General features: G+C 39.6%; 9 protein-coding genes and 2 non-coding genes across 21 annotated transcripts in view; 8 read left to right on the top strand and 3 right to left on the bottom strand.

Moving 5' to 3' along the window:
- Window positions 1–8,708: 8,708 nt before the first annotated feature.
- clcn5b (chloride channel, voltage-sensitive 5b) lies at window positions 8,709–40,299 on the bottom strand. 3 transcript variants are annotated; one of them, XM_067579188.1, is made up of 17 exons: window positions 39,488–40,299; window positions 38,646–38,795; window positions 24,909–25,090; window positions 24,209–24,308; window positions 23,009–23,196; window positions 22,554–22,676; window positions 21,399–21,605; window positions 20,697–20,777; window positions 19,653–19,887; window positions 19,381–19,556; window positions 18,898–19,038; window positions 18,116–18,302; window positions 15,203–15,345; window positions 14,896–15,045; window positions 14,539–14,644; window positions 14,205–14,421; window positions 8,709–9,936 (listed from the first exon to the last, which is right to left on the bottom strand). In XM_067579188.1, exons 2-17 carry the CDS (start codon window positions 38,782–38,784, stop codon window positions 9,846–9,848), a joined length of 2,466 nt encoding a protein of 821 aa, XP_067435289.1. In that variant the 5' UTR covers window positions 38,785–38,795; window positions 39,488–40,299; the 3' UTR covers window positions 8,709–9,845. The 3 variants fall into 3 exon arrangements, with proteins under 3 accessions (XP_067435289.1, XP_067435287.1, XP_067435288.1); XM_067579186.1 differs by lacking the exon at window positions 39,488–40,299 and adding an exon at window positions 38,904–39,427; XM_067579187.1 differs by lacking the exons at window positions 38,646–38,795; window positions 39,488–40,299 and adding an exon at window positions 29,408–29,546.
- A 5,531-nt stretch (window positions 40,300–45,830) lies between these two features.
- shroom4 (shroom family member 4) lies at window positions 45,831–162,959 on the bottom strand. Of its 4 annotated transcripts, XM_067580675.1 has the most exons (14): window positions 162,647–162,959; window positions 162,527–162,558; window positions 128,611–128,838; window positions 96,495–96,646; window positions 71,722–71,961; window positions 60,850–63,751; window positions 56,330–56,391; window positions 53,896–54,765; window positions 52,139–52,789; window positions 50,472–50,598; window positions 50,214–50,315; window positions 49,860–50,030; window positions 49,355–49,497; window positions 45,831–48,926 (listed from the first exon to the last, which is right to left on the bottom strand). In XM_067580675.1, exons 3-14 carry the CDS (start codon window positions 128,731–128,733, stop codon window positions 48,770–48,772), a joined length of 5,700 nt encoding a protein of 1,899 aa, XP_067436776.1. In that variant the 5' UTR covers window positions 128,734–128,838; window positions 162,527–162,558; window positions 162,647–162,959; the 3' UTR covers window positions 45,831–48,769. The 4 variants fall into 4 exon arrangements, with proteins under 4 accessions (XP_067436776.1, XP_067436777.1, XP_067436779.1 ...); XM_067580676.1 differs by lacking the exons at window positions 162,527–162,558; window positions 162,647–162,959 and adding an exon at window positions 129,162–129,216; XM_067580678.1 differs by lacking the exons at window positions 128,611–128,838; window positions 162,647–162,959 and having other exon boundaries at window positions 162,527–162,557.
- Window positions 134,192–138,119, top strand: bmp15 (bone morphogenetic protein 15). Its single transcript, XM_067580685.1, has 2 exons — window positions 134,192–134,694; window positions 136,041–138,119. Exons 1-2 carry the CDS (start codon window positions 134,355–134,357, stop codon window positions 137,048–137,050), a joined length of 1,350 nt encoding a protein of 449 aa, XP_067436786.1. The 5' UTR covers window positions 134,192–134,354; the 3' UTR covers window positions 137,051–138,119.
- On the top strand, window positions 149,235–153,354 carry leap2 (liver-expressed antimicrobial peptide 2). Its single transcript, XM_067580686.1, has 3 exons — window positions 149,235–149,572; window positions 150,116–150,306; window positions 151,274–153,354. The coding sequence occupies exons 1-3, from the start codon at window positions 149,495–149,497 to the stop codon at window positions 151,326–151,328; spliced, it is 324 nt and encodes a 107-aa protein (XP_067436787.1). The 5' UTR covers window positions 149,235–149,494; the 3' UTR covers window positions 151,329–153,354.
- Window positions 162,960–164,902: 1,943 nt separating the features above from the next.
- On the bottom strand, window positions 164,903–199,311 carry phka1a (phosphorylase kinase, alpha 1a (muscle)). Of its 5 annotated transcripts, none has more exons than XM_067580679.1 (33): window positions 199,058–199,311; window positions 192,605–192,763; window positions 192,416–192,463; window positions 191,565–191,733; window positions 189,393–189,475; window positions 189,203–189,283; window positions 186,846–186,944; window positions 186,614–186,760; window positions 185,739–185,792; window positions 184,290–184,412; window positions 183,969–184,064; window positions 183,699–183,806; window positions 182,303–182,381; window positions 182,004–182,138; window positions 180,045–180,154; window positions 179,574–179,718; window positions 179,358–179,436; window positions 178,156–178,340; window positions 175,355–175,516; window positions 175,168–175,250; window positions 174,922–175,064; window positions 174,117–174,270; window positions 173,040–173,198; window positions 172,810–172,939; window positions 172,056–172,157; window positions 171,749–171,861; window positions 170,468–170,503; window positions 170,236–170,271; window positions 169,873–169,908; window positions 168,533–168,694; window positions 168,305–168,358; window positions 167,315–167,515; window positions 164,903–167,218 (listed from the first exon to the last, which is right to left on the bottom strand). In XM_067580679.1, the coding sequence occupies exons 1-33, from the start codon at window positions 199,133–199,135 to the stop codon at window positions 167,045–167,047; spliced, it is 3,723 nt and encodes a 1,240-aa protein (XP_067436780.1). In that variant the 5' UTR covers window positions 199,136–199,311; the 3' UTR covers window positions 164,903–167,044. The 5 variants fall into 5 exon arrangements, with proteins under 5 accessions (XP_067436780.1, XP_067436784.1, XP_067436781.1 ...); XM_067580683.1 differs by having other exon boundaries at window positions 178,273–178,340; window positions 199,058–199,310; XM_067580680.1 differs by lacking the exons at window positions 169,873–169,908; window positions 170,236–170,271 and adding an exon at window positions 168,925–168,963.
- Window positions 199,312–202,837: 3,526 nt separating this feature from the next.
- hdac8 (histone deacetylase 8) lies at window positions 202,838–236,750 on the top strand. The gene is made up of 11 exons (XM_067579455.1): window positions 202,838–203,308; window positions 203,421–203,473; window positions 206,802–206,932; window positions 208,309–208,450; window positions 208,844–208,956; window positions 209,136–209,213; window positions 209,315–209,423; window positions 210,780–210,952; window positions 212,299–212,393; window positions 225,027–225,132; window positions 235,159–236,750. Exons 1-11 carry the CDS (start codon window positions 203,195–203,197, stop codon window positions 235,179–235,181), a joined length of 1,137 nt encoding a protein of 378 aa, XP_067435556.1. The 5' UTR covers window positions 202,838–203,194; the 3' UTR covers window positions 235,182–236,750.
- A 9,569-nt stretch (window positions 236,751–246,319) lies between these two features.
- cited1 (Cbp/p300-interacting transactivator, with Glu/Asp-rich carboxy-terminal domain, 1) lies at window positions 246,320–263,244 on the top strand. The gene is made up of 2 exons (XM_067579670.1): window positions 246,320–247,151; window positions 256,861–263,244. Exon 2 carries the CDS (start codon window positions 256,880–256,882, stop codon window positions 257,453–257,455), a length of 576 nt encoding a protein of 191 aa, XP_067435771.1. The 5' UTR covers window positions 246,320–247,151; window positions 256,861–256,879; the 3' UTR covers window positions 257,456–263,244.
- Window positions 263,245–268,170: 4,926 nt separating this feature from the next.
- rps4x (ribosomal protein S4 X-linked) lies at window positions 268,171–275,763 on the top strand. Of its 2 annotated transcripts, none has more exons than XM_067579459.1 (7): window positions 268,171–268,235; window positions 268,773–268,850; window positions 270,925–271,105; window positions 273,120–273,217; window positions 273,811–273,982; window positions 274,088–274,245; window positions 275,600–275,763. In XM_067579459.1, exons 1-7 carry the CDS (start codon window positions 268,233–268,235, stop codon window positions 275,699–275,701), a joined length of 792 nt encoding a protein of 263 aa, XP_067435560.1. In that variant the 5' UTR covers window positions 268,171–268,232; the 3' UTR covers window positions 275,702–275,763. The 2 variants fall into 2 exon arrangements, with proteins under 2 accessions (XP_067435560.1, XP_067435562.1); XM_067579461.1 differs by lacking the exon at window positions 268,171–268,235 and adding an exon at window positions 268,360–268,384.
- On the top strand, window positions 271,356–271,431 carry LOC137175282 (small nucleolar RNA SNORD61). Its single transcript, XR_010925610.1, has one exon. It is a non-coding gene; the product is annotated as a small nucleolar RNA SNORD61 (small nucleolar RNA).
- LOC137175283 (small nucleolar RNA SNORD61) lies at window positions 274,377–274,447 on the top strand. Its single transcript, XR_010925611.1, has one exon. It is a non-coding gene; the product is annotated as a small nucleolar RNA SNORD61 (small nucleolar RNA).
- Window positions 275,764–287,752: 11,989 nt separating the features above from the next.
- nhsl2 (NHS-like 2) overlaps window positions 287,753–288,358 on the top strand; it is a 161,506-nt gene continuing 160,900 nt past the window's right edge. Inside the window, exon 1 of the mRNA XM_067579881.1 lies at window positions 287,753–288,358. This exon is cut by the window's right edge and continues 2,225 nt beyond it. The gene's annotated coding sequence lies outside the window, so the exon portion shown is untranslated.

Here is a 288,358-nt window from a genome sequence, read left to right on the forward strand (position 1 = left end):
AAACATATGACAGTAGGAAAAGCATAGTTGTAGTTAAATTAATTTAATGATTGCTCTGTTTCGGGGTCACAGTATTGCTCATGTTGGCTTAATGTCACGCTGTCATGGCTTACTGGGACACTTGAACACAACACAGCCATCGTTCATGTTATTAGTAACACCTGTGCTTTCCCTAAGTGAAAATATCTGCTGTGAAAAAGGATCATTGGTTTCCAGACTTGTCCAATCTAGGGTCGTGGTACGCAAGATATTTGTCATGCTCCTCCACATCTATCCAAGATCGGCCAAATAGCATGCAAACACTGGAATTTAGGGATATCTCTGCGAAATAGAGACCTCTCATGCAATAAGTTCATGATGTGCTCATTTTTTTTATTTGTACAGCCAAGTTTTGAGTCATGTTTTGTAGTTTGTAAATTCTCAGTGTCTTGACAGGACTGTATTTCACATGCTGATTACTGATTCTTTGACAATAATTGTAACTAATTTCTTCTTCTGGTTGCTTATTAGAGAAGGGCATTTGTTTATAGGTTAACCAATATTCAATGTGGTGTAATTAGCCTCAAATGTAGGATTTTACTGACACTTTATATCTTGGTTGACCTAGTTATAACCCTCAGACATATGGACGGCTGACAAATTCTACAGTGAGGTTATCTGGTGGCTCTGTTATACTGTGGGGGGCGTTCTGCTGGCAAGGTTTGGGTCCTTGTGTCCTGTTAGAGGGAAGGGTCACCGCAAATCAATACAAAGTTGTTCTGAGTCATCACCTTTATGTTATGATGACACATTTCTATCCTGATGGGAGTAGTCTCTTCCAGGATGACATGAGGGGTCACTGAATGGTTTGATGAATATGAAAATGATGTGACTCATTTGCTATGACCTCCACAGTCACCGGATCTCGACCCAGTTAAACACTTATGGGAGATTTTGGGCTGACATGTTAGACAGCGCTCTCCACCGACATCATAAAAAAACACCAAATGAGGGAAAATCTTTTGGAAGAATGGTGTTCATCCCTCCAGAAGAGTTCAGTTACTTTTAGAATCAATGCACTGAAGCTGTTCTGGCAGAACATGGTGGACCAACACCTTACTAAGACACTTTATGTTGGTTTTTCCTTTAATTTGTCACCGGTCTGTATGCAACCTTTTGTTGGATTCATTCAAACTTTTGGGTTCAGATTACCTCAGATCAAAGTGAGGTTTGACTCATGGCCTTATGAGCACTGAAACACATATTTAGTACCTTTGAATTTGACTATTTTCATGCCACAAAAACTATTAGGGTTACCCAGTTCCCATCAAACAAGCTGCCCACTGAAGTCCAATCTGATGATGAGGTTGTTTTGCAGATCTTTACAGTGTGGTGACCAACCAACTGTACCAAATAAAACACTAAATAAAATTTACAAATAACCCATCATCATACTGGACATGGACAACATGATTAGCAACTATTCCGTGTTTTTAGAAAGGCCAATATTAGCTCTTTAAATGGGTTTGGCAAGTGTTAGAAAAACTCTTTAACAATATGAACCCCTGTGGGGGTAAGACAAAGGCTTTTTGTGAAAGAATGGATGCATTCAAGTGTGTTAAATATCTGGCATGTGTTCCACGAAGTTACAAAAAGTGCCGGTTCTGTTCAGAAACGGGGTTATATTGCAGCTCGGGGACATAAATGTAAACCGGCTCCGTCACACTTCATGACCTCAAACAAGTGTCCATAGAGGAAAATTACAACATGCTGTTCAGCAGTGGAACAACATGTTCGATGAAAACCAATCAGACTGCAACCATAGATTGGATTTTTTTTACTTTGTAGTTGAGGTCAGTGACTGTTGTCATCGCTAAGAGATGGTCCGATCCCAGCATCCAACACTCAAAAACCCAATACCCCTTTAGGGCTAAACCAAAACCATCACAGAAAGTGTAAATTCATATGGCATTGGTATATTTTAGATTGCTTCCAGAGTGTGTTTTGGCCCTATATTAGTTTTCTTTCCATCTCCCACCTCTCTGGATTTAATCACACTTTTTCCACCTCTTTAAGCTGCGATTTTGATCAAGAGTTTGCAGTTTTTGTCCCCTATGAACTCCTAAAAATGAAGCAATGCCTGCTGGTGTCACCCCATCAGAGGCTGAATTTGCAGTCCAACCAAGTAATGACTCTTCATCTTCAGGTCATTTCATTTGATTAATTACCAGCAGAGAGACCCGCAGGCTGAAAGACCTTCGATATATCACTAGAAGAAACTATAATGCAACTTTATGGTAGCAATTCCATGAGTTGCCAGCACCACATGGGGTTAAAGGTACAAGTTGTGTTGTTGCTACATACCATGTGACCTGTTTAAAATATTAGCAGTTCGGCTCATAATTTTGGTGTTCCCCCGTGTTTAGCAATCACAAATGCTTCTGAAGAAGTTTCAGTTCCAGGAGGGCATAAATAGTCTGTCAGCCCTTCTTGACTCTCACCTAAAAAACTGACACACTGAGTTCAGGAAGGGTTCACACTATTTGATTACCATTTAGGTGTGGGCCTACTGGGAGAGATCAATTCCAGGAAAGTTCTCTGAAATTCCTTGTATGAAACGTAGACAGTCCAGTGTTTTGAATCCTCAAGTGCTATTATTTTGTCAACAGATGTTAACGCTGCACTGATCAACATTTCTGTATCAACAAAGGATCAAATGACTGCGTGTAATGTGAAAGGGGTCACTCAAAGTGACAATCCCACACAGGATTATCACTCGACTCTGAGGTTCCCCCCTCAGCTTTGCGGAACATTTTCACATCTATGAGCTCAATGTTTTTGGTTATACAACCCACAACCTTCCTGTTTTGGTTCATTCTCATGAGCGTTGTTTCTAGCCGCAGCAAAGATGCCCTGATGAACCCACTGCACCGTGCTATAGCTGCCCAGCGCTAGAAAAAAAGACAAACATATAGCATGTAGCTGATGAATATAGTGGAGCATCTAACAACTATAGAGCCAGATATTTCAGCCAGGGGACCAAATACTGGTAAACACAGCTAAAAGGAGGGTGAATATTGGACTTCATCAGGTGCAAAGAAACACTTCTTCAAATGAATGCTAATGTTGCTTGCTGACTGCTGGATGTGGAATACTAAAAGACCCTCTAAGGAGTTGGCTGATCAGTTTTTTCTGGTACGTACATTTTGTTATAATGGTTTTAAGCCTGTTTTTCACTGGCTAAAATTAGCATTAGCATTATCACAGTTAACCATAGACTGTAAATACATTGCGCTAACCAAGCTAGCAGCTAGCAGCTAGCAGCTAGCGTTAGGATCAACTCCACCTTACCGTCCAAATATGGTTACTTCTGGCTCCAAAAATCCAAGATGGCGACGGTCAAAATGCAAACTCAAGGCTTCAAAACGGCAGTCCACAATCCAGTGGGTGACGTCATGGAGGTTACATCCATTTTTTTAACAGTCTATGGTGATAATATGTCAGTGTTGGGTGTACAGTGTGTTGTGCTGCCCCCAAGTGGCCAAAATATGAATTATTGAATTATTGCAAATATAATCTATATTTAGTAATGCTTTGTTTCACGTTAATCTCATCTCAATCTGGTTTTGGCTTTTTTGTATAGGCTAATATTGCACCTACAATCAAACATGCCTCTTAAGCTTCCTCATTAAAACAAAGCTAATTTTTTCACATTGTATGATAATCTAAATGGTTACGATGGCTAAATATCAAAGCTGTTGCTTTGTCGACACAAATGTTTTGGCAGTAAATCAGACTTTTTGCTGCAGCACAGATCAGCTAACAAAGTCAAAAGTTGGCTGTTTATTCAGGGTCTCCGAGGTATGAAAACACAGTGTTTTGGAGTAGAGAAAGAGCTGAAAATACAGTAGTTTAAAGTGTCACAATATGCTAAATTAATTCAATCTAATCTCTTATTGGATATTACATGTGTTGGAAGCTCATTTTAAATCAAAAATCCTAATTTGTCTTGATTTCCCAGTTGAGAAAAATCATCTTCAGCCTGTAACTGGCTTCACTTTGGTTCACATGTGTGGCAGTGAAAGGTCAGTGTGATCATTCTGTGTTACATGAGCAGCGGCAGCGACAGTGAGCTGCGACTGAAGCTGTGGGAACCTCCACCTTATAACCTCAGGTGACACCAAGAGGACAGAGATGCAACACTGTAGAGCAGATTGGATTACATACCTCGAAACACACACACACACACACACACACACTTGTGCTTGCTCCCAAATATTTGCTCGCTCTGTCCAGCCCTCGGGGAAACTCACATGAACGCACACGTCATCTTTTTTTTTGCATGTTTTCTCGGTTGCTGTCCCCCACACATAAAGGTACGGCGAGAGAAGAGATTTGACACTCAGGGGTGTAGGATGACACCTTGAATTGGCTTATTACCACATCGAAATGTTTTCGCTGCTTTGTAATGTGCACCCAGACAATGGCAGGCCTGGGAACGGGATGACTGATATGAGAGAGAAAGCAAATGAGGTAAGGCAAGGAGGAAAATTGACAAGTAAGAGGTGCAACATCAGAAAGAAACAAACAAGTAAAAAACCAACAAGTTACAGAAAGGAAAAAAAGAAAACAAACCAAATACAATATGTGGAAATGCAACCAGTGTGTGTGTGTACGTTTGAGGTGTGAGAATGCAGAAGCCACGAGCAGGAAAGTAACTCGAGCCCCATGTGAAGTCTCAGCTACAGGAACTGAGCTCAAGAATACACTGAGTCATTACAAGCCGGCTACAATGCATTCCCCAACACACACACACACACACACACACACACACACACTTTACCCAAACTCGCACATCAACTCTGAAAAATCCATATGCAAACACTACACGCACACACACACACACACACACACACACACACACACACACATACACATACACATACACACTTCCTTCTCCATGTTCACTGCTCTGAATTCCTTCTCACAGAGATTATGTAGCCAGAAACAAGTTCTGACTAGACGACGGAGACGGTGAGTCAAGAATGGCCGCATGACACCTTTAACCCCGAGGGTCTACGATATGAACACACACACACACACACACACAGAGTCACTTATGGTTTATATAGGACCCCCCCCCAACATGGACAGATTATGAGACAATGGGCCCCTTGACACAGACATGTAAAAGGCTACTTCTTGTACCTAGTAGCAGCATATCTACGCTCTCCCATAAATATTCCCAAAGATACTACAGGGAGCCGTATAAAATCCTGTATAAAGAAATTGGTTTTGCAGGTTGTATTCTCTCAAAAAAGATATTCTTCATGTAATAAATATAACATAGTGATGTGTTTTAACTTACTGTGAGCTACATGTGCAGCAAAAGTGTAGTAAAAATAAATATTAGACCAGACTTTAATACTTCTGAGTCGTATTCGAAGAAAATATGTGTTCAAGACATCTTAACTTTTGACCGAACCCTTTGACTTTGAAACAAGAAATGTTAAAACTGTAACACTCACTTCAAACATTTTCTTTATTCCCCGCATAGTTCCTAAATCTTTTTGACTTGCGAGTTGAAATCACTTCAGTCGGAGAGGGATTTTCGCTAAAGAACGATTTAATAGGAGTCAGTTTTAGTTGCTTGAAGAGATAAAACTAGCCAGTTAAGACGAGAAAAGAGCAAAAATGATAGAAAATCCTTCCTTCTTGTCCAGTTTTAGTCTTCTTGCATCCTCTCAGATTCATCTGGAGACCCTGTAGGGATCACTGATCAACACTCACCTTTAACTCCGTCCTCAAAACTGAGTGCAGCCCAACAGCTGATGATGCAAGAGAATCAACTGTGTTTGTAATAAATAAATAAATCAGTGTAAAGGCTGTAAAATACAAAGATTTTCCTATAAATGTTTCCTTCTATCCATTTCCAGTTGAAGCCACACAAAGTTAAAAGTCTTGAAGTAATCACATCTTTGAGTTATTAAATCAAATAATGTCCCTTTAATGATTTTTGTATTAAATCAATTAGTTGTTTCTACTGAGTTTTACCTTGATGTGGTGATTATTATTCACTCTGGTTTGAAACAAACTGAATCTAACCATCAGTGACCGTCGAGGCGAACGATCTTTAATAAATCAATAAAACTTTAAAAGGATTATTCCTCTTGCAGTGACTTTATATTATAACTCACGATGAAAGCTGAAACTAATTCGGGGGTTTTGTCTCGCAGCACATGTCAACTGGAAACAGATGCGTCCATAAAGACATAAAGACAAAATGCTGGCGAGCGTTGTACAACAAAACAAAGTCCACGACTCGGATAGGCGTCTGAGAGTGTTACATGCAATAAAATCGTATTAATCAGGGTTTTCTGAGTTTTAAATCCTCTCGGAGGAGCTGGATCACCCCGACGATGATGATCTGCTACATTTGGACTTGACTGTAATCATAAATTATGAATCAGAATGATTTGCTGCAATAGACAAGCAAGAGAAAAATAAACTTCTCATCCCCTCATATGAGTTTACCTCTAGTATGGAAGTAAAACAGCGCCAAAATATGATATACAGTTTGTTCTTTACTTACTGTTTTGTTTCTGTGTAAAGATTTAATTTAATTTGGATTTATAGGGAGTTTTCCCTTGCTCCGTCCTTTTCTTTTTGTTTATTATGTGCTGCTGTAACACTTTTAATTTCCCTCCAGGGATCAATAAATCATCTTATCTTTACACGTGCAGTAAAATGGGAGGTGATACAAGTACATGATGATGACAAACTGAGGAAATAGTGTGAGTTATTTCATATTTTCATGCTACTGACTCAAAACGCTGCACGTTAAAATCCGCTAAAACACCTCAGCGCCGTCACTCTGACCATCAGCGTCAGTTTTTAAGAGCTGACCAATCGCAGAAGAGCCGCCACATAAAAACAAAGACTACTTTAGGGGACTATGTTTGCTGGACATTTCATCTTTCTCTTAAGTTTTAGTGGTATTCATGTAGCAGCACAGTGCTGGCTAATGCTAATGCTAACGTTTGGGTCATTTAATCCTGCAATAACAGATTTCTGGTCACTAGAGGGCAGCAGAGACAAGCTGGCATATTATCACCTGATAAGCAGTGTTGAGAGCGTTGAGAATGAATGAATGAAAACCGTAAAGATGTCAGCTGAAACACCAAAACAAAGAGCCAAAAGACACTACAAACAAGCGTTCAATTACTATAAAAATACTGATTATAGAAGCAGTAAGTCATCAACATACAGTATTTTCGTCAAGCGCTTCTTCCCAGGACACATGACCTTTCTGTGTCCGAACTGAGGGTCACTGAAAAGCGTCTTTAAAATCAAATAAATTCTCCAATTTCAACATGTTTTTACTGGCTACACAGAGCAGCATCCAGATGTGATGAAGAGAGAGGAGAAAAAAAAATCAATTCAGCGGATAAATAAAGAGAACGAGGTGAAACTTTATGGGTCCCAGGTTGAAAAAAATTTAAGAGCCTCCCTGGTGGCGCACAAAGCCGAAGCGAGTCCACCCGCTGAACCTTCAAAGTGTTAAAAATAGTCCAGAATAATATTATTCAGTTCATGATAGAGGATCAGCGAAGGACCGGGAGGCGATATAATATCTGAAATACCATAAACTGGCTTTCTGTGTTCAGACGTTGAAGACACTGAATCTCTGACAGCATTTTAGGGTTTTTTTTTTATCTCCATCTTCTTAAACAAGCATATTTTTGAAGACATAATATGTAAAGAATGAGCCAAGGGAAACAAGACTGACAGAATAAATTTTAGACATCATACGGTTGATAGCAGCTCTAAATCTTGACTTAAATCTGCTCTATTTAGATTTAGCTTTTTAGCCTAATGTATAAATAACTTTGAGTGTTTAAGTTTTATTGATAAGGTTACTTATTTTCTATGTATCTAATGCTAATTAATGAAAAAAAGAAGAGATAAAAGATTTGATAAGAGATTTGTTGGATTTGGAGCTTCATGAAAACAGGTATTTCACAAACTTGGAGTCAAATCCATTATTTTGATAATCAATCACTCATTATGAGGAATTTTTTAAAGAAAAAATGCCAAAAATCTTTGATTCCAGCTTCTTAAATGTGAATATTGTAACCAATATCTGGTTTCTTTAGTCTTTTATGACAGTAAACTAAATATCTTTGGGTTGTGGACTGTTTATCAGGACAAGATTTAGCTTTTTAGCTAAATGTATCAATAACTTTAAGAGTGTTTAACAAGAAAAAGCTCAACGCTTTAATGATAGTTACTTATTTTCTATGTATCTAATGCTAATTAATAAAAAAAAGAGAGGAGATAAAAGATTTGATAAGATTTAGAGCTTCATGAAAAGCCAAATCCATTATTTTGATAACCGATCACTCATTTTGAGTAATTTTTTAAAGAAAAAATGCCAAAATTCTCTGATTCCGGCTTCTTAAATGTGAATATTTTCTGTTTCTTTAGTCTTTTATGACAGTAAACTGAATATCTTCGGGTTGTGGGCTGTTCATCAGGACAAAACAAGACATTTTAAGTTGCATCTCAAGCTTCAGGAAACAGTGATCGACATTTTTCGGACATCTTATAAACCAAACAACTTAATCAAGATAATAATCGACAGATCAATCGATAATGAAAAGAACTGTTAGTTGCAGCCTTAATGGAAACAAAACATTCATTCAGAGAAAAACAGACACAAACTCCAGTTTATCAGTGAAATAATTTAGTGGGACAAACAATTATACATTTACATAAATTATGTGTCATGATTCTCTCGTTGTTTTGTATTGTAGCCCTTCCACAGCAGCCCAGAAACACCTGAACTCTTTCATAAGGCATGACATGGTTTTTTGCAGCATCGTCTATGTGTGTATGATTTTTTTTATACAAGTATATATCAGTCATACAGCCAATCGGAGGAGTCCGTACGGACCAGACGAGACAACATCTCTTAGTTTCCCAGGCTGGCTGGAGTCTCACACATCTCATGAGTCCATATGACAAAAAAAAAAAAAAGACATTTATGGAGAGTTCACAGGCTGTCATGAAGTCTTAATGGAGTGTTAAGTGTGTGTGTGTGTTTAGTAGATCCTCTTCTCACACTTGCTTATCCTTTGCCCCCCCCCTCAGGCTACAGGAAACCTCACAGAGGGAGGGGAAGAAGAGGGGGGAGAGTGGGTGACTGAGCATCCATCAGCCCGGCTCAGAGAGCTGTGTCTGGGCTTGTGCTCGCCCCGACAGCCGGAGGGGACAGGCACGGAGCTCCCCGGACTTTCTATTTATCTTTCCTGATGTCTTTAAATTCTCTTCCTCCTTGTATTAACAGCGGATTATCTGTTCCCGTCTTCTTTCTCTCTGCAGCGTAGTAGAAGAGCAGGACGGCGAAGCTTGCTCCTCTGAGTTACAGATTTCTCCTTTCTTCCAAACTCGTTAAAAAAAGAAAGAAAGGAGAGTGAAAAACGAGCAGATTTGACGTTTTTTTTTCCCCGTCGACTGTCCTACATCCTTCTGGGTTGAACATGAAATGAGGGGGGCAGCAGTGTCAGTAAAGATGAGTCACTGTTTCTGAGAGAAAAACCTTCATTCTACCAAAATAAACCCCACAAAAACAAAAAAAAAACATCCACTGTCCTCGAGTCCTCTGTGCAAACGGAGCACGACTTAGTTGGCTTTGTTTTAATCTTAGAAGAAGAGGTAAAGGTGCGTTTCATTTCAAAAAAGTGTACAAGCTGGTGTCTTCTTAAAGAGTCTGCTCTCCCCCTGGTCTACAGAGGCGAGGGACGGAGGGATGATGATGATGATGATGATGATGATAAGGAGGAGGAGGAGAGGACGGAGGGGTTTCAGTTGAAGAGGATCGAGTCAGGGTCTCTGTTGGCAATCTGCGCCATGTGTTTCAGTATGTCCTTTTTAGTGATGATTCCCAGCAGCCTCCTAATGACACAGCGAGAGAAGAGAAGAAGAGAAGCAAAGTCAGGGGGAAAAGCAGATTACTTCACATCATACTTTGTTTGCTTCGTCATGGGAAGTCAAGAGGTGTGACAGAAAGCAGAATCGCACAAGTTAAGCGGCGGTTCTGGTCTTGTATCTCGACACTGAAGGCTCAGCTAGGGGGGGGGGGGGGGTTTGTTTTACGGTCCCAGAGGGGGGGAAACTGGCTCGCAACGGGAGATCAGAGTGTGCAAACACTGAGGCCAAACACGCTAACGGCTAATTACAGCTGACACTTGAATGCTAAATATGTGAACTAAAGCAAAAGAAAGCATACAGATCTGGACGCTGGTGTGTTCATGAATGTCCGGAGAAACTGGCGTGAGCACGAGCATCCATTAATTGTGCAACACTCCCTGAATGTTTCATCCCACTTGAGATTTAAGGGGCTCATTGTTCAACACGGGTCGAACACCCCCCCCTGAGAGAGAGCTATTGAGAAAAAAGGTTTGTACGGATGATGGTTAATTCCGAGAAATTCAGAAACGATTGTATTTATATTTCGAAATGCGAAGATTTCGGGGTTTTTTGAGGGGAAAGCGAACGGAGCGGCGGGACTTGTTTCGAACATGTGAGATTTGAACAGTAGATTTAAAAATAACTCCTGTTAAGACATTTCCAGGAAGTGATGTTGTGGTTTTTTTTTTGTGGTCTCTTGCATCATTTTGTGTCATATTCCTCAACAGAGCTCTTGCGAACGCGCTCGGTTTGCCAAAAGAATGTATGAAGAGTAAAAAAAGAAGCTCACAGAAGAAGAGAAGAAACCTCAAAGGGGGGTTTTTTTTTAAAACGATGACTGTCAGCTAGATATTTATGACTCCAGCCTTCCTGTGATTAAAAGACCTTGAAGTAAAGATACCAACTAAACTAAAGATAGTCTGCGGTTATTCTGTGAGGTGTTCATTTAGGCGCGCTGACTAGCAACAATAGTATTTTCCCAGAGATCACACACAACACTTCAAGGTCTTGGTTTCTGTGTGTCACTCCCAGACAGCGACTGATCTGTCGGCTCTCGTGAAAAAGACAAATCCTCCTCAGACAGCAGATTTCTTTTTACTGCCGTATTCAATCCCTTCTTTCCTTCTCGCCCCGGAGCCCCTTCTTTCCCTTTCATGTGCCGTAAAGAATGTGTAAATACATTTTTCATGTCACACGTGGATCCACTCTGGTTCAGATCGGTTCCCGTGTGTGTGCAGCAGCCGTCGTCGAGGCCGAAACAGTGAGCGAGGCCTTTTAAACGACTCCTTCATGAAGACGTTTAGGTGGAGAGTAAACACAGTACGGTAGAGCCGGACTCGCTTCTGAGGGGGTTTTTCGTCGAGAGCAGCTGATGCTTCTCTAGGATTTGGTTTGAATTAACAGGCTTCACCTTCAGGATAGACTCTTTAAAAGCCGGGAGACGTTACGCTTCGGTTTCAACTGTGCAGCGATTGAAGGGATCTTAAAAGGGCCACTCCACTGATTTTAAACATCAAAACTATGTTTATAGGGTGTGTAAATTGTTGTATATTATATCTTCAAGGGCTCTGGAGGGAGAGGAGTTTGGATAAATAACCCTGATGATGAGGTAGAGATGCTATCAGGGTACCTCAGTTTGGATACTTAAGAGTTTAACAGGAAGCCTGCGTGTTACAAAAGAAATAAAAGATACTAACAAGTGTAGCCTCCAGAGTTTTTTGGGAACTTTTTTGGAACCATATTACAGACTAAAAGTCGGGGCCTTTATGAAAAGGCTTTCATAAATTAACTGAAGACTCTTAATTGCACGCAGCATGTTCACCAACGTGACTGTTGTGTGATTATTGAACGCCGAAGGGACAAAAAGGGAAAAAAAAAAAAATCGGAGCCTTTATTATCTGTCAAGAGGCGATAAATCTTTGAAATGGCTTAAAGGAACACATACAGTAGAAAAAAAAACACAGATTGAGGAAGGATAAAAGACTCTGACGCTGCTGTTTAGGAACTCAAACCCAATAAATTAACTTGAGTATAGAATTTGAATCGATAACATCTGAATTAGCGAGTAGGAGTCAGGAGTTTTTACATCCTTCCTCTAATATTTCTTTTCTTTCTCTCACTGAAAACTCATTTAAAATCATAAGGTTTTCTTATAATAACTTATTTGTGTTGGTTTTTCATGATACATACATGTGGGAATGAGTGTGTGTACGGGTATTTTATTCTCGTCTTTCCTTTTGCATTGTTCTTTTATGTTTGCCTTGGAAAGCGATCACTATATAAATCAACTTTATCATTATCATTATTATTACATCCTCTCTTATCTCTTGTCTTTCTACAACGCCGTCTACGTATCCACCCATGATGACCTCATCCTCGACGGCTGCTGAGACTAAAGACAAAAGCGATTTAGACAAAGACTAAAAGCTGACAGTGTGAGGAATGTGACGAGCTACATGGTTGCATGTGTGTGTGTGTGTGTGTGTGAGCTACAAGCTACTACAGTGTTTGTTGACAGTGTTGGTAACATACATTAATATATAAGCTGTGTTTGAACGTGTCACATCACCTTAAACAACTTGTATCTGCGTGTGTGTGTGTGTGTGTGTGTGTGTGTGTGTGTGTGTATGAGACGCTGCAGGGGAACGAATCAAACAGTGATTTATTCGTGTTTATTCTCACTGGGGAGCATCTTCTGTTCTGATCTGTCTGAATGTGATTCATCACCCGGAGCAGAAATGTCCTTTTGTCATTACAAACACAGTTATTAACTCTGACAACTGCTTTATGTGTGATGGGGGCTTAATGGAGCTGGAGGGGTTTTTTTTTTGTTTTTTTTCGTGGATGGAAACGATTTCAAAGTCAAAAATACTTTTATTAAAGGGGAAACTTTGGTATTTTTTTTTTTTCAAATCTGGAGCCGATTTTCTCATCAGTTTGTGTCAAAGTGTCTGATGAGGACAACGATTTTGAGTGAGAGCGCCACAGCGCCGAGAAAAGAGGCTGAGAAGTAACCCGACGGGATGTACGTCCAGTAAACAGGCTCAGACTGTTATGGAGGCGAAGTCTCGTTCTGAAATCTCGTGAGAGTTGAGCTGTCATGGAATCGGCTAAATGTTCAGGCCATGACGGAGTCGGAGAGAAGAGTGCAGGGAGGAGGAAGATGTGTTGGAGTACAGAAAAAGTAGTTTAGTGTTTTATAAAAGATTTTCCAAGTCATGGCTGAATATTTAGCTGATTCGACGCCAACTCAACTCTCACGAGATTTCAGAACGAGACTTCTCCTTGAGTGTTTAGACACAACAAACAGACCGGATCCAGTAAAAGGTAAAGAAGAATGTTGAATTTCTCTGTATGGATCCTTTTTATAATGTTGTCAGACACTTATATTAACAATCTGAGCCTGTTAGTAGCAAAAACAAGCACTTTTAGTCGTCCAATCGGATTACACTGCAGCCTGTTTAGAGGCTGCCAGCTGAAGCGCTCTCACTCAATACTGGACCGGTTTCAAAACCTGTTGTCTCTATTAGTCACTTAGAAACAAAAAGATGGGAAAACAAGGTCCAGGTTGGAAAACACCGAAGTTTCCCTTTAAATGTTGAACCCTGTTTTCCATCCACGTGCTGATCTCTGTTCCGTCTGTAGGTATTTGTTTGTCTACTCATCCATCTGACACATTTATGGCCTACACAAAATAATAGAAAACATAGTTGGATACTGGTCTGACGCCAGAGTCTTCTTCCTCTTGCGACTGAATCTTAACATCTCCATCAGTTTTCCATTATGGAGACCTCAGTCAGATGAACCCAGCAATTTTATAGATATCTTGTATGAAAGGGGCTTTAAAATAATCCTCGTGGTTCACGGTAATGGGGTCAGTGCTAGTACGGATTTATGAGCAAATGCACCTTGAGAACTTCCTGTACCATGTCTCACAGTTCCTCCATACATTATTCCATACCGTCTAAGTCTCCCTCCCTTACTTCTCTGCCTCTTTGGAATGACATGAGACTCTCCCACACATCCATCTGTCACTCCTGTCGTCCCCTCTGCGAGCGAAATCTACTAAAGATATATCACTTAAATGTGTGTAGGAGTGGAGAGAGTAGTCACTTTATGTATGCGTTCATTTCCTTCCTATTTATCAGTTCCTTCCTCCGTTTTTTTCTTGTCCAGGATTCTCTTCTTTGCTAGTTTAGGGATATATTAAGTTACAACGGATCAAATTTGTATGTTTATGTGTTTGTTCTCACCCATTATGTGTAACCAGACACTGGCGTAGCCCCAGTTTCCTGAAAATATCCACGGTGATGTCCATGGGTGTGTGGTCCGTGACCGTGAAGGGACTCAGATCCATGATGCCTCTGAGGCGGAGGGGAGGCGGGGCGTCTGCAGCCTGGGCCGGAGCGTGCTCGGTAAAAACCACCTGAGATGCGCTGACGACGCCTTCCTGACGCTTCCGGGCGTTGTCTGAAATGACGAGAAGGAAGGGGGAGTGAGGGGACGAGTGCTCACGTACTGTAAGCTTTTATATCTGATGTTATTGCCTGTTATGATAAGACAGGTGAGTGCGTGTAGAGTTCTGACCTATTGATATGAGCAGATCTCTTCTGAGTACAAATCCCACGAGCCTCTGGGACTCCTGGGAGACGACCACGGGGAAGCCGCTGTAGTGAGTGCTCTCCACCAAGGCCTGGGGACACAAACAGATAAGACTCAATAATAACAAACAAAAGCTGTTTTTAGAGTCCATGTTTTATTTTGAAATCCATCCTGAGATATGTTGTGGACACCCAGAGAGACAGTTATTGTAAATTTGTGACAGTTAATACATTTATCAGCCTATTTATACACGTTTACCTCTTTCTTATCACATGTACTTTCCATATTACTGTGTGTTTTCATGCTTTCTCTGCTCAGCGTTTTCAGTTTGTGTGTGCGTACCTCCACCTCCCCTACGGTCATGCCCTCCTGTGTGAGCACAGCCAGCGCAGGGTCCGACCTCCTGGGCCTCATCACGTCCACCGCCAGGCTGCTGTGCCCGAACTCCTCTTTAGGCTCCAGGAACGGGTAGCCGTTCAACCTGATGTGAGCCTGCAGATGTAAAATAACGTGCGTCGTATGAGTGTGTGTATGTTTTCAAAAGTGAGAGTGTATTTACTCAACATCAGGCTTAAATCAAACCTTCCCTCTTCATACGGCGAAACACGAAAAATACCCAATTTTACAGTTTTGACAAGCACGCACACACCTCGTAGATTCCTTCTCTTCCGAAAGCATCTGCTACCCATTTGCTGGTCATGGTCGCGGCCATGAGGGGGACGATGTACTCCAGACCGCCAGTCAGTTCAAACATGATGACGACCAGCGAAACCGTCATACGAGTCACTCCACCTTGAGAGAGAGAGAGAGAGAAGAGGAGATAAAAGGTTAGAATACTCGCAGGTGACTCGGCGTGTGATGCGTCTAAATTGAGAATAAAGCAGCGATTACGATGTGAAATCTAAGCGAAACTGAAACTGAACCCCGAACTCTTGACATTTCTTTACCTCAACGTTTAAGCTCTTTATTTTTCCTTCATATTTATGTGGAGAACTCGTAGTTTATTTCAGCAGTTTCGCTCTGAACCCAATTACAATCATCTTCCTCAGTTGCGGCCAGAAACCGAGGCTACGCTTTCAACCCCACGCCGCAGCTCTTTACTGTGGCCTGCTTCCTCTAAACAACTGGCTTATGTCAGCTCAACGTGAAAGAGTTTCATTGTAAACACTATATATCCATTACAGAGGGAGGGGGGAGGGGGGGGGGACAAAAAAAAAAAACCCAAAGTCTCTTTTGTTAGTCGTCCAGTATTTCAAAAATGCAAAAATGGAGATGATTATATGCTCTCAAGACTGTTCCCTGAAGCTCATTGTTGTAGAGTTTAGAAATATTTCTCATCATTACATCCACATGGTTTTTTCAGTAAGAGATTTAAGATTACTGGTAGATATTGTCTAAATACAGTAAGTCAAACAAGAGTTGTGTCTTCTTTTAGATTAGATGTTTGTCATGTAACAGCAACTAAAAGGAAAATGTACAGAAGAAGCAGTGAATTCAATTACAGCCTGTTTTCAGTTTATCTTTATTATGGCTAGAAACTGTTTTCCCCCCACATTTAAATGAAAAATCATCAGCAACTTTCACCACAATCTAATCTGTACTCCCATTAAAGGTTTAGAGGCTGATGCAGCATTCACACAGCCACAACTACAGTTTATATGTTTCTGGTTGGTGTTTGGTGGGATTTACTCCAACAGTCCAGAGACAAGAGAGCTCACACCAGTGATAGTGTTTAAAAAATAAAAAAAAAGGCACTTAAGGAGGAATTTAAAAATAGAGGGACAAATTATAGCAGCAGGAATAAAAATCTTTGGCTTTAATCAGATGAGTTCTGCTCACTGCTGGAAGTGATTCTTGGCCACTCTCGTTATTCGCAAGAGCCAATCGAAAACTACAGAGTGTAATTAAATTGGTACGTATTTCAGAAACAAAGAAACCTCTCTCTAAACTTTGCCCCTCATCTACTGGCCAGACTAATCTGGCTTCTTACCCTCTGAATAGTAGGAACCGTCTCCTCATGGTTAGAATTAATACCCATCTGTTTTGATACAAAAACACTTCCTGAGTGTGAGCGAAGGCACCGGCTATCTGTTTACTTAAGGCTTTGACAAAGGAATGAGGAGTTTAAAGGGAAACGCTTCATTCTGGTCATTCATTAACACTTTTGGGATTTACGGCCCGTGATAGGAAACAGTGACAGTTAATATGGGAAACGTGTATGTAAACATGTGGTACTTGGTTTGGCATGTGGTAACAGTCAGTTAAAGCAATGCGTTCCTAATGATGTGCACACTTTTTCAAATGTAATGTCTAACCTGACTGGTTTTATTAGAGCCCGACCGATACTGGGATTTTTGTTGCCAATGCCGATACTGATATCAGGAAGTTAATAAATTCCAATATCAATACATCAGCTGATATTCTTTATATATACTTTTACAGTTTAACAATAAACTTTATTGTCCAAAATGACATCAGTGCACTGAAACAGTTCACTTCACTGGGAATTTAATACTTATAAATAAATAGAAATAAAAAACACAAATAGAAAACTTGAATTAATAAAAAAGGATAAAATATACTAAAGTATGATATAAAATGCTGCCTATATAACTTAAAAAAATAAAAAAAATCAGCACATATCAGACAACGTGTATATCAATATCGATATATCTGTGAGAGGCCGATATTGGCTGATAATCGATCGGGCTCAAGATTTAATAAGTATTTATCTTTAATAACTGATGGATTCAATTGTGACCTAAATTTGAAGGAATGAGGTATTTCACTTTGCTAAACCAGAAAAGACGTGTTAATCCACAAATATCATTTTTACACTGCAGGTCACCATCTATCAGGTAATGTTTGACTATAATTAAGTGCTAATATCCTTATTTTCTTAAAATAATGAGAATATTTCAATAGAAATGAACTTGTTTCAATAATTTTCTAGAGTTGAGTCTCTGTATCTGGGAACAAGATGGAATAAAGAAGGTTTCTGACATAAATTACTTGAAAATTGTTAATTTGCAGGATCAAATATTCTGACAGCAACACATTTTTTCACTTGTATCCAGAAAATAAGACTTTAGGGACTCGAAACCACTTGAAGGTCTCCCTCCGTCCTTCAGTTAACTGGGTCTGGAGAGCAAATGTCCGTCTCCCCGCCCACATCCACCTGCTCCCCAAGCATCCCAAGAAATTCCTAAGTCAGACTGAACATGAAATCTTTATCCCTCTGTTGTGTTCCCAGTTGTACGTGCTCGGAATACCATCGTAGGGAGGCATGCGGAAAACATCCTGATCAAATACCCCAACGACCGTCTGGTTCCTTTCATCTATTCCAAGCTGGCTCTGGATATCTGAGCTCCTCGTCCTGCCCCCCCCCCGCCCTGTCGGTGAGGCCACACACCCTGTTTTGACTGTTTGTGTCTGAGATGTTTTCCGTCGCTACACAAACTTCCAGGAACTGAAAAACTTCAGCTTCAGGCTACGTACCGCATTGATCCGTCTGTCTATCTCCGTTTTACCTGAAAACGATCGACCATAACACACATCTCACCTAAACACGCGGCGGCTCCCACCATAGCGTAGAGCCCCGGGGTGATGCAGTCCGCTCCTGGCGAGCACCACCCTTTAAAGATCAACCAGTCGTGGTTATAATAGGCCAGCTGCTCCATGCAGACACCCAGCAGTCTGCCGGCGATGGCTCCGACCGCCATGCTGGGGATGAAGAGCCCGGAAGGAACCTGGATGGATGGATGGATGGATGGATGGATGGATGAAGAAGAGGAGAAAACAACAATCAAAATAAAACATGATTTAATAATAAAAACTTAAGATATCTTTGAGAGGGTTTGACTCATTACAAAGACGATGACACCCTCATCAAGTTGATTGATGATTGGTAATAAAGCGATCATGACCTCATCTGGACAACAATCAACATTTACACCCTTAGACTTCTTTCCAAACAACTTGATCCTCCAAGGAAACCACATGATAATGAATCATGTTGCTCTGACTCAGTGTATAAAACATGCAAAAACCATCCAAAAGGCTCAATTAGTCTTCATTTGAACTGTAACATGGGCAACATGAGTAATGTCGGTGGAAGAAAACTAGGACACCGATTCAAAAATTGGGTTCCAAACGTATTAAAGACAGCTGCTTGTGTGGGATTTTTCACACGCTATGTTACAAAGAGTTCACAGAGGATGACATTAGAAGAAAATCACCCCAAAAAATCCCCGTCAGCCTGCTCGGAAACACCTCAGAAGATGACGATAGGAAAAAAAAACTATCTGTATGTTTAAGTGTGTGTGTGTGTGTGTGTTCGCTAACCTTCATGCCGAAGGTAATCACAGTGATCATCATCTTGAAGACTAAAGCCAGAGACAGCTGCCACAGAGCCGTGTAGAGGCCTTCTCCTGCCGGCCGGTCCGCCAGGCTGTTACCCACACCTGTTTCTGATATGTTGGTTGGCTGGAAGGTGTGTGTGGGAGAAATCAACGGAGACGTCAAGAGACGACGGGAGGATAAAAGAGGAGAAGACAGACACAGAGGTGGACAGAGACAGTCAGTAAATTCAGTAAAATAGATAATCTTCCATAATGTGATCAGTCTCTAACTCTAAGTTCAACATTTGGTTACATTGTGGGACTGACGATGACAAACCACATAAACTTGTTGACTTATTCTCTCACACTACATAAATCTATCAACGCCTTTCCACCACACATTTCAAGCTCTATAAACAAACACGCTCTGACTAAACCTCCTTCTTAAAAACACACACACACACATACACGAAGCGGCGCAGCTGACCTGCTTGTAGCCGCACAGCTGAGACGAGTCGAGCAGGGAGCAGTCGTTGAAAAGCTCGGAGATGAGCTCGGCTCCGCTCATCCTGGTGTAGCTGTTGGGGTAGGCGAGCAGGGCGGTCAACGCGGCGACCACCAGCACCTCGATGACGGGGTAGTGACCGAGACGAGTGGATTTACCTGGGAGGGGGAGAGAGAGAGAGAGAGAAAAAAGCCATTTAAGAGTGATTGCATCCGTTCAACCGACACACATTCACTATTAAAACCAGTACTCACGTCTCCTGCACCAGGCGATGTTGGCCTTGATGAACAGCGCCCCCCAGAGGCCTCCGAATATCCCCAGCAGTATAAAGGGACCCAGCTCCACTAGGTGCCACGGAGCGTGAAACTCCACGTAGAACAGCACCAGGCGGCTGTTTCCGAACGGGTTGATGGAGCGAAGAGTGAAGGCTGCGACCAGGGCGGCGAAGAAGGAACGCCACAGCGTCTTCAGAGGGAAGTAGTAACTCACCTGGGAGGAGAGAGGAAGACGGCGTTAGACTGATGGAGAAGATGCATCACATGAGATGATTGTTGTTGTTGTTAGTGAAGACAAACCTGGTTTTATAGACATTTATATGAAAGATAAACATGACATAACACCAAAAATCTGAATATTTACCTCTTAAATAATAATAATTATTATATCATCATTATCTCAGAGCAATAAAAACAATAAAATTGGATTAACTGTACAATATTATCACTTCGCACACAAATAAATCAACAAATTAGCACTCAGTTTTCCCATTTTTTGAGCAGCACTCTGAACGTTTCATCTCAAACTAAGTGAAAAGCTCCTCGGGGGTTTTATTGCGTTTAACGCTGCCAAGACACATTTACTTCCCCAAACTATCTACGCAAACACTTCTTCATGGTTTGTTATGTCCCGGATAGGTGCCAGGCGCTGTGTGGTGAGCGGCGCAGAAGATCTAAACAAGAACTGAAAAGAATTCAGAGGGAGTTTTTTTTATTTTTTCTATTTTTATCTGGTACTGATAGGATCACTGGCGCTTACAGTGTTGTTCTGATGCAGAAAACTCTAGATGATTGGGGTTTTATTTGATCCTGCTTTGCGTGTTTCACAGTCATAAAGTCGAGTGCGTGTCATTTAATTTCATTCCAGTTTCATGTTACTTCAAATATCCTCAGATGTCGATGATCTGAGATTTCAACAACGGCCAAAATAAATGCAGATGTTGAATTACCTGACAAATTACTAAAAATTGGTTCAAAAAAGGGTTTTTTTTTTCATTTAAATCAGTAAAGAAGTGTACTCACCTCCTCCAGGCTGAACAGGACTCCTCCTATGGGAGCGCCGAACGCCACCGACACACCGACCGCTGCTGCTGCCGACAGCACCTACACGCAAGACACAAAAAATAAAGTGTATTTGCATTACAGTACAATTGAGACCTTACACGAGGTCATACGGGAATGATTATATAGAACAGGAGTTCTTTATTATATTTCACTGTCAGTCAAAAGCAAAAACTTTCATCTTTGTTCAAAGGAGTATTTACAGTCTCATACTATCCATTTAGAAAAGGGGAAATACTAATAAATGCATGTTGTCTTTATGGTTTTATCAGTCACATTTCATCTGTGTGGTTTGCTGTTTGATCTTGTTTTGTAAAGAGCTTTAGGCTGCATCTTTACATGAAAAGTGCTATAAAAATTAAGTTTTTATTTCTGTTATTATTATAATTGATTTATGAATATTTGGAGATTGGTTTTTTTGCAGCTAAAGCCTTGAGGGTTAGACTGAAAGCACACGTTTTTTTGGTTCAATATATAATTAATATCTAACATTAAACCTTCCACAAAGGCTACAGAGTCTTTTGGATGTCTTTTAGCTGCAGGACTCCATTTCTCCAGTATCTGTCTTGCACAATTGTCCAAAAATAGAGCACTGAATCCACAATTAGCAAATACAATCCCTCATTATCTATCACTTCAGCTCCAGTTAGCCTCGGAGCTCACCTCTCGCCTCTTGGCCTCGTTTTTACGGTATTTGGTGAAGAGATGACACAGTATGTTAGCGCAGCAGCAGGCTACATGGACGAGAGGGCCTTCCTTCCCTAAACTGAGTCCAGAGGAGACGGCTAACACCAGGGTGATGGTCTTGATAATGAGGGTCCATTTCCCCAAGTAGCCGCGGATGATGAAGCCGCTCAGGATGGTTTTAATCTAGACAAAGAGAGAAAGAGAGAGACGATGAGTATGTTTGTTCTTATATACGTCTGTTTACGTTGGGGAGGGGGGATCCGTTTAGATATGCGTGTGTGAGCGGAGAGGAGGAGAGTGTTAACACCGATGGAGAGAAAGCGGAGTTTATGTTCTGGTTATTTGTCTTTTAAATAAGCGGTTAATCTCGTCTGTCGACCGGCGTCTCACCTTTTAGCGATGAGACAACAATTTCGGTTCCAGAAAATTAAAGATGGACTTCATTAGAGGAGCGGGGGTGAGAAAGAAAGTGTTTGTATATGCAGGAAATGCTTGTGTTTGTGTGTTTTGGTCTGTATATATGAACAATGTAAATCAGCGTGGATGTGTTTGTACTGATTCAGGCTTTCCACTTGTATGTCCAGAGTGTAAGCAGCTTTTCACTTCCTCATAAAAAAAAAAGAGAAAGTAAACAGTGACAGACGGATATTAGAGAAGAGGGAAAGCAGTCCGAGTTTCACATCAAGTTTTGCTCGGTTACAAATGTGAAGTATTGATCAAAATACACCATTAAATATTATTAATGTTTTAATGTGGATGTAAATATACTGTAAGGAAGAGTAAACAAGAATAAACAAGTAGCAGAATATAAATAAAACATATATATGTAGACTATATGAGAGAGGAGCAGCATTATTGTCCAAACAATGTAAAAGCAAACACGTCCAAATGCTTTATATTTGTTTGTAGCTTCAATTTAAAGACGTAAACAGAACAAAATAAAGGCTGCATAAATAATTACATGTAATTCTGTACGTCCACAAATCCTGTCTATGAATAAATATGAAATAGCAAAGCAAACAATGTCATCAGTGACTGAAAACATAAGAATGAATAAAATAAACAAAGAGATAGTCTATGGAAAGGCATCAGTTCTGACAGTATGTGATCATTTTGTCAGTGCAGTCTCACCTCTGGGATACCGGAGCCGCAAGCGTACGGAGCGAAGGCTCTGACCAGCGTGACGGCCAGGAAAGCGAAGAGCAGAGCCCAGACGATATACATCAGGTAGTTCACTATGTAGGCAAACACACCCTGCAGCAGAAACACAAACATGTAAATGAGAAGCAGATACGTGTAATATCTTTGTTTTTAATTGATGAATGAGAGGAAAAAATGAAAATTTATATAGAAAATGTGCCTTATTTCTTTTATTTAGCATTCAGGCTCAGCAGAGCTGATTCTGTGTAATGACAGTTTACAGCCAGTAGATGGAACCAGAATACAACTACAACTGATTGATTAATGGCATGAGGAGGGTGTTGTGTGGAGTGTGAGCATGAGTCAAACTCTCAAAAAAGACGCATCAGTTCATAGAGATGATGGGTGGTTTTTTTTTTACAGTGTATGAAAGACTCTTCTTCTACCTCTGAGGTGCCCGTTATGAGCTCGGCCCAGCTCTGCCACTGCGGACACTGGTCCCTGTCCTGAAAAGTTGTCTCGTTGGACGTCCAGCAGCAGTGCTCGTGGTTGAACCAGAAGCCGGCGAGACACACCCCGCCCTTCATGTCTGTCAGCCAATGGGCTGCAATGTCGATGCCGCCGGCAAGAGCACCTGGAGGACAGAGAGAGAGAGAGAGAGAAGAGGTCAAGACAAAAAAGAAAGAGAAACATTTGTGATGAGCAGGTTTAACGTCTAAATTCCACACAAGCTGATCTCATGAGTCGTGTCTGGTTGTGGTTAAAGGTGTGTTAACGTGTACCGAGCAAACACGCCTCATCAAATATCAGGTGCATCCTTCTGTTCTGTGCCATTTTTTACCTGCAAGGACACTACCCAAAATAATGGCTATTCATTTTCTATAGAACAATGTCACCCGGCCTATTTTCTGCACTATGTTGGTTCTATTTTGTGGCTTTACAGCTGCCGTCTGTCACCACATGGGAATTAACTTCCAGCTGACGCAGGCGGCACAGAAACAAGAGGAAAGGTATGAACAAGTACAGGCACTGACACTTTGTGTTTTTAGTGTGTGCATGTACATAAACTTGATTTATAAAGATTATTTGTTTTAAATTCTGTAACTACATACTATACTCTGAACTGCATGCAGAATACTCTATAACACCTACATTTGGAGTAAGAAAGGTGCTGATGTGAAGTCACGTGAGTCTGAAAGTTACATCACAGTTCATCTAGAGGGAAGTTGTTCCGTTTCATGACATTATACAATGAATTTTTGTCACATGAAGTGCACAGCGAGTATCAGTATACTTCATGGCGTCGTTAAGACTCAAATTACTGACAAAAAAACAAAAAAACAAATATTTTACCACTGAACACAAGTAGTATTCAGCAATGCAAATACAGCAGTTTGCATTTTATTTGCGTAGGTTTTGAGATATCGGTTGCTGAAACATGCCACCGCACTAGAAATGTAGTGAAAATATTCAAATATTTCCCTTAAAAAAAACAGCAGTGGTATGTTGCAGAAATAAACTGTCAGCTTTACACTCAAACATGATCAAACTACATGTGTGTGTGTGTCTCACACTTTCCAGTCAGCAAGGAAACAAATATTCACCCAGACTAGACGGTGTATATGTTTACAGGTGTGTGTGCGTACCTGACATGAGTCCCACCAGCAGCATGAGCAGCCATCCAGAGAACGCATCGCTGATGCTGAGCAGCAGAGCCACGGTCGACTGTTTGCTCTTATTGGTGATCTGGAAGGACGGAGAGACGTCGGGAAGTTATTATTACACTTACATGCTTTTTTTTCTATGTGCATCAGTTCACTTAAGTCACTGTTATTTTGCTCAAACACGTTATGGAATCACTTTTACATATATGTCCGTTAATCTCAGGTTTTCTGTCCACAACTTTTTTAAAATCTTAGTTTTAATAGGTCGCTATTTTCTCTACTTTGATCTGCTTCTTCTTCTTATAATTTCCAGCCGTAGGATCCATGAAGCGTTATCTAGTCTAACCTCATAACCTCAATTCTCCAGTTTCCATGTGAGAATCTCAGGAGCCACAAATATAAAAGCTGAGCAGCGTGTTAAGAGCAAGATGTCCCTCTCTGCATGAATAGACTTTATACTGCACACGGTGCTTATTTTTGTTATGATGACAACAAACTTGCCATATTTCTAACCACATCTGTGTATAAAAGACTTTTATTGTGTTGATTATCCCTTTAATTGCCCAGAAGAGATTCTTTATCTTGATTCCAGGTACGTCAGCGAGGACTACAGGTCTTTGCACTGAATATCTATGATCTAGATAAGGTCCCTCATAAAACCACAGGACGTCTCTCTCCGTACCTCTCTGTGTCTGTCCCGGTCCTTGCTTTTCTCCCTGACCCAGTCGATAGTGTTGAAGTCTTCGTAGGTGCCCACTCCAGGAAGTGGGTCCTCCAGGGGGTCCACCAGCTTACTGGGTCCGTCACCGTTCATACCGGCTGCTCTGGCGGCGCCACCGCTGCTGCTGTACTTCTCGTAACCTCCTGGGGAGGGAGGGACAGGGAGAGAGAGGGAAAGAGAGAGAGAGAGAAGTGTTTGTGTTGTTCTTCTTGTCATTTCATGTTTTTTGTTCTCTACCATTTTTGCTGTTTCTTAAATTCCATTATTCAAATCACTTACGGTGGACTTGTTTTGTTTTGTTTTTTTATTTTCTTATGGTCAGAACAAAAGGTTAAAAGTGCAGATTGTTTTAGAGAAGCATAGCTGTGCATCTGAAGAACAATTGAGTAAGACGTGGATGTGATTTCTTCACTCACAGTGTGGTTTCACACTCCGACAGTGTTTCCCACACATACGTTGTACTGGTCTTTACCCACAACAGTACCAGACAGGCCCAGTATAAACTAATGTCAGCATGTTTCAACACACACTCCAAATAGGTGAATATCTAGTCTAATATCTAGTATTGTTAGTTGAGCGATCAACAGGAAATTAATCAGCAACTGTTTTGATAATTTAATCATCATTTCAGTTGTTTTTTAAATTAAAAATCCTAAATATTTGCTGGTTTCAGCTGCTCAAATGTGATAATTTAATGCTTTTCTTTATCATACATGACAGTAAACTAAATATCTTTGGGTTTGTGATTGTTGGTCAGACAAGATTAGACATTTAAAGACGTCATATTTGACAATTTGTCAATTTTAACAGGCGTTTCTCACTATTTTCTGACATTTTATGGACAAAACAATTAATCAGGAAAATAATCAGCAGATTAATCAACAATGAACGTAATCATTAGTTGCAGCTGTAATTGTCACAATTGTAGGAAAGGTCATTATGAGCAAAAAAAATCACCATTTCTTCAAGACTAGAAGACTAAATCACATCTTAAAATCAGCTTCAGAGCTCACCAGCCTTTAGAAAGCAGCAACTTCACTATTATTTCTAACTATTGTTGCAGCAATAATAGTCAGAAAAGAGAACAAAAGACACAACAGAAAACGTGCATTGTAACATACTGTTGTAATACTGATAAAACTATTCTAAACAATACGGTATTGATGAGCGTTCCTGGCAAAAAAGCACATAAAAGCTATGGGATCAAGTCCAGCCACATTCTCTCAAGTGGCCCAAAACAAAAGAGCTTGTGTACGTGGCAGAGTCTGAGCCGCAGTCTGCAACAATTACCGAAACAACAGCGACCAATCAAAAAACAGCTCCCGGCGGAAAGAGGAAACGACACAGGAAGTCATGCCTGTTTAGATTTAAGCTCGGCGCGAGGAACAAACAACTGAGCACGGATAGAGAGGAGACCGGTTCATTACAGGGAGTCAGACGATCATCTGAGCCCAAATGAAATGTGTTTTCATTTGAGTATTAATGGAACGACATGATATGAATGGAAATAATGGTGAAGGCAGGGGGGCAGGGGGGGCGTTTCCTGTCTGTGAGGAGAGACACGGGTTTAATGACATTGCTCCCAGCAGTAACTGAGAAGAGAAATCAATCATTTTACCAATATTTCATCTCATACTTCAGAGAGAAATATGATTATAGAGAGAAAGTTTGCAGCAGGACAATAACATTTACAAAACAGCCAGTATCCATATCTTTACAAAATGCATTTTTATCATCTTCACATCTCGAACACCAGCCGCATTTCTAACATGAGAGTGAGGGTGGAGAAAGTTGCTATGCATGAAAAACGAAAGGAGGATTAAGACACTTGAGCGGACAAGTTAGACAGGTTGAAATTACCTCCAAGAATTTCCTGGATGAACAAACAAGACGAGCTCTGCCTTTGTCACCGTGACGCCGACGCACAAGAAAAAAAACACTCTTACAATAGCAGCATATGTGATACAAATGGATTAAAATGATAAAAAGTGAACGTTTAATACTTTATCTTGGTGCTGTATTTTTGTTTTTAATCTTTCAGATGACTGGAAAAACAAACATGTGACGCAAATAAGATAGAAATCTGGCATAAATCATTAATGTTTTTTGTGCAAGTTAGGTTGATTTAAGGATATTTGTGTGTGAATTCAGAGTAAGCAGAACATCAGCTCTCCGCACCGTCAGAGAAAGTTGGTACACTGACTCACTGAGAGCGTCTGGTGGGAGTCGAGGTGACAAAACATGTTTATTTCCTCTGCTAAGTCATTCAGGCTTTATGTTACAAAACTTCACTTACGCAACACGTCGTCCTGTGGAGGGTTACAACTTAAGAGTCAGCTGATAGTAATAAAGTCTATAATGTAATGAGAGCCAGGTCTTTGTGAAAACACACAGTGAAAAGTGATGTGACACGAGGGTTTAAGGTTAAAAGGGGGAGCTGAACTATTTCCTGCCCCGCTGGCACATTAACACTGTTATCTACCCGCACCTTCTTAATCGATTTAGACTTGTTATAAATGTAATGTGTGCTGGTGTTAAACTGCAGCGCACTACTTCCTCATGACTCTGTATAGGAATGACTATGAAGAATAGATGGAAGGAAAACATATAATATGACTGATTTTTACAACATTTACCAGCCATACTTTAGATTTCTTAGATTATCTCTGTTTTCAAGCTTTGGATAAGAGTAGTACAAGTAAGAATTAATAGAGTAAAACCACCAGATGATGTCTCCTGCTCCCAAACTGGTTTCTGGTTCTCATGTAAAGCTGGTTCAAATACGCTTGCACAACCCCCTAGTGTTTTTTTTTCCTGAATTAGGAATGATAATGTGATATTTCATGCAGACCGTACTGAAAAAGGCTGAAGTCGTCGCTCTCATGCGAGTCCTTGTGTGTCCTTTTTCTATATATGGAGGATTTTCCACATTTAAAAACACAACAAAGTGTGACTGACCGTCGCACCTCATTCACCGTAGCCAAAACACAAGACTCGGTCGGGCCTTGAGGAAATGCAATCACATAAAACCCAAACACACTTAAAGGCATCTTAAAAAGACAAAAATATACCCTTGCTCTATTTAAACTGAAATATAAAGCAAAGACAACACAAGAAAAACAAGTAGTGAGGATCTGAATTTGACCTCAGTTGACCAAAAACGGCGTCTGTAACCTCAAACGTGCACGATGTAGGAAACACATGGACACACACTCAGAGATAAGATTGTTTGAGATTAGTCCTGAATCTGTTGCTGGAGACCAAACACACTTTAAGACATCTTATAAAGGCATAAATATAGCCTGCTCTGTATAAACCAAAATATTAAGCAAAGACAACACAAGAAAAACAAGTGGTACAGGTCTGAGTGTGACCTCAGTTTTAGTGACAAGACCAACTACGGCGTTTGTACCCCCAAAACATGCACGACTTAAGCAACACATTGACACACACTCACAGATAAGACTGTTTGGGATTCATCTTGGATCTATTGAAGGTGACCACACACTTAAAAACATCTTAAAAGACATAAATATAGCCTGCTCTGTATAAACTGAAATATTAAGCAAAGACAACACAAGAAAAACAAGTGGTACAGGTCTGAGTGTGATCTCAGTTGTAATGACAAGACTAAAGACGGCGTTTGTACCCCCAAACACGCACGACTTAGGAAACACATCGACACACACTCACAGATAAGACTGTTTGAGATTCATCCTGAATATGTTGCTGGCAACCAAACACACTTAAAAACATCTTAAAAGACATAAATATACCCTGCTCTGTATAAACTGAAATATTAAGCAAAGACAACGCAAGAAAAACAAGTGGTACATATCCGAGTATGACCTCAATTGTATTGACAAGACCAAATACGGCGTTTGTACCCCCAAACGCACACGACTTAGGAAACACATCGACACACGCTCACAGATAAGACTGTTTGGGATTCATCCTGAATCTGTTGCTATTGACCTCTGTGTCGAATACATTGATTTACACAGCTGTATCCACAAAAATCACTGATGCAAGCTGCAGTAAAGAAACATCAACCACATGACTCAGTGCCTGATGGGTCGTAAATGGTCTTAATGATTAAACTGTGCCGTGTTAAAGTTTAAAGGTATCAGGGAAAAACATAATAAAGCCACATTCGATTGTAAAACTTGACCCATTTTTACTCAATTTAAACCCACATGAAAGAAGATAGAGGAACATGCGTGTCCACACAACAACAACACAAAGTTGAAGACATACTTGTTACTCAAGCATGATCCATGTCAGCGGTCTAACAAGTGATGATGACAGCGGTCTGCGAGTCACAGCTGTATTTTAATCTCACCTATGACAACTCCTCTTTTATGGCCGCATGAGAGCAGAGTGCACATTTTATCAGTCGAACCAACAAACAAAAACAATCGAAGCTTGCCTAAAAACTCTTTCCCCGGTCACAAACTCACCATCTTCTTCCACCAGTTCCTCCTCATCCAGCTGTTTACTCCAGAACTCCCAGCCCATCTCTAAGAAGTATCCACAGTCAGTGTTCAAACTCAAACTGGAAATCTCTTCCCTCCTCTGAACTCTTCTAGGAAGTAAACTCCAACAGAGCACTCCCCCCATTGGCCTGAAAGCTCTGGAAAATGAGTAATGATTGGCTCATCTGTCTGGGAAGTAGATGATGATTTGCTGAGCTGGTGGGAACCGTTCCTTATAGGCCCCGAGGCGGGTCACTGCGTACAAATGAGGTCATGTGTGTTTATTAGGTCTTTGACCCTATTTTTGAATCCTTTGGGACTACGATGTCTGTCGGGACAAGAGTCTCTACTTTATATGTGACACGCTGCACTTTGTGACAGGGTCAGGGGTTGAGGGTATAAGTCCTTTACATATCAAAAACTGAAAAGCTGATAAAGACTGGCTTATGCAAAAGGGCAGAGGAGGAAATTTGAAAAGGTCGGAGTCAAAATGAGATATAATATTTCAGAATGACAAAGTTTTAACAAATTAAACTCTACTTTATGTGACATGAAGATCTGTAAACAGTCTGGGTCATTGATGAAAACAAACTTCACATTCTCAGACTGAACTTAAAATGACGCTAACCCCGCTGTGACCTCATATGAACCGTGTCACCTTACTGGCAGTCACACAAAAGGTCTGATCTAGACTCCTGTGAGATATACAGTACTCTGTATTTAAAGTAGATACAGCAAAGCCACAGTCATTAGATTCTTTTCTCTGTGGTGACTGTTCATATTGAAAGGTTTAGTCTGGACTGTGGCAATTATTTTACTCCTTACTTCTTGTCTGATGGCTTTGATTTCTTGGATAATTAGAAAAGTTGTACAGTGCAAATGGCACTTCTGCAAATAAAGAAGGATGTTGTTTGACTTGAAATATGAAAAGCATGGTCAAATCTTCTATACTTGGGTTCTTTGAGTTGATCTTAGATAGTAAACTGGGGCAACTTCACCTATTTGCAAATGAACATTTTTCTTTCTCTCCTGTTTATTCCTGCCATCAAGAGATCTGTTCATAATGAACTTTCAATGTAAGTGATGGGGGACAAAATCCAGTCCTCTGTCAGTGCAAAAATGTATTTAAAAGATTATTTGAAACTGATATGAGGCTTCAACCGTCCAAATTAATCAAATTAAATCAATATCTTTCAAAGTTACTGTCTTTTTTGTGCCAAATTCCCTCTTTTTGTTACGATCCTTCCTACTGCACCTGATCAGGAAAACACTGTCCAACAAGACACAAAGATTTTAATACATTTTTGCTCAAAACGAAGAGATTCTGTGTCCCATCACTTACATTTTAAGTGCATTTGGAGATCTTCTAACAGTCAGTATGAACAAGAGGAATGATCACAGCAAGCAAAATCTGTTTCAATGTTCATACGGTCAGCTGACTATTGTTTTAAGACAGACTTGAACAATTGAACCCGTCCTTTAAACCTGACGTGTGGAACTTTTACATATAAATGAACGTCTGTTGTATGAATTCACACAATGCTGATTGAGCCTGTCACCGCCACATAAATCTCTATATGACGCAGTATACAGAGTGCACCCAGAGGCTAACTTCCGGTTAGCTCTCTGCTAACTTGAACGGGCATAAAATAACCGAATCGTGTGGCTCTTCTAGACTTTCCAAATGTTAATCGGACTGAATGGATCAAATCCTGACAGTGAAACGAGCCATTTCTTGGGAGTTGCGTGACGTTCAAAACAATTTATCCACAACAATAGCAACGGAGCAAGCTACTGCGGAGTCTATGACGTTAGCATGTGTCAACAGTGTTTTTGTAATTACTCTCACTGCCAGAAGGGGGAGACAACAGAAGTCCCGCAGTGCAGCTTTAAGAGCAACATGTTTTGGCAGGCGGCCTTGGATGACACCGGTGAAGCCCAGAGGCTATGAAGTTGTGCTTAATACTTAAAAATAGGAAGTGGTAAGCTGCTTGCACAACACAGAGTTAATCATCGATATAAAAAAAATCCTTATTCCCTTTAATAAGCATCCATCCAACTTTCTATACACTCTCCAGTGCAGAGAGCTGAAGCTTATCCTTGCATCCAGAGAGAGAGACAGAGAGAGAGAGAGAGAGAGAGAGAGAGAGAGAGAGAGAGAGAGAGAGGCAAGGTAAACCCTGGATATACACTGTGCAAACTGATCCGGTGCTAGCAATTCTGAGAAAGTGGGTCAGCAACACAGAGTCCCTGCAGCAACACTGCTTGTTTCCAGCAAAGGGATGTCATGCTGAGCTCAGCACTCGCTCCGTGTGTGTGTTGTGTGTGTGTGTATGTGTGAGTGTGTGTGTGTGTGTGTGAGTGCATCCTGAGGGGACAGAACAGACTATAATCTTACATTTTCACAGAATATCAACACACTCTCCTCCTTAATTCTTTACAGAAAAACTCCTGGAAAATTTAACACGCACTCCTTGTCATATGACCACGTCGCCATCTGCCAAAACTTACACAGTATGTTTTCTATTACGGAATCATCTGCACGCACACGCACACGCACACACACACACACACACGCACACACACACACCCAAAAAAATGTCTGACAGAAAGACAGTCACAGACACACACAGTCTCCAAAGAGGGTTTGAACCTTGAACTCTTGGTCTGGTTGCCATGGGAACCGTCAGCACATGTGACCCCTGTGACGCTTGGCGACCGCAGACAAGCATCTCTGGAACATGTTAACATCGTGTACCGTCATTACTTTGCTGAGGTCTTTAAAAAATTATTATTTTTTTTTTTACTGGGTCAGAGGAAATTGAATAAAGACGGAATGTGCGTCTGCGAGTTGATTTGATTAATTTTCACGTCACAAGATAAAATCTCTACGAGCTGGAAAAGAAAAAGCTTTAATATGAGGATATGATGCAACTGTCCGGCTGGAAAACTACACTGAGCGCCTTCACAGAAACCTGGAAGGAAGCAACGAGGAGGAATTTTAACAAGTCAGGATTTCTCGCCATTGATGTTTTGTTGAACGGAGACCACACCGCAGCCAGGAAAAAATACAAGTTCAAAACAGCTTTAAGAACTGTTTTAGCAACATATTTTCACTATGACTCCTGGGCTGAGTAGTGAACCTCAGGACTCTGTGGGTACTGACTGAAATGTGAGCACAGGATTAAACATCTAAAAGCGTCAAGTACTGACAGACGTCATCAGATGATTGGTCAGATTCTCTCAGATGTGTGTTTTGATCAGATGCTTTATACTAATCAATGTGACGGTTAATCTTAAGGACGTTTTACAAAGAAAAAACTGAAAAAAATACATATCAGCATATTCTTTTGTTTCTTAAAAACTCAGCCATGAGTCATGAGGACATTTCCTGTATACGACCATATTACATAACCTTTCAAAGTAATGTTCAAGAATTGACAGTTATACAGCAGCTACTGTACAAAGTACAGACAAAGACAAGACCTAATATGTTTATATATCGTTTGACACACAAAACTACAACACTGAAAACTAAGTATTTTCTGTCAGTTAAACAACTGTTAAGAGTCTAAATTATTAAGAATTTGTGCAGATTAACAACTAAGTATGAAATATATAAATGGGTATTTACCAACTTAACCACCTTAACACTTTTTTCTTATAATTTATACCAAGTTGCAGCACCTTCTCTATAAAATATCCTAAAAATGAACCATTAAATGCCGTCAAATGACTCAGGAAAATGTCCAGGAAATGAGTATAAAATAAAGGGACCTGTAAAATAAAGCACTCGGTTAAAATGGGTTAAAATTTTTCAAATTAAGGCGTCTTTATTATCATCAGTATCTAAACTTTTCAAACTAAACCCAACTCTACATGACACAGTGATATATTGTGAAAATATTACGGTTTCCCCAGACTGGGATCAACTATGTCTCACCTCAACCTGACCATTAATACCAGTAAGAAATGGCTCATGTGTTATATTTGATCTCAAACAAAAGCTCACAGGTATAAGACAGGATTAAAACGATCACCAGTGCTCGAGGCTTCTTTCCAGCGGTTGAGTCACACCTTTTTTAAAAAGGTCAGGTGAGCTGTTTACAGCGCGACCTCACGGCTGCAGCTCGCCAGTATGAGTCCTGGCGAGCTGTCGCTACGAATTAACGAGCACTTAACCTCTAGCACGCCTGTGGAGCATCTGGGGAGTTTACCAGTAAGACTGTGTTTGTACTGGGTAGCTCCCAGCTTCCATCTGTTTGAATATCCCTTATTCCTTACACGGATGAAATGGGAATTTTTTACAACTACAGAGGCAAATCCGTGACTTATTGACAGCTGTTATAAAATTCACGGCTTTCAAAATGTCCCTGGATGACCTTTTGTCTGCCCGCTTTCCCCCTCGCAGACGCGTGTGTTGTAAGATTCTTCCTTTTACAGCTTGTTGGGCGTCTCTTTTAAAAGCTCCCAAAAAAAAAATCTGTTGATCACACATTCATCAGAAACAGCTGCCCTTCCACTGGATTCACGCATCCTTTCTCTCTTCATCTTTCCTCCCCACGTTTTCCTGTTTCGCAGGGCGGACACATGCAACCTTGTCAAGTAAACATCATGATATTAAAAAAAAGAAGAAAAGAAAAGAGCTCCACATATTCAGACTTGCCATTCCCCCCCCAAAAAAAAGCTGTGAGTCACTCCCTGGCAGTCATTATAAAAGTGAGGGCGTTGACAGCCTGACGAAGAACAAACACCGCCTAGCACAGCAGCACCCAGAGGATGTAATGTCAATATAACCAGCCGTAAAAACATTACTGCAGACGATAAGGTGAAACCAACAAATTACAACAGATTCAATACCTGGTAATAAAAAAAAAGAAGCAATGCAAGCAAATCAGAAGCACCTCATAAAAGCAGGAAAAGTAAATAAACTGCACCCTAAAAAGGAAATGTACTTCAAATCCCAGGGTGCATTTGGCTTCTGCCCCCTTCAAAGTATTATCTGCTGGTGTTGTTACATTAAACACGGTCGGTTTAAAACATACACTTGGAAGTTCTGGGTGGTCTTTGCTTCGCTTTTTTGCTTCATCATCTTGGTAGGGAATTCCCTTTCTGAATATCCTAAAAATGTTCTTCCTGATGTGATAATTGTGGGACTCCTCTTCCTCCTCCTCCTCCTCCTCCTCATGATCGGAGGAGGCTGAGTTTAACTTCCTAATGCATGTTCTGAGAGTATAAAAGCTATAAAAATTCAAATAAATCTCTATCCTCCTCACATATCTGAGTAAAGTTTCGATACGGAGGCTGCAGCCCTTCAGCCGTCTTCCTCTCTCTGCTTTCACTCCTTCATAATATATGACTTCAAAAGACGGGAGTCAAGTGGTGTCAAGCATCAACACTTGACCGCTTCAAACTGTTTTTTAAAGTGATAGAGGAACATTAACACTGGAGAAAACAAGCTAGGACGGCTGCAGCTAACGATTATTGTCATTATTGGTTATTTTCAGATTAATTGATTGGTTGTTTGGTCTATAAAATGTCAGGAAATGGTGAAAAATGTTCATCAGTGTTTCTTAAAGCTGAGAAATATTCAATGTTCTGTCATAGAAGACTAAAAAAAACAGAAAATATGCACATTTAAGAAGCTGAAACCACAGATTTTGGCTTTTTTCCCACCTAAAAATGATTAATCGAGTAATCCTTGCAGCTTTATAATAAATATCATTAACTAAAGTAAATAAAAGCTTGTTTTGCTGTGTTGGAATTCCAAGGTTAAGCCACTACCTGCACAATGTTAGCGCCAAGTCTCGTCTGAATGCATTTTTGCTGTTATCAAGCTCTGTTATCACCTTGTCTGCATGCTTTTACCCCTTCAAAAACAAAAACAAACACAACACAGAGAGCAAAGAAAGACAGACAGACAGGCAGGAACATGTTCACTGCTTTTAAGGAGGAGGGGATTTCATGGAAGAGGTGGTCTCTCCCATAATAAACACACACACGTAGTAATGGATGGATTGAATTACGAGTAATGAAAAGTGAAAACGTCAAAAGAGTTGTTATGTTGTGACTAGCAGGTGTCAGTCTTTATTCATGCAGATACACTGCTAGCGAGGCAGGTGGAGGTTAAAGTGCCTTGCTCGAGAGACACCTTCCTTTATGACAGAAGGTTAATCACAAGCAGGTATTCGGACCAGCAACCTAAACTCTCCTCTCTAAACATGGCAGGCTAATGAGTCCCTGAGCAGCAACAGGTTACACGAGGCTAAACCATTACCACTGCACTAAGAACGGCTTCCAGTCCCTCTTGGCAACCAGTTTGAGTGCGCGCTAATGAGCAGTTTAGGGAACTCGACATCACTTTTCACTCCCTCGAGAGGGAAAAAAAAAAGAGGAAGGAGTTTGAGTTAAAGTGCTAAAAAGGCAGGAAGTAAAATGCAAGCTGAGACATTGTTATAGACTGTTTACGCTACATTTTTTGGGTTATATTCAAGCTTTTAGCATGAACCAACATCTGCCGTCAGAGATAAAAACCCACTGTTTAGTTTCTCTGTCATCCCTGACTTTAATGAGGAGGACGAGGAGGAGGAGGAGGAGGGGGGTGAAACGAAGACGGCCTCGCGACCAAAAAACTCCTGATTTCCCCAGAGCCCGACACACAATTATACAATCAGACCATGAAGCAAACTATTACAGTCGGATGGAAACCTTGTGACTGCAATTTTGCTGATTCTCCGTCTTCTACTCGAACTGAATCACTCGCACGCGCACACACACACACACACACACACACACACACACGCTCTCTCTCTGGCTTATGATCTCGCGCCGTCTTGCACTGTCATTTTAAAAATATGTAGCTGTCAGTGTGAAAACAGAGGAAACACGTGGTTCCAACCCCCAACGGCAGCAGCAGCTTTAACCATTCAGAGAAAATCTCTCAAAGTGTCTCCAGACTTCCTTCCTGTTGGCACAGTTTTGTCTCTACGTTTCGACCAGCGTGGAGGACATGACGTCTGTGATGTCACTGTGACATCAGTAGTAACCAGGCAGTGATATAACTGTCTGACAATGCTTTTTTTTTTTTTGACCCCCCGAGGGAATCTAAATACTTTTTTTTTTCCAGATTTTTAATGCACTGAATTGAAAAGTCAGAGGTGATGCTTTTATTTTGACAAACTTTGTTCTGCTTTAACTGACACTTTAATTACCTTTAATGTGGTGTAATAGGTTATAATGTCTTGTCGCTGTCGGCGGAGGGAATCAGGAAGAGTCTTCAAGTTACATTAGTGCAGAGAAAGCACTACTGTGTTTATTATCTTTACACTGTTACTGGTAACAGCTGAAGCCGTCGTGTACTTTAAGTACCTGTTTAGACGTTCAGGATGCTCAGAGAAACTATTAGAAGAACGCTTTGTTCCAGGGTTTGGTCACAGCGTATCTTTCTGTTTAAACCAGGGAAGGAAGAAACATCCAAATAAGGTGATGATATCAGTCAGCTCAGATCTCCAGCTGTAGGAATGAACTTTGTCACAATATTTATTGTTAGGTTAATATGCTCTTCCTCAATCTCGCCTGCAGGAAAACTTCCCACCATGTAAAAGGAGTCTGAATCCCTCGGAGGGAAACTAAAGTATCCGCAGCACAGTTTGCTAATCAATACTTATGAGTCAGCAATAATCTTGCCAGCAGCTTCTGGCTTTAAAAAAAAAAAAAAGGTTAAAAGCTCTTTTCTCCTGCCAAAAAAGCAAAAGAGCAAACAGCCTCTATCTCAGTAGTTGACATGCTTACTCTAACTAGATGCTTCTGCAGGATCTCCGCTCTAACGAGCTGACTCAAGAACTGCAGGGGTCTTCCAACCATGTAATGATGACATAAGCAGAGCAGTCATCATTTATAACTGGCGAGCAGTATCGCCGCGAGTTATATCCTGCTATTAGGACTTTGTCGTATTAGAGGAAAAGTCAGTGAGTGGTTGGATGACGTCATCAGTAACCGGGCAGCCCTGTCGCAGCAGACACAGCAGATTAGCAGGAGTCACTCTGTTACTCCCACAGTCACCGTTAACACTATAACTCACTTTAATGCTTGTTTTTATGTGCTGATCATACACAGAGAACCAAAATATAGTAAATCAAGTTGATACAGCGTGTTTCCATGTTTGGGAGACGGAGACAGAGAGAAAACTGAGTAACTGATTGCTCAGACGTAGGACCGTGACTTACTCAGAGCATGTGACACACAGACACACACACACACACACACACACAAACACACAGTGCCCTGCGATTACAGATATATCTTATCAGCAGGCAACTACTTCAGCGCCCTTTTAGGACACACACACACTGGACTGTGGAAATGAGCTCTTGTCACATACTGTCACACACAACAACATTTCTGCCATGTCTGTCAATAAAAGAATCAATGAGTTAACTCTTCCTGTCCCACAGCTTCCAGTTTTCAACTGTTTTTAGTCTGCAAAACATTAAAAAAAACTTAAAAATGACCATCATAGTTTCCTAGAGCCTAAGTTGATGTCATCAAATGTCTTATAGTGTCCGACCACGTGTCCAAAACTCACAGATATTCAGTTTACTATACTACAAGATGAGGAAAAGCAGCAAAATTTCAAATGAAAAGAGTCTGAAACCACTTTTGCTTAAAGAAAAAAAGACTGATTCTTAACAGAGTGTCTGCAGGTTTTACAGGAAGTGGATTTCAGGATGTTTCAGGAAACCTCTAACGCTACTTGGAATTGAATTTAATACCGATCCAGACATTACTGAATGACCGCTGTGGAATTTAAAATAGGCAACATAAGACAGGGGGACAAGTTACTGTTTACACATATCATATCTAATCCTGTTATGCAACAATTTATAAGAGGATATACTGCACTGCTGCAAACAAATCTGTCACTGCTAGACTACTGAGATGAGACCTCTGGGATATGATGAAAACCCCCCCACAGGATGCTCCAGATTAGACCTTTAATTAGCTTAATTCATTTAATTTCATGACTGCTACACATCCAAACTGGGTTACAGGTTAGTTTCACACTGGTGCAAACATTTCTATAAGATCTAAAAGCCTATTATTGTTCTCAACTTGTGAAAGAACAAGAATATTTTTATTTATACAGCTGCAAACACTCCAAAAGCTTCCTTTGACCCTAATATACGCTTCAGCTGTGAACGGACTTTGACTTTTAAACAGTTACCTGAGCTGAGAGGAGGGACGTCGTCCGTGCTGGAGAAGTCGAGTGTGGCTCCTGCAATGTCCACCATCTCGTCATCATCATCGTCGCTGGGGTGATGAAGGGCGTCAAAGCTCCCGGTACGGTATCCGGGGTTTTCCATCCCTTCAGATCCTGCACACAACACACAACAGAGAGGAAACGCTTTATGAGAAGAAGAAAAAAAACCGCGTCTGGGTGGGTTTTAAAAAGCGGGAGATGGAAGATTGTTATCCGCTTTACCATCAAAGCTGCCGGCTGCATATTTTCTGTACAAGCTCGCCCAAAACTTAGACATTTATGACACCCGAAAGAAAGCAAATGACTGCAATGGACAGTCTGCTTTTATCTCCCTCCCCTGACTGTATTTTATACAACTATTTCTGGGACGTGTTTGTGAAATATCCGACTGCTGCTGCTGCTGCTGCTGGCTCATCACAGTCAGTAATGACAGCACATCTCCAGTTACAGAGAAGTTTTTTCGCAACCGTTTCCGCTCTTTTTTTTTTTTTTTTTACACTTCTCTGTTTCCTATAACACTGTGGTTTAGAGCTGCAACCAGCAAAGGAGGGAGAAAAAAAAACAACAACTCAGTGGAAAACATATTGCGGCAGACGAAAAGCAGATTATTAGCCTAGCTCGAGCGTTTAGCTGGTAGCTTTTCTTGTGACGACGACTAAGCTGTCAAACAAACTGACGAATTCTGACCGTTGAGCTAACTTCGTTAACCGTTACCGCGGCGGCGGCGCTTGAAGCGGCGGCGGTTACGTTTAGTTTTGTTGATAAAAAACAGACAGAGAATGTTAACTTAAAGGCCTGATTGTTACCTGTAAGGAATGAGAGCAGCCGTCCGGCTCAGTGAAGAAGTCTTGTGACTCGGATTTGCCCCGCCGTCGTCTCCTCTACTGTAGGCTGCTTATGTCAACAGCAGCCAATGTAAACTTCAAGCTCCGCGGCGACCCGCTTCGAGAAAATCCTGCGTCATTCTCCGTCCTCCAAAAACGGCCTTTTTACAACGCAGGAGGTGTCCTAAAGGAAGCCATGACAGGCAAAGTGTCTCCTTTAGACACCCCAAAATAATGAATTGTTTAAAATTGTCTGCAGTACGGGTTGTTTTGCCACTTAAACTGCAAACGCCTAGCGTCAAGTTAGCTAACGTTAGATACGACTTCCGCCGCATTAAAGGCTGATTTATGGTAGGTCGCTCGACACTTTTGGTAAGTGTCGCTCGACAGAAATGACGTATTTTCGATAGAAATGTCGCGCATCTGGAGAATTTTGTTATGTCGCGGACACCGTCCTATTTTGTCGCGCAGTGTGATTGGATAGTGTTACTAACGTCGCCATGGAGACCACTGTAGTTTTCACTGAACTTCCTTATTGATATTTTGGTCTGTAAGTTTTTAGATAACTTGTAACGTCGAGATGATATAATGTAATTAAACAAGCTAACTGGAGGATATAATTTACCACGGTTACCATGGAGACGACCGAAACTTTTCGCTGAAGCATGAATGAAGCATAATGAAAACGTCGCGCGACTCTTTTCTGTTGAGCGACATCAAAAGTGTCGAGCGACCTGCCATAAATCAGTCTTATTAGACCGTTGGCAAAGCTAATCTGGGACAAAGTCCTGCTCCGATTGAGTAGATAAGGGATCACAAGGGAGATATTTCCTGTTTTGTACCAAACAAAAATCCAAAAACACATCCTTTCGAAGAAATATAACGTTATTTATTTATTCCTGAAGAAAACCCAAGACACAAGTACAGTAGACATGATGTCAAACAAGTTCAACAATCAAAAATTTAAATGCTATCGAATGTTTGCAGTAATAAGCTTAATTCTTAGTGATTTAATTTCAATATTGATCGAAACACTGTGGCATTTCCTATTTATTGCTGCGTTATTATGGTGCATCAATTTTGAAGAAATTTATCCACTTCCGGTGTCACTCCCGCGCTCTTGACAGCAGCATATGTGCGGCAGGAAAAGCAGTCGAGCTAAAAGCTAACTGGGTCAGTGGAGCAGATCGACTAATCGGTCATCAATATTCTTACTATAAACATTTTCTACATTCTGCAGCAATATTTTCCACTTTTTCTCACTTGCACATATTATAGATAAAAGCTGCTCACTACTGCAGTATTATTAGTATAATTAAGTGGGTTTTATTTTCCATCTTATATTACATGAATGTTTTTTAACGTGTTTTTATGTTCATTTTATGTATTTTTTCATGTGAAACACTCAGTACTTGTAATTTATTTGTTTTGAAGCACTTTGAGCTGCATTTCTTGTATGAACGGTGCTTTACAAATAAAGTTATTGTTACAGCTGATGTTGTTTAGCAGCAGAAGCATTTGCATGTCTCAGTGGCGCCACAGGAGCATCTGTTTGGGGAAAAAAACTGATTCAAAAAAGATGCTTCAAACATTTCTTTAATATTTTAGACAGAGTCACACAGTCTGAGTTTGAAATGTCTTTTTAAAGTGCTATATCAGTAGTTTAAGCATACTTGCTGCTATTTTTTTAAAAAATAATATCAACATGTTTATGATTTCATGTATGTATTAGTTAATTTTAGTGCATTTAATACGCTGTTGCACATCTTTATATGTAAGCCTGCACCTTATCTACCTACTGTATGTATTGTAACATTAGTGTTTGTCCTGTTTAATGTAAACTGTTGCATTAAAGGAACACAACTCTGTTCCCCTGAACACTGAGAGCCTCACACAGAGATAATGATAATATCTAATAATTCTGCCATGACTTTGACTCAGCTTTAATATAATAGTTTTAGCTAAATTACTACTACAATGATCTATTATCTTCTCTGTGAGCTGTGAATACATTTTTCTTAAGTAATGACTCAATATTTTATCACTCCAAAACATTCCCTCCAACTTTACAATGTGCAAAAAGTGCAGAACAACAATCAACTAGAATTTAAAGAATTTTTTAAAAATAAATTAATCAACAGGACCGATCAGTACAGTGTCTTTCTTGTGGAAACAGCAAATTTTTAAGTAACTGCTACTCTCTTTTTTGGTCAGTACAGAACATTTTTAAGGTTTTAAAACCAACTTTTGCAATGTGAATGTGAGCAGAACTAGCACCTATAATTAAAAAAGAAAATATAATCAATAAATATGTGAATAAAAATGAATCAAAAGGTAATCTGCTCAGTACAGTGTCCTTTTGTGGAAGAAGTTAATATAAAAAAAAGGACACTGAATTTAATAATTAAATTAAAAACAAAAAAATGAAGTGAGGACTTTATTTACTTGTTTGTGGTGTCGGAGAGCCTGAAAACCATCTTAACTGTCATTATATTTGTTCACAGATATTATACAGACATATTACAATTGATTTAAAAACTCTACAGGCTGTTCATGTTTATCAATTCTGCATTTAACACTCTTAAATGTTAACTCTCACTCTTAAAAAATACAAAATCTTCATGTTTGCACACCTTGGATAACATTGACACTACAAACAGCTGACAGGCGACACCTTGTGGTCACACGTGGAAATGAATGAAGGCTACCAGGTTTACAGTGTGTGTGTGTGTGTGTGTGTGTGTGTGTGTGTGTGTGTGTGTGTGTGTGTGTGTGTGTATAAAGACAGCATGGTATTGTAGGATCCCGGTTAATGGCTGCAGGTTTGATTAATCACAGCAACCTCTTTCCCTCTTCGCCCTTTCCCCCCCCTCTTCCTTCCCATGCTGCCTTTGCTGAACTCAGCACACCTCCCACTCATTCATCTTCCTCTTTTCTCTCTGTCTCTCAGCTTCTCGCAGCCCAACATAAACACGTCTCCACCCTGCCTCCCACGGTGATTCTTGTTTTAGTGGGCCTGTTTCTCCTCACTTCCTGTCTTTCCTGAATGTTAACGCGTTCACTTAAAGCCATTAAATCTTTCTGTTTCTTCTTCATTTCCTCCTAGATTTCCACTCATTCTTCTTCTTCCCTACTTAGTTTAACTTTATTTCTCCTCATGTTCTTACATGTGGGTCACTTCGCCCCCTTGCAGTCATTCAGCCCCCCCATGTTTTGTGATTCCCATCAGTCCTCTTGTTCTTCAATCTGGGTCAGACAGAAGAATGCACTCCCTCGCCCCCCCCCCCCCTCAAAAAAACCCCCCAAAAAACGCAGATTCTTCACTTTTACGACAGCTGTTTTCTTTATTATATCCACAGACCACCACTACAACCTCTCTCTGTCTCTGTGAGGCCAAACCCGAGCACCTTAAAACACTGTTGTCTCTTTTTATTAATGGCTCCAGCTCTAAAAACGGCTCTATAAGTACCACTCGGTTATAAAAATCCACATAAATTATCATCTACAATAACATAATGCAGCTCCTTCCCTCCCCTGGAGGAGGATGTGAAATGACTTCAGGATGAGATGTGATAAAACGAAAACACATTTCTCAAACAGGCTTATCATGTCTTTGATTCTGAGAAAGTCAGTTTCTTGTTAAGGCTTAAGTTCCTCCCAATAATTAATTAATCATATTTTCCTGGCTTCATATATTACAGAAGACAATTCACGCCCAAAAAAGAAAAAAACGAATGAAAAAGTAAGACTGATAAAAATAAAAATACTCTATTCTAGCACATATATCTGCACTCTGCAACTGCAAGGAGGTCGCAGGGCAAAGCTGGGATGAGGCTGGTGATTTAAATATTAGTCTTATTGTTGTTAAATCCAACCGAAAAACAAATTTATCTACTTACAAGTATTTTGTGTGTATCTGACGTCTGATAAATATCCTAGTTCTTTGTGTCGTTGACCTCCGTTGTTGTCCAAAAACTATGAAAAACATGTCAATGAGTGTTGAATAAACAGAATAATTTCTGTCCTTATATGTGCTACATGCTAATATGATTAAACACATGAATTTATGCAACATACAAAGACAAAAATGAAATAATGAAGGTTTTAAAACTAGATTTAGACACAGTGAAGTCTTGTCAATATTCGGTCATGAAGCAGGACTCACCTTAAAACGCTTACCATGTCATTTATTGTGTGTTAATGGTGCGTATACCTGCACAAATTTACAGTTAAATTAGCACAAACTAAGTTACTCTAAGTGGTCATTTGGTGCTTTCAGTGAAGTAATGTGACTCCTGAGTTATAGGCAGATATAATATATTATTGGCTGGTTATAAGTCACTACAACTGGTCGTTGTTTGCTTTAAGTAAAATGAAAAAAATATCATTAAATCTATGTAACAACACAAAACATAAAATTAATTTATTGGTTAAACGGGTCATTAACAGACTGTTATGAGTAAAGCTGAATGATGGACATTTACGTTTCACTAATGTAAAGTTTCTCCAAAAAACTCACTATAAACACTCAAATTATAGATAAAATATTAGCAATTTCTACTTTACCTGTAGTTGTATATTTAACTTTTATGTAAACGTTTGATCCTCAAAAGTGACTTCTTAATAAAACAAGTGCAAACAATGCACTGGTGTTAAGTCTCAACCTTTAAAGGGACATTTCACTTTAGTAGAACTTCTCAAAAATCAGTAGTCTTACCTCTGAAGTCGTCTACAAATAAACAAACAGCGACCGCCTCTGTCCCTGTCACCCACTGACGTCATCACCAGTCCTCCCAGCTGACAGGCTCCTCATTCACTTCCAGTCATACATATGAGGACCAAGTCTAAACATAACACACTATGATCCTTGCAAAAAAAATGTCAATGTGACCAGCAATTATGAAATATTATGATCTTATAAATCATAATAAAATGCTTTGTGTGTTATGATTATTGTTATAAAGCACTATAAGTGCTTATATCTATAATTATAGTGCTATAAGCAGATTATAACACATTATAAGTATCTTTATTATAGACATGAGCGTCATAGAAAGTTAACAAATTTTCACTCACCAACTTTTTTATTTTGCGGGCAGGAATGAGCTTCCATACAAATGACAAACAGTGTTTTTTAGTCTACAGGACGGCAAGTTTCTGAACTAATTAAACTGGCTTGACTTTAGTTGTACTTGGCTTTGTGTATTTGTACTTTTAAATGAACCTAATGAAGTTTTTGCTGACACGGCGCACTTTGCTACATCTAAAATTACATCCATTACAGAGAACAGATTAGTGTTGGCGCTCAATAAGCAGCAAAATGAAATATTTGTAGATCAGTTCAAGGTAAAGAGTAGTTCAGCTAATATAAAAAATTTAAAAAGTGCTGTAATTTCCACTTTTTCCAATAAAAAGAGACATTTTTCCTGCTGTAGCACCTCCTCAAACATCCTCAATCAACCGCTTCTGTTTTATTGATTTTCAGTTAATGGTTTGGAGGTTTTTAAATGACTCTCAGGCCTCCTGCACCTCCGTCGCCGCACCGCAGGAACATCAATATGTTTTAATGAGCTCGACTAAAACATTTTGAAGAACTCCCACCCTGCACAACGTCAGCGTTAACGACACCAGCTCCAACTTCACCTCCATCTCCCACGGAGCGTTGCCCAATGAGTCCAGTTTTAAGTCACTTCACTCGTCATCTGTCGGTCGTGTTTACTTTACCGTCCCGCCACATTCAAACAACAGTTTCCTGCCTCCCCCGTCCGCAGAAGGGAATAACTGCAGCAGCATAAAGAGACCGTTCACCCAGGAGAGCATAAATCACAACAGGAGACGTGAAGGTAGTTTAAAATACTATTATTATTATTTATGGTACTTTTTCCTCACATGAGTTTTTTCGCAGTTACAAAAAAAAAAAAAAAAACTCCAACAAAAAAATGCTTTTGTAATGAAATTCACAAAAGAAGGTTTGGTGATAAATCAAAATTACATAAGAAAACATGAACAGAAAGAATAAACTCTCTTTACTGGTCCATCCTCCTCTCTCTCTTGTCAAGTCAGTAAGTTTCCAGTCAGTTGAGAAAATGTCTGTTATAGTACAAGATACACAGAATATATACAAAACAAGTATATGTGGACATCTTAGTTTAAAGTTCAGGGATGTTTGGTATTAAAAATAAAACCATCTGAAGAGAACAAGTGTGAAACGTTTGTCATAGAACAAGTTTATCAAGAGTTAACCAGTGAAACCAGTAAGGTATAAAGTGTGATAAAGTGATATATGTGTTTTTTTTTTTCCAGATAAACTGCTTTTTCACTTAACTTCAGCGACTTTCAACAGCCAAAATATACACATTTCCTCTTCCAAATCTTTTGTTGAGCTGCAGTGTTTTTTAAGCTTGATTTATTCAGACAGGCAGCGCTGAGCTCCTACTCTGTCCTGTCAGAGGTTTAGGATGGCGGTTAAAGCTTGGGAGACTTTGTTGGCGAGATGGAAAAATCACAGGACGTCAAGGCAGAGAAGAGCAGAGAGCAGATAGTAGCTACTTAAAGGTTAATGGAAGGGTGTGATGGTGGATAATTAACCTGAATAACAGAAATCTGCTCTGCTGTTGCACTTCAGTGTCTTACAGTGAGTTTCCTGTGTTTTTTGGGTGATTTAAACTACGAAAAACTAGTTTAATCAAGTTTTAAAGGAACAGTTTGATATTTTGTTGCATTTTTTGCTACAGCCAGCAACTGGTTAGCTTAGCTTAGCTTAGCTTAGCTTAGCATAAAGACTGGAAAAAAGCAGAAACAGCTAGCCTGGCTCTGTCAAAAGGTAACAAAATCTGCATACTAGCACCTCTAAAGCTCACTAATTAGCACTTCATATCTTGTTTGTTTAGTTTACACAAACAATAAACTAGCTAACTGGCTAGCCTGTGTGTCGCTTCTTACACACTTTTGTTGGTTTTGCATGCATTAAAAAAACAGGATATAGCGTGTTAATTATTGAGCTTTAGAGGTGGTGCTAGCTGGATTTTGTCACCTTCTGACTGCGCCATGCTAGCTGTTTCCCCCTGTTTCCAGTATTTGTGCTAAGCTAAGCTAAGCTAAGCTAACCTAGCTGCACAAATGTCCAACTATTTCTTTTTAAACCATCCTTACATTGCGAGGCAGCTGGATTCACAAGATCACAGGCTTCAAGTTCCAAGTAGGTCTATCTGCGGACTTGCCGTATCAACACGACACACCCACTTTACCAAACGACACACCCACTTTACCAAACGACACACCCACTTTACTACATGACAATCCCACTTGGTTAGGGGTTTGGGGGGTGTCGTGTTGTCTACAAGACTGCAGATAGACCTTTTTCTCAAGTTATGCGCTTGTGTCCAAACCACCGGTGGTTCAGACCAATCAGCGTCCTATGAGGATTCTCGCAAATCCAGCTGCCTCGCAAGGTAAGACAGTCATAGGCAATGATGGACAGATGGTTCGTCCAATCATCTAGCGAGTATTTTTTGAAAGTGCCTGCCCTTTTCCAAACAGTTCCCAAGGACGACTTCTCAGATGGTTCTGTGTTACAAGTCTCCAGTAAATGTTATAAAGGGCCTACTGCATGATTGAAAAGTATCAAATGGGACTAGGAGAGGACAGTCAGGGGCAGTCGACATTTTCTAACCACATTTTGAAAACTTCACTTGACACTTGAACAAGCTCACTGACAAAAACTGCAGCTCTGGTTTCGAGACGAACCAAACGCTCCTCCAAAATATACAGTAAACTCTTCCTGATCTTTTCTCTGAGCATCTTTTACAAACCATTCCAGTCATTCTTTTTTTTTTTTTTAAAATCACTATATACACACACATCGTATACATTATAAACACAAGTGTCTTCTGTACATAACGGTCATTTACGTGACAGTATAACGAGTCGGTGGAGTCTCAAACTCACACGCAGTAAAACATGTTACAGCTGCAGACGTTATAGTAACGGGAATACAAAGTGATATGACGATATTATGGTGGATAATAAACTATATGTATTGCTGAAACGCAGGTGTCAGCCAGCAACAAAAAAGAGAAGTAATATGCTCAGCTAACATCCCAGTGGCAGTTAATAACGCTGCAAAACGGCATCTCACGATATCGACTTTAGTGATGTTAATGGAACACAGTTTCATAAAGTGTGAAGCACCGAAAAACAAAACAAAAAAAGTCTCCTTCGATTCTCTGAACCAGGAGATTTAAATACGAAAAAGGAAAAAAAAACGACAAGCAGCGTCTGTGTGACACATTCATGAAGCGATAATGTCTTTGGCAAACGTAGTGTGATACTGTTTAAAATAGAAGAAAAAGGGTAGTGTCATGTTTTACAGTACATGTTTCAGGCACATAATGTGTAAAAGTAGTCCTTACTGTCGCCACAGCGGCTGAAATGTAGTAACACGGCTTGAATTTTTAATATTTTTTTAATTGTTAGCTCTCTGAAAAGTGAATCTTGAAGCTCCCGTTTCAGTCTTTTACTTGTAGTTCCCAAATCTTGGATCTTCTTTCCAAGAGTTTCAGTTGTATCCGAATCCAATCACGTATTCTGTGGGTCCATGCTTCACTTTCTTCTTCTTCTTTATCCTTTTTTTTTTTTACCAGTGCTGTAGTACTCAAGTCCAGGACTCGTGCTTCTTGTTTTGATCTGAGCCATCAGTGCGTGTTTGGAGTCAAAATTTTCCTTCCTAACTTATAACTTTCAGTCTGTTTCAAGCTGTTTGTTTTCGTCCAGGAACTTTCAGATCTACAAATCTCTACAAATCCTTAAAAGAAATAATTTGACATTTTGGGGATGCAGAACATGAAGCTACGACCGGAAGACTGGAAACTCCCGGTGTCTCCGCTGGATTCATGTCAACCTCTGAAGATACTGAAGAACGGCGTCTGGCCAGGAAATTGTCTGGCACGTAACGTCACGTAAAACCACAAATTATCACGGTTACACTTTCGTTTTTATACGTATCTTTAAAAAAAAGATATAAAGAGTTAATCAATGAGTTTTAGAGGTGATCTGTGCTGGTGATTCCTCGTCTTATCTAACTCTCGGTTAGAAAGAGAACAAGCATATTTCCCAAAATGTCAAACTATTCCTTTACACACGCTGCATGTTCACAACCTCTCAACCCGCTTTGTTCCTCGTCTTGAATTTGACTTGGACTGAATACTGTAGGACTACTGCACAACCCTTCTTCTTCTTCTTCTTCATCTCTTTAAAAGTTTTTTCTTAATAGTGTCCGTATCCCATTGACATTCCCATTCCCATCCCCATCCCAAGTCCCAGGCTCTCCCTCAGCCCCCTCAGCTGCTCCTCTCCCAGCCGGATCTTGTCCTCCAGCTGCCTCTGCTCCACCAGCAGGGCGGCCTTCATCTTCACAAAGTGGCTGCGGAGAAGAAAAACAAAAGATAAACAATTTTAACATCTGTTCAAAAAAAAAAAAAAAATGTAGCAGCTTTAGGGTGTGTGAGGCACGGATTAATAAGTCGACTATTTGACTCTTCAATGGTGAAACTTTTGTTTTCAGCTTATCTTTTATATTTAAGGTATTTCATGAATTTAAATGCTGGTTTTATTAGTTCTATTACGAGTATTATGAGTTCACTGCTTCTTTGTTGATGTCTTAGTGGTGAAATGTCTGTATAACTGCTAACTTTTTCTCTCTATATATATATAAACACCAATTTCACATATTAGAGCCAAAAATGAACATAAAACGATGATTTATGGAATTATACATATAAATTTGTCTCGGAGGTGAACTCTGAGACAAATTTCCGCTATGATGGACAATAAAGTTTTACTGTTTTGTACCTGTAGTCTCTGTGGTGTTCGGGGGAGAGGCAGCGGGCCAGCACCCGGCTGACGGCCTGCTCTCTGCGGTCGACGTGGTCCTTCAGGTCCTGGGCCTCTGACAGTTGCCTCATGAGCTGACGCTTCTTCTCCAGCAGGGGGAGCTAGAGGGCAGAGAGAGAGAGAGGTTTATATACATGTGCACTTAAACCTTCCTCATCTCTTCTTTGCAGAGTTTTTAAATGTTTTTTTTCCCTCTTTAAATAATCTTAACCCACCAATTTAAATCCCATGAAGCAAATATATACAACTTTTAACTTTTTTTTACTTCTTAACAATATGATTTTCTTTCAAAACAGAAACAAATGTACCAAAAAGTTACAAATGATTATCTCACTCCTTAAAAACATCACGCTGCTCCACAGAAACTGAGCGTGAAACAAATATTTTCATCCCCCGCATAACGTTTACACGACGTTTAAATACACAACATTCAACTGATTAAACCCTCCTTCTCTCTCCTCACCCTCTCGTGGTGCTCCGCCTCGGGGTCCAGTGTATCCAGCGTGGTCTCCACTCTCAGCAGCCTCCCCGACAGCGACAGCAGCAAACTGACAACCTTGTCCAGATCGCCGATGAACATGCGGAACTTGTCCACCTCGTTGGGCTTACACACCGCCACCACCATGCTCTCCACCTGAGGGCAACACACACACACAGAGAAAAGTTGAAGATGACCGATGTGTTCCTAAATGTAATTACAGTTTGATTTGGAGCATAAGAAGGTGAAACTACAAGTGAATAAATAATCATAATGAATGTGGGTAAAACAAAATGCTGCAAAAGTTAAGATGAGCAGATTGGAAAAGCGTCTCTCCACCTCCTCTCCCAGCTGTGCGTTGGCTCTGATGTCGTCCTGCAGTCCCCTCTGAGCTTCTCTCAGCACTCCCAGCTTCTTACGGAGGCTCTCCATCAGCTGTTTCTGCACGACAGAGGGACAATTGTTTCAACATAACAGGCCACACATACGTCTGTCAGCCTCAAGACATAATATCAGACACTTTTACCGCAGATAAGATGTCTGGATGGTGGAGCGAAAGTTCAAAAATGTTAACAAGACAGCAGCTGCGCGTGCTACCTTGTAGGTCAGCTCGTCGTCGTCCCTCTCTCTGTTATCGGTGAAGTCCTTCATCTGCGACAGGAGCTGTGCCTTGGCTGCTGACGTGCTGTAATAGGACGAACAGCTGGAGCTCGCACCAGACCGCCTGAGGGGGTCGGAGGGGGGAGGGGGGAGGGGGGAGGAGAGGCACCGAGAGGAGAGAGAGAGAGAGAGTTTATTTTATTTACACAGAGATAAAACACAAGAGGCAGAGCGATAAAACAGACACACGGTCATAAAATACAGTGATTTAAAAAGTACATAAATAAGAAAGGCAATCAATTACGTGGGATAAGTGAGACAAAGGAAAAACAAAGAGGCATATGGAAAACATCTCAGCCTCCAAACAAGCAAATACAGCAGAAGCCAGGATGAAACCGAAGAAGCTGACAGAGCAGCTGGCACCAGAGACGACAGATTAAGATGACAGCGAACAGAAAACAAATCAATAAAATGACAAAAGTTATGAGATAATTCAAATCTGTCTGATAGAAAGAGGAAAAGGAAAGAGGAGAAGTGACAAACATCAGTGATGAAGTATGATGGGATTCTTGTGTTGTTTAAAAGAAAAGCTTGACTGTTTTATTCATATTTATGCATTTTATTGTCTTCATACATATATTTCACATACTCTATTGAACATGTGTTGTTATGTTTGTATAATTCGCCTAATTTGTAACCATTGTTTTATGAAGGAGTGACAGGTTTCATGGTAAGATCACACGCTAACACAGATGATGATTTAGAGGACACTTTCTATCACTTCTGCATCGACTGACTCAGTTTTCATCATTTACGGTTCAACTTTAATTTGTAACTTTTCAAATGACTTTCAACTGCTTTTAGAGCTTATATAATTCTATCATCCTATTTTTTCATGCTGTATTTCAGTAATTTTGCTATCTGGTCTGTTTTGTGCACACACAACATCTATCGCACATCTGTCCGTCTTGGAGGAAGGATCCCTCCCTCCTCTGTTGCTTTTCCTGAGGTTTCTTGCATTTTTTCCCTGTTAAAGGGGTTTTTCTTTTTGGGAGGAGTTTTTCCTTCCTATCCGAGTCGAGGGGTCTAATAATAGAGAGTTTTGTATTGCTGTACAGACTACAGATAAAGCCCCCTGAGGCAAATCTGTGACTTGTGATGTCGGGCTGTACAAATAAAGATCAACTGCCTCCGGGGTTTAAACTTTAAACTTTTCAGTGCTTCAACATCAACTGCAGCTCCCATGACATTATTTAAATGCTAAAAAAAAAAAATGTATATCAGAAAAACTTCTCTAGTATTGTGATATTAATTTCAATCATATCCCCCAGCCTTAGTAGAAAAGAAGAAGTGATATGGATACGGCTCTCCACAATTACATATCATCAGAGAAGTCGTCTAAATTAATTTTCCGATACATATTCTTGTGATCATGTAAAGTCTTTGTCTTTATTACCAGTCTGGCACCTGCAGCGGCAAAAACGAACCCTTTGTAAACGCAACGGAGGGAGAAAAAAAGAAAGTACGGTGTTCTGGAAAGGTTGTGGGAAAGAGGGAATGAGCTTAGTGACAAGAACAGTTAGGTCTTGTACAAATCAATTGATGTGTGTAATTAATGCGCGGCGCACACACACACACACATCGTCACATTCCTCTCGTCTTACCTATCCAAGCTGTCGGTGTTGTGCTCCGTGGTTTGGTAGGCTCCTCTCCAGTTCTCCGTGCCCGACTCTCCCTCGTTGCTCTGGGGGAAGAGCTCCTCCAGGCTGCTCTCCCCGACCTCCAGCTCCTCCTCCAGCGACCCGCTCTCCGCCCTCGTCCTACTCGACGGCGACGCCTCTGAATCCGCCAAGGTGTCGATGTCCGTCTCCAGGACCGTGACTGGCAGCGCGAAGCAGGGGAGCTCGCTGGTGATCGGCTCGTTTTCTACCAGGAGTCTCTCCTCTTCCTGGAAGTCATCGATGTCCGTTTCCATGGGGACGTCCAGCTCTGCCTCCAGGCTGTGCACGGGGCTCGGGCTGAGGGTCGTCTCCGATTCGGCTCCTGGTTCGGGGATCCTCTGCGGTTCGACACTCTGGAAGCCTCTGTTCATACAGACCTGCTGCTGCTGCTGCTGCTGCTGCTGCTGCTCGTAGTCCCAGACCCCACCGACGCCTCCATTCTCTAAAACAGGTGGACGCGCCGTGTCGCTATGAACTCTGGGAGACGGAGCTCGCTCCCACTCGGCTCCGGGTCTCACGCTGGGCTGCTGTTTGTGAGGTCTCGCTGCTGTTCTGTCCTGGTCTGGGCTGCGGCTGGTGTCCATCTCATATAAACTACAGAGACACAGATAATCAGAAAAGTTGAGAAAATAATAAAATAATAATAATAACAGCGCAAAAATGACCAGTGAAAACAAACATACTGTTGGAATTACTGGTTACTGGTTGGTTGGTTGTTCGGCGGCATTCAAACACTTGAAATTAGTACATTTTTCACTACAAAAACACATCGATTTTCCTTACTTGTCTTGGCTTACTTCTGAAGTTTAACCCACCAGTTCTGGACTACACTGTGAGCTGATTGGCTGCTTAAACTTCTGGCTAGACTACAGCGGTGTTGTTTAATTATATGAGATTCAAACATTGTATTTGTTATATAGGCAAATTTATGTCAGTGAGAGATCCATAATGTTGACAGTTTGATAAATCTGGTTAATGTCCAGCCTCTGTAGGTTTAATGAGTCCCGGTGGAGTTTTATTGTAAGCAAACAAATGTTTACATTCACTGGTTCTCACGATTACTCACTGAGTGTGTCCCCGAGGGCTAAAAAATGAGTCAAATCCGTTTCCTTCCTCATAAAACATTTGCGAAGCCGAGTTTTCTTAAAGTATTTACATCCATGTGACTCATGTGCATGAGAAACAAAACGGGGAGCCACTAAAAAAAACCTCCTGCTCCATAGCGCTAATAGAGTACAAAAAAAATACATAGGGTACCTTTAAGTTGTCACCTCGCTGCAGTGATGTAGAAGTGTACTCCGGGGTGTGGTCAGTACACTGTGACATCACTGCTGGGTGTGGTTACCGGAGATGGTCAGTAAAACAAAGCTTTTCAGCTCGGTTACTATTGATTTTCTGCAGTATTAAAGCTAAATATCGTCACAAAAATTCACTAAGTTCAAAAACTATCTGTGTATTATTACAGTTTACTGTAATAAAATGTATTATTATTATTATTATTTTAACTGACCACAAATGGTTTTTGAGGTCATATGAATCCTGTGTTTGCACAGATGAGATATATTTTATTCACTGTGAATTTGAAAATTGAACTTTCAGGTCTCTAGCGTGGTTATGAAAGCTGGATTAAACCAATACAACCACTTTAGAAGGATGTAGTTATGATGGAGTAACTATATAAACATCATAGCCCGGCTCACCTGTTCACACTGTTCGGTGCTGCAGGTGGAGGTCGAGCAGATAAAACATCCGCCCTCTCCTGCTGTCCGCCATGCGTGTTCCTCAAGTTCCCATCCCTCTCTCTGTGGGGCGGAGCCACCGGCCTGAAGGCCCGTCTGGAGAACATAGGACTGGGCGGAGCGATTGAAAAGGGGCGTTCCTGATATTGAGCCTGATTCTGATTGGACGTAGCGTGGGGAAAGGGCTGTTCGTGTAACGGTGGTTGATTCTGATTGGATGGGGCTTGAGAATATGTGCGTTCTTGGGTTTGGTTGCAGCTGCAGTGCGAGCAGCTCTCCGTGACATCCTGCCTCTGCGGGGGAAGACTGTAGGACCTCTGCCTGGACGTTTCAGGTGGAGGGACGTAAGGAAGGTTTCCCTCTGCGGGGTCGAGGGAGGGAGGGATGGAGTGATGGTGCGGAGGAACAGCAGAGGAAGGAGAGGGGGGGAACATGGTGTGATGAGACGCACGCCTGCGGTGAAACTGCTCCCACTTCGGGGGCGGTGGTCTCGGGGGAGGTGGAGTCTTCTTCCTGTTTAGCCTAGCAGCGCTTGCCGCATCTCCTCCCCTGACACCGGCCGCTCCTTCCTCCACCTCGCTCAGGGTCTGGCTGGTCGCCGAGAAAATAGACGGCGACCAGCGGTGGCTGCTGTCAAAGCGGAGGTCGTTTTCGGACATGGCTCGTCCCCGGAGTGAGAGAGGGGCTGGCGGGGGAGCGTATGCGTATCCGTTGCGGTCATCGCTGCTCCCGTCGAGCTGTCTGGGGGCCCAACGACCCTGTTGGGGGTGCTGATAATGCTGATTGATGCCGTCTGGAGGTCTGGACTCCCGTCTCCAGCTTGGGTAGTCCCTGTGATGTGGAGAAAACAGAAGACGACTGATATTAATTGATATTTCTTTGTCAATAAACCAATACAGGATCAAAGAGGATGTAAGAGAAGGCATGAAAACACCTAAAAACTTTGTTCCGCTACTTTCATTACACTATTTTGGGAAATTTGTGAAGTGTGGAGCCTAAAGTGCATTCGATACAGAGCTGGAGCCAGAACATGGTTAGCTTAGCTTAGGATAAAGCCCGGATGCTCTAAAACAACAATTTGTGGTTTAAGGGGAGCTTGTGTTGAAACTGGTTCTTGACAAACAGCATACGAGCAGCTTTCTGGAGCCTTGTCATTACAGTGAGGTTGCCAGGTTTGGTACCAAAATGACTGGCAACCCACAGTATAACCAAGTATGGCCCAAATTAATGTTTGTACACTTCTGTTTGTCTATGGATTAAAAAGATAAAGTTTGTTGTTAAATAACACACTTTAGAGGTATTGGTGGGCGTATTCTTCAACTTTGTAGCATTTCCTCTTGCTTCTCGTCTTTATGCTACGCCAAGCTAACCACATCCTGAGTCCAACTCTACACTTGACCCACTTAACACAACATGAGAATGACATCAACCTTTTCATTTCACTATCAGTAAGAAAGAGAACAGTAACATTTCCTAAAATGTTGGAACTATTCATTTAAACATTGATTGTTCCTTATCCAGTTATTAAAGATAAAGTTGAGAAAAAAACATCTTGAAGTAATATTTATTAAGAGTTTTAGCTCTAAAAACTCAGCTAATCTCCTTTATCAGGACTGTGTGGGTGTAGTTTGATTAGATTTGATTGATAGTGGCAGCTCCTCCAAAGGTTTTTAACCCGACAACTGACTTTTTAAACTCACTTAAATCCAGTGAGAGGAGCACAAGAGGAAGGAAGACGGATATAGAGGACTGTCATGTAAAATAAACAAAACTGTTTCGACTTTGGCAGAAAACAGAGAGTTCATGTTGGACCGCGTCGCTCATTGTGAGAAGCTGATTGAGAAAACAGGATTTCAGGAAGGTAAAAGAGGTAAATTTTTTGGAGAGAAATTTTTCTTGAGAAATACACAAAAAACCCCAAAAAACAGACAGAGAAAGTGGTTAAATTACAGTAAACGTTTCCTTTTTGCATTCCAGACTTAATGAACTGTTTCTGTCTCAGGTCAAATATGAGTAGAGGCCCTTTTTACAAGCCATGCGTGTCCTACATGCCCCCCTTAACGTACAGGAATCACCGTCCCAACCACATATCATTATGGTCACATTTTAAGCATGGATGATTGCGCCGCACACTTAGAGCTCATTATAGTCAAATCACAGCCAGGCATGACTGAGTGGGATTTCCGTCTCTTGGCGCACAATGGGCCGACCCCACCTAAAGTCTCCCGAGACTCACTTATTTAAGGTGAATCAGACCGAAGTTGAGCAAGTGTGTGTCTGCGTTGCCATGTCAGAAAGGCAGAATCATAAATATAGAAGATAATTAAGCAAAAAAAAGAGAAGAGAAATACTGCTTGTTCACATGTTTGTATGGTTGCTAAAGGAAGTGGCTCACCTCTCAGTCAGGCTGTACTTCCTGTTGAGCTTGGTCGTTTCCTGTTGCCGGGCGGGATACGTCTGTGGAAGACATTTAAAGCCGGTTAATAACACCGAAGGAATGACGGAAGGCTTCAATCTAGCGCTACAGTAAGTGTTGGTCAGCGGACATCCATGCTGAAAGGAAGTGGGTGTGTTAACTCCACCCGGTCATATACCTCAGTAGTCATAATGATGAAGGGGTGGAGGTGATTTCTGCTTGAATTTGACTATTTTTGGTCATAAAACTGTCTCTCTAACAGTTAAAATCTCTTTTAAAAACATAATTTTACTTTATTACATTATAAATTGTCTTCTTTAAAACTGTTTTATATGCCGTGTGTCTCTCTTTAAGGCTGCAACAAACTATTTTATCATTTTTGTTTTATTTTCTCAATTAGTTTCTGTATTAATTGTTTTGTCTATAACATATCAGAAACTTTTTAGCCCCAAATATTCAACTAACTATCATAGCGGACAAAGGAATTTGGCAAATATCAGTAACTTTTTGGCATTTTTGCTTTAAATAAATCTGTCAAAACTGGTGCAAGCAAATTTTCTGTTGACTCATCAATGAATTGTTTCAGCTCTGTCTCTGTCTGTGCTTTATTCATTATTTCATTGTCTAATTTGATTCTATTAATCAGTTACAAGCTATATGTTGTCTTTTGTGAGGTTCTTTGTAACTTAACTCAAAGTCCACTTGATAGCTTTTTTTTTTCCAGAGCTTTCTCACAGTCTTCACCGGTTGTAAATGAGTTAAGATTATTATGTCACACAACTATTTCCAAGATCAGAAAAATGAACTTTCACTCAAGTTTATATACAACAAACTCAGAGTTTGTTTTTGAAAAGAAATCAAAACAAGTCTGACAGAATCCCCCTTTCAGAGGCGTATATGTGTAAAGGTTGTGATAACGCCGTTTGTCGGCTCATTATGGCTTCAAGTACAGGATACGTCTGTAAAATGCATTCAACCTGAGCTATTACCCCAACGGTGGAATGCTGAATGAACTCATTGCACTCCTATTACTGGTCAGAGAGATACAGCAGCCACTAGATACACACGGGGAGGTGGGGATAAGCTATACAAACACACCGGTGGGGTACGCACACACGGATTCCTGTGAGGAAATATTTTCTGACCGTCTGCGATGCAAATCTGAACATTCAGTTGGTATTTTTGTTGGACTGGTGGTGGTGAATTTAACATATTTGGCCGTCACTTGCTGTCAACAGCGCATAAAACAGCAACTGATAACTTTGTGATAATAAGCTCTATCACAAGAGCACCTGGATGGCTCTTCTCCATTTGAATCTCTTGGGCTTTAAAGGGGCATTAAGTGATTTCTGACTTCTTTTGGCTTATGTTAACTGATGTTTTGGCAGGCAGCAGTGACTTTTTGGAGTCTTGTCTTTACTGTGAGGTAAACCAGTGGACCCTCCAGTGTTAATTAGTGAGCTTTGGCAGGTTTGTTACCTCTGGATAGAGCCAAGCTAGCTGTTTCCAATCTTAATGCTAAGCTAAATGATCCGACTGCTGGCTGTAGCTTCATATTAAGTATACAAACATGAAAAGTGGCAGAGCTACAACGATTAGATTAGAAAATTAATCTGCAACTATTGTGATATTTGGATAATCGTTTTAGTCATGCCAAAAATTTGTTGGTTTCAGCTTCCCAGATGAGGTGATTGTATGTTTTTCTTTGTCAAACATGATCGTAAACTGAATATATTTGGATTTTGGGCTGTTAAACATGACATTTGAAGACATCGATTTGGGCTCTATGAAATGATAACAGGCATTTCTCATTATTTTATTTTTTTTTTCATTTTATAGACAAATAGATCAATCAAGAAAATAATCACCAATGAAAATCAAGTTAGTTGCAGCCCTAGAAAGTGGCTCAATAAGCATATTTCCCAAAATGTCAAGTTGTTTCTTGAAGAATACATCCAAAAGAAACACCTAGTAAATATACTGTATCATCATGCAAAATACTGGAGTTTTTTCTGTTTTTTGTCATTTGGTTCTTGCCTGAAAACAAGGCCTATTAGCATTTACAGCTGACATATTGCTATACTGGTTGTTTTTTCATTGCACAACCCTCCATTTGACCTCAACATTAAACAGATAACAGAGCAATGAAAGCCTGAAATTTCAGCATCTGGACAATTAAGTTATCAGTGTGAAGCAACAATCCTCTCAACCCTCCACAGAGAGTCTTACCCTATTTCAATGTTTATTCATTAAGTTATACGAACATTGTATTTTTGCTTATGGTGGGAATAAGTTTAAGCTAAATTCAAAGATTCTTGTCCAGTTTCAACAAAAAAACCTACTAAAATCTTAAAATAAATATCCAAACTGGCAAAACACACTGTATTTCATGTATGAATTGATTTAATAACAATGAGTGATTATTGTGAATGTGTTTCATTTTCTGCTTTCAATGTTTTCTACACTGACCTTAACAAAATTACTGAAGTTCGGCCAAAAGATGAACCGTATCAAAGTGTAGATATAATATTAACATAACAGGATAGGATGTTAATGTTTCCTTTGAGGCTGATTTTAAAAATACTTTGGTTTAATTTTGCCAAAAACAATTCTCATGTGATCACAGACAATAATAATACCAGACAGTGACATTTTTACATTTCCTTTGTACGTTTAACACACACACACAGGAACACAAAAGCACAAACCGTAACAAAGTTTCCTTTTAAAACGGGAAACGTGATGCTTACATGTGAGCATGAAGAGATAGTGGACATATGTATGTGCATATTAACATGCATGTGTAGTGTTTTCCCCTTGCAAGTGTGTGTGTGCGTGTGTGTGTGTGTATGCCTCTGGAAAATATCTTATCACAGCCTTGTAGTCCATCCAGCACATCTGTTACCATTAAAGATATTGGAAGTTTTCAGCGGCAGATATAAAACAAGAATTTGATGCATGGGGTTATCGCTGTGGCATCAAACCAGCAACCTTTCATTTGAAAAGGATCCCAAACTACAGGGTTCAAGGCTCCCCCGAGGCCTAAGCACAGCGAAACCACACGAAAACAACAAAACTGTGTCAGCTTGATCCAAATATCTGCTGCACTGAAGATACATTTAGTCCAAAGTAAATGTCAGTTTGGCTTTGTTCAGTGTTAAATGATAAGGTTACTAATAGGCTGAAGTTCACAGGAGTTTCAAAAGTTCAGAAGAAGGGCTGCACCCCCTGCCAAGAGACTTGAATCAATTTGTGGTAGAGATGTAACCCAACGCTGCTATTATCGCTGACACAAGCGTCCACCATTGTTGCACAATCTCCCTCGGTTCCATGAACTATTTCAGTGATCCGCCGAATTTTCAATGAGAATTTCAGACTTTGACCACATGCAGGATGCAAGGTTCAACTTCAAACCAACCGTTCAACCACGAAGCACTTGGACCGAGTGGCCACTTAGCGCCAACATCCAAGTCTGGCCACTCGATCCCTTTTCTGGTGCTGGTTTTAAAGAACCAAGATAGTTTTTCGGTCTCCAGTGTTCACTTAAGTTCGGTCCAAAAACCGCAGTCTGATTTCAGTGAGCTGAAAAGTTTTTCTTTCGCTCTTAAAGACTTGGTTTCAGTGTTGGGACACTTGGGCTATTACTTAGCTTAGGAAGCCCACTCTGGGGAATCGGTATTGAGGTCAGCAGTGTTGTAAACATACTTGTTAATGGATGCAATAAGAACCACAACTGTGTTTATTTCTTAACGGGATTGATGCTTTGAAAAAATTTTGGCTGAATATAGAAATTCATTCATCAATAAAGGGCAAGTTATCAGTTCTGACAATTGGTAGCAAAAGTTACTTGTAAGATTAGAAATTTAAAGAAGGGGGAGTCCTGGTGGCTTTGAGGTTTAGGTGCTGACATGAACCGCAACGTTCTGGAAATATTGGAAAGTAAAGTTTCAGAAAGTTTTAAAAGCTGTTCAACCATCTGACGAGCACTTCCCAACCTCTATACACTGCTCCAATTATCAGCAGGATTGGCCATTTCTCTTAGAAACACAACGTTGTTCCATCCGAATAAATATGCTATAAACAAAAGCGGATTTAATAGAAATAAAGATGTTTTGATTTAGTCCATGTATCACATAGTGTGATGATAAGTATCTGGCGTGCTTCTCCTGCTCAGCCCTACATCTCCAAGAACATACTGTGCATCAAACTCAAATGGCACTGACCCATACCTCAACTTGCTCCAGATCACTAACACTCACTCTTTCAGCCCACATTTCACTCTTTGTCTCTTTTTGTCTATAAACCTGACAAAGTAAAAGTTTATAACGCAGATCCAAGAACAACAGACTCCTACTGAAAGCTAACCTGGCAACCTCCTGGCTCCTTCGTGAACTTTATAAACGCAACATGTCTTTCATCAATCATGAAACCATAACGTGTGTGTTTAAAGTGCGTGTCCATGGATGTGTTTTGATGCATTTGAGTGCAGAGGCTCTTACTTCTGTAGGCGTGTAGCTCCTCGCTGTGTAGCCCTGGTGCAAAGGTTGCTGTTTCTCCAGAGGCTGCGAAGGGGTGTTGACTGGGTAAAAAGCAGATCGTGGGACTTGATTCTGGCCGTGGGAGAACGCCTGAGGCTTGGGATGGAAGTTGTGGAAGTTGTCCTTGTGTATGAAGTCTTGATGTGATGCGAGCTGGGCATTTTCCTCCATTTCCTTCTCTCTTTCTCTCTCGAGCTCTTTCTCTCTTTCTTTTTTGAGACGTTCCTTCTCCTTTGCCCTCTCCATCTCTTTTTCTCTTTCCAGCTCAAGCTCCCTCTCTCTTTCCCTTTCCCACTGTCTCGCCCTCTCTTCTCGTTCCCTCTCCCGCTGAATCTCCCTCAGCCTTGCCCTTTCCAGTTCTATTTCTCTCTCCTGTCTTTCCTTCTCCTGCTGCCTCTCCCTTTCCCTCAACCTTTCTTCCCTCTCTCGTTCCCTTGCCCTCTCCTCCATTTCTCTCGCTTGTTCCCTCTCCTTCTCTTTCTGCCTCTCTCTGCTGGTACTAACAGACTGCCTCCTGGCTTCCATAGTGTTTGGAAGCAGAGTATTTTCCTGCTGAAGTCCTCCCTGGTAGGAGTATCTCCTTTGGCTTGGGTACTGACCACGCTCCCCTCCTTGGTGCTCCAGATTGTGGGGCGGCTTCTTCTGCCTGCGACTTGACAGATTTGAGACATCTGGCCCAGACATACCCTCAAAAAACTTCATTCTATCTGCAAACGGAAGGATATCTGACTCCTCTATCCGAGAACAGGACGAGGAGCGACCGTAGGAGGAGGTGGTGGACGAGGAGGTGAAGGCACAAACTCCATGCCTTGACCTTGTGACACCTAACACCTTCTCACCCGAGACTCCACACCGTCTGTCTGGTTCGGGCTCTGGTTGGAGTTTATGCTCAGGAGTCCAACGCCAGCGACGGGCTTTGCCAGCGGGAGCTGGTTCCTCCACAACTCGGATGCCAACACCAAAATTGGGCACGCCTGGGTCCAGAATCTGAACAGACCTGGATATGTTGTTTTGACTGTAGCTTGTGGACTGGAGTTGAGTCTGTGAGACATCATGGTTTTGTTCATTTGATGTGTTAGATTTTTCAACTGGTGCTGTGGTCCGGGCATCTGGGGGACTAACAGGTGAGGCAAATGCAACTTTGTTAATTCTTTCCTGGGCTTGCAGGTCTGGTTCTTCCCCATCCTCATGGAGGTCTGGACCCTCCTCCTCCTGGACAGTCTCACCACTACAAAGCAAACCTCCTGGGCCCCGGCTCCTCTGAAGCTGGGCCTTCTTCCTCTGAATCTCATTGCGGAGGTTAGTAGCAAAACGCTCACTGCGACGACGGTTTCGTCTATGGTTCCTGGCCGCGTCTGACTTCTTCATCACTACCACTCCTTCTACATTCTCCTCTTTTTTCCCTCCTCTCATCCCTCTGTCCACTGCTCTCTGCTCCTCCAGTAATGTGTCCATACTTGCAGCAGCACTAAGAGGCTCAAAATCTCTCTCCAGTATCTGGTCAGGGCCCAACCTTCCCTGGGTTGATGATCCAGTGGGGTCCCCTGGTACACTCACAGAGCGGCCCCAGGGGTGGTGATGCTGAATCGGGGAGAGGGAATTGCCATTCACACCCATCCCATCCACCCTGTCACTTGAATCTTCTTCACCGCCATCCCCTTCCAAGAATACAGATCCTGGGGTTGAGCATCGGCTGCCTCCCCACTTGCTTGATGGGGCCAGGTGATTGTGAGAAGCTTCTTGGTTCTCCGTTGTGGGCTGTAGTGCCGAATGGGACCACTGGCTGCTACAAGGAGACAAAGAGGGATCTGCGGGGTACGACGGATTGTAAGGCTCCAATGACGAGCTGTCACTGTTAAACTGCAATAACTGAAGTTGTGTAGCGAGGAGCTTGTCGGGGGCACTGTGCCGGTGAAGTCCCGTAGAGGAGTGCGTGGTGTCGGAGTGCATAATATGAGAGTGCTCTTGAACCTCCATTGGGGATTCTGCAGGTAAGGAACCAGGACCAGGTGAGGAGTTGGCCCTCACTGTGTCAGAGAGGTGATCTGAGTTTGTCTCTGAATTGTAGTCTCTTTTACCACTAGTATCACATCTGATTGGTCCAAGTTCTTTAGTCTGAGTTTGGATATAGTAGGATTCTATGGTATTTGCTTTGAAATTCACAGTTTTGTCACCTTCTTCTGGTACAGTGAAGCCATTATGAACTCCTGATTCAACATTTAGAGAGGTCTTGTTTTCATCATAGTAGACACTGGAGATTTCAATTGGAGCAGAGGCGCAACGTTTGTTGGCAGCATTAGGGCGACTCCGGGTTGCCTTGAAACTGTCCTTCCTGGTTGGAGGTTGAGGAGGGTTCATCTTTCTTCCTGTTCCCCTTTCTCCATTTCTTAAGATATCAAAGTCTCCTCCCCTCCTCTCCGCCTCATAACAGCAGGAGGACGGCCTCTCTTTTAACTCGACAGGCCTCGGTCTCGGCCTAGTCAGCGACCTGGACTTCAGTACGATCAGGTGTGCCTCATCCTGGGCCTCGCCAGATGAACTCCCTAGGGTTGAGGCATCACCGCCGGGGTAGCCTCGACAAGCTGGCCCAAGGCTTTGGAGGAGGTTATCCATGGAGCAGGCTTCACCAGGCCTCAGCGGCACCGTGGCGTAGTCGGATGTGTTTGAGCTGGCAGAGAAGGAGCTGTAGGCGGAATCTCTCTTGTTGTTGAAGAGGACTGGGTCGACAGGTGAATTGTGGGAGTCGGAGTATGGCTGTGTGGTGGGCGTGGGTGTGTCCAAGCTCTCCATGGAGCCCAGGGAACTGCTTCGGTCGGTGGACGAGTAAGGTCTGGACAGCTGACCCCACTGCATGGACAAGTCACTGCAGAGAGACGGAGATAGAGAAGATCAAGGTAAGTGTTTGAGATTTTATACTGTTCTTCAGAAAATATAAGCAAAATAAAGATGTCACCTTGGTCTCCAGGAACCTGCAATAGGCATTTGTCATTGTTTTCGGACATTTTATATTCTATAATCATATGAATGATAAATGATTTAATAGTGCATGCAAGTATTTAAATAAAGTCATGACTATGCTTACAATACAGTAGCAAAGAATGGAAATATGCTAATTCATATAAGTAAACTTCAATGTCTCCCAAGGGAAGTTCAAGTGGTTCCTTTCTAAACATTATGATGTTACTCCATCATTGACGAAAACGCATTTGGAGACTACATCCATCTTTAATTTTCAAGTGGCAAGTCGTAATTTTCCCCCGAGACATATACAGTATATTCTTCTGGAATACAACTTTTGAACTCTACAGCTGGGCAATCTGTTTTCTATCAATGCTGAGCTGAAGATCCACGGCAGCCCCATGTGTTTTTAAAGACCCTCGGAGGAAGCCTCTTTAGGCGGAGAGGGATTTCCTCCTCATCAACTCCCACTGCCTGGAGTCAAAGTCTCTAAGCCATCCCCTGATTCTTCTCATCCTTTCTCCTACCCCTTTCGTTCCTTTCTTCCTCTTTGCGGATTCCTCCCGACCCATCTCCTTTACATCAAATGTAAATTCGTTCCAAGATGATAACCACATTTTGAAAGACATCTGAAACCTGCTCGTTCAAGTTTGACCTCACAAAATGTCAACAAATTTGCTTTGTAGGTCAGTTATGATTTGAATTGATTACATGACTGTTACAGAACAGCTCTCTCATGTTTTCACTCGTTAATAAGCAATACTACCCAAAAAATACAGTAATTCTCAATCAAGTTCATCACAAATTTGGCTTTACAATCTGTTTAACATACCGCACCCTCTGTCCTTAGCCTCTTGATTCAGATAAGGGAAAATTCCACAAAAATAAACTTTAACAGGAAAAAAAGGGAGAAGCATCAGGAAGAGCAAGAGGGGAGGGATCCCTCTTCCAGAACGGATGATAAATGTCATAAATACATCAAATGTTGCGGCTGCTCACCAGGCTGAAGTGCACACCATGCAACCACAATGTTCTGGGTTTAAATCTGACCTGTGAACTCTGTTGAACATCATCCTTCTCTTTCTGCCCATTTCTACTTTCAGCTGTTTAATAACAGGCCAAAAATGCTTCAGAACTCATCATCAACAAATCAAAAACTAATTTACCTGTAATCCAAAATTCTTGAAAATGATAGGGAGTACATTTTGGCATATAGTACTGAAGGAATGAAGAAAGGAATATGTTTCACACACATTGGCTTTTGATATTAGCTCCAGGGGGCAGGGGCACCCCAATGTTTTTGTGCTTGGTTCAAATCCAACCCGTAAAGGCCCCAACAAAAATCTGCACACATTTTCATTTTATTGTGGTTTTTCTTTTTCCTATAAAAAGCGAGTGAGTGGTCACTCACCCTTTTGTATTTCTTTGCTGTCTTATTCTAACAATAGGGAAAGTTGCCAGGGAGACAGAGGAGTGGAGACATAAGAGAGAAATTTCGAAAGGGCTTTGATCTCAAACCAGTGAGGGAAATCAACCAGCAGACTATCCCCGGGCTGTTTCTGTGGTATTTATGGTTCATAATCCATGCAAAGATCTGAAAACTTACGGGTTTTTCCCCCTTGCAAAGTTTTATACCACTACTTACTCTTATCAAAATATGATTATGTGCTCATGTACTCAAATGTTTTGGTGGTCTGCAGAATTTGTCATTTCATGCTCTTTCCATTTGGCAGTATATAATTAGAATCCATGAAATTCCTTAAAGGATCATACCAGAGGTTTTGCATGTTTTAGCCCCATTTATAACAAATAACGTGTGCTTTATATCGCATCTGTTTTGCAAGAAACGAAACGTTTTAGACAATAATGGATTTGTTTGGAAGCCGGCCATCGGTTTCCTTTCATTTCTGTACAAAATGAGAATCAATTAGCTGATTTGCTTGAGTTGTGTAATACAGCACAAAGAACATGAAGTTGCATTTATTTTGTCAGTGTTGCATTTTTGGAAAGAGGTAATGCAAGTTAAGGACTTTTCAAATCTATCTGAACTGCATTACCACCCAACAGTAATGTAACACTGACAGAAATTAATCAAGAAAGGGTGTTTATTGTCAAGGTCAGATTACAACATGGGTGAGCGGGCAACTGCCCAAGGACCCCAGACCTCCAGGGGCCAGAAAAGTCTCAGGTTCTCTGTATGTCAGACTACATCTACATTAAACTGGCTAAATTCTAAAACACAGTTTTGTGCAAAAGCGACGTGTCCACACCAGGTGTTTCAGCTCATTTCTGCAAATACTTCCATCCATATTAAAATGCCAAAATGTTCAGATGAGCAAGACAGCGACAGAAAACCAGCGAAGAAGAAACTGCGTGCTATTTCTGTTTCTACTGCAGCTTCCTGACATTTTGAACACGTTGTTTATTGCGAGCAGATTACAATAATTCCAGCGAGGGAAAGGTTTAGCTTTAAACGAGCTATCAAAGTAGATAGTAAAGAGACCAACACTCAAATGAAACTTTCAGCTATCGGTGTTATTATCGTTGTGTTTCCTCTTCTTCCTCTTTTGGGTATAATTCAAGAAAACAATGAAATGCCTCCTACTGCCAATCTCTGTTTTGTCACTGATAGGACAGCCTTTTCTACAAAGCTCCGTTCCCCCGTACACACCTCAACGCCAAGTGGATTTACACACTCTAGAGGCCGTATGGAAAAGCTCAGTTTTCGAGTATTCGGCTGTTTCATTCTTGAGAGAGAGTTAAAATGTAGAGAAAAAGATGTGTTTACAAATTTAGCTGTCTTAGTGTGGACATGGGCTCAGCTGGTTTCTATAATTTGATTGATTTCAAATGTGTGAGGAAATTTGAACCACTAACATCACACAAACATCATCAACTAACTGTCCTGTCTTGTAGAGGGGCCATGTGTTAAAATCTAGTGTTTTTTGAAGCTGTATTATTTCAGTTTACATTGTGCACACATGGTGAACACATATTCCCAAATACTGTAAGGCTTTGTTTAGAGAAGAACTTGGGGCCAGACAGTAATATTCCAGAAATGTGCGGGACTACTGGGTGTATAATAAAGCTGCCATGTGATGGGAACTTGAACATGATAGATTACATACAGTATATAAAAAACTGCGTACACCCCTGGTCAATATCATAAAAATGACTACAAATCCTGTCCATTTAATACAATTTTATTTGTTTTTAGACAATACCCAAGAATAATTAAGCCAATTCACTTGAAAATCAGAATGTTTGACTGATTAAACTATAACCAGTCAGCACATCCTTCATTAGTGAGACTCCATTCTTTTATTTTTTCATATTTTGCATGCCTGCCTTTATTTTAAATGCAGATTGGATCCTCCTGGGCCTGGATGATACCAGTCCTGCACAAATCTGTGGAGAAATGTTCTGCCGTTGTTCACAGATGATTCTTTTCAGCTGCTCTTTGCTGCAGGGGTTTTGTTGCTCTACCTTCCTCTTTAAAATACCCTCTTGGATTCAGGTCAGGGGATGTACTTTGTCAGGTCATAGATTTCACTTCTTTCTTCTTTAAAAACTCTTGCGTGATTTTTGCAGTGTGTTTGGGATAATTGTCATGTTGGGAAATTCCTCTGCTGACAACCTTTTCATTTAGTATTTGGATATAGAAACTTGCAATCATTGTGCCATCTATATAAAAGTCTTCTTCCCTACACCTTTTGCACTCATGCAGCCCTGTATCAGCATCACGATTGGCACTATACAGTCTCTGTGGTAGTCCTGGCCAGGTCCAAACCTAACATTCTTGACCCCATCTGATTCAAACAAATTTATTTTGGTTTCATCTCACCAAAGAATGTGCCGCCAATATTCATCAAGCCTTCTTTTAATGTTCTTTGGCAAAGTCTAACCTTGCAGTTTTGTGAGCAACGGTCCGTAGAGGTTGACTTCATGCGATGTCCTTCATACTGACTGAGCAGTCGCTGACACACCAATGTCCACTGATAATCCTTGTGCCAAATCAGACCCACTTGCCCATCTGTTCTTCAATGCTAGGTTGCGTGAAGAGCAAATTGCGTGTGCCGTCATTTGGCGAGGATGGTCACTGCACCTTCTGTTATTGCTAATAGGGGTCCTCCTGTACCTTCTAACCACTGTGGTTCACCTTCACACATATCTATGAAGTCTCACAATCTGGTTTCTTGCTTGTTCAGGAAATTCCTCACCATGTGGAGCCATGATGCTTTAGACGCAACCCAGGCCAACACTGTTGAAAGTTGTGGTGTTCACATGTTGTTTTATAACCTTGTTTGGGCAATTAGTCTTAATTGGAAGTCACAGGTGTAATCACTTTTGTTTCAGTGGTCACAGGTGTACTTGTAGCATTGAGGATGCATTTTCAGGCCTTTTTTTCCAGTTTAATCTGTCTAACCTGTTTGTTACAGGTTAATAAACAATACAGGTAAAATACTACAATTATTGTAAGGTAATATTGCACAGGGATGTGCTCAGATTTGTTATATATTGTATACAATGAATGGAAAACAACTGCTGTCTAGAAAAAAGACACATTAAAAAGTCTCATCATATGAGTCATGTAATCTTGTACATATGATCTGTAGTTTAAGAGCTAAAACTTGTACCAGTCATTCATAACAAAGGAAAAATATACTCAGACTAGTTGGTGGGAAAAAAAAAAAGTTTCATAATCTGCATGAGAGAATCATCTTTGAGGGAAATGAGCTATGAATGAGAAAGGAGAGGCTGCTGCTGTATAGATTTGACCTGGGTGACAGAAAAGAGGAAGAGAGGAAATGAGACGGGAGCTGGACAGGAAATGACAGTCACTCCTGCCCAATCAGACCGCAATGTGGAACATGTGAGTGGTGCGGGGTGGGTGACACAGATAAACCAGCACACACACACACACGTTCACACATACAGACGACGGGGCATGTGTGACATAGGCGTTCACGACTGATTTTTAGTGTCACCCACATATTTTATGAGCTGATAGCTGAGTGCAGATAAACCAAAAACAGGTTTCATTTTCCTCCTAAAACTCACATTTTTTTTTGCACCTACGGAAAAACAAACTTGTTTCCGTCACTTTGAAACACACACACACACACTCACACATGCAAACTGTACAAAATGTCCCTCTCCTTCAGAGTTTATTGAATGTCTTCCTCTCTTTGTCCACATGTTCTGGGAGTCACATGCCATTGTCCAGAGTTATGCCGGGAGCTGCCTCCTCATCAGATCTCATCAGATGGTTTGTGTGTGTGTGTGTGCGTGTGTGTGTGTGTGTGTGAATGTGTTTGATGAGATCAGGCAAGAGAAACTGTGGGAATAGAGACCCGTACACACACACATGCGCACACACACACAGCTATCTAACCCACATGGGACTATTAAATCTAATAGTGGTACATTATATCACCGATTCTTATCAAAAAGAGAACAGTACAAGGCACTAATGTACCATGAAGCTGACAAACAAAGACATAAAGGCTATTTTTATTGCGAGTCAACACACAGACGGTGGTAACTTCCTCTTTCCTTTGAGAGATTAGAGTTTAGCTTTGTGAGATCATAATACAAATTTCCCTGCGTCGGATTTCTTTTCATACTGGTGTGACAGCACACTGAAACTATGTCTTCGTTCAAGACACGGGTGTTTAGCAACAAAACTTGTGTAACATATAAAACAAACAAACAAGCGAGTAGCAAAAAAAGCCAAAAGCTGCAGGAGATTATGTGCAAAAATACTAAAAAATCCAGCTGAACACATTTTTTTCCCTCAATGTTTTTTGTCAAATGCCGCTAAATTACACCTTTAACAGTTAAGTACTAAAATGTAATTGAGCCTAGTTGTGTAGTTAAACCTGATTTTAAGCCATGCTTGTGGTGTGGCTCTGGGTTTGTTGGTCAGTCAGTCCACCACTTTGGTCCAGACTGAAATATCTCAACAACTGTCGGGTAGATTGCCTTGAAATTTTGTATAGACATTCACGGTCCCAAGAGGTTAAATCCTAATGACCTCGGAAATCCCCTGACTTTTTCTCAAGCGCCATGACGAGGTTGACATTTGTGGTCTTGACTTTTTGGCATTTATGTAGCCTGCAGGATGAGTTGTAATCACTTTGGTAATCTAACTTTTTATCTAGTTTATATAGTTTCTCCTGCTAATTGCTTTCCCGACAGCCTCAACTGTACTTCATCTTTAGTGCTAATTAGCAAATCTTAGCATGTGTTACACATTAAACTAAAGATGGTGACCATGGCGATCATTATATCTGCGAGACATCAGCGAGTTGGCAGTGATATTGAGTTATAGCTCTAAGCGCTGCGAGGCCTCGGCGCCGCCCTGCAGAGCTGCTGGCATGGCTGAAGGCTTTCAGTCCTGATACTTCTAGGGTGGTCTGGAGGGCACATGTGGAGGGTCTGTGGCTCTGCTGAAACTGATACGTACCTCCCCAAAAAATGTAACTACACACTGGGGCTCAGAGATACCACACGGAGCCCAATAAATAGCTTGATTCAACTATATTCAAGATCTACTTTTTAGACCGTTTAGATGCTACGGTTAAAGACATTTATGGATGTGGAGCCACCTCACACTCATGAAATAAAACAAACACTTAAAGTTATATTTATCTGAAATTTAGAAAACTGTGTTTTCTTTTTCTTTCAAATAGGCTGTTCAAGCTTCCAGCCGGCCTCAATAAAACAGACAGACAGACAGGCAGACAGAGAGCAGGTCACCAGGTGGATCTGATTGGTTATCACTTTGGAATGTTTGAAAAAGAAGGTCAAAAATAGACCAACGAGCTTCCTGCGTGGGCAGTGTTGACATTAAGACACGGTGATGTCACCTGTTTCCTGGCGATTGTTGGCTTTGAGGGTCTAGTCACAGAGACCAAAATCCCCAGAATGATGTAGAGTAGAGTTTCAGTCTAGTGGCGTCACAGACTCAGAAAGAGTGTGAGTCAAAGCTACAGCACAACACACTCACTGTCTGGGGAGAGGTGTATATTAGTAGGGCTGCAACTAATGATTCTTTTCATTATCGTGTTGTTTGATCCATAAATGTCAGAAAAATGGTCAAAACTGTTTCCAAAAGCCCAAGATGATGTCATCAAATGTCTTGAACCAACAGTCAATAAGACAAAGATATTCAATTTATGTCATAGAAGACTAAATAAACCAGAAGATATATAAATATTTGAGAAGCTGGAACTTTTTAAAGACATTTTTTCCCTCAAAAAATGACTCCAAATGACTCATTGATTATCAAAATAGTTGGCAATTAATTTAATAGTTGGTGATTAATCCACTTATTGTTGCAGCTCTATTCCTCAGGACAGATTTTTAGGTAGAAATGTCAAACTTAATCTGCTGGAAGAAGAAACTAATTCTCCTTATTTACTCAAATTCATTTCCAGTTACGGGTACAATTACTTTTGTGAAGTCTTAACATACAAAAGTGACTAATTAAAGCAGATAAAAGTCTGGACGTCTTCACCATCTTTCCTACTAACCAAAGACCACAAAGTAAACATTCATATCTGTGATGTTACTATCATCAATTTATGTTGATTTCTGTCATTTTGTCAGTTTAAAGCTCTACAAAGAAGAAGAGAAGAGTGTACTGGACATAATCTGAAACATACTGGTGACAAAAAGCTTCACTTGTTGGGTTAAATGTGTTAAACTGTTATGACGACTTATCAGCGCTGAAACAATAGGTTGATTAAATGGTTAATCAGTCTGCAACTAACGATCATTTGCATCCAAACCGACGAAATGTCACAAAACTCATAAACAATAATAAAGATGTGACTGATCAGTAAACACGTTATTGGTCTGTCGCCTCACCTGTTGTCAGTTGTGTGCCAGGGTAGTGTGTAGGGGCCGGGGTGGAGCTGCATGGCAGAGGGAGGGGGAGGAGGGGGGAGAGGAGGGGATTCGGCGGAGGGGAGGCAGGACGGTGGAGGAGGTGGAGGTGGAGGAGGAGGAGGAGGAGGAGGAGATGGAGGAGGGGGAGGGGGCGGGAGGGACAGCTCCGATAGCTTTGCCAGGTGCCAGGAGTGAGGCCTGATGAGAGGAACGCTGCGCCTGTTGAGACAAGAGAGAGAAAGAGAGACGCAGGTGAGGATCCAGAAGAAGAAACAATGGAATTTAATGTTTAGACTTCAGATTTATTTCCAGTTCTGAAAGTACCTCAATTTCCAGCAACGCTTTGGCACCTTTTACACCTGCTGTAACTGTAATATCCCCGCTTCAACTCTGCACTAGGGACTTTTTGATCTGTTGCACTTCACTATGTCTCAATATTTCCTGTCTGTCTCTTCTTTCAACTGTTGACTGAAGGCAATTCCCCCAAGTTAAACTTTAGAAAAGCACTTCTGCCATACAGATTGTATTCAACGTTGTAATTTTTCCTTAAAATTCACAGTTAAGCCCCTATTTCCTAGTTCCTTTTTTGGACAAATAACGAAACTGTTAGTTGCTACTGTTTATTTCATGTGGTCACTTTCTATTTTAGATCTGTGTGTGGAAACTTATCATTGCTTTTGGAGCTTGCAATCTGTCCCTGACATGAATATCTTCATGAAAACTACTTTTTTTGGAGATATATGTTTGCACTAACAGCAGCTGAGGGTTGGTTTACAGCCTATATTAAAGTGAACATTGAGATTTTGCTCAAATATAAAGATGCTGCTGAAGTGTAGCAACTGTAGAAATATATAACATGCTGCAGATAAATGAAGTCATCATTTAGCTAATGCAATTTCCCTTTTGTACGCCAGTTTTTCCATTTTGTAACCGTCTCTTGAGTGATTACAGCATCTATTTAACCCCAATTCGAAGCAGCAGTAAATATTTTTGGTCTAAATATGATGATTTACCCAGGCACGACGGCCGAGATGACATGCTTATTTGTAACCGCAGTTGTAAGTGTCTTGGAACATCAGGGTTCACATAAAACGTAAGACCTACTGCAGCGGGACCTTGCCAATCCAAATTTTGTGGAAACAAGCTTCCTTACAAGTTGTTTGGACTTCCATTCAACTGCCATTAAAAACTCATCTAACGTGTACAGTAAGTTCTCCAGTCTGATCTGAAGCCAGGCATTCCAGCATATCCCTTGATATTCGCTAATTCCCATATACAGACTTCCGATCCCATATGCCGGCCAGATTCAACTCAGCCCCCCTGCGGAGTGTGTGTGTGCATGGGTGTGTGTGTGTCCGACAAGGGAAACAGAAGGAGTGTCGAAGAGAAAAAAAAGAGAGCTAGAAAACAAAGAAAGAGAGAAAAAATCCAGCAGGATATATAAATGTGACATCCTCAGAGTCTGAATGGAACTTTATGTTGGTAAGAGTACAGTAACAATAACAGTCTGTCGGGAAAACTGCTGCTGGATGAAAATAACTTTGTACAGAGCGTAAAAACAACCACAGCTGTCGACTCGAGACTCGAGCCAGACAGAAAGTCACAAAAATGAAGACTTGACACTTGACTTGGACGTCGTGGACTGCTGTGACGGTTGACTTTAGGTTTGACGTCAAAATTCTCCTATTTAAGTAAAACTGCCCCGCACTCGACCCTGAAACAGGATGTGACGCCGGGGGTTAGGACATAGGTAATAAATAAATACTGAGCAGAGCGATCAAAAATTATAAACTTTAAACAACGAGAGCTATGCGGCTTGAATCTGGTGTGTATTATTTTACAAAACATCTGATAACTCATTTCCAAACACAGTGCACCAGTGTTTCTATTGGCTACGAATGTTCAAATGTGACGTCAATTTAATGGTCAATTGGAAAACTAATGACCTACGACTGGAGTTGGACTTGCCCCTTTAAGGACTTGAGACTTGACTTGGACTCAGTTGATTTGAGACCCTACTTGGACTTGTCTAGATTGACTTTAGACTTGACTTGGACCCGTCTTGACTGACTTAAAAGACTTGACTTGGGTTTGTCCAAATTGACTTGAGACTTGCGCTTGACTTAGACAAGTCAAAACTGTCTTGAAATTGTCCTGATTGACTTGAAATTTAAAAATTTTTTTTAACTTGACTTCTATTTGTCTCAATGGACTTGAGACTTGTCAAGGCTAAAGCTTTACTTGGACTTGTCTCAATGGATCTGAGACTTGACTTGTACTTGCCCCCCGAAAACACTTGAGAACAGCAATGAAAACCGTCGGGGCAACAGCCAAATCGAAGAACAGTTTTAAAAAAATGTCCCAAGGTTTGATGTCCAACAACACCGCTAGTCTCCTCCAAGTGTCCTTGACTGTACTGAAAGTACAAATATGTAAAATGAGACTGTTCCAAGTATTTCAGAAAAACATTTGGAGGTACGGTTTTAGGAGAAGAATGCGGATCCTGGCACCGTGAGGGAAAGGAAAGGACCATTTCTGAGTATTATTGTTTATGATAAAGCAGGAGCAGGGGAACCATTTCCAAAATAAACACTCTTGTTTCCTGGTCCTGGCTCCTTAAGACGGATTTCTATCTGAGCCCACTGATTGTTCGACTCCGTTGACAATGTCCTTAAATTATCCCCTGAGAAAGTTTATGTAGAGCTTGTGTATGTGCGTCTATGCCTGTATATGTGTGTGTGTGTATGAATATGTGTGGGAACTATCCAAACTCACCCAGTCAAAATACCATTATCGAACCCACCACAAACATGAGCAGACCCCCCCCCACCACCACTACCACTACCACCTCCTCTTTTTCTCCAATTTTAGCTTTCAGAGATTGATGACTGTGGAAATCAAAACAAACGATGTGACGCCAAAGTTAGATGGAGACGGAATGTACGATAAAAACAAAACAAAAAATAAAATAAAAAAACCTACAAAAATTATGATGAATGTGCAGTTTTGCAACCTAAGAATGTAATATAGAGAGCCACTGTACTGTTTGGTATCAACGCAGGGGAGTAGGGGAGTAGTTCTTCCAAACCGCATAACCAATCGCTGTTCTTCCAAAGTGTTCAGAGCAGCCCCTGAGAGCGAGTCAGTGAACATGTATCCCACAACTCCTGGGACTTACAGTAAGTAGAAGTGTTTCCTCTACATGGGGCCAAAGCTGTGATGATGGAAGCAGAGAAAAACAACTTGTCTTCTAACAAATACCTTTTACTATTTTACAGACTATTGTGGTCATTGCAGTGGTTCATGAATTCATGTTTTATGAACTGGAAGAGTGAATATTTTTAGATTATCTGTGAAAGAGGTATGCATGGATTTGATGATTTGCTGGTCAATATACATTTATGTTAAATTGGGGTAAAGTTGGTTGAAAAAGTGGCTTCTTCATATTGCTTGTTTTGTCTGATTAACAGTCCAAAACATTAAGATATTCAATTTGATGTCAACTACAAAAAAGTAGCAATCATTCATACTTTTTCTTGCTAAAATGACAAAACAAAAATAGGTTATTAGAAGGTTTTGGCAATAAGTTTTCTGTCACTTCACAAAACATAAATGCATCAAGACCCAAAAAAACCCCAAAACAGAGGGCAATAAAAGATCTGTGCATGTAAAGCAGAGTATAAAAGATCAAATAAGACAAATAAATACATATAGATACACTAAAACACATACTTATAAAGTTATGATACAGATGTATGTAAGGTGACTGGGTTCATGTGTGTGTTGACTTGAGACTGAGATCTTCAACCTTCTCTGATGAAGTTCTGACTGAAACATTACGCATAGTGTGCAGGATTTCTTGGTCTTTTAACCATAGAGATCTGAAAGAAAATGTAATTTTGCAACCTAAGCTTTTGAACTTAAAAAAGAGGAGAGAAGTTCTGGGTATTTGCATTTCAGATTTTAGCAGTTTAAAGTGATTTGAATAGATTGTGTGAGTTTGGGGGTGAACTGCTCAGTACCAAGAACATTGTCTAAGAAGAAAGGGTGGTCCAGATGTTAGAGAGGCTGTTCCTCCTCTGGAAAGCGTTCGACCTCCTGTGTGGGCACCACCCCAAAAAGGTATATAGCTTTGTATCTGGTAGAAAGTGAAATTGAATTGTCAGGAAGACTTAAGTCAAAAAAATCTGAACACCCTTCCAACGTCCATGAAAAAGCGGAAGTCTTTCTTGGATAGCAACGTGTTAAATAAGTCTTCCAAAGCTTTTGTCAAGGCTGCATTCAGCGACATCCATGGAGGCTCCATAAAGTCTGTGGCCCTTTCATTTACAAGACACAGGAAACACACCAAAGTACTGGCTAATACTCTCCTTTCAGCCACGGTAACTGAGGTAGCGCCTACCAAGGGCCACTATCGACTGTAACGAGTCTAAAATAACATAATCCAATGAACTCCCCCTTTCCTGTTTCTGACATTGTAACCCAGTTGGCTACCTGTCCCTGCTGGCAACAACACGCAAAGAGGAATCACATGAATCATGTTTTCTTTGAAAGGGGAGAGAATTCGCTGGCATATGGGAGATAACAGCGTGTCCTTTATGTACAGACCGAGATAATGGGTTAACCCCGACTGCTGCTGTGGTGTCGCTGCAACCGCAAACAACCAGGAAATTCAATCAAGTTCGCAAGACACCGCAAGCTTCTATTTATAAGTATATACATGTGTTGCGCAGGTTTCTAGTAATATAATGTATTAAATGCAATTTTTGGTGTATCAAAATTGGTAATGCTCTTCAATGCATGAAAAAGAAGAGCAAACAAGAGAAAAGACACATTTTTTTAGAAGAATTAAATGACAAGAAAAAAAGTCAAAGTGAAAAACAGAAGAGTTGGCGAGTCCTGACAGCAGTCAAAGGCCGAGAAATTATGAATTCTCTGTCTGCAGCTCTGAATGAGCCTCTATGAAAAGATCTGCTGGAATGTCCCACTTAATGGTCAGAAACTGCAACAGCTGACTGATACCGCAAAGGTCAACGCGCATAATCTGAGTCACACACACACACACAGTCTCAATACAGTACAGAACGGCTGCCAGACAGAAAAGTAGATTTGGACTCTACACAGATAAGGATAGAGACTGTTCTCATACATGACTTAGAGAAGAGGAGACGAAGAAGAAGAAGTGATGATTAAAAGATTTAAAAAGAGGAAAAGGGTGTAATGGTGTTTGCGTTGTGGTTATCATGTGCTTAACAACCCCTCCCTGGAAAAGTAAAAGCATGGCTGCTGTTGACTCTACGTTGAGGCGGACGATGAAAGACGCAAACTCAAATGTGAGAAAACAAAGTTCCACAAACTGAACATTTAAAGATAAAATGAGAAATATGATATCAGGACTTTCAAACCTACCAGACTCAGAAGCTGAAGCATCCAACAGTCAAACTGATCCCAGCTCAGTTCCCAGCATCCCTGATACCCAAAAGGTCAAGTTCAAAGAGTCCACTCAGGACGTCTCTAAATCCCTCTTTCGCGAGTTTTTTCCGAACTGAATCACCACCTTGTAAAAATGTAAATGTCACAACTCTTTTCTTTTGTCCTCAAGCCAGTTGAGGTCCGGGTAAAGAGAACCAGGTTGTGTCCGTGAGGTGTGAGACTTGGCAGAAAGTGCGGTCTGACTCCACAAGAGCTGATGTTCATCTGAAGAGGTAAAGTAGCTGGCAGGTTCTGACCAAGAGGGAAAAACCAACCGACGATCCTCACATCCCCTCTCCCTCCTTTTCCTCTCTTCCTCCTCCCTCGCTCCTCTCGCTGGAAGACAAAACATGGCTATTTCTCCCTCCTGCACTCTGCATTTCTCTCACTCCCACCCCTCTCTCCGTCTCTCTCTCTCTCTCTCTCTCTCTCTCTCTCTCTCCACATCTCATTCTTTCCCTGCCTCTCTCGCCCCCTTCTCTGGCAGGATGTGTGAGTCAGTGAGAGAGGAAGTATTGTGGAGAGTAGATAAAGTGGTGGACGGCTGCTAAATAATACCCAGAGTTCCACACTGTTATTGTTTGACAGGAGGGAAAATGCAGAGGTACTTCCTTCTTGAGTGTGTGTGTTTGTGTGTGTGTGTGTGTGTGTGTGTGAGCGTGCACGGTGTGTTTGCAGAGCAAGAAAATGAGATCGAAAGAGCAAAGAAAGCAGAGACTGTTGGAAAGACAAGGGGGCTTTTTTTTTTTTCTCACACTGGCAGAAAGACGAGAAAAACAAAGTGTGGTGAAAGAAAGGGAATGTAAGAGAGGATGGGAGGTCTGCAGGACGAATACGAGAATAATTTTAGACAAAAACAATGAGTAGAGCCGACGGATGAAGAGCAGAGAATATCTTAACTTCTATCACTTTCCTTATCGCTCAGATATATTTCTTTTAACACACTTCAGTTAGAGAAATATTATCTGTGAGCTACGACTTTGACATTTGCACTCTCTGCTACTGTTTAGTAATTCTGCTTTTTTTTTTTTTTGCAATTAAAACTTTCTACTCTCCAAGGATGGGACAAAAACAAAAACATCTTGCTGGGAATTGTGCAAGAATAAAATGAGTTTACTCTGAAGTTTTATGCATTTCCAGGAAAAAATAATTGAAAATTAATTTACTGAACAGCCAGAGGAGCTCCAGTACACAAGAATTTAGTCTAGTACAAAGCAGCTCTTCTACTCTTGTGATATTTTTTGTACACCGTCCCTTACAGACTATATATATATATATATAAATATAAAAATGTGTGTATATCTGGGGTTTTCTGGTGGCGTAGGCTTTTAGGACCCTGACCACGTAATCTCAGCGTCTCTGGTTTGAGTCAAGCCGAAGACCGATGTTGCACGCTATCTCGCATCTCTGTCCAGTCATTTCCTGTCGGCTCTCTACTGTATGCTACTTAATAATAAAAAAAATCCCCGAATACTCATAAAAAACATGAGCAACAAAAGTAAATAAATAAAATTGTCACACCCGGTCTCTATTAAAAGAAAAACACATAAATAAAAATCAGAAGTAAAACACAGTTTGACTGATTTGACGACAGAGTTGAAACTGTAAAAATCGTATTCCTCATTCTTTATAATAAAGTTTGGTTTTGAATGAGGAAAATGCTGAAATGAAGAGTGTATAGAGAGAGTGTGTAGAGAAGAGTCATTAAATCAGTGAACGGACTCAGTAATGTCATTTACTCTGCAATACTTTTTTAAGTTCGCTAACATTAGACGCCATAAACTGTCGTCGGTCGTAAAAGAGCGAACGAGCCTGCAGCTGCAAAACTCCCAAGTGTGCTGAACTGAGAAAGGGTTCGTTTTATAGCTTATGATTTCGTTTTTTTTTCATTTGTAAGAGGAAGGATGTGGTCTTTCTTATTATATTGTCTCACATAAAAGGAGTTTAGTCAGTACATTTACAGGCATAAAATAAATCTGATTAATGTAAGTAACCAAATAAAATGAATGGTCTGATGGAGGTGATTTTCTTTTTTCTCCATTTGGTCACATAAGTGTCTGAAATGATTGTTATTTATGAAATTATTGTTTGTGATGTCTGACAACGTAATAGTTAATAATATTTGAGACTTAATAAATTAGCTATAGTCACGTTAGCTTCACAGATTTCACAATCCTGAAACCTGGAGGTCTCCAGTTCAGACGTGAAAGACTCAACTGGACGTTTTAAACAGCAAAAACAACATAGTTTACTTAATCTTTTCAAATACCACAATGCTACAAAGTGGTGTTTCTATCTCTAGAAAACTGGCTTCGGTGAACACGTTTAACAATCAATAATTCCTTTGTTTAAACAGCCAAGCATTTAGTTTTTTGTATGGCCAACTAAAGGATTTAACATTCATTAGCTACAGCTGATAAAATCTGCATGTGACATTCTTCCTTTCGGTCGGGAAAACAAATGGTCGCTGGCTAACAGTAAAAGCATGTATCAATGTCACTGCTCCGTCGTTATTTTGACCAGATTTGAACCCCGTAGAGCAAACATCAAGAAGGTGTGAGTGTCTGACATTAGCGGTGTTGAAGTTTAACCAACCGCACAACGGCACAGACACTTAATAACATGAGAGCCTTAGAGGGCTTCAAAGGATTTCCTGGAGACCCATATCTCCTGCAGACTCTGAGAAGATGTGTGTGTGTGTGTGCCCCTGTGTGTGTGTGTGTTATGTACATGCATGTGAGCAGATTCCTTGCATTCCCTGTCTTCCCTTCAAAAGGGTGAAGGGTTAACTATGCTAGAAAGCCTAAACAACCTCATCTCCTCCTCCCCCCCTCAGTCCCTTTGTGTTCGCCTGCAATCAGGACCTATTTGTTTGCTTTATGAGTCTCCTGGACTGTGTGTGTGCATGTGTGCATGTGTGCGTGTGCGCGTGCCTGTGTGTGTGTGTGTGTCTGCATGCAATCAGACCCCCGTTTGTTTGCCTTGTGGGCCCTCATCACACTTGATTATGGATTTCTGAATGACACCCGCACATGCATTTACTGCTTAGATGCAGACATGTAGTAAATACATGTAGACTGCTTAGACACAGACACACACAAATACACGCACACACACACACACATAGAGGTTTTGCATACCAGGTAATCAGTACAGTGAGACTAGGCTCATACCAGAGGTCGATGGCAGGAAGGGTGAAGTCCACTTTAGCCTCTGTAGCACAATGTGCTGTTTGTTACTGCTGGATCTCCAGGACTGTGTATATGTATGTGTGTGTATGTGTGTGTGTGTGTGTGTGTGTGTGTGTGTGTGTGTGTGTGTGTGTGTGTGTGTGTGTGTCTGTAATCAGCCCTCTATTGCTCTTTCTTCCATCCAACTGTCACAGCAAATGTTAAAAAAAAAAAGGTTTCAGAAACTGACATGTGAATTACACGATGGTCCATCAGCGAATTTCATTGAAGTCACGTCATATATTTATTCAAGTGTATCACGTTTCATCCACAGAGAAAAGTCAGTGTGCTTTACATAAACAAGATGGAAATATGTGTGTGTGTTCACTTTTAAATCAGCTTAAAATGTCTTAAAATGTTGATTCCAGGGAGTGATAATGAAATGTATTTGAAGGAAAGCTGAAGGTGAGACACTTCAGAGATTAAAAATGTTCTTTTCCTACATGCTTTTGTAAATGTTTTACCAGAAGATGAGCGTTTTGTAAAATAGCCATGTTTTGGATGAGCCAGATGTCTGGTGTGACACAGGAATAAAATAAAAACATAAAACTAAAACTGCAGCTGAAGTTGAAGTACTGAAAGCAGTTGAAGTGGTTGTTGAAATTGAAGCTTTGAGAGCAGATACATTGGCAATTAAAATCCAAGCACAGAATGGACCTGATACCTGAAAATACTGAAAGGCGTTGAAGAGTCGGTGGAAGAAAAAAAAGGAGGAAAAGGAGTGTTTGTTAAAGTGGAAGGAGGAAAGGAATATGGTGCAAGGAAAGGAGCTGCAATATCACTTTAAGTGTGATGGTAAAAACAGCTGTCACTTCAAGTGTAAAGTGCTGAAAGAAGTTGACTTGGTAGTTTAAGTTTAAGCAACGAAAGTAGTTGTAGTGTCACCTGAGGTGAAAATCCAGTTGAAACAGAAGCACTGAAAGAAAGTTGAAAGTGGGTAAATAGGAAGTTAAAATCCAAGCACAGAATGGACCTGAAGTGACCACTGAAGTGAAAAGCATTGAAGCGTCACTGGAAGAAAATGTTTTTTACTAAAAGGAGCTAAAGTGAAGCAATGAAAGGAATTGAAGCGTCACCTGAAGTGAAAGTCCAGTTGAAACAGAAGCACTAAAAGAAAATGAAGTGAAGCTTTGAAAGTAGGTAAAGTGAAAGTTAAAATCAACCTGAAGTGTCAGTGGAAGTGAAAGCACTGAAAGGGGTTGAAGTGAAAGTGCTGAAAGGAACAAAAGTGTCAGCAGGAAAAGAGTTGTAGCCCTTAAAAATTGTTGAAATATCAGTTAATGTGTGACAGTAACAACAGCTGGAAGTACCAGTAAGTGCTGAAAGCAGTTGAAGCGTCAGTTAAACTGAAAAAGGAGCAGGAGCGTTTTAGTTTAAGCGTGTGTGCAGGAAGAAGTTACGCTTCCTTCGAATGTCGGTTGAAGTGGACACACTGAAAGAAGTCAGTGTCCGTTGATGTTAAAACACTGAAAGGTGTTGAAGTGATAAATTGGTTGTATCAGTTCAAAGTGTTTCCCTCAGTTCAAGCAGTAGTTGAAATGTAGAAAAATTAAGATCAGCTGATGTATCGATTACAAGAGAACAACAATGACTGGAAAGAAGGAAACAACCATGAGATGCATTTTTCCAGAACTGATTATCTTTGACGAGTTATTTAAGTTCTTCTGCATCAACTAACGACCGCATGACCTTCTGTTTAAAGTAACTTGTGATGCGACAAAATGCATTTCCGTCACTATTGTTTTTTCCTCAAAGACAATTAAAAACACGACAATAACGATGTCTAACTGAAATTTCCTGTTTCAATTCAGATTTTCTACAGTGGTCATAAAACTATCGACAAATCTGCGTGTTTGTGTGCATGTGTGAGCTTTGTGATTTTGTTTGTGGGTCGTTCTTTATCTCTTCCTGGATGCCAGAGGGTGACAAATAGATTTGTCAACTCTGACCTTTATGTCGCGACCTCTTTCCTCACTCCTGACCGAAGGTTTGTTTCTTCTCCACCAGCTGTCAACAAAAAGTATTTTCCTTTAACTTCTCTTAATGCTCCTTTTCTTCAGCTGTTTTCTTCCTCTCACTCCTTCATTTTCCTTGTTAAATCTCATTATTGTTGTTTGTTAATTAATGCACAAATCAATCAGCTACCAATATCGATCAGACAACAAACCCTGTTTCAAATATAACCTTACATACAGTGAGACATGTGGTGAAAACATCATGTTTAAATGGAAATAAGTATGATTTTTGTTAATCCTCTAATCCTACAACTTTCACTTTGGACTAAAGAAAATACATAAATGTTAATGTAACATCAAACATTGTTGTTCTAGTGTGTTGTTGATGATGATGATGATGATGATGAAGAACAAGAGGAGCGTGTGAGGTTACGGGGTAAAAGGGAACTTCCTCTCTCTTTTTCTTTACACCGCTGATTTAGCATCCTGACACTTAACGTCCTGGTTTGTCTTCTATTATACAACACAGAAACATCTTTTTGACATGTGTGTGTGTGTGTGTGTCCGAGTTGGCTTCAAGGAATTTGTGTGTATCTGAGACGGCCGCTGTGTGTGTGTGTGTGTGTGTGTGTGTGTGTGTGTGTGTGTGTGTGTGTGTGTGTGTGTGAGAGAGAAGTCAGACCAGTGTCGTGTATCATGGAGTCGCAGTTTAATGGGCCAGTTAATAAAAACCAGGCCAGAGGAGACAGATAAACTGTAGCAGACCACACGCGTAGAGGACAGACGCACTCACACACACACACACACACACACACACAGTGTCAGAGCTGCAACTAGTGATTATTTGCTATATCGGTTTATTTATTTATCTTTAAGTCTATAAAAATGTCAAAACATAGTGAAGGATGACCGTCCAAGAGCACTAGTTGACATCTTAAAAGTCTTGTTTTGTCTGATCAACACCCAAAATGATTCAGTTAACTATCATACAAGACTGGAACCAGTAAATATTTGTGAATTTCTCGACTAGTTTAATTATCTTTTCAGCTCTGCACTGTATACATACACAAAAACAATTCACCAGGTGAAGTTAAAGTGATCTAAGTCTAATGTTTGAGCACAAAAATAAAAGAAAACCAGTGGATTAACAGGAATCAAATCACTAGGATTGGGAATTCTGGAAAGTTTTAAATCTAATTTCTACTTTTTTGGTGTCATGACGACTCAAAAACAATTATTGATCCAGTGAAGCTACTTCAAGTTTTATCTGTGTGAGTGTTTTTACTTAACATTTCGAAAGGCTGTAGCTTCACTTTAATGCTGCTAAAATCAATATTTCTATATTAACAATGGCTCAAATGACTACGTGTGATGTGAAAGGAGTCACTCGCAGTGATAAAACCAGAGAGAATCATCACAAAATCTGCAGTTACCTTCAGCTTTTTAGTGTCTTTCAGCGCATTGTTTTGGTTTTATAACACATTTAGCAGCAGAAAGCAGCTGTTTTCACCAAAAAAAACAAAAAAAACAAAACATAAACTGTACACTTCCTGCCCAGCACCAAACAACAAGACAAAACTAGTGACTAGCTGATGAACATAGAGAGCCAGATATTTAAAAGACCAAAAAGCTAAAAGGTGAGTGAATCCTGGACTTATTTTGTTCTGTTCCTGCTGGATGTGTAAACAGGAGACGTGACGGCCATTAGGGCTGCAAATAACGATTATTTTCATTATTTCAGTAATCGTTTTGTCTATAAAAAGCCTCGAAACAGTGAAAACCGCTGACTCCAATTTTCTCTGCTTATTAGGTTACAGTTTCAGTCTGTCAGCGGCTTTGATCAACACCAACTTAACTGTCCGTTATGTTGCACGCTGTCTGAGTCACGTCAAACCAAAGACTTACCTTCATCACACTTGACGAAACACCGAGACTTTATTACTTTATTATATAGAGACCTTTATCATACAGGGATCCATTCCTAGATTTTTTCTCACCTCACTTCTCTATCCTTTGGGCTACCACCGCCTCCGTTTCTCTTCATCCTTTAAACATTTAACATGTTTCATTGGATGAGTAACCGACTCATTGAAACACAGAAGCACAAATTCTTTAATTCTGTCCACAATGTCAATATTTCAACCTGAACAGCGTCACAACCGAATCGGAGCTTTAATCAGACCCAGAACAGTGTATGCATATATGTGTGTGTGTGTTTGTGTGAGGAAGAGGTCTTGAGGAATGCTAAGAATGTCTATTGTTCGGTTTGGGAAGGAGTGATGGGGGGCAGACTATTGTATTTCATGGTTCTTGGCACCGCAGACCTCAGTCTTGCCCCGGTCTCCAGGGACCCTGTGTTACAAAAATCTAAACAACGGGATGTGTGTGTGAGCACATTTTGTCCATCCATCTGTCTGCAGTGAAATTATAAACAATCACATGAAAGTGTGTGTGTGTGTGTGTGTGTGTGTGTGTGTGTGTAGGCCCACAAATCTCTTTGTGACAGTCTGAAACGAGCGTCTACTAAAAAGAAAAACACAACAAAAAGAGCGAGTCAGCATGCGGACGGAGAGGAGCTGGAGCGTCAGAAAGCTCAGCTCTTCCAGGAAAAGATGAAAACAAATGTTTCAAATGAACAAGAACAAACAAACTGTGCAATTGAGCGGCGCTGCTGAAGCAGCCGACACTCACCGGCCAACGCCGAGGCCTAAACCAGAGACAGATTACAGAAGAGGAGAGACTCAAACCCAGACATGACTGCATCTGACTGAGGCGGACCACTTATGTGACGACAGGGTTTCCCCCAGGAAACTGGTTAGTCTTGGTTTCTCACATATCAGCACCCGCTTATGACGGACTGAGCTGTTTGTCTTCTTTTACCAATAAAACTCAGATCCTGATGCATCTCACCCTGTAATCAATGTTGTCATTAAATCTCATCTAGATGACGCTTTACAGAGTCACTCGTTAAATATGTGGTCTTTGTTGTCTGGTGCACTGCAGGATCACTGCTAGTTTTCTCTAATTTTCTATTTCATATAAATGTGATCAATTCTTCTGATGTTACAGAATGATGCACTTTATTTGGACTACTGGGCATGCTGGACAAAGACTGGACATCCATTTCTATATTTTCAATACTTGTGTTGATATAATGCTCAAGTTTTGGCACTGATACCAAAACAAAACTTTTTTCTAGGCCTGCAACTAACGATTATTTCCTGGATTAATCAATTAATCATCTAATCTATTAAATGTTAAAAAAAACTAGTGAAAAAAATGGCATTTATGATTTCTCAGAGGCTACGGTGATGTCTTCAATTTGGGAAGCAGGAAAAACATCAAATGATGCAATTTTTGCTTGCAAAATGATTGAAACAATTAATTGATTTTCAAAATAGTCGCCATTTTTTGTCCATCTAATCTAAAATAATAATCATGTTTTTTATACATGCACCTTTTTTCTTCATCTGACAAAAGAAACCAAAGTTGAATGTTGTCTGAACACAAGCAGCTGCACACAAATTGTTGAAATTTGGATTTAAATGAGGAGTTGGATGATCATAGAAAGAAGATAACAAATCTGATCCGAGATTCAATTCCAGTTTCTGATATTCACATATATATTTTGTTTGGTATCAACAAAGTAAATTGTTCTTTATCCTAGAAAAAGCAATCAGAGAGAGATTAGATGATGACTTGCATTTGATTGCTCCAAAATCCTGAATTTTGTGAGTAATTGTGACAATAAATAAAGCGTGATTGTACAGTTCTACAGACGCACGGCCTGTTTCTTGGCTCAGATTTGGTGAGAAACTGATGCTGGTGGATGGTTTCACCACATGTTTCCAAAACAGACGACATCTTTTTCCAGCTGGACAACAGGAGGAAGAGTGACAGCCCTGCAGTTCATCTAATCAGGTTTAATGGGAGTAAAAGTCCATTCCTGTTGCCTGTTTTTTTTAATGTTGTTTGTACTCATGAGTCATTACATCTGATAATGGCCTCGTGTTACTGTCTGGAATATGTCAAAATATTTTACCTAAAACTCTCAACTCTTTTCTCTTTCACTTTCTCTGTTTTCAGTCTTTTATCTCCTCTCCGTCCATCCTTCCTCAAAAAAAAAAAAACTGTTTATTTTCATGTGTAGCAGATGAAAGAACAAGCTAGGATGAAAGAGCTTTGTCAAGAAGTCCTGTTTATCCTGTCAAACCCTCAAACACGATATCCAACCTCTCTTGTAATTATCATTGTTATTTCCTTGTGTTCACTCCTCCTGCCACGTACTGGAACTGCAGCCTGTTTCTGACTCTCTGCCATGTTTTCTGCTGTGTTGCTGTGTAATCTCATGTTTCTATTTTACTCTAAAAATTTGTTTTCATCTGCTACTGAATATAAGTTAGATTTTCTTCCAACTGTCTGCAGAAAGTGACGTGAGAAGATTTATATCACAAAAATAAAGCCACCAATCAAATGCTGGTAAAATATGCAAGTGGCTGGTAGATTTATGCACAAAAAAACAATCTACTGAGTGGCTGGTAAAATGTGAACAGTCACTAGCTATTTGGCAGGTGGACAAAAAAGTGAATTTTGCATCCTGCACAAAGATAAAACTGATCTTTATTAATGAGTAGGAGGTGAGCTGAGGCTCGGGTTGGCAATTTGAACCGCTTAATATGCAACTAAATATGAAACAGACTCAGATCAGGTCTGACTGTCCTCAAGTCCCTCTGGATCAGTCCATCAAATATATATATATATATATATACCTACATACACTTACTTTATATATAGGCATACCGACATGTTCGTACAGCCCCTTAAAAAACAAATAAATAAATAAAATGAAACAAAATTTTTTAAAAAACAATAACTAATAAAAGAAGGAAAATAACAATAAAATATCAATAAAATAATAACAAAAATAATAATAATTTTCTAAAAAAGAAAGAAAAAAGGATATGGTCCCTTTAAAAAAACCAACAAAATTATGTGCATTGGTTTTCCGGGTTTAGTTTACAGCTGCAACGATTAGACGATTAACCGATTAGTCAATCGACAAAATATTAACAGGCAACTATTTTGATAATCAAATAGTGATTTTAGTTATTTTTAAGCAAAAAATGGCAAATATTTGCTCGTTTCAGCTTCTCAATTGTCAGGATTTGATGCTTTTCTTTGTCATACATGATATAAACTGAGTATCTTTGGACTGTTGGTCGGATGAAACAAGACATCTGGATACTCCAGCTTGGGCTTTGGGGAATTAAAAATGGACATTTCTCACTATTTTCTGGCATTTTATAGACAAAACGATTATCATCTCATCTCTTTAGCTCATTTCAATCAGTATAAAGCACTAACAAAGTCTATTCTGTATATATAGACTACTGTATGTAGTTTACGAACGCCACCTTACAGGGTTCATGTCAGAAACGGCCTGTCTATACAGTATAAACACGCACATACATGCACACCTGCATTTAAAGAGCCATTTCCTATTCCATCAACAGCGGTAAATAAACTGCTGCTCTTTTGTTCGCTTCCCATAGAAGCTGCTTCTTTTCACACACATACACACCAGCGTTTTTCACCGACGCATTAAGCCGGACAGGAAGCAGAGATGGGAAACTTTGAGAAGAACAGGAAATGATGCAAAAGTCGAAGAATGTCCTTCTGGCTCGTCCATTGCTGCCCACCGAGAGAACCACAAACACACACACACACACACACACAGAGTACAGTTCACAAAAGGTTTGTGAAAACAGGAAGTACTATAGGAGAAACATTTCCAGGTCGAGGCAACACAACATCCCCGACATTCTTTCCCTTCCAGAAATATATCGGAAAAATCATCACTCACTTAAAAACACCCATCCAAAAAATGTAAAGAGACAGAAATACTCCTGCTGTTAATCCCGCGGTGGCAAAACTTTGAAAACGAGGGCGGAGGCCTAAAAGGTCAAGCGGAGCGGCAAACTTAAAAGGGGGGTCACTGTACTTATCAGAGCTAATCAAGGCTAAAAACTGCTTTTCCTTTCAGCGCTGTGGGAAAAGTATGCGTCAATGTGTGAATGTATTTCTCATTGAGTATCTGTGAATGATGGACGACGTGTAGAGCAAGTAAAAACACATTAATAAAGTCTTAAAGGTTGATTTATACGCAAAAAACTCCTATGTCATGTGTTAAGAAGCTGCAGATATGTGTTTAAACTTGATGAGTCAATCAACATTTGAAGTGTGTCAGCGTTTCCACGCCAACAAGATACGACCACAGAGGATATTTTGGTTTGCTGATGTCATGTGACATGGTTCCCATACAGAACAAAACTATGACTCATTAGGACAGAGAGTGCGGTTAAATGTCAAACGTTATAATGAAACAGTTTTCTGTGGTAGTTCTGTGCTCCATATGTTTGTATATGACACATGAAATGACACCACATGCATCATATTGGTGAAATGATTAGTTGGTTATTTATCATCAAGGCTGGAAGATATTTGAAGAGTTTAAGATGCTTTTCTCTGTTTTATATCAGTGAAAATTGAACATCTTTGGTTTTCTGACTGTTGATTGGACAAAACAAGTTATTAGACAACAAGTTATTATTGGCATTTTTCATTTTAAGACTTTAAGTTCATGGACTAAACAATTAACTGATCACAATTATGTTCCACAGATAAATCAATAACAGAAATAGTCAAAGTTGTTGTAGTGTAACGTTGTATGATTCTGTATCCAATCATGAAGGATAAGATACAGAACACAATGAATGGATGTTCATATAGTATATAAAGTCTACACGGGTTCATTTCAGAGCTGCAACAATTAATCGATTAACTGATTAGTCAATTGACAGAAGATGAATCAGCAACTATTTTAATAATCGATTAATCGTTTTAGTCATTTTTTAATCAAAAATGCTAAAAATTTGCTGCTGCAGCTTCAAGAAAATGAGGATTTGATGCTTTTCTGTGTCATAAATGACAGTAAACTTAATATCTGTTACTCAAATAAAACAAGACATGTGAAGACGTCACCATGAGCTCAAAGAAATTATAACCGGCTTCTGATATTTTATAGACAATAATTAATCAATTAATCAATTAATCAGAGAAATTATCTGTAGATTAATCGATAATGAAAATGTTAGTTGCAGCCTTGGTTCATTATATGTGATTCTGATGATTTATGTGTGGAATTCTGGGAAATGAAGTCCTTAAACTTCCAGTGCTGCAGCCACTAAAGTGTGAGTTTATCAAGTAACGCTTAAAACATGAATCGATGTAGCACTTTCCTTTAAAAAGCACCTTCTGTTTGTATCGTTCTCTGTCGTCTAGTTCGAGGAGGCTGTTGATGGTTAATTGGTCTTAATTAAGAGACAAACACAACACTAGATAACAGCAGTGTGGATCCTCTTCATCATCCACTGGTTTGCTTAAAAGCCTTTCGAGCATCAGTCCTGATATAAAAACCAAAATGGATCCAAACACATCGCTGGCTTCTCCCTGCACTGAACTGCTGGGCAGGACAGTAAATTCCTGTGGTTTTCCAAATTTAGCTTGCAGGCTTCCCTTTAGGCTGCATGTCTTTCAGCAGTACAGACTCTGACTGGCGTAGGTTTATATCTAAAGCATCCGCACTGACTTAAGTGATGGAGGGAACCAGTTAAGTACATCTTACATCTTGTTATATCTTTCTATGAGTCAAGACACATGAGATTTAAGTGTTTTTCATTACCAGTGTAACACGACTCCTTGTACTAATATGATGGAAACCTTTCAGAGACAATCTACCCTTTTATAAATCCAATATAAGCCTCCACACCAAAGCTTCCCAACCAGAATTTAGTAGAAAACTCACACAAAAGAGTCATTTTCCAGCCTTGCTAAACTTGAACAAATCATCATCTCTGAGCGCCAATTCCACATTTCCTTCCTCTGCGTTTACATCATATAATTAAATCCACTGTGTACATTTTTCCTTAACTTCTCCCCAGCTTTAAAAAAAAAAAAAAAAAAGCCCATTTATTCAGAAATACAGTAAAATACTATACAGGAGGAACCCCGCTGAGTAATTTCCTGATGTTTCTGAGACAAGCGTATTGGGTATAAGAAATCCATGTAGCTACTCTCCATCTCAGTTAAGGTTAAGTGAGTTTTAATTGAGCTTAGAATAACAGAAAAAGGCACACACTCATATTTCTCACACTTGGAAAAAAAAATACATGTACACACACACACAAGCACGTACATAAAAAAAAACATGCGAGGTGGAGCTCCAGAAATGTTGAACACTGTTTGGCAGGCTGCCATCTTGGTCCCGCCAGGTAGCGGTGGTGAAGAAAGAAGGGAACCAAAGAGTACGTGAGATATAGCTACACAAACATTCATTACAAGTAAAAATGAACGGATGGAGCCAAAGAAATACTGGTTTTTTCACTTCAGGTGACATAAAACTAAAGCCAAGAAAGAAAAAAAAGGGCAAAAAAGTGGAAGACGTGGATGGTAACGGCTGTTTTTAAGGGTGAAAACAGTGTTTTACAGAAAAACTACCTTAGTTTTAGCTTAACCAACAATCAAGCAACAACTCCATGAAGATGGTTTTAACTCACTCATAAACCCACTAATTTGTGTTTAAAAGGTAGCAAATGCAAACGCCAACCTGCGCCATATGTAGGTAAGGAAACTGAGAGCAGACGCCGATGTTGTAAAGGCAACGAACAGCAATAGTTTCTGATTGTTTTACACTGGAACCATCTGCTAAGTCAAGAGTTTTACACCTACAATTTATCTGTTTTTTACGCCCATTTCGAGATAGAAAAAAAGTCCAGGTGACATCACACAACCAACAAACAAACACAATAAATCCTTCTCTATGGTATTCAACAAAAAATGTGTCCTGGTTTACTTAAAGTATTACATTTACTTTTTAATTAAAATATAAATCCTAAAAAACTATTTAAAAAAAAGCACTTGTGTAACACTTAGCTTGATTTACGTTTGCTCAGAACTGGTTCTTATGACTTAAAATGTGTTTATAGTTGTTGGAAGACGGAGTGAAAAGCCGACGGTCGAGTAAAGACGTTCGTTGTGTTGAAGTCGGTTGATTAACTAAAAAGTGACAGAAATTGTGTCAATAATGAAAAAGAAAGTGCAAACCTTGGCTGCTTTCTCACCTCGGCACAGCTGGTCAATCATGAAGTAGGTGTGAATGTCGGCTCGTTGGTGTCGGAAAGTTACAGAAATATCCAGCCGTCTTACAGGTGTGTGGGGGGGGAAGGAGGTTTCTGAAGCTATCTGATCATCCCACAACGTCTGAGAGAGCATATCAGCTGCATGTGGTCTAAATGTCAGCAGATATTTCCAGTATTTGCTTGTCAGTGGTGACGTTAACGTGTCTACATCTGCACAGGCGGCTTTACCCGAATCAGCATTTCTCAAGTTGACTCTCCAGTTGAGTCACCAGTCGACTCGACATTATTAATGATGTTTATTCATCTCGCATGATGAGAGACGCTTTTATCTTTCATGCAATTTCCCAAATCATGGAGTCACAAAGTATCCACTCAAGCTTTGTGCTTTTGAAACTAACTGTAATCCGGCCAAACGTGACTCCTGATCGTCCGAGCAGATGCTGGGTTTTTTTATTTTTTTTTTTTTGAATGAATGTCAGAAGAGGAAAGAAAAACAAAGAGGCTTTGTGTTGTGTCTGTTTTTATATCACATTGACATTCAAATCCACCAGTTAGCTAACCTGCTCCGGTTAATTCAGCCTCCAAGAAATGTTTATCACACAGACACACACGCACCATGCCGTGCTTTTACTCCGGTTTTTTATGTTTCTAACGACCTACTGAGTCAGAAAAAGAAACAAAGATACCCATCTATTCACATGCCATCTCTGTGCTCTGTACCAACACTCCCCTTGTGTTATTAAAAGAGGTGGGAACGACTTTTGGCTTTTGACTAAGGGCCTTTTCCACTGTTAAAACCATACAAGCAGAGCCAAGTGTGCAAATGTGAGCATTTCATCATCGCTGAGCATGCAAAGTGAGAGCGTGTGTGTGTGTGTGTGTGTCGTCTGGCGTCCGACTCCTACGGTACCTTCCAGCTAATGACTAAAACCAGACTGGAGGAGGCTGTGACGTGATTGGCAGGGAGTCAGGGTCAAAGTGCGACGGCTACTCTGCCCAATAAACGGAGCAGAGATCTGTGATTAGTGTCAGTGACTTGTCGATTAAAGTGTGTTTTTATTCGTGCGCGGGTGGCCGTGGTTAGAGAGCGCGCCTGCCAAAATATAAATAACAGCTCAATACAGGCATAGAGACACAAACCACAGAGAAATACACACATTCATTCATATAAACTCAACTCACAAGGCTTCATTTGCTGTTGTAGTCACTCCCGGTCTGGTGTTTTTCAAGTTTTTATCTTCTTAGCAGGATTTATGAGTTTATAACACATTAGATAATGTAAAATATGATCCAATCAAGCTGAAAATGATAAGAAAACCATTAGCTGTTAATGTTTTTTTAAAGCAGAAAAAAAATCACATGTTCCAGCTTCTCAATGTTAATATTTGCTGGTTTTCTTCCTCCATGTTATTAAATATATGAAATATATGAAATATATGAAATATATGAAATATCGTTGGGATTCGGTCACAAGAAGAAACTTTAATAAGTCATGTTGGACTTGGAGAAACAGCGATGTGCGCTAGTTTCTGATATCTTATTGGCTAAACAGAATTTTCTGCAAATTAATCAATAACAAAAATAAAACTTAGTTGCACCTCTGTAGCATTCCTGTAAAGTTGACATTGCTGATACTAACCAAAAGTAATTTTTATTAGTTTTTTACATCATTCAATAAGACATTTTATGTAATAATTCTGCGTGAAGAAAGGATACTTTGAAAGATGCTGTGTTTTTTTTTAAAAAAACAGTGAAAATTATGAGTAAAAAGAGAGGAACAACTGTCATTCTTACATGTGTAGCACATACACAAACATGTCTGCACACACACACACACACACACACACACACACACACAGCACTGGGAAAGCCCCGAACAGTCAGACATGCAGTACATACCAGACACTGACACACACACACACACACACACACAGACGATTTAACTTGGTGGGATGCTCATAACTAGTAGCAATCCTATATCCATCCATGTCTGTTTTTCTGTCTGTAAATCTGTGTAAAAATGCATTTGTACTGTGTGTGTGTGTGTGTGTGTGTGTGTGTGTGTGTGTGTGTGTGTGTAAATGCTGGTTCGTGTGTGTCTAACAGCATTAGACAGGGGTCTGCCTGCCTGCTGCAGAAAACAGGAGCAGAAACCCGGCAACGTTCTGACTGCTGGACGGCCGATCTGGTTTCAAAGCCAGAACAAGACGCTCCGCTGCCAAACAGCTGTCTGGAGCTGTCCGAAAAAACACAAAGTATTAGTTGTAACACCACTAAAAATCTCCCAGTACAGTCTGAGTAAAGCTGAGTAAGCCTCTTTCACACATCGTTCCCAGTAAATTACTGGGATAATCTTTCAGGCGGCGCTGGTGATTTTCATTGTTCGCTACATTCAGGTACATTTATGTCTCGCGACCTTTTTTCCACACGTGCCGCGGCGATGTCGGTAATAGGTGGGGCGAGGGAAAGTCCAGCGTATGGCGGTCGTGCAACACTTGTGGATGCAAAATGCCATAAAACTCAGCAGAAGAAGAAGACGATAGGGCGAGGCCGCATGTACGTGGACACAGCGGAAGACGTCTCTTGTTATTTTCAGGAACATGGCGGATGAGGAGTTGTTTATTCAACAAGTTTGTCAGACAAATCACCCGTGAAAGTGTTAGCGAGGCAACCAAATTCAAATACGTCGTCAGCAGAGTCTTGTGATTGGCTCGCTTGCTCCACGTGAAAGTGTCAACACAGCCGTACCGGCGTTTTCCCTGAAACGTTACGAGGTCTCGAGGCAGGAGATTGGCGGTACAGATTTCCCTGAGTATCATGACTCCATGCAGGAAATGTTCCTGAACATTTCAGGGATAAACTGCATGTGTGAAAAGTTGCTTTACAGAAAAGTATCAACGTCAAGTTGGTAGAAAGGTTGAGAAAAATGACAACACAGATGGGAAAAATGAAGGTTTTTATCTCTTCTACTAATGTAAAATATGATTTAAAACACTTGAATTTGCTGCAAGTTCACCTACATCCACTGAGTGGCACCAGCACGAGGTAAACTGGAGCATTAAATGATTAAAAATACTCAAATTAAACTGTAAACACGACTAAAAGTGATCTAAAAATATCCAAAAGCTCCAGGCTGATGAAGTTCTCCTCACAAAAGTTTTTATTGTTCAGTATTTTTTGCTTGTTTTGGTTGGCAGGTATATCAGGTAAACTGATGCACATGTACAGTACGTAATGTGCTAAATAACCCAGAAAAAAAAGCAAAGTTTGTCATCTAGATTAGGTCATTTTGTTAGTTTTTAGTTCTCTAAATAAAGAAAGGGAAATAAACATCACATTTAAATGATAAGAAACTCTCTAAACTGAGAATATCAGTGTTAGATCAGCTTCTCTGCTCCCAAATAAATCCAGCTGATACGCTGCTAAAATCTGACCTCAGATCTGCGGGGGGAGTTTTCACACAACACCCTAAAAGTCCCTGCTTAGACGCCAACTGGACTTAAGTTCGCAGTGGAAATATTCCTGCCATTAGTTCTGCTTCCTGAGCCAAAATACCAACAACAGACAGGGGAGGTGCAGGGGTGGGAAATACTGTCGGAACAACTAACTATTTCTTCTCCTGTTGCCAACCGGTGTCGTGTTGCCCCCACAAGCGAGGTAATTAAGAGAATGTTAAGCTGCAATAAATTAAGATTAAAGCTGCTTTAATCAACATTTTGATATTAACGATGGATCAAATAACTGTGTGTGTGATGTGAAAAGGGAGTGGATCACCCACAGAGAGTTATCACCTCACTCTGCAGCTCCTCTCAACAGATTTTAACGTGCTTTCAGTTTTAAAATGAGACAGATTTTACAACTTTTTTTTAGCTTTTCCATGGCTTCATATCTGACAGTACTGCTGTATAATCCCAAGCAACTTTTATAAATGTTATGACATGGGAAATCTGTTTTTGTTGGATGCTCACAGCGATTTTGCAGTTTTTATTTATATATTTTTTTTACAACTGAACCGGCTCATCACGTTTCTCTCAATTAATCTTACGAGTCAGGAATCTTAAGATCACCGTCCGAAATTTCAGAAAGTTTCCAGTGAAAGACAAGTTTTCACACTTTCCTAACGCTAAAACAATGTCAGTCAGCTGGAAAGTTTCCCTCAGAGATAGATTCCTTAAAATCCAGAGGCCTAATTTGTGTGTTTACTATTAGTCAGACTTACAGACAAGTGTTTATATTCAAAGGTTTTTGTTCAGATTCTGAGTTTCCCAAAATCTCTACGGCTGACTCATAGTCACGGTATTCTTACAGTCATGAGATTAAGACGCAGGTTGCAAAATACTGCATTTTTTCCTTCACTTATCACAGGAATTCAACACAGGAAATTAAAATGTATAATTCATCTTGTTATGACTTTTGAGATTCAAATGTTATTCTAAACGATTACGGACAAACACACACACACAGGCACGTTCACAGACATCTACTCCTCTCTGCTCATCGGAGTTTATTGTGGTCTCTCTTGACACCTTGCAGGTCAAAGGTTACTTCCTGTGTTACATTCTGCATCTGAGAGCACTGACTTCTCACGTGTGTGTGTGTGTGTGTGTGTTTGCATGTCTGGAATGACAGACCAGGAAAAGCGTAGTCACCTCGTTCACGTCTCCTCCCTCACCTTCCTTCCCTTACCGTCATAACATTGACACGAATGAAGCGTCAGGTTAAAGAGAAGAAGAAGAAGAAAACAACGGACTCACATCCGTTTCTGCAGAACAAACGCTCAGATATTTACTTTGAAGTCGTGAAACTATTTATGAGAAGCATCTGCGTGCGTGCAGGCGATGGTGATGGTGATGATGATGATGATCGTGTGTCGTGCGGTGCATCTTTTTTACGTTTACCTCCTGACTGCGAGCTTCAGTATCCTGTACGATCCCTTGATGAGGATGAGCGCTTCCTGTCTGCTGCCGTAGAGGGCGGATCCATTTATGTTAATGAGCTCGTCGCCCACTTTTAGCTTCTTGCACTGGGCCGCCTTCCCTCCATCCTCGATCTGGACGTACAGAAGAGACAGAAAAGATGAATTGCTTGGAGAAAAGTTGGAAGGCAAACAGAAGCACATTCAGAAACAAGCGAATTGTAAAAAGTCATAAGACGCTGCCAAACCGACTCCTTTAAAACCCATTTTTGGAAGCCTTTTTTGTTAAACTGTCTCCGTCTCCACGGCAACGGCGCCCTAAAGTGCATCTCCAAAACAGCCTGTACCAAACAATCCCACAGAAACCCATCACATTCCTCTGTAATAGACTCTGTGTGTGTTTGGCACAGTGGTGACTGCCGGTCACACAGTGGTGAGGCCTTGTGTTGTTAATGCATCGCTGGGATGTTTCAGCACGTTTTTTTTTTTTTTTTTTTTTTTAAGGCTGCGAAGGGAGAGAAAAAAAAAACGTTGATGAGCTGTGTGTGTGTGTGCGCGGTGCGGTGTGGTGTGAGGTTTTGAGTTCGGCCATAAATCACAACAACAGACATGGGAGAAAAAGAGAGAGAGAGAGAGAGAGAGAGAGAGAGAGAGAGAGAGAGAGAGAGAGAGGATGAAAGGGAAAAGAAAGACAGGAACACACAGATAGACATAGTAACTTAGTGACTGGACCACCGACAGGAAAAAACGCGAGCCAACTGTCATGATGTTACAAAAATTTGCGGTAGATGTGATTATTTTTAAAGATGTTTTGTACTTGCTACTTTGCAGTGGTTTTATCCCCACATATTATATGACGACAAAGTCATGTATTGTTCAAACCAACTGACAGTGTTCATAAACTGGCTGCTTTTGCAAGTGGAAGTGAGCTAAAAACATGCAGCAGATATGTTATTATTTGCGATTTTGGATGTTTGCAGACTAGCTTTGCTGGTGCACTTAACGCTTCAGGGCAGAGGGTATAAATCAAATGTCCAGCAGCGATAAATAACTGCCAAGTTCATCTTAAAATAACTTTCTTATAATAGATCTTATGCAGTAAGTTTTTGTGTCTGGCATGCTGGAATGGTTTGGCGTGGCACGAGTAGAAAAGAAGCACACAAGGGTTTATTTCATAGATGATTAATACCATTTGGGGTTGGCTGTATTAAACGGTTGCCATGGTGTTTCCACCAGCATTTTCCCCTCTGTTAACGATCAACAAATAACAGGTTAGATCATGTTTTTAACTCCTGTTCTCTCGGGTAATGAAGCAGGTTAAAAGCGGGGAAATTACATTCCTGTTTTTAGATATAAAATCCAGGTCAGATCCGCCGTTAACTCAGTGTTAATTCTGATTAAAGACACTTTGGGGGCATATAAGAAGGAACAAATTCCTGTTTACACAGTGTGAAAATGGAGAGCAGACTTGTCCGTTTCCTCCTAACTTCTCTTTCTCTCTCCATCACTCATTCATTCATCCATTCTCTCTCTCTCTCTTGCTGCTGCTGCTGCAAAAAAAAAAAAAAAAAAAAAAATCAAAGGAATGCATGTCATGGAAACACAGGTCCGATTTTACGGTTTCAGGACTTTACAGACACGCAGCGGGGAACTCGGCCTCGTGAGCCAACTCAAACATAAATCGAGATCTTTCATATATTAACTCGTGCTTTCTGCCGTTTTTTTCTCTCGGGGCCCCGATGCTGTCACGAAATTCTGGCTTCAAAAGGTTAATATTTGAAAATTTGATCCTGCTATAACACCACACCAAACGCGGAAAAAACCTTGAAGCATGCAGCCACATTTTGAAGCGGGCCGCTTCATCAGAACTTTTTTTTTTTTTGGTTTTTGATGTGGGTAAGGTTTTGTGTTTGTGGAAGTCTAATTTGTCTCCCGTTGGTCGTCTTTTAATCCGGTTTAGGTGGACTGGGATCCGGTTCAAAGCAAATCGGCTCAGTTCGGTTTTATCGGTCATATGTAGGTTACGCAGGGTCAACGGTGCAACGACCTGGCTGATGATTTGACACTGCAGTCAAGTTTCTTGCTGTCTGTCTGTTGAAATGTGCTCTGATGGATCTTACTTCATCAGTTTAGAGTTTGGAGCTGCAATAATGAATTAACTGATAGATAGAAAATGAACCTGCATCTATTTTGATCATCGAATAATCATTTTAGTCATTTTTTTAAGCAAAAATGCAAAACATTTGCTGGTTTCAGCTTCTTAAATGTGTGGATTTGATGCTTTTCTTTGCCATACATGATAGTAAACTGAATATTTTTGGGTTCTGGACTGTTGATCAGACAAGACAAGACACCTGAATACACCATCTTGGGCTGTGGGAAATTATAACGAGCATTTATCAGTGTGTTCTGGCATTTTAAAGACAAATCAGCAGATTAATTGATCAGGATGTGGGGAAAAAGATGTGAATTTGAAGCTAAATGTTTACAAGATTTCATACAGGATTTAAAATCCCAAATCAGCGTCAACATGCTTAAAACATCTCAGTTACACCTGAAACACGTCGCTGATGCCTTGTTTTTTTTCCCACCTGCGTTCTGTGAAGACCCGCCCTAGTCCGCCTCTGATTGGCTGGTACTCGTTGCCCTTGTCAGTTGGGTTGGTTAGGTTTAGGCAGGAGGAGGAGTGAGATGGTTTGGGTAAAAATATCAGGGTCAGAGCCAATCAGAGGCATCAGAGTCTTTGCAGAACGCGGGTAGGAAATAAATAACACTTAGCCGATAACACGGGACGAGGCAGAGGTGAAGAATAAAATGATGTAAGTGTGCTGACAAAAAGCGATGTGACATGACGTAAACTGATGTGCGGGAAAGTGACATAATCACCCTGCTGCTAGAGTGCAATTCTGCACTCTTCTGACCTTTGACCTCCACATGAATGAAAACAAAGATTCTCCTCACACAGAGCAATGAAGTGTCATCATCTGAACTTGTGTCTCTGTGTCTAATCAGTCTCTCTCTTTGTCTAACGAAAACACACACACACACACACACACACACACTGAATCTCTGTTGTTCTTCTGTTTCCACCTATAAAAGGATTGTTGATTATGCCCTGTGAAAATTAAACTATTTCCACACACATTCCAAACCCGTGGAAAACGCACACACACACACGAGAGAGAGAGAGAGAGAGAGAGAGAGAGAGAGAGAGAGAGCCCGCAGGCTGAGCTGAATTCATTCGACACAGTGTTTATGTTCATTAGTTTCTAATGAGTTTTTTCATTATGAAAACAAACCAGAGGCAAAAATATGGCTTCAGCGGTGGAATGTTTAACACTGCTGAGGATAAGGACGACTGTTAAAACACATACACACACACACACACACACACACAAAGAAATCCCAAACAGAACATGGATGGTTAAGAAAGTCAAATACACGGGAATAAATTGACCTCTCATTAAGCAGCGATGTGATAAACGTGGGACCCCACTGACATAAACAAGCACACATGTATGAAACAGTTACTGGTTTCACTATAAACCATGATAAAATTCCACAGAGTTGGTATTATTGTTTTCAAATTATGATTGTGATGAAAACCGTGTTTAGTTACACTTTGAAAAACTCAAGAGTAAATACTGTCCAGCATCAAACAAAGTTAGCAAGATTGTCCAGATGCAGCGCAGCATGCAACATGGCTTTGTTTAGCATCGATGAAAACATGGCGGAAGGCAGCAACGGCGCTCTGGAGATTTTTCAGCCTTCTAAGAGGCCTAAATCTGAAGTGCGGTCGTATTTTGGTTTTTATAAGAGTGCTGAGGGAAACGTGATGGAAGATGCAGAAAGAAAATCGCTGTGAAAGGGGGCGACACTTCAAATCTTATGAGTCATCTTCGTGACCACCACCCACTACGTTATAGCGAATGCAAGGTAAGCTAACTTTTAGCTAAATGCATGATGTGAGGACTTCAAAATGTGGAGAAATACCACGGTTTGTCTAACTTGCTAATAGCTTGAAGCTGTCAGTGTTGCCTACTTTTTTAAAAACACTACATGTTGTTCTGTTGCCGTGTGTCCACAAACGCTAATCGTCTATTGCACACGATAACACGTTACGTAGTTTAGTCAATCAACATATTTTATTCATTTAAAGTCTGGCAGTCGTCAAATTGGTTGTAAAAGTGTTCAAACAGCAGAAAAACTATAGACTCCTTTACAAGACTCCTCTGTATTTATGTCAATTATTGGGTTCATTGTAATTAATATCACTACGTCTTCAGAGTGGGGTGTCCAGCAGGCAAAACCAGTGATGCTACTGGTCTCTTGTCCACATCTACAGTGACACAGACAGTGGAGCAAGCATTTCAAAGACTGCCTGCTTATTCATCCAAGTCATAAAATGCTCCAGACCGCACTGCAGCGCTTTCTTATTACATCACAAAGGACATGATGCCGTTTCAAACCTTTGAGAGGCCTGGCTTCCCGAGGCTGATGAAGGTCGCCGGGCTAATCACGAACACTATTTTCCGAGAATGAAATCCCAAACCTGTACAACCAGGTTAAAGCTGATGGATTGGAAAATGTTTGTCTGAAGGCACACGGTTTGCTGTGACTACTGGCCTCTGGACCAGTGAAAGCTGGGCTGGTCAACCCCTCCATCAGCTTCACTATCCATTACCTCACCCCAGACTGGCAACTGGAACGCAACCAAACTGGCAGCTGGAAACACAGTTCTTCCCAGAAGATCATTCGGCTCACAGCATCAGAGAGTTTTTTGAGAATATGCTGTAAGTGTGGGGGATCAACAAGAAAAGATCTGGTCTGCATGACCACAGACAAGGCAACAAACATGATCAATGCTTTTGAACAGTTCCCAGATCTGCGGTTTGGGTGCTTTGGCTATAATTTGAACCTGGCCGTCTCAAAAGCTTTGAAAATTCAGAGAGTTGACACACCAGTCAAAGGCCTGCCGTCGTCTGGTCTAAGGCTTCTCACGGAGCTGGAAGAGAAGGAGAGAACTAAGAGAAAAAGCAAGCTGCCCCCAACGTGCCACAGACGGCTCTGATCAATGATGTGGTGACCCGATGAGCTTCTACACAAAAGATGCTTCAGTGTTTCCTCAGCCGACACTGGCTGGAGGAAGAAGAACATGGTATCTGATGTCCAAGGAAGCAGACATACGTGTCATGGAGCAACTGTGCCAGCTGCTTGAACCTCTGAGCACATTTACAGATGTTCTTGCCTCAGAGACACATGTGACACAGTCAGCAATCAAGCCTTTCCTGGACCACATCACCCACGATGTTCTAGTGGAAAAGGATAATGAGCCATAATGAGTGAAGACCTTAACACCAGATACACAAAGAAGGCAAAGAGAGTCATGAACATGGCTTGTTTCATGGCTTGACAGTTGACAGCTGTGTCCAGGAGGCCTTGAAGCTGGCACCTGCACAAGTCAGGGAGGAACCACAAAGCACCAGCAGCAACTCCACCACCAAGACCCCCACAACGGCATCAGAGGGGAAAGACCTGGCTGGGTTGATAAGAAAGACGAAGGTCAGATTCCAACCACCCCAGACAGAATGACGAAATCAAGGTCTTGCTGTCGCCGCCATCCATTCCAGCAGAAGAGGAGTGGTGGTGTGGTGGAGAGGGCCGTGCATCAGAGCTGCCTCACCTTTGCCAGTGTTACCAGGAAGCTTTAGTGCATCCCAGCAACCGGAGTGACATCAGAGAGATCGTTCAGTGCCAGCGGGCACATTGTGTCCCCTCGCAGATCACCAGTGAAGTCAGACAAAGTCAACACGATGACGTTTTTACATGTCAATCCGAAGCGAACAAAGATTCATACGTACAGGATGTCAGACGAAACGAAGGAAAGGAGAGAACGGAAGGAAAGATGATGAAACCTGGAAGGGAAGGATGGGAGGGCAAAAAGGAAAGGAGATGGGCAGGGGAAGAAGGGAAGAAAGGCACAAAGGGAGGAGACGACCTCAGAAGAACAGGCTGTAATTTGTAGCGCGGACACACACACACACACAAACACACACACACACACACACACACACACACACACACCTGTGGGTTTTATATACTTAAACCCAGCAAGCAGGTATGTGGGACATAATTAGAGAGTGGTAATAAGAGAGTTTATTATGGGCAGAGTAGCCAGATGTATGTTTGGTGTGTGTGTGTGTGTGTGTGTGTGTTAGCCGTTGCAGGGTGACATCATACCTTTCCATTCTCAGCTTCCAAAGACTATTTTTACAGCCCTTAATATTAACATTATTTGGTTGATATGAAACTGTAAGATTCCCAAAATAAAGATGGCTGTAGAGCTGCAAGACATCCATCTATAATATAACTTATATTGTGCAAGAAAACACATCCCAGTTTATCACTAAATGAGCACTAAACACAGAGTACAGCTTTGGATTAATTGAAAGTTTGACCCCATGCACCCAACAGTCTGAGTCTTTTTAACACACTCAGCAACTTGTGCCATCATTCAAAATATCAAACGGCCATAAATAAAGTGGCAGAATGAAGAAAACAACTGAGAAATGCATCCTGATGCTGGTGCCAGTTTATTAATAATGACTGATTGTTTGTCACACCCTCGCTCCGTGTGAATCTCCCAACTGTTGATCCGTGTTAGTGACTGTCTCTCTTTCTTCTATCTATTGAATAAAGCACTTTTCAGCTAACTTTAGTTCAGTTTCACTCCAGTCTGACCTATGTGCCTGTGCAGCGTGTGTGTATGTGTGTGTGTGTGTGTGTGTACGTGCCATGCTGCTGAAGGATGTCCAGACAGGGTGAGGTCACCCCAGGCGCTTGGGAGACGGAGAAGAATGCCCTCTCTGTGTGCTGAAAACACACACACAGGTCAGACACACCCTTTTATTTTTAGATTCAAGGGGTGACTTCATGGTGTATGTGTGTGTTTGTATGTGTGTGTTTGTATGTGTGTGTGTACAGTGGCAAAGCGCCCGCCATTGTACCCTGGAAAGAAAACGGGGAATCCCCGTGCTGGTCTCAGGCTGTCATCACTCAGCTATCACCTGACACACACACACACACACACACGGCAAACAATCAGCTCCTGTCTGAAGATCATTAATAGAGAGATAAAAACACAAGGATCTTGTAGCAGAATGTGTGTGTGTGTGTGTGTGTGTATTCATGTGTGTTAGGGTGTGTTATTTGTGCAGCTCTGACAGAGATGATTAACACAGCAAACATCTGCTTTTCAATATTAAACAGCAGGAGTTACCCTAAATTGGCTTATAGTGCACATGTGTGAGTGTGTGGGTGTGTGTGGGTCTATCATAGGCTACTTTCAAGGAAAAATTTCAGATTAAAGACCAGTTAATTGGGGACTGCTTGTCCAATTGGTGTCCTCAATTAGCAAAAAGCTGATTTTTGGGTCAGTAGTTAAAGTTACGTCTCCAGGAAATGAATGTAAGTCTATGTAACGTCCCCAAAAGTGACCTAGGACAACATGTGTGTGTGTGTGTGTGTTTGTCTGTTGGTGCGAGGCGGCGTCTGAAACATGTGTAAACTGTGCATGTGAAACCATACATTACTGAAAGGTTGAGACAGAGAAAATGAGTAGCTCTCTGGATAACAAGGCTTTGAGAAAGTCAGTGTTTATATACACATGGGACACTATTACACACACACACACACACACAAGATGCTTTACACTCAAAGATCGGAGTAAATGTGTCATATATTAAAGTGAAATTAGCTTAAAATAAGATGTAGCTGATCATTGAGGTATGTCATAACATCTCCACATGTTAAATCTGATCTCTGAGGTTTATAAACTCTTTAAAAAAGTATTTATTTAGTCATTTAAACATCTGTTAAAACCCCAAAGTCATGAGAAAATCCGTCTTGCCAACTGTCTTTTACCGAGAGTTGTTTTAATGTGGTGCCGTAAATCCGTTTGTGAGCTTATACGTCACCTTCAGAGTGTCAAAGTTTATACTCGACTCATACGTGTGTTTGTTTATGAGGTATTCTGCCGCATTTCTAGAGTAAATAATCATTATTACTGGATCAATCTGCGGTGGAAAAAACCTTTAAGAGAATCATTCGGTCAGATAGTTAAATGTTCATTTCATGCCACGTTGCTTCTTATTTGGGCAAGTTAAACGCTTTTTAAAGAGGTTATAAACACATGACATCTGATTCAAAATCCAAAGTTATAAACTGCTCGGTTCAGGAGAGAGTTTGAAATACTTTTTTCCAACAACATGATTTCGCTGAGGTTTCTTGAATGATGGTGCAACGGAGCCCAATGCCTGCCTGTCAGCTTGGCCCTAAATAGAGCCGTCAACCCGACAGGTCAACACATGAGCCGAGACCCCACGGGCACCCCCCCTCCTCTACGAGCTCTGTGTGGCCCCCCCCCAGGACAAAAGAGCCTGAGGGGAGGGAGGAGGAGAGGCTCCCGGGACCCCCTGCTGCACACACACCAGCTTCATCCTCTCTGTGTGCTATTGTCTGCTCCGCCACCGTTCAGCTCCCGAACATAATGCCTGTGTCTCGGCTGAGAAATAAATTTGGAAACAGCGGTCTGCAACATGGAAATATCACTGGAGGAGCTGGAGGTGGACGCTGCCAGTTCTTTCTGCAGGTCTGGAGGTAGAGCCCAGTTTCTCCCACATTTCCTGTTTTGATAGCATCTGAAATTACCTTAATTTCCACTGCTGGTTCGGGGCAGCTTACAGCCTCGAGACTGACTGAGTCACTCAGTGTTTGACCTACTCTCCGAAAAAAGAGGTCAAGGACTGAGTGCGCAAGATTTATCACACACAAACTCCTCGGGTTTATCACAAATAAGCTGTGTGGGCAGAGCGAGGTACCGCCAGCTCCAGGTGTAGAGGTTCAATTCAATATCAGTGCTTGATATTTTGCAGTGTTTCCTTATTTGAATCGAGGGTCATATGTTCGTTGTTTGAGACAGATGTGTGACTCTAGGCAACGGAAATAAAACGGACTTGACTTGAAAGTTTGGTTCAGTGTGTAGAAATCGGTCCAGCATCCTATTCATCGACTTCAGCTACTTCAGCAATACAATAAACCCGATCAATCACTTCAATAAACTATCGGGACACGACCCCTGCATATGCCGCTGGATCCAGAGCTTCCTGTGGAGAAGGCGACAGATAGTTAAGATGAATAGCCTTTCATCTCGACCTCTGACCCTCAGAGCAGGCGCCCTCTCACCCTCTTGCCTCAAACCACTTCACATCCCACCACAGCTCAGTCACCATTCTCAAATATGCAGATGACACAACTATAACCGGACTCATAAGACTGATAACGATAACAACCACCAGCTCAACACGTCTAAAACACACAAGAACTCATATAGACTTCAGGCACAGTTGTCTCCCGCCCAAAAAAGCCCCGTCCACGTCTCAGGAGAACCCATAACCGTCACTGACTCATTCAGATTTCTTGGCTCATTCATCAGCAACACACTCCAATGGAACATCGATACAGACCACATCCCAGCAAAGACAGTTTCTTTCCTAAAACAGCTGAAAAAAGTTCAAAGTCAAACGAAGCCTCCTCCTTCAGTTTCACACACAGAGATCATTGAGAAAACACTCACCTCACCCGTGAAGGTTTAGCAAGGACGAGCACATGCGCGCGGATGAATCATCAAGATTATTGGCACCCACATCCCATCAGTTGAATCACAAGATCACAAATGAACTTTTCACTAACTCTGACAGATGTACCTGCGTTTAAAAAAATCTGGTGTCAATCTTGTGAATATCGTCTGTTGTGCTGGTCTGATGTGATGTTGACATCTGCGCTGGTTTGATGCTAGTGACACTCACCATGAGTGATTGATTGATCGATTGATCAATGGTGTCCTTTGTGTATGCTTGTTTAAAAGCAGGGCTGCGGCTGAGACAATGAAATACGAATCCAGGAAGTGGAGCTGGAGTTACAGATTAACACATTTAGCAGCCGTTTGTAAAAACTCACAGACGGGATTTTTACAACTCTGGAAAGTTTCACGGCGGCAACTGTTTTATCTTTTCATTGCGATCATCGCAAAGTAAACAGTCAAATACGGCGTTCACATTACTGAGTAATCCACCAGGAATGTGCGCTTGCATGTATGTGATTGGCCACCGCAGCGTGAAGTCAGGTTGCGTTTTAGCAAAAGTTTAGTCAAGTTCTTGCCAGACAGCGGCGGCAATCTGAAAGCCACTTTAGAGACTCAAAAAACATTTTCAAATGGGAATAAGAGGCAGTTAGAGACGACTGTTGGAGGTAAAACTTTGTGCACCAGGCCGTCTTGTGTCTTTAAGTCTGGTTCAGGTGTTTTTAGCGGAGTAATATTTACTCTGTGACAACAAAGGCTACACTTTTTTAGTAAAATGTCCTTAATTTCTCATGAATTTTTCCTGGATGAATGATTATAAGAAACTTGTGATCTGTGTTTGAGCAACGTGAACCTTTTGCAATGACTAATAGCATAAATAAAACCAAAAATGGAACTAGAATCTGATCATAAGGCACTTTTTAAGTCACGAGTTGTGTAATGTGCTCTTGCTAAGTGCTGAAATATGAACTACATGATGACGGGTATGTACAATGACTCAGTTGTATTATATGCGAGCTGTACAGTAACATCTTGGTAACAGCATCTGTTTCCCCATCTAAAGTCGGCTTCATTCATCTAATACCCGAAGGTCCTTGTTGTTTTTTCAGTCTGATGCCCGGACTGGTCGGTATGCACATTGTTTTAAGCAGCTGTTCCCAAGATTTCTGGTTTGTGAGTCCTTAAAGTGAAGTAATTACCCCTCATTACTGGTTAGAGTCTCTGTGTGGACAGCAGTTCAACCAAAAACTGATTTTTCCTTCTCATATTGTTTCATTTAGAGGCCCGCAGATGTGAAAGTACTCGATATTTCACAAGGAAAAAAAAAAAAATAGAGAACAGTCCGAAAAAATAAACACAATTACATGTAACATAAATGTTTACTTTTTTCTGTCTTTATCCCTGAAATCATCTTTGATGCTGCTGAGTTATTCTGAAAGGCTCCCAGGTATCACTGATTTAAGGCAGTAGAGCATTTAAAGGCCTTTTTCTTGTATCTATGGCTTTTTGAAGCCAAAGAAAACTTTCCACATAAAGTATCTTACAACCAAACTAATAATTACAACCATCTCTACCAGATTTAGTTGCTCAATGTGTCTCTGCAAGTAGAGCAACTCACCTTTTAATCTCAAACGTATTTCAACTCTAAGCTTGATTTTTGGGGGAGATGCACCCATGCATACATGACAAATAAGCTTTCTCTTTCTCAGACAACTGCACACACACACACACACACACACACACAAATACACACCCTTCGTCAACCTCTGCCCTCCAGTCTGAGCCTTGTGAGGTTCTCCTCCCTTCCTCACACCCACGCTCACACACACAAGGCCTTCTTTATCAGGGCGGGAGGAGGGGAACTGCAGACATGGAAAAAGAGAAAAAAGCTCCCACGCTCACACCAAAAGCAGCTAGATGTGTGTGTGTGTGTGTGTGTGTGTGTGTGTGTGTGTGCATCTATATCGCCGTCTAGCTCCGCTGATCCCCGATGTTGCAACTAGGGTGTGTTGTCCTTAAACGCCCTTTCCAATACAAATGTTAAAAGGGAGCAAAGAGGACAATGATGCCCCAATCGGAGAGGACTTTCCTGGGTAAAGTTGCAGCGTTGTGGCCCCTTAGAGGAGTGAAGACCCTCCAGGTGAGGAGAGGAAGAGGAGGAGAGGAGTTGAAAGGAAGGAAAAAAGAGAGGAGGAGAGTAGAAGACAGGAGAGAGAGAAAAGGAGGAGGTGAGGAAGGAAAAGAAACAAAGGAAAAAAGAGAACAGGAAAGGCGAGGAGAGGGAAATGACAGAAGAGAGGAGAGGAAGGAAGTTAGAGGTGAGGAGGGGAGAGGAAAGGAAAGTAAAGGTAGGAAAAAAAGAGAAGAGAGGAGAGAGGACAGGAAAATAAAAGAGAAGGAGAGGAAAGAAAAGAAAAGAGAGGAGAGGAGAAGAGGAGGGGAGGAGTGGAGAGGAGAAAGAGGAGGTGAGGAAGGAGAAGAAACAGGGAAAAAAGAAGAGGAAAGGGGAGGATATGAAGGAAAGAAGAGGTGAGGAAAGAAGAGGAGGTGAGGAGGGAAGGAAAGGAAAGGAGGGACAAATGGGAAGAGAGGAGAGGAGAGGTGAAAGAGGAGGTGAGGAAGGAGAAGAAATGAAGGGAGAAAAAGAAGAGGAGGTGAGAGAAGAGGAAAAAAAGAGAGGAAGTAAAAGGCCGGAAAGGAGAGGAGAGGAGAGGAGAGGAGAGGAGAGGAGAGGAGAGGAGAGGAGAGGAGAGGAAAAGAGAGAGGAGGAAAGAAAGGAAATGAATCTTAATACTGAGCGATCATCGATTCATCTCTAACATCCCAAATTCAATCTCGAAACCACAGAAACTTCCCGCGAGCTCGGTCACATGGACGAACGCGAACATGTGAGTAAACGCTCACTTGCTCGTGAACACAAGTCATCTCTACCTCTCTCTACCCCCCCCCTCTCTCTCCCTCTTTCTCTCTCTCTCAGGTTAACAGTGCGTGTTTTGTTTTCGCGAGACGAGGAATGCGTCTCCGTGTTTTTACATTCCCCTCGATCTGTTTGCCTCTCGTGGCTCTGTCCGACCGCAACACACACACACACACACACACACACACACACACACACAGTTTGGACAGACTCTCCTTCATAGTGATGGACCTCCGCCTGGTTGATCTCTCCTTGAGTCTCCAAAACACTCACACGTACATACTTTTCCCTCTTTTTCACCCACTAATCCATCCATCTTTGCCTCTCTGTTCGGTGATGCTGCTTAACTCTCGCACTACTTTCAATCAACATCAACTTCCAGAAGGTCTTGTGTCTGTTATCGTCTCTTTTTTTGACTCTGATGTGTTTGCAAAGGCATTTTTTCACTGCAATTAGCAATGATATTAATTATCTCTATATCGTTTTGTGTATAAAAAGTCAGAATATAGTAAAAATGCCTGTTATCATTTCAAAGAATCAAAGGTTAAATGTCTTTAAACGTCTCATTTTGTCTGAACAACAGTCCATAAAGCATCAAATCGTCACATTTGAGAAGCTGAGTCCAACAAATTTGGGCATATTTGCTTAAAAAAAGGACCAAAATGAGTTGCTGATTAATTTTCTGTCGATCGACTATTCTATGCATCCGCTAATCGTTGCAGCTCTACATTTACTGCATCCTGTATGAATCATGTAAATGTGAACTAATAGGATAAGAGACTCTCTTACTGTCTCTCCTCAAATGTAATTATCTGTTCAGGAAATTACAAAAATTGTTGAACGCAGGCAGGAAGAAAGTTGCAGAAATGATCTGAAAAGCGTTTCTTTTAAAAGCGAGTCCACTTATTTTTCCCTGGCCTGCCTCTTGTTCTCACAATTCAGTCTGGAAAGTAAAATGAGTCAGAAAGTGAACAAAAAAACCCAAAAAAAGCTCCAATACCACTCAGGATGGTTACGTCACTTCTCTCACAAAGCAGACTTTTTAACAGATGTAGTGAACATGTTTTGGACGGACTGTTAGTAGACAGGAAAGACGACTGAAGGACGACTGAAAAGGTGTAAAATCAGCATAAGTGACATTTATCTTCTGGTGACACGTCTATGAAGGCGACACAAAGCGCGGCATCATGTAAAGTCTCAATAAGCTGCATTCACACCTGGATTTAGAGGTAGATCTGTTTGCAAGTGAAGCTGCAGGTACGTTAATGCTTCATAACATCCTATAACTCTTCTTAATGATTCAAGACATGTGAATCAACACAAAAACATATTTAATGGACGGTGTTTAAGTCTCTAGTTTCAGTTATGAGGATCATAAGGAGTAAACGTCGTCCTTTATTTCTGCATTAGAAGTGATGTGTCAATTACAGACGTATTAAAGACAATTCAAGCATTCCTCCTCTTATATACAGACCTATATTCAAACACTCAGTCGACTTGGTGGTTTCCTTCTGTTTGTTTTTGATCCTGAATATTTTCAGTAATTATTTAAAATGTGCTGCGGCCACTTGCTGGTGGGTCCCGCCACTCGTATGTTTTTATTCGCCGCACTCCCATGGCGAGACTAAATATTTAACATTTTTTAAATTAAAAAAGGGGTCTCCTCCTCTCGCCTGGAGGACTTGCCAAGAAAATGTAGCCATACTTGTTTTCGCTTGGCTCGATCACATACGGACAGAAAAAACACACACACACACACACACAGAGACCCCGACTGAGGCGCCGTATAAATTTATGAGGAGACTCCGCAGTGACAATATGTTAGAAATAAACAGCTCGAAAAGCAACAAGCATGGATCCGTAATGTGTTAAAGTGTTATGATGGACTCCTGCTGCCTTTCTAAAAGTGTTTAAAAGGATTAATAAAAGCAGTTAGAAATCATTTTTAATGTCGCCGGCTTCTTCAAGAAACGTATTTCAAATCGAGACGAAAGCTAAAAAGTCAAAGAAAAGCAAGTAGGCTTCACCACGCCGCCCACAGAGTTTGATTGACAGGTGATCTCTGGGAAATCCAGCGCAGTAACCCCACTGCTTTACACCAAATATGTTCTTAGCATGTTAAGCTGCAGTAATACCATCGAAATCTCACTTAATCTGTGAAAACAAGCCCCTCATTACAGACTCTGAGCTGTCGGCCACATCAAAGCTACGCTACCCAGAATCCTTAGAGAAGGAGCGGAGGAGCGCCCCCCCCTCCCCCTCCCCTCGACCTTGTACAAACGCCAACCTGTCTTACTTTAACCCTCGGCCGCCATCGTGAAGCACACTCCAGCCTCCAGCTCCCATAATCCACCACAACAACTAATCCAACATCAGTCTGACACTTAACCCTCAGTCCGACACTTAAGTGACAGTCAAACACACACACACACACACACACACACACACACACACACACAAACATATCTGTTTGTATATATGCACACACTAAAAGAGGAAATAGCCCATTCTCAGGATGGATTGGTGCTCTTTGGTTGACATGGCAACGGCACAAATACACAAATGAAAACAGTTCAACTTTAAGAGGTTTTATAAGGATGTTTGGAATCTGCAAGATAACAGAAATACAGAAAAAAACACTTTTATTTATGCAAGCAGGTGTGTTTTGGATTAAAAAACAAAAGGCAGGTGGCATTTTCTGACATGTGATGGGAGAGACCACAACGAGTTAAAGAGTCAACATTCAGCTCTTTCCGTCCTTTCGAAATCCAGTTTCACAATCAAAAGGAATTTATTGAAATGTTCTCATAAAAAAAACAAAAAAAAACACACAACTTTCTATGAAGTAAATATAGACTGTGAGAAGTTCAGTTCAGGCAGTGTTTGACCCAAACTTTCACCCTTCCTCTTTGGTTGTTTGTAACATGGAAGCAGTATAGTGAAAGCTTAATATAATAATAATAATAATAATAATAAAAAGATGATCTCTCCCAGCTGCTATATCCCAAAACCAAAAATAGTTATTCAGTTGTATTTTCTAGAAGAGGCTAAAAAAACAAAAACCAGTTACTGATCTTTAGTTGTTTTTGGCTTGACCACCAACGCAACAAACACATAAACAAATCCCAATATTAAGCTTTCGTGAGCGTAGAGCTAATGCTAAAGCTAACTAGAGCAGAACTAGGTTTTAAAACAAATACCTCTTCTTGAGCATTTAGCTCAATTTAGCTTCAAATCATTGTGTAAAATAGTGAAAAATGTCTTGTCACATCTTTCCAGAGTCGAAGCTGATATCTTCAAATTGTTTGTTTTGTCCGACCAACAGTCTGAAACCCAAAGATATTCAGTTTACTATCATATAAAACAGAGAAAAGCAGACAAATATCTGATTGGAGAAGCTGCAATCTGAGAATATTTGGCAGTTTTGCTTGAAAAACGACTTAAATGATTAATCAGTTATCAAAAATAGTTTAATTAAATAACTTCCTGTTGATCGACCAATCAATCGACTTAGCACTGTAACTCTATTCAAGTGTATATGTACTTTAGTATAGCTTAATTTGACATTATGAGAAGAGGGATGTTAAATCGGATGCAAGTCAGATGACACAATTAAAGTCTAAAACTCATCTCCGCTGTGGTTTCATTGATATAAATAAAGTTTTTTGGGAGCTGCACACTTCTTCTACAACTGAACAATAAACCAAACACATCAAATTAGCAACATCATGGATCTCTTTGCTAATTAACTCATGTGCAGCTCCAGTAAACTGTTTGAATCCTACATAACTAAACTGAGAACAAAAGACAATTACATCTAACTGAAATCAGCTCAAAATCTTGTCTAGAAGTCATGAACATCTTAGTGATACTGTCATTAATTTGGTCACACATTAAAAGTAAAGAAAACAAAGGTATTCATGTATTCAAAAAGGCTACGACTACATTTATCATGACAACGTATCATGATATATCTTTGAGGTTGTGTAGTTCAGCTCTAACCGTCTTCTGTCTTCATTTATGGTTGTTAAAATCTTGGGATGGTGTGTGAGAGTTGAAATACTGCGTCCACACACACACACACACACACACACATATATATACACCCACGCCCCTGGCTGTGTGTTTCTGGTGGAGTATGGAAGCCATTAGATCCGGTGACCAGCTCTGACAATAGCAAAGGTTACAAGGTCGGCGGCCTGGCGGGAGCAGAGACGGACCGGATTGATCCATCAACGTCATAAAGAGGACTAACAAGTCAAACATTAACTTCTTAACGTGCACTAGATGACCTTGCCCTCTCCACCAAATCTCTTCCACCCACTTCCCCCCCTTCCTCCTCCGCCTCTGGTGCGGTTTCATGACTGGATGTGTGTTTACGAGCGAGACAGAGAGAGTACTTTGCGTATATTTTTACTTTTGTCAGATCAAAGCTGCTTTTGCCAGCGTTTAAACTCTTTCTTCATCATTTTTTTTTCTTCCTCTCTGGGCTTCCGTTCAAGTATTTTTATGAGAGTCATAACGTATCACACTGGAAAAGAAAAAAAAAAAAAAAGTTTAGGCCAAATTTTATTAACAATTAGATCGAAATCACAAAAATGTTCCTTGAGGCAGGAAAAACGTCTTATGATCGCAGGCAACGACGGCGTCTGAGGTGAAATGTGTTGACTGGAAAATAAGCCTTTTTGAAGCCCATATAAAAAGTTTACCTGTTATTATAAAGGTCTTAATTTTCAGATTAAATGAATCCTCAGTCTACAATAACTTCATCAACACATTTTAAGATGTGTGCAGAACAAAACTGTCATCAGTGGTTATCCGGGAACGTTTATACCGAGCACCAAAATGGCAATTGGCAGCTTCTTCTTCTACTGCAGTTAATTTGACGGTTGTAGACAGATTTGAACCGCCGATGAGCAGAGATATCAGATTTATAAGTGTACTAACGATTAAAACTTGCCACTGAAAAACCAAAAAACACCTCCAATGGAAAATTACCTGATAAAATACATTCAAGGAACCCTGATTATTGGATTTAAAGGCCTTTAAAAACCTATTTTTGCTTTCATTTTCTTAGAAAGAGCAAAGGATTCCCACATGAATGAACTTTTTTTTGTGTTTTTTTTGCCACATTCAGAACAGTTTTGGTGAATTCACATGAGAGGTTTTATGTGCTGTTTTGTTTGTGCTCTTCTCACTGGTTTTAACTCTGCATCAATCAAAGGATTTTGCAACATCTGTATCAAAATGTGATGACAGTTTTGTAGTTTCTTCGCTAATGTTGCCAGACCGCATCTTTATAATCCTGATGAAGAAGATTAGCTAAATTTCTCTAAAACACATGAGAATAAGGTTAAACTCATAAACAATAGTGAAGGATATTTTTTGTAACTAAACTAGAAAAAGGTACCCTGTGGAGTTTCTGACCTCATTCTTTTATGACTTGTCCTTGATTTGGTTGTAACTCTGTTTCTATTCTACAATTCACTTTCCTGCTGCTGGTTTCATGTTATTCCACTGATATAAGGCTAAAACTAACAATTATTTCCATCCTCAATTAATCTGCAGATCACATTTTGTCTATTAAATGTCAGAAAATAGTAAAGAAAACCCTTATGATTTCTTAGAGAGCAAGTTAACGTCTTCAAATGTCTTGTTTTGACCGAACAACAGTCCAAAATATTCAGTTTGCTATCATGTATGACTGATTCAGTACACATTTCTCTACTGTAAATGCACCAAATCTTCACATTTGAGAAGATAAAAACAGCAAATGTTTGGCATTTTTGCTTAAAAAGTTACTAAAACGATTATTTGATTGTTAAAATAGTTTCTGATTCATATTCTGTCGATCTACTGATCACTGCAGCTCCACACTGATCGATAGTTGGTTGTATTAATGCACCAAGAAACGTAGTAATGTATGTAATGTTGTAAGAAAATGCATTCAACACCTTTGTTGGACCTGGAGGATGCAAAAAAACTGCATTAAGGTGTAAACATACGTTTGTTTGAGGGGCTTTAAGCTAATGTTATGACATGCACTGTAATTTAAACAGTATTTGTTCTGAGTCTAACGTGACAGAACTTTCCCAGGACTTCATTATATGTGTTGAGTATTTCAACTAGATGTTTTTTTTTTCTCCGTTTTGTTGCAGGTGGTCCAAAATAAAGATTAAGAGATTGGGATTACATTTTGATATAATCGTCTCAGTTTCAAACAACACTGCTAGCGATGTGTTCAAGGACAAACGCATCAATCTGACAGCTGAGTGTCCAGAAACCTGAAACCTTCAACTCTGTTATCTCTCCATCCATCTATTATCCATCTATCAGCCTACAGCTAATGGAGCCAAAGACAACCCCCGCTCCCCCCCTTTTTCTATTTTAATTAACTTCTCTTTCCCGCTTTCTTTTTCCCCTTATTTTTCATGCACCACATATCCTTTCTTGGCCTTTATCTTATTTTCTCTTCATTTAACCTTTGTGTCCTTTTAATTCCACTATCTTTCTCTCTTACATTTCCCTCTCCGATCCGTCCCTATCACACCCTGATTAAACCTCAGACTTATCTCCACCTTTACAGCGAACAAAGATGCTTCGGTCTGAGCTTTTTGGATGTTTTAATGTCATGTGAAAAGACAGAAAATGGTGCTTCTATGGCAGAAACTTGCTCCTTTGATGCCCACTTAGTCGCTCAATCGAGTTTGTTTGATCTCCTTCAATTGGATCAACCCAATCTAGAGACTTCAAATCTGAAATAAGGCATTTCTACATAGGTAATGAGTCTTTGATAAAGAATAACACATGAGGCGAGTCTGGGTGGCCTGATGGTTAAGACGCACGCCATATAACCGCATCCCCCCCTCCTCCCTCCATCACTCTCTTCCTTCATCTCACCACTGTCCCCATAATAAAGAAGACACATGAGAATAAGATTAGATTGGTACATCTGGATGACGATTGACGGCTGTTGTGTTGTCCACTTCGGATTTCTCCATGACAACAGCCTTCAGCCGACAGCAATGAAAAGTTACTGTCTTTGCACGTTTTAAGACAATTTAATGCCTTTTCTAATTTATTCAAGGCATCTCAGAGTCTCTAGCGGCTGTCCTACCATAAAAAGTATCCCATCATCTGGATTTCAGTAGAGTTTTTTATGTCCCACATTGCTCTAAAAGCTGTTTTAAAGGCTTTTCTTGATTATGACATGAATAAAATTCAGGCAAAGATAATAAATCTTTTTTATTTTTGGGCAGAGACGCTGTATATTGATTATCAGCAGCTTTAATCCGCTTTCAGAAACCCAAAGTTAACCTAAAATCTCTCAAATTCTAGACATGAATAAACAAACTCCTCATAAATCCCAACCAAGAAATATGCAACCCACCCACTGTGCCCCCCCCTCCTCCTCCTCCTCCCCATCCTCCTCCTCCTCCAGCACCCACAAATGTTGGTTCATCACTCAGAAGTTCCACTTGTCGAACGAGAAGAAAACGTGAGGGAAGTTATGACTCGCAAAAAAACCCCCCAAGAATCTTCTCGACATCCCCAAGAGTAAACCCCTCCGTCGCCCGACGAGGAGGGAAGGAAAACACTGAAAGGATGTTTTCGTCAGACGCCACCGAAGGCAGACGGGAGGGGACGGAGACGAGAAAAGAAGATCCAGTAAACAAAGAAAGTTTTGTGTCATTTTAGACCTCAACCTCGAGTTGACTTGCCAGGGTAGCCACGAGAGCGGACCACATTGCATGGTGGAATGTGTGTGTGTGTGTGTGTGTGTGTGGATGCGAGTGTCTGTGTGTGGTACATTTTTTGGTTTGGGGCATGGTGAAGTTGCAATAAACTGTAAACATATAAAAACAGAAACGCACACAAATGATGCCTGTAACGGCCCTACTTAATCCGATATAATAGCTCGGAAACTACTTCTAATGTCAAAGCTTTAAAACATAACGGCTAAATGCGGCCGGTGGAAAATGTTATAAAGACGAACAGAAACCAAGAACACGGTGAGATTAAAGGAAGAGGATGAAAATATTCCTCAGATATTCTTCCAGCGTTCCCACTGGAACAACCTCCCCGGAAGATACTGTGAAATTAGACGAACACATGCAGGTTTTAACTCTCTTTCATTAATACTTAATCCTACATGACTCCAAAGTTAACACCGAGAGTTTGTATCACGATATAGACCCCGAATAACAGCGGTTTTAAATCAAAGAGGCTACCAAACAATATGTGACCGCGTCAGCCTGCTGAGTTTAATACAAACTGCGAGAGTTTAATTCAAAAATGAGAAGTTAAGTTCCATCTAATGGTGCATATCCGTCCCTGCTGTTATTCAAAACTTGATCCAGATTTCCATCGCGCTCCTCTTGTCACTTTATTGAAAGCATTCGGTGCTGCAATCATAGACGTAATCAGCAGTGAGCACTAAAGCTTCATTTCTACGTCTAGCTGATGTGCACCTCCTCCAAAAAATTACAGCTCCAGCGGCTATGATGATACCTCGTGGAGACCGCAAGACCTGTGATTGGTCAGCGTTGGCTGCTTGTGTTTTCTCCTACAAGTGTCTGATGCCTGTAGAGATGAAGAGAAGAAACTTGAAAGAAAGTGATCTTCTTCTTTTCAGCAACACATATGTAACAAACACATCTCTGCTGTGAACCTTCAGCTCATCTTGACCCTCTGTTCTAAATCACAGTAAATGAAATGATGTAAATATTAATGAACAACAAGTCGTTCCTTCTAGACTGAACAGCACAGTAAAAGAGAGCGTGTAAGAGTCTTCCTGCTACGAGCTATGTTTGATTAAATTTGAGATTAACGTACATGGCATCAAAATCACAACAATCCACTTTTTCATTGTCTGTTCCTCTGATGATTTGTTGGTGTTACTGCTTATTGAAGCTTTAGCCAAATGAACATAAAGGCTACAACCTTTCAGACGTTTACACTGAGGATTATACTCCTGAAAAGCTGAAGACGTTTGGTCTATAAAACTTCAGAAAATCACAAAAAATGTCTATAACTGTTTCCCAAAGCTCAAGATATAACCTCAAATGTTCAATTTGTCCTGAGAAACAGTCCACAACCCAAAGATATTCAGTTTACTGTCATAGAAGACTAAAGAAACCAGAAAATATTCACATTTAAGAAGCTTTTTTCTTTTAAAAAAGTGGCTCAAAATGATTAATCGATTAGCAAAGTAGTCAGTTGACTAATCGCTGCAACTCTAGACGGCTTCAAGTCAAAACCGAGGCTGCTTAATTGTAACGGATTATCAGATGGATTTCAAGAAGCAGATTTCTTCTGAAGTTTGCTTCCAGCTCCTGCTTTCAGTCTTGTTTTTATCCTGATGTTGAGGAGAATAAACGTATGTGAGCAGAGTTTCACTGCAGCTTTAGTCCAAGATAAAGTTATAGGTCAAAACTGCACATCAGCAGAACTCAAAACCCCGGAGGACAAAAACCACTACAGACGCAATTTTAGTGGTGTAATCGGAGTTTTAAAAAAAACATGATTGAGGGGTGTGTGTGTGTGTGTGTGTGTGTGTGTGTGTGTGTGTGTTACCCCCCAGTGAGAGAGTAATGGGGGGATTTAAAATGCAGAAAGTCGGACAAAAACAATAACAATGGTAGCAGCCTCGGGTCACACACACACAGTTCAACATGTATCTTCTGGCTATTTTTAAATGAGTACTGCAAGTGTTACATGACTGAAAGTAAAGTTGATATTTTTATATTTTAATAATGAATTGATGTGACTAATGAACATCAGATTATCTGTGTAGATTCACAGTAAACATATAAACACCTTTTTCTTGGCATCCACTTTGTCTTTGTAAAATTTGATGACGTTTAATATTATTTTGGCTTTTTGCATAATTGAAGGTTGTTGGGTTTCATTATTACCTATGAGCTACTTAAAGATATCAAGCCAACAAGGAGGTGCGATATTCAGTGGACTGAACTTAATGATGTAATATTACTGAGTAGATTTAAAGCCCTTTGTTACTGATTGTTAAAAGATATTAAATTACTTAAGTAGATCTAAATAAAATTTTGCCAGATACTTAGTGAATGTAAATCAGTGTTTGCCAGGAATGAAGTTAACATGTAACAAATTTCCTTGTAAAATTAATTTGGTCCCTATTTGGTCCCCTACTTGCTCCCTATTTAGATATAAAAGGCTTGTTTTAAGGTAACAAAAACACAACGATTCTTGTTTTCAGGTGATTATACAATATAGACTGTATAAAATATGGATGTAGCCATCATGACGTCACCCGTTGGTTTCTGAAGAGCGGTTTTGAAGCTCTAAGTGGGCGTCACCATCTTGGCAGCGCCTGACTCAGCCTAACTCCTGGCTAATCCAAAATGGGCAAAAAGGTGGAGCTGAGGCAGCCAAATGAAGCCTGATTGCTGAAACAAGCCACCTAGCGGCTAACGCCCTGTAAATCAAAGCAGCCACATCCTTAATTATGCAAAACTTTATGGCTTAATAACATTTAAACAGGTGAGTTATAATAAAATTCATAAACATGTTTATTTCTGCTGTAAAGTTGGACATTTTAACATGTGGGTCTATGAGGATTGACCTGCTTTTGGAGCCTCAAGTGGCCATTTGAGGAACTGCAGTTTTTGGCACTTGGCTTCATTTTTCAGCCCTGGAGGTTACCGCGTGATTAAAACATACTTATGAATATTATATTCCTTTTCTGCCAAGTCCGTTCTGCTAGATGCCACTAAATTCTACACACTGCACCTTTAAGTCATTAATTCAGTGTATTTTAATCAAAGTTTTCTTACTTTAATCTACTCAATAATATTATGTGTCACTTTAATGCCATAGTTTAATGAAGTAAAATGTATGTATCTTTAATATCTGCTCTTCTTTTTACATCACACACACACATAACAGACACAATGCAACAAAAACACTGTTGTGAGTGTGTGAGGTTCACAACACTGATGAACTTACACAAAGAAGGACTTTTATTTAGTGTGTGTGTGTGTGTGTGTGTGTGTGTGTGTGTGTGTGTGAGCGAGCCTCCAGACGTGGCCTAAAAGAAACAGCTAGAGGCTCCACAGATCAGAGATAGAGACATTCCAACCCCAACCCCAACCCCACCCACACACACACACACACACACACACACACACACACACACACACAGCCTGTAACTTCACTTATTCACAATATGCTCAACACTCATGCAATGTCTGTTACATAACTTTGTTTCTAGTCTATGTTATAGTCGATTAATCAATCAATAATAAGTTATTGAACTATTAACTATTTTGATAATCATCTGGAGTCTTAATTCTCAGACTTCCAGCTACTTAAACATGAATATTCTCTGGTTTCTTTAGTCCTCTATCATATTAACAAGCCTCAATATCTTTCAATATAAATAAATATGTTTCTTTTTCATCTAACAAGACATTTCAGGACGTCACCTGAAACAGTGATGAACATTTTTCACTATTTTTTGATAATTTTATGGACAAAATGACAAAATAAATGACAGATTAATCTAATCTAGTCTAATTGGATGATAATAATGTGCAAATTGGGTGCATTTCCATCAACGTCTTGTGTGAAATCTCTTGTGGAAAAACACAAACTACTTTCAATGTATCTGCATGTCGGACAGCAAACGCCTGATCAGAAGAAGAAGAAGAAGAAGAAGCTACATCTGGTTGCTTTTTGAATATTTACTGAATCCGTAAATCCAACTAGTGTTCAGCGACATGGCGATGTATACACAGCGAGACAACATACTGTACATTTAAGTATTGCATCATTTCTTAAAAGTGATGATTTGCTGCTTTTCACTAATTTATACCATTGTGAATTCAATATATTTTGTTTTTGTACTAACAGGGACAAAACAAGCAACCTGAAGACACCGTTGTGGGAGTTTCTTACTGTTTTCTGACATTTTACAGACAAAACACTTACTGAAATGATTTAAAAAATAATGAACAGATGAACTGTAAATGAAAATAGTGATCAGTTGCAGATGTATGACAGCAGAAAGAGCTCATTGTTTAAGTCGACTGGTCCACACATGTCCATCGTCCGTCCAGCATTTAAACCCTTTAATGACAAAACAAAACAAAAAAAAAAAACACCCACTCACCTAAAACAAATGTTTTTACTTTAATAAGTACTTTTAACTGAATTTTCCATTATTCTTAACTTGATATTGTGGAGAAATATAAACATGAATGTGTCCTTTATCTGTCTCTCTCATCAATATGTTCTATTGTGTACCATGCTGCAGCACAACATGTGTTTTTACTTAGTCAGGACAGTTAGCAAAGCAAGTCAGGGCAGAGGACATGGAAACACACACACACACACACACACACACACAGTACAGACAATAGCATCTCTATCTGATGGCATCCTCATCTACCCCCTGCAGAGCAGATTGCTACTGGAGGCTACCTTTACTGGAATGCAGGGAGTCTCACACACACACACACACGTCTGTTTACCAGCCCAAGACATTTGGTCGCATACCTTCGACCACATGTCAAAACATTCTTTTTTTGTAAAAATCCCTGGATTTCTGTTACTGTCAACAGCGGGGACGGAGGAGACAGATTATCGTCTTCCATCTTTGATGCCTCTTTCCGGGGGCCGAAGCAAAATTCCCGACTGCTCGCGGTGTTTTGAAACATGCACGGCTGGAATGCTCGCCACAAGAAACGCTGCCCGGTTTCCGACAGAAGAACAAGGAAAACCCCCTTTCAGCCTCAAATAGAAAACAATAAAACTCTGCGGGAGACTCGTCCAAACAACACGCTTCATACCCACATGTAACCACTTCCAGTTTAACCGAGGTGAACTTGTGCACTAAAGACATTTCACACTCCTATAGAATCAGAGAGCATCATATATAGTATTGAGTGAGTTAGTTCTGGCGAGAACAGGCCATAACAGGGGATCAATCATTATAAAGTATCAATTCAGCAGTTATCTGTTAATAAAACCAATAAACTCATTATCCTGGTCACCTGTGGAGATTAAAAACTTGAGGTAAAATCAAAAAAATATGATGTTTTGCCAAGATTCAAGTCACAAACGTCCATCACAGGTGGGAACCATTAACAACCCAAAACATCATTGATTTTGTCACGATTGTCAATATTTGTCTGTGATCCACATGTACAAGATGTTTGATATTGGTGCCTACAGTTGTACCAATGATATGTTACATTTTCAGTCGCTTGTGATCTTTAGGAAGACTCTACAGTCTAACAACTACCAAATAAAAAATCCAAGAAATGATCTTCATACACCCCACAGTGTTTGTATCCTCACAGTTTATTCAACCAAATACTTTTACTCAGTTCTGAGTCCAGAGCTCAACACAAATTTCCTCTTTGGGATCCCAACTCAAAAAAAAAAAGGAGTTCATCTCAGTCAAAGATGTGGATCGCCAGGAAGAGACGGGTTGATAGTTGGCAGGCCGGTTAAGGAAGAGGGGGATGAAGATGTGTGGAACGTGCGGAAAATTAATCGGCGACTATTTTCATTCATTTTTTTAAAGCGAAAATACCAAACGCTAACTGGTTCCAGTTTCTCCAATGTGAGGCTTTGATGCTTTGTTGGTGTTATACATGAAAGTAAACTGAATTTCCACAGATTCTGTTGAACAGACAAAACCTGAAGACGTCACTATGAGCTTTATTTTTATAGACAAATCGATGAATCAAGAAAATAATCTAAAACACCACTAAACAAACAAACTACAGGTTACAACAAAGTCTGCACATCCATATGATGAAGTGAATGCAGACCAGTGAGGTTCTGCTTCAGTCCACTCAGACTGACTCTTGTACAACATGTAGAGTCTGATGTTCATTTAGATAGCGGACATGTCTGGTCTGCAGAGCTCTGGTGGGAACAACACAGTACAGACAGTTCACATGAGCAACTGTGATCCATCAAACTAACTGTTGAAAACATAAGACACTGATTCTTAAGAGAACAGCGTTATTTGGCAACTGATTCATCTTCCTTAAAATTGGCATACGAGCGGAAATTTAACAAAAACTCCTCAAGATTTTTTGGATTAAGCGCCAAATTCAAGGATTGTAAGCAAAGATTGTTTCTATGAGAGTTGTTGAAATGCCAAACTGTCCCACGGGAGCGCCGTCTTACAGTCGGGGAACCGCCAGAAACATGTCCCAAACACTAATCACCAGAGAGCTCATTGTCCATCATAAAAAACACAAATGAAAGCGAGCTGACAGCTCAGCAGCAGCTGCCCTGTCAAATACAACAATGGAAGGAACTCACTACTTATTCATGCCGACCGCAGTTGACAAAAGACACAAAGAGTATAAAAGATGTTTGTTTAATCTGAGATGTCACAAAATACATAGAAATGACAAGTAGTAGTCTTCAAAATGATGAATCACCCAAAAACATACTCGTGTCTGTGATTCTGTCCCATGTCAAACCCATAAATGTTTTTTTTAAACTTTTAACCCATTTCTACACTTATTCTACTTTCCTTACTTATATTTTGTTGTTGTTCTTGGAGAGAGGGGTTTGGAAAAAGGGAGAGTTGAACAAAGATACAATACATAATGTCAAAAAACTGCTAACTGACTGTTCGTTCAACACCTCCGCCATATTGTGATTGTCAATCTTTGGGTTTTTCCACATGATTATGGGGTAGCAGTCAGAACATTACTAGATATAAAGAGTTTTGGAGGTGGTGTCTTTTTTATCACCTTTACAAAACCAAAACACAAGAACAAGAAATGGATTAAACTGTGTGTTTGTCTGCTCTAACGCAAAGCATTAATGTTAGCTAGCCTGGCTATCTAGCTTATAACCTACCTAATATCAGCTAATTACACAATTTGTGTGGTTACAGGTGATTTCAGGTCATATGTTAGCAGCTTTGTCCTGAACTGTAATCAACTTGAGGAAGTTTACTCAAGATTACTTTGTTGAACTTATCGAAAACACTATCTCATGTTAATATGCAAACATCTGAAGGTCGTCATGTTAAAAAGAAATAAATGTCTTACACTACATTTTTCTTACATTGTGGTACTGTGTCAGCATTAAATCATGTATGTAGCCAAATGCATATTTAAGACCTTTAGCGAGGTTCTGAAAAAGTTTCCAACCAAATCAGGCACCTAATGTTAATTACCTAGCTAGCTATAGCTAACAAAATTTGAAACAGTTTTAATGCTGGTCAGTAACTAAAAACAAGAGGCCTGCTTTTGTCTACTTCTGTCTGAAATCAAGGGCCCATTGTTTCAGGAATGAATACACATTTTTGGTGCCATTGTTACAATGTAAATGTGCAGTGCTATAAGGTGATACGTGCACTAGGGGGGAGCGTTGCAGCTATTAAACCAGAATGCAACGGAAATTAACACAAAAGCCAGGAATTAATCCAACTTTCAACTCCAGAAAACGACCCTCATACATGAAATTAGATAGTAATGTTTGCACTTTTGTCTCTCAGTCCTCTGATCAACTAATCAGCATTGGCTTGATGCTCAGATTATTGACTGGCTGTTCATAATAACCTGCAGACAGACTAACAGAGATAACCTAATGACTAACTGGCTAACTGGTTCAAGCAGATAAAACCTTAAAGTCCCAGTGAAAGCAAAGTTAGAGCGTCTTTAGCTTCTTTACTGTGATGTATTTCCCAGTAAAACAGAATATTTGAGAGGTGTACAGTTACAAGAGGGACTTAAACCAAATCCTTTGCATTTGATTGGCCCGCTAAAAGTGGGCGGAGCTTCACACACACCTCCCTCACCTGTTGTTAGATCTGGAGGAAGATGAGGGAGAGATGAATGAATTAAACCTCAGCAGCCACATCTCTTCCTATCTATCTCCATACTGCTCTGTTAGCTACTATGACCCACAAACAGTGAAGTGAACAGTGAACTTTGATGTAAAAACACTATGATACTGATTTTTGGATATATATTTAACATATAACAAGATATAAATGAACAATTAACAGGGAAACAGGATTAAAACTGGGAGAATATGTTTTTCATTTCACTGGACTTTAATCTCATCGTGTCATCGCACAGCTGATCATCAGCTGCTGGGAAAACAAGTATTCGAGTTACAGAATTATATGCATGTGCACTACACACACACACACACACACATACACACATATCTCCACACCCATCGACACACACCCCACAGTAGTAATTTGTTATGCTCTTGGTGGAATGTTGACCAAATGGCTTATAGCCCGCTGCTGTCTCAGACTGTGGAAGCCACCCTTCCCCCTCCAGAAACACACTCAAAAGGGTCATGCACACACACTATTCAAAACGTGGACATGCTGAAAGGGCAACCGGCACATTTATGCACTTTTTGTCTCAACACACATGTCTACAACCGCCCTGGATACAGTGATTTCACTCTAAACTCACCCGATATTCGCTTATCCATCTTTTCATCTTTTCCTGACATCTGACATCTATTCGCTTCACGTTCGATCTGTTGAAACTGGACGGATGAACGGATGGATGTCAAAAAAAAAAAAAAAAAATGTGAAAAAGATTCATCACAAGTTCCCAGAACCCAACCATTACCAAGATTATTTGTTTTGGAGCTGTGAATCCCTTTGTGAGACGAGTCATCAACTTCTGGGTTTCAAAGTTTGGACTAACGCTCCACTTACTTCACATTTGGATCTATTGATGAGATATTTCTCAGCTGACGTGACAAATAAACATCGTTCCAGAGTAAATAAGTGTCATGCAAGTGTCTTATCTAGTGCTGCAACAATCAGTCGATCACTTTTTAAGAAAACATCACATTTCTCTTGTTCCAGCTTCTCAAATGTGAAAATTTTCTGGTTTCTTTAGTCTTCATTAATAGTACACTGAACATCTTTGAGTTGTTGGTCGGGACGGAGACATTTGAGGATGTCATCTTGGGGTTTGGGAAACATAAAAAACTGACATTTTATAGACCAGACGACAACTAGTAAGTTAATTGAGAAAATAATTGACAGATTAATAAATAATAACAACAATCATTAGTGGTAGTCCTAATCTTGTCTCATCTGAGGAGCAAACTTTTGTAAAATCATCTGATTGGAGCCAATTAACCATTATTTTCAACATTTTTTTCAATATTAAGACTCTTTGGTCCTTAAATCATCCAAATAACAGTCCAAAACCCTGAAAAAGTATTGATTTATGATGATAGGAAACAGAGAGAAGCAGAAAATCATCACTTTGAGAATCTGGAACTGTTCAATCAATAATAAAAATTCTACAGTTCGACCGATTGTTTCAGCACTAGCTCCAAAACCAACAGAGTCACTGGTGCAAATACACATCCACCGGTTGATGCACCAAGATTATTCACCCACCTTTTTGACGTGACATAGTTCTGACACATATATATATCAATACATGATGAGAACTAGTGTTAAACTGAAGTATGTCTGAGCTTTTAGTGGAAAAACAGAGTGCATGTGTGCGCACATGAGTTGATTTCCAAAAACTATTTAATACTTATCCCGCTCTCTATATCCGTCCCTTTCCTTCTTTCCCTCTCTCGTGTTCATCCCCCCCCCCTCTCCTCAGTCACTCGCTCTCACAGTCACACACATGTTCGTCCCCCTCTGTCGGAAGTGAGGGGATTACGACTGTATTCAGCTGTGGTCCATACAGACACAGTAAACCTGTGTGTGTGTGTGTGTGTGTGTGTGTGTGGAGGCTGATGGAAACTCTCTCTGGCCCTCGCTAAACCTAAAACACATTATGCACTCATGTCTTTGTCATGCACACACACACACACAGACACACGCTAACACACACACACACCTCGACAGTCTGAGCTTTACCTTTTCTGTGTGTTCCCGTCTTACTCCTCTTTCCTTCAAGGACTTAACACTTAATCATTAAACATTTTAAAACACTTTTCTGCACCTCAGTTCCCTGTCCAGCGTTCACCGCCTGAGCTACTTTATTGTGTGTGTGTGTGTGCGTGTGCATGTGTGTGTGTGAGTTTTAACTAGTAGCCACCGGCCACAAAACAGCCATAGAGCACAGTCTGATTTTTATCTCCTTTAGCAGTCCCAGTCACATTTTCCCAGGGGCTGTGTTACTGCGTGTGACTGTGTGTGTGTGTGTGTGTGTGTTTCCAGATGACTGAGCCAGGCTTTTCCATTCGCTGCTGCTGTGGTGAATATAGATGTGAACCGGCCAACGTTTACACCGCCGCCCCTGCCACCACCGCCGCCGCCGCCGCCACCGCCGCTGCGACTTCTCAACAGGCGTGGGCGAAATATATAGAGAGAGCAGAGGTTGCACGTGAGCTGGCCTACTTATGCACTGGACTGGACACACACATACAGAGAGAGAGGGAAAGAGGGAAAGAGAGAGAGAGAGACCACCCCCAGCAGAACACACACACCAATAATTACTTGCAGTAATTCAAAGACACCCTCCTTATTTCCAGCAGCTCACCGCCCGCGGTGTGAAAACCGTGAGAAGAAGCCGGGGAGGAAATGTCGGCCCCCGCAACTTTATCGCACGAGACGACGAGGTCATGACAAAATCTGAAAGTGAGCACTAAATCTCTCACAAAGCCCTTCAACGTGCACACAAAGCACACCTGAAACCAAAACTCCCATCCGAGACAATAACAGTATGTGTCGTTCTGCACACTTATCAGCTGCCGTGCCTCATGGTTTCCTCCTCTCTGCAAAACAAGCTCATTTATTAATACGCTGTCAGTATAATAAAAGATTAGCGATGTTCCAAACAAGCACCCTATCGTTTCAGTCGACTGCCAACACTTTTTTAACGTCCAGTCAATGAAGTAACAGGAAGATGGACAGGAAACCCTTTGACCCCAAGTTTGAGAACCTTACCATTAGATAATATAGGGCAGGCTTTTTATTCATACACAGTGACAGCTGATAAACCTCAAACATCTCCGGATATTTGCTTCAGCTTTGGACAATAACTTTTTATTCTCTACAGAAGAGGAGGAAGAAGGAGGAGGAGGAGAGAGGAGGAGGAGGAGGAAGAGAGAGGATGGAGAGTGAAGCTTCAAATCTAGCAATGCAGAGGTTTATATACAGAAGAGGTTTTCAAGAAAAACAAGCGTTTTGCGTTGTTGTTTTGTTTTTTTGGTTTTTTTTTTAGCATGGGTTGAAAAGTTTAAACCAAGTTACCAGCAGCCAAGCACACTGTGAATGAGAAAGCAGCCACTCAAGCCTGCAAAACTCAACCACAATTGCTGTTTTGGTTCAGCATGAGTGTTGCAACAACCACAACCTTACAACATACAATTCCTATAATACTTTGGCGTGTGATACAGTGTAAATATGAAACCAAAACTGTAAATATACACATAAACATAGAGTTTAATATTGGGGAGTATTAGGTCACTTTGAGTACTTCAGACGCATTTTAAAGTCATTTTAAACCGTATAGCGGATATTTCTCATGCTTACATCATTATGTCAGTAATGTCAGTGTGTGTGGGTCAGCTTACTTTAGTGATGATGAGCGGCTCGCCGTGCTCGAGCCCTCCTTTCAGCGTGAACCCCCACGGCGCGCCCCCGGTCAACTGGACCTGAATGTGGTGGAAGGAGACGAGCTGCTCAACCGTCTCCATTCTCCTCCTTCCGGGCCGTTTATCCGTCGTTTCTTCCCCCTCTTTCGGTCGGTTCAGCTAGCTTAGCGGTGCCGGTAACAGTCCCTGCGCTTCTCCATCACCGCTCTAACAACAACAACGAATGGATGGATTGGAGGGACGGAGTCAGTGGGAGAGTGCAGGAGGGGGGAGGGAAAAAAAAGTTTTTAAGCTAGTGTCAAGCTCGGTGATGGGATGCTGAAAATGGCGGTTGCAACTTCCGGTCAAGCGTTTAACCGTCGACGAAAAGTAGACTTTAGCGTGTTTTACAGTTGTAAAATCACTCGGTACACTATCACATGATTCTACTAATTATTTAATGTCACATCTACAGCTATGCATCCGTTTATTTCTTAAAAAGAAGCAAGTTTAACGCTTCTATTATAAACTCTATATCAAGTGTTTCCGACCTTGCGTTGGCTGGCTTGACGCAGCTTCAAACTTCGAGAAAACTTTTCCCCAAGCGAGGGAGGTGGCCCCTCCCACTGTTTAAACGTATATGATTGATAGAAAAGTCAACCAATCGCAGAGAGGCTCTGGATGGCTTTGTCCAATCAGAATCAGCAAGCGGGGCGGGGCTACCGCGGTAACAACCGCTGTATTGTAATAACATCAGGCAGAGTCACAGCCAAATAACAGTATCAATGGAGAGTGGCTGACCTTTTATTTGAAACATGAAACCCGCTATTTTACCGCCAACCTCTGCGAAAACTATCAGTTGATTTTAAGTACTGATGACCAACCCAAACATTACAGCTTGGCTTTCATCTTCACATTTAAATGCCTGTATTGACGTTTCCAGATAACGTTTTAATGATATTATTATAAGTCCCAAAGTAATATTAGGCTATTTTAGCTATAATTGTACTTGACATAAATACTTTTAAATTACTAAAGAGTAAACATAACTTTATTCCTGACTAAACTTTACTGAATACTAATTATTTAAAGGATAGGTTCACAGTTTTTTTAACAGTCAGGTGCCCATATGAACAGTGAAAGAGGGTTTCCTCTCTGTAATCATTCCTCCTGTTCATACTGGCTATTAATAGATCCCCTTCAAATGTGCTTTCGATGTAAGTGATGGGGCCAAAATCCAGTGTTTCCACACAGTCATTTTGTACAAAAATGCATTTAAAAGTTGATCTGAAGCTTATATGGGTTTCAGCGGTCTGTGTTAGTCATATCAAGTGGATATCTGCCACATTTACAGTCTGTTTAGCATCAAATTCCCTCTTTGTGTTTCCCTGTTGAGCTGCGGTGGAAGTAGAGTAACAAAAAGAGGGACTTTGGCACTAATCCCAGCAAGAAAACAACATTGCAAAGTGAATATATAAATATATATTAATTACTAATAGCGAGTTAATCACTTTTTCCCAGAATCGAGTTCCAAAGAATATGTATTTAAGCACCCAGCTGACCTCATCCACACCAGCAGAGGAGCTTGCACAATTTCCTTTTTAGTCTGGAGGAGGCAATAAACTCTATGTATCATATAACATTATCAATTGTATAACTCAAAATATTTATTTAGAGTGCATCCCACTCTGCATAGGTGAGTGAAATGGTGAAAACCCCTGTTGATATCGACAGAATCAACAACCTATACAGACATAAAAAACTACTTATATCTGTAGTTGTCTGTCAGTCATTAACATACTTCAAACATCCATCTCCTGTGATTTCATGAGAAGTAATTATTCTTCCATACTCAGTATGCTAACTGCACATTACTTCCACAATGCTTCCATACAAACAGCTCATGTCCATCTTGGCTTTAATCGCGATATATGAGAGGAATCTTCGAGCGCTTTTTCAGTCTCTTGACACCGAGTTATCCCTTATATTTCTGCTCATGTGGATGATGAATATGATCCAGTATGGTCAGGATATGCACATGTTTGATCGAGTCACCAAAGACTATTATCATTCTGCCCACAAACTGTTGTAGCCTGAATCTCATTTTTCTGGGTGAGAGCAAAGATTGTCAAAGCCTTCCTCCATCCATGTTGAGGCTCTGCAGACCTGCAGTGTGAGCACGTACAGTACATGGGCCTCCAGGCCAACAACAACATTTGATAATGTGTCCCACACATTTCTAAAGTCTTACCAATCTTACCAGTCTGCTTGTCTAACCACCATATTAAGGCACATTGAAACAAGCAGTTACAAGCTGTTAAAAACTTCACATAAGCCAAGTTTGCTGGCATTTTTAAAATTGTTTTCCTGTTTGTTTGAGCTTCTTGCAACAATATAATAACAGTATTATCCTTTATTATCTAAATTAACATAACACATTTTCTTTACATTTTAGTAAAGTTGACACTGCTGTGAGAGATAGGAAACAAATAAGAGATAATGAAAGAGGTAGAGGAGATTTTTGAATAATTGACTCATAGCTATATGTGAGTTTCACTCAAGCCCAATGCAAAACATGCATATGATGAACAGGATTAATTAAGTTTTCATCTATATCTTTATCTATTTATCTGTTATTTTTATGAATACCTTTTTGAGTACTTTCATGATTGCTAAAATTTGTAGTTTAACCTTTTACCACAGACTGTTTTGCCCAGGGGACACTAGCGATGTAGTACTTTCATGGACTGCTAATGCTATGAAAAGTTGACATGAAATGTGTATCGATAGATTGGACTCTTGTCGTTCCTAAAATAATGCCCTGTCCTAAAAATAGTAAATAATCCAGGTACAATACATGTCAGAGTATGTAATTGAAACATTAAAGGAAATATCCTTTAAAATTTTGTTTCCAGGAGATGAAATGACCGATATTAAGTCCATTTCTGTGCGTTAAGTATTTAGCTTAGCTAGCGGTTAGCTTAGCTTAGCATAAAGACTGGAAGCAGGTGGAAACAGCTAGCCAGGTTCTCTTTAAAATTAAAAAAAAAAACACCTTCCAACACCGCTAAAGCTGACTAATTCATGAGATTTATTTTTGTTTAATCCATACACAAAGTGTACTGCAAAAACAGCAATTAGTGGTTAAGCTAGGCTAAGCTAGGCTAACCACTTCTCGACTCGAGCTCAGTACTTTAACGCACAGACATGAGATTGATTGATTGATTGTTCTTCTTATCCACTATACTTTGGAAAAGAAAGTGAGTGTGCATGTCTCCCTAAATGTATCTTTTAACATGTTGTGTATCCAGGTAGCGTTGGTGTTAAAGGCTTCATTTAGCAATTAGCAAATGGGCTACATCTTTTAAAATGTTTCTGTTTTGCAATCAAAGCTCCTTACAAGGCAATAAAAGTGCGTTATATTATATAAAGTCGAAGTTAAAACAGTTTCCTGCTGCCTTTCGGAGTTAACAACACACAAAGTTACCAGTGATACTATCTTTCAGTGTAGAAATTGTGTTTTTTATCGTGAATTTCTTCATGGAATAAACTTGTGTGTTTCTGCCTCAGAAGCTTTTGTAGCCATTTGCTGTTTGTCCTCCATAGTTTTTTTTTGTTTTCCCACACTCTCTCTGCAGACTGCAATGATTGGGACTGTAGATAATCACTGTTGTGGAATGCCACCACACACTGCAGTGCCATTTAACTGAATGTGTGTGTGTGTGTGTGTGTGTGTGTGTGTGTGTGTGAACAAGCGACTATCTTGAAAGAACAAGTAAAAGGGGCTTGATAGAAAATCAAAGACTGAGAGAGAAAGATGTAAACATGCCCAGACATCTCACCTTTCCTCCAGACCACGAGGACTTTGTTTTGGTCAGATCAGTTGTTCTAAAGGCCATTTGTGTTCTCGGAAACTTTGGACTGTAATATTTGGTTTGGTGGGGAGTAATGCTTTCAAGTGAGATCAAATTTAAAAGCAAAAAAAAAAAAAAAAAGGAAAGGAGACAGATTTTTTTACAGTATGTGTGTTTTCTTTTTCACTTTGGCAGGTTTTAAATTTCAAGTTTACAAGAGGCAGGATGTCGTCCATTCAACTCCTCCCTGCTGAAAACAATTATTTTACCAGAAGCCCGGGGATCCCAAAGCTCTCGGGCTTCAAATTATACAAGTGGAAACAAACAACATATCAAAAACTGCAATCAGAGTCGTCAAAAATAGTCTGGGAGTAGCCTGAATATAAAAAAACTAAACCACAATGCAAACCAAGATTCTTTTTATACCAAAGACCAAATAGGGAGGGAGTAACAAATTATTCAATGTACTGTAACTAAGTGTAGCTTTAATTATAATTGTTGGAGTGTTTCGTTAAGTCAGCATTCTTAAAGCCACTGTGTGTATTAATATTTTAGATTATTCCGATCACATAACTTCTTTTGTTTGTAGAGAAATGAAACAGTCCAGGTGTGTTGCAGTGTCTTTCTACCACCTGATGGCGCCAGTGTGATTCAAGTGAAGAACAACTTCAGCACTTTTTACTTTACTGAATACAGATTTTGTGTCGTGTCAGCAGAAACTAGCTGATCCTGTTGAATTGTGTTGACTGTTTTGCTTTTAATGTGGTCTTTATTTTGTTTTTATGGATAAGTTCAAACTCTGCCTTCTCAATTTTTGCACCGCACAGTAAAAATGGAAATTTTGGATCTCTAAAATGCTTGTCAATGCATGTGTTTTATTTATAAAGTCAGTTTTCATGTAATTAGAATTTTTTTTCATCCCATTCAGAGCCATGTGGTTGTTGACATGAAACCAATGAGTAGAAATTCCCAAAATGTAAATTTGCACATTGATAGCAACAGAGTTTTTACTCAGTACTACAGTTTATACACAGAGATTACTTTGACTGATATTCTGCCTTTTTTTAATAATATAACTTGATTTTGAACATTTTTTACTTAGCAAAAGAAATTAGCATTGCTTCAAACACACAGAGACATACTGAAGACAAAATTTTAATGGCATAAAATATGCATTAAGAATTAAAACTTTGAGTATAAATGTACAATTTAGGCTTATTGTATCATTTGGGTGCACAGAAAGAGAAATGTGTTATCTTTTTTATTATTTATCTATTTATTTTGTTTACATTTTACAAGTCAATTCATTTTAATTTCTGGTATTTTGCCTGTATTGGTGTCCACATTTATCACCCTGTGTATTTTAATCACTTGTAAAGCACATTGAATTGCATTGCATTGCAAATGTGCTATATAAATAAAGTTTGATTGATTGATTGATTGATTGATTGATTGATTGACAGTGCAAGCATGATTCCACTAAAGAATAAGTTCAGTACAAAACTGGTGAAAACAAAAATATCAAGATTATTTAAATTATTTTATGTAAATTGTTTAACAATCATAAAGGAGATGATGAGATGTGGAAAAATATGTAAATTTACAGAAAGTAATTAATACAGAGTGTTCAATAAAGTAATCAGAGCGCGGGTGCAATTTTTACGCACGTTTACGCACCAGTCACGTGGCGTCCCTGCGCTCCTGTTGGCGGCTCACGCACATCCGAAGGGTTAATTGGGGTCACCGTCAATCTCAGGAAGTTGATTGTCGAGTCCAAAATGGCCCGTGACCAGGTGAGCCAGTAAATCACGCCCTCGGCCGTGCGGAGGATGGTTGCCAACTATAGCCTCGTTGGTGGAGCTCGCTAGCACCAGAGGTTTTATAACCAACATGAGGTCGACCCGCACCAAGCACAGTTTACAGCGGTTCTGGGTCCGGACCTGTTTTATCTTCCTGTTGTTTTCCACCTGCGCCGGAGAAATGGCCTCCCATCACACCACGCTGAAGCGCAGCCGCCAGAGTCACCAGAGCGCAAAGCACAAAGGCGCGCACCACCGGCCGCTGACGGACGAGCAGAAAGCGGACCAGAACCTGCAGTTCATGTTGAGTTTGTACCGCAGCGCAGCGGAGCCGGACGGCAGACCTAAACAGCACCGAAAGTTCGGCTCCAACACGGTCCGCCTGTTGAGACCATCGGCGTCATCGGTGCATTACCTGCCCGCGTCAAGAGGTGAAGGAGACAAAATATTCTCCTCGAATCTGCATTTGTAGCAATCACAAACCAGCCATTAGAGTCAGTTTTGGGGGAGAAAGATCAGCGTTTTTGGGCTTTGTGATATCTTATTATGCAGGCTTTTGATTTTCTTGTGTTCCCCCCAAAACCAAGCACACCTACATAATATCTCAGGTTAAATTATGGAAGTTTTATACTTTCCAGAACAGCCTTTAAATAACAGGATTGCTGATTTTTAGTTTTCTGGTTGCTGGCATGACTGAAGGTGATTGTACATATGTGGTTATTGTTCATGATACATTTACTTTGAGCTGTGGAAAGGCTCAGATGATGTTCCCCATCTGGTCTTTTCATATATTCCTAAAGAAGATCCTCTAATCAGCGGCTCCATTAATCTGCGTTTTATGACACAGATCAGATTGCAGGTAAACAACATATTGAATTCAGAGATTCAACCTTTTAAAGACCGACTCTTCTACACTATTTGCTCCACATGAAAACTGAAAACAAGTAGAGCGAAGGCAATATTGTCTATAGACAGCAGTCAGTGTAATAATAAATACATAAAAGTACAGCAATGAATAAAAACAATAAATACAGGAATATTGATCTACCCAAACCACCTTGAGAAAGCAGTGAGAAGAAGCCAGAAACTAAAGAACCACTGTGGTAAATTTTGTATTGTTTAGAAAAAGCCAATAGCTGATGGATTAAAAGACTTCATATCTGTAAGTGCCACCTGTGGGGAGGAAAGCAGTTAATCTCAGACATGCTTCTGCAAAATACTATTGTTTTGGCTCTGAAGGTTGCAAATAGCTGAAATGTTTGCTTGTATTGCTTCCAATTAAACCTCTCATCTCTTGCAAATTCAGTGCCATGGTGTCTGTTTCATATGGGACACTAATCCAATGAAGCATTTTTGATTTTTACTGATTTTTAACTGAAAAATACAAAAGTTTTACACTGATTTTTCCGTGTTTATTTATACTACAAATGCATACTTTTCTAAAACGATTCAAATTAGTTTTTAATTTTACACTTTTTTTTGGTATAAAGTATGAAAATGATGAACCCTAAGCATCATGGAAGAAAAGTCTTATGAAGCTTGGTGCTAGATGGTCAATCTAACTGTTATGTTTTTACTTGTTCACTGTATATTGTATTTTTAAAATGTGAGAGACAGAAGTGAGGAGTGTTGGGTAGTGGGAGGGACTGTATATCAAAAGACAAATTCTAATAAACTCGAAGTTGCCAAAAAAAGAGTTTTTATGAGGAAGGTGTCAGTTTATAAGGCCAGAGAGGGATTGACTGGGTCTAATTTTTATGCTTTTTCTCTCCTTCAGACCACCACTACACATTCACAGTGCAGTACAACCTTGACACTCTTCCCTCGGAGCAGCTGATCAGAGCTTCGTTCATCCACCTCCGCTCTTCTTCTCCTCCCTCCACCACCTCCTCCTCAACCTCGAGCACTTCCCAGGCCCTCAAACTGCCCAACTGCAGGGCTCAGATCACTGCGCTGGGCAAAGACAGCCTGGTCACCATGGATCCTCACGAGCGGTGGACGGAGACGGACATCACCGCACACGTCAGTGGACACGTCCAGCAGGGGAAGGACCAAGGCTCTGTAGGACACTTGACCCTCACGGCCCAGTATTGGTGCACAGACCCTGGGCACACTGAAGAGGACAGCGGCCTCTCGTGGTGGTGGACTCGTCTACGAGGAGGAAAAAGATGGGGAGGGGAACCTCACCTGGAAGTGCCATCACTTCTTCTGTATCTGGAAGAAGAGAGAGAAGTGAAGGACTGGATGGGGGAGTTGCTGGGGGTCGAAGAGGAAAACATTGGGCAGTTGCACCCATCGGTTCGCCGCCGCCGCCGCCGCTCCAAAGACTCCTCGTCTGCGGAGCCCAAAGATCCTTCGCTGGACGCTCTGAAAAATGCCCCCACTTCCTCTTCCTCCTCCTCTTTTTCCACCTCCCCCTCTGCCTCCATCATCTCCGATATCCCCAACTACAAGCGCAAAACGAGCACGCCCAAGAACCGCTGCAAGCTCCACTCGTTCCGCCTCTCCTTTGACGAGCTCGGCTGGGGTCACTACTTCATCGCTCCACCGGTGTACAACCCTCGGTTCTGTCAGGGCGACTGCCCAAGAGTTCTCCACTACGGTTACCATTCCCCCAACCACGCCATCATCCAGACGGTCATCAACGACCTGGGCGTCGGGGACGTTCCTCCTCCGTCCTGCGTGCCTTATAAGTACATGCCCATGAGCGTACTGGTAGTGCACAAGAAGAAGGTGGAGTACAGGGAGCTGGAGGACATGGTGGCCGAGTCGTGCACGTGTCGCTAGAGACTTCAGAAGCTCATGAGAAGCACTGAGAAAACAGACTAAAGGGGGCGGATTTGATGGGTCATTTGTCTGATCTACAGTTTAGCGGCTAACCATAACGAGCCTGAGACTGGAGGCAGGAAGTTGTTGTGGTTTCAGATCTTCACCATCCCTGTTAAAGCACTTTAAAAGTCGGCTGCTAAGGCCTGGGAAGAACTATGGGCTGAAAAGATGGGAGAATGTGTCCGTTTTGTGATTTAATAATTGTGGAATAATTGCACTGTGAGCTGGTAGACGGCCCTTTGCAGATTAATGAATGTGCTGGTTGTTAAATTTATTGTCGCTATAATGTAATTTTCCTACTAAGATCAAAGCTGGGAAGCATTTTAAGCCAGTTGAGGGAAACGTAACTAACTTAGTATAAGTGGTAATTTAACTAAGCTAAACCTAACTGTCAGGGTAACTTATTAATATAATTTTTTTTTGTTTGTAATAAAAAACTAAGTGGCTTATTTGAAGACCAACGTATGTAGAATCCATCTTCAATATTCAATCTCAAACCACAGTCATCTAATGAATATTTTCTTTATTGTGATTATCTGTGTATTCGCTAATATTTTTCTGTTTCATTGTTGTTGTTTTTTCATTTTTTAAAAACCTGATCTTTGCCTCTCATCAGGGCTACAAATCTTGCAACAAAGCCTGTGTCTGTGTGTGGAAAGAAACATGTCTGGGTAATGTCTTCGCACTGTGTGAGATCCTCAACACATGTAAGAAATTAGAGACTGCCAAAAAATCATTTTAATGGACGAGGGGTCGACCCTTTCTGATGTCTGGCCAAATCGTGTTGGATGTAACTGTAAAGGTCTTGTGACATGTAGCATGTTCAACCTGAACTTTTTGTACATATTTATAACGGGAGGGTTCTCCAAAAACTTGTCTTACAAAAAAAAACACAAAACGAAGGATTAAGAAAAGGGGTAACAGTCTCGAAGGTTAAAGACACAGACGGGAAGTCTTGTCAAGGAAAAGAATGCAATTTTTATTACGAATGAAAATGAATAATAAAATAAAATGCATGTTTTCTAAAGCTTTTTTTTAAATCATTTTTGATGTCTTTGAAAAATGTATTCTATCATTTAAAACCAGAATAAATCAGAGCTTTAATCTCAAAGTTTAAAACAACATGGGTGAGAAGTTAATAGAGCAAACTCCAACTGCTGAGGAAGATTGTGTAGTATGATTAAAAGCTACAGAACAGATGCTTAGTAGTTTTTGTGACAAGATTGTTTTGTCAACAGAATTATTGACACCAGCCAATAAAGTAAACGTACAGGAATTGCTCTTATTTGCAGTCTGACAGTTTTACAGTGTAAATTCGTGACATAATGGTGCAATTATGAAGAATTTAAGTACCTTAAATCTGCCCTAAATAATTACAGTTTACTTTTTACATAGATAATTCACTTAATAATGTACACTGAAATTATTTAGGTATTAATGACCTTACATTTTTCATAACTTTACCATTATATCAGGAATTTACACTGTAAAACTTGTGCAAGATGCCAGTGTGATTTATTCGTGATTTTATTCTATACTTAGTTTCGTTTTTTGCACAGGTAACAAAACACACACATTAAAAGATTAAGAAAGGATTGTACTGGTGAGATTAAGAAACAACAGGGCTTTTGTGGCTCATCGAAAAATAAAGAAGTCAAGGTTAATACAGAGAAAATTGGAGTTTATCAAGAAAAAAACAAAATAATCATGACACACATTAGTACAATCAGAAGGAAATATAAAAGAGAACATGATAATATGTGCCAACAATAAAATAAACATTAAAAACATACATCAGTTGCTGCTAACAGGCACACAACTGCTGAAAAAGTTAGAAGAAAAGCCTGCAATATATAAAAATGTAAGCAGTTTGGCTCATTAAATAAGATTAGTTTAAAGTTTGTGGGATAAATAAAGATTGTCTTCATATTGTGACCATTAATACAACTCTTGTAAAGCATAATCTTCGATAAATAATCTTTTAACATGCTTTTCTTCTATGTAAGCAATCATTTTTAAGCAATAAGGTGCATTAATGCAGAGAGTCCAACAGATGGCGCTCCTCACTAAGAACAAATGCTTATATGTAAAGTTTAAACCAGCAGAAAAGAACCTAGTTTGTTTTATTTCTCACAGAAAAATGAAAGGAATATATTTGGACAACAACAAACCTCTCACATCTTTAAAATAAAAACAGATAGTGTGTGTTTATTGTGTGTCCAGTTTGCATGCAGTGATCTCTGTGGCCTCTGTGAAGGTTTCATGAACCTTCTTTTTCCTTGACCTTGCTATCAGAAGCCTTTGAGGAAGGTCATGTGAGCTTTACATGAAGTAAACAGGTCAAACTGGGCACAAACAACTGAAGCGCGCCCTTTGTCATAAATATGTAGATAACTAATGTTTTCTCAAGTTATTGAGCCAGAAAGGAAAGGCTGAAAGAAAAACATCTCGACACATTTCCGTCCACGTCCTGATTTTTGGGTTTCTAATTTATTGCCAACTGGCTTCTCTTCCTTTTTTGTTGTTTAGATTTCACAGGAATATTTCTGGATCATTTGACTTTAGTTTTTGTTTCTTTGATGTGTCATGCCTGTAATCAAGCAGTTGAAGGGGTAGTTTAATGCAGAACCGGATAATTATTAAGTAGATGGTGATAAAACTGATAGGAATAAAGGAGTATAACAAAAACAACATGCAGAAATGATAAGAGGGAACAACAGGGCAAACGCAGAAAATCAGAAGAGATTTGAGACAAGTAGTAGACAGAAAAAATGAGAAAAAGAATCTATATATTGATTGTTCATCTAAAAACAAAATGCCTTAAATACTGTCCTGTCCTTGTTGTTTCCTTTTATTTGCAAAAGCTTGTGAGTATCTGAAAGGAATAATATTTTGTTGCATTTGTCACCTCACCCATGACCTGACCGACTTCTGTCTGACCATATTCATAAATAAATCCAAGCTTTTGTTTCAAAGTCCATTGAGGCTTCTGGTGAACAACAGCTGTGTTTGTAAGAGGAGATATATGGACAAGTATTTATGAAACCAGCTGCACATTTGAATAATTTTTGGGGATTTGAGGTGTAATGTTGAAGAATGACATATGTGCGAAGTCTGACACGTTCATCTGCTGAAGAGGGAAAGTTTCTCTGGGATCACCTTAAATCTCAGTTTTAAAAGTGTGCTTTTAAGAGCATTTTTGTGACAAGTTTGGAGACCAATCATGGTCCAGTCCAGTGAAGTAGGAGACATCTTGTGTCTGGAAGTTAAATTGGTCTTTAATGAGGGAGAAATATTCTAAGAATATGTACAAGGTAACTTGTTTTAAATATAAAAACATATCAGACACAAGTTATAATTCAAAGCAGACTATTTTAATATATTTTACAACATATCTGGACAGAAGCTTGACTTGGAAAACCTGCACTATTCCTGCTTATGTTACTGAATGAGCTACAGTCGCACCGCAACAATCATATGGACGTTATCTTCACTAGATCTCGAAGATGCCTGCAGATCTGGTTGCTGATAGATTTGTAACACACCTGTCACCTACAGGTAATGGAAGAGAGTTTATATCAGTGTCAGAATTTTAATAAATAATTCCTGCAGAGTGTTTTTGCACCCTGAAAACATAAATATCCCCTCAAATCAATGCAATCGATCCTTATTTAGCAGATGAAGGACATGAGTCACCGTGTTATGAAACGCACTTTGCTCTGTATTGGACAGGTACTGTTAAGTGGGTCACAGAGAAGCCGTTCATTCATCGCTGTTTACCGACACTCACATGTCACATATCTATGTGGGTTGATTGACATACACACACACACACACGTGTCTGTGCACGCATACGCACACACAGTCATGCAAATATACACACAAACAAGCACGGATGTTTTAAATATAGCTTTGATTTCTGTGTATTTCAATTTATGTGCTGCAATTTTGCATTAAAGTTGCCATAAACAGTAAATAAAGGTTGATTTGATAAGATTTCGTATATATATCTCTGTATTCTACATTTACACATTTATAGTTTTTGGATAAAGAAGTCGTCCTCTGCTGTGCACTAAATGTTTCCAGGTGTAAGATGCAGTGAAATATGATGCTACAACACTTCTGCATCGGCAATATTTTCAGCTAACACAGCAGCAAATACGTTCATTCAAGTGTATTGCAGCAAGCAAAACAACAACAATTTAACGGGCAATAACCGAAATTGTAACGTCCCTGAGGCGCAATGTGACCTTGATAGGTTGTTTATCAATGCCTGTGACTCAGAATGAGTGCAGAGCTCTTTGGCTTTTAAAACTCACTTTCCAGTTAATATAAAATACACAAAAAAAGAGAAGTAAACAAACCCCTGGACTTTTTTGTTTATTTTTGAGCAAGATTGGAGTATTTTTTGTTATTTAAGGCAGGAAAATGGTTTGATTTCATTCCTTCTGACCTCTAAAATGATAAAAAAAAGATATCTCCTTTTTTGTGATTTGGATCTGTCCAGGGGTATAGGAAAGTGTATCTACATTTTCTACCACTGAGATATATGTGCAAACACATCAGAGGTACAAATTTAATTTGAATTGCAACAACAACATGGCACAAATGGGGGTAAAATCAGGTTACAAAAAAGCAAAAGAAAGAAATTACATCAATGACACTTTAATAAGAGTTTAGTGAGTAAAGAAATGTTTAATTCAGGCACAGTCTGTTTTTATTCTGCTCCAGGCTCCACAGTGCTGCTCTGTTACCGTAACTCTGTTATTGAGTGACTGGAAACCTTCAGTTTTACGGGACCTCCGTGTGTCTATTTCCTGAAGGGTTTTTTGTGCGCGTGTCGTTTTGTCCTTCTTATCTTAATCTGCTGAGACAGATGTTACAGAAATCACACACTAAAAAGCACACGTTAGCGAGACTGATTCCCGTAAACCTCTCGCACATGGAGGAAAGAAGTGACCTGTTACTAATCACATTAGACAGAAGCCAGACACAGAGACAGAAAGGTCGGTTATTACAGAGAGAGGCGGCTGGAGTAAAAATGTGTGTGTATGTTGTGAGCGGTGAAGTGAGTCACACAGGGTGATGGATGTTTGCATTTACTGTATGCTGGGTGTCATTGTTTTTTTACACAATACCTGGAATTAGTGAAGCTTTTTATCTCCTATGTGAGCAACAGATCTAGATTACTGTTTTTTAAACAGGCATCATGAGAACCTGTATAGTGAATCACCACAAGTGTGGTTAACATATTATACTGTTACTTGTGCCGTTATCTATGGAAGTTTAGCATGATAACATGCATGTATGGGCTGCAACTAACACTGTCAATTAATTTGTCAATTATATTATATAATTAATTATAATTAGTCAATTATATGTTAAGTCTATAAAATTTTCCAGTCCAAGGTGACGTCTTCAAATATCTTAAAACAGTTTAAAACTCCAAAATATACGTTTAACAAAGATCCAAAACAGAGAAAATCAACAAATCTTCACATATGAGAAGCTGAAACAAGAATATTTGCCACAATTACTGTCATTTCCCATTTATCAGCTAATCAATGAATCCACTAATCGTTGCAGCACTACAGGCTTGGTCATTGGATGCTAACATACTGACATTTAAAACCAGTAACCACCATTAACTCAATAGAGACCATTAGCCGCATCCCACTGGGACCACATTTAGCCAGAGTCTTCAAGAACTCAGCATTTACCACAAACCATTAAACACCAACAGGAAGAGGAAAACTTTTGTGGTGTATGACATCATCATGACATCAGATCGCATGTGATGCATCGTTGAAACAACAAAGACCCTGGAAAAGACTGAACAAACATGGGAACCAGACAACATTGGCTGAAAGATCAAGGAGGACAGAGAGACAATCTTTGAGCAGAGACAGAATGAAGGTCATGAACTTTGTTTGACCTGTTTGTGGAGCTGGATGAAAAGTCAGACGATCACCATGCCGCTGTAGTCTGGTTAGAAATATAATAATTAATGTGAATCCTTATTTATTAGTAAAAATCTATATGTTACATCCTTGTGAGTACATTATAAAGTAAAGCATCACTGGTATCCATTCCCTTAAATGCAACCTCAAATTCAAATGTTTCTCTTCTTCATGTGAGATGATGCTTGGTGGTTGGCCCAATTCCCATCCTGGACAATAAAGACATAAAAAAAAATGTAAATTACAGATATTTAGACTGTGTGCACAGACCAAAGTCGCCTTCCTTGCATCACGTACCAATGAACCTGGACTCACTTCTGTTACGGGTTGACAGGTTGCCAGATCAGACAAACATAGAACAGCAAACAGAGCTCCTGAATCTACAGAGTTTATGTAGCACATTACTGAAAAATAGATATAAATACAGAGCTGTAAAAAGAAAAGCTGGGAAAATGATACTAAAAACTGAGGTTGATAAAAACAGAGCTGCTCGAGTAGCAGAAAACTCTTGGTTGGACAACTTGGTGGGGAAAGATGGAAAATATGTTTTTTGTTAGTTAACAAGCTGATCAGCCATGGGAAAAGAGATTTGACTGGTAATGATCCAAATTCATAATTTACAGACTAAGCAAAAAGGCTTATTATCATTTACTCCAGCAGGATCATTTGACAAGCCACAACACATAACCACAACACCAAAGCATCTGAGGCAATAAAGTCCCAAAGGTTTTTTTGACTTAAGGCTGTCTTTTGGCTTTGTAAAATTTAACCGCCTTACATGACAACAAATCTATGGATTCACCCGTGAGGCAGCGGTACCACCACAAATCTGCAGTTCAGTTGGGATAAAGCTACACGGGTTGTATGCAAACTAATGACATGTTAGCTTTCATACATTTGAAGTTGATTATTTTTAAGCCACATAAGCAGCATAAGCATAAGTGGGAATTCTTGCCTTTCAATCATGCATCATGGCATCACTATTTTCAAAGGGAAACTAATTTCAGTGTCACTGTAACTGCTGTAAATTTGTGAAATTTGAGGCCCAAATTTGCACCATTGACAAATAGCAAACCACAGTGCTAACCTTTAAATGAACAGAGAGCCAGAGAGTCCAAAATAGGAAGCTATCGTAGCTTTTTAGCTTGTTGCACCGTCCACTTTTAAATACCGAAATATAAAAACTGCTCTACAAACGAGGCTTGTTTTGTCAACAGTTATGAAACAGGAGTCAATGGCACAATTATGTCTTGTGGATAATCTTTCTTTGCTTGTTTTTCTGTTAGCAACCGAGCTAGCTAGTTTGCTAACTGACAGGTGAATAAGAAGTGCTAGCATGTTGCGGTCACCAAGCTTACAGTGAGTTCTCTGCTTCACAGTTCTTTATTCAAACTTTTTTTTTTTTTTTAAGTGGGCCCTAGTAATCAAATTTTTGCTTAACTTCTCCTTCTTCTTCTAAGATTGATTTTGCTCCACTTTAACTCGTTAAATGAGATTAGGCCACCTGGTATTTTCTGGCGCAATTAGCCTGTGAAATACTCCTACCACAACTCCTATCCACAATCTAATATATGCTACTGATAGTTATAAATTTGTATAGCAAATACAGTGCAGCTTTAAGACTTAATAATGATCAGAATTACAATAATTACAGTTAAAATTGAAATATGCATATTATGCAACCCTGCTGAAAAAACCAGCATATACTAGCTTAAGTTGGTTGCTGGTTTTAGCTGGTCTTAGCTGGTGTTAGGCTGGTTTAGTTGGTTTACCAGGCTGGACAAGCTGGTCAGGCTGGTCTATGCTGGTTTTCTCAACAGGGAACAACTCATTAAATAATCTTTGGTTCCCTGATTGTAAAATCATAGGTTCTTTTGATCTAAGTTACTTCTGATTACTTTTTAAGAGAGATAAGATATAAGCACTGCCAGAGTCACCATATCCACTTATCAGGGAAGTATTGGCTTTGACTCAAGGCCTGTCCATATTTATAGAGCTTTCTAGGTAACAAACTTCTGTGAACATCACCCTGCAGAGTCCACATGCGGACTAAAAACTGGTCAGGTGAGGTCATGCCTGCAACTTTCCTTCGATCCGTTTCATTCCCTCTTACTTCATGGCAATCAGAGTTTAAAGTTCAGACGTCACTGGATGGTCAGAGAGTTTTTTTGTTTTTTTTTTCCTGACCAGAGGATGGTGGTGTGACCAAGAAAGGAAACAGGCTCAGTCAGTCCATAAAGGCTCCAGTCTCTGCTGAAGTGCCCTTTAGCAACATAGTGAATTCCCTCCCATAAAATAAAATGTACATTAAAATGGAGAGTGTGCATCTTTAAGGTCTTTGTAGGAGAGATCTCGATGAAATAAAGGCAAAAAATTAATAGTTAGAACCTACGCAGTATCTTTAAATTTCTATTCATGCAATATTAATGTATTGTCTCTGATTTTGCAGCCGCTGGGCTTCATCTGATGATTAAAGCGTAAATCAGGAACTTTGTCCAGGTTTTTGTCCTCTGCAGGAGCAACAGGTCAACGGCAGAGATGGTCTCCAAGTAGCAAATAATGCAAAGATTAAGTGTAATTTTAACACCTAAAAACAATACAACATTGTTGTACAGGAGGCACCTGACAAGCTATGAAACTCATAATTTCTCACTAGAGACATTCTTCACGACACAGATTGATATAATTGTAAAGTTGGACACTGTTCTCAATAGGTATTGAGCAAAATCAAAATGAAAGCTATCACAAGCTTTTAAAATCCTTGTATTTAAGTTGACAAAAGTACAAACTATAAAGAGTCAAGTAAAGGTCTGTGGCTAAGCTGGAAACCAGGGTTAGAATGGCAGCAATGGTAAAAGTTCACTGTCATCAAGTGATAATACACCCGCTCACTTTAAGGTAACTTCAAGGTAACCAAAGTTCAGCTGTCAGCACAGGTCATATTCAGTGTGATCTACAATATGTGTAGTCAGGACTTTGATAGAGTTGGAGTTAATATTTTAAATCCTGATTTTCTAAATGATTTTATTTAGCTTAATTTAAATCTTTTCACTATAAAGATGAATATAAATCAAGATCACATCACAGGAAAAAGGCATAAAGCAAATAGAAATGCATTGTGTCTATGACATCATGACATTGATAACTATCAACTGATAAGCATGAGAATCATTATATAACAATGAAAGTGCCCTATAAAATGTGATTATTTTATGATCACTGATGCCTGAAATAGATTGTGTGTGGAGTGCCAATATAACTCAACTGCGTATTTATCTGATTTAAATATTTAAACTAGTTGCGTAACACTTTGCATCTCTTTTTTTTTACTAACTCTATATTCTGAAACTTCTCTATATCTGCAGACTGACTCAGCCTGTCAAGTACGATGAGTCATGCTTGGCGATAATATGTGATGCAGATGTTCTGAGTTTATGTAGAGCAGGATTCCTGTCAGTCTCGTGCACCTCTGGGGGGCCTTTCAGTGAACAACCTAACAGGAATCAGCAAAGGAATTTTCCATTGCATCCATCTGTGATCCTCTGTGCTCCTTTCATTAAATCGACTATTCTTTTCCTCTCTTTTTCATTTCTCTGAGTGTTAAAACACACTTTTGTTTTGACTCCTTCGGGAAAAAACATCCCTGACTCTTCCAGACTGACCTAGATTGCCGTTGCAATCTAGGTCGTTTGGATAAAACTTGTAATAGGAACATTATTGTATTGTGATATTATACTATAATACTGTGATTTTTTTCGTTCAGAGGCCAAATTCAATGATGTTTTGACCCACAAAACCAACTCAAAAGCCTTGATACTCTTTAAAAACAGTCCTGCTGGAAACTGAGTTCCCGAATTCTTGCAAAGACAACCTTCAGGTTTTCATTTTGTTGTGAACCATGAAATGCAAATGTCCTGCAAAAATGTCGGCGCATTGACCTTTGTCTTACTAACCCAGTTGATGAGTTCCAGCCATGTGCACGCAGGCTCCCGTTTTTATTACCCAGTCCAGGTTCACTCAACACAATACGCCTGACACACTGCATTGTGAATGTTTAATGCAAGAAGCCTGCAGCAGAGTTTTGAGCATCTTTCAAGCCGGTTATCAAAGTCTAAAATTTGCAGACATAAGTGCACAAGTGTGTACTTGGTGGGTCACGTGTATAATTAGGAAATGCCACAACCTATTGATCCCTTTGTAGTTAAGATTAGGATGACTCCTGTCACTGCCCTCGACCAAGGCCTGACCTTGGGACTGGACTTGGTCCCCATGCAAGCGCTGCTGTGTGCCTGCTTACTGCTCCTAAACAGCTAATGTAGAGGAGTTAGTTACAAGTATACTTCATTACTCTCAACGTGGATTGATAAACACAACGTAAACATAACTGATTGCAACTTTGAGAGTTTGACTTGCAAAAAATAATCGTCTTTTAGCCCAAATGGGAATGTGCCAAAGTGTATTATCCCCATTTTATCAAACAACAAATCTAGAATGTGTTCATGTGGACTATCAGCTTTCACGTCATCACTGTCCAATGAAATGTACAACTTTTTGTAAAAAAGGAAAAGCAGCCTTGTCTTCGATATTGCTGACAATGCATTGTTCAAGATGATTCTGTGGGGTTTTAAGCCTAAAACTATATCTTAGGCTTTACCATTTTATCTGAAAGTATAAAGTCAAACTGAAATTTGAATTCTTCTCACTTTTTGTGTATACAAACTGATACTGCAGCTATTGTGCATATTTTTTCATTTAAAAACAATATAACATCATTTGTGGATGTACTGTATTTGACCTCTGAGTGGAAATTTCCCATGGCAATGGCCGATAACTGAGAGCTGTAAAAGTCCATGGTACACTACCATATAGCAGATAGCTGTTTTCCACATAGTTTCAGCTGTCTATCATTAGTGATTTAAACCATCTGTCCCGTTACAACATCAAGGAGGATTCATCATGCTGTCAAGTTTGTCTTCCACTTGACAAATGGAAGCTTGTTAGCCTAGCTTGCTAGCATTAGCTTTGATTCCCACTGGATGCTACTTTTAGTTCATGTTAAAGCTGCTGAGTCAGGACAAGGGTGTTTAGCTAACGGTAGCTGTCTGTCTTTAGCTGTGGTGGTGGGAAATGATGTAGTGTGGACATAAGCGCTGGCAGGCAAATATTTTTTGTTGTTCAGGACAGACCGCAACTATTTTTAGTACCTTCAAAGTGATATTGCACCAACATCGCCAGTTGGTACCAAAATTCATGCCAAATGGAGAACACCAACATAGAGGATGCTAACCAAATACCAAGGTTACATGTTCTGATATTCTAATTTCTCAGCAGAAATTAATTTTACAAACATGGCGATAGATGGTTTTCTCTGGACTGCACACAGACACGAGTCCAGACTTGTCTTCAGGTTGAAGACAGACCAGTATTCAAATATATGGAGCACACATTCTGTACGCATCAGTCACGTGCCAGGGTCGTATGTACTGTGTACGTGCTTATGTAAATCACTCCTGCTGTGTTCATCCATAGTATTCAGGCTGTGTATGTTGTATAAGTGGGACTGCCAGATTGCGTCAGGTCATGGGCATCGGTAGACAAAGCAGATTGATAAAGTCTTATCTTGGTGCAAGTTGATCTTAGTGGCCCTTTAAACCCTCTTCACCGAGCTGCGTCTCTCTGTTGCCGTTCCTTAATGTTACTACCACGTGTGCTGCTTCTGGCTCACATTATCTGTCTTAAATCTTTGAATCGTTTGAATGTTAAAAAATAGTAAGGAAATTACCTTCACAATTTCTCAGAGGCCACAGTGACGTCTTCAATTTGCTTGTTTTGTGTGACTGACTGTCTAAAACATTAAGATTTTCATTTTACTGCCATATATGACAAAAAAGAACGGCAAATGATGGAAACAATTATAAAAATAGTTAATTTTCTGTGTAAAAGAAGAAGATAAAGAGAAAAAGTGTGTGTTTGTGTTTGAGATATTGAGACAGAGTGAGGAGGAGTGATGGTGTTGAATGGCCTAATTTAAGGAAATTACTATTTTTCCGCAAACACATGTCACATTTGAGCCAGAAAAGACAGATGAGAGAGAGAGAGAGAGAAAGAGAGAGAGAGGGGTTGACGACACATCGTGGACTGTGACTCTTTCTCTCTCCCTCCCTCTTGCTGTGTCTCTCTTGGGATCATGGCCTGTCTATATAAAGGACAACCCAGCCTTCTCGCCGGTGCCACAGCTGAGTTTGCTGAGCCAGGCTGACTTGAAGAGACCTCCAGCAACCCTCCGACTAATGAACACCTGACTGACACGACTTCCAGAGTCACTTATTAGGACTCGAGACTCTTCCAGAAAAGTTGGAGAAGGTTTGGAGATCAAGGAGGTCAGATTTCCTCAAGACTGAAGAGCAGCAGGACACTTGAGTGCGCAAAAGAGCGTAAAAAGATGCAGGAGAAAGTCTTCTTCACCCAAAGGAAAGCAGCAGTAGCACTTTGCCTTGTGCTGCTAATGCTGGCTCAGCAGGTGAGCAGTTGAACAGTCTTGACTTGAAGGAACAGTTGTGATCACTAAATCTGGATAAGAAATGTGTCTGGTGTTAAATCAAATGATGGATGAGTTTATTAAAAGATGGATTTATGTTCAAAGGGGGATTCCTTGTCTCTTGTTAGTGCAAACCGCAATCCAGTTTTCTGTGTTTTGAGTATTTGAAACAGATGTTGCACACTGCAAAAAAAATAAGATTGATTAAAGGAATCCAGATGAATCTATAAGGAGAAATGGAGCTGAAGGTTGTTTTTTAGAAAATGCAACACAAGTAAGACATATTTGTGGGGCAAGAAAGAAGATAAAACATAAAAGTGCAAATCTCAAGGGCAACTTACTAGCTGATGAAGACTGTGAGATGCGGAAAAAGCTACAAAGTGAACCTTTAGTTAAGATTGTTTTGTCAGAAGTGAGATATTTGGAATATATATACTCAGAGTATGTTTAAATGTGAATGAAATGCATTTTGTGTCTTTGTTTCCTGCTTGGTTCTTTGCTAATGCTCATTTCCATGTCCATCAGGTGTGTGCAGGTCCATTGGCCTCTCGGGTCCAGTCCAGTTCTGACCGGAGTGCGGGTTCACAGGGCGAACACACCGTCGTCCACACTCTGAGGAGGATAGCTCGGATGACCCCGCTGTGGAGGATCATGAACAGTAAACCATTCGGAGCTTACTGCCGGAACAACTACGAATGCTCCACAGGACTCTGCAGGTAAATGTGCCTCTTTGTATAAATGACCCTTTGTGAAACATGTAATAACCCATCATGTCTGAAGTTAAAAATGTTATAAAGTCATTTATTAAGGGTTTAATTCATTAAGTCTGCAGCTGTAAGTGTTGATAAGTTGTTAATAAATAGATTTTGGTCCAGATCAAACAGTCCAACCCATCTAAGGGATTTTTCACAACCTGGCAACCCAAATGTTCTTATTAACAGCTTATAACTGTTTTATAAAGCATTAGTAAGCCATTAATTAACCATTAATAAAGCCATTAGTAACAATAAACCCTTTATAAGGGGCTCTATATAAGAAAGTGATACCAAATTGGGTCATTAACAAGTAATTAAGTAGAGAAATGTTTAGTGGAAGCATTAGATGTCAGTTTTTTCATTGAGTATGTTTGCATAATCTCTATTTAAGATACATTTAAAACCACATCCACAAGGCTACATTTTGGTTTCTTGCATCTCCATGAGGATCTCTGCATCTAAAACTGAATGACAATGAATCTGAGTGAAAGCAGGAAATGTAAAGTTTACTAACTGCTACAGTAACCAACTGAAATTGATCAGCAAATGCAGCTTAGACCTGGTTGCTGTTTAACTAATCTTGCCGGCTGTGCTAGTTTTTAGCTAACAACCCTCACATAATCAATGTCTTATAACTTATCAATAAAGCATTATTGGTAATTGACAATTAATAAAGCCATTTGTGACAATGTAGAGCTTAGTTTTAGTACACAGAGAGCTACTTGTGGAAACTTGCTATGCTGACCAATTCACTGAGTACAAAAACTATATTTCCATATATCTATAATAGCACCAAATGTATGACATTAATCTTTAACAAATCTTACTGTACTGTTATGCTGCTGAACTAAATACTTTGGAGATTTGTAAAATGAATCCCATCTTATTTATTTAGTTATATATATATTTTTTTGTCTTTCCTCTTCAGGGCGGGACACTGCTCCACCAACCACCGCTCCCTCTCGGAGGCAGTCAACTACTAGCCCCCAGACGTCAGCGTGTTTACATGAGTGTACAGCCATAATCCTTATGATTACTGGGATATGAACTCATCCAGGCCTTTTTAAAAATGGAATTTTGCATTTATATGCTGTGCTATTGTGTTGCTGATGTTATCTACATATTCTTGAATAGCAGGTCCAAGAAAAGGCATGTGAGGGAGGGGGGGGGCAATCAATGCTCCACCTGATCACATTTCAAATGGCAAAAATGAGAAATATCGCTAGAATTAAGACAACAGGAGGTCGGCTGAGGCAATGGGTAAAGTGCAAAAGTGTAAGAGTGTAAGAAGGGAGTCATTATGTCTTTCATACTTGATATTTTCTATAATAGGATGTGATTATTAGTGGCTGAGAACTAACTAACAAGTCAGGTTTTAAACAAGGGTACAAACAAACGCAAATACTTAAAATTCCAGCACTGTTTGACCAAAACCTTCCAGCTATTTTTAAGAGAGCTCAGAGTTTGTGATTCAAGGTTTTTAATCTTGCAGGCTGTGTCCTACCAAAGACTGTGGCCTTGAACTTAACTCCACACAAGATATTATTAAGTCTGATGTCTGCATTGCTTCGTAACAATGTTTTATAGCTGACATCCTGTTGTTTCACTAATATATCACATCTTTGACAAGACACATTTTTTAAAAATTTAGCAACTTTTGTGCCGTCTCTAGATATAAAACCGGAAGATTCTGGTAATTTCATGAAGGCAAAGCAAACACTTCTTTTTTTTTTTTTAGCAAAGAGACTCTTTATCTGGTGGTTATTTTTGTGACAGATAATGATGGAGACGGTGCAGCACACAGAGGGAAGACTCTGTGTCTTTTAGAGGCTCCTGACCTCTACATTTTTCTAGATTTCATCATTACTGTCTCGTGTCATACATGATAAGTTATCTCTTGACTGTGTGCTTGGAAAGTCTTATCGTTCCACTGATAATGTGCTGCATGGAAACACATAGGCTTCCCTTTTCATCTGTATAATGTGTAATGTAGGATAGATACAGTGGGGTTACTGCGTTTTTCCTGATTAGTTGTCTTTTTTTCCCAATTCTGGCAACAATTATAGCACTAAATTTGTCATCTTAAACCCAAGAATTAAAAAAACAAGACAAAATCGTGACTAAGAGTTTGAGAAATAGTGACAAAAGGGTTCAAAAATGAGAAAAATGTCAATCGGGTGTTGAAATTGAGAAATAGATGGGAAAAAATGAAAGAAAGGGAGCAAAGGTTACAAAATATTGATGCAATGCTTGGGTCCCCTCAACATTTTCATATCTTTATGTTGTATATTTTATTTTTTTTTATCGTTAAAACATATATTTAAAGTGGGCGGAGCTTCTCGTTAAAAAAAAAATCAATTTTAGTTCAGCTTCATCTGCTGAGCTCAGCGTTATTGAAATTCAAATATTTTATGAATACAATAGAATAAATGAAAAATACAGTAAACATTATTTACAATTTCTATAATGCATGCATATTAAGTTTGTGTAATTTACATCCTGCAATGATTCTTAGATATTTTATTTATTCTATCCATTGTTTAAATGTCAGAAATGTACCCCTTTGCATCATTTTATTTCGTTTTTTTTTTTAAGTGTTTATATTTTAATGGTTTATTTTAGAATAATCAATCATCCAGACTGGATTTTTTTCAACTTTTCCAGTGAGAACTTTTAGATATTTACTTGCTCAGACAATCTTACATTTGTAACCAATAACAGAAATGTAGTAGTGTAGAAGATGTATCTTGGCTGAGTGTACAAATATTAGGAACAGATTCCTAACTTTCTTTCTTTTTTTTTGCACAACTTTCTCTTGTAAACGGGATCACAGATTTCACCTGCAGAGTTTACTTCATGCACAGAGCAGGTGTTTGCTGATGTTTCGTACACTCAGCATGTTTGAGTAGGATTGCACTTTCAAACCCAAAATTATCTTTGTACTGTGTACTGTCTACTGTATGTACTGTGTTACCTACATGTAGAGGGCCGGAGAAAAAGTGGAATAAAGCATCAGAAAAAAGACAAAGTCGACGCTCCTGTGATATTATTTTTTTCTTATTTTGGGGAATTATTTATCTAAAGCACATAATTGCTTTTAATAACAGTATATATGTAAAAACTAAGTATCACCACTGTATGAGTGCACACATTTTACAGTTGTACGACTGTTAAACACCTGAGAGAAAGAATAATCTTTCAATTGAAAGAAATAATTGTGCAGCAGAGAGATAAAGTTACTGTTGGTGATTAAATGTTTTATGTTAAACTGAAAGAAAACATTCGTTCTCTGTGGCAGAGTTTAAAGTCTGTTATAATAGATAATATATATATTATCTATATATAAAGAAAGGCATATTCTCATGTCAAATGACATGCACTTGAGTGATGAATCTCATGAGTTTAGACTTTTTCTTGAAACTTGACGTTAACAGTCTTCTGACTTGGTTTAAGATGGAGTTATATAAGAGCGAGCAGTGAATCAGCTCTTCCTTCTCATGAGAATATACGGATATACAGCAGTTAATCAATGCTGCGCAAACATTCGGCAGCACAGACAAGCAGACAGACAACAGATGATACCTCGGGTTATCACATCTGGGTGTGCTTGGGTCAACAAGAGTGGACGGCAACATATATGATATGAAAGTGAAACAGAAGCTTATACTCATATGTTTATTGTCTTTAGATTATGTTGTATTGTTTTATGTTATGCTGTCTTACAACTAAGTGAACAATTTAATATAATAGTCCGTCTCCTGCGTCTCTCGTGGAAACATGTTCCACTGCTGGTTCCCAGCAGGTGCGGATAAGTTAACAAAAACTAGCTGGAAAATTCGGCCTTCAGCTTCTACTTCTCAGTAAACAGAAAGCAGAGAAGAAAACTCCCTGAAGAGGAAACATAGATAAGGCTGTGAATGAATAGAAGGAACATTGTGCGTTAATTAAAAGACACCTGTTAGGATGACGGATATGTTGGACGTTCTGTGACGACACGCCTGCATGTATACAGAATCTCTTTCAGCCCAGCAAACTGGAAGATACTCTGGATGTCACGATAAAACTCTGAAAGACAACTTGCTCTGTGAATTCATCTTAAATTTACACCACAGAAAGAAATCAATATATATTTTAAAAAGTATTCAATGTGCTCTCACAATTGTTACTCACTGTTGGTGAAGGGCGAATTTCAACATGTTTAGGGCTCAAAAGTTTCATAAAGTTTAGGACTGGGCTTTAACTTAGATTTGATAACCAACTGTATAGATGTATATTTTCATTCTCATTTTCATGACTTTTGTCTGCATCTAATGACCATTAGATTTCTACTCAGTGTAACTGTGTCAAATTGAATCTCACTGCCTACGTCTGCAACGCTTTTCAGTGATGCTGTGAGAGAATTGAAAGTGATTATCAGGCCATATTGATGTATTATTTGTGATTAAAGCAGAAGAGGAACACGGTTATTTATGGTGATTCCAACATACAAAACAGGTAGTAATTTACCACAATTCTTTCTCCTGTTTACGCCACAGAGAAGAAGAGTAATTTAAAGAACAGAAACCCAGAAGAAAGGTAATTGATACAGCAGGATCAGGTTGGGATTTAGAGTTGTGTAAGTGCGTTTTCCTCTAACTTAATTGATTGACTTCTGTATGTTCCTGTATGTGCTCTAGTATCATTATGACCTCACCACAAGAAAGATGCTACCTTACGTTTAGAAGCTATATTTAGTGATTAAACTATTAAATAGAAACTACCACATAAAAAGTATTTCTTTTTTATGTTGCATGAGGTGCCTGAGTCGGGAACCTTAGCACAAAGGCTGCATGGGAGCAATGTTTGCATAAATGTCTTACTCAGCAGAAATCACCTGGATGTTCACATCTGTTTGAATGACATATTGATTCCTGTTTGGCAGCAGCAGCACCACCAGCGCTAATCTGAAACTCCTGTGACTCCTGTGACTCCTGAGTTTATAACATCTGCAGCAGTGCAGGATAATGAGGGCAACGCTATTAATGCAGAACCTGAACAACATTCTGACTCATGAACTCTGATTCATCCGCTTTTTTTTTTTTTTTTTTTTCATTTTTCATGCGCTAACTCGAAGCCAAATTTGCTGTTAGTGTTCAAAAGTCAAACAGCTGTTGGCGTCAATGTTCATTCTTTCACAACAACACTCGGGGGTCGAGCCAAGTGTGTGAATGGAACAAACTGAGAGAGGGCTGGAAATCATGGGGATTCAAGAAAAATTATGTCTCCAGAGGGATTTTTTTCACTTCTTGAGAGAATGTGCAGAGTCACCAGAAATGTGTGTTTTGCATATGTGTGTTTAGTGAACATACATGTGAGTATTTGTGCATGTGCTAACATTTATAGACAAAAACTTGTGATGAGTCTACACACGTCAAGTTTTTTCGCGTCCCGTCACAGACCTGCTAAAAACTTTTACCTTTTTATTAACCATCACCACAATCTTTTCTTAATTTTAAAGCAGCTAAAATCAACATTTTTTAAAAAGATGTATGAAACGACAGTGTGTAATATGAGAGTGATGAACCTACAGAGAATTATCAACAACTCTGTAGCTCTGCTCGGCTTTACAGAGCTTCATACCGAGCTTCAGTTCATTGTTTAGCTGTCCAGCTGCAACTTTACTGTTTTGGTTCACCCTTACCGCTCTCATAGTGTTGTTTTACACTGCAGCAGGCAGCTGTTAGCAACTAGCTGGTGAACATAGTGGAGCATTTAGCAGCTTAAGAGCCAGGTATTTTCCTCAGGAGTTGATAAGAGTCCAAAAACAGAGCTGAAGAAGTGTGAATATTGGATACATTCATCTGATGGACAGAAACATGACTCCAAATGAATGATAATGTTGCTTTATAACTGCTGCTATCAGGTTCGCCATATAAACTAAAAAAAAATAAGCAAATGTTTTAGTTGCTTAACTGTAATTATACCTTAACCAGAGTTTATTTGCCAAAGCCACAATCTTTCACTAACTTTAACCACACCACAGTTTCCACTCACAGATATTGTAGAAAGCGAGAATTTGAAATAAATGCTTAAACTGGACGTAACAAATGTTGTCATTGAACATATTCTGGGGTTTTCAGTGTTCTTTTCTGCTGATTGGGATGGAAGAACTCCTAACCTCCATTTCCCCCAACAGCTTTGGGATGAACTGGACCATCATCCCACGTCTTCACTAATGCTCTTGTGGCTGAATGGGAGCAAATCCCTGCAGCCAGAATCCAACATCTTGTCTTCCCAGATGAGTGGAGGCTGTCATCGCAGCAGATTAATGCTGATGAGATATGCGTCCGTATACTTTTTGTCATATATGTGGCATAACTCACTCCAGCCTGGGCACAAAGGGAAATTTGAGCAATAAAAGCCTCTATTTTAGAGGCTTTTAGAAAAAGCAGGCAATGCACTCCGCTTTTAAAAAGTGTGTTTACTGTTTACTGTCATATTGTGAAAAGTTTATGGCCCTTTGGCCTGATGATGAATTTGGCTGCTTCCTCCATATCGCCATAAATCAAATGTTGTCTAAGCAGGAGTCATCTGGTATTCTTGACTTGCACTCAGTGTGTGAAAGCATCCATTTATAGATGTCAGGTGGTCAGACGGCAGCAGAGACTGTTGTTGATGTAATGTTAAATATCTAGAATACTGATCAGAGGTCAGTTTGTCATATAACATTTTCTAACGGGGTTCAGTAGGCGTCCAGGCATCCGTTCCATTATGAAATAGCACAGCCTTTAGTCTGCTTTCATGTCTGTTTGAGAGAAGTGTGCTTCTTTTATTTCATCAGTAAAATTACAGGCTGTAATTGCCTTTCCTTTCATTTAAAAGCCCCATGAAATGGACTCTTTAACCTCCTGGAAAACAAGCTAGGTTTCCATCCAAATTTAGTACAAATTTCCAGAATATCGGCAAAAGAAATTCAAATTAATGCACGTTTCCATCCACTGCCGTTCTGCAAGAATTCATTTTTCCAGTCGAGGCCATTAAACCATTTCAGAAGAAGCAGCTGTAACGAGATCACGTAATTAAAAGAGCAGCAGTCAAACCTCAAACAGTGAATAATAATAATAAAAAAATGGATACATGATGGAAATCTGAAATTTTCTTGTTTGTATTAATTGAAGGAGTGTTACAGTCTCCTCTGTCCACACAGATCTGATGTTTTTGCCACTGTACGTCATGATTTATTCACTCAGTCTTTGTGGCTTTTTATTTTTATTGATACATTAACTTTTCCCCCTCAGCCAAGTGTAAAAACTTGATTTTTAAAGATTTTGTCAAATTTTTGGCGAACTACACATGTTTTCTTAGTAGTAGTAAACTGAAAATGCGAATAAAAACAGGTGGATGGAAACACACCCAATCACCCCTTGAAAGAGAGGGAATTTTTAATGGTGAACTCATGTTTACCTTCTGTCTAAACATACAATTTAAAAAACTGACCATTTTCATTCATTCATTTCATTAATGTTATTAATTCTTCCTGTGCTTTTCCTGCTATGATATGCTTAAGGTATATTAAATAACCTCAAGTTCTTTTTGATAGCAAAAACAAACTGTCTCTCCTTCACAGTAATTATCTGTCAATAGTTTGCATTTTTAAATGATCAACATGAAATTACGTTGCGTTAAGAAGAAAATATGCTGTTTCATGGAGTCTGTAAATACAGAGATCTGAGGCATGGACATTTATCAAACCCTTTCGAGGTTATGGTTTACTGGTTTGAACTTTGTCCGTGTTTCATGGTTCCTCATGGGATTAGGAGTTTCCGAATTACAGTGCTGCTTAAAGTTTATGAACCCTTTAGAATTTGCTCTATTTCTGCATAAATATGACCTAAAACGTGATCAGATTTCCATGTAAGTCCTAAAAGTAGATAAAGAGACATCAGTTAAACAAATGAGACAAAAACATTATACTTGCTCATTTATTTATTGAGGACAATGATCCAATGTTACATATTTGTGTGTGGCTAAAGTATGTGAACCTTTTGGATTATCAGTTCATTTGAAGTGGAAATTAGAGTCAGATGTTTCAATCAATGGGATGGCAATCAAGTGTGAGTCTGGGAGACCCTGCCTTATTTAAAGACAAGAAATCTGGGTCTTCACTTTCAAAGTCTCAGCTTCACAACACTGGTTTGTGGATGTGTGTTATGGCTCGAACAAAGGAGATTTCTGAGGACCTTAGAAGAGTTGTTGATACTCACCAGACTAGAAAAGGTTACAAAACCATTTCTAAAGAGTCTTTCTAAAAACTCCACCAGTCGACTGTCAGGCAGATTGTGTACAAATTGAAGACGTCCAACACCATTGTTACCCTCCCCAGGAGTGGTTGGACAACAGAGATCACACCAAGAGCAAAGTATGTAATAGTCACTAGGCCACAAAGGACCCCAGGGTAAAGTCTAGGAAACTAAAGGCCTCTCTTACAGTGGCTACAGTCAATGTTCATGAGTCCACCATCAAGAGAACATTGAACATCAATGGCGTGCATGGCAGAGTTGCAAAGAGAAAGCCACTTCTCTCCAAAAAGAACATTGCTGCCATTTCCAGTTTGCTCAAGACCACACAGATAAGCCAGAGGGTGATTGGAAAAATATTCTGTTGATGAATGAGACCAAACTCAAACTTTTTGGCTTGAATGAGAAGCGCTCTGTTTGGCGATGAGGAAACACTGCATTCCAGCATAAGGACCTTATCCCATCTGTGAAACATGATGGTGGTAGTATCATGGATGGGGCTGCTTTGCTGCCTCTGGACCAGAATGGCTTGCAATCACTGTTGGAGCTATGAATTCTGAGTTGTACCCGCAAATTCTACAGGAAAATGTCAAGGTATCTATCCGTGAACTAAAACTCAACAGAAAGTTGGTCATGCAGTAAGACAACAACCTTAAACATACAAATCGTTCTACCAAAGAATGGTTAAAGCAGAAGAAAGTTAATGCTTTGGAACGGCTGAGTTAAAGTCCTGACCTTAATCCAATAGAAATGCTGTGGAAAGACCTGAAGCAGGCAGTTCATGCAAGGAAGTCCACCAACCTCTCTGAGTTGAGACAGTTACCGGAAACGTTTGGGGGTCACACCAGTTACTGAAAGCAAGGGTTCACATATTTTTGCCTCACACAAATATGTAAGATTGGATAATTTTCCCCAATAAATAAATGAAAAAGTTTATTTTTTTGTCTCATTTGTTTAATTGGGTTCCCTTTATCTAGTTTTAGGACTTTAGGATGTTTTAGGTCACGTTTATGCAGAAATAGAGAAAATTCTCAAGGGTTCACAAACTTTGAAGCAGCACTGTATAAATAGCCTTCAAACCAACATCCAAGTTGTGATTACAAGTGGAAAAGCTCAGATAAATCTAACCTGTCACTTCATAATATGGACATGCCTGAAAACCAAACACACCTCAAACTGTTTTATAAATTCAACAGGTGTGTCATTTTCCTAGTTAACTTTTTATCGAAGGGTGTTAATTCTCATGTCTGTACAACAAATTTAAGGGTTTCTTCTCCCTCTTTTCTTTTCTCTTACCTAATATATATATATATCTCTTTTGAACATAGTTATGTAGATGCTGATATATTGAATGATGAATCTGATATAATGTTTTTATATAAGATGGTGACAAGTCAGACATACTGTATCGGAGCTTTCAGAAAAATCTGAGTTTCCCAGCCGTTGTTATGACAAGTCAGAAACTCATAGTCACAACAACTCCGATATGACATGAACACAGCTTAGGGGGTTGGAAACAGACACAGATGCGTTCCCAGCTTGCCAGTAGCGACACCTGTTCCTCATCAGATTAATTGCTGGAAAGATTTTGAGAAGTTGTTCACACTGTCTGAAGTGTTCTGATTTTAAACGACAGCCAGCTGATCAGAAACAAGACAAAATTTTTTGTGTATGTGTATTTTAAAGCATTTTTTATGTGCTTTCTTGTATAATACAGTATTTCATAGGGTGACAGTGGTTTATGAATAAATAAACCATTAACAGAAATACTAAAGATACTACAATATAGTATTCTACAAAGCATTTATCAACTTATATATTGCTTATGTTAGGAGATGAGGAGAATCAGGAAGTGTCACTGATTAATGTTTTTGTGATTGAGAACATGGTCAAAGGCTTGAGGTTAAAGTATGTAGAAATGCTCCCTGCAAGTCAAAACCCAGGGCTTCAACCTGCTCTGAACGCTTCATTTGGGACGTTTTTTTCTACCTTGCTGACGAGCTGACGTCTGCTCATTGCACATGCCTGTAACTCTTGTATTTCAGACCAGATTTCGACTTGAACATGTACGGATACATGTGTGTTTCCATCTCAAATAAAGAACAAGAAAGAGTAGTGAAATCCTGCTACTATGGTTCGTTTCATAGTTTGTTGACGTATCCTCCCGAGCGGCTGGAAGTCAGCTTCTGGAAGCTGGCCAATCACAAGAGAGCGGGCTCATCGGGAGGGGGGTCTTAACGAGACAGGAGCTAAAACAGCCTGTTTCAGACAGAGGCTGAACTGAGGGGCTGCATAAAGAGTTTTTTGAACTGTAAATCATGCAAAGATATTCCAATAGAGCCCCACAACAAAAATATAGACCTGGAAATGTGCATGGTATGTCTCCTTTGAGTGATTGTATTTATTGCTCTCAGTATGGCTGCTTTATGGTACACGGAGCCAACATACAGCTGGTCAGTGCCCTTCCCTCCACAGCCGTAACCTCAGTGACTGTCGGGCTGATAAAACACACCGACAGCGCTACTACACATACGACAAATGAGCTGTTTTATATCGACACCATGTTTCTCATGTTTTCCTCCTCTTACATTATCATCAAGCTTTCCAGTCAGACTCAAAATAATTTGGGTCCATCTGGTTCAACTTGGTCCGATCAATTCTTGAATTTATTGTGCAAGGGTGCAATTGTATGAGAAAACAGCTGCTCTGATTTTCCTCTTACTGATATTTCACATGATTCTTGATTGGTAGATTTACGAGTGACTAACACTGTTATGTTCTGCTGACTGCTGCAAAAAAGTCATATGTTTCACATTTGAATGCTCTCTTGCTCCAAAAACTTTTTATTAAATTTTAGTTTGACTTTCTTGATTAAACAGGTGAAACAATGTTCAGGTTGTTTTAATAGAGAATGAGCACTGTAAAGCAGCAGACAGGTATGAGTGTGTAGGTGTGCACGTGTACATGTTCGGTGTCACAGGTCAATATTTTCAGGGCTAACGCATGCCCTGTGTCTATTTTTGTCTGTTTAACATTACTAAACTTTGAACTCTAAACACCACACTTCAAAGTTTTACATGAGAGATTCACTTCTTCTGTTTCACTTTTTGTTAGTTGTACTTGCAGAAACCTTGATGCTACTACATCATTTCTCAAGAATTGTCACAAAATTCACAAGAAATGTATTAAATTAGTGTATATTTTTATCATATTACTCAAATTCTGTGCTATATATGTTGTATGTATGTATTTTTTTTACTTTAGAAGTAAAAACACCTCTAAGTGATTCAATAGAAACAATATATATGTTTAAAATGGCAACTTAAGAGCTTTAAGGACCATTTTTATTACTATTCTAGGCTTTAAGTAACATTCTTCATCTATTTTCAACTTTGGTTTGGTTCAAGTTGAAAAGGACATGCTCTCCACAGCCAAACCATGCTTCAACTTGACAGTTTTCTCCAGAGAATAAAGAGGAGGAACGAGTTTCAGTCAGCCACAGGCTCTTTTCTGCTTCAAGATGCTATGTCAGTTCAAAACACAGCCACAGTGTCCAGCGGCTCTTTGTGCTAGAATGCACATTTAACCAGCTGGTTATTTTCAGTCTGTCATTCTGTTTTGTTGACATTTCACTGATTTTAAACAAAAAGAACAGTGAGGGTGACATTTTCTAGTTTTGTGGAAATTTTTACTTTTCCTCTGGACTTTTTTTTGACAGGCTGAAGGAAACTGTGATTATATAGGATATTTAAAAATGTTTTGACATAAGTTGCTCACTTTAATTTGCTTTTTTTTGAGACATTAATATACTGTTGGGTTTTTTTTGCTTGTTTTCATATTCCTCCTTCTGTACAGTATGCTTGCTGTGAACTATTTCTGAAAAGTCTTGGTTAAAGATAGCTCACCTCAGTCTCTTCTCTTCCTTCCAAGCCTCCATCTAAAATGAAAACGACTGAAAAGTTAGATTTAAAAACAAAACCGGAACAGTTGGACATTGCGAGAAATGTGCTTATTTGCTTTCTTACCGAGAGTTGTATTAGAAGTCAATACCTTTCACCGATCTCATGTTTGTAGGACTAAACAATGTCGCTATGGCTCCCGCCAACCGCCGGATTAGCTTTAACCGCTAGCACAAAGACTGGAAACTGTTGATAACAGCTAGCCTGGGTCTGTCCAAACAAACGTAACAAAGTCCACCAAGCAGCACCTCTAAAGCTCACTAATTAACACGTTATCCTTTGTTTGTTTAACCTGTACAAAAATACAGAGGAGTAAAAATGGCCAGTTGTGGTTTTAACCGACACTTTCTTAGTCGTGCGCAGTTACTTCCTGGAGTCGTTGCTGGTTGCCTGGCAACCTAACAGCCGCGACAAGACAACTGTAGAAATGATATCAATCCTCTCAACTAGTTAGATTAGCTCTCTGTGAAAAGAAGAATAAGTATATTTATCAGAATGTTAAACTATATACTTAAAGTTAGATTTTTGTTAAAGATCTCATTTTATAAAACCGGTACTTAAAATCTGGTATAATGTGATATAATCATAATATAGCATGGCCAGTCGTTAAATATTGCTTAATTAAACCTTTATTGGTGTATATGACTTTTCTTTTTGTCTCTTACTCTGGGTCAGGTTGTAGGCCCAATGAACAAATGGAAAATTTTGGACAACAAATTTAGATTTATTAGAGTGTTATAAAAATCAGGCTGTACTGTATTTATTGAGGAAAAGAAAACCTGTGACACTAATCTTTCCAAACTTTTTTTTTTATAGCTGACCAACCATAACCTTGTTTTTCTTTCTTTTTTAAAATCTGACTCATAAAAATACAAACAGAAAGACAGAAAATACAGAATTCTGACAATAAATTAACAAACAAGCAAGTCCTAACCAACCCTTTACCCACCCCTCAATCAATTATCAGCCAGAAATGTTATTTTTATCCTTTAATTCTCACCTTACAGCACAGGCAACATGCAATGTCCATACTGTAGAGTAGCACTGACAGAAAAAGAAGAAAGTTATGAACTTAGATCAATAAAGAGAAGGGGGGAACGAAAAAAAAGTGGTCTTGGATTGATTTTCAGTGACATTAAGTACTTTTCCACTGGCACCCATGTTTCTGTGTATTCTGTTTCATTTTACAGTCTAACCGCTCCCTTTTCTAACTTTATTTGATTTCTATTGCTTCAGTGATCCTTTCACAACCTTTTAATGACTGCAACACAAAGCAGAGGTCAGCCAAATGTGTCTTATTCCTAGGCCTATCACTAATTGATCAATTGTATTTATTGTTTTCACACCCATCCATGTATCTATACACAGCACTAATGACCCTGGAATAAATCTTTAAACACGCAGCACCATCTGCTGGACGTTTTATCTCATCGGCAAACTGTTAGTCTGAACTTTCTATTTAAAGACTAATAGCCAAGCAAAAGCTCCTATATCGATTGAGATTAAGACCTTTAAATAGTATTTTGAGTTGTGACGAGAAGTTAACAAACATTCAGACCACTTACTCTCTACAGATGAAACAAAATGTGTTGTTAAGGTGATTTTGTCAACTTTTTAATTGACTTTCCAAAGTGAAAAGAGCAAATTATCTTCATTCTTGACCTTGTAGATCATACTTTGACAAAGCAGTCCCAACTCAAGGTCCACTTACAAGCTGTTTCTATAGCTTTCAACCAAATCACATGGTCTTCAGTCCTCTCTCTGTCAACAAAGGAGTCCTAAAAGTGCTATGCAACAGGTCCATGACAACTGAGCAAGACTGAATAGAGCTGCAATGATAAGTTGATCGACAGGAAAATTAATCAGCAACGATTTTGATAATCAATAATCATTTTAAGTAATTTCTAAAGAAAAAATGCAAAATATTCAGTGGTTACCGCTTCTTAAATGTGAGATTTTGAAGCTTTTCTGTACGATACATGACAGTAAACTGAATATCTTTGGATTCTGGATTGTTGATTGGACATTTGAAGACATCTCTTTGATCTTTTTTCTCTATTTTATGACATTTTATAGACAAAACCATTCATCAATATCGATAAAATGATTGGCAGATTAATTGATAATGAAAATAATTGTTAGTAGCAGCCCTATGACCAAACACTCCGGAAAAAAAGCCCGTAAATGGATCTAAAGTTCATATTTTGTTAAAAACAACCATCGAGTAGACCTAGATTAAACCACTAACATCGGTTTGATAAATTACGAAAGCACATATTGTCAAAGAACTTCAACCTAGAAAACAAAATGCTCAAAAACAACAAGATTTTTTCAGTTTTATTACACAATTAGTTTCAAAAGCAACAAAAAAAAACAAACAGTCAACAACCAGTTTGCTCAGATCATACTGTTCTGATCTAACATAGAAATCACTGCTTTCTTTCTTTTCCAGCTTGAATATCATGTCGAGAGGTGACTCAGTCTCATTCTGCCATGATTGCTTGTAGTTGGGAGTGTGGCGCTCACGTCTTCAGATATCATAAAATAACCAATCTATCAGTTAGATTATTGTAAATCTAATTAAGATGCATTATTCACACCAATTCCACAACCTAAAACGGACAGATAATATTGTACATCCTCAAAATACCCTATTCTCTCAACAGTACAATCTTTTTGTTCTTACAATATACTAAACAGGTAAACATTAACACACTTGTACAGGGGGAAAAAAGCTAAATGCGTCCAAAATAATGTAAAACAACTGATTGTAAGTAAATGGTTGAGTTTTACTGTAATTATACTGAAATAAACAACAAACTAAATGACAGTTTATTGCATGTAACCAGTAAATTAAGGCATTTCCCTTCTGAAATTGCACTTATCAAGCCGACTCACAAATCATTGTAACACATTCACACATAACTATGTATTTTATTTAAGTGCACTACATGCTGAAAACTCTCCAACAAATTAACACATTCTTTATGTGTTAAAAAATGTTTGTTTTTTTAATTTTTTTTTTTATTACTACACAAATTTTCAGACTGCTATTTTTTTTTTTGCATAGTTAAAAACAAAACCGCATTCCTGTAGTTTCACTCACACACACATAAATTGATAGTTTTACAAGTGCAACAATGTTAAGGCATTCATGAAATCTCCTAAACAGGCTTAGCTTTTTTTTTTTTTTTTTAAAGTGTCATCTTTAAGTGATAACTATAAAATAAATAGATTATGTTATTATTATTTTATACATCATACAGCACTTAGGATCGGAGGTATAGTGACACGAGCTACAATCTTAGCATATCTGTGGTTGTTAATTAGGATCAATTAGAAGAACTATTTTGATTTCTTAAATCTTTACAGTAACAGATGAAGTTATATCAGTCAGTGGTTATTTAGCTGTGAAGTGTTTTATGTGACTCTCAGGATTAAATAACATTAATTCCCACTAATTTAATCAATACATTCTTCAAAATTTTAAAAACTGAAACTCTTCACATTTAAAAAGTTGTTACATCAGTCATATGAGGGGAGAACAAAACTGAAAACTCAGTTTTTGTCACTTTAAAAGTATAAGTTTGGTGATATTCAGTATTTTTCCTAATATTAACAAATCCCATGAAAGACAAGAACAACGTTAAGTGTTTTCTGTGTAATAAAGGCCCGATATATCATATTCCAGCTCCATTATTGCCCAAAAACTATTACAATGAGTGACACAGTTGTACTGGGTGATAGGTTCCTTGTTCCTTCTGCTTCCTGATGCCAGAAACACTCACTAGAGCATCAAATGTGTATTAATCAGCAGCTGAAAATAGGCCCCAACAAATGCACAGTTTACTTACTAAAAACTAAAGTGTCCAGCTGTTTAAGGAAACCACTGAGCCTTTTTTTTAAAAATTTAAACTATGTATTTGTGACCTGTGTTTAAAGATTTACATGTTCAGTAGGAACCAACAGAGTCAAAAAGATTTTAAGAGTTGGACAAACACATTGTCGGTTTTTGTCTTATCATGGGATTTATTTACAGTAAGAAACACACCAAATAACACCAGCCACATACTGACACTGAGGTAATTGCTGCTACAGTTTGTGTGGTAGTTCGAGGAGGAGGTTGCCATGGAGACAGACAGTGAACCTGTGTTAACGCTCAATTAAAACACAAACTCAGAGCGATATCTTAAAAGAAACTTAAGTTATTTAGATTTATTTGTGTCAAAAATTGATATGAGTGTGCTGTTAGCGTTGATGTTTGATCAGACGACTTTTTACGATTTTTCCACACATAACTTATAAATGAAATATTCTGTAACACGTGTCTCATTTAAGTGACCGACAGTTTCTAAAACACAGTGACGATATGCAACAGATCCTATTTAAGTAGTTATTTTTACGTGAAAAATGTTGTATAAGGTGGTTTCACCCCCCTGCTCTGCTCTGCTCTGTGGCGTCCTCTCACTGCACAGCGCACGACTCGCTGGGCAGGAAGTCCTGCACGTACGCTGCCACGGCTTTGGTGAGGTAGGTCATGCTGCCAAAGCGGCCGCTGGGGGCGCTGTCGTACAGCAGCCTGCACACTCCGGTGGACGGGTCCTTCTCCAGGATGTGCTGCTCTGCTCCTAGGTCCTTCTGCAGGGGAGAAATGTAAAGAGGAGAAAGGAGTGAGTTTTAAATCCACACCCAACTGACAAACAAACATCATCATCATCGACGTCCACTGCCGACCTGATCCTTGAAGAACATGTCATTGGCGAGGTGGACGATCTTCTCCACGTGGATGACGGAGCCGATGCTCTCGATCTCTACGTCGGCCAGCATGGTGAGGACGAGGATGGCCTCCACCAGCAGCTGTCTGTACTCAGGCTGGGGGACGCGGTTCAATACCGTCTCCACGTGGACGGAGAACTTGATCTCGCCGGGGGTCATCTGGAGGAAGAGTGCAAAGAACACAGACGGATGTAGTCAGTCAGACGTGGTTCACTGGTGTGTTTTCACTGGTAACTATTCAATCTGGGATACCTTTAATGGATTTTATGGTGTCTTATACCATGGCAACAAAAAATACTCATCTCTAATTGGCTGGTGTCTGATAAGATTGTAAAAACTTCACTTAAATCCCCCTATTTAGCTTTCATAAGCAGTATATAAACAGTTAATAAATAGTATATAACATTATATTGTAGCTGTAAGCAGATATAAGTGTTTATTAATGTATCAGGCAACTGCATGCAGGTGTGTAACTAGATAATGAATGCCAATATAGTAAAACACTTCTAATATAAAATATAAAGCTAAAACTGTAGAAAATACAATACATTAATAAACACCTAAAAATAAATAAACTTATAACTACATTAGGTAAAGATATTCATATTCTCCAGTCATTTATCTGATAAGCAAAATATGTTGAGTATCTGGCAAAACTTCAGTTTTAATTCTTTGAATGACAAAATTAGATTTTTTGCTCTTTAATATTAAATCACTTTAAAACTGTAACTTAAAATTGTTGACAGCTACAAAGATTTGAATCTCATTCAGAAAAATGCCATTAAACCCCAAACCTAGTGCTGGTTTAAAGGTTCAAGGTAAGAAAAATACACACACACACACTAAAACCTGAGGGGGAAGCAAAAAACAGCAGAAGAGCCATAAAAATTTAGTCTAGAAAAAACCTTTTTCCGATGTTTGTGTGAAATCTGTAAGTGTGTCTCTTACCTCTCTGGTGGTTGAAGCAGGAAGGACAAAGCCCTCTATGGACAGGCCGTGACACTGGAACACAGTATTATTATTATTATTAAGTCATAAATGTGTATTATTTAAAACTGTAATTCAGTTTTAAATTACAGTTTTAAATTACAGTTTTTAATGCACACTTTTATTTGATTCCTGGTATTTGCAGATGCTATGTAAGATAAATGTGTGTCTCTCTACGTTGGAACTGACCTTCTGCAGGATCTTCCAGACTTTCTGGTAGAAGCCGACGGGGACTCGGTTCAACGCTCCGTCCAGACGTCTCCTGCGCAGCCATTGTCCGTGTCTGGTATCCTTGGCATGGGGAGTACTCTCCGGAACATCCAGAGCTTCAATTGACGGAATTCTGTACCCCTGAAGAGTCAGGATCACAAAAAAAACAACAACAACAACAACAACAACAACAACAAAAATCAGACAGGTTTTTTTTCTGGAGGAACAGCAAAGTCTTCCTGTTTCGAGCAATTTCCCGCTAAATCTGACCAAGTGGCTCCTCATTTTAAAAGCAGTTTATTTATAAACCGGCGACTAAGTGTTATACGCTAAAAATAGAAGCTCATACACAACGGACGATTTTTTTTTACCACAGATTCAGGGCTTTCGGCGGACAGAGATGACATGCCCTGAGAGTCAGAGAGGCAACAGAAAGGAGAGGAGAGAAAACAGAAACAGAAACAGATGTATAAAAAAAAAACCCACAAAGTCTGGCAGAAGATGATAAAAGAGCGAAACGTCGGATCCAAACGGTAACGACAGCAAAAACAAAAAGCAAGCTGATCCTGGCGATTCTGAAAACTATAAAGCCTCTACACGTAATGATTAAAACGCGTGGATTAATTAGCTGTTGTGCAGTTTTTCAGTATACAGCATGTTTTTAGCATTAGATGAACTCTGCACACACTTCTCATCATGTAACAGCAAGTTAACAGTTGCCGTTAGTGCTCTGTTATTGAAAAACTATGTGACGCATAAATCTCTTGTTGTTTTATTGTTATAATTCCTTGTGCAGCCTGGTTGGACTGAGCTGACAAATTGCTGGATTATCTGACGGATTCATCGATAGAGCCGAATTTAAACGTTGGTATTATTGTCATCTTCAGAGGGGAGGTCACAGACTTCTCAAGCTTCCAAGCTTCCGCTCTTAAACTTCCCAAAATACACGTTAATACCCGAATCCAAGAACAGCAGCATCATTCATCACTATTATCATCATTTATTGGAGCTTCCTTAAGACTTTAATATGACTGGTAAATATGATAATCAATCACTGCCTCTGAAACAATCACCTCAATCAGTTAAATGGATAAAAAGAAGCCTAATCAATAACACCGACACCATCATCATCATCATCACTCTGATCAACTCTGTCAAAGACAACCTGTAATCCATCAGCATCAGAATATAAACAGTTTTATTTCTCTGGTTCAACTCAATTAATCTCCTTTAAAAAAATTTTTTTAACACAATTAAATCTCAGCTCCTTCACTTCTTACTCATTTATTAATTATGAATATCATCATCATCATCATCACCTGAACTATGGCTGGTAAAGAGACCCTGCGATCCATCTGCAACAAAGGAAACAGGATCAATAGAAGACATCAAACACTAAGACCTGCTAATCGATAACAGACAAATATAGAAGTCGTGTCACAAAGTAGAACATCTCAGACCCAACAGATTCTGTTAATGTAAACAATAATGATGTAAACAATAACAACAATACAGCAAAACACATGAGAAACCAATAATCTTTCTCAACTTTTAACTTTTCTTCCACTAAAAATTAAGCAAATCATTTACAAATCACAGCTCCTTTTTTTTCCCAGATAACCAGATAAGATGAACATCATCATCATCATCACCATCATCATCATCATCATCATCATCATCACCTCATTAACTGGATCTGTTACAGACAGCCTGGATTCCTGGATCAAAACAGAAGCAAAGCACATGACGTTACTGACCCGTAACCAATCACATTCAATCTGTTACTGATCACAACCAGGTTTTTAAGAAGAAAGTGTCTAATTCTGATTGATCTGATCGGTGATGTCAACACGGAAGGTTAATTAACACCTATAATTAATATAGATCGTTAATATTCCTTCATGTGATCATCACCTTAGAAGGATCCATCAGTGACAACCTGCGCTCCGCCTGTAACACAAAAAGACAATTTATAAATAAATCACAGTTAACAAGAAACTGCTGCAGTGATTTATTTAAAACTGAAGATTTTTTTAAATCAACCTCAAAAATTAATCAATTTCCACAATTGATAATTTTTCAGGAGCAAAAAAAATCTCAATCCAAATCCCGTCATCTTCGCAGATTTTCTTCATTTTCACCCCAAACATTCTCCTCTGATGCGTTTCCGTTTCCTCCACAGCCGGGTGAATTAACACCTCATCTGATTCAATCATTACATCATCATCATCATCATCATCATCATCACCTTACTCAGATCTGTCAAAGACAACATGTGTTCCAGCTGCAAAAACGACAAGAGTCAGTTTCCTTCCTCCTCCAACTCGTCATCATCATGAACAGTTTTTTTACTTTAAAGGACCAGTGTGTGAGATTTAGTGGCATCTAGTGGTGAAGCTGCAGATTGCAATAAACTGAATGTATCCCTCCTTTTCCAAGCGTGTAGCATGAAACACCCTCTCTAGACCCAGTGTTTGGTTTGTCCATTCTGGGCTACCGTAGAAACATGGTGGCCTCCGTGGAAGAAGACCTGCTCCCTGTGTAGATATAAAGACTCATTCTAAGGTAACGAAAGCATGATGATTCTTATTTTCATGTGATTAAACACCAATTAAAACATACTTAAATTAATATTATATTCCATTTCTGCCAAGTACGCTCCGCTAGACGCCACTAAATTTTACACACTGCTCCTTTAAGTGACAATCTTGTTGTTTGGGTGATAAACAATTTGTTTGTCTTCTTCCTGTTTTACAGTAATTATTAAGTGTCTATTTCATACAGGTATTAGGATCTCCTTTAGCTGAAATAAACAATTCTTAGGAGCTAAAAAAAAAAGAATTAAATGCTAAAACATAATATAATAAAAATAAACATAAAGGTTTATACACATACCATGTTGCTAAAATGGAGCGTGTGAGAAATAGAACACTGTATTATTATTATCATCAGTACTGTAGATGTATGTGTTTTAATCTCTCTCATACACACACACACACACTCACACAAGCGCGCACACACACACACACGCGCACACACACACAAGCGCACACACACACACACAAGCGCACACACACACGCGCGCGCGCGCGCACACACACACCAACACACGCACTCACAAGCGCACGTACACACAAGCGCACACACTCACACAAGCGCACACACATATATACGCACATACATACACACTCCTACCATCTTCATGTCGCTCTTCAGTTTGCTGATGCCGGCTCTCTCGCTCTTGGTGGCGCCCACGTTACCCAGGTGATGGATGGAGATGGCAGCGCTGCCAAGTTCCTTCTCTCGCACTGCGGAGGAAGACAAAAAAAAAAAACCTGAATTATGCGACTTTCGACTTCAGGAAAACAAAAAGCAGATTCAACAGAAGAAATAACTTGTGACAAACAGAATCTGATTATCTGTGGCGGAGATGCGGGACGCAGGATCGGTTGTTATTTGTAAATAACGGGGAGACATTTGAGGATTTGATTGATGAACTGACCGCTGCGCTGCACTCCGAACTCTTTCCCGCTGAGGATGTGGTGAAGAAGGTTCTTCAGCTCGGACGGACTGAGACTCATCAGACTCTCTGTAGCCTCGTCTCCTACACACACACACACACACACACACACACACACACACACACACACACACACACACACAAATACATGACTACATTTATTACATTTCTTCATGACTATTATTTATAAAGCACATTTTATAGAAAAAAATAAAGGTTAAAATATAATACAGTAAAGTTTTGAGGTAAAATTTTGATACATCATTGACCCACATCTCTTATGTCTGTACTTTTCCTTCCTGTCTTCATTTCTTTACTTCTTTCAGTCATGTAATGAATTAATGTAAGAAAATCTTAGGGAAGCAAGTGCAACCGCCTGACACACTTTTAATATGCCGCACGAGTTTAAAGATGTAAAAATATACTGTAGATGTGATATTTTGAATAGTTTGACAAAAGGCCAAGTACCGTATGTTTGATATTCTGAGCTTCAGGGAGTTTCAGCTGACATAAAGGTGACTAGTTACTGACTCGAGTTTGATTTTTGGGGTGAACTATCCCTTTAACTTTGCCATCAACCTCCTAAACATACAATAGATTTAAACTGTGTGTTACATCTTATAAATAAAGTTGGGAATCCAAAGGTTTTTCCTCACATTCAGTCTTGAATGTATCTAACTTTTAAAATATCAAAAATAGTAAAAACCACAGAAGAAGAGTTTCGTTTCTTCCTCACCTGAGCAGTTGAGTGAATGAGCCAGTTCAGTAGCCATGACCTGGATGATGAGACCGATGCGGAGCCTGAACATCTCGCTGAACAGTTTGGGCTGAGTCCTGATGCTCATAGCCAGGTACACCATGATCTCCTGATGAAGGGAGGAGACGAAGATGAAGGAGGAGAAGAAGAAGAAGACAAGACGCGGGAGGACAAATTCACAGACGACAGCGGTGGAGGACGTGACTCACCTGAGTGAGGATGGCGACGCTGATGTTGTTGTCGCTGGCCTCGTCGATGAGGGCGGACAGCTGGTCTGGAGGTATGGGGGCTGTGATGGTTTTCTCTCTGGGTTCAGGAGGAAGACCCACCGTCAGGTGCTTCTGGTGCGCCAGCAAATCAGAGCACGCCTACGGACAGATCATAGCCAATCAGAAATGAGCACTAGGAAATATGGGGTAAGGGTTAAATATGTAAATGTTTGGGATAAGATGAAAATGAGGGAGAAGAGATTTAGGTGTTAATTGTTTATGAGAACACAGACGGAGACAAAAACAGGTTTATTGCCAAGTAGGTTTTCATATATAAGGAATTTGCTGCATAACAGTCAAAAGTACTGCAAAAGTCACGTAATCTACATATAAAATAGACAGTTTACCATAAAATATGTACAGTAAAATATGTAGGGCTGCAGCTAACAATTAGGGCGATATTAATTAATCAATTTAATTCGTGCAAAAGATGGACAGACTCCAAATATGAAAAATATTGCTGTAAAGAGTAAATTAAATAAACAATAGAGCGTAATATTAAATGATTGATGTTTTTCTCTTGTCATACAATATATATCTTCATATCGCACAGCTCTACTGACAATTATGTCCATTATCGATTAATCTAACGATCATTTTCATGATAAATTGATTAGTTGTTTGGTTGATAAAATGTTTTGTTTTGTCCACAATCCAAAAATATTCAGTTTACTGTCATGGAAGACTTAAGAAATTTTTTTTTAAATGACTCAATTAATCGATTATCAAAATAGTCCAAGATAAATTTAATAATTTAATGGCAACTAATCGATTAATCGACTTGTTGCAGCTCTAAAAATATATTTTATAAACACACAGGTCTGTTAAGAAATACCAAATAAATTGATTTAATTTCCTTTTACTATCTAACAGCAGAAATATGACCATTAACTACCAAAATCTGATCAACTGTCCAAATCAATTCATGTTTTTAAGTAATTTGGTCTTTGAACGCCTCTTTCTGCTATGTTTCTATCTGTGTGTGTGTGTGTGTGTGTGTGTGTGTGTGTGTCGTACCGAGTCCAGCTCCTCAACCTTCTTCTTCAGAACGCCGGACATCATCCTGACGAGTCCCCAATGTTTGAGTTCGCCCGCCTTCTCGTAAAGGTCAGTCAGCAGAGATTGAACCGTGGAGCCTTTACCGTGAAGCTGTGTGTCCCAGTCTTTACCCCTGAAGTAGACAAACACAGTGTAGTTTTATGAGGGTCACGGTACGCAAGTAAAAAGATTCAAATTTTGTGCGCATTTGATTCTTTTACCGAGATATTGACGTCTTTATTCAAACGTGAGTCCTTAAAATGATCAAACATGATAATCTGTTCTCACTGGCAGTTTTGTAGCAATAACATTTTGATGCATTCAGGTGCTATAAGATCCTCTTTTTATATAATATACACACAGGAATGTACAGGAAATAATGATGTCAAAGCTTGTTAGCTGCCAGAATTGGGCTTTGTGTTTCTGTAAAAGTCTTTTAAGTCTCCTTTTAAAACCTACTTTTATCTGAGAGACTTTCTTTTTCTTTTGTCTTTTATTTCTTTTAAATTTTCTCGTTTTATCTTGTGCTGAATGCGTTTTAGCTGCTTTTTAACTGTTTTAGTTTGAGTTTTGAAAGTGCTCCATATATAAATAAAGATTATTATTATCATCATCATTAAAAGACTGATGCTTCTTGTGGTGGTTGGAGGTGTGTAGCTGGGCTGCGTCATGGCAACGGTGGGTTTGTCATAGAAAGCTGGTGTTTTCTTGGCCGATATTGTACGTATTTTAACAAACGCCATCCACAGTTATAACGCCGCTCTTCCAAACGACGTGATCTCACTTGTCTTTGAAGAGGATGTAGAGAATATCAGCCTGGTCCTGGAGACTGTGTGTGTCTTTCAGCAGATGGACCAAAGCCTCGTGGTCGACGTTTCCGCTGGCGTCTCTGGGGATGCCGCACTCTGAGACCGCCACTTCTGGAGCCTGGACGAAGAAGGATGATGAGGATGATGGACAGAGAATCTAGTGAAGGACTGTAGGGTTGTGTCTAGTCTGTAGGGAATGAATGAAAACAAAGAAAACCTACCTGATGCTGTTCAGAGTTTTCTGGGAGGTGCAGCGACTGCTGAGCAGAGCGGAACAACTTGTTCGGCAGGTACATTTGGACATCTGGACGTAAAAAATAAACAAAAACAAAAAGCACTCTGGTGTTAGTGAGTATCTTCAGAGAGTCATCCTCTGTATCGACGTGTTTCGATGATGGATCCACTCACTCTGAATGTCGAGGTCATGAGCAGTTTTCATCAGAGACACCATCTCCTTAGTTTTGTTGGCCAGAGCCTTGAACTTCCCCAACGCCCCCAACTTGCGTTTGGGCTTCTTGGGAGCAGACTGGGCCAACAGGTGGTCCAGGTACTGGGCCAGGTCGTCAGCCTCTGGAGAGGAGGGCAGAATGACAGGCAGTGGAGACAAACGATGGGAAAAAAAAGAGGAAAGACGACAGCAGATGGAGAAAAAAGGCTTGTTGAGTTTAAAAATTTTTCACAAGGTTGTACTCACCTTTATTTTGTGCACACATATCCTTAAAAATTCAGAAAACGCTAGCATTGAACTCAAAAATCTAAATTTCATGAAAAGTGTTAAAATTTCTACAAGTAATTACAGTTTTTGCAGTTTTTAAAGGGTTGTTTAACCCAAAAAAAGCACATTTTTTACTAAATAATATTGAGACATGCAAATAGTTTTAGATTTATTTGGCAAAATTTTGATTTGTTGAATTGCTGCCTTTACATTTTTCAAATAAACACTTTTACATTTGGAAAAACATGCACTTCTTATTTTTTTTGTGTGTGAACAGACCCTTTAAGCTTAATTTCAGTGAAGCTGTGAACCTTACGTCAATGCTTGATCAATCACAATCAAAACTCTTGCAGAATATTGATTTAAGGATCTATTTTAAGGATCTGTGGACACTGATGTTAACATCACACATTCAGTAAATGTCACACAAGCAATTTTAAAACATGCAAATAAGTTAAATTCAACCAAACATGCATTGAAAGCGAGCAAACTACTGCAATGCCGTTTAGGTAAAGATACAACTCACTGCAAACCTGTAAATCTGTAAATGCAGCTCAAGCAATGCAGCTCAAGCAATGCAGCTCAAGCAATGCAGCTCAAGCAAAGCAGCGTTTCTTAACCTTTTCGAACCATGACCCCATTTTTGACACCTTAAACTAAAGCTGTCATGTGAATTTGATGTTTTGTGTTTTATTTTTAACAGCAAAGGAGCTGAAAGTTCATTAACAATTATATATTTTATACCAATTTATTTGTAATTGAAATTTTACTTAAAAAGAAAATAAAAAATGCTGTCCTAAGACGTAAGGCTTCAACTGGTACCAACCAGTTATGATAGCTTGTCACGACTCCCATTTCAACTCAACGTATCTGAATGAAAACTGGTTTCTATGGGTACCAATGAGTCTCCCCTTTACAGACATGCCCACTTTATGCTAATCCCATGTAGTTTTGGGTGAAAACCATGCAGACCCTAAACAGTCTTGGAATTTGATAAATTGGGTTTGACTGGAAAGCTGAGACTCTTGTGGATTCAATGAACCCAACTGTATTCATGTGTGATGATGTTGGTCCCCATAGTAGCCATTTCATTGAGAAAGACCTCACTGTATAGAATGACCTATTGTGACCTCTAGGAACATCACAGCCTCATGAAACTTTACAACCACAAACTAGAGACTGAGGGCATTTGGAGGATGTGTGGCTTTCCTAGGTATACTGACAATAAAGGGGTTTCTGAGCAATTTCCAGAACAGAAGTGCTCGCCATCCAATTGCCAAAAAATGTAATTCTTACAGAAATCTCTGAAATTTTTTGATACCAAATCACAGTATGAATTTTTCTATGGTGTTCCTCAATGTCTTGGTGTTTTAATGTCATATTTTGGAGGGATTTTTGACCATTTTTATCAATTCTCAAGTGGTCAAAAATGGTTACATTTTGCACCAAATCTGTGTAACAAACTGTATCAACCCAAAAATTGCCGCAACAACATATGAGAAACTTATAATTGAGCACAGGAATGGTAATCATATACTTCCATCATAATGTTTTAAGCCCTTATACACTCCAAGCTTTCAAATTTGAATAGGCGTCTAACCAAAACACAATGCTTATTACAGATTTATGACTAGAACAACCTGACACATACACTTCTTCAGAAAGCTCAAACTGATCTTCAGGTTCCCAGCTTTCAGATGATGTAAACCACTTCTATGTGGCCTCTACTGTTGACCTGCTATCTCCCCCTAAAGATCCCCCGTCCCCCCTTAAAAAAAGACAAAAATGGGTCTATGGTAGTAGGGTGGGGAGGAGTGGAGGAGGTTAACATCTGGAGACCGAGAGCATTAAAGAGCAGTACAGAGTGGATGGAAATGAAAGAAAGGTCAGTGATCATGTGACAGGAGTATTAGTTTTATATTATATTTCTGGTGACGTCACTGACAGGTGAGAAATATTACATGATTTATTAATTTTATGGATTTTTAAAAAAGGGTGCCAGGTGAAATAGATCATTCTCAGTGACAATGAAGAAATATGACTACCAAGCAAAAGTGAGGCCTGTTAAATTAACAGTAAGAATGGGAAATGTTAAATGTTAAAATGAAGATTTTCAACAAAATCCACAGATTTTTTTTTTGGCTCAATCACGTCTGTTTTTTTTTCTTTTGAGACATATTTTAACATACAGTATATTACAGGTGAAACAAATGATTTCTGTGTAATTTTGAGTCAATCAGTCGGTTAAATATGGTACCAACAGTATATACAAGTAAAACATAACTACTTTTCCTGTGTATACTTGTATTTACTACTACAGTCTATGGTTATATATGTATTCTGGGAATACATTAACCACTACGGATGAGGAAAACAAACAAGCGCTAACTGGTAGCGTAGCCTCAACATTTAAATTCTTACTTTAATCCGTTTTTTTCCATAGTTGGTGTCACCATTCCTCATCCATTCATCCATCCCTCTGTCTTTTTCTTACCATCGTCACAACGTAACTCATGCACGTATCCATCGCCGTCACTCCCATCATCATCATCATCATCATCACCATCATCATACTCTGCGTCGTGCCGGACCATGCTGCCAGTACCCTTACCGTCCAGGAAGCTGAGGTGAGCCAAACAGGAAGTGGTCAAGAACTCCGACAGCTTTCCCGTCTGGATCCTGGAGAGGAAGAGGAGGAGGAGGAGGAGGAGGAGGAGGATGTACATAGAGGAAGAAAGAGAGGAGAACACCTGAGTGTGAGGTTTTTACATTTTATACTTTCTGAAGTGGTTTTATGTTGTGCATACTAATGATTTTATTCATCTGATTTCAGTTTAGTTGTTTATTTTCACTGTGACAAACAAACAATAAACATCTTATAATCAATAGCAACAGAAAAGTATTTTAACTGCAACGAAATCAAATTCAAAAAATGACTAAATGTTGATTTCTTGGCATGGAAAAGGAGGAAAGATGAAATACAGAAAATGTCAGTCACACAACACAAAGTCATTTTAAGTCCACAACATTCAGTTGAGTTGCTATGACAACAAGTCTGTGATATGTTCTTATTTCTTTTTTTTTCTAATTTCATAAAAATGTGGAGTTCTTGTTAACAAACATTTGCAAAGTCAATTTTTCTTAAAAGTTTGAATCATGTGCATTGTGTACATCTATGTTTACTACTGTCTGTACATTTATTGCCATTTATATTTTATTTTACTACCTATTGCTCTCTTTATTCTACTTTATATTTGCAGTATTATTATTATTATAACTAATAGATGCTGGTGTTGTCTCATCTTTTTCCATTGTGTAGTTGACTGCTTTGTTATTCTGTGTTTATGACAATAAAAACCTTGAACCTGGTAGCTAACAGTCTTCTTCTGCCACCCATCTATAAGTGGAATAGCGTGAAAACCACTGGCAGGACCACCAAAAAAACTTCTCCACACTGTTACCAGAAGTAAAAAACTGTTCAATTATATTTTCTGTACATTTTTGTTTCCCTACATGTCAAAACTTACAGGATATAAAGTGATTCTGGTAATAAATAAAAATCGAATAAATAAATTCAATTAAAACCAGAACCTGCCTTCCAAATCCAACATGTATAATTTGCGCGTGAACATAGAACGTCAACACATATGTGGGACATGACTTTGGCATCTTGAAGGGTAGCTAAGCTAAGCTTACCTTGCTCCTCCGTAGTATCCATCCTGTAACTTCTTCAGTGTAGCCAAGACTGCAGGGTCCACCTCTGAGTGGTCCGCAGCTGAAACACACACACATACATAAAAATGACTAATACATACTGTAAGACCAAGCACAAGAGTGTATTTAATTGTCTTTTTGTGTCAGTGGACTCAACTGGAACCCCCTATCAGAATAAACATGCATGTGTGAACTCACTCAGCATATTCTGTGAAATGGGGAGAGTGATGGTGGGTCGTCCGGTCATCCTCCACCTTGATGCCAGGTAGGCGATTTCTGTCCTCAGCATCTCCACGATCATTTTGTTGTCCAACGCCAGATAGAACTGCTGGTGGTCGATGAACTGGAGGGTTTTTAGGGGGTGAGATTGGAGGAATGACGATGAGAAAACACGTCTTTGTATGGATGCGTTTTCATGACTTGTGAACTTAAAACAACAGCTTTATCTAATTCAAGGGAACATGAACAACAGGTTTTATAGGAGTATGTGGCCTTTTTTGATGTTTTCACATGGTCAACACATTTTTGAGATAAAAACCATATCAAAGATGATTCAAAAATATGTCTAGTTGTCACAGAATATAACTCAAGACCTTAATAAATTCATAATATGCTATGTTAAGAGGATCAAGTGCTTTCCCCCTCCTTTGTTTCTGTTTTCTAACCAACCTGAGGTGTGAATGCGAACACGCTGTTTCTGATGATGTAGAACTTGGAGGTTCCCAGCACTCCTATTCTCCTGTAGGGTCGTCCCGTCAGACCAAGCCTCGGGTTACGACCTGGGACAGAGGATTCGTTTAGATATTAACCTTTTGACCTCACAGTCACAGCTGAACGTGTCTCAATTCTACCTTTTGTCCTCTCATGTGACTCATAATCTGACATTTTCTAAATGGTCTAGAGAGCAAAAGGCTGCATTTTCTCTTATCTGACCCAATTTGGATACGTGAAAAACAACAACAACAACAACAAAAAACAAAAACAAAAACAAATTCAGAAAATTACAGTCATGACATAAGCAAATTTCCTGTCATTCAGCAGGGACAGCTGTCATAAATTTAGCTTCGACACCTTCTAAACCAAGTAGTATTACCCTTCACTGGTATTCAAAGTTAGTAACAGTACAACTCCTTTCAGACATGTACCGTGTTAACATTTCTGTTCAAATGCCTGTCTTGTTCCACACCACAAAAACACTGTAAATGAGCCAATTTAAGTTATTGAGAAGGATCTGATCACAGCAGATCAGTCTATAAAAATGGTTTTCCCCTCAAGTGCTGCAAAGCAAAAGAGGTAAAAAATTAAAAAAAATAAATTAATTAAAAAAAAGCCAAATGTCCAATTTTCAATCATGCTAACTGCATGGATGAAATTATGAATGTCCTGCAGACCACTTCACATATAGCAAAATTAATAATAATATCAACTGACAGTAGAGTTGTGTTGGTCGATTAGTTGGTCGATATGCTCTCGTCCGACTAAATTCTCATTGATCGAATAATCTCCGTGTTACTTTCATAAGGAGAAAAGTGCTACATCAATAGCTTTCCAGGAGTAAACCATTATTTCCCGCGGCGGGAGGGACAGACTAACGAATTACCTGGGAAAACAACGGGGGTGTATTCAAAACACCCCCGTTGTTTTCACAACTTTGAACTCGCCCAACCTAATGGAGACTGCTAGGTCTAACTGTACTCAACGTTTACTGAACGTGCTGAACGTTTACTGAATCTGTGTTTCTCCATAATGACACAGCGAGAACCCCCGCCAGGCCAAAAATATATATTTTTTAATATTTGATATCCGATTGAATATCCATTCATTCGGAAATCGGTAGCGTTTGAGAGTCTCTGTGCAGCGCTGTTCCGGTACGTGAGTCAACGTCTGTGTCGTTGCCGGGGAAACCACTGGTCGCGTAGCTCCGTTAAGGAGTATATTTGCGTAGCGCGTGGGGAAAGAGAGGCAGAGAAGTGACGGTGGATGCGAGCGGGGCAGAGGAAAAGGTTAGTAGTAAGTTGTCAGTCTGGCAGTAAATGTACAGTACAGACTTCAGCGGGTTAGTTAATAAATGCTAAAAAGTCACGTCTGTTGTTTCCCCAAATGCTGGAAAAGTTAGCTCCAAAGTTAGCAACAATGGGTTAGCATAACCTGAAGACACAAAACAGAGAAATACACCAAGATTTTCTTTGGTTGACTACAGCCCTAACTGACAGACATTAGAAAACAGGCAGCAGAATTCTCTATTTAAATAATGAGAAAATTAAGTTAACCGTCCCTAACGCTCATGTTGGTCATTAATTAAGACTTCAACGGCAAAGTAAGTTTAAAAGTCTATCAGTGATGCATCCTGATGATCCTGAAAAAAAGCCATCAGTTTAATAACAGCTGGATGAACCCTGCAATGTTACTTATGTCATATCTGAAAGGTGTTTATGCCCATGATATTGTGGGTGAACTTTTGGTGATGTTTATCTTCTAGAAATAAACTCCATGCTGTCATTTTTCCTTTTGAAAAAAATAAAAATCCCTCAAACAAATTTAAAAAAACAAGCAATTCCTTTTATCCAAAGCTTTTCACACTGGAGCAGCAATAAAAAAAAAAAACAACATCTCCCTCTGAGTTTGTACCGAGTCTGGCGTAGATGTGGCTGAGGACTCTGGAGGGCTGGAGGTGGATGGGATGGATGTCAGCCACAGCCTCCACCTCGATACCGTTCCTCATCAGCAGTCGTTTAATCTCCTCAGTCTCTGCCAGAATGGACACTACAAGAAAACCGATGAAAAACTATTCAGTGAATTTGGACTTCAAACCTCTTGTGGTTGGTGACCGAGAGACACATTTCACCAGGAGTTAATCCAGAATTTTCAACACTAATCAGGGACTGAAACAACATCTCGATCCCTAATCAAACGTCCTGAGAACTCACCTTGTACAACTACATCAGGCTTGGGGATGGTGGAGAAACGTCTGTTAAGAGGGTCAATCTCTCCAGGGGCAAGAAAACCCTGAAAGATGGGACAGAACTTTATAAGTCAGAGCCTCAAAGTCTACAAGAATTGGGTTTGGTGGACCTTAAAGTTAGATTTGTTCTACTTGAACATTTTGAAGCAACATTATGAAATTGATCATATCGTAAGTCAACTGACTATCAGCATTTTTAAAGCAACTTTCAGTATTCTTTAACCATAAAATGGATGTTGCATGTGAGATTATTTAATTATTGAGTCACACATTAAATCATACTCAATTAATAAAAAATACATTTGTTTAAAGGGTCTTTACCAAACTGAAACTAAGAAAAAACAGACAGTGGAGTAGTGAAAACAGTTAATACAAGGGTCCAAAATAAAAAAAAGGAATTTAAAGCCATAAAAAAATGCAAATAATGACGAAAAACTATGACTGATATGGTTGCTTTTAGGGCTGTGCGATATGATGATATAACTATCATTTCATATTGTGCTCTATCCTGTATTTTGTTGTGTTGCAAATCACACTCTACAGCAATATTTTTTGTCCATCTTTTGTGTGGATTACATCAATAAATAACTCTTACTGGCTTTTTACTTGCGAAACTTTTATTGCACTTACAATAACGTAACAAGTGAAGTTGTCGTCAACTTGAGTACTTCACCTGTCTCTCCTCTGCTCCGCTGTGTGCGCAAAACACACACAGAGGGCTCAGCCCCACCCACGCTGAACCACAGAGAGCAGAGGAGAGTAGTGTGACCATAAATGACAGCAAAACGCAGTAGACACTATGTTTATTTATGCCATTTACCTAGTTTATGTGCCCTTGTTTCATTTCAGCTCAGTGTGAAAGTCTCTACTGCGTTTTGCTGTCATTTATGGTCGCGCTACTCTCCTCCGCTCTCTGTGGTTCAGCGTGTGCGGGGCTGAGTCCTCCGCACACAAAGCGCAGCAGAGGAGAGACAGTGAACCAGGTGAAGTACTCGAGTTATCAACAACTACACTTGTTACGTTTCATTAAGTGCCATAAAAGCTTTACGCGTAAAAAGGCAATAAGAGTAATTTATCAATGTAATCTGCGCAAAAGATGGACAGACAACAGGGGGTGGGGGGAACAAAAACAGAACAGAAACTACTTATTCATTGAATTTACAGAAAATGTGCTATATCATGATATGTATCATTATCTGGATATGAAATTACCTATATCAGGATGCAACATTTACAACACTTATTGGGAAATGAATATCTCTATTACTACTCTTATTTTGAAGTGTATTATTAATGTATTAAAATGTGATACATTTTGATTAAAGTGCTCTGAGAATGAGATTATAATATTCTTGGCTCACGTCACTCAGAAGGTTTCCGAGGACGTACAGAGACTGTCCCCATTTCAGAGGTAATTTTCCCATAGGAATCCTCTCCACAGAGTGAGGGTTTTCATACTCCTCCTCCACCTGTTTGTTAACACATAAACAAAAAAAAAACAACGTTAAGGATAAAAATGAGAGTCACAAAACACGGTAGAAACATGTCAATACAACAGAAGATCTCAATGCACCTTATAAAGTAGCGTTAGTAGCATGTTGATTTTATAAAACTTAACCCAAAGCTGTTACCTTTTCTGGAGGGACACTGTAGAGCTCTGGGAACAGTCGTATCCCGTCTTTCTGCTTGATCAGGATGCCTTCCAGAGCCTCCTGGTACTCTTGCACCTGGATGAGTTTGAAAAGGCAAACAGTGATGTTGTGGTCCGATCTTGTTGTGTGTTCGGTCAGTGATTTCTGTTCTCTCATAGTATGTGAATGAACAGGCTCAACTTCAGACGAGGTCCAGTAGGTATGTTCAGTAGGTTCACAGAGATATTTAAGTGCCTCTTCAAAGAGACATAATTCCACTGTTAAACTGGACATCGGAAAACACATTCAGGGGGAAAGTACCTGCTCAGGGCTGTTGGTAAAAATGCCATCCAGTATGAGGTAGGTCCAGAACAGTGGCCACTCACACTCGATGTTCTCAAACAGCTTCAGCTCTGCAGATTCGTAATACAGACGGTTTGGATCCTGGAGAAACAAAGAAGAGAATACAGAGCCAGAATTAAAACACAGAGCTATATTCCTCTGGGCCCTTTCCTTAAATTACTTTAATCTGTGCAGGAGCGTAATATAATAACCTAAATGTGATACTCTATCGATCCCTGCGGGGAACATTCTCTTTTAACCTCTATATGAAGTCTAAAGAGGTCAAAACTCCAGCAACACTTGTAGCACATAGAACATTATTGTTTGACCAATGTGGCTTTTTTTAGCTTGTGGTCTTCATCAGGGACCATGACCCTAAAAATTAGAGGCTTGCTTGGCTGCTGGGAAAAATTCACTAAATTTCCTGTTTCTAAATTCGGATAAAACTGAGATGCTGGTCGTTGGCTCTGCTAGACACAGACACCAGTTTGATCAAGTAACAGTAATGCTTGACAAAGTGCAGCAGCCAAGAATTTTGGTGTTACGTTTGATCCCAGCCTCTTTTTTGATAAGCACATTAAAGTTACTGCACAGTGGGTTGGTTTCTGTCTCAATGAATCTACTACATCTCTCTGACCTTCTGTTTATTTGTTCCACAAGCACATGAGTGTCTGAGCTGTGTGCCCCTATCTCTTCTCTCTACCTATTTTCTCCTCCTGTCCTCTCTTGTCTCTCTGGCATCTCTTGCTGGACCAGCAACCCATCCTGGAGCCGCTCTGCTTCCCTGGCTGTCGGTGCCTCACCTCATGTCTCTCTCTCTCTCTGCATGATGTCTTTATCCTTCTCTCTCCTCTGTGAATAATGTCTTTTCTGGTCTCTTTCTAGTCTTGTCTTGTATGTGAATGGTGTGATGTGAGTCTCCCCCTGTGTGCATGTGCAGTTTGTCCTCCTGCCAGGTCTCCATGGCGATGGAAGTCGTGTGGTTCAGGTCCTATTCTGCTCTGGTGACACCTGAAAGCTGCTTGGTGTACTCTTCATCACATTCTTCATATATACTCTAAATCTATTATAATCCTGTTATTCTGTTCAATGCTGTAATCTGTACAGACAACATCTATTACACACCTGTCCGTCTGGCTAAGAGGTTCAAACAAAAAAGGAGGAAAAAGAGTCACAGATTTCATTTTGGATTTCCTTGAACAGTCCATGATATTGCAGTTGTAGGGTAAAGATATACGTGATCACCAATCTGCACAGCCTCTACTGCTTTTGATGATGAAAACATAAATCAAAGCAACATATAGGCACCATATAATAACGTTTTTGTCCATTACTAATAAGAAAAAATTGTGTGAAAAGGCTTATTTGACAGGTAACATAAGACAGAGACAGATAGAGGTGACATCCACCTTTACACAGGTCGCTTACCTCTTTTGGTGTTTTATGTCCGTCTCTGAGGAACCTGCAGCAGCCATATCGACCCTGAACAGACACAGAGAGGATGTCAGCAGGGACAAAAATACCTTTAACTGGAAAAGATATCTGCACATTATCTGGTACAGTGCTCAGTTGGTTCAGATGATATCTCTAAAAAGGTGCTATGTTGTTGCGATTGGTAATCAAAAACCTGAACGTTGTGAAGTCCCCCAGGGTTCAATTCTGGGGCCTCTATCATTTAATCTGTTTTTGGGCACGAGGCAAAAAACTGCAGTTGCACCTGTTTCCTACAGTGCCCACAGTACACTAGACATGGTCTGGAGACCAACCAGTGCTCCTATACTGGAATACTTTCTCATCCTTTTCAGTCACTTAGTTTGTGGGGATTTAATGGAATACTACATTACTTACTTAAGTTGTAGCATGTGAGCACAATAAAGTAATATTAAAGGTGTTATAACTACATTTTGACACAGGCTCTCAAGACTACTTAATAATTTATATCCTCAAACAAATTTGCAAGTAATCAAATCACTAAAAAGCAACTGACAAACAGTCAACCTGGGGGTTTACAGGGCCCTAGCAGCCTGAGACAGTTGCCTGCTTTTTGTGGTTGTTAATCCAACCTTGCCTTGAGGCCAAATCACTAGAGCAGTAAGATTTCGTGTCATAGATATGCAGACGACAGCCACATTTACTTAGCTCTCTCACTAAATGATATGATCCCTTAGAATCACTATACCAGTGACTGAAATCTTAAAAAAATAATCAAGAGGTTGAGCAATTAAGTAAATAATCCTCTTTTCTTTATTGTTGCTGTCGACAATAAAGTACATGTTTTCCTGCTTTACTGTACATCTCTGCACCTGCAGTTTAGAGATGATCTCCTCCTTGGTCATGTTGACTATTTCAATGTCCTCAACAGCAAAGGCAGGGTAGGTGAGGATGGCCAGGACACCGGCATCCACCTCTTTGGAGATGGATGCTCTGGGTAACATGGAGGTCAGGATGGACTGATGAGGAAGAGGATGAATTAGAATCATAGGATGCTATCAGGACGCTATGCTTTTCAACATCATATATACTGTATGTGTATACCTGGCAGTGCTGTATGTCATCAGCCAGGGCGTGGACCACAGATCCAGGTCCTCCTTTTGCTCCAAACAGGTTGAGTTCATCCAACGCCTCCAGAGCTGCCTGGAGGAAACACAGCATCAGTATACCAAGGTGTGAGGTACATATTATAGAATTAATAAAGTTGATCTTTTTCACAGATTTCCACCAAGAAATACACTGATTGATTTGAGCTGAATTTTGCCCTGGTTATATTCAATTATTTCAAATTAATGAATAAATGAATGAATGAATAAAAAAATACATTCCAGCTTGTTAAAGTGCACTAGAGCCAAACCAAGACACATTTTTTTTAAAAACCAACGCTGATATTAATAACTGACTCATTTGCAGGAACACTCTGATCACATTCACACAGTTACACACATTCACACCTGGAAGCTGCCCAGTACAACCACAGTCTGATCTGCCGCCCACTGATCAGATCCGCTGGGACAGTTAGGGTTAAGGGCTTTGCTCAAGGGCACCTCAGTGGTGGTAATGAGGGAGGGGTGAGTGCTGCTTTTTCACTATTCCCTACCCAGATTTATCCTGCCAGTCCGGGGATTGAACAGATGATCTTCCAGTCACAAGCCCGCTTGTCTGACCTTTACACCACCACTTTGCATTTAACATTTGAATAATACATTTTACTATCAAATCTGTATGTGTATGTGTATATATATTCATAAACATATACATACACACAGACACATACAAAGTGGGGTCCGAAAGTCCGACACCACTAGTCTTTTTGCCTTTGTTTTGAATGAAATACTATTTTTTTTATTACAAATGATGATGTCAGTTTAACAATTTGAGTGAAAAGTTTAATCTTTGAAAAACGTACAAGGATTTCAGAATATCTTTCATATTCGGTATGTTCCCCTTTTTGCTTTAATGACATCATGCACTCAAGCTGGCATGGAGTCCAGTTCAGGTTTTGCAGAAGTTTGTACAAAACCCGATGACCCATGTTATCCCAGCACAATTTGACACTGTTCCAAAGAGCTTCTTGTAATGTCACAGAAAGCTTGGCTTTCTCATTCTTCAAGTGCCCCATAAATGTTCAATGGGGTTGAGCTGAGGTGACTATGGAGGAAAGTCCATCTATTATATATATATATATATATATATATATATATATATATATATATATATATATATATATATATATATATATATATATATATATATATATATATATATATTTATGAACAACAAACTTAAATAAGAAAGAAATTAAATACTTAAAAAACAAAGATATCAGACTTAATTGAGTAAATTACCTGTAAAACGTACATTAAAATGTTTATTTGCATATCTTTCCATAAAAAAATATCTGTGATAAGCCAATATTGGCCTATAATATTGGTCTTGTGATATATCGATAAGTCTTTGGTACTTTGGCAAAGTATGAAAAGAAGTGTAGAGTAAAGTGTGGTGCAGTATGGCAGAATGTGGTAATGTAGTACAATACATAACACAGCACATTTAAATGCACATTAAAACTATTTCATCCAGTGCTGCTGCTTATATATACTGATAACTTCATGTAATAATAAAGCAGGGAACGTTCTGTAGTGGTGCCCATTTCCAAAGTCTTAAATTAACCTGTGTGTGTGTGTGTGTGTGTGTGTGTGTGTGTGTGTGTGTGTGTGTGTGTACTGAGTTGAGTACTGCGAGTACTGTGTTATTTCTGAGTGAGAAGCCATACTTGGAAGACCACAGAGAACCTGATACCTCCTGTACTCTGCCGGCCAAGGACAGCGCTCAGTCAGCCACAGCGAGTGTTATGTGAAAACTTCATAACTTCAATTTTCCACCAGGGATTTTGTTTGACGTTTCCTTTCAAATAAAAGGATCGTATCTTTTTATAGACTGAGACAAAACCCTGCCAAAAAAACCCTACTCAATAACATTAAAATATTCTCATTTCGCTTTTAAAAAAACAAAAAAAAAAAACGCCTTTTTACTTCAAAAGAGATTTAAAAGGATTTTATCAGACTACAGGATTATATTTATCTATAACGACAAAAGGGAGCTCTGATGCTACTGTGTACACCTTCAACAGCAAAATGAAGTCCTCCCATCTGATCCCGAGTCAGTTTGGACAGTCTGGGTCGTCTAAATGTCAGTGTAAAGGCCGTCGGAGTGACTAGACACCTTCGACCGTGCCAGCGATATTTACTGGAGCACCTGTTCTGCCTCTGCGTAGGGAGTCAGGCTGGTTTCTCCTTCCTGTTCACCCTCTGCTATCCTCACTCCAATAGGACGAGGGAGGACCAGCGAGACCTGTTGATATACATTGTATGCTTGCATGTGTGTGTGTGTGTATTAACCTTGGCTGTGCCTATAGAGCTGGCGTTAATCTCAGTGATGCCCTGATTGGTTTTGTCCCCTCTTTCCCACATCCCATAATCCTGCGAGGAACCAGAAAAGAAGAAGACAGCGTTAATATAATATCAATGCTTCCCCAAACACTTCAGAAAACTGAAACACTGTAGGTGTTGATAATGAATGCACACTTACAGCCACTTTGTAAGCTGCCTCAATGTAGAACATGAGATTCTGAACAACGTCCACTTCATCTTGGGTGTAGACAATATGAAGACCTGCACACACACACAGTTAAGACAAAAAAAGGTTTATTATTTATGGAATGAATGTCATAAAAACAAACTTAAAGACAAGGGTTGAGCTGAATACTTGGATGAAACAAGTATTTAGTAGGGATAATGTACTTTTTATGAACATCATCTGAGAAAAATGTGTCAGTATCCGTACTCGTGATAGGCTGGGCAGCCACACACACACAGAGCTCCTCCTTTACACAGAGTCCATACAAGGTTCTCTGCTGCTGCTCCACACAACACAATCTTCCCATTGTCACAGCCGCTCTGTCCGCAGGGATTAACAGCTCTCCACTCTCACTGCTTCTTCTACGCCAGTTATTCATGCATTTTACTTCATATTTCTGTAGCGAACAGCCGTCAGAATTACATCACCCTCCACCTGTCATGACTTCATTCATGTTTCCTCACAGTTAACACCTACAATCTCCCAATAATCCAATCACAATCCCCCCTCGTAAAAAACCAGCGCAGTGTGAAACCGACCTCTGGAAAATCTATTAGTGTGTCTCAGAGCCGCCGGTGTTTTTGGTCAGAGGAGGAGAGATACGCCGGCTTAACCCTCGGCATCGGATGGCGTTGTAAAGTCAGAGTGATTGTAGCCGACTCGTGGAGAATCATAAGCCTTGTCTTTGAAGGAATAATCTGGTGGATGTGTGTATTTCCCAGTTGGAGATTCTCCAGGAGGTGCTGGTCTTGGCAGAGCTAAGACGGACTCTGCAAACCTGACTGATCAACCGTACCATGAGTACCTGGTGTATATATTGTAAATAATCACTATCACTGAATAAATACAAACATTGCTATTTAATTTTGATTTCCTGGTTTGTTTTGTGGGGATCTGCAGTAAAACCCGAAACAGATTTTTGGTTTGTCTTTCTTTTATGTTGGTGAAACTGGAGTGAACTGAACTAACTGTGGGCCGAGTTACACACTCACACTCACCGATATTGCTTTGCTTGCTTGATTTAATAGACCTATTGACAACTGAATTGAGTTGTGGTCTATATGTTTTTGCAGTGCTGGTTTTTGGTGATGTATATTTCCATTTCAGGCTTAAAATACCAACTTCCAGTTTAAGCCCCGCCCATTCAGAGTACAGATACAGATACAGATAATTTAGTTGGTTAAACAGATACAGATACAGATAATAGTGCACTCACTGTGTCACAAAAACACACTTCTTGTCCTCTGCTTTCAACTGAAAACAGTAAATGTGTCTCCGACCATCCTGAACAGGCCAAAAGTCATAGTCTAGTTGACTGGACGCTGTTTTTCTGTGTGTTTTTATTGACACACTGTTGATATTTGGTTTTTAATGTTATTTGTGTTTTTATATTGTCTTAAGATCTTGTTGCCCTTGTATTTTCTCATGCATATGAGAGCCACACTGTTAGAATGATATTGGTTTGGGGTTTTTTCTGATAAATAATACAGTATTTGTGGGTTTCCTCTTGAAATAAATACTTACATTATTTGACAAACCACTGATTTTTTGAAAAAGTAGTACTGTTAATAATACAACCTGTCAGTTCTTTCAGACTTAAATCAGTAAAGTGGATTCTAGTTAAAAGAAGTTTGAGGAAAATGCTCATACTTGACAATGTCTGTCAACTAATTTGTTCTTTGACTAAGACAGAAATGTTCAGAGTTTTCATTCATTAAAACTGACGACAAATATGAAGGATATGACTAAAACTCTTGACTTTTGATCTCAGGACTAAGACTGAGACTAAATTTAACAACTGCTGACAAAATGAACACTAGCCAAAACACATTTATTATGTAGCTGAATGTAAATCAAATTGGGGAGTGTAATCACTTGAAATTCTGTAACCAATTTATCTTCCACAATACTGGAAATCTCCTTTATCATTTCAAAAATTTTACATGAAGCAAGACACTCAAAGGACTCACATAAAATTGACTAAAATGATCCTCCTACCCATCTAAAACACCTGCAGTTTCCCAGTAAATAACCAATGAGCAGGTTTTGTTCCCCTTGATTCTTTAAAAAGCGCCTCAAGATTTAAAATGCATCTTTGTTGCATATTTAAAATTTCCGTCATACCAGATGCAGTCATCTGAGCGAGGAAGAGCAGGAACAGTGAGGTGGCGTCGACCTGTAGGTGACCCCACTGGTCGTCTCCAACAATAGGTGCGCAGGTCTTGGTGTTGTACTTGGCGTGGAGCGAGTCCGAGGTGCTTTTGCTGTATTTAAACTTCTCCACTTTATCCAGCTGTGGGTGGAGAGATCAGAGAGACTTTTCAAAAGGACTTTAAAACAATGAACCTAACAAGATCTAACCAAACAATAAAGTATTCAACAAAGGAAATCACAAGAAAACAAATACAACTTAGCATTTTATATGAAGATAACACAAGCATAAAAATATAAAAAATACATATTAAATATGTCTTGTACCTAATTTTATACACATTTTGCCTGAATTATTTGGAGTCTTCGGAAAATTTGGGATCTTCACTAGAATTTAAAATAAAGTTTTGTGGGTTTGAACAATGTTTGGCTGAACAGCATGAGTTTATAATGACGGATGTGAGATTAATGCAACACAAAGCTTATAATATGACATTTAAAAGGTAACCAAGTTTGAACCAGACCAAAACTAAAAGCCTGGCAGGTTAGCAGAACCCTACTCTCCAAGTAAGAACTGATATCAGTAAGATTTATCTGAGGCTTAAACAACCCATCAGCTGGGCTTAACCTCTACTTTATTCACTGCTGGGACTTAATCCAACTCCTGTGTTTACTTCTCATCCTGCCCTTTGTGTGTTTATGTGAGTGTAAGAGAAAGAAAGAGGGTGGAAAGAGGACAGATGGTGAGAGACTTACAGCTCAAAGAGAGAAAGGTTGGTAAGTGTAGCAGGAGGGGACCAGGAAATAATTTTGAGACAACGTACCTGCCTCATAATACACTGAAGGATTCCTCTCATTAGCTTTACCACACTCTGAAAAGAGAGAGAGAGAGAGAGAGAGATGGTTGAATGTCAACATTTTCAACACACTGCTCCTAATAGTCCAGGAGGAGAAACATGAGTCTGAACCAAATGGGGCATTTCATCAGCACACACACACACACAAACACATACCTGCTCCAGCTCGTAGGCCTTGGCCTTGTCTTCATCCCTGTCTGCGTTCTTCCTGTAGGCCAGGCTGAGGGCCCACACAGACACGATGGCGTAAACATTGTCTCTGACCCAGGCATCTGGCTGATCGCCGCTGGCTGGCAGAAGACCCGTTACTGGATCCTGATCAAAGGTCACAGGTCAGTCATTAGCAGAATCCAATGGGACACATTAGACAGTGTAAATTAGAGGTAAACTTCAGTGCATAATAATTTTTTGTTGGCTGTGCAGCTCAGAGGATAACGGAAATTAGGGCTGATTATTTAAGATTTTTAAGCACCAATCAAAATCAAATTTGGGGTAAAAGAACATTTCAGTCATTATTTATTAATAGTTTAGTACGCAACAGCTCCATCAGGACTGTGTGGATGCAGTTTGAGTCAGTGGCCGGTCATAACAAAAGCAAACATCGAACATCTGTCATCACATTTTGCTTCAAGTGTTGCTCAACTCTGATTGGTGCATGTACGTATGTGACATCATCTTTTTCCAGCTGGGGCTTGCCAACTTCAAACAACAGAGAAGAGGTCAGACAGAAATCTCTCAAGTGAATAACCAATCTACTCAAACTTTGGCAGAAAATGTGTTCATGTAAGAAAAAAGAAAAAAGCTTATTGAGAATCAAGTTTTCAGGGCCTTTTATTTCAAATCTAAATAAAATCTGATTAAATGGACACATTTCTTAGTGCATTTTCTCCCCATTTTTCTATTGATTTTGTGTTACATGAAGCATATTTCGACCAACAGAGGACCAACATATGCCATATGTGCCAACATCTGTGATGACACCGCATACTGAAACTGAAAATGATGAGCTTTAAGTACAATAAGTTGAACGCTAGGCTAACTCTGCTAGGATTTGTAAATGCATTGTCCTTTGATCCACTGATAGTGAAGCTGCACTAGCAGCTGCTATCTATCTTCTCATTTCACATCAGGTCAGTGAAGACTCATTCGCTTGGTATCAAGCTAGATCACTGCTGCTGCAAAGAACAGGGTCCTTATCTAATTTAGTTAAATTTTCTAGAAAAAAAACATTGCCCATAATAAACCCTGTTTCTTCCTGTTGTAAAGAGGATGTTGCTGTGATACCAGCAATATTCAGAGCTGAAGCAATGCAGTTAGAGCTAGTGAACCAGAACAATGATTCATCATTATATACAATTACAGATATATCCTGGCTATACCTGTGCCTAAAAAGCCATTAAATATTCATTTTTTTCTGATGTTTATAAGTTATAAATGAATTGACAGCTAACAGACACCATAGCAGTCAGCTCTTTCGACATCAAGTTAGGTTTCATCACTGATAGAAATAGAAATGCCACACAAAGTGGTTCCTGGTGAAGTTGCACAAGCAAGAGAGTTGACATGTAAGACCATGTCAAGGCTCCAGTCTTAACCTCTTTCTGTAAGAGTATAGAAGTCCATTCTTAGTTAGTAGTAATCTGTGCTGAAGGTCTACAGATTGCAGCAGCTCTCTGCCTCAGACATATTTTACCGTCAAACCAAACAGATTTACTGCTAGTACATTTATCATTCTCAATCAAATGTATTATTGATGACACTCGGGCTGCAGCTGCAGCAAGTGGCTGCTTTCAGTGAGAAGACTTGCTGATTAGTGCAGTGATCCATCTGAGCAGTGAGCTGTATTCAACTGCAGGCTGGCCAGCAGCCATTTGAGGCTGATTCATCGCTGAACACTCAGTTTGTCAATCAATCAATCAATAATGTTTCATATAATGTACAATCACAGTGAAATATAATCCCACCAGTTCCTTCAATTTGTGCATTAAAAAGAGTTGAATAGAGTAGGGGAGGGGGGTATCCTCAATGATTCTCCTAGCTTTATTCTTGCAGCACTTGGTGTTAATATCCTTATTGTACGTTCAGCCAAACGAACCACACTTTGCAGGTCCTTGCGGTCCTGTTCGGTGCTGTTTCCATACCAGGCAGTGATGTTCTCCATCAGGACACTCTTGATGGTGCAGGAGTAGAAATTCCTTCAATTTCTTCAAGCTTCTGAGGTGAAACAGTCTCTGCTTTGCCTTTCTCACCACTGAGTCAGCATGTAGCACCCAGGTCAGGCCCTCGGTGATGTGGACACCAAGGTACTTGAAGCTGGCCATCCTCTCCACCAAGGACTCGTTGATATTAAACTCCAAAGTCCACTCTCAGGAGTAGTTTGTTGTCCTAACACCAGTGGGTCAGGTCCTATACTTCCTTCACGTAGGCCTTTTCATTGTTATCTGTCATCAGGCCCACCACAGCTGTATCATCAGCAAACTTGATGATGATGTTGGAGTCGAAAGTGGCTACACAGTCATGTGCGTACAGGGAGTATAGCAGGGGGCTCAAAACGCAGCCCTGGGGTGCTCCAGTGTTTACGATTAGGGTAGAAGAGGTGTGTCAACCTACCCTCACCACCTGGGGTCTGAAGGAAGTTAAGGATCCACATGCACAGTGAGGTGTTTAATCCCAGGTCCTTGAGCTTTGTGACGAACCTGGAGGGAACTATGGTGTTAAATGCTGAACTGTAGTCAATGAACAGTAATCTCACATAGCTCCCTTTCTTGTCCAGGTGAGATATGGTGGTGTGGAGGATGTATGCTGTGGCATCTTCAGTTGATTGGTTGGGATGGTAGGCAAACTGCAGTGGGTCCAGTGTGCTGGGTAGTGAGGAGCAGATGTAATCCTTGACCAGCTGTTCAAAGCACTTCATCATGACAGAGGTGAGTTCCACTAGGCGGTAATCATTCAGACAGGCTGGTCTTGTTTTCATGGGCACAGGAATGATAGTGGACTTCTTGAAGCACGAGGGTATGACAGACTGAGCCAGGGAGAGGTTGAATAACACTGGCGCTAGTTGGTCAGCAGATAGTTGGAGGACCCTCACACTGATACCGTTTGGTCCTGCTGCTTTCTTGGTGTTCACACACTTGAAAGCTGTCCTGACCTCATGCTCAGAAAGGGTGATAGCTGTCATAATTCTTAGACCATGCCATATGCTTCTGGGATTGCCCTTCTGGAATTGCTGTTCCACTTTCTTCCCGTAGTCCCTTCTTGCCTCCTTGCTCTTCTTACGTTGTAGGCTGCTGTTTTATAATTGTCCATGTTTCCAGACTGCAGCCCTGATTTGTAGGCCTGGATGGTTCTGGTAATCCATGGTTTCTGGTTGTGGAATGATTTAACTGTAGTTTTGGGTAGAGTTGCTTCTGTAAATCCACCACAGACTCACTGAATCCATTAATGTCATCGGTGACATTGAAGGTGGTGTCCTGGAACGTGCTCCAGACTGGGTCATGTAGTACAGACTGTAGGGTGGCCTCTGATTGGCGGCCACTGGGGTCATGCATCATAGTTTGTTTACATACTTTAACCTCAGCAAGATGGCCATATGATTGCTCTTCCTGAACGCGGGTAGTGATTCTGCTCTGTAGCCATTTTTGAACAGCGTGTATCAGTGATCCAGAGTTTATTCCCCTAGTGGCACAGTCAATATGTTGATGGAAGTCAGGCATAACCTTCTTAAGGTTAGCCTGATTGAAGTCCCCAGCAACAACGAGCACAGCATCAGGATTACCGGTCTGTGAGCAGTTCAAGTCTTTGCAAAGATCCAACATGGCAGCCTCTGTACTCCCCTGTGGTGGGATGTAGACCACTGATGTATATTTCTTCAGTAGAAAGTGTGGTCTGTATGTTATTGACAATAACTCCAGATCAGGTGAGCAGGAACGGGATAGCACTTTAATATTCCCACTGTCACACCAATCTTTCTTGCCAGAGTCCTCCGTTCTGTCTGATCGGTATACAGAAAAAGAGTCACTTGGTTGAATGGTGCTGTCCGTTATTCCAGGACTTAGCCAAGTTTCGGGGAAACAAAGGACATTACAGTTCCTGATATCCAGTTAGAAACTGATGCAGGCACGGAGGTCATCCAGTTTATTATCCATTGGCTAGCAGGATGTTTGGCAGAGAAGATCCATGTGACCGGGATCTGAGCCAGTGTTTAATCCCTCCAAGTTTACCTCGGTGTTTCCTCCGATGCTGAGGTGGATGCAGAGATGGTCTTACATGTCTATGTGGTCACGATCGTAGCTAGTGTTTATCCCCTCCATCTTTTCCTAGGTGTTTACTCCAATGTTTACATTTGAAAACCTCGACTGTCCAGGTAGCACAGTCAACAAGTGGAGAGGTTACAAAGTGGTGAGTTGACCATTTCCCTATCCCAATTGGTGACTTGTACTCATATGTTATAATTGTCTAATATTATTCACAAAAAGTACAACTAATATTGTAAAAATTAACGTAAGGAGCATAAATGTGCATGAATTTAGCAGAGTTAATGGAAAAGCGACTGGATAGGTCCGCAATTTCTAGAACATGTCTGCTTCCATAATTCATCTGCAGTGTTTTGTAGTTTCTATAAAACTGCAGAGGAAGAAGTGAGATCCCAAACCTCTGGTCTGTCAGTGTCAGTTATACGCTGGAGTGTCTGTGTGTCTGTGTGAGTGTGTGTGTCCGTGTCACAAGTTTCAGTTATATGCAGAGGGATGCCAACGTGAAACTGTAGTGGGGCAAATTAAACTGTGGCAAAGTTTAATGGGAAACCCTGTGTGACTTGAATTTGGATTTTATCTACCTGGGTGGGCCACCCAAATAGAGCCTGTGTATGAGAAACGCTGACTATTATCGATGTCTGTGGAGCTGCTACTATTTTGACAATTGATTAATCCTTAAAGTCATTTTATTTAGCAAAAATGCTGACATATGATGGTTTCAGGTTCTCAGATCTGATGCTTTTCCACATCTTATTGTATATGTTTGAGTTTTGATATGACAAATAAGACATTTGATGACCCAAGGAAATTGTGACGGGCGTTTTTCAAAGTTTTTTGACATTTTATAGACCACAACAATGAATTGAAAAAATAATCGGAATTAATTGTTGTTGAATAACAATTTAATAATTGTTGATGAAAATAATCGTTAGTTGCTTGCAGCTCTAGATGTCTGCAGTTTCTGACTACTGTTACAACCTGCAGTGGATCAAAAACTGGAGAGAAGAAACTCCTCAGCTTCCACCTGAAACCAGTTTAGTCTTTTAAACTGATCACATGCAGAAACCTACGTCAGGTCACGTGGGAAAAAGTTTTTAGAAGGGCTTGGGAAATTGGCATTTTGACAGTAAAGCATATGTACTTCGACCAAAATCTGAATTTTCACACAATACATATGGAACACTAATGTGAAGCTACAGAATGATATAAAAACCTCAAAAACTTACTTTAAGTAAAAGTACAAATACAGCAATGTAAAAAATACTCAATTACAAGTAAAAATCCTGCATGACAAAATCCTACTTAAGTAAAAGTACACAAGTATTAGCATGAAAATGTACTTAAAGTATTAAAATAATAGTACTCAATTTGTCCCTCAGACTGACATTATATATACTGTTATATATATTGTAGCTGCTGGAGGTGGAGCTAGTTTGAACTACTTCATGTACAGTTAGCTAACTTAGTTTAGTCCAGTGGTTCCCAATCTAGCGTTTGGGCCCCTCCAAAGGGTCACCAGATAAATCTGAGGGGTCGTGAGATGATTAATGGGAGAGGAAAGAAAGAAAAACAAAGTTCTGATACACAAATCTGTTTTCAGTTTTTAGACTTTTTCTCTAATATTTTGATTTTTAGTGAAATATTGGATCATTTGAACATTTATTGAAATGAAAGCATGTGAGAAGTTTAGAGGGAAAAATTACTATTTGGTGGAGCTGTTAACAACTCATAGACATCTGAAATGTGACCCCGACTACACACTGCTTTTTGTAAGATGTCAAAAGCCAAAAAGGTTGGAAACCACTGGTTTAATTTTTAACTAAATGTTGTATTTTAAAAGGTTGTTATATTATCCATTGTGTCAAATCTTCATCTAGAAAGTAACTAAAGCTGTCAGATAAATGTAGTGGAGTAGAAAGTACAATATTTCCCTCTGAAATGTAGTGGAGTGGAAGTAGAAAGTAGGAAATACAAAAAAAAGGAAATACTCAAAGTACCTCAAAATTGTACTTAAGTACAGTACTTGAGTTAATGTACTTAGTCACTTTCCATCACTGGGATTCATTGCATTAAATGAAGACACACACTTACACACACACACGCAATGAGAGTCTGTAATTACATGTGTATGCGTGTTATTTGAAAGAGAGCTGATGCCTTGTGCAACAACAATATTCTTCACCTCATTTACTGCTGCATGCATGACACATTTTGGTTTTCCCACTGGACTAATGTTAGCAAACCTGCCTGCAGACATGCAAACAGCGACTGTTTCCGTTGACAAACTGCCTTTTTTAAACTGTTAAGTTAATTAAACAGGTGTGAAGATACCAAAAGGTCATATTTAAACACTCACTTGGTGCCGCAGGATAGTTTGCTGCACTATCCGGGCATAGTTGTCCAATTTAACGCCGGAGTTGCTCCTGCTTCTCATGGTGACGAGTCAACGGTTCAATTCAAGTATTCAAGGACACAAACTAACTAAATCCTCGACTGTAATGTCATTTTTCGGTGTTCTTTTTCGAAAGTCCGGCAGGCCGAAAGAAGAAACACAGCTTTCACAGAGAACCAGGAAAGCTGCTGCCTAGCTGTCAACAGCGGCAAGCAACGAAAGTCCAGCAAGTGTAACTTGAAGCTGCGGTACGCGATAATTTTTTTCCTAGGATGGCGAAGTCGTGGCCCGCCTCCTTCTACTTGTGATTGGCTTACCTGCCCTAACTCTAACCAATCTCATTCGTCATGCCTAAACCTAACCAACCCAACCAACGAAGGCGATGAGTACTAGCCAATCATAGGCAGAGGTGGGCGGGGCATGTGTTCGCCATCCTAGGAAAAATATCGGCAGTAAGGTAGTTACAGGAGGCCGGCTCAAACCGGATGTTAGGAGAGGTTAACTTCAAAATAAAAGAACGTCAGACAAGAAGCATAAGTCTCCTGGTAATTTACTTTTCTAGGAATATGGAAACTAGAGTGTAGTTTATTCATTTATTTACTGGTTTATTAGGGCCTGAGCTCCAAAGGGATGAAGACCCTATTGTATTTCATGTGTTAGTTTCTTTGTTTCTTCTTTATTATTCCGCCACTCCAACCCTTAATTTGACCCCCTAAACATACTCAAAAACTCACTAAATTTGGCACGCACATCACGTCTGGTGAAAAATTTGATAAACCCCAAAGTGCCTAAATGTGCTCCAGAGCGCCACCTATGTATCTAATATGGCCGCCACAGCCCGTAGGAATGTCGTAGAGAGATTGAACCAAAACTCAATTATTCGTCTCAAGACCTACAAATGATATGCTGACACCCCTGACCTAAATTCAACAGGAAGTCCGCAATATGCCCATGAATGGAGCTCATTGAGTGAGAGTGACAGTTTAGTGATAAAGTGCTGCAGAAAAATAAAATCAAAACTAAAATTTGTAGCTCTGTACTGCAGTTTTTCCTTTATTAAGGCCTGAGCACTTAGCGGTTCGCTCACACTCTCCCTTCAAATATATGAGTATTTTTCTGTGTCCAGCTGCACTTACTTATTGTCTCTACACACCTGACAGTACACATTTCAATCAAACTTTGAACAGGTCATGTGGGTTAAAAGTCTTTATTTTTCTAAAAAAAAATAAACTTGATGAAAATTAGGAAATTAATTTGTTTTACACACAAACTCATCAAAAGTTTTCAAATTATTAATTGAAATTACAGTGAATGGGCCCAAAACTTGCATAATTTTGATGACACAGGGGTGAGCAAGACAGACATGTCTCAACCTGCAGAAAATTCTCATCCTCGCACTGTTGAGATTTGATGTTTCGCCATGACAGAGGAAATTGCTATAATTTTATTGTACATGCTCCAGATTGCACCAAACTTCACATGTTTGTAAAGTCAGATCTGTCAGCCCAGGTCTGGAGACATCTACATGCCCGTGGCAGAAGCCCTTGGACTGCACCGCGCCCCGACGTGCGCAAGGGTGTGAGGGCCCGTTCAACGCTGCTTGCAGCTTTAATTTATAACTTAAATTACACATCATGAGTTTTTAAAGGTGCAATATACAACATTCAGCCCCGCCAGATGTCAGCAAACAACTATTTGCCTATTGTAGTAATTATTTGGAGTAATGGCGAACTGAGCAGAGAATGAAGTCACACTCCTTCTGTCTGTATTGTTATCCGAGCTTTTCAGTTCTTATTTTGAAAGCCGGTCCAGCTGCATGTGCATGTAAGAGCATTCCCATATTACAGCTAAACAGTACATTAAAATATGTTTCTGAAAACGCCAAGGCCCCTGTGCAGGGATCCCCGGGAGTGCCCCCTCGAGCCTTACAGGCTCTCGTCCATATCTGCAGCGGCTCAGTGCGTCTCTATAACACACGCTGCGTTTACTTTGAAAATCCCTGGTTTAGTTCCACCACCTCCGTTTCTTTCTTTTTTTTTTAACATAGTTTTATCTCCAAAGTGTGTAAAAGAAGTTATGAATTATGTTCATTATTTATTCTATTTGTTTATTTATTTAGTATAGCTCTCCTTAAATTGAGCTGCGGCCAACACGCTTCAAAACGCGTAACTTTTACTTTGAATGCGAGCTGTCTCTGTTTCTCGACTTCCTGTTTCAATTTTCTTTGTACAAGTTGGATAATGGAACAAGCAGACACTTAAATCTGGAAATACCCCGAAAAATTGTGTTTTTCATTATATAATGTGAACAACTGCAAATTAATTATACTTCATGCACGGACCATACAACTATATAACACATTTTACCCAAAACAATTTATACCTGGCACAGTAGGCCGAGAAGTCTAAGAAAACAGCTGTGGGACCAACATGTAGAAATATATCCATTTACTGCACGTAATTTCTATAAACATATTTTTAAATTTTACTCTCACTGAAGTATTTGATTCATCTAGAGTGCCTACTGTGGCAATAAATATTTTACTTTGAAATTTATAACCGGACATGCTATTCTTTGTTATAAATAACTTGACAGTAGTTTAACCTACTGTATGAAGTTTGCACAGTATGGCAGAATCATCAGTTAAGGATGAAAGTAATACATCTAAATCGTACATTGTTAATACACAAATAGAAAATAGGGAAAGGCTTTTAAAATGGCATGAAACGAGCAGAAATACTTCAACAAATGCTGTTAAATACAACCAGGAAGCAAACTTAGGCAAAAAAAACATTAGAAATCATCCGGACACCATCATTTAAAGCGTATTTGCTGTTTTATCAGAACAACATCAAGTGTTGTGGTTAAGTATTCAAGGTAGGAAGTGACTGAAAACATTCTAATAGTATTTTATACTATTTCTATATTGTGTCTCTCTCTGTGGTGAGCAGAAAGTAAGATGTTTTCGGCGCCCTCTAGCGAAATCAGGTTGCCCCTAAAATCTAAAAGTAAAAATACTGTTGTCTAAAAATACTCCATTACAAGTAAAAGCCCTGAATTCAAAAGGTTACATAAGTACAGAAATCAGAAAAATGTACTTAAAGTATCAAAAGTAAAAGTACTCATTATGCAGGCTTGCTTCTTTTAGAGTGTTATATTATCATAGTATATTATATTGTTTGTTTATATCACTAACAAATACATTTAAGAGCTTTTTTATGCTGTAGTTCATCAATGTGGAGCCAATTTAGATACTTTTGGTAATACTACTACATTATAATATAAGTGTGTGATGTTTTATATAACAATAATAATAATAATAATAATAATAATAATGAGAAGACAAAGAAAGAGGAGGAGAAGAAGAATACCCTTAATTTATATAGTACATTTCACAGAAAGTGCATAACAAATAACAAAGAAAGAGAAGAAAAGAGCGGGCAATTTAAACAACAGTTAGAATATTAAAGTAATATTTTACATAAAATCTTCATCTGAAAAGTAAGTAAAAAGTACAATATTTACAATATAAGTACAAAGTAGCATAAAATGGAAATACTCAAGTAAAGTACAAGTACCTTAAATTTATACTTAGGTACAGTACTTGAGTAAATGTATTTAGTTACATGTCATCACTGCCCTCGTTTAGGTGTTTCAGGAGTCCTTGTTCATCATGTGTGCTTTTGATAAAATCGAAAAGACTACAAGAAATCCCAGAATGCTTCCTGCGTCGAATGTGTCCCTCTTTTAAAAATGTCCGCGTGAGGAACGTTGCCTGACCGTTATATAGCTGCATTTTACCTTAACTGTTGTCAAAATCATCGATGTTCCCTCGTGTTAAACCAGATTAAATACAACAAAAGCAAGTTTTCAAAATATTTTTATCAAGTTTTCCTCTTAACTAAGCTGTAAAAAAAAACCAAAACAGCCGTTGGTCGTTTAAAAAAAAAAAACAGCCGTTGGCCGACTTCACCGGAGGGACTGTTGACGGTGTAACACCAGACTTGAGAAGAAGAAGGAGCCGATCATCTTTTCTCTTCAGTGTAAATTTGTTTTTTAGCTACAGTCTCCGTTAAATCATCTACATTTTATCCAACGTAAATGAGTTGCAGAGGAGACAGTGATGATGACAGCTGCAGTAAACGGAGAGTCGCGTACGTTTTTAGCCCGGAGTACATCGACACCTGCGACTCTTTATCCAAAGTACCAAATCGGGTGAGTTGGATTGAATGAGGAGCATTTATTTACCGGCTTTGTTTGCTGTAACATACTTCATTGTTTAGACTACATTTCAATCAGTGGTTTTGTATTTTTACTACATTTCCAGGCGAGTATGGTCCACTCACTGATAGAGGCGTATGGACTGCTCAAACATATGAGGTAAGTTTAGTGTTATTAAGCTAATATTAGTTTCTCCCATTAAAGAATAGGCTCACAGTTTTTCAAGTATGTTTTAAAACAACAGTCAGGCACCCAAATGAACACTGAAAGAGGTTTTCATCGCTGTAATCATTCCTCCTGTTCATACTGGATATTAAAAGATCCGCTTTAAATGTGCTTTCAATGTAAGTGATGGAGGCTAAAATCCACATTTTGTGCAAAAATGCATTTAAAAGTTGATGTGAAGCTTATATGAGGCTTCAGCAGTCTGAGTTAGTCATATCAAGTGGATATCTGACACATTTACAGTCTTTTTAGCATCAAATTCCCTCTTTGTGTTTCCTTGTTGAGTTGCGGTGGAAGTAGAGTAACAAAATGAGGGACTTTGGCACTAAAAAGACTGTAACGTTGAAAGATATCTACTTGATTTGACTCATTTGGATGACTGAAGCTTCATATTAGCTTCAAACAAACTTTTAAATACATTTTTGCACAGAAGGAGGACTGTAGATTTTGTCCCCCATTGTTTACATTGTAAGTGCATTATGAAGGGATCTTCTAATGGTCAGTATGAACAGGAGGAATGATTACGGCAAGAAAAACCTATTTCAATGTTCAATTGTGCACTTGACTGTTGCTTTAGGACAGGCTTGAAAAACTGTGAACCTGTCCTTTAAAATATATTTTAGGGAGCAGTAGTTTACCTCCCACTTTTTCAAATAAGGATGTATGTAGACATAAATCACTTTCAGTCACATATAATCACATACTGTGCATGTATTCCACTGGACAAAGCTAAACTTAGCTTCACTATATTGAACTGTACAGTATACAAGTTGTCGAGAAAATGATTAATTGTTATTTATCTAAATTTAAGACCAGAAAGGGTATTAATTACAGTTAAAGATTCCCTCTGAGTCTTGAATATGGTCTAAGGTGTCTTTTATATATAGTTTTTCTTGATGTGCTGGTTTTCTTCCATCAGTTTCTAGTGATAAGTCTTCTTTTGATTCACTTGTTTCTAAATCTTCCTGTCAGTTGTTTTTCATAATTATTTTCAGGTGATGTTGGTTTTCTATTCAGATTATTTAAATATGTTGCAGTAAATATGCTGTGAAAAGTCTTACATTGAACTTGCAGAAAGCTGTGATCACTCTGTGTACAGCTGTCTGTCTGTTGTATAGTTTGTTTTATTGAGGAAATGTATTATATCACGATAAAAACCCTTGAGATGCATCATCCTTTTTTTTCAAGTGGGGGTCACAAACAAACACTCACAAAACAAATGGAAAGCAGAACAATACAAAACACAATAATACATAACTCAACATTAAAAAGACAAACAAACAAACGATAAAAGAAACAAAAAAAGAACTAACAAAACCAAAGAAGAGTTACAACCTTAGGCTAGACACTCAATCAAAAGAAAAATGATCAATCTATAAAGTAACAGTCAGTAAGAGTATTACTGAAAACAGGACATTTGTTTTAAGATAGAAAACACATTTTAAATAATCCAAATGATGACAGAAAGCGGATATTTACAGATAAATTATTCCAAGCAGAAGGAGCCCGAAAAATCAAAGACTTTTATTTTTGCCAACTTCATGAGAGTAATTTGAAGGAAAAGGAACAGAAAATTGTTTTAATCAATACAAATAGCGAAAATAGATAGTTATTAGATTGAATAGTGTCTTGTAATCCACAGTATTTTGTAGTGTTGTCTAGTGTATTGTATAGTAACAATATAGAGGTTTTACTTTTTACTCTGCAGTGTTATATAGGCTTGTGTTTAATATCCAGTCGGTTGTAATTTATATGTTCCTACTCTGCAGGTTTTTAAAGCCACTTGAGGACAAATAAAGTTAGTTTGAAGTGACTGAATTGGCTTTGAAGGAAGAATTTTATTTGTTATACATTTTTCTGCTTTTTCTGCCTTGATCCAAGTGTCATTTTTGTCTTGATTTAATTCAGTGATCAGGTAAAGCATTTGCTTTGGATATTGTTAAACAGACATTTGTGTTTATTTAAAACGCCTGCCAGTTTTCCATCCCTGATATTGCAACGCAGCATTTGGTTCGGATTATTTATTTTATATGAGCACAGCAGTTTGTGGTAGGTTGCTGTTTACTGCTGGCTTTGTGTGCACTTAGTTGTCTCTGATTTTTTTAAAAATAGGTGTCCCATTAACCACCTGCAGATGTTACATTCACATATTTATTTGGCAGCACAGTGAATAAACCAGTGATGTTACTCTGCTACTGCCTATGCAGCCGTACTTGTGTAAGCAGCTTGTCTTGTACCATTACTGACAAATACACTGATAAAAGAGATCGGAGTAGCAAAGAGGAGCTACACTGAAAAGCTGAAAAACAGGTTTTCAGCTAATCCTGCATCAGTGTGGAGAAGCTCTGCAGGACGTCACCAATACAGGAAACCCCCCTCCTACACTGCAGAGAACCTCCAACTAGCCAAAGACCTGAATGTGTTTTACTGCAAGTTTCACGCCCCTCACCTGTTCCAACTACCTCCTGGCTGCCCACCAGCACTGGCGGCTTGTGAAAAGGATGTGTGGCAGCTCTTTCACAGACAGATCAGGACGACACCAGGCCCAAACGGTGGGTCACCCTCCTGTCTGAAAGTCCCAGTCCCCAAGAAAACCCTCCATCACCAATCTGAATGACTACAGGCCCGTCGCCCTGACGTCTGTAGTCCTGAAGTCCTTGGAGAGGTCAGAGGATGATGCAGTCAACATGGGACTGCGCTCAAAAAGGCTCTGCAGAGGACATGTACTATGTCTGCGCCAGCTCAGGAAATACAACCTGCCTCAGGAGCTGCTGATCCACTTTTACACTGCAGTCTGTTCTCCGCACATCCATCACAGTCTGGTCTGGATCGACTACCAAACAGAGACAGGAACAGACTACAATGGACAGGTCTGCAGAAAAGATTATCGATGCATACCTGTACACCTCCAGGCGCCACAGAACACTGTGCACCAAAAACACCAGACACGGGAACACTTTCTTCCCCCTTAAATCACTGTGTGACACTATAATACCCACTAAACCTACAAATTATATTTATTTATTTTAGTCTAAAATACAAAAATGTGCATAATATTTATCTCAGCACTCTTTACTTCTTTGCAGAATTCGTATCCCGTTTACAGTCAACAGAAACCATTTCACCTGTATAAAGTCATTCATTGTGTTTATTTCTGAAGTACATTATGAGCCACTAAACCGGAGTCAAATTCCTTATACGTGTAAACATATTTGTCCAATAAAGATGATTCTGATTGGTTTCCCCCTTTTGTTTTCTCCAGCATGGTGAAACCTCGTGCTGCTACCATAGAGGAAATGGCCAAGTTCCACACAGACTCCTACCTGGAGCATCTTCACAAGATCAGCCAGGACGGAGACAACGACGACCCTCAGTCAGTCGACTACGGCCTGGGTGAGAAACGCCGGGAATAACTTCTTCCCCCTTCTGGCCAAAACAAGTTAATTCTACCTCTCTGTGATGCTATTTCATTTGCCTGAATATCCTATACTGGATCAAGTTTGCATGTTTTTTACTTTCAGTTTCACAATTGCAAGAACAAGCAAGTGGCTCATTCAGATTTTATTGTTTCTAAACCTTCTTATTTAACATAGAGGGATTTAAATGGACAATTAGGTAGGGAAGACTTTAGGAATCACATGCAGTACGTATTTATTGACACCAGGGGGAGCTATAACACCAAATACAAACGTTACACAGACTGAACAGTGTATCGTTAAGGTTTTTAATCCACTTAGATGTAATTTTACCCCTTTTTAAGAGGAGGCAGATTGCTTTCTCATTGCTCTGAGTTTAAAAATAATGTCAACACAATGACTTTGCCATCACATCATCAGTTTAGTTTGGCCAAGATAGCAACACAATCCAAACTTGACCCCATGAGGGAGGGATGCTGTTAGAAAGATCCCTCCATGGTTTGTTGTTTCTGGATGTCCAGCAGGCTCTTAGCTCAAACTTTCTCCATACTTTAAATTTTCTAACTTTAGACTCATCCGCAAGTTCGCCCCCTTTTTTCTTGTTTTTAATTCCTATCTGTCTCCCCTCGTCTTTCTTTCCTCCGCCCTCCTCCGCCCGTTTCGCTCTTCTTTATGTCCTCGACTCATCCCTCTGTCGCTTCCTCCTTTTGTCTTCTCCACACCTCTCTCTCTGTCTCTCTGGTCCATCCTTCCTTTCTTGTTGCAAAAGCAAAGTGCTCCACCTTTTTCCTGGATACAGACCTTTTTTTTCTCTCTGTCACTTCTGTCCTTTGTCTCTTTAATTTATCTTTTGCCACATTCTATTGTTTGCCATCTATCACTCATTTCTGTCCACCCTTCCTTCTCTCTCGTGTCGTGTCTTTTGTTTCAGCTCTCTGACTCTCCTTTTTTTTTTTTCCAGTTTTTTTTGTTTCCCTTTTTCATTCTTCCATTTCTGCTTTTTCCATTTCATCCCTTTTATTGTATTTTCTGCTTATCTCTCCCCACAGCCCATCAGGGATTTAGTCCCTTTTTTTTGCAAGGGCATTGAGGTCAAAGAAGTGTAGCCAGCATGAAAAAATTTCAAGTTTTCAGACTGTTGCAGTGCAGTTTTTGGCAGTTGAACACTAAAATGTAGAAATAACCACTCACAGATACTATCATTGAGTGTATTTATTGGATTATTATACATCTTAGTGCTGAACTTTTCACTTTTTTAGACAAAATAAGCTATTTTAAGGCAGCATTGTGGGCTTTGGCCTTTTTATAAGGTTTTTTTTTTAAAAATGATTATTTTTCCATGTCTTCTTCCAGGTTATGACTGTCCGGTGGTGGAGGGGATATTTGACTACGCGGCAGCAGTAGGAGGCGCTACACTGACAGGAGCCCAGTGTCTGCTTGACAAGACGTGTGAAGTGGCCATCAACTGGGCAGGAGGGTGGCACCACGCCAAGAAGTAAGTCATCGTTTCACACAGATAAAAGCAGCATAGTCAAACATGTACAACTAATAAGTTAAGTGATGTTATCCATTATACTTTAATACTAATATTGTATTTTAATATCTGAAAGTAGAGAAGATGCTGGAATACAGTTTGACTTTAGTTGTGATGAGCTGGAACACTCTCGTTGTACTTGTGTCGTCATACTAAGTTAAATCATCACCAAGTCCAGTTTATACAACTATAACTTAATAAATGGAGGCTGTGGGGGATAAAGTTAGTCATTTTTAAGTTATCTGTAATCATGAGGAGCTACATAAACTCCTCAGGTAAGCTATCAGTTGCACCGAGTCACCTGATGAGGGCGCTGTTGGTAAAGAATCATTTTTATTTCTCTCTCCCCTCCAGGGACGAGGCGTCAGGTTTCTGTTACGTGAACGACGCTGTGTTGGGAATCCTCAAACTGAGGGAGAAATATGAGAGAGTCCTGTATGTGGACGTCGACCTGCATCACGGAGACGGTACACAAATAAACAAAAAAAGTATCAAAATTAGAGTGAGTTCAGAGGGCAGTCTGGCTCGCAGACAGAGAATATTTGAAATAAGCTTCTGTTTTGATGAAGATATCTCTTAAATTAGTGTGAAATTTAGTGTTTGCTTTCTTCTGTATGGATCCATTATGATTTTTCTGTCCCTGCAGGTGTTGAAGACGCCTTCAGCTTCACCTCCAAAGTCATGACAGTCTCTCTCCACAAGTTTTCTCCTGGATTCTTCCCAGGTCGGACCCTGCAGATGTTTAAGACAAAATATGTTGTGATATGATAACATATATAACATATATTACGGTAGAGTTCAAGATAAGTGTGTGTGTGTGTATAGGTACGGGTGACCTGACAGACACTGGGCTGGGTAAAGGTCGCTGGTACGCCATCAACGTACCGCTGGAGGATGGAATCAAGGATGACAGATACTACCAGGTTTTTACCAGGTAAACACACACACACACACACACAGAAGTATTAGGGAACCCCTGTACAACTCAGAGGCAAGTCTTTTAAAAATTTTTTCCTCACCGATCCCTGAGGAGAAATCCAATTTTCCCTTCCCCTCTCCCGACCACATCCCCTCCGCAGAGGTCAAAGGTCAGGTTCAGCTACAGAGCAGCAGCCTTGGAGCTAGCGGAGTTTCAGCATCTTTCTCAAGGATTCTTCGACAGGGGGATTCCTTCAAACAATGGAGTCTTGAACTTTAACTTCTGTAGCTGAAGGATTTTTCTCCCAGACTGAAAAATGCACACGTGTTGCTTCAACAAGTGCAAATCACAACAGCTCGAAATCTCAGTGTCAGTGTCTGTCAGAAAACCCCGCAAAATACACACCGCAGGTTTATCAGGTTTTCTGAAATTACGTTATAATTTATGGTGATTTTTAAGGTGAATTTGAGTTAAACCTTTGCTGCCATCTTATTGGTTACTGAAACCAGAAAATCTACATATGAGAAAAAGGATAATAAGCCTGTGTAGAGCATGAAAACAGTCAATCAATCATCTCAGCAGAGTGTAATTGGTTGAGACACCTGTCAATCAAGCACTTAAACCAATAACCTCCTGTTTCATACTAAATCTTTTTGATAAAACAACAATTTCCTAAATCAGGACCAAGAAAAACCTTAGAAAAAGTGAAATAGACTGTTGAAATGCTTGTAGAAAAACAAACAAACAAATAATTGATGTAATTTAAAAGTAAGTTGTGAGTTTTCCCAACTAGCGGCTATTACAGATTAATTTATTGATCCAAAATCAAACAATATCCCATAATTTACTTCTAGCTGGACTGATAGAAGAAACACTTTTGACTTGTGACTTCAAGTTGTGATTGGTGGAACTCATAACAGACAAGTGTTCCGTCACTTGTGATTGGCTGAGCCGACTACAGCCAGTGTTCCGTGACTTCTGATTGGTGGAACTGACTATAGACCAGTCTATGTAGAACAGAAACCCCAGCTGGTCAGATTTTAGAAAACATGATAGTGCAATTAGAGCTTAATCGACGAATTGGTGCAACTATTTGATAATCATTTAATTAATTTAGCAATTAAAAAGGCCAAACATCCAGATTTAATGTAAGTATTTGATGCTTTTATGTGTCATATATGATAGTAAATTAAATATCTTTTGATTCTGGGCTGTTGGTCCCTGAGAAATTCTGATTCACTACTTCCAGACATGTTCTAGTCAGTTAATGATAAATAACTGATAGCAGCATAAGCGAACGTAAATGCAAAGCAAACATTCTGACGTCATCGGGGGGGGATGACATGCTTCCTGCTCTCTCTGGTTTTGCAGTGTGATGCAGGAAGTACGGGCACAGTTCAACCCGGAGGCGGTGGTGATGCAGCTGGGTGCCGACACCATGGCGGGCGACCCCATGTGCTCCTTTAACATGACCCCGGTGGGGGTCGGCAAGTGTCTGCAGTATGTCCTGCAGTGGCAGCTACCTACGCTGCTGCTGGGAGGAGGTGTGTATGCTCTGTTTGTGTGTGTGTGTGTGTGTGTGTGTGTGTGTTTATTATTCTAGCTGATGCTGTGTGACTACATACATGTATGTTGATGTGTAAGTGTGTTTGTGCTTTAAATACATCCAATGAGAGGTAGATAATGCAACATATGCTTTGTGTGTGTGTTTGCTTTAAATCTCAGTGATTCACTCACTTGTGCACAATTTCACACACACGCACACACACAGATCCATCATCCACACACACTCACACACACTCACATCGTGCTCTGTTCCAGACCCCTCAGCCCTTGGCCAGATGATAGCTACTAATTATACGACACAATGAAGCCATTTTACTCAACTACAATCCCACCTCTCTTCCTTTCTCTCCCTCCCTCTCTGTCCTACATACTTTCTCTCCGTTATATCCCCCCCCCCCTTTTTTTTTTTTATGTCATTCTCTTGATTCTACTCAAATCCATCCTCTTCACCCTTCACTCGATCTCTTTTCTATTAGTCTTTTTTTTTTATGAGAGAACATTGGTAACTTTTCTGGCTTTATATTTTGTTTTCCTCCAGTTGGTTGTGATGAGTCATTGAGTTTTACTACGTCTACACCTTTTTTCATGTTTTCTCCCCTTGTTTACTGCCTGTCTCTGTACTATCGACTGTCTAATAAACAAAAAAATACCAAAAAACTTTTTTAAAAAAAACACAGCTGAGCCCAATAAACTGTATTTATTTTTTATTACATCAGACTTTGTGATCATAAAATTGTGATTTGATTGATTTACTGATTGGCTCGGTTAACAAGGCCATCAATCAAATCACTTTTTTATACTCATCCGTTGACTGACAACGGAAATAGGAAAACAAAAAGTCAATAAGAGCAAATAAATTGTAACTTAGCTGTATTAAGTTATTAAGGAGAGCCGGAGAGGATAGAACGGAGGATTATCCAGCTGAGTTTGGCAGTGTAACCATGTTTTTTTATTGTGTTTTTGGAGTTGTAATTATGGGAGATTGTCATGAAAAACAACTGAAAATGCGAGTGAGTTTTTAGACATATAGTAAACAGTGTTTTCAGATTCAGACAGCCTTTTTTGAATGTACTCTCAATCCCCTATTTCAGCTGTTAAACCTTTCCTTTTCAGCTCACATCTGTGACTATCACTCGTTAAATTGAAATAAAACATTATCAGACAGATTTAAAACTTTAGTGAAGGACTTCAGAACATTCGGGGTAGTTGGCTTTGCTCAGACACACTTCAGCAGGTTTGGATTTCAGGAACCATTAACATCTTGACATATACGTAGGATGTAACCACAAAATAATGGACCGTGTCTCCCCTTCTCTCTCACCAGGAGGTTATAACCTGGCGAATACGGCTCGTTGCTGGACCTACCTGACGGCAGCAGTGCTGGGAAAGACTCTTTCCTCTGAGATACCAGACCATGAGGTATGACAACACACATATAGCCACAGTCACACACTTTTTACATATTCCCACATGAACACAAACGCGCTCATTCATTGTGCTGGCACACAGAATCACAGACACACACACATAAAAAAACACAAACACACCCCCTTGTGTTCACTGCCTGCTGAGTCACTCCATCTAATCAAAGATGGCTGCCTCCTGCTTCTCAATAAAGGGGTTTGTCTCCAGGTGAGTTAGAGTGTGTGTGTGTGAGAGAGAGAGAGAGAGAGAGAGAGAGGTAGTAGTGTTGACAATTCCCTTCTGTCTGCCTCATTAACACAGGCTCAGGAATAAGCTGAATTTTTATACACCATACAGGAGTAATTAATTATCAAAGAAGAGAGAAAATTGGTTCCATATTGACTCCAACTCTAAAGAAGCAATCCTTGAGTCATTTATTACTCCACATTTTTCGGTGTCAAGTTAATTTTGTTGCTGTTACTAATCAGTGAAATAATTGGGTTTTTAGCGTTTGTTTGGAATTAACTTTCTGTTGCATGAGAGCGTTTCTGCTCTCAGCCACCCGAGTTCAAATCTGATCTTAAAGCTTTCATGAACTCGGCGTCGGTCGAGTCACCGCTTTGTTATATCAGTCAGAGTGTTAGTGTCGGACAGTATGGACCAAATTAATACTGATGTCATTATAATTAAAAATTGGCCAGCTTATTTTGTGAGCTTTGGACTGTATATCACGGCTTTCTTAAGCTAATTGAACATGCTCAGGCGTCATCATGTCACCTAAATACGTAAGTTTGGTCACATGATAACAGGTGGTCGTATATGATATATCATTATCATTATCACAGATTAAGTTTTCAAATCTAAATCTGTAAAAATTAGAAGGAATTTATCCATTCCGCTAAATCAAATGACTTTTTAAAAGATACGTAAAATCAAGAGTAAAAACAGAGCAAAATCTTACAGTTTTTAAAAACTTGTGTAATATTCTTTAGAGTTGTAACGATTAGCTGATCAACAGTAAATTAATCGCCAACTATTTTGATGATCAATTAATTGTTTTCTCGTTCCAGCTTCTCAAATGTGAATATTTTCTGGTTCCTCAAGTCTTCTATGATATTAAACTGATCATCTTTATGTTACGGACTGTTGGTTGTTGGGCTTTGGGGAAACAAGGATTGAAATTATCTGACATTTTTTAGCGAAACAACTAATTGATTAATTGAGAAAATCATTGACAGATCGTTAGTTGCAGCCCTAATATTCTCGTATTTAAGATCTCACATTATGGCAGTTTTTTGATAGAAAGAAACTTATCATCCATTTTGACCTGAGAGCTTAGAACCTTGTTTCTCAGTATGAGAACTATGTTATACAGTTATATAGAGAGACGCAAAGCAATAATAAGTAATTATTGCCAAGTCCAAGATAAAGATTAACACAGACATTTATCTGTGGCACTGATTTGATACTTATACATCCATTGTTTTATTATGAGACTAAGAGAAAACTCATTATCGTAGACATCATACTGTATAAACACCGTAAAATCACTCACCTGGCTGAGATAAGGCCGAACACAAGCTGCAGCACAACTTGATTAAAAGATCTGGATTAATCATCACATATGAATTACTGTCACATGTCTACAGTGTAGTCTGGTTACTGTCAGCGTTTTGTGTATGAACTATGAAATCCAAATTTATGATACAGCTAAATATCATCATCATGAAAGAGTCGCTCCATTTTCTTTCTATGGTTTTTATTACCACACACACACACACACACTTCTGGACATTAACCTGATTATCAAACACAACATGTAATCCTCCGGTTATTGTAAAAATCAGGTCACCGTGAACCATGTAAACACTTAACTGGAACATAATCTGGTTATTCCCAGTAATCAGATAAACATACCTATGTTGAGTTGTGAGAGATTTCAGATTTAACTTGGCGAGGAAAGAAAAAGTCCCCCCGTAATTTATGTTTGTAAAAGCAAAGACGTGTGACTACTCATGCTCATCTTCTCATTATACTAACTGATAAATCAAATAGACCCGACCGCTTTCCAAATAGAAATCAGTCGACCCATCTGCTTTTATACACACACGCACACACACACACACACACACACACACACACACACACACACACACACACAATGAGTCTCTTTCTCCAGCAACTGATTTTTGGACCTTGTCTTGGTCAAATGTAATGAATAGCTGTGAGTGCCTGAGTGTGTGTGTGTGTGTGTGTGTGTGTGTGTGTGTGTGTTCTGACTGTGATGAAGGTACCTCTTGTTTCTCCTTGCCAGTGTCCTATGGCCCTAAATAGCCTTTGACCTCATTAAGAAGCACTCACTGAAAACAAAGCAACTATCAGTGCGGGCAGCTGCCACTGATGATGAAGACGAGGAGACATACACACACACACACACACACACACACACACACACACACACGCTTTTTGTCCGACTTCAGAAATTAAAAATGCAAGAAAACATCTAACTGGCTTTTCCTGACTCCAATATTGGCTTCCAATTTAGTAAGTACTGTAATTTTATTTTAAAAGTATCTGCTTCTAAAGTGGGAGCACTATACAACTCCGGAGCAGTGTGTGTGTGTGTGTGTGTGTGTGTGTGTGTATATGTGTGTAGGACTCTGTCTGTGCCCGTTGTGCTCGATAAGAGGGGCATTTATCCATGATGACCAAGCAAAGCTGAAGTTCCAGCGACAGAGGGAACAAAAACTACCTTTGTGCCCCTCTTAGTGTGTGTGTGTGTGTGTGTGTGTGTGTGTGTGTGTGTGTGTGTGTGTGTCCACCCCTCTGCTGTACTGTAGACAAAACCACAAGAATACACACATTTATTACAGACAGATAACGCCTGTTTTATGACATTATTGTATTTCAATGGTATGAAAAATCACCATTAAAATGGGTGGAACAGCTTGTAAATTATCAGTATAGGAAGTCGCACTAAGTTAAGTGTTTTCATTTATTGGAAAAAACTCGAGTGGAGCTAAAATAAATTTATTTTCATGACGCTGCTGCGATTCAAATGTGTCCTCAACTGATGAATGTCTGTCAAAATGAGATAATAAACAGTCATCATCATCTTTCAACTATTGCTAGAGACTTAAAACAATCTTAGTTTGTTTTATCAGCTCAAATCTTGGTAATATCAATCCAAACAAATTTGTGTTGGTTTGATTTTGTTTGAAATATTTTCTTAAAAGTGTTTATTTATTACGAAATCAATCTTATCGGGGATTTTTTTTTTCAGAACTCAAGAGGGCGAATGTTCAGTTTTTGGCATGTACAAACCCTGGACTAACTGATTAAAAACACAAACATCAGTCAGAGTTGGCCAGTCACATCAACAATAGTGCTGTAACATTCACTGATTACCAGACAAAATATTACACTGCAGATAACCCACACAATGGCCCTGCTTCTGTCACACTTATTATACTCCAATATCTTATAAAAACACAAGTAAAAGTGTCTTTTGTAGTTTAAACCAGGAATCAAGCCGCCAGGTCAAAAGTCATTAACCCTCTCCATTGACTTGTATTGTCTGTTAGCGGTTAGCTTATCCTGATTGACCCCTCATTGTGTGATGGCGGCGGAGCAAAATCTGCGTGTGACTCGCAGGGCAACAATATGGGGCCTGCTAAGAATAGCCACAGAGGTCAAAGGTCAGTTAGTGACTTTGATTAGACTGGCATGGGGATTGTCCTTATAACCTACTTTGTGTTTTAAAGAAAATACCGTTCGTCTAACTTTTCCAAGGACATTTATTTGTATGATTTTTTATGACTTTGACCCTGGAATCTTGGAAATTAAACTTTTTGTGTTGACTCTCTCAAATGTCCAAAACATTTTTGAGGAGATTGTCGTCCTACCTGAAGTGTAATTGTATGGTAAACAAGAGATCAGTTCGATACCGCGACACTACTTAGAATACTATTTGCATCTGAAACTTTTCTGTGAGTGAACCATGCAGTGGCATAACTTAACTTTTTCTGATGTTGTAAACCTTAATCTCTGGTGATTGTGAAAGCCTTAAAAATAATAACTATTTCTGGCCATGACTGCTGTCTACAACATCTTAGACCATTGTTCATCAAGATTTTACAGAGACTAGAAGCTTTACTTGATTAACAGCAACCTCCTGTCAGCCAGATGGCCCATTTAAATATATTATGCCAACTTAAATAACAAACAAACATTTGTTTTACTTTTCTAACAGATTTAAAGGTCTAATTCCACATGCTAGATAAATACAAATAAACTTGATAATGTAATGAACTTTTCATAAATGTGTTCACCCAATGGCATCTGTTAATCAAGTGAAACATAAAAATGTAATATTTCAAATATCTTTGATCTTCAAGCTATCACTAGAACCTATCTACCCACTTTGCTCTTTTTAACTAGAGAAACTTACATAAATAGGAATTTAACTCAACTAAAGATTCAGAATATTATCCACAGTTAGCATGCTAATAAGCTGAATGATAAACATTACATGCTGAATGTTGGCATATTCGTATGTTAACTGGCCGTTTGTTAATTAGCTCATTTATAAATGTAACATTCTAAATTTCAGCATGTTGAAATGTGATCTACACTCATGTTAACAAGCTAACATTGTAAAAATCATATTCTAAACATTAGCATGTTAAAATGATAACTATTCACATGTCAATGAGCTAAATGTTACATTCTGAATGTTAGCATGTTAAAATGTGAACCATACCCATTGTAACAAGCTAACTGATCACATGTTAACAAGCTAACTGATCACAGGTTAACAAGCTAACATTGTAAAAATTATATTTTAAACATTAGCATGTTAAAATGCTAACCGTTCACATGTTAATGAGCTAAATGTTACATTCTAAATGTTAGCATGTTAAAATGTGAACCATACCCATGTTAACAAGCTAACAGATCACATGCTTTCCCAGATTCTGATCATTTTTATTTTTGATGATTTGCAGAGATTCATCATTTTCCTTCCTTTTTTGCATCTTGTCATTGTCTACTTAGAATTGGTGAATATTTCTGTACTCTGCACTTCAATGGAAGGAACTGAAACCGGTGTAGATGATAGACAGTTGTTTTCCATGCAGCTGTGATGTTTATAGAGAAGTAATTGGTAAACAGTTTGAGCGGTCCATCTGCCCTTCTTCAATAATTCAACCTGCACCACCCCAAACCCCTCCTCTCCTCTAATTCTGTTTTCGGCTGTTTCCCAGCAGCTGAGTTCCTCCCAGCCGTGCTGCTCCGATTAAAAACAAACTACATATCCAAACTTCCTGCGGCTGCCCTGCTGCCTCAGCGGGCCAACACACACACCATGTACTCACAATGTTGCTGGTGTGAATCCAGCTCATATCCTTTGTCACACACTGTACCTTCCCCTCACTCTGTCGCTCCTCTCTTTCCTGTCTCCACTACGGGCCCTTAATGCACATATATGCTAAAAATACTCTCAAGCGGAAACTGGCACCTGGATTTGCTTGTTCGCATTTTAGCCGTTTTAGCTGACGGTCACATCCAACGAGATGTCAGGGTTACACTTCGGATCTGCTTCCAAGTTGGGAAAATAACCTGGATTTGTTTGGCAAAGCTCAAAATTGTTGAAAGCTTAACCGAAATAGATCTTGTAAAGGATTTTAAAGGGGTAGGGGTGGTTTGGACACTGGATTTGAATTTGATTAGATGCTATTTACCTCCAAGAACAATCCATTTCAACATGCTAAAAGGCTTCAATCCCTAAAATATGCCTCTGTGAAGATGTGTGTCATTGTCTTTGTAGCGAAGAACAGCTTTGTAGGTAACCACAGCTCGCCAACGATAACATCCCCTCCATCATATCTCATCTACGGTTCAAAAACAATGAAGAGGAGTGAAAGATATCTGCTAGCATCGATGCTAACTACGATTTAGCTAAAGCATTATTTAATTTCTTTATGATGGATGGAAAAAAACCCACTTAAACCAGAGAAAGCAACTGTAAAGCCTCTACATTTATGACCCCAGAATGGCCATTTAAGAGAAGTTAATTTAGATTTTTGTTTACTTTTTAACATTTAAGCGTTTTCTTATTTATTGGACAACACATAGCAGAAAGGGACACGGTTTTGACATGTGACTGAGGCCAATTTTAAGGTTTCAAAAGGCCGTAAGTCCCTGATAATGTCTACTTCCTTACATGTTGTGTATTTTCATTAGTTAGTTGCATAGCTACCACCAGAACTTCAACGTAATGAGATAATCTTGCCAACGCTTGTCGTAAACATGGAGCTAGTTTGGGACCTCCGTCACCTCTGAGGTTATACAAACGGTGGTGATTAAAGAACTGCTCGTTGATAGTTTGACTGATTGCATACTTCAGTGTCTGGTAGTGCAAACAATTATCTGCCTCGTTCAATAGCTGGCTTTAATTTGCAAGTTTTAAAAAAAACAACCAATGTGTGTCTGTCACAGACTCGCACAGGAAGGGAGGACATTTCTGGTCCCAGATTGGCAGCAGGGAAGCGTCCCGCCTCTTTACTTCCTACTTCCTCTTTTCCTGTCTGCAGCCACTTCCTGTCCTGCCCCTCGCTGCCGTCAGCGATGTGTCGGCTCCCAGAGTCACAGGCTCAATCACCGGAAACGTCACCGGGGAAGAGTGTGTATGTGTTACGACGTAGGGAAATTTGTCTGTTTACAAAAAAAAAAATGACATACAAAAATGTGCAGTACAGAAGCTTTTTTTTAAATTCATACATTACGCTGATTCACTTCCTTGTATTTCTTATTGAGCTTTGTGAATTGAATTTATACAGCTGTTGATAATATGATGGGGAAAGTGGTCGGTGGATGTTGGGATTCACCAGCTATAAGCTGAAAGAGTTAGTTTCCTGTCCTGTTTCCCTTTAGAAAGTCACGTCTCTGTTGCCGTCGTCTTTTAAACGTCTGTTTGTGTTTCAGGTTCAAGGGCAGACTTCATCCTAGAAGAATGCATCATTATTTTTTTGTTATCTTCATTTTTTATTATCCTATAAGGCGAGGTGTTTTCATAAACCCACTTGAACTTTTTTTTTTAAAACCAATTCAATCATTTCACTTCTTTCCTTTCTCTCCATTAACAGCTATAACAGAGTTCACCTACAGAAGAAAACGTTCACAGCAGACGGATTGAACCTAATTTTAACTTTTCTAGCAGCGTTTCACACAAATGCTTTCACAACATGAAGTTTATGTTTACTATACAATTACTTTTACACACTTTTTTTGTAAATATGTATATTTTTGGGGGGAATTTAAAGCTTTTATGAGATAATGATAGTTGAGAGATGACAGGCAACAATATGCTGCCCATATGGAACCATAGACGGTGCGGTTATGTAGCGTTCTCCTTTACCAGTTGGCTACCAAGTTCACACATTTTAATGCATTTTAAATGACAAGGTGGATTACATCACTTCCTATTGTTTAAAAAAATATCAAATTAATGTTTCCTGAGGGTTGGGTGTTGATAACCTGAACTGGAACAAGTTCCAAATTTTAAAAAAAACAGAGAATTTGTTAAGAACTGTGCTGTTTGATTTTAAAATCCTTTAAAAGTAACTTTTAAATGATGATATTTGAACATATGTGCTATGTTAACTTGTTTTTGGTTTTTATAGTATGGCAGATGGGAGTGAGCCTTCAAAAGTGTAGCAGAGCTTCACACAAGCTGTAACACTACAGCAAAACCTTCAAACATTATCTTGTATATAACATTTACTTTTTTAAGTGTGCTTGATTTCCAGTTCGGTGGTAGACTCTTTTAGATCGAGCAGATGTTTTCTGTGCATGAGGTGCAGCAGGATTGTACCCTTTTCTGTTTTCAGTGTTGCGTTCTTCCAAATCAGTTTATGGCAGAAAATTGGCTCAAGACACATGAAAGTCTCCATGTTTTATGATACAAATACCAACATGGCACAACAGCACATGTGCACCTGCTCATTTGGGTTTGAATCTAAAACGAAACTCCTGGGTTTCCTTTTCAGGTTTATGTTCTAAAAACATATAAATACTAATTCTTGGGCACCGTGCCTTAAAGTGAAATTTGAAAGAAGAATATAATAAATGGATTGATGGAGTGGTAGGGAGGGTGAGAGTCCAGACGCAGTCCAGAGAGGAGACGTGTACGTGCGTGATGTGACTGTGATTCGGGCATCGGCACCGTATTTCTTTCCTGGTTGAAAACATTTATTAGATAGCAGCTTGATAGCAGACAGAGTCATTTGTTTTCCCCGAGACGTTTTCCCCCTCCGCTGTGCTGCTCGGCATCCTTCATAGGTGGAGATCCTGCTGATGGCTGTAAAAACAAACACGTCTCACACACGCACACACACACACACACACACACACACACACACTCTGCAGCTGATACATGCACGCAAACACACACTCAAAGCTTCTTACAGTAACGTTTTCTAGCCTTTTAACTCAAATACAAGCTTGCATGCACCTGTCGAGTATGAATGGACATACAGTATATTATAAATACTATTCCAACTACTACTATTACTGTTATTACTCCACAAATACTGCAGCTACTACAGTTATAACTGTATTACTGCTATTACAATTACTATTTGTCACTACTGCTATTAATATTGCTATTACTACTACTGCTACTACGTCTTTCACTACTACAGTATCACTACAACTATTACAACCATTTCTACCTTTGCTACAACTATTACTGTATTATAATACTTACTGATATATACTAATAATATAAAACTACCACTACAGCTACTATAACAACATCTATTACTACAACTACTCTTAAGTATTACCATACTAACTACTATTGCAGCTCAACTACTGCTTTAACTAGTACTGATGCCACTTCTGCTGTTACTTTATGGAAAGAGTAAAGCACAATAGAGTTGAATTAAAAAAAACAACAAAGCTTTATTGTCCAGGGGCTCCAAAAACACAATAACTAAACTAAGGCTGCAAGTAATGATTATTTATTACTGATTAATCTGCAGATTTATTGTTTCGAGTAATGGTTTAGTCAATGAAACGCTAAAAAATAGTGAAAAAACAGCATTCACAGTTTCTCAGAGCCCAAATTAATGTCTTCAGTTTGCTTGTTTTGATTGACTAACAGTCCAAAGATATTAAGAAATTTGATTTATTGTCATATAATGAAGAAAAACAGACAATCCTCACATTTTTACTTAAAAAAAACGGCTGAAACGATTAACCAATTATCAAAATATCCGCAGATTAATTTCCTTTTGATCGACTAATCAACTAACCACCGCAGCTCTAAACTAACCATCATGTTTAATACATCTACTGCACACACACAGGGCGTCTTTGATTATTATCTATCATCCATAATTATTTATACTGTTAACAGTGATAAAATGTTCCTTCTGCTGTTTCGAAACATAAACTACAGAACAAGACGTCTGACGCACACAAGCACTAAGACCAGTGTTTCTCATACCAGCAGTGATTGATGGGCAGAGGGTCCATGTTAAGGTCTGTGGTAAATAATCAGAGACCTTCGACTATTTATCTCTCTCTACGTCTCTGCTAGAGACACTGGAGCCAGTCAGCTGTTTGTTTTTTTTTTTTTTCTGTCTCTTGACCTTGTGCAGGTGACGTAGATTTGCTGCGTCACCGTGATCACGCACTAAAGTCTCTTTTTATTTATCATTAATCGTTTTTTTTCTCTATCTGGCGTGCTCGCGTCACGGCATCTTTTCTCCGTTTTTTTATTTCTTACGTGCTTCTTTTCTCACTCAGACAGATCGATATAGTCTAAAAAGGTAATCGCAACATCATAAGAATATTATAGAAATATTATAGGGAGATGTGTGTTTCTTTTAGCTGTGTGTGTGTGTGTGTGTGTGTGTGTGTGTGTGTGTGTGTGTGTGTGTGTGTGTGTGTGTGTCTCTCTTCCCCACGGTCATCCAAGCCAAACAAGCAGGCAGCAGGAGACGTGTGTGTATGATTGGTGTGTGTTTTTTTGTGTGTTGCTGGACAGCAGGAGACAGAGCACTGGGTTCATGGGAATACATTGAGGGTGTGTGTGTGTTTGTGTGTGTGTGTGTGTGTGTGTGTGTGTGTGTGTGTCTGCTGGTGTGTTAAGTAACTACTCTCATGTTGAGCTCAGTTGAGACCGGAGGTAAGACACAGAAACTCATCGGAGCTAATTGGAAACAGACACGCACATACACGCACACACACACACACACACAGTAGACGAGGGGCCTTTTACCTACGAAATATCCACGGACATTCACACAAACACATAAATACGCACTTTTACCTTCATCTGTATTCACGACACACACACTAGCATTCTCTATCGCTGACACACACACACACACACACACAGCTATTAAACAAAGACAGAGTACTCTCTGTCTTTCAAGTAAACAAAAGTACACCCCTACTGCACATTGGCTCGGCTTCGCGTGTGTGCACATCTGCTCCGGCCCGTGTTAGTGTTAGTGTGTGTGTGTGTGTGTGTGTGTGTGTGTGAATGTCCATCTTTGCTTTGGCAACAGACCTTCTGAAGTCTTCTCTAATGACATCCATCTAATCCTCTAAAGAGCTCCAACCAAAAACAAGATATCCCTGTCTTTTTAAAATGACCGTGGCATTAAGTTAAATTCATTACGGGGATGTTTACCGACTCCTTCGCCAACTGAAAGGAGCAGTCTGACATTGTGGGGTAAACTGGCGTGTGGTGTCCCGTCTTTATTTATCATTAGATTATTTGAACAACAGAGAATTAAGCTGCAGCCATTGTTAAAATAAATTAATCATTGAAAAGCAAAACATTCACAAGTTTGAGCCTCTGAAATGTGAGCATTTGCTGATTTTTCTCTGCTTAAAGGGGACATATCATGCACATTTCCAGGTCTATATTTATATTCTGGGGCTCTTCTGGGATATCTTTGCATGATTTACTGCTCAAAAAAACTCCTTATTTATCTTCTACTGGCCCTTTACGCAGCCCCTCAGTTCAGCCTCTGTCTGAAACAGGCCGTTTTAGCTCCCGTCCCCCACCCTCTTCTGATTGGTTAGCTCCCAGAAGCTTTGGAGGCTACATAAACAAACAATAGTAGTTGTTTTGCTTCCTTTTCCCATTCTTTAATACATCCGCACATGTTCGAGCCTGACTTCGATCTGAAATATGCGACAATGCAAACAATCTGACGTCATCACACGGAGGAAGTAGAGGCAAATGAAGCCTTTAAAGCAGGCTGAAGCCCTGGGTTTTGACTTGAAGGTGGCATTTTTTACATATGTTCACCTCAAGTTTTGGAACTTTCACTATGTTAAACATAGAAATCCAACATAATAATAGTATATAAATGACAGGAAATCACTAAAAACATTATATATCCCCTTCAACATCATTGTAAATTGATTATCTGACTGTTTTGAAGAAGCTTTTTTAGGCTCTGGGATCATGCTTTCATTACATTTTATAGACTAAACAGTTTTTCTATATGTAGCTCTGTGCGGAAGGAGGATTATGCATCTTTTGTTTAAGGCCTCAGTCACCTTGGCGTGCTCGGTGTGTTCTGCTGAGTCTTCATAGTCCAAGCCTTTCACAACAGTCGCTGTGAACGGACTGACGCACTTGTGGTCAGACCTGGCCTCTGAGTTTGTTTTGCTCTCATGGCACTGAGTCACGGCCCGACTATGCATTTTTTTCAACCGACGTGCTCTGGTTTTAACTTCTCGTTGAACCCGCTCCCTGGATTTCCACCTGTTTTTTTATGTTGGCTGGTTTTGTTTCATGGAATTGGTCGGACAGCTCGTGAAATGCCAGGAGCCTTTGGTATTTGCTGAAATCATCATCAGACCTTTTTTTGGTCATGTTGGTGAGGCCCTAGCTGTCTAGTGGAAGTTTGACTGATTTGTGGTTCCTTTCTTCTTTATTCTGCATCAAATTTTCTATCTGCAGACCGTCTCATACATGCTATTGTATAAATGCAACTCCTAGACAACACATTGAGTTAAAAAATATAAGGAACATGTGTCCGTCTGAAGGTTTTTACTCAGTCAAGAAGGGGAGAAACCTATGAGTACTTCCACTCAGAATATTAGCACCACTGCTAAAAAGTACGACTTTAAATAAATTTAAATAATGCACAAAAGGGGGAAAAAAAAAGAGACGTGTTGGTTGAGGAGTCAAGACAGGTTTCTGACTTGAGACAGAAAAGTCTTTGATGTTTTCCACTGTTTTGCATTTCTTTCTTTCTTTCTTTCTTTCTCTTTTTTTTTTTTTTTTTAAAGAAGTGATCCCTGAAATCCTGTGTAAATATTCATCACCAGTCAGTTTCACAATCCAATTCTTTAAAGTCCAAACGAAGCCTGAAATTTTCCAGGAAAGCAGCTGCATTCTTTAAAAAAGAGACAACGAGGAGAAAGTGTACTTTGGCGCTCTGCTGCAGAGTCTGTGTGCAGATGTGAAGGATGAAAGTATGCCTGTGAATAAGACAGAAAAAAAAAAAAAGAAAGAAAAGAAGAAGAAACGTCATTTTTTTTTTTTTTTTAAAAATCCACACATCCAGAAGCTGTAATAATAAATTGTTGTGACATGATCTTTGCGTTTGTTAGTTTTTCACAGAGTACGGACCCGACTACTCGCTGGAGATCAGCCCGAGCTGTCGACCTGACCGCAACGACACCAAACACCTGGACCAGGTCATCAGCACCATCAAAGGTGTGTGTGTTTGTGTCTGTGTTTGGGTGGATACACAGGTGCATCTGTTTGTGTGGAACGATGGAGGAGGAGGAGGAGGAGGAGGAGGAGGAGGAGGAGGGTAAACAGGTGTGTGTGTGTGTCTCCTTGAACCCTCGCTCACCTACAGCCCTTTTGTCTCTGCACGGCTCTTTTCATGTGCGGTTTCATGTGTCTGTTCTTGTTTCTATACGTCTCTGTGTGGGATGGAAGTATGACTTTTCTCCCCCCCACCTCCTCTCTCCTTGTGGCTTTTCACATCCTTTTGTTTGTGTGTGAATACACTGTCGACCTCACTGCGTTACCCACAACCTCTCATTCAGAGTCTGGGTCCTGATACATGTGGGATTTTTCATTTTGCATCTCTTCCTCTATATGTTCCTTTATATGTGTGTGTGTTTGTGTATTTATCCGTGTCTCTGCAGCCATGTGGTTAAGTCTTAACACCGGGGCCTTTTTGGTCTCGGCGCTGACAGCCCGCAGCACACAGGAGAGATCCTCCAGCAGGGGTGAAACTTAGGCGAAGAGTTGAGCAGCAGGAGAGTTATTGTAAGGAGGGGAGGTCAGGAACTCGTTGAAACAGAAACGGCCGAGGAGCGTATCTAGGAGTCGAGTTCATTTTCCGAACGTTACGCTGTGAAAGGCCGAGATTCTGAGAGGAAAAAAAAAAATCTGATTCTGATCATTCGCTGTCTCGTAAATGTCGACGATCCAGTGTGCAGAACAGGATAACATCCTTTCCTTCCATCCGTCAGTAAAACGCTATATTTGACACAGCGGTTAGTGATTGAACGAAACGTGCTAAAAACAGTGTGGTTTGCAGAGAGGCTAGGAGGAATGAAATAAAGCCCAAAATCTGGTCGTGTCACCATGTTTTATGTTGACATGTCATGTTAAAAAAGATCATAATTCCTTACAGTTCTATATTTGAGCACCACTGAAAGCTGCAGATGGATTCTGTTTCCTCCAAGCCACAAATGTCAAAACTGTCTTTGTCTTGAGAAACATCAAACGCACAAAAGTTGTTTTCAGCTTTGTTTATCCTAAATTTAAGGGATTATTTTAGGTTGTTTTAGGTATCCAGGGAGTTATTGTTCATCCAATAAATTTTGACTCAGCACTTTCTTTCCCTCTGTTCTCTTGTGTAACTTTGAATGAAATGACTTGCTCAAGGGCACCGCAGTGTTTTGGGGATGAAAGATCGTTCTTTGACTAACTTTACTTGCTCGGATTCAAGCCGGCAACTTTTCTTAAATGGCTTTCTAAAGCAAAGAGCTCCATGACTAATATGAGAGGCGTTTGGACAAGAGCATAGTTCTATTATAGCCTCCAGTAGGTGATTTTACACTGTCAGCTGCAACAGAAAATGATACTGAGAGACCCTGAGACAGCTGTCGGAGCGAGAGAAGTTTCCTAGCAACTACAGCGCCAAAATTCGGCAATAAAAATCAAATCTAAAAACCCTCTCAGTGACTTGGCAGCCATGATGATGATGATGATGATGATGATAATGTGGTAAGTAGGATATTAACTCCGTTTGAAGTTTGTCTTAGTGAAATATTTCATTCTAGTGGATGTCGGTGTCATATTTTAAACTCCAAAAGTCATCCAGATTACATTATAACTCTATTTCACTAAGTGTTTCTATCCTTTTTGAAGAAAGAAGAAAGCGACTATCTGGTCATGACTCAACAGGTCTGGACCACTCGTAAATTTTGTTCGCACCCAAGAGGAAATTGACGAATGCCACAAATTCTCCTAAATCTTGTAAAATCGTTAAATCACTCGTATATGTGTCTCTTAAGAACGAATCTGTACAAGCGGTTCCAGCGTGAGGCCAATTCTGTTGAACTTGGTGCACTTATGACTGTGCCTGTGTACCTATAAAAGGTTATGATTGTCAGCGGTAACAGAAAAAAAAAAACCTCCTGTGTTAATATTTGTGTGTATGCTTTTGAAAGGCTTGTATCTATCTTTGTAGCTCAACCTGTACTTATCTGAGCAGGTGGGAATTTCCAATTAGGTGAGGCTGAGATGGTAAAATACCATTAATTGTATTTATATAGTCTTGGGGAGGGAAGAGTAGGAGGCAGCTTGCTGTGAGGCTGCAGATTTAAGTTATTTTTGTTGAATTTCTCATGGATTTTTGCCACTTTTGGCTGTGTTTCATCAATATATTTGCTGATAAACTTCAACCTTTCTTTGCATATACCCCTGCCTGCCGACCTGCTTCCTTAACATCCCCCCCTTTTTTTAAAAGTTTTTTCCAGTGCCAAACAACATCTGCTTTTTATATGGTGGTGGCGGCACTACACTCAGCCATGGAAGACATTTTGACATGTCACAGTGGGGAAAAGCGCACGTGTAAATAATAAAATGAATGATGAGTGAATTCCATTTAGCTGCTTTGGTTTGTGCTGTTGTTGATGCTGGCTCAATACGCCGTTATCATGGCATACTGGGACACTTAAATAGAACAGAGCCGTCATTAATGTTATTGGTAACACCTGTTTCTTTTCCTACACTGACACGTCAATGTCTGCTGTGAAAAAGGCCTATACAGTAGCAGCTCGCGCTCTAATTCCGTCACGTCAAAACTGATGAAGACACGCAACACGTGGCACTATTCGATATTGCTGCAACACATTACAACCTCTGACTAACACACAAACAGACACTAATTGCACACATAGTCATTCTTGGGCGAGTAAACATGGACTGTAAAACCGCGCCAACTGTTAGATTCGTGAAAAATTTTCTTGGACACACTTAAGCCTGTCAAAGCAAATATTCAACCGTAGACTGTATAAAAATAATGGATGAAGCCACCGTTACATCACCCAATGGTTTGTGGACTCTTTTTGAAGCCTCAAGTTTGGCATTTTGGCCGTCACCATCTTGAATTTTTGGAGTCAGAAGTGAGAAGTGAGCATTTTTGGACGTGATGGTAGAGCTGACCTTTATGCTAGCTGCTAGCTTGGTTAGCACTGGGCATTTACAGTCTATGGTTGATTGTGAGAATGCTAATGCTAACTTTTGCTAGCAAAAAATGGGCTTGAAACCAATAAAACAAAATGTATTTACCAGAAATACTGAACATCTGACTCCTTAAAGGGTCTTTTAATACAACCAAATGCTGAACAAGACACTTTTAGCAACCAAAATGTTACAATTAACTTCCATGAACTGAAAACATACTGAAATAGCGACGGCTACGTCTATACTTAACCAATGTTGTCACCATGGTAGCGAATTGTCAATCACAACGTAGCCACGCCCTAAAGCATACCCTGCTTTATTGTCAAATTTAAATTAAATGGGACCATAATTTACAAAATGATCATGATGCATTGAAGACGACTTTATACTAGTGATAAACTCATCAGGAAAGTGTTTACTAAGGTAATAAATCAAGTGAGAAGTAGAGTCATTTTCTCATAGACTTCTATGTCATCAGACTTCTTTTTGGAGCCAGTGGAGTCGCCCCCTGCTGGCCATTAGAGACAATACAGGTTTAAGGCAAATTAGCATTGGCTCCACTTTTTAGACCTGGAGCTACCTGCTCGTATTCAACACACGGAAAGAAACTGAACAGTATACACACAGTTTTCATGAAACTCAGCTTTTACTGTCCAAACTACAAGGTGGGACCAGTGTTTTTAAATGTGTTGACTGTGGAAGATGTTTGAAAATGTTACGTGTGAATGGAAAGCAAAACGGGAGGGAGGGGGGGAAAAAAAATGTGTTCACAAACTTCATTTTACTGTTGCAAATGACAAAAGACCCCTGTTGGGTGTAGGAGCGGTTTATCCAAACAGCATTAAGTTCAGCTTTGAAAAACTCCAGGTCACATCAAATCAGGGGAACAGGAGTTTATTTGCCGAAATTCAGTTGGTCTGTTGGCTCGCATTAAATCATCACAACCGGAGGGGTTGAAAGTATCGCTGGTTTCCAGTCATACGGCTTTTATTAGGGGCAACAGAGGGAACGGGTGGATGAACGGATGGATGGAGAGAATAAAAGGGAGGAGAAATGAATTACAGACAAGCCAAAGATGGAGAGAAACTGGGAAAATGTGCGTTTGGCTGCTGCATCCCATCTGCCTCTCCTCTCTTTTATCAGATCCCTTGTTCTCTTTCCTTTGTTCAGATACTTCAATTTCAGATGCTAAAACGCTGCTTTTTAAAGAGCAAAAATTGAAAAAATCCAATGTTTTTAAGCAAGTAGATTTATTGAAGGTTTAGTTATTGCTAGGATACATTTGATTTTAAGGGTTTCAATCCTCCGAATATATTAAAAATCCCGTAGAGGATGTTTTTGCAGATGGACAGAGATGATCCCATGCGGCTCTCCTGACTCATTTGTTACATTTTTAATTTTTCATCATCTTAAAAATGAATCATGGGGATTTTTTTTTTCTCCCCACTTCTCTTTTTCTTTGCATCCGCTTCTTTCTTCTTTTTCTTCCTCCTAGTTTCAACCTGTCACATCTGTTTTATGTCCTCACCCTCTCTTTCTTTGCTTTTCTTTTTTCTTTTTTTTTTTTTCTCAGGCTTTCTGTCTCTTCTGTATACCAACTTCTGCACTATGTCAAGTCTCATTTAGTCAGAAACAAGTTTTGTCACAAAGCGCTTTTACCACACAACAAGCAGACACCGAAACCTCAACAAGAAGTGAGAGTATTACAATTTTCTGGAGTAAAAGTGCGTGAGTGTGTGTGTTTTTTTTAATGTCTCTGTCTCTGATTATAAAAAGACCTACCTACATGTTTGCTAACTTAACTAATGCACACACACGAACGCAGAATAGGGACAAGCTATAACAGACACACACACACACACACCTCCAGGCAAACATATCCACATGACATCATTTGGGGTGGATAACTGTTTCTCTGGTTTGGAAACAAAGTTCTGCTTATAAACATTGGTTTCCCTGAGAAACTGGGCGAGTGAGTGTGTGTGTTTGCGTGTTTGCGTGTGTGTGTGCCCACATCTGCTTTGTCTGCTGGCTTGAATGAACCGTAAAGATTTGAATCTTAAAGTGATAATCCCACCAAAATCCTTTTATTTTTCATTTTTGTTCAGCATATGTTGTGTCCCGATCCCATATGTTAAGCTAACACGATACACACACTTACACAACATGTACTCGTGTTGATTGTGCACTATTGTGACAGTTATTGCACAAAAAAAAAAAAAATTTTATCTTATTGTACCAGCAGGAAATGATGCAAGACATGCACAAAATATTTAACTCAGTCAAAAATGGAGAGGACATTTTTGCTGTTCTTACTTTATTACCAGTGTTGCAAAAGTTTGGCCTGAGGGCAGCACCAGAGGAGTCAAAAATCCTGTATTATTCTTGGTTCTCGGTGGGTGAAAGTACATGTTGCATCATCCCTAGTTGTATTTTTCACTCAGTGCTAACACTGCTACGTTAGCATGCTAATGTTGACGTTCGTTGTATGTCTAGCCTTATTTTAGTGCTACTACAGTATCAGTCAAACGTTTCGACACATCTGCTCACTCTAGGGTTTTTCTTTTATTTTTTTTACTATTTTCTACATCGTAGAGCAACACTGAAGATGTCAAAACTATGAAATCACAAATATGGAATTATGTAGTAAAACAAAAAAAAGTGTTAGACAAATGTTTTAGATTTTAGTTTTCTCAAAGTAGCCACTGTTTGCCTCGATGACAGTTTTACACACTATTGGCAATTTCTTAACTAGCTTCATGAGGTAGTCAGCTGGAATGGTTTTCAACCATCTCAAACAGATGTGTCTTGTCAAAAGTTAATTGGTGGAATTTCTTGCGTAATGCGTTTAAGGCAGTAGTGTTGTACTGAGGTAGTGTTTGTATACAACAAATAGTCATATTCAGCTATAGTAGTAATCTATATTATGGCCAGAACGAAGTAATCTAAAATTTTAAACATATTTTACTTTGTTTACACTTTTTTTTGCTTACCACATAATTCCGTATGTGTTATTTGTGTGTTATACAATGTAGGAAATAACAGAAATAAAGAAAAACCATTGAATGAGTTGGTGTGTCCAAACGTTTCACTGGTACTGTGTATGTTTTTAGTATCTGTTGTCTGATTTTGCATTATTTTGTATTTATTTTTGTCAACTTTTTATGCTGCCGCCTTGGCCAGGTCTCCCTTGCAAAAGAACCTCAGTTGGGCTCACCTGTTTAAATAAAGGTTAAATAAATAAAAATAAATAAAAGTTCATGTCATATTGGAGTTAATAATTACCTGTTTCCAAGCTGTAATTAGCTCTACTGCACTGCCTGAAAACCAAATAGATGCTATCTAAAGTTTGCTTGTTTGCTTGCTATCAGTAGCATGCTATCATACCTACAGTTTACATATATGTTACAAAACGTTTTTATTTTAATATGCTAACATTTGGCATGTATCAGTTATTATGTTTGAGTGCTGCTGTTAGCATGTTTCACTTGCTAATGGTTAGCATGCTACTTTTTAGCTTTTGTAGTAACTTTTAGTGTGTTCACGTACCGTAGTTGTTGTATTAGCATGCTAATGTTAGCATGTTACCTATTAGTTGAAATGAAGTGAAATTTTTGACCTCCTGGCGGCGCTTAAAGCCCAGATGAAACAGCATTTCGACAGTATCTAACTAGTCAGACCATATCGCAACGTATTTCCAAGTGAAACAGGACAAACAAGCAGAACGTAACGTTGGGAGGAATTTGATTTAAATGTTGAATAGTGAGCGTGTCATAATGAATCTTAGCTTTGTGCTGCTAAAAACTGAAGACCGATTGATGGGTGGATGTCATGATATCATTGATTGGTTCACGCCTACATAAGCACAAGTCATATTTTGTTTTACAGGAAGAAAACATGATTGGATTCGGATATATTAATATTGTTAAATAGTTGCACAATATGACTGGGGATATGATCTTAAAGTGTTAAAAAGGCATTTTTCAGGGATCACCATAGTCATCAGGATTCGTCCTCTGGAGTCTGTCTGCTGCAACATTTCATGGCCACAGTTGTAAAGACGTTTCAATCTGGACCAAAGTGTCTGACAGACATTATGGTCTCTATAGCCACACTGCTAACAGGGATAAAAAGTCATTAAAGAGCCTCTGTTAACCCGTCAGTTCATGTTAGAGTAATAATAAAAACCAACATGTTTGTTTCACAGGCATCAGAAATATCTCAGCTTTCATTATTGTTTTAATATCAACTAGTCAGTCAGTAGATTCTCAGCAAATATACGTGACAGGATGAACAAAAGATACACACTGGGTCGTGCAAACATAAGGCAGGTCAAAACTATAATAACTGTGTCTTTACTAATTTCCTCTTTAGGGAATTACTCAGTCTTTCCTATTGTTTCTCTCTCAGACACGCACACGCAGGCTTGTTAAGCTGCTGTAATTAATTGAAATGTGATTTTTATTAGGTGATATCAGAGGCAGCAGCAGCTGTCCAACTGTTTGTGTATTCACAACTCCGTGTTTACGAGGCTCTGGTAGCGTGATTTCCATGGGGACTTTTTATGTGTGTGTGTGTGTGTTCAGCTTCATCAGTGTGTATAAACTGCCAGCCTTTCTGTGCAACTGTATTTTATCTTTGTGTGTGTGTGTGTGTGTGTGTGTGTGTGTCAGGCTGGAAATATCGCAGCATCTTTACATCCTGCTACTCTTGCTCGTTAATCCTCCTCTGCACTGACAAGGTACTTGTCTTGTCACACACACACACACACACAAACACTCGCTTGCAAAATAAAACAATACATATTCACACAAAAGATATACGCTCGGGACTCGCTAGAACAAGAGAATTGGGGGGAGAAAAAAAATACCACCTAAGAAATATACATGCACAATATAAAACCCACCCACAGATGCTGTGATAGATTAACTATTGCAGGTAGTAAATATCTGAGCCCCCCGTGGACGCTCGTCACTTTACCAGAATTTACTGTCTCCATCTGGAAAGCAGAGCAAGAAGCAGAAGGATGGAGAGAGTCAGAGAAACGAGAGGGGAAAGAGAGGCAGCCTGCAACTTTTCTCATCATCGATATTGTTCAGTTAATTGTTTAATCTGTAAAATATAATCACAATCTCCTGGAGTCAAAGTTCACGTCTTCAAATTGCTTATTTTTGTCTGACTAACTGTCCAAAACTCAAAGATATAGTGAAATAAAACAAAAAAAAGCAGCAAATCCTCATATTTGCGAAGCCGTAACCACCGACGGGCATTTTTTTTATTGATAAATCACTTAACAATTAGCTGATTTAATTATCCTTTCTATCTATTAATCATCTGTTTCAGCATTTAAAAAAAAAAAAAGAGAGACGAGAGAATGTGAGGCAAATTTCCCATTAGCCGTCTTTCAGTGAGTGCTGCTGCGAGTCTGTTTTCCAGTACAGTTTTCCAGTTTTCTGCACACATCATGATTTTTATAGAGTTCTACCCTTGTCACAGTAGAGAAAATTTTGCAGTGTTTGCAGCCGTTGCCCCAGAGACTCAGTCAGCAACTATCTCGTTCTTCGGTTGCCTTTGGTGGTCTTTTTAAAAGTTCACGTATGAAACGACAGCGAATGTCAGAACCCCTACTGACGCCGGCATATTCAGCCCTGATATGACTCAGTAAAACGTCTTTGTGATTGTGATTTATAATAATAATAATAATAATAATGATATCCGCTCCTGGTGCACATACAGTCAAAATTCTGCAGAATGATGTGGCAACGAGAAGAATAAAAAAATTTATGATGAGCGCAGATGTATGTGTGCTCCAAGGGTTACCAGAAAACATTGTGGTTGTAGTTAAGCTTGCTACAAAAAAAAAAAAAAGATAAATTAGGATTTGATTAGATAAAATTAATCCACATGTTTGTGGTTAGGAGGAAAGTAAAGACGCAAAACGGGAAAACAAATTGGTGTGATGCTGATTTTTAGAGAAATTAGTGTCAGAAAAACTTTGATTCCCTTCATTTTTCCACCAACCTGAGTCAGTTCACTTTTCATACACAGTGGCACAGATGAGTGTATGAAATGGTTTGCAAGAAGCCAACAAAACGCTAAAAGTTAGAAGATAAACTGTTTGATTCACCTTCTCTAGGATACGGATATAGAGAGTGAGAGGCAGAGTGACCCTGAAAACACATGGAAGAGTTAAATCGGTTTGTTTTTTTCCAGTGCGATAAAGCTGCTGTTGTTGTTGTTGTCGCTGCAGGCAGAACATGACAGGACTCCACTGACAGCTCCACAATAGCCAACAAACAGGACATCCTCCCTCACTGCGTCAGGGCAATTACTCATCCACTGTGCATGTGTGTGTGTGCAAGTGTGTGCATGTGTGAGTGTGTGTGTGTCTGTGTGCAACATGTTTATTTTTCTCAATCAGGCAATTTAACATAACAATAGACAAACAAAGCAGCATTGTTTGCTGCGTAACATATAAAGTAAACGGATGACTGGACTTTATAATGCAGCTATTGTGTCAAAACCCGAGTGTGCGTGTGTGTGTGTGTGTGTGTGTGTGTGTGTGTGGCAGACATGGAAACCAATCCGTGTCTTCATGCAAATGAACCTGCTGTGTTGCTTAACGTTGTCATTTCCATATCAATTCCCTTTTTGCATGCTTGTATTTCCTCGGGATCGACGGGGCTTACCTCGGCCAGATGTTATTTTGCATTTTCATTGGCACAAAATGTGTGTGTTCGTGTGTGTGTGTGTGTGTGTGTGTGTTTCTCCTTCATACTGCTTCCATCTTTGGTTCGGTTTCTCTTGGTGTCTCTCATGTGTGTTTAGCCTCCTTTTGTATCCCCACTTGATGTGATGAATTTCACCCTTTCCCTCATCCGTCCTCCCTGTTTGTGTATAAATGTGTGTGTCTGGATGTTATGTGTGTGTTCACCCATGTTACCCCCACCACCACCACCAGCACCACCAGCAGCAGCACCACCACCACCACCACCACCCCTCTCATTTCTCTCTTTCTCTTGTTTACAGGGAATTTAAAGAATGTGGTTTAGGAGCCGGCAGCCTCAGCCTCCTCCACACTCACACATACCCGCACATACACCATGTTTCCAAACCTGGTCGACGGCTCGGCTGCTTTAATGAAGACAATATGGAGCGGACCCCTTCGGCCCCGAGGCACGGAGCGAACGAGTGTGGGATGAAGGGAGGAAAAAGAGAGCGAGAGAGGGTTTTGGAAAACATTAGCCGAGTGTTTCCAGGGGAAAAGAGTTTAATAAGCGGAGGGGGGTGATGTGGTTGCTGTACAATGTTCACTGTTTTTAATTCTTTGTTTTTTCGAGAAGGTATGTGTGTGAATGAGAGAGTCTACGGTGTGTTCAGTGAGGGTATGTAAAACTGAATTGCAGCAGGTTTTTACAGTAATCGTCTCCGGTGTTTTATCAAAGGATGTGTTTGTGATCGTCCTATCAGTCGGACATTTTAAACTAAAACGGAAAAAAAGACTTTTTCTGGTGTCGGGTTTCACTTTCACCGCGGCGCTCCTGTGATTTTACCCCCCCTCGAGAGAAGACAAGCACTGAAACAAACAAAAAAAAATGAAACTGAAACTGCCCCTCAGCAAGGTTCCCAAAATGCCTCGTTATAGTGGTCTGGAAAAATCTAGAAAAGTATGTGAAACGAGTTGCCCAAGTCTTGAGAATACTTGGAAAGTTTACATATAAATGATCTGGAAAAGTTTGGAAAATAGCTGGTCACAGATTTTAGAAGTTTATTTTCTCCGCCACATTGTTGTGACCCCTGGGCAGAAATCTGCAAATTAAACATCTGGACAGAGTTTGGTATTTTAACTGAAAAAAATGCAGGGAAAGTTGAATTGTTTTTTTTCCCCCCCTTTCCATAGACACACAATAAGATTACAAGAACATTAAGAAGGTTTTACGTAGAAACAGCAGTCCCACACTGGTCTGGCATTTTATTTCAGGTCAATGAACAAATATGGCTACTGCTTGAAGATGAACTTCCACTTCCACTACAGTTTATCACTTTAAACATTGACTGAATTATTGGGAGTCTGTGGGAAAAGCGGAACTCTGAAATGGAAAATGTCTGCAGTATATATGGTTCTTCTGTTAAAAAAATAAACAAGCATGATCTCTGCTCTAGTCGCCAGATACTCTGCAATCTGTAAAGGTATGGGAAATGCATAAATTGTAAGTCCTAATGGTCAAAGTTTCTTTTTGTAGGTTGTAAACGATTCTGAAAATAGATGCAAAGTGTATCTGATTATTTCCATCATCTGGACAAGTTTGGAAAAAAACAGAAAAATCTTGTTTAATCCCCAGCTGTAGTGTTTGTGATGTGGCAGCATTAACAGCTGCAAATCAAACTGAACAGTGACCAAACATCTTCAAATCCTCTCTAATGCAGTGGTTCTCAAAGTAGGGTCCGGGGACCCCCTGGGCGTCCTTGAGGAGGTTCCAGGTGGTCTCCAGCAAAAAGGGGGAATAATTTATTTTCACTATAATTCCATCCATAAGTAACACAATGACAGAATGTATGATTGTTTTGGTCTTGGGTTTCATACACTTTCTGTAATAAAACATCTAAAAGCAAAAATCTTATCATATGGGGGTCTGTGGTCTAATTTGTGTCAGTTTAGGGGTTCTTGACATGAAAAAGTTTTTGAACCACTGCTGTAATGAAGCTTCAAGCTGATGTACATGTGGGATTTTGACATTAGGAAGAAAACAAACAAGCGAAGACGATCAGCATTAAAAGCCACGAAAAATGAACTGAACCATTTCCAAGTCTTTGAGTTTGGGATTGCATTGGAAAAATTGGAAAAATTGCATTGATCAGTGTAAAGGGTCTAATTATTTAGAAACAAGGTCCACTGACTTGCTTTTTTAAGGTGCTTTCAACTGTATATTGTGGTTTTTCTGAAAGGACCATTTTGCCGATTTTCAACCTTATCTCTAGATATCCATATTAGGGATACAGTGTGAAAAACATCTGCAGTTGTTGTGCAGTGACATAGTTTGGGGCCAGGGAGAACTACAGGCTGCCTCTGGGTAGCCAGGGGGCTCTAGATGCTGCTCAAAAACAAAACTTCCTTGTTCACTTCACTCATATTGCAAACTAACTATGTTTCCAACTGTGAAAATGGTGTCCCAGAATATGACTGCAGGGGATATTACGGACAAGGATGCATTTTACAGTGTTTTGGCTGACTCGGATATTCAGCCGTGTTTATTCGAGCCAGAGTGGATTTGGGGGGTTGGATGTCAGAAGCTTCAGTTGACCATGTCAACACTGATTGGACATCCACATAAAACATGGCGAAATTTCCCTTTCTTCGATTCTACTTCAGAGTCCATCCACTGCGAGATGTGGATGTGAAATCTCTAGTGGACCTTGAATAAAGAGTTGGGTTTTTTTTAAACTATCTAGGGGAAAGCCAATTTCTCCGAAGGCCCATTGCTCAGAAAACACACACTGGAGTTGTTGGAGTTCAGTGACTGTTGGCCCTGTCCATGTTGCTGAATCAGTTATGATGGGAATGATGGACGTGCTGCCATAATTTATGGTTTGGCATTCTGATTAGTCTGTCGTCTTTGGGTTAGGATTAGAGATAGACTTAGTATGCACTAAATGCACTAAAAAGCAAGCATTTTGTAAACGGTATCTTCACATTTGCACTTCAAAATACACTAAGATATTACGGCAGAAAACTCCAGGGAGAGTGTTTATTTTTGGAGCAATGGGCTTTTGTTTTCAGGATAACGGGCTGTTGGATTAATGGGCTTTTAGTCCAGTGGGAGCTATTGGGGTTTCGGAATAATGGGCCGTCGGACCAATGGCGTGACACTGCTTGTAGTAACTAAAAACATTTTCAAGCATTAAAGGTGCTGTAAGCGGTATGTTTTTGTTAAAATGAATGTGAAATATCTCTACATTCCTACAGCCATCAGTGATATAGAGTATTTGGTCAGTAACATGGGTCTCCCAGTTCCTCCGCTCTGCAGTAAACAGTAGATACACTCTCTGGTATCGTCTCTGCGTGTTCACAGGCAGGCAAAAAAAAATTGACTTACCATGACTGAACAAGTGAAGTTACCGATTCCAGCACTCCCAAGAACGGCTTATACAACCAGATACTCCAAGCGCTGCAGGGCTGCTGAGGAGCCGCTGAGCCAGTGGGGAGGTCTGGAGGAAGAGGAGGAGGAGGACTAACTTGACACCGACTTGAAGAGCAGCTGTGGCAGAGCCCGGTGGCGGCAGCAGAGAGCAGCAGGGCGATGAGCAGAGTCACACCAAGGATCTGGAGGTGGAGGCCCTGGTCCTCCCTGTTGGTCCTTCTTTTCACCTCTTCTCCCAATGTGAAAGTGGGTGAAGTCATCCGTCATTGGTCCAGCATGAAGAAGAACGACTTTGGTAAACAGGTGACTGTTACAGGCACCGGCAGATCATGACGGCATGACGGCTTGTTTTTAAAATGCTAAATCAAAGCTCAAGCAACAAAAGCCTGCAGGATTAGTCGCTCTCCATCGCTGCTGTGCCTTATATTGTGAGGTGCTGTGGCGAAGACCGCGGCACGTTCATGTGGTGACGTGGGGACGAGGGAGGGGAAGATATCACTTACAGCCCCTTTAAAATCCATTATTAGTTATTTATGAATATTCAGGATTCAACACTTACTACTACAATACTCTTTTTTATTTTATTTTTCTTGCAAATTAAAAAAAAAGCATGAAAATTAAAAGAATACCCTGCCTTGTGTCTTTAACTGCTGACTGGAAAAAAAACACTTTTAAACTTAACTTTTCTCACGATGTTTAATTCTCTTACAGTATACAATGTGTGTATATATGTGACAGTTTTCACAAAACCATAAATCTTGGTTTCATTTGACCAAAATCTTAAAATCAAGTGCAGATAGATGTGGTAGAAATATTTTAGAATGAGATTCATTTATCCGTTTCTTTGAAATTTGAAGAAAAAAAGTCATGTTAAGTGTTTGTTTTTTTTTCATGTTTATTCATTTATTACCCAGAATTACTTCTTTTTTAAAAATAAACCTCTTGGGATGTTTTGATGTACATACCACGGGTGTTTGTTGAAATAAAACACAGAAGGGCATGTTGTTGTCATGTGTCTTTGTGGTGTTTTAAGTTGTGATTTATGCAGTGTGGGCTGGTTAATAGAGGCTTTAATGGAGAGCGTTTGAAAGAGGAACCACAAATGTCTGGCAGTTTCCTTTAGAGGTGATGTTCCTTAAATTAATGGCCTGGAAATTCACACCAAATGTAGGAGTCACCAGTCAGAGCTGGCATGTGCTGAACAGAAGTGAACTGAGTGTGTGTGTGTGTGTGTGTGTGTGTGTGTGTGTGTGTGTGTGTGTGTGTGAGGATTCCCTGTGATCTTTATGAACACTGCTGCGGTCACCTCGGCGGTTTGAGCCCAATGTAGCCGAAGCAAATGAAACTCATTACACCGTTTACGAGTTCGGAAAAGGAGAGACGATTGAAATTGTATCTCATAAACTTGGAGGAGGGTGGGGGTTTACACGGTACCGTGCAGGGGCTGTAAACATGAGAAACGTGAGAGACTTGTGTGTGTTTATGTAGTTTTCTTTTCTCCACGGAGTCAAATTAAAAAAACTCAGAGGCCCCCCGAGAGGATTCAGGGCACCGCTTGGAATCCCTGGATTGCATTTTCACAAAAAGCAAAAGCTGAGATCAGGTTCCGTCGTGACCTGTGCAACCTTTTTTTCGGGAAGAAATTGGGTCTTTTAGTTGTTTACGGTTGGAAATGTAGCCAAGCAAAACTGAAAATACCAAAAAGTACTAAAAAGCGTCAAAAGCAATGGAGCTTTTCGGATCATGTCGCCAGTGTTTTGTTGTTATATGTGTGTGTATTCTAATACCAAAACTTTCCCATGTCATCAGTGTCGCTTACAACACTGGACCAACATTATTACGTCTCAGTCTGGTATCTCTAAGAATTACAGCTATATTGGACAAACCTCACCATTTATGACCATTTCCAATGTTCTGTGCCAATGCAGGAAGTCGTTTGTCCTTTACAAACTCTTTACGAGGAGTTCATGTCCTTTGACAGACCTGTAATTTTTAAAACTTCGATTTAACATAGTAAAATTTCATAAAACATAAATCGGGTTTTTCAGAGTCTTAGAATTACATTTTTCAATGTCCAGTTCCACCAATGTTCAGTGCTGCCAATGCAGGAGGTCGTTTCTCCTTTACGAACTCCTTGTGAGGCATTTGTGTCCTTTGACAGACCTTTGTAATTTTTAAAACTTTGACATAATGTAGGAAAAAGTCAATCTAGATTTTTAGTCTTTTACAAACTCATACATATGAACTTTACCAAGTAGTTTGTCCTTTACAGACTCCTCATGAGGAGTTTTTTGTGCTTTCACAGACATGTAATTTTTAAAAACTTTCATCAAGTATAATCCGGGTTTTGCAAAATCGTCTAATGACATTTTTCTACATCCAATTCAACCAATGTTCAGTGCCAATGCAGGAGGACGATATGAGGAGTTTGTATCCTTTGACAGATCTGTAATTTCCAAAAATTTAACATAACGTAGAAAAACGTCTTTCGGGTTTTGCAGAATCATTGAATTACATTTTTCAACGTCCAATTCCACCAATATTCAGTGCCAATGCAGGAGGTCGTTTGTCCTTTATGAACTCCTTACGAGGAGTTTATGTATTTTTACAGATGTGTAATTTTTCAAAAATTTGACATAAGGGAGAAAAACGGTTTCGCAGAATCGTCCCATATTTTCTAGTTATGATTGTTTCCATCCAATGTTGCCAGGCTACTTATTAAATCTGGCGGGTAAAAATAATTTTCAGCCAGTTGTGATAATTTGTGCAACTTTGCACCATTTGGTCTGTTTCCACCAAAAAAAGCGAGACTATATTCCAATAAATCAGCCTCCTCTCATCTGAGTTCAGCTGGCTGATGCCGTGTTCACGTCATATCGGAGTTATATATTATATTAAACTCGAAAATCATTGATGGCTGGCCCTCATTTACAATGATGTTGAGTATAATAAAATAATAAAAGATACAAGATAAAAGAAAACATAAATTAAAACAAGTACAGTTGATAAGAGATAAATTGGTTGGGGATCATAGATTTAAAATGTCCAAGGGTTGCTAAAGTATCAATTTTTAGTTCTTTTTTTTAGTTTAGTTCTCATGAATATGAGTTTCTAACTTGTAAATAGCGTCATCAACATCCAGGTCACAATTACGACTGGGAATTTTTTTGTTGTTGTTGTTGAAAGCTCTTAAATATCCATCTTTGCATTTAATAACACAGAAGTGCCTGAAAACCAAACAAACATGGATGCCTCACACCAGCCAAAGCAACCCATTTGGCACCCACATTCAATTGATATAGTGTTTTATTGTCAATGTGTTTTAATCATTACACAACCGACTCTGTAATCATTTGTTAACCATCTTGATGACATGAGAGCTGTTAAAGTTGTGAGAGTTGTTAAAATGGGAATCTATTCCATCTCTACCACCCACAACATGAACGCAGCATCAGCAATGACAACTGATGACTATCTAAACCACATGTCATTTCAGTTTATTACAACTACATTTAGGCAAAAATGTATTATTCTATCATTCTATGATAAAACAACTGTAAAAGCTGTTCATATGAGTGAAAACCTTTAATGTTTAACATCTAAAATCTATACATTTATGATTTATAATGTATATTCTTCAATATTGTAACTGTGGTGTTGAGTCTGCCCAATTATACTGATGAAACTGAAGATTGGTAGCCCTTATGTAAAAAAAACTGGGCTACTTTTATGACAACTGAGCAGGTTTTAGGCCTTGATTGTGCTACTTTCTGTCAGTCCTATCTGACAACACTGTTTTCTGTCCCATCTGATGGTTATAAAACTATATAAGTAAAGATAAGTAAAGATTTAAAGTTTATCATCGAATAACAATGTAAAGGGTTTGGGGAACAACTGGCCCGAGTCTGTATATACAGCACAGTTTGTGTTACATAACCTTTGTCCATTCAGTTGGAGCATGGAATTCAAATCACCAAGGGACAAGATTATGGAGTTTTTCTGGCATTTTAAAATCCCACATAAACCAGCTGTGTGATGTAACATACTCTGTAAAGGAAAAACGATCTTCCACATTATGGTGCAGACAGAAGTTCCCTGCCAGTATCGAGCTGTAATTTGTTTTTGGCACGCATTTTCTTCCTCTAGACACTTGCAGATTTGTTTTTTCCGATGATGATGAAAATGGAAGGCAGTGTTGGAATCTATGGAGTAAGGTTTTGGATCGAACGCTTAGTTTTGCTCAATCAAGAAAGTGATGAGTTGTAAGGTCGGTCATACGGTTCTATCCGGGACTTTTGTTATCCTAAGATGCTCCATCAGTTTTATTAAACCTCCTTCGTAACACTTGAAAAAAAAAAGGGGTCTTTATTCTTTTTCAGTGATGCCCAGTCAGCTCGTTAAACAAAACAGGTTAACCACAAAGTGTTCCAGGCCGAGAAATGTCACAATTTGGCCGAACAAGTGATTCCATTGTGATCATTTACTAGATTTCCTCCTGTTCTGGTTTGTATTGAACACACCTTTACTGCTCCATGGAAAAAAAAAAAAAAAAAAAAAAAGTTTCCCAACGTCTTTTATGCAAATCAGCCCCCGGGCCCCTCCACGACTCGGCTTGTGCTTTGAATAGAGTATCAGTTGACCCTCGCTGTTGATTAGTTTAGATAAACCCAAAGGCTTGGCCTTCCTCTTCCTCTGTTTTCCTGTGGTTCCTGTTGGTTAGAAGAGTTCGCCGGTTGCATACACATTTGCATCGGTGTTGTAAAGTCTGTTTACATTTGCAAGAATTTCCAAAACATTGCAGATTGTATCTACTTTGAGAAAATGTTGGGGAAAGTCCAGTTATTAAAAGCTTTTATCAGCTTTTCGACCAGCTTAGCACCTTTTATATGCTCAAATTGTCCAAAATGAACCAAAGCTTTTAAGACTTTTTAAGACTTTTTAAGACCTTTCAAGCGATTTCACTGTCACAGATGCATTTCTAATATCAGAATAAAATCATGAGGGTTTTGCTAGAGTTGCGGTGCGCTCCCATCATCTCAATTGTTTGGTGCAAGCTGTCTTAAGTCAGTCTTCTTCATGTCTTTACATGTTTAATATCATCTGAAGTTTTTACTCTTGGCTCATGCAAACAGTGAAGTTCAATGACGTGAACATTGCCAACAACCAATAGGTGCACTTTCTCCAACCAGGTAGATGGTAAACATGGCGGGGACTCCGAGGAGGCACATCCTTTCTGTTCCTGTTCTCTCAACCGGAGTCGTGTCCACATTCTGCGGTGTTTTCTCTTTTTCTCTTTGGCTGGTTTTTACAGAACAAACCACTGCCCACATAAGGGCAGCTGTGGCCAAAAGCTGCTTCTGTTTCTCCTCCATTCATTGTTCAACAGTTTTTCCTTCTTGTAAATTTCCACCAGGAGCAGGATGGGAAATAATCTCAAAATCTAGTTGTAGTTCTTGCAAACAGTGACCCTGAAAGATCCCCCAAGTCTTTGCAAATCGATGACACCTTGTCTTTTAGATGTGTCAGACTTTAGTCTTTTTAAAGTATTCTAGTGTATTTTTAGGCATAAAATGGAAATCACAAACGGTTTGTTTGATTTGCATAACGTCTCCCACCCCCGAGGGGAACAAAGCGACGGGGGGCCTCCGTCTATACGTCCTCCTCATCAACATGTGAAGTGTCTACGGTCAATGGCGGAGGGGATTTACTCGCACAATAAAGACAGATGCCACCTTTTATCTGCTTAACGGAAGAAGGGCTGAGCACGTGGCACTTGACCGCGTGGATGCATGTTGTTGGCGCGTAATGACGTCCTCCTCCCACAGACTATTGAGATGAATGGTGAATACGGAGGGGGACTTGTTCTTTTTTAGCGGGATGTGGGAGGGAGGGACTGAGGGTCTTTTTTTTTTTGGATGAATTGATGGAGGTCCCCCGTCCCCCCCCTCCCCCCCAACGACACTTTTGGTGATTTCTCTTTTCCCAAACAGCCTTTGTTTGTCCTTTATGAATAAATTTAGGCTAAATCGACCCAGAGGAGACGAGAATCTGGTTTTCAGCAGACATGGTGTTGAGTTTGAGCCACTCCAGATGACAGACTTTTAAACATTTAAACAGCCTGACAGGCACTATCCTGTGACCACTGAGGGAAAACAGTCACTGACAAGCTCTGTCGATTGATATTTAGTAGAAAGTGTTTTTTAAATTTGCTTTAATAACAAAAGAGCAGGGTGATTTGATTTATTGCCTGGAGGGACATTGATTTGTTACAGCGGGAAAGGAACAGAGATGCAGGTTGGAAACGAATGAGTAAAAAGTACAAAAGCACTAAATTTTTCTGACATGCTTCACTTTCATGCACATCATCTTACAAATATTTCATGCTACTTCTTGTCTTCTTGTGTTTGTTGTTGTTGTAGTTTTTAGTGCACAACCACCACACTGCTGAATCTGTGTCAGACAAACCAAATTATATATATGACCAGAGTTACACCCAATAAAAGGACAATAAACCTAAAAACTACAAACAGACAACATTTTTATGACGGGGGTTTCAACTGGCTGCAGAGATTTTAAAAGACAGTGATATGAATAATCTGCTTCCGATAGTGGATTTTCTGTCTGCATAAACTTTCTGTTCTACTAAATCATCAACGCAATACGAAACCCGCTAAATTTCAAACAACCTGACATGATCAATCACTCAGCACACATGAAGACATCTCTACAAGCCAGAACATGTAATTATGCAAATCATTCACAGACCAGTGAGCTCTCCCTCTCTCTCTCTCTTTCTCTCTCTCTTTCTCTTTCTTTTTCTCTCGCTCTCTCTGGGTGAGTGACACAGACAAAGACAGAGTGGTCTGAAATGCTCCATTTGATTCCTGATGGTGTTCCCTTCAGAATGAGCAACATCTGCCCTGAAGAGCTGCAGCTCCCAAACTCTGGAGGCCGGATTCTTCCAGATACGGAGCTGGACTGGAGGGTCGGCGGGGGTGGGAGAGGAGGGGAGGGGGGGGGTTGTGGAGGGGGACGGACGCTCATTATGAGTCAAGTTTTAGTGGCCAAGTGTACCGACGCAGGTGTTTTCACTTACTCCGGCTAATTAGACTGCTGCTCAGGTTGAGATTGGGCAGAGCTTCACTCCAAAGTATGTGAGGTCACCAGACTACATTAACCAATATTAAAAAACAAGTGGAAACACCTGTGTGGTCTATCAAGGATGTGCAGGAAAGTCTTATTTTCACTGAAACCCATGTAGAGAAGAGTGATGAGCTGCTGGACAGTTTGGCAAAACCACAGATTAAGTTCATTGAGGGCATTTATTTTAGTATTCAGTGCCAATACTATTTAAAATAATTACTTTATACGATACCTGCTTGCATATGACAGCTACAGTATCATCGTTAGGCAGCTAAAACTTGGATGCTGTTAGGAAAACAACGCCGTCATGGTCAAACAAGCGTAAAAAAGCACAAATATACATTACAGGTCTGACCTTAAAGACCAACTGTGGGTGTTTTAATGCATGTAAGCATCAGCAAAGTAAATTAGTGCAAGACTGATACAAAATAATGAATCCCAGAAAAAATCCTCCACAGATGGTGAAGACAAAACTCCTCTACATTGCTTTTTCTTTGGCAAAATTTTTTTTTGGCCAATGACTACGGCTCTTTTCCCCCCGTGAAGTACACCCTCATTTGCATTTGCAAGTTTACAGCCTTTTTTCTTGCATCTCGGGCCAAACCCTCACCATCTTTCTATCCCACAGCGCACTGAGGAGCCATTTACTCATAAATCTTCTAACGCTGCACCTCAGGAGATTTCACATCTGACCTCAAACGCAACTTACTGCATTGGCGCTGAACAATGGCGTTGCGCAATCGTGTCGTGCAGAATGATCCAATATGACAATAATTTACAACTTTCGACAAGTAGCCATTGAGGATGGAGAAGTTATAGAGAGGTTTTAGGAGATTTGGCAGCTTAAAATGATCAGAGACAACTTAGAAATTCAGGCCTCATCTTCAGTTTATAAATATATTTGGTGTAATTGAAAGAAAATTGCACATTTTAATAAGTTAACTGTGTGTAATACTATATAAAACTGCTTTCTTTGCTTGCATACATTCATTTTTGTTACATTTATGTTAAAATGTGCGTGTAAATGATCAAACAGTACATCTGTAAGCCTTCAGGTTTGACATTTTTCTAACCAAATCAGACAAAAAAAAGGCTTCTTTTAGGATTTATGACCTCTGTATTTCTAAAACTCCTGGCTAAGAATATAAAAAACATGATGGGTACAAAGTGTACAACCTCCTAAATTATATAAAGCAGCTATGTATAAATTATATTCCTGTCATACTTGGATGAAGTTTCGTGTTTCTAAGTTTTACCACGTCAGAGAGTCTCTTTGGCTCTGTAACCACTGATGTTTGCTTGAGTCAACAAAGCTAATCCAACAATCCAGATCCTGTTGGAAGTCCGGTTCCTTGTTTTTGGATGGCAGCTTGCCCGGACACACATACACACACACACACACACACACCAGGCTGGTCAGTGTGTGGAGAGAGAGAGAGAGAGAGAGAGAGAGAGAGAGAGAGGCACAAACTGCTTTTTATTCAGTAACAAGCTCATTGAGGAGCTGACAAACCCTCCAGAGTCTCTGCAGCCAGTCAGTCAGTCAGTGTGTCGCTCTGTCAACATTTCTACGGACTGATTCTTTAAAAAAAAAAACAACAACACTTTACTGGTTTTTATTTCCACCACCACCACCAACACCACCAGCACCACTCTGGACTCTCGGGACTTGACTGTTTAAATCTACTTTCATTTGAGTTTCTTCTCCTCTTGTCAGGCTGCACCGGGCTTTTCTCACAGGTTGGTCCATTATTATTATTATTATTTTAATACATTATTTCCACAGATTCTCTGTTGTGCACACTTGGATGTGTGTTTTGACATTGTGACAGGATACTTTTGTCAGTGTGTGTTTCGTGCTGTGAATCTGTCCAGTGAAAGTTTTTTTTTTTTTTCTCCTCTCTTTGCCTCAGTCTTCCTCCTCAAGTGTTTACATAACATTTTTAAACGAGGTCAAGCATTTTCTGCCTCAAGCTGAAGGAGTTTTGCTGTAAAACCTTGTGTGAAATTGACATTTTGATGCTTTTTTTTTTCTTTTTACACACACCTGATATTATCTTTACAGTAGAAATGAATGCCAGATATTGCAAAAGCTATGAAAATTGGTGTTTCATGGATAAAACATCATTTAATTCACAAAATATGATCTGTTTTTACTCATTTGAAGCATGTTTACAATGTGCATTCTTTGTCATTCCTACTTCTATTTACCTCTAAATCAATGGAAATGTGACTCTACAACTCTGCTACTTTTACAAGACTATTAATTGGAGTTTTGCAAAGTAACTGGAGTCTTTTCCACCTTTCAAAACAGCAACTTCTTCCACGATACAACTGACAAAACCTCAGGGAACGAGCGTCAAATCAGTCCGTTTTTTTTTTTCTCCCCCCCCTCACTTAAATAGGCTTCTCATTAACTGTCTTGCCGATGGAGTTGGAGGCAATTAAAACAAGTGGTGAATGCATCACGCTGGGGCAGCATATGGTGTGCGTGTGCGTACGTGCGTGTGTGTGTGTGTGTGTGTGTGTGTGTGTGAAAGGGACAGAGACAGACTGACGTTTCAATTTGCTCGTCACGCTTTAATTGTGTAATTGAAACCTCCCTGTTGTGTGATTGTGTGTGTGTGTGTGTGTGTGTGTGCTGCCTATTGATTAATCATAAAAACATTCCTTCTAATATTAATGATTTTTTTTTTACAGTTATTATGAGTTTGCAGGTTTTTACTGTTCATTGATATTTCTATACTGTTGCCATTTTTGTGTGTTTCTAGTCAGTTGATAGTGAACTTATTGTACTTCCCCCCCCCCCCCCCCCCCCCCCCCCCACCCAAAAACAATCTAACCACTTGGGTCCATTTAGTAGCTGCTCTGAATCTTTCTGTCATATCACATGATCTTCTTCAGCAGATGGAGTTTTGTGGTTGTGATTGAACTTGGATGTTAAATTAAAGATTTAAAAGGATTTAAACACTTTAACCCTTAAATGTCCACGTTGGCATCAAAGCTGAAATAAGTAAGATTATGTGATACAATCGAAAGCTTCAGACTAGGGTTGAAACTGATGATTAATTTCATTTCAATGTCATTTTCTTGACTTATTGAATAGTTGTTTGGTCCATTTAAAAAGTCCAACCTCAAGATTTTCAGATTACTGTCATAAAGGACCAAAGAAACCAGAAAATATTCACATTTGAGAAGCTGGACTCAGAGAATTTGGACTTTTTTCTTAAAGAACGGCTCATAAATAGTTGGCAACTAATCGATCAATAGACTAACTGTTGCAGCTCTACTCGAGAGCAGCTACTAAATGGACCTTGTGTTCTCAACAGCTGTTTCCATGGTCATAAAATGAACTTCAAACCTCAGTTTTAAGCTTTAGTTTTCCACTGAAGTTCCTACAATATTATCTGATCTCTCGATAAGAAGACATTTAAACTTATCCAAGTGAGACGACTTTATTAGTCCCAAATCAAATGTGTTCCTTCTTCTGGAGGGCTTAATTGCAAGTTTAGTTTCCAATATTATATCCCCCATAGCAGCTGCAGGTGTATATTAGGGTATATTAGCAACTAATCTGTCAGAAAATAGTGAAAAACACCCATCACAAGCCCCCAGAGCCCAATGTGTCGTCTTCAGATGTCTTGTTTGGTTTGACCAGCAGCCCAAAACCAAAACTATTCAGTTTACAATCACATAAAACTGAGAAAAGCAGCAAATCTTCACATCTGAGAAGCCGAAACCAGCAAATATTTGTCATTTTTGTGCTATAAACGATGAATGATGAATGAGTGGTGACTGTTGTTTCATCTCATCGCTCATCTGAAGTGATCTTGATGCTCTTGCATTTCATAAATCTCTTAATCTCTGACTCACTGTGCTGAAACAACCAGTCAATTTATCGATTAGTTGATTAGTTAATCGTTTTTTTTAACCAAAACTCACCAAAAAATTCACCGTTCCACCTTCTCAAACATGAGTATTTGCTTCTTTTCTCTGTTTCTATCATTATAAATTGAATATCTTTGGGTTTTGGGCTTCCTGTTGAACAAAAGAAGCAATTTGAAGACATCATCTTTGGCTCCGGGAACATGTGGTGAACAGTTTTTCCAATATCCCTATGAAATACACACGAAGACTCGGTTGTTTAAGGACTGTTATATTGTTTTCTGTCAGAGCTACTAATCTGGCAGGGACAGCAGACTTTCATTGCTGATAATTAAAATAAATGCAGCCAAGACAGCAGCCCAGACTGTTAATGAAATCATTTACAGGGAAACAAAGCCGGGGCCGATTCCACAATCTCATAAAACTGCTGGAAGAACACAATGAGTCAGGTCAGCTGTGAACAGGAAAAAACATTGGCGCTCCTCCAGCAGTTTCACACAGCATCCTTCCTAACTCCCGTCACACACCGCCCCTCCAGCTCCCCGGGAGGAGAGGAGCCAACACTTTGGGTATTTTTGACTCCTGTCCATCCTCGTTTCAGAGACGAGCAGTATAAGGCGTCAGGTTTATGCTTTTTATGAGCTGCAGCGACTCAGCCAATCTCATTCTCCCCTACCCACCCACCACCCCAAAAAAAACACAAGCCATAATGTGTCAACTTCCTCCGGGCATTTTCACGTCTCCTGTGTTCTTATAAACGTCAAGTTTACTCGATTTTAGAGGCTGAAATTCACAACTGGAACACTTTATTTAGTGGACAAACACTGCATAAAACTATAGACGCTAGCTTGTGTAGACAACCTGGTTTGATCGTTTAGATTTTCTTAGAAATACAAAATGTCACTCCAAGGTGCTGTCTTTTTTTTTAATATAGCAATGTTCCCAAGTTTATGTGGTTTTGTCAACTTAAAATCACCAAAATGACATGTGCACCACTGGAAAATCATGACACATGCTCTTAAAAAAGACTTAAAAACACCACAACCTCCACCACCACGAAATGAAAACAAACAGTGATACCTTTCGGTGCTGCGCTGCTGTGACTTTTTCACATCGGTGACTCTAAAAGGCAGCAATGGATTAGTGTTAAGAAAAAAATTTAAACTTACAATTACCCATAATGTAGCATCACTAAACCCTGAGGTCTATATAGATTTAAACTAAATGGAAACCAGTCGCTCTTTAGGAAACAGTTTGGATTTCAGTCTTTAAGGAGGACTTCACTGAAATTATGTCTTAATACTCATAAAACACTCAACAATTGTTAAATGCACAACTTGGACACCTTTTTTTTTATAGCTGTGAAGATCCAAAACAGTACTTCTTTTGATGCCTTACATGGAGAAATATGAACATGTTTTTCTACTAAACTTTTGTTTCTCATTTAACAAAAGAAGCTAAACTTCTCAAATGTTATATGTTCTGTAAATATGAGCAGCTGTAGAAAAAAACATCTCCTAACTAAAACAGTCTACAAGTGGCAATTTTTTTTTTTTTTGTTGATTTAAAACAGAAACTATCTGTTCAAGCAAGAAGTAAACAACTGGGTACAAATCTGATCAGACATGCAATGCCAGCTTTTCAATACTCAGTGCTTCAGACACATTTCAGTTGGCACCGAATGCTGAAGCTTGATACCCAACTCTAATAAACAGTGGAGAGTTAGTAGTGTCTTTGTTACATTTTAACACATAATTTTCCTTTGACTCAGGGTTTCCATTGTACTTTGTGAACCCAACCTTTCAGGACTACAAGGGGGAGAGCAGGAGACAGTGTTTCAGTGGAGTATTCCTTTTAAATGGGACATGTTATAATATCGGATGTCTACGTTAAACCAGTTCTGAGCGCTTCGTAAAAGGTTGTCTGATGGGTTGTTCGTGTTATCTACTCGCTTTTTGCGGATCGAATTCAGGCTCAAACATATGTTTGACAAGTTTATATTTTGAGTAAAGAATGAGGAAAAAGAGAAAGTGAAATCCGACTATTACTGTTTGTAGCCTCCGAAGCGGGCCAATCAGAACAGAGTGGGCTCATTGGGAGGGGGGGGCCTTAAAGAGACAGGCGCTAAAACACATGGATGTATTATAAGAGCTGGATACTGGACTAAAAATGGCGCCCATTTGGTCCTAGAGGAATTGCTTGGCTGACACACATCAATGGCCGAAGAGCAAAACCTCCGATCTGAAAAATGCACTTTTTTTACCCAATACATAATACACTGTTTTTGGATTATATTACTATATAGTATTGTAGTCCAAAAACAGTGTATTATGTATTGGGTATCCTTAACAAATAGCATTCTGCAGGAAAACAACAAGTTCTTTTTTTAAACAAGTTTTCTCAAAAAAAGTGCATTTTTCAGATAGGTGGTTTTGCTCTTTGGTCATCGATACGCCAAAAAAGGTTTCTAGCTTCCGGGTTTGCTTCCACGTTGTGCGGCCCACTGAATATGCGCAGCAGTGTTTCCCCTGCTGGCCCCGCCCGCAAGCTCCCGCTCGATTCATAGACATTACATTGTGATGACATCATATTTTTAAATCGCTTTTCTCGGCTTGAGGAAAGTTTTACATGTATAAAACCTTCATGGATCAAAAATTCATAGTAGAAAGAGTCATAATTGACCTTGAGGTGTCCTGTCAACAGTTTTACAGATGTCTCTTTTATGGGGGAAAATACTTTTTTGGCCGCCAGGGGATTTTTCACTGCAATACCGCAAGTGGCCACTGGGAAAAACTGGCTGCAAGGCTGAGCAGCGCTGCCCTATCCAGCTCTTATTATACATCCCTGCTAAAAACAGCCTGTTTCAGACAGAGGCTGAACTGAGGGGCTGCATAAAGAGCCACTATAAGATAAATAATGAGTTTAACTGTAAATCATACAAAGATTTTCAAGTAGAGCCCCCGAATATAAATAAAGAAATGGAAATGTGCATTTTATGTCCTCTTTAAGTTTAAATTTGCCACTTCTAATGGGTGGGAAAGTGTTTTTACCCATCACAAGAGTTTAATTTGGGCAAATTGGATGCATCTGAATTATTAGGGAAGGGACACTTGTGAATTTCAGCCTTTTTTTCTGTGATTTAAACTGATTCTCACTCTAAAATGTTTCCTAATGTGCTTTTTAAAATGTTTATATGTAGTGTTTCTGATTTCTCTGCTTGAGAGAGGAATGCATGCATCTAGGACTGTGTGTGTTTTTTATATTTTGTTTGTGTCTTTTGGACTCAATGTGCTGGAAAGCTGTTGAGCAGAGACACCATGTGCAGCCTGGCCCTGACAGTAATCAGTCGATGAATAATGAACACACACACAGACCTGCCATTGACAGCTGTTTGGTATCTTTGTGTGTGTGTGTTAACTCTATCAGTCGAGTGCAGCTGCATGCCTGCCTGTAGCAATTATGTTCTCGCTAAATAAGAGCCAGCGCTGGGAGGAGGGGGCTGCGTGTGAGAGAAAGAGGGAAGGGGCAGAGGATCGGTACATATTATTAAGCGATTAACTTACTCAAAGGATGGCCGCATGATGTGTGTGTGTGTGTGTGTGAGTGTGTTTCTGCACACATGCCGTTTGAACTGTGTGTAATATAAACCAGCTCGGGGACTTTAACATGAGCCTTTAGGAGTCTTTTCGCAAGAGGGTTTCAATCGCGCACACACACTAAACTTGCCCTTTTTACCTCCTCACACACACATCTCAATGACATTTTCTTGCTGTCACGCTAACACACACACACCGACTAAGACATATGCTCTGTTCTCAGGGCCCATATGTATTTATCCTGCCATTTGACCCAATCACTCTTTGAGATCCTCAAAGACTCTGTTGTATTGTGAAGTCTACACACACACACACACACACACACACACATATAGACCTATAAACATTCACTAACCCCGTTGGTACCCACAGGCCATCTCCCTGCGGCCTTTTCATGGTTAATTTGCTGCTCAATAGGTCAAGAGGAAAAGCAGACATCAAGCGAATACACACACACACACACACACACACAGTCTCAAAACACGACAAGTCATGCGGCCGTCCAGGCACCAGGGTCGGCTCGTCGTACGTTTCCCAGACAGATCTGACTGCAGTGATTTACTGGGTCATAAGAACATGAGTAAAGCCGCCCTTAAGTCAACAACGCCTTTGTTGTTGTGGTCTGAAGCGCGGCCTCGTGTTTGTCAGGATATGCTATTAAATGACCACTTAAGTTATTTGTCATCCGTTTTTTCTGTGTTCAAATGTCCCACAAAGGCCACTAGTAATCTATTTTTTCATGCATGTGAGGCATTTACTCAACAGCAAAGGTAACAAAGCCACCAGTATCTTCATCTTTTATATCAAAGGTACCAAAACTTTCTCTCAATTAGAAAGTTAAGAAGTAGATTAGTAGTTTATTTGCTTTCTTTCTGAGAGTTAAGAACATTGATATTGATACCATATTTGTGAATTAAATACAGAGCTGGGGTCGTGAGATTAGCTTAGCTTAGCATTAAGACTGGCAGCAGGGGGAAACAGCTAGCTGACTGAATTACCATTTTGTTTCACTTCAATCATTCAGCCTCTCTTTTACTGTTTTGTTTTGCCTCAACCTATCTGTTGCTACGTTGACGTAATTTTCAGTTAGCACAGAAACTGGCAGCGCTTGCTAGGAGCAGTAGAGCAGTTAACTTAACGTTTTCCAAGTCCAACAATTAACGAGTTGCTATTTATACAAATCGACTTAAAACAGCCTGTATATCTACCCCAATCTAATCCTCGCTTGTTCAGTTGTGGCCATTTTTCTGTTGCTATTTTACATAAATGTAGTTAGTTGGGTAGCAATTAAGCTAGCTCTGTAGGAAAATGACAGCCCCATTCTTGATCCTGACGGAAAAAACATCCAATAAACATAACACCAGACCTCTTTGAATTGCCAAACAAATCAGAGTTGTGGCTGCCAATTCAGAGGTCTGGAACAAGGCTAAGCTAACCTTACAAGCTAACAAAATCTGCCTCCCATCACCTCTAAACTTCACTGTTAGCACATTTTTATCTTGTTTGTTGAATATGTGCTCAAATATAGTATTTAAAAATTGCAATTTGTAGTTTTTTGAGGAGTAATGTGCTGTAAGTATTTAACAGTTTATCCATCAACACAGCACTTCTATAAAGGGCGTTTCTGGTTATGGTGTGGGTTGCCCGACAACCACACAATGACAACAAGTATTCAGGAAGTCACTGCCCCCAACCAACCCTCTTGAAACCAAACTTTGTCGTTTTTGTACATAATGAGCTGAAAGGATGCTGGTAGGTGGATTTTTTTAAAAAAAAAAACTTTGGACTGGACAGAGACAGGGTATCTGTTTCCTCATGTTTCCAGTCTTTAAGTTAAGCTAACCATCACCTGGTTGTAGCCTCACATTTAACAGACAGATGTGAAAATGGCGTCCTCTCATCTAACTCTCAGCAAGAAAGTGAATAAGCATATTTCTCAAACATCAAACTATTCCTTTCATGTAATTATTAACATGCATTTATATCATGTTATGAAAATGTGCCCTTTTATTCTACCTGACAATGAGCTTGGTGCCATTTTGGTGGTCGTACTCGTTACTATGGAAAAATCTGCACAATTTGATGCAACCCAGCAACCAAATGCAGACCAGAAGGACAGTCCCTGCTACCAAACAACAGAAATATTAAGCAAATATCATGCTTCAGTAACTCTGCTATCATAATGTGATACCTGGTTACTCCCTGGATCTCCTGAATCAATGCTGTTGCCATAACGACATATTGCATTTACACAAGTAGCAGAAGAGTAGAAACACACACAAAAAGACAAGTTGATTGATCGATTGATTCACACCTGCATGTGATATGTGTAGCTGGAGCTGCTCAACAACTCAAACTCAACAGCTGCACTGAAAGAGGAAAAAATTGAACAGCTTGAAATGTCAAATAGAGGTGTTAATAAAGTCATACACACTGTGAGCAGCTTCTGTTTTGCATGTGAGCTGCCAAGAAAACATTCAGAGGTGGGTACTTTACAGATAAAAAAAGGCAGAGCAAGTGATTCAACTCTTTATGCTGAGCTAAGCTAATCTGCTGCCAGATGTAGCTTCATATTGAACAGACAAACATAAGAGTGGTAGCAATCTTCTCATCTAACAGTCAGCAAAAAAAGTGAATATGTGTATTTCCAAAATGGAAATGGGCTTTCCTGTGAAAACAAGCTAAGAAAAACTTTGTGACAACACATTTTTCCTGATAACCCAACAGTGTTTTCTAAGTTTATCAACTTAAGAAACAGATTCTTTTCCCAACCTGTAAAGGAATATGTGCTAGTTTTTGTTCTTACATAGATACACGGGTTTAACTGGACAGCCAAAAGTACAATACAAAGGCTTAATATTCATCTGGTAGAACATAAAATGGATCACTAGCAATATACAGTATTCACATTTCAATCACTGACGCCGTGTTCATGTCATATGGGATTGATGGGAAAGACAGGATTTCCGTACGAATGGGAAATGTAGCCTAAATTAGTCGTGTTTCTGGCTAAATTAAAGCAGGTGTGGACGGACTGTCTAAACCATTTCAGTCTATTTTCAATTTTAAGTGTCTGATTGTGTTTAATATCAGGTTTAATTACCTTGAACAGTTTTGGCACCCGTTTTGTCGACACTTCTGGAAGTGTTTCTGCCAAGTGGGAGGTATCGTAGCTGCTGCTCGTTATTACAATTTGAACAACATGACATGAACATGGCATGAGAATAGGTGCACAAGATCCATATCAATTAGCCAAATACATCAAGACGGGTAAAGGATAGAATACCTAGAGGTATGAGGTAGGGCTGCAACTAACTATTACTTTCATTATCGATTAATCTGTTGATTGTTTTCTCTATTAATTGAATAGTTTTGTCTATAAAATGATGGAAAGTTGTGAAAATGCCTGTTTATAATTTCCCAGAGTCAAAGGTTATTTTGTCTGAACAACAGTCTAAAACCCAAAGATATTCAGTTTACTGTCATGTATGACAAAGAAAAACATTTGAGAAGCTAAAAGCAGCACATTCTTTGGTATATTTGCTTAAAAAAAGACTAAAATGATTAATAAATTATCAAAATAATTGCCTTCTATTTTTCTGATGATCCACTAATCGATTAAACAACTAATCTTTACAGCTGAGGGGATCCCACAACACGATAAAAACAGTATCCTGATACTGACCTTGACGTTATAAGAACATAAAATTTCTATTTTTGTTGTTTTCATGATACTCTGCAGGTTTGGATTCAGCAGCTGTTGGTTTACATCGAACAATTTCACATTCTTTAGAGGTATCGCTTACAATAACGTCTTATCTTTAATGACATCTAGCCTCAATGATGTCACCGGCCATTAAAGCAGGCATCTGTTCAGCTTATCTCTTCCTCCTTATGTCCCAGTTTGATGACATTGCATAACATCTCCCGTCTCTCCCTGGTTTTTCCTCCTCCTCCTCCTCCCGTAGGCTCTGGGTTTTCCTGGTGATGACCTCACTGCTGTTCCCTGGCAACGCCCACGCTGCGATGAAGGACCTCTCCTCTTCTTCCTCTCCTCTCACCTCCCTGCTCCACTACCCTTCTTCCAAGACCTCCGTCGTACCTTTCTCTCCGTCCTCCGGTGCCACCTCCTCGCCTGGGTCGTCCCTGACGTCGGCGCCGCTCTCCAAACCTCAACCTTTCTGCCTCCAGACGGGGCCGCATCTGATCGCCAGCATGCAGCTTCAGAAGCTCAACTCGCACTACCAGAACCTCGCCAGCGCTTCTGCTGGACACCCGACGCCTGGAGCTGCTCAAAGGGGCTTCGGTACCTCACCTCTGGGCGCCGGAAACCAGATCCTGGGGCCCTCTGGAGGTCTCGGAGGAGGCGGAATGGGTGTCGGCATCAGCATGGGGAACCAGGGCTCTGGCGCAAGTGGAATTATCGACTTCGACCCCGTAGACGAGGAGGTTCTCATGTCTCTGGTGGTGGAGCTGGGTTTGGACCGAGCCAACGAGCTGCCTGAACTCTGGCTGGGTCAAAATGAGTTTGACTTCATGTCGGATGTGCCGGCCGGTTGCTGACCTACAAGAAGATAAAAGATACCCAAACGCAGCGGAATCGATTGACAAAGAGAGAGAAAACTTTCTCTCCCCTGTTTTGTTTTTCTCTTTCCCTACCTTTCTTGGTTGATAAGACGAGGAAACGGACGAGACACTGAGTGATCGAGAGACAGAGATATTAGAGGTGTACTCTTGTTTCTCTTTGGCTTTCATACTCTGTACGGGCAGAGACTCATCAAAGAAAAAGCTTGCTTTTGTTTTTTTTTTCTTTTTATAATGGAGTTGTACTCTTGCGGAAAGAGAGAGCGTGACATCTTTTGTTTTTCATTTAATTCAATCTGTGCTTTTGTTTTTGCCTCCTTCTGCATTGATTTTTATTTTTTCCTTTTCATTTAAAGAGGAAAAACAGAAGCATGAGTATGAAAACAGAAACAAGGAGTCATTGCTGTTGGACGGTCTCCTCTTCCTTCCATCACGAATGAAAACAAGTTCATTGACATACGAAGGGTCGACAAAGACCTCTTGGAAGCAAAGATGACAAAGACACACCTGTTGGACTTCTCTGTCCTCCGTGCCATCCTCTCTCGATCAACTGAGCGCTTAAGGAAAATGAAAACGGGATACTTGCCTTTATTGGAGATTTGCGAATGACAAACACTACGTTTCCTGTTTTCTTAATGGACAATATTAGACTGGTCTCACGGGAAAGAGACTCCTGTCTCTTGGCTTCACAAAGAAACTGATTGTCTGAGAACTGGTTATCTCAATGTACTTCTCTTTCTTTCTTTTTCTGTTTGAATTTAGTTCACCCAGTCGTATTCATAGAACATGTTATTTAAGACAGTGGCTGATATCCATCAGGACTCTCGGACAAGGAGCGCTTCTATAATCGGTTCTACTTTTCTGAACATAATGAATTAGATCAAGGGATGTGGAATCTTTTGGAGCCTTTTAGACCTGAATGGAGTAAATTGTGTCTTGCTCTGGAGCAAAGCCTCATTAAAGCGATCGAGACCTTTTGGTCATGTGAGTCGCCACTACATGTACAGTAGGCTAACAACGTGTTTTGTTTTCTGACCTACAGCGTAAGAAAGACTGACCTGGGTGATGAAGTCAAACAGGTGTCTGTGATCTTGGATCAGCACAGACTGAACAATCTTTAGCTAGAATACAAGGTTTTGTTAACACTTGTGGACATAAACTGAATGGGAAGAGCAGATAAACTCACACGCCATCTGCTTTTTTGTTTTTCCTGTTCTGCCACCTTGATGTTTGTGTCAAAACACAGTTCTTTCATCCCCGACAGACCTTATTATCACCACACTTCCATGTTACTGATAAGGTGGCTTTGTCTCTTTTGTCATTGTAAGGTTTGTAAGATACTGTTTGCACACCTTGCAGGGCAACCTTTGACCTGAACACACACTGTGGTTAGTTTTCAGTGTGTCAAGATGGCGGTTCAGTCCAGCAGTTCAAATCGGACCAAAGCAGTTGGACGTTAAACCCCACAGACATGATCAACTCATTGACATTACCACTAACAAGTTAGCATCATTAACTACCAGCTTCAGTTCATTCTTACTGCTTTACTGACTCTTGAAGGCAGAGACGATAACAGCTAGAAAATGCTAGCTACTATGACAGCCATACTAGAGGTCCTCATGCTCTTGGGTTCGTGGAACAACTTTAATTTGTTCAACTTCACTCAGCACACCACAATCAGAAGAGACTGTGGATTTGTTTTGACAGTGCCCTCTTTCTAGCTAGCTAATAATCACCATCTGCTATGATTTTGGCCATTGTAGAAGCTAGCTTTGGCTACATATTGGTAGCAAGATGAAACCCCTTACAAAAAGGCACAAGTAAAATTAATGTTTTCATATATTTTGTGTCACATATTTGAAATAGATAATGAGCAATCTCCTAAAACTGAAATACATCTCATTTGCTTTCTTGAGTTTGATAAGATGATTGATACCACTCTCATGACGGTGTGTTTAGTAGCCTACAGAGTTCAATCCATGTAGCGATTAGCTTAGCTAAAACTGGAAGCAGGGTAAACTGCTAACCTGACTGTGCCCAAAGTTCAAAAATAGTTAAACAATGTCTCTTTTTAAAACATTTTTGTTTGTGTACGCATTAAACAAACAAGATACATGTTCATTTTTGATCTTTGGAGGTGTTGCTAGGCATATTTTTGAACTTTGGACAGAAAACGGCTAGCTGTCTTAGTCATTTTGTAAGCCTAAGCTAATATCCTCCAGGTTTCAACTCTGTAATTAATACACAGATGTGACAATGGTAAAATCTTTTCATGGAAAGAAAGCTAATAACTCAAAAAAAATTCTTTCAAGCTGAATCATTTTAGGCTAAAGACATTTAATCATTCACAGAGTAGCAACAGCAACTACAGACAACTGATAACTACATTATCAGACCAATCTTTTTGGTTGCCTGACAGTTGCTGCTTTATTTTAAATGCCTTACTTGCATACTCACCCTCCACTGGATCTCCATGATGGTACCAGATGTGGTTGCCACAAATGACATCAGACTTTGGCATCGTTAATTGGAATAGTATCTGTTTTTAGTTTATACCATCTATCTAACAGGTGTTGTTTCTTACTGCTGCAGACTTTGGTGGTTGAAAAAATCCCAGGGGGGGTAAAATTGACACCCAACCCACCTACAGGAGCTTTACTGTGCTGTGTTCTGGATACAGTAAGGATGGGGGGCTCTGACCTATATCTGTTGTGGTAAGAAGAGACAAACTGTGCAGCAGGAACAAAGGCCTTTCACCTCAACCCAGTGTGGGTTATTGTGGGTTTACTGGACCACACACACACACACACATACCTGTATATGTACAAGAGGTTGCAACAACACACCTGCATGTGCATTCACATTCTTACAAACGCACACACACACACACACACACACACACACACACATAGGAGCACGCGGATGGTATTACAGCAGGGAAACGAGAGTAGCAGCCATGAAACGAGCACTTGTTCAGTTACACACACACTTCACAGGGGCATCGAGGTTGTTGAGGTGTGTGTGTGTGAAAAGAGATAGTGAAAAAGAGTCTGAGTGAGAGTGAATGAGAGACTACACACGTCTAAAAATGCAAGTGTGTGTTTATGTGTATGTGTGGTTGTGTGTGTGTGTGAGGATACATCTATGATCAGCAGGTAATCTGTCAACATGAAGACCACCGAGGGTGGAAAAAACACACGCTGGGCCTCGTTAATTTATTTAGATATAGACAGGTCAGCTTACACACACACACTCCTCAACTTTTTTTTTTTGATGTTGATTAGGGTCTCAGTTACAGTCAATGAGCACCAGCTTTCTTTCTTTCTTTCTTCTAATGAAACGCGAGAAGCAGCGATTAATAAAAACCCAACGGAGTAATTTGATGAAAATCCTTTTTTCTTTAAAGGATTTTGCCTGATATTTTACTCAAAACAGCCACTTTACTGTTTTTTTTGTTGTTGTTTTCCTGCAAAATAAATGAATAAAGATGCTTCTCATCACTCCTAAACCCAACAGACAGACACGCTGATTCTTCTCTTCCTCTGTCTCATCGTCTAAGTGGGTCAAAATAACATTCCACTATCTTCAGATCGAACAGTCTTGTGTTTGTTTCCATCTGGTCAACACTGCTTTAAAGCCCCCCCCCCACCCCCTCCCGCCCGTTTTTTTTTTGCGTGTATGTGTTGTTTTGCGGTCCGGCCTTAATCCCAGCTGAGTGAATGTTATTTTTGCTGTGTGAACCAGAGGGACACCCCCCCACCCCCCCAAACACACCCACCATCCCACCACCCCCACCCACTCTCCTCTCCTCCCCTGAGAAGTTGCCTGGTGGAGATGTTTGAATTGTCTGAGGGCTTTCATTTCCTCTTTTTCCTTGACCCCAATATTGCAGATTAACCCCTCGGCAGAAACCTTTTGAACCAAAATATGCCTCGGCTCACAACTATTTGGTTTCTAATGACGAAAACTTAGATCCATGCAGAATATTTCTTTGCTTAATCTGCTCCGAAAACCAAATGGTTTAAGGTTGGTTTTTGCATGTTTTAGCTTGAAACTACAAATCACCTGAACCTGTTTAGTGCGTCATAAGTTTTTGGACCATCTTTCATGCATCCATTGCTTTCAGTTCATCCCGTTACTCTGTCAAAGCCATTATGTTTGTCAAAGTAATATTTGTAATCATATGGTAATGCAATTACAAGGACAGACTGTTCTGAAAGCTCCTCCCTGGTGCATTCAAGGACGTTCGGACTAGATGCTCGACAGAAAAATTCATCACCAAAAGTGTTGATAGTTGATTAAGTAATGTTTCAAGCAAAAATACCAAAAATTTCACTGGTTCCAGGCTCTCAGCTTTGAAGATTATCTGCTTTTTTTTCTATCTTATATGATAGTAAATTGAATATCTTTGGGTTTTGAAACAATTTGAAGATGTCATATGGGACTGTTGGACTCTTGTGATGGACATTTTTTCAGTATTTTATAGACCAAACAAACCAAAACCAAACATTTTACAGTGAAAATGGTGCAATTTGTTACAAGTTATAAGTTAAGGTTTAGTCGGCAAGTGCTGATTCATTATATTTGGTTCATATGTAGAGTCATGACACTTCTTTAACTGACCTGAAAATACTCAGTCTTCATTGTGTAGTTTCATGTGTCAAACTGCACATAAGTGTATTTGTGTATTTCTTAAAAACAAGTGCATTTCTCCCAAACTACCAAATTACATAACCCAGAAGGCACTTTTTTGTTGACAAAATGTCCTGGAAGTTAGAAGGAAACTAAATGATCCATAAAAACAAAATGTTATCGAAATTTTCATAGATGCTTACTCATTATAGCATTTTTAATATGCAAATATATCGCGTAATACACAAAACTACATACTAAAAAGTGCTTTTTAACATTAGTTTTTGCAAATTAAGTAATTAACATATGAATCTGCAAATTAACCAACTTTTTCTCTCCATCTTTCTTATAATTTGTACAAATTGCACCAAAACATTCTGCAAAATGAACAGTTGCATACCTGCAAATTACCAGGAAATTAGCATAAAGTGTTAAAACCAAGCAGGATGCGTTTTTTCTGTCTGTTAAATGTGAAGGTATTCAGCTTTTCAGGAACAAATGTCTGTTTTCACAATTACACAGCATTCAAAAGACCTTCTTGTGTGTTTTTGGATGTTTGGGATGTGTTTCCTCCAGAGCTGTGTAAACCTTCACGGTCCCTACATCTTAATGAAGTGGATTTACAGTTTCCACATTGCAGCAGTGATTTGTTACACACTCGGCCGCTGCCTCTGGGCCTCAGGGTCATGAAAAATGTTCCAACACATCACGGCCTGTGAAACCCTTCGACACAAGTTGTGATATATCTGTTAAAAAGGTCGCTGTTACAAGGTTTCCTCTCTGCAAGTAATGAAAATGTTCAGCCTCTCCCTCTCTGCCAGGTCTGCTAATGAATCACTTGTTTAGCTGAAGTAGACTCTGCACTGATTTACTCCTTTTCATCATATTTACCTTCAGACCTGTAGATGAAAATCTCATTTTGTTGTTGCAGTTTCTTTCCTTTTTGGTGTTTTTTTTTTTTTTTTTCTATTGATGAAATGAATATTATTCAAAGATGATTTTTAAAGCACTTTTGCTCACCGGCTCTCACTTGTACATCTATATGAATATTGTAAATGACTGAGATCATATTGAAAAATGCTTGTATTTTTGTTACGGCTCTTGAGTTTTGGGGGAAAATAAAGAAAGTGATAACGGAGTGGGAGTGAATGTTTGTCTTGTCTTTAAAACATACAGATTTAGCACGCTTGTTCTTTTTAAAATCAATGTCCAGTTGACATTTTTCCAATTTTCAATTAACACGTTTAATGAGTTTAATAAGATACATGTACTATGCATAAAATATAGAACAATATAGCTTCTAGTAAAGGTTTAGTACACTGAAAAATAGTTTTATATACTAGTAGGATAATTATAAGCTAAATTAATTTATAAACAGTTTAGACTATTCACATGTCCTTTTTAGCTCATATAAAGGTTATAAATAGTAGTATAATATAACATAATATGGTGATCTGTATTACATATAGAGTCATAAGAGTTCCTCTTGTTACAGAGCTGTTAGAAAACTTAAAAAAACATTTGTAAATCTATTAATTTGATATAGACCTCTGTATGTCCCAGACATATCATCAGCTTTATTATACAAGGCTTCCATCTGCTGGTATGTGATGGTAAGTGCACAGACTGAAAAACTGGAATTACTTCTAATCACCAAGAAGAATACAGTTAAGCCTTTTTGCACAATATATTCAGATAATGCTTTATTTTATGGGTCTTTTATTTCCTTATAATTTCAATTTTTCTTGAACGCTTCCTGGAAATACCTACAGTAGTAATTACATACATAGTAATTACAGACGAAACTGTGAGAAACTCTGATTTACTTTGTTGTGTTGAGTTTAAAAACAGTTCTTGGTTTCCATTGAAGCTTATTTGAAAGAATTGCTCCATTTAAACCAAAGAAAATATTCAATTATAATTTATTTGTTATTGGAAACTATGTTCTTACAAATTATAAGCTTGCCTGTAGACAAATTGTAATTGTTTTTGCATGTTAGACCTGCTCTGTCCTGACTAGAAGACTCTAATATTTTACTGCCTGATTATTTAATTGGAACTAATTATTTGGAAGTGTAGACTACACTATCTGTATAATTAGTGCCAAATTATATTTCCTGACAACTTACGACTACAACAACTTATTAAGAAGTTACAGACCCACTAAATCAGAATTGCACTTACAAATTTTCATTTTTTTGTTTCAGATTTTATGCAATAATTGGTAAAATAATAAATAATAAGATGGTAGTGTTAGTCTGTAGACTATATGACTTAAGAATGTGCAAAAAAGATTTTAAAATGTCTAACAACTAAAATAAATCAAATAAATAAAGTGAGATGCAAAAAATTGTTATGTATTTCTTAATTTGTATTCTTTGTTCTAATTTGACAACTATTAAAGACACAATGTGAACTCATTTTCCTTTTAAAATATGTTTTTTATTTAATTAAGACATCACAAATGAAAGGAAATACATATAAAAACGTCTAATTGTGCTTTATCTCTCGGATTCATTCGAATTTTAAATCCTCCATAACAGTGATGGTCATAAACCTAAAAGCTGCATTCATTTAATTAATATTTCTTTAATTTCTTTTCTTTCTTCATATTTTCTGTCTTTCTATCCAATAAAGTTATCATACAAGTGTCAGAGTTGTACAGGAACACTGTATAATGCTGCCATCTAGTGGTGATGTTACACAATGAGGCCGCTGCAGAGCTTTATTTAGCATTAGCACATACAGTGTAACACAGTAACTCATCGGATGGCTCTTTGTTACATGTAGACAGAGATGTTGTCTTTACTGACTTTACTGATTCATGTAATGACGGTTAGAAGACTTGCTTGGAGTAATCGCAAGTCTTTTCTATGGGTTCAAATTTTTACAATAATATAAAGAAAATCTATATTACTCTAAGTTATATAATTATCTCAGACCAGTGCATTAAATGTAAGGAAGATAGAATGACTTTATATGATGGGAAAATCCTGTTATCAACGGGAAAAAGAGGGAAATTTAAACTATTGTTGACTATGATGTTCCTCTGTGTTATAAATATGTTGACTTTATATAGTTCCTTGTATGTCTCCGTCACACCATATAAAGATAAAAGGCTTTAAACACCACGCAAATATTGACATATAGGAGTTATTCTATTACTGCCGACAACCAACATCTTCTACAGTCATAAGTGCATTAAATTCACGTCATTTACAGACCAGTGTTACTCATCTTCCCTCATCTTAACAGTGTCCAATCCCTCGCTGCTGAGAGGAGCTAATGATGAAGATGAATTAACAGATTAACAGAAACATTTGACTGAAATGATTCAGCACACAGAACAATGATAACGTTGGGGAATAGTGCATAGTGAAAAGGGTGAGATGCAACCGTTTCACAGTCTGTTAAAGGATGAGAGAAGATGGTGTTTGTTATCTGCATGTAAAATATAACCTACAAATACTGTGTTTTAGGAAAAAACACCACATTAAGGAGTTGTGAGATGATTAACAAAGAAGAAAAATATCTGCTACACATGTATTTTTGGTCATTTTTATAATATTTACTCTCTCGTGGTGATTTACTGGATAATTTGACTACTTCAAGGCTCCCAATGTTATTCAGATTAAACCACGTGACCAAGGTTGACTCTCAAGTTGAGTCTACTTTCATTAATGAGTTACAAGCCAAACACACTTTGAGCTGCTGGTCTAAACTACTGATAACAAAAGGAACAGAAAAGGTGCTAATTAATAAGGACGACCTGTTGGGAGCAACAACAAGACGCCCTGTGGGCAAAGAGGAAAAAGCTTAACAGCACTTAAAAAGATGAATTTGGTCCCAATGTGTGTAAAACAAACACAAAAACGCAGCTTAAGCCACACAGACTTATTTGATTACCGCCATCAGCTGGACTTTATTACGCTCGACATCTGTATCAAACAGCACTGTAGCCTTTAGACAGCCAGTTCAAACAACTGTCACCTCTGCTTATTTCTTCCACCTTTGTAATTTGAGTCCAGAAATGTGTCTTTAATCCTCAATTAAGACTTCCTGGGCTGTGGATTGAGTGGACGGGTTTTTTAAAGAAGTGGGTCAGGAAATTAAGGTTGAGAAGAACGTAGATGGGTCCCCAACTTGCTGCTGGCTACGTTCTGTGTTTCTGAGCTCCTGCAAGTCTTTGCAAAATGTAAAATGTGCTGAATAAAATGTAGGACAGTGGGTTGATTCTGCTGGAAACCACCTACAACACCGTCCTGAAAAACCTGCACAGAAGATTTATGTTTCAAGGAAAGAAAATAAGAAAGTATATAAAGTGGGTCAGCAGAGATAAATGTGTGAATATACACACAGGAGCATTTTTTTGTTTTTTTTATGAGATATAAACAGAGTCCAGGTTTGTCTTTGGGATTTATGCTGCAGCCTGAGGGGAGCAGAGATACATGTGTGCATCAGTTGGTACCATTTGGCAGAAGAAGACACGGACCCAGGAAGAGTTTTATCTTCATAAGTATAAACAGGACTCTGCCTGCGACACTGGCATTTCCTGACCAGGACACAATGAAACACACACACACAGAGTGACACAGAGAGACGTTCATGGAGGCTAAATACAGTCTACATAGATTGGAGATCACTTTTACTTTTCATGCAACTAATTGATTTATCGAGAAAATAACCAACAGATTAACTGATAATGAAAATAATCATTAGTTGCAGCCGTAAACAAATAAATCATGTTATAGTTTATTATTACAGATAACGATAGTAGATATAGTTTAGTTTAAATGTAGTATTTTTTATGTAAAGTTGTATATGTGAATAATTACTATTGTGCACAATAACTATCACTAAAATACAACACATTGTTAAAGATGAAACCAGTGGTTTCCAACCTTTTTGGCTTTTGTCATCTTACAAAAAGCAGTGTGTAGTCGGGGTCACATTTCACATGTCTATGAGTTGTTAACAGCTCCTCCAAATAGTGATTTTTCCCTCTAAACTTCTCAAATGCTTTCATTTCAATAAATGTTCAAATGATCCAATATTTCACCAAAAATCAAAGATTAGAGAAAAAGTCCAAAAACTGAAAACAGATTTGTGTATCAGAACTTTGTTTTTTCTTCTTTCCTCTCCCATTAATCATCTCACGACCCCTCAGATTTATCTGCTGACCCTTTGGAGGGGCCCCGACCCCTGGGTTCGGAACCACTGGACTAAACTAGCGAACTGTATCAGTCAGAGGGACCAAACCACTACTTTTACTACAATACTTCAACTACATCAAGCTCATAATACTTATGTACTTTTGCTTAAGTTAAGGATCTTTTCTGAGATTTTATAGACCAAACAACTAATTGATTAAAAAAATAATTGACATATTAATCGATAATTAAAATAATTGTTAGCTGCAGCCCTAAACAAAGAAATCATGTTAGAAAGTCTAATATTGCAGATAATGATAGTAGTTTTTATTTCCATTTCTGGGCTATCCCACATGGGATTACAAGTCAAATTTATTTATACAGCACATTTAAAAATGACAGGAGATCAGAGTGATTTACAAAAAAAAAATGTAAATATACAGTTGAATTAAATCAAATGCTAATAAAAAAGCGTAAATTGTAATAGACAAAATTAACATATTTAATATGCTATAAAAAAGTAAAAAATTAAGGGAACTCAAAAGCCATTATATAAAGTTGGGTCTTTAGCTGTGATACAAATCTACAAGACAGTGATATTTTACAAAACATGACTCTTCCGGCAATATATATACAAAGCATAAACAGAGGCATGTGGACAAAGAAAACAAAAGAAAACAAAAATCCCAAGAAAACTGTTCACAGAAAAGAACCACAAAACATCTAGTGTGATTGAAATATAGTATTTTAATGTAAAGTCGTATATGCGCATAATTACTATTGTGCACCGTAACTATTACCAGGCAGGATGTAAACTCCTATAAAAATATATAAACGAACATTTTTGATAATCAGTAGCGAGTGGATTGAGAATTTACGCGGCTTTCAGTAAGTTTGTCCCTCCCAGGCTGCCGTAGGCGGCCTTATCATTGAACACCGGAAGACAAGAGGTCCTTTCCCCCGCAGACTCCAACATGGTGAGCAGTTTCTCCTCACGATTCCTCTCCGAAATAATCATCAAACATCACTTTTTGCGTTTGTTTCATCACTCACGTACATGTCGTAGTTTATAAAACCACATCTCATGAGATGATCGAGGTCTAAATTGCAGTAAAAAGCAGTGATGGTTCGTTTTTATTTAAGGTTTTAACGGAGCTTCAGTTTTTTTTTTAAGCAGCCGCCGCTTGTTAGCTTATGTGGCTAACGGCGTTAGCCACACATTTAACTATTGTTCATTTAACGGAAAACTACATTTACTAAATTGATGTGCTAACGTTTCTGGGTGATTTTAAGTACAATTTACATAATAGTGTCACTTATAGTATGTAAATCTTTAAATATCTGTCTAATGTGAGCTCATGTATGTAGGCCGCAGCCGGCTGAGCTAGCTAGCACTCGTTCCCCAGCACACCCTCTCTTGAGCGGGGTTTCTAACCTTGTCCAGCCCGCTATCACAGCTGATAGTTGCCGGGTGTTTGTCCAGTTGTTGACCGGCCTTGTCGTCTCTTCTCCAGGCAAGAGGACCGAAGAAGCACCTGAAGCGCGTCGCAGCGCCGAAGCACTGGATGCTTGACAAGCTCACCGGAGTTTTCGTAAGTACCACTCTTTTTTTATATTTCCGCCACATGCAGTGTCAAGTGATGTGTAGTTTGGAGTCTCCTCTACTTTCAAAGTGTTAATTTTGATATATGTATTATAGTAGTTTTGTATCTAAAGGGCTCATAGCAGAGTAGGATGAATGGATGCACCAAAGGGACGCATCGCTCATACAACTAATGTGACCATGTGTGATTTATGATGCCTGAAATTCCTCCTAAATCTGCCTAATGAGCTATTAGGAATCTAATTGTTGCAATGTGGAACATTAGCACAGCGTTTAAAACACTTTAAGTTGAATTGTGAGGTCAGACATCAAGAATGTAGCATCAGTAACCGTTTCGAAGCACATTTAGGTGTAGAAATCACTGTTAAATAGAGGCTGCATGTGAGCAGTAGGTTGTTAGAGAGACAGGGGGTGTTTTTGATTTTAATAATCTACTTTTAATTAGGTGAGAACAGCTTGCTGCTGTCACCCAACTCAGCTTGGCTCATGAAACATATGTGTGCATGTTGAGCAGAAAAAATAGTCTTTTTAAGCAGTATGAAGGTCATTTCATGTGGCGCTGGATCTGGCCGCGCTATTACAGTTAGAGCGAGCAAACTGATATTCACAGTTAAACTGAAAAGACGGGACCACAATTTTACAAGTTCTGAGTATTAGTCAGGAGGCTAAATGAACACTGAAATAGATTTTTCTTGCTGTAATCATTCCTCCTATTCATACTGACCATTAGAAGACCCCTTCATAATGCACTTACACTCATCACTTAGATGTAAATGATGGGGGTAAGTGCAAAATCCACAAGCCTCCTTCTGTGGAAAATGTATTTAATAGTTTATCTGAAGCTAATATGAAGCTTCAGCCGCCCAGATGTGTCAAATCAAGTAGATATCTTTCAACGTTAGTCTTTTTAGTGCCAAAGTCCCTATTTTTGTTACTATACTTCCAATGCAGGAAACACAAAGAGGGAATTTGATGCTAAAAAGACTGTAAATGTGTTAGATATCTACTTCATATGACTAACTCAGACTGCTGAAGCCTCATATAATCACTTACATTGAAAGTGCATTTGAAGGGGATCTTTTAATGGCCAGTATGAACTGGAGTAATTATGGCAAGAAAAATCTTATGTTCATATGGACACCTGACTAACCTGAGCTTTAAGTCTCCTCTCAGATTTCTTAAGCAAATATCTGAGAACAAATTATATACAATATTACAGCCAGATAATTCAGTCACCAGTATTTGAATATTAGCAGGTTAAGTGCGTCTAACTTTCAGTTGTGTTGCTGTTCGTTTCAGTATTAACGTATTAATGTCTAAAACTAGTCGTATCCATTACAGAGTTGACACAAGACACTAATCCCTAAAGATATGTTCTTTGATCTGGTGTCATAGTTATATTAAGTACTTTTTAGGCGAATTTTAAGTATTTATTATAGACAGCAGACAGGGAACAATGAGAGACAGATACAACAAAAAGTCCTCAGCTAGACTGTCACCAGGGAAGGTTCATGGTCGGCATTTAACCTCTAAGTTACTGGGAGCTCTGGTGTCATTGTTATTAGCTGATAGTCCAGAAGAACCAGCAGTAGATGCTAATAGATGAACAAATCTGCCTTTAGCCTGTTTTTTTTTTTTTCACACCTCCAGCTGATCTGCTCTCATCCAACATCATAGAATAAATCTTGAAACTATTAAAACATTTGAAATTAATACACACTATTAATTGGTTATTATTGCATAGTGTCTCTGGGCTTTAAAGGACAGAAAATTTCAGCTGATGTTGGATTTTGGTGACTTCTAAACATTGACGTGAATAGTTGAGTCAAAAGTTTAGATAACGTCATCAAGTTGGATCTAAACATTGTGTTCTGTAGTGTGAAAAACTTTTAATGGATCATGCAGCCGCAGCCAGATAATAAATTAGACATTTGGTTGAAAATGATTAAGCGGTCCTGATGAGGCTCGTCTTCAGCCAGCTTCTTCTAAAGGTCACTTTAAATAAAACATTTTAGAAATGCATAAAACATCATCTTGAAACACACTTCTTCTTCTTCTGTCAGGCTCCTCGTCCTTCCACCGGTCCCCACAAGCTGAGGGAGTGCCTGCCCCTCATCATCTTCCTGAGGAACCGCCTCAAGTACGCCCTGACCGGAGATGAGGTGAAGAAGATCTGCATGCAGAGGTTCATCAAGATTGACGGCAAGGTCCGCACCGACGTCACCTACCCTGCTGGATTCATGGGTGAGTCTTGAGGGGAGTGCTTTTTGGGGGGACAGTTGGGAACTTAAGATGTTGAACAAAGACTTTTCGTTGCAGCTCAGCACCTTTTGAATGATCGTTTTTTATTCACAATCTGTATTTGATGAGTCCTTAGTTTGCTTTCTGTGCAAAGCCAAAACAGGAGTTACTGTTGTGTTGATGTGAAAGATTTCACGTCCAAGTCTAATTCCTGCATGACGAAGCGTCTGTGGGTAACGAGGCGGCCGAGGGAGCAGTGATGAATATGTGGTTTTGATCAGCAATGAGCTGAAACAACACAACCAATTCCTCTAAGAAGTTCTGAGCTCCGACATCAAAGTGTTTCTTAGTCATAGTCAGATTTTAAGGCAACTAAATATTATGACAGGGTTAGTGATATGGGAGTAATGTTGTCTTTCTTTTAATAATTTGATAGATTAACTCAGTTTTGGTTCTGACGTTTTCTTTGAAGATCTGACACAGTCGTCTTGTATGTTATGAAAGGTCACGTTGGGTTTGTGATGGAATTTGAAAAGGCGACATTGGAAAAAAAAACGGACAGAGGCAAATCCTTGAGAGTACGGCTGGAAACGAGTTTAAGCCAGTATTTATGTTTGAGTGGGATGTTCATGTTGTTTTGGACACATCGCAGGACAGATGGGGCAACATCAGCTGCCCCATTTATCTGGATTAGAAATAAGATTTGGGAACCAGAAACAAACGACAGCAGCCTGTGAAATACGGACGCTGCTTTGAGTTTCTTTACATTGCAGGACTTTTTCTTCTGCTTCATGATTCTCCTTTTTATCAGTCAGTCAGATTCACTCTAAAGTGCCAATACTGGTTTCATTTCTTCACTTTTTTCTCCTCCTCACAGTTTATAAATTATTCTCCAGTGATGCCGAGCAGGTCAGGCAGAACGGCTGCAACCGAGGAGTAAATATTTTTTGTTTTTGTCGAGTCTCGCAGTCACACCTCCAACGAAACTGTGACCTGTCAGTTTTCTCTCCACCTAGACGCCAGCCAACAGCCTCGCAGGGAGGTGCGGCGATTTAATTTCCAAATCAAGGGGAAGCCTTGGCAGCAGGACGACCGTCGCCTATTTATATACGTCCACACTAAACACCCGTCACTGTCAACCAGTAGATGAACAGTTTTAAATGCTTCCTGCAATTAATGTAGTAGAGCAATACTTTAACTTGATTTATCCCAATATTTGCTCTTTTAAACAGTTATTTTTTATATTTTTGTAACAGGAAACAGCAGTTTTTGAAGGAAACTCTTTATTTCAGAGTTTTAATTGAATAGAGAGCTTTGACATTTTTCTCAGAGGATGAATTTCTACCTAAGAAGGTTGCTGATATTACTGATTTTTGTTCACGTTTGTCTGCAAGTTTGCAACCTTGAAAGATGCTGAACTCCTGGTCTTGTGAAGTCACTGTAAACGGGCAAAATGCCTGAATATGTGGAGAGTTTTTTAGTCAGAAAGTTTGTCAAATAATTATCTGTGTCCATCTTATAATCTCTTTGAGAAAGACGTGATGCTCTTGGAAATTTCTGGACTCCAAGAAGATGTTTGTGACTGGAGAAATCTGATCAAAGTCTCCCCTAAAAATGAGATTTGATCGTAGTATTGAGACAGTTTATGTCTCTATAGAGACCGGAGTTTGTTCACAACATGTCTGATTGTGAGTGTGGTAGTTGGTGTTTAGGTTAGATTTAAAAGGGAATATTTCCTCACAAACACCAAGTTAGGAAGAAGAGTAAATCTTGAATATTTTCTTCCACATTTTCATCACAAATGAGAGAGTCGTGGGGCCAAAGTTTTGTGGTCAGTTGGCTGGAAAAACTTATTGTGTATTTAAAAGCGCTGTGGGACTCGTATTTTTCTGTTTTGACATTTGGCTGTCCTCTGTACATAAACAGCCTTTTTTTATAGAGGGCATTAAAATCTGATATCTACCACTTAAACAAGACGAGCTGACGACTGTTTACTGTTTGTTTTTTTTTTACTCAGATGTGATCAGCATCGAGAAGACCGGCGAGCACTTCCGTCTGATCTATGACGTGAAGGGACGTTTCACCGTCCACCGCATCACCGCCGAGGAGGCCAAGGTAAGATCAACGTTTAAAACCACGTCTCCCTTGAACTTCTAGAGGCTCTGCTGTGGTTTATAGATCAGTGATCAATCTTTCTTTTCAACTGGAGAGAAAAAGGAGAATCATTTTAAGAGTTCAAAAGTTTGAGTTCGAACCATTTAATGTTGGTCGTCGCACGTTCTCGCTACGTGACTCAGAGCCTGGCGGAGTTTCAGCAGTGAGACGAGTCTTCGCTGAGTTAATGGTGTAATCACCATGTAAGATTAGTTTCTTAAGGATTCGGTCTCTTGCTGCTTCTTGCCAAATCTGCTCTGACTGACGGTATTTCAAACTGGTTTTATATCCAAAAATGTGGATGCGGGGTGTGTTAAGAGAGATAAATCGAGAGCGAAACAGTCATAGTTTTAGCTTGAGATGCAAAAAGATGAAGAGTTTTGAAAGCTGCAACTGTCAGTTTGTTTGTAAAATGTTTATAATTTGGCTCCTAATTAAGTTCATGTCCTTTTTTTAGAGTGATGTCATTTGCTGTCTTTAAAGTTGTTCTTGGAAAGATGTTGGTTTTCTAATCTAACTCTCCTCCTCATCCTCCTCTTCCTCCTCCTCCGCAGTACAAGCTGTGCAAGGTGAAGAAGATCATCATCGGCACCAAGGGGATCCCCCACCTGGTGACCCACGACGCCCGCACCATCCGCTACCCCGACCCCCTCATCAAGGTCAACGACACGATCCGCATCGACCTGGACACCGGCAAGATCACAGACTTCATCAAGTTCGACACCGGTAGGTTCACGTCACTGCAGGACCTGGTTTTGTGACGATCCGGATCCGTCGTTTTTAATGTTCAGTTGATGAAGAGGAAATCCTTTCTTCTTCTCTCCTCTCCAGGTAACCTGTGCATGGTGACCGGAGGTGCTAACTTGGGGCGTATCGGTGTCATCACCAACAGGGAGCGTCACCCTGGCTCCTTCGACGTGGTCCACGTCAAGGACAGCACAGGCAACAGCTTCGCTACCAGGCTCTCCAACATCTTCGTCATCGGCAAGGTGAAGATTTTAGAAATATTCTGACGCTGTGATGTAAAAGTTCATCGTACCTGTAGGAGAAAAATTTGGGACTTTTCACACAGTTTAAACAGATTAAATGTGATTTTTATTAGGAGCGAGGTGTCTTTGGAGCAATGATGACTGTTTGGTTTTGATCAGCAATGAAATTACACGACCAAATCCTCTAAGAAGTTCTGAGCTCCTTCACTAGAGAGAAGTTCTTATTTCTTAAAAAAATTAAGTTAACTAGTAGATATCAGGACTTTTCTTAGTCAAACTTCTGCGGTTGTGTACCGGTTAATTGGACAGAAGATCAAGGTTTATGCTAACTGGCAAAATACAGGAAATGGTAACTAACTGTCACTTAGTCTATAAAATATCAAAAATAGTGAAAATGTCCACCTGGAGTTCATAAAACCAAAGGCGAGGTCTTAAATTTGCTCGTTTTGTCCGGCTAACAACCTCAAACCTTAAAATATTCAGCTCATTATCACATAAAGCAGAAAAACAAATAAAAACTAGAGAATATTTGAGAATATTTGATTTAAAAATCTGTTAAATGCCAAATACTTTCAGCTCTAGTGTTGTATGATCCCCTAGCAAATAAATAAAATAGCTTTAGCTCAGGAAGTAAAAGCCTGACTCTTAATTTCATGCTAATTTAGTGTTTAAGTTTTGTTTCCACTGGAATTAACAGCAAAATAAATAGACTTAAAAATGTCAACATGCAACAAGAGACGAGCCGTTTGTGTCTCGGAAACATAAATTAATTAAAATGCAGCGGAAATAAGTGCAGACAAGTTAAAGTTTTATACTTGGTAGTGTAGTATGATGTACTAAATATACTCAGTATCGTGTAGTTTGACATTGGGACTCAGTGTACCTGAAGTCTGTCGTTAAACTGTCAGCTGTCTTTGACCTTGATGTCGACCTTGGCAGAGACTCGTCATCCTCACGGCAAGACAAACTGTAAAAAACCTTCATAAATCAAACTCCGTCCCATCAAATTAGACGCACTTAACGATTACGAGCGGATGGTCTGTTGAGCGTCTCTCTGCCGGCTGACATTTGTTTGGCTGCTAACGTGACCGTAGCTGTCAGCGGCACGGTCACCTCTCCGCCAGCGTGACATTTATCCGACGGCCTCGACCGCCGCGCTTTTTCTTCACCTCGGCGACGGCTCCGTGCTGAAGTGTCGGCGGTCAAATGACGTTAGCGCGAGTGTTTAAACTGGCTGCACGTTAAAATGAACGACTTGAAATCATCTTTTTAGCTCTGAACTGGATATTTATGAAACTTGTATTTGATCGATCTTAACCATTTTCCTCCTCTTCCTCTCTCTCTCCGTCTCCAGGGTAACAAGCCGTGGGTGTCCCTGCCCAGAGGAAAGGGAATCCGTCTGACCATCGCCGAGGAGAGAGACAAGAGGCTGGCCGCCAAGCAGGGCAGCAGCTAAACTGGCCACAAACAGACAGCCTGACCCCTGGTTTTCAAATAAACTGTTATTTACAAAACCAACCGTTTGCTCGTCCTTGATCTTTTTATTTCACTGCCGGTTGGCAGCAACAACACAGCTACGAGTTCATGAGAAAACGACTTATTTACAAGTCGAGAAAAGTAGAAAAACATGTAGAGGGAGAGTTCATAGTGGAAGAGGGATAGAAATAGCAGAGTAGATGCAAGTTTTTATCTTAATTTATCTACTTTAAGTGTATAAGTTGCTCTAAAATCCATCAAAGATCATTTAATATTCAGAAAGTAGGAGGAGAAGACATAAAGGACACAAACAAAACCTCACATTTAAAGTATAATTCTGGTTTATTTCCTATAAATGAGGCTATTCATGTAAAAACGTTTATCTGGAAAGATCTAGAAAGTCTGATGTCGTTTCGAGTGACTCATTGAATCTCTAAAATAAAGCCAGTGAGAACAGAGTTAACTTGACCCGACAGAACCACAGCAGCCACATTTATGGGAAATATGCAAAGTTCAAATAAAGTCTCCTTGAAGGGTCTTAAAAATCTGAAAATAGTCCAGAAAGATTTGAGCCTTTTGCTGTTTTTAGGCTTAATTTGATTCAAAGGTCTTTCAGTTGAAAGAAGAAAACACTGAAGGAGGTTTTTGCAGTTTGTTTACTTAAATTAACCAGTTTAACAAACTGATCCTTAATGATGCTGAACCCAGTGTGGAGCATTTATTAAAAACCTTAATTTTTTAGAGGTAAAGCTTTTGCTTTACTTTAAATGTGTATCTTAATGCTTTATACACACACACTGTAGGAAAAAAAGGTTTTTCTTACTGTATATAAGTAAGAAAAACTTCCATTTCCTTGTATAAACATATATTTTTATTACACAAACTATTATTTCATCATTTCTTCATGTGAAGAATGTGGATGATCAGAAATAATTATATATAATATATATTTTTTTGGTTTGTAAAGAGACATTTTTACTGTCGTTTGTTCTGAGAGGAAGCAGATTTCAGTGAACTTCTCTTATATATTATATTTATATATATTTATATTTGATATCTTTCTTAACGAGTTTCTGTCCAAACGTTTGTCTGGTTAAATATTTGCCGAGATGAATCTTGACGGCTTTACTTGCATTAAGATCAAACGTTTCTTTCTTTCCTGAATAAATGTGAATTAACAGACATTTTGACATTAAACCTCCAGATATTATTGATAAAATTGATCTTTATGACAGTAAAATCAGGTGAAATGTCCCTTTAATCCTCCGTTAAACACTGTATTTGAAGTAACTTGACTCTCAACTTAACCTGCTGCTAACCGAACCTCCATCTCTCACCTGGAGGCGTCCTCCCTCCCTCCTTCCCTCCCTCCGTCTTTCTAATCCCTCCATCCTCTCCCATCATGCACGCATCCATCTGTTTACAGCCTTTAATCCCTCTCCTCCCTCCTCCCTCCTTCCCTTTTCCCTCCATCCCTATCATTTTGCCACATTCCTTCTCTTTTTTTATCCCATCTTTCCATCCTTCCTGTTTTACACCTCTCCTCTATCCTTCCTTAATTTGAATCCTTTTCTTTTCCTCTCTTCCTCTTCCTTTCTTCTTTCCTCCGTCCTTCCCTACATTGATTCCTTTGATCCTTTCCTTCCTTCCTTCATTTAAAATTTTCTTTCTTCCTCCGTCCTTCATTGCATCTATCCCTTCATAATTTGCTCCATTCGTCTTTTCCTAGATCCCTCCCTTCATCATCCTCCCTCATGTCCCCTTTTTCCTTCCTGACATCGATTCCTGTCGTCCTTCCTGAAATATTTTCATTGTTCTTCCCTTTTTTTTTTTTAACCTTTTCTCTTCTTTCTTTCTTTCCTACCTTCCATCCTTCCTAAAAAGCTTTTTATCTCTCTGTCCTTTTTTCCTTCCCCTACTTTTCCGTTTCCTTCCATCCTTCCCCAGTTTCCATCTTCCTTTCTCCATCTATTCCTATCTCACTCCTTTTGTCATCCATCCTTCCTTCCTACTTCCCTGTTTTTCCTTCCTTACACCATTTTCCATCTTTCGTTCTTCCATCTTTCCTCACCTCCTATGTCGATTCCTCACATCCTTTCCTAAATATTCTCCATCTTTTTTCTCTCCTTTCTCTGTTTTGCCATCCTCCATCTTTCTTTTTCCATCCCAACTCACATCCCTCCCCAGTTTTCCTCCTCCCTCCATTGTTATTTTGGATTTTGCTTCCATCCTCTTCAGCCTCTCTCACCTCCTTCTTTCCTTTCATCCCTACAGATTTCATTTTTTCTCTCCTCAATCCTTTCTTCCTCTCATTTTTTTCCTCCTCTCTCCTTCACCTCTTTTCTTCCTTACATTAATCCCTTCTTTCCTCCCCTAAATCTCTTAATGTTATTCCTTCTTACCTTTTTATTTTTCATCCCTCCCTTAATAATTCCCGTCTTTTTTTTCCCCTCTTTCGTTGCAACAATTCCTACCTAATCTACCCGGCCCTTCCTCCCTCTTTCATCTCGTCCTTCCCTAAATAGTTTCTATCTTTCTGTCTCCCTCCAGCGTTCCTCACATCCCTCCATAATCCCTCATCCTTCCTTCCTCCCTACATACATACATCTTTCATTGCATCCCTCTATCCTCCTCTCTCTCTCTCTCTCTCTCGTCTCCTCCATCCTTCCTTCTCTCTGTGTTCTGACTTCAGTACCAGTCCATATGGTGACTGCTGGGATCCAGCCTGCTCTGCTCTGCAGAAACCTGGCCTGGCACACACCACCTCAGTGTGTATGTGTGTGTGTTTATACTGTGTGTGTGTGTGTGTGTGTGTGTGTGTGTGTGTGTGTGTGTTTGTGTTTGTGAGAGAGATCTATCCTCTTCTGGCCTTCAGATTCTCCTGCGAGTGTGTGTTTGTGTGTGTGTGTTAAAGAGCAAGACATCAACATTGCCCTCCTCCCCCATGACTCCCCTTTTGCAACCTGCCTCTACAACACATGACACATACCATAAGAGCACACACAGCAGGTAAGTGTGTGTGTGTGTATATGTGTGTGTGTGTGTGTGTATGTGTGTGCGGAGAGGGACATGGCTCGCTCCCATGACCGTCTGCTCTCTGACACACTGTACAGTACAGTAATCCATCATCCCTGGCAGGGAGTAGTGAGGACAGCGTTTGAGGACAGTAAACCTGCTGTATTTTAGACAAAGGTGTAATTTAGAAACATACAATAAATAATACAGGAAATTCAATAGCTGAATGTGATTGGAAATGTTTTAGTTGTTCTGCATGAGTTAATTTAAAGGGGAAAAAGAATCAAGTCTTATGAGGCTGCAATTTTCATCACACACCATGTTGCCTTGGTGATTTGTATTGTAAATTTACATACAGTCTATACTTGACATGTGTAAGTTGGTATGTTGTCAAGGTAACATTTATATTATGTAATATAATATATGTAACATGTTAGGTGTAATGTTATATACTGTATATATTGTTATGACTATATACAATCTATGGTTAGCATGTGTAAGTTGTTATGTTGTCAAGGTAATGTTTATATTATATAATATGATATATGTAACATGTTAGGTGTAATGTTATATACTGTATATATTATTACTATACTTTATATACAATCTATGGTTAGCATGTGTAAGTTATGTTGTCAAGCTAATGTTTATTTTATATAGTATGATATAACAATATTTAACATGTTAGCATGCTAACATTATTAATTTATACAGTCTATGGTTAGCATGTGTAAATTATGTTGTCAATCTAATGTTTATTTTATATAATATTTAACATTCAACATATTAGCATGCTAACATTAGCACCAGAGACTATATACAGCTATTACAGTCTATGGTTAGCATGTCTAAGTTAGCATGATGTCAAGCTAATGTTTACCTATATTATATAATATATAATGTGTAAAATGTAACATATTAGCGTGCCAACGCTAGTACGGACTCTATATAGTTATTACTTTATATACAGTCTATGTTTAGCTACTGTAAGTTGGTATGTCATCAAGCTAATGTTTATATTATATAATATGAAATAATAATGTGTAACATTTAACATGTTAGCATAGCAATATTAGCATTATAGACTGTAGTTATTACTTTATATATAGTCTATAGTTAGCATGTGTAAATTAGCATGTTGTCAAGCTAACTTTTAAATGATATAATATTAAATAATACTGTATATAATGTTAAACATGTTAGCATGCTAACATTAGCATGTTCTCATATAAACAGTTGATAGGCCTACAATGTTTAGCATGTTAACATCATGGATGTGTTATAGAACTGGATATTGTGTTTTCTGGCCAGTGGGTGTCACACAAATAAGACACTTCGCTGAAATTGCCTCACAGCCCAGCGCTGTTCCTTGAGGCTTGATAAACATGTGAACAGTTAGCATGGCACATAACATAGAGATTAAAGAAAGGATAGAAAGATCTTCAGGCCATATTCACAAAAAAATCCGGGAGGGACTAAATAATAACAGTGTACACACCTGGGTAACTGCTGAGCTCTGCGAACACTTCAAATTGTTAAAATAAAGTCAGATGGGGAAGGAAACACGAGCAGATCACACTGGTAAGCCAAAACTTTTTAGACAAGAAAACAAAGGCGAACAGTAAAATTATTGTGAAAACTGTTTGTTGTAAACATCCATCATAGTTTACAGACCGACTTCCTGGTTCAACTCTGACTTCCTGTGCTTGCCGTCATTTTGCACACTCAAAAGTTGTACATTTCATTAAGCCAGACTTTTCCCTTAATGAGTTATAACTGCGTAGTGTCTGTTGTACAAACAAATTAATCAAGCGACGTGATGATAAAACCTGACCTTGACATGACACGAGGCAGCACTGTAAACAAATTTGTTTTCTGAGGTAATGCAACAAAATGAAACGACAGATTCGAAACACTTTAAGGGTTTGTGGTTTAGTAACAAATCAAATGTGGCAGCGTTGTCCCCGTTTTTATAGGCCTGGGACCAGTTCTTGTAAACAAGTACACACACACACACACACACACGCATACACAAACAGAGTCTTTGAAATTTTGAAATATGAGATTCGCCAGACGCATGCTTTTCTCCAGTCCTGCTCTGCATCCCCTTGTGAGCAGAGCAACAATACCTTTGATTCACACGTACACACTCGACACACGCACAGTCACACAGAGGCTTTGAAGTGCGTTTGGCTGGATGGTGAGAAAAAGCAAAAAGAAAAACGAGCTGCAGAGGAAAGAAATATGGAGAAAAAACATCCACTCGAAGAAGAGAAAACTAATATGTTAAATCACATTACAGAGGATTAAACACAGAGTAGAAAGGCTGACGTTAAAACAGATAAACAACAGGGATTCAATCACTGTAATGCATCTACTTAATGCATTTACTGTATCCTGCAACAGTTCTGCACACATTCAATAGGCTTTTTTTTACATGGTGGGTGAATTCACTGTCACTGCTTATCACAACCTGATGGGTAATATTGGGCCATTTTAAGCGTCTGAAGAACTTCGGTCTGCAATAAACACCATAGTTACTGTATTAATGGAGATTGCACAATTATTGTTTGTGGTTTTTCTGATGTATCTGTGCTCCTACTGACTTTGGTGACCCCCCCCCCCCCCCCCCGAGTATTCCTCAAGTACCATCATGAGGTTGAAATTTTTGTTTTTTTGTGAAATGTCTCAACAACTATTGGGATGCCATGAAATGTGGTACAGACATTCATGTTCCCTACAGACTGAATTGTTACCACTTTGGTGATCCCTTTTCCTCTAGTACCATCACTATGAGTAGTTTTTAATCTGTTCAGTACATTATTTTATGACCAATACCTGCAAAGCTAATGACATTCCCATCAGGTACAGCTGTACTTTTTGTTTAGTGCTAATTAGCTAACGGACCAATTTCACCAAAGCGATCTGCAAGCACTGCATGCTAATCACAAATGATTGTCACTCACAAACTGCAGATAAATTTGTGCATCCTTCAGTCCTCTTCATACACTGTAAAGAATAAGAATAAAATTAAAAAATGGACGTAGCCACCATGATGTCACTCATTGGTTTGTGGACTCCAGTTTTGAAGCCTTGAGTTTGCATTTTGACAATTGTCGTCTTGGATTTTTGGAGTCAGAAGTGACCAAATCTGGACAAAAGGGTGGAGCTGACCCTAATGCTAGCTGCTAGCTGCTAGCTGGGTTAGCACGGTGCATTTACAGTCTATGGTTAACTGTGATAATGCTAATGCTAATTTTATGTAGCGAAAAACAGGAAAAACCATTAAAACAAAATGTACTTACTTGAAAAAAATGATCATCTGGCTTCTTAAAAGGTCTTTTAGTACAACCAAACACTGAACAAGACTTTTTTAGGCGACCAAAATGTTACAATTAACTTTAATGAACTGAAAACACACTGAAATAACAACAACTACGCCTATGCTCTGTGAATCTGGAGTTACACCATGGTTACGTTAGCTAACCAATGTTGTTGGCGTGGTGACGGCACCCACCTGTCACTTAAAGCAGCCACACCCTTAATGATGCACTTTAAGCTTTACTGAAATTGAAATGGGTGAGTTATATAAAAATCAACCCCCGTACAGTTGTCATTAACAGAGAAATTAGCTTTAGAGACCAAAACTATTTTTTGTACCAGGCTGTAAACATGTTCATTTCTGCTGTAAAGGCATTTTAACATGAGGGTCTATGGGGATTAACTCGCTTTTGGAGCCAGGTGGCCATTCAAGGAACTGCAGAGGAGATGATTTCATGTTCTCACCTCTCTTGTTTTAACCATGAACTTTCATTATGAACAGCAAACTTTTTTTCTGTTGCAAATTAATAGTATATAAAGGTAATTATTAGGATAAAGGGTTGGTTTTTTCAGTTTTGGGGACTTATTGGATGAAGGAGTGATCAATGCAACAGGTGGATGAAGATTTTTGCACAGCTGATACAGGATTTTTGAGGCTGATACCTCTATTGATATTTGAGATTTTAAAAAATCTGATAATGATCAGCCAATATTAATTTTCTTTAAACAACCCATAACAAATTGCGACCAAGAAAAGTATTAGGCAGGATGTTTTACAGTTGAAAAATACTGATACCTTTGTCATTTATCAGCTTACAAATACGCCAATATCAATATATATCTGCAATTAACTAATATTGGCACATACTTTATACCAATTTATCTGTCAGGCCCTAATAAAAATATACCTAATTAGACTTTAACTGGGTTAAATGAAGGATAAGTAAGATAAACAAACAGTTCTGCTGCCACTAACGTCACCTACAGCGTATGAGTCACTCTGGATCGGCGCATCAGTCAAACTCTGGATGTCAGACAAACCGATTCTGCTGATTAAGTGATGACGGACCATTAAATGCAGAAGAAGAAGAAAAAAAAGTGAAACAGAGAGAGAGAGAAGAATGTAGTAGAAGTATAATGGAGGTACAGAAAAGTGGGCTGAGCTGCTAAAACAATGAACTCAGTCATCGGAGGTGGATGGAGGGAGGGAGTGAAGGGGAGAGCGAGGGGAGAGCGAGGGGGTGAGGACAGCTGTTTCTAATCAATTGCTTCCATGTGATTGACTGCCTGACTGACTGCCGGCTGACTGGCCGACCGGCTCGATGACAGTTGAGGTTGCGGGGCCGAAGGCGGGCTTTTGACGACTAGCTTAAACTATCAGGTTAATTCGATGACTAGCTGGTCGGCTAATTGACTAAATGACACGTTGGTTGTCATGGCAGCTGATTGGCTGAGTAACAGGATACCGATATGACTAGTGGGATGCCGTGGTAACTTTACGGATGATGTAATGTGGCCTCTCCCTTCCGCTTCTTCTCTCTTTCTTGAATCTCTTTGCACATAGTTTATATCAACATCATTTCTATTGCACACACACACACACACATACACATGCACACACACACACATGCACACGTGTGATCGCTCTCTTCTGTCTCTCATAAGTTTTTCTCATGTTGATGTTTTCAATTGTGTCAATAAAAGGCAGTTTATGTTGAAATTCCTTTTCTTTCTCTCGCCATCCCCCTCTCCATAAGACAGACACAGTCTGCATGAACAAAAACATTTAGGTAGGCCAAGTTCACGTCTGGGAGGGGTTGCTAAAGGGGGCCCGGGGGGCGCTCTGAGGACCAGATGTGCTTTTTTTGGGGGAGGGAGGGAGGGAGGGAGGGAGGAGGAGGGATACGTTCACGAGCCTCAATGGCAGAGGAAAGGAAAGGAGAAGAGGAGGAACGGGGAGTTTTCACGGGGCTCCAGAGAAAGTCCTGGAAAGTGTTGCAGAGACGAGACGCTGAAACGTCACTGTGCAGGAGAGGGTCTGTGCAGTCGTTGGGGTTCAGTGTACAAGAGGAGAGTACGTCCACGTTTTGACAAAGAAAGGGACGACTCACACTATCACAGACTGGATCTTTGATGTTATACAGATATTAAGATACCTCCAACATGTTGCAAGATTGATCTGAGAGGTTATAATTAACAAGATAGGAAAGAGAAGAGCAGATGTATTGATGCTACACAGAAGTCTAGTCTTAGATTTCTTAGACTTTTACCAAAATGTGTTTTAATTGTTGAACTTTGGATGTTTTACCTCTTGAAACCTCTGAAAAACGACAGTCTGAGAAGATAAAATCACTAATAATCACTCAGACATGTTCAGTCTGTGACAAGAGGTCATTAGCGGAAACGGCTCTGTTTCAATGGGCCATAAACCAAAAAGGGTTGGGAACGTCTGACTGTAAATACTGACTAAGTGTCAGATCCAAGATTAATCTTATAAACAGCCGACGGTGGGAAGGTCAAGGGTCAGAGCTGTTAAAAACTCCTGATTGTGCAAAACACAAAAAAACAAAAGAGAGACGAGGACGATCAGATATTGTTTGCAGCAGGTGGTTCGATTCCTCATCGATATCTGAAGGGTATTGTTTCAAAGAGCCACGGAAACATAAATAACGATGTGGAGGTCCGCCTCACAGCCAATCAGTAACATTATCTTGACATGTGATCAATGTATGCACTCTGAAACACGTTGCTGAGATGCATCGTTTCCGCTAGACTCACAGGTCAGTCTCTAAACGCTTCACTCAGAGACTTGAGGACAATCTCCCAGGTTTTGTTGTTAAAATTGGGTGGAAACAATTTAATAAAAACCCTGCATTGCAGAATCAATCCATAGTCTTTAGTTTTTCATGCAGTTCATTATGGAGGAGAATGGGGGGAGAGGTGTATCCTTGACAAAATGTAAGGGGCGCTGGTTTGTTAGCGGCCGTTCAAGCAACTACTGTGCCTTTAGAAATCCCCAGACTTCAGTAGACGGAGATCTCCGATATCTGGTATCGCGAGTCTACGTTTCCGCTAGTTGCATCGAAATCTAGTAGTTTTTTAGCTATGCTAGCTAGCCTGAAAATAAGCATATTTGCTTTAACATATCATCACTTAGATTCTTCCCTGACTTTTCCTCTGGGGCCATGATGAGGTTAACATTTTTGTTTTTTAGTGAAACGTCTCAACAACTATTGGATGGATCGCCATGAAATTTGGTACGGACATTCATGTTCCCCTCAGGATGAACTGCAGTCACTTTGGTGATCCTTTAACTTTTCTTCTAGTACTAACTAGTGATCGTGGTAAACTTTACACCTGCTAAACAATCATGAGCCAGTTTCACAAAAGTGATTTACAAGCACCGCTTACACACAAATCACAAATGATCGTCACTCGCAATTTGCAGATAAACTTGTCCAACCTTCAGCACTCTTGCGTGCTCATGCATGGGTCACAAGTATTGAGTTTCTATCGATCAGAATATGTCAAAATGAACGCTAAAGGAGACAATCTCATGTTGCAAATTTTGTGAAATTGCATGTTTGACATTTGCATTTGTGATTAGCTTGAAGCATCGATGTACAACACAGCCTAACATGGCTGTAGACTGTGATCTTTTGCTATGTAATCAAGCGCCTCAAGTTCATTATAAGCATCAAACTGTGTTTTTCTGTTGCAAATTAATAGTACATAAAGGTAATTTTGAGGACTTATTGGATGAAGGAGTGATCACTGCTACTACTTTTGGCCATTTGGTGGAACTTTTAAAAATGCTGAAACAAAGCCAAATGGTGTGACTTTAAAACTGCATGAAAACAGTGTTGAGAAATATCAGTTTATGCAAGTTTCTTCTTCTTCATATTGCACAAAACTGTCAATTTATCTGTCTGTGTCTGTCAAGGACACTCATGCAGCTCTCATGTGAGTAAAAGGTCTTCAAAACACTGCTGGAGGACGTATTTTTAATTTGTTTCAGGCATTACGTTTTTCTAATTTCATTTTGGAATTAAACTCTTTTATTCTTGCGTCATTTCTCATAAGAGGAGGTCAACGGGGGACAAACTACAGTCAGATTTACAGCCGAGGAGATGTGAGGAGCTGGCTGGGGAAAACAGTTGTGAAACAAGAGTAGTAAAAAAAAAAAAAAAAAAAAAAAAAAGTCCCAGAAAGGGAAGACAGAGCTGAAGTCCCCTCCACGTCTCCACCCTTCCCCTCAGAGTCCAAGTGAGAGTGCCTGAGAGGCTCCTGCAGCGATTTGATTTCTTAAAGTGATACTCTGACCACATTTGTTGCCGTATTTTTCATGTGTGTGCACTTGTTGTCACACTGCGGGAAGGAAAAAGAATCCGCTCCGTGAAGTCGGTAATATCGGTTGACCAGAGACATTTGGCTCGGATCAGGGTTGTGTTCAGGCGCTCTCCTCAAAAAGCAGGAAAACAGAAAGCTCCCTTTACAGGTGAAATGTTTGAAGTCAATATAACAGCAAGCATGATCTTGTGACTGTGCTATGTAATATATCTGATGAGTAACCTGTCTGGACTCATGTAGAAGACTGAACTCAACCCATCTGTGCGAAACTCATGGCATGTGAAAGCAACTTCAGATGCAGCTAATAGGGGTTAGCTTGCAATCTTGGGAACCGCAGCAGGAGAATTAGCTAAGTGACTGGCTTGTTATCTGCTTATCCAGGTCTGTCCAGCAGGTTTCGAGACAAGCGGGCTCTGATCTCGGACATGAACTGTTTCATGTTGGTCTAAAGTCTTTAAGTAATCAGACTGGATTTAAAATGATCTATTTTTAGTGTTTATTTCTGGTGTTTTACCAAGCAAAGCAGGTGTTTTTCCCTTCTCAGCTGCACCTGCAATACCTACAGTTGTCACCACTGCTGCACAAATCAACTGTTTGTCTAACTATGAAGATACAACATCTCTTGGCAGTTGGAAATTTTAGGGATGTAAGGATATGTACAGTTTATAAAGCCTTTTAGGGCAAAATTTTGATTCTGACCTCTATAAAAAATGGACTTGACTTGAGAGTGATCTTGTTAGCTACAGGTGGCCAAATCTACCGTATCCTTCCAGACTCTTGGAAACCATTTATTCTTTTATTTTCTTTCATCTGGAATCTCCAGCCTGATAAATAGTTGTTTATTTTAGGCTGACATCTTGCTAAACATGCCTCCCTACTTGGGTAGCAGTGCCATCATTGGCCTGACATGGCTCATTTGAAGTCCTGGGGAGTATTACTACTGCCTTTCGTGGCTACAGAGAGAGCTGAAATTTGATAAGTTGACTCAAGTGATGTCACTTGAGTCAGCGTCAGTTGGGGCAGAAATCTACAAATTTGAAAAATAAAAAAATGTGGGGATGAGGAGTTAGAAAGCAGTGAGGTTACCAGACCTCTGTGGCCCGCTCTTCATCTCTGCTTGAGTCTAGCAGCTCCAGGCTAAATTAGCCGCTACTAGCATAACACATCTGAATCTGTACAATCGAGTGTATTGTGTCTGGTTGCATCGTCTCTGCCTGTGAATGCAGCGCTGCTACTGACTCCTAATATCAATTCAGTTTCACCTGTTTATTATAAACTTTTTGATTAGTTGTTTGGTCTTTAAAATGAAAAAAGTCCCATCAAAATGTCCAAAAATCAGAGTTCAAGTCCTCAAATTGCTTGTCCAAAATGTAAAGATATTCATTTTGACCGAAACAATTCCAACTTGAGGTGGACTTACTATCTTTTTCCGGAGCTTTCAACGAAATCACACAGATGTGACTGAAAGCAAAGTCTTGTTCTTAAGTCTTTAACCACTTTAAAATCAAGAATTAAATCAGATTAGACTTAAAATGATCTAATTTTAGTGTTAATTTCTGGCATTTTACCAAGAAAATAAGGTGCGACTGAAAGCTCTGGACAAAGTAAGTCAACCTTGAGTGAGATGGTTTAATCAAAATACTATTTCTAAAGGTCAGGTATGAATTTAATTGAAAATATTCAATTTAAAAACTTATAAAACAAAGAAAAGCAGCAAATCCTCACATTTTAGAGCAATTAATCAGTTATCACAACTGGTGCTTGATTCATTTTCTGCTGATCAATCAGTCAACGTCTCACCTTAACGTCGCTGTAAATCCAAAATGGCCACAACGGTAACACAGTCTACTGTATAACAGCCTCTGATTTTGTGATCCTGTCCCCACCATCTGGAAATATGTGCCTGGAGTGGAGGACCTGTATTCAGTTTATAGATCAAGCGGGAGAGAAG

This window comes from Thunnus thynnus, chromosome 22 (assembly GCF_963924715.1).
Source record: "Thunnus thynnus chromosome 22, fThuThy2.1, whole genome shotgun sequence".
Taxonomy (NCBI): Eukaryota; Metazoa; Chordata; class Actinopteri; order Scombriformes; family Scombridae; genus Thunnus; species Thunnus thynnus.

What these genes read in the sequence shown, in the direction of transcription:
- clcn5b (XM_067579186.1), bottom strand. Translation starts at nt 38,958, where the DNA reads ATGTCTAAGTTTTGGGCGAGCTTGTACAGAAAATATGCAGCCGGCAGC. An exon ending in AGCTGTGCGGCTACAAGCAG is followed by an intron (nt 19,039 to 19,380) that starts GTCAGCTGCGCC and finishes CACACCTTCCAG; the next exon opens with CCAACCAACATATCAGAAAC. An exon ending in GAAGAGAAGGAATCTACGAG is followed by an intron (nt 15,046 to 15,202) that starts GTGTGTGCGTGC and finishes TTACATCTGCAG; the next exon opens with GCTCACATCAGGTTGAACGG.
- shroom4 (XM_067580675.1), bottom strand. Translation starts at nt 128,733, where the DNA reads ATGGAGACGGTTGAGCAGCTCGTCTCCTTCCACCACATTCAGGTCCAG. An exon ending in CTGAAGCTCGCAGTCAGGAG is followed by an intron (nt 71,962 to 96,494) that starts GTAAACGTAAAA and finishes TTGTCTCAACAG; the next exon opens with GCGCAGCGTTCCTCTCATCA. An exon ending in ACGACGAGCTGACCTACAAG is followed by an intron (nt 50,316 to 50,471) that starts GTAGCACGCGCA and finishes TCTGTCGTGCAG; the next exon opens with AAACAGCTGATGGAGAGCCT.
- bmp15 (XM_067580685.1), top strand. Translation starts at nt 134,355, where the DNA reads ATGAGGTCGACCCGCACCAAGCACAGTTTACAGCGGTTCTGGGTCCGG. An exon ending in TTACCTGCCCGCGTCAAGAG is followed by an intron (nt 134,695 to 136,040) that starts GTGAAGGAGACA and finishes TCTCTCCTTCAG; the next exon opens with ACCACCACTACACATTCACA.
- leap2 (XM_067580686.1), top strand. Translation starts at nt 149,495, where the DNA reads ATGCAGGAGAAAGTCTTCTTCACCCAAAGGAAAGCAGCAGTAGCACTT. An exon ending in TGCTAATGCTGGCTCAGCAG is followed by an intron (nt 149,573 to 150,115) that starts GTGAGCAGTTGA and finishes CATGTCCATCAG; the next exon opens with GTGTGTGCAGGTCCATTGGC. An exon ending in TGCTCCACAGGACTCTGCAG is followed by an intron (nt 150,307 to 151,273) that starts GTAAATGTGCCT and finishes TTTCCTCTTCAG; the next exon opens with GGCGGGACACTGCTCCACCA.
- phka1a (XM_067580679.1), bottom strand. Translation starts at nt 199,135, where the DNA reads ATGAGAAGCAGGAGCAACTCCGGCGTTAAATTGGACAACTATGCCCGG. An exon ending in AGGCCTACGAGCTGGAGCAG is followed by an intron (nt 192,464 to 192,604) that starts GTATGTGTTTGT and finishes CTCTCTTTTCAG; the next exon opens with AGTGTGGTAAAGCTAATGAG. An exon ending in AGGTTGAGGAGCTGGACTCG is followed by an intron (nt 173,199 to 174,116) that starts GTACGACACACA and finishes ATCTGTCCGTAG; the next exon opens with GCGTGCTCTGATTTGCTGGC.
- hdac8 (XM_067579455.1), top strand. Translation starts at nt 203,195, where the DNA reads ATGAGTTGCAGAGGAGACAGTGATGATGACAGCTGCAGTAAACGGAGA. An exon ending in GGACTGCTCAAACATATGAG is followed by an intron (nt 203,474 to 206,801) that starts GTAAGTTTAGTG and finishes TGTTTTCTCCAG; the next exon opens with CATGGTGAAACCTCGTGCTG. An exon ending in GTCAGTCGACTACGGCCTGG is followed by an intron (nt 206,933 to 208,308) that starts GTGAGAAACGCC and finishes GTCTTCTTCCAG; the next exon opens with GTTATGACTGTCCGGTGGTG.
- cited1 (XM_067579670.1), top strand. Translation starts at nt 256,880, where the DNA reads ATGACCTCACTGCTGTTCCCTGGCAACGCCCACGCTGCGATGAAGGAC.
- rps4x (XM_067579459.1), top strand. An exon ending in CTACCCTGCTGGATTCATGG is followed by an intron (nt 271,106 to 273,119) that starts GTGAGTCTTGAG and finishes TTTTTTACTCAG; the next exon opens with ATGTGATCAGCATCGAGAAG. An exon ending in CTTCATCAAGTTCGACACCG is followed by an intron (nt 273,983 to 274,087) that starts GTAGGTTCACGT and finishes TCTCCTCTCCAG; the next exon opens with GTAACCTGTGCATGGTGACC.